Source organism: Opisthocomus hoazin, chromosome 1, assembly GCF_030867145.1.
Source record: "Opisthocomus hoazin isolate bOpiHoa1 chromosome 1, bOpiHoa1.hap1, whole genome shotgun sequence".
Taxonomy (NCBI): Eukaryota; Metazoa; Chordata; class Aves; order Opisthocomiformes; family Opisthocomidae; genus Opisthocomus; species Opisthocomus hoazin.
The window spans coordinates 100,607,915-100,896,272 of record NC_134414.1 but is presented as its reverse complement, the minus strand read 5'-3'; the positions used below and the strand labels follow the sequence as shown (position 1 = coordinate 100,896,272).

General features: G+C 41.7%; 4 protein-coding genes and 1 long non-coding RNA gene across 5 annotated transcripts; 3 read left to right on the top strand and 2 right to left on the bottom strand.

The window, feature by feature from the left end:
* Nucleotides 1–17,329: 17,329 nt before the first annotated feature.
* On the bottom strand, nt 17,330–35,855 carry DDX3X (DEAD-box helicase 3 X-linked). Its single transcript, XM_075430766.1, has 17 exons — nt 35,692–35,855; nt 33,136–33,193; nt 32,062–32,112; nt 26,727–26,850; nt 25,424–25,564; nt 25,241–25,340; nt 24,614–24,749; nt 24,110–24,195; nt 23,372–23,470; nt 23,136–23,296; nt 22,787–22,931; nt 22,531–22,675; nt 22,055–22,236; nt 21,845–21,962; nt 21,251–21,407; nt 20,196–20,323; nt 17,330–19,853 (listed from the first exon to the last, which is right to left on the bottom strand). Exons 1-17 carry the CDS (start codon nt 35,734–35,736, stop codon nt 19,771–19,773), a joined length of 1,959 nt encoding a protein of 652 aa, XP_075286881.1. The 5' UTR covers nt 35,737–35,855; the 3' UTR covers nt 17,330–19,770.
* A 29,023-nt stretch (nt 35,856–64,878) lies between these two features.
* RPL8 (ribosomal protein L8) lies at nt 64,879–69,287 on the top strand. Its single transcript, XM_075430756.1, has 6 exons — nt 64,879–64,959; nt 65,146–65,289; nt 66,798–66,939; nt 67,374–67,592; nt 68,688–68,803; nt 69,088–69,287. Exons 2-6 carry the CDS (start codon nt 65,152–65,154, stop codon nt 69,244–69,246), a joined length of 774 nt encoding a protein of 257 aa, XP_075286871.1. The 5' UTR covers nt 64,879–64,959; nt 65,146–65,151; the 3' UTR covers nt 69,247–69,287.
* Nucleotides 69,288–81,416: 12,129 nt separating this feature from the next.
* Nucleotides 81,417–187,727, bottom strand: USP9X (ubiquitin specific peptidase 9 X-linked). Its single transcript, XM_075430749.1, has 45 exons — nt 187,233–187,727; nt 160,191–160,444; nt 158,234–158,379; nt 157,880–157,959; nt 151,631–151,743; nt 150,638–150,856; nt 149,360–149,475; nt 148,849–149,100; nt 148,633–148,771; nt 146,895–147,047; nt 142,901–143,005; nt 141,197–141,403; nt 140,226–140,362; nt 134,906–135,039; nt 130,181–130,268; nt 128,243–128,585; nt 126,732–126,827; nt 125,036–125,247; nt 123,088–123,328; nt 122,732–122,881; nt 122,504–122,624; nt 121,898–122,028; nt 121,359–121,637; nt 119,039–119,164; nt 116,466–116,591; nt 113,074–113,240; nt 107,192–107,300; nt 106,459–106,605; nt 106,191–106,337; nt 105,160–105,382; nt 102,728–102,948; nt 102,179–102,369; nt 101,565–101,738; nt 99,238–99,379; nt 98,310–99,060; nt 97,673–97,796; nt 96,160–96,385; nt 94,989–95,118; nt 91,555–91,740; nt 89,626–89,846; nt 88,464–88,552; nt 85,824–85,980; nt 85,200–85,412; nt 84,642–84,737; nt 81,417–83,181 (listed from the first exon to the last, which is right to left on the bottom strand). The coding sequence occupies exons 2-45, from the start codon at nt 160,284–160,286 to the stop codon at nt 83,047–83,049; spliced, it is 7,659 nt and encodes a 2,552-aa protein (XP_075286864.1). The 5' UTR covers nt 160,287–160,444; nt 187,233–187,727; the 3' UTR covers nt 81,417–83,046.
* Nucleotides 187,728–226,707: 38,980 nt separating this feature from the next.
* On the top strand, nt 226,708–237,307 carry LOC142364119 (uncharacterized). The gene is made up of 3 exons (XR_012766192.1): nt 226,708–226,840; nt 234,514–234,607; nt 236,941–237,307. It is a non-coding gene; the product is annotated as an uncharacterized LOC142364119 (long non-coding RNA).
* An 11,711-nt stretch (nt 237,308–249,018) lies between these two features.
* On the top strand, nt 249,019–286,266 carry MED14 (mediator complex subunit 14). Its single transcript, XM_075430735.1, has 31 exons — nt 249,019–249,200; nt 251,087–251,113; nt 255,848–255,953; nt 256,611–256,784; nt 257,550–257,679; nt 259,341–259,469; nt 259,839–259,946; nt 260,805–260,937; nt 261,487–261,637; nt 264,152–264,263; nt 264,907–265,032; nt 265,908–265,986; nt 267,525–267,684; nt 268,083–268,277; nt 268,863–268,997; nt 269,434–269,510; nt 271,432–271,592; nt 271,872–272,018; nt 272,106–272,197; nt 273,351–273,503; nt 273,722–273,991; nt 275,306–275,461; nt 276,015–276,126; nt 276,765–276,896; nt 277,934–278,116; nt 278,801–279,036; nt 279,719–279,898; nt 280,098–280,205; nt 280,649–280,774; nt 281,389–281,578; nt 285,073–286,266. The coding sequence occupies exons 1-31, from the start codon at nt 249,019–249,021 to the stop codon at nt 285,144–285,146; spliced, it is 4,344 nt and encodes a 1,447-aa protein (XP_075286850.1). The 3' UTR covers nt 285,147–286,266.
* The last annotated feature ends 2,092 nt before the right edge of the window (nt 286,267–288,358 follow it).

Sequence of the window (288,358 nt, the reverse complement as noted above, 5' to 3'; positions counted from 1 at the left end):
TAGCAGAGCTTGAGGGAGGGAGGGGAACGGCCACCACGGTAGATAAGCACGCACTTACGCCTGCATACACGGCTTCCCACTCACTCTCTGCCTGTGATTTTACGGACTGCTGACACCTCCTCCGTGCCAGCTGTGGGCATCACCAAAAAAAAAGGCCCCCGTGGCCATGTTACGAGCAAACACCGCAAATCGCCCACACTGGGGCGTATTTCTGGATGGCAGAAGCACAGCACTTCTGCGCATGCAAAAGGCTTTGTTTCCTGCCAGCTGCAGAAGATCGCAGTACCTGAGGGAGCAGGGGCCCAGCAGCTCTTTCCGAGACATAAAATCGACAGTGACGGAGGAAACAGCTCCTCTGCAGCAGGGCGAATACGACGCTCTTGGATAGGATCGGCGCGGGGTCCCAAGCGTAGCAACTGGCAACGTGAAGAGCAAGCTGCAGCCTGCAGATCCCTCACCCCTTTCTAGGCTGCACCAAGGGATGCTGCGCAGGCTGCGCCAGGTTCGCGGGAGCCTGCAGCAGCGTGGGGGAAAAACCCTCTTTGCACTTGTCAGAAAAGCCGTGCTACAGCAGCTGCGCTCCAGCAACAAGTGTGTTGCAACAAGTTGTTTCAGCTATTGAGCCCGGTTTGAGTTATAACAGAGAGCCGGGAACATCTGCTCTGCGTGTGTGGTGGGAAACAGAAAATGAAATGAGGAGGTAAACACCATGTGTACGAGGTAGGGGGAGGGACACGCTGCAGAAGCGCATTGATCAAGCCGAACTGTGGGAAATGCGAAGGAGGGCTAGACGTTCAGCATTAAAAATAAATCACACCAGGGTTCTGCAAGACACCGCAGCCCTCAAAAAAAAAGAAGTCTTCTACCCAGAATCTCGCATTATAGTTATTGTTTCTCTTTGATTTAGGCAGCGCTTTTATGCTTCTCCTCTGCGACTCGCTGTGTTGTGCTGGGGAAACACATTTGGCACATGAAGGTGTGGGATGGGGAAGGGGCAGTGTGCCCGGCCGTGCAGAGCTGCTCCTCCCTTCACCCTGGTGCCTGGCAGCACGTCCAAGGCATCCAAAACACATCCTCTCCCTCCTTGGTGCTTGCTGAGCGTCGGCAGCAGCCACTCAGGCGCGCTGGGCGACAGCCTGTCCACGATCCCTCAGTCTCCTGCCACAGCAATGGGCTCACCCACGCAGCAGAAATGTTCACCTTTTACCCTTAAACAGGAGGAGGAAACTACGCTGCTCAGGGCTGCCACTGTGATTTTTAGTGATGCAATTTAAAAATTGCAAAACAAAGAGCAGATTGTGGAAGTGATGAATGAGAGCACCAAGCCAGGACACCCTCAGCCTTATTTTGGGCAGATGCTCAGTAGGTGCCTCTGACAGAGCATCCCATAGGGCCTGAGGGACTCTGAACAGTGCTACAAGTTGGCTGCGTGTTGGCCAAGGGTCTCCAGCCGAAGGGCTACGGCACCGGGCCTCGTCACAGGGTGCGGAAAAGAGGAGCACACGTAGGTCTTTCCCCACTTCAGGGGCAGTAGCATCCGCAGGGGAACAGGGTGGGCAGCCAGGGCAGTGACACGGTACAGCAAGGCTGGCTTGTGCCAGCAAAGCCCAGATCCAAACACACCTTGTCTGAGAGCATGCTCCCCCCCCACCTCCGCAGCTTTTGGGGCTGTGCCAGGCAGTTGCACCTGCATTTAGGTGGCTCTGTTCACACTTGAGAGACCTAAAAAGGATTAGGCATTAGCTGGGGGATGTCAGCAACACAGATGCTGAAATACGGTTGAAGCTCTGGGCCTGAATGTTTGGTCCACCAACAAAAAGAAGTGCTTTGGGAGTCTTGAGGTTTAGGCAGCAGCTGAGGGAGATCTAAACACTGTATTTTTTTAAGCACTGAACTTGCCTGCCTTTCCATAAAAGTCAGCCTGGGGGTGACCTGCCAGCCCAGTCCAAACACACCCCGCCGGGTGTCGCTGGGACATTGCTCACAGACCTTGCTCTCCTCCACCCCATCTCCACCACTCCCCTGGGAGCGTGCAGGGACAAACTGCGCACGCAGCTGTCATTGACACGAGTGGCATCACCCAGGGTTTATACAACCAGCAGCTTTTTCAGCGCTCGCCTGACAAATGGATCCGAACTCTCTGCTTTCCGCCGCATGGGGAGAGCCAAACCCGCAGCACGCTCTCCCCTAAAGAAGTGTCCTGCCAACAGGAGTGACGAGCTAGCATGGATCAAAAGGGGACTATCCCCCTCTCCTGTCGAAACCATGACACTGTGCAGCAAAATTAATAACGCCAGCAGGCTTCTGCCTGACAGACATGTACTGAAAGAGGAGACCGCGATTCGCAAGCACATCCAGGGGGGTGGCGGGGGGAAGCACTGCCTCCTGTTTCCGGGACTGCTTCTGCATTTTGCATTGAACGAATCTGTAGATAAAATGAAGGAGCAGGCTCAGGAGCAGAGACCAGATCCCAAGAAAATTCCCCTGTCCACCATGAAAGCCTTCGCAGGCGGCCCTTGCTGCTGCAACCCCTCTCGAGGACACTATGCCCCTGGCCCCATGCCCCAAACACTCACGCAGATAAAAAAAATCAAGGCTCAGAGACTCTGGGCACTAGTAGAGCAGGAGCTGCAAAGGTCATAGTTTTGCACTGTAATTAATTTGGGGTTTTTATTTAAATCTTTCACCTCTCCAGACACAGAGTAAGCCCACAGCAGAGACGGGGAGGGAACTACCTCTCCAGAAGGCCCCTTCGGCGTTATCAGACCCCTGCCCTGACTGCGCGGCAGCCTGCCTTCCCAAACATAACATGGGAAACGGCAAGATTAAGAGAAACCCAGATCAAAGGACTTAAGTGTCTGCTTTTGGACAAATCTGACGTAAGGCAAGAAAGCTTCACCAGGGCCTAGAAGAGCACTATCAAATGGAAAATTAACAGGTAATTCAACTCTAATGTGAGCTAATAATTTCTAGGGGAGGAATTAATTAAATGGGGGAACTGAATCACCAAGAATTTTCAGAGTGACCAGTTCTGATGGGATTCAGTTAATGAGCTGTCTGATAATCGTGTCAACTTCATTTTTTCTCCTCTGGACACAAGAGGAGAGACAGAGAGCAGGAGATTAGTGCAGTGCCTCCCCCTTGCAGGCTGCAGCCTGAGATGACCGCACCTCAATCAGCCTCAGCCTTTGTTCTTGACAAAACTCGGGCGAATGAAGAGCAAAAGCCAAAAGCAGACGGCTGGCAAAATGCAGTTGTTAAAAAAAAATGGTAAAGAAAATTAGTAGGTGAGGGAGAAGGAAGTTTCCTTTACAGAAACGGCTCGCAGGGCTGACGCACCCTCCAGCCTGAGCTCAGTGCCAAACCAGCAACACAGGGAACTAGAGCCAAAGTTCGGTGCCAGTGCCCTCCAGCTCTCCAGCAAAGGAGGGGGGGGGGGCGGGTTAGAAGGTGAGTGCGAGGCACTTGGAACAAGAAAAAACTCATTTTGCTTGGGATTTCTGTTACGTCCAAGCTGTTACTCGGTCCTGAGCAACGGATGGGAGGTTGAGGCTCTTCCACAGCCGTTAATAAAAGCCAATCCGCACGGTGCCACTGACAGGCTTCAGACTGGGGGTGCAGGCACGCAGCCCCACTGCTGCCTCGTTAGCCTGAGCAGTGTTTATGTCAGCATCACACTTTTACAACAGCTCCGTTTCAAGCTGCAGGAAGAGAAATGATCTCCAGCCTTGCAGAAATGCAGAGCCGCATGGGCAGACACCACCTGATCTCTCATAAAGCCTGCCAGCACAAAAATAACTTCTCAGAAACACTTGAACACGTCTGAACAAGCAGCGTGAGCCAATATGGGATCAGCACTTTGCAACACAGGGCTGCAGCATTTGCCATCCAGCCTTCAAAGCCCTAAATTCGGATTTGCTGGGATTTGCTGCGTCTTCAAACCAGTGCCCGAGCTCACCTCTTTCAGTTCTGCCATCACCTTACAGCATTATGTGCCAGATCCTCTAACAACCCTCCTGGATGGCAAAACAGAAGTGTTTACACTTCAGGGCAGCAACTGATTTGTAGCACCTATACTGGGTGAGGCTCTGCGAGTGAAATAACACGGTCAGGTCCGGGTGGAACTGAGGGGGGCAGTTACATTATCTAATTCATACACAGGCCGTGTTTTTCCACATGTGAACAGAAGCCGAAGGAGGCAAACTAAAAGCTTACGGCTCTCTCAAGAAACAGAATTCCCTGTTGCTCATTTGTAAAATGATTCTCCAAGCGTTAGGATTTTCCTTGATACTGCATGTACTTGCTGTGGTAACACAACCTGATAGCTCTGAGACATTTGGCAGTTTATGCCTGAACGACAATTATATTAAAAAAGCAAAACATGAAAGCTGTCAGTGTCTGTTAGTGAGTTCACATTACAGAACAAAATATTCCCTCCTGGAACATGCTGGATCTTATGCAGATTCAACTTTTCTGGGTGACGCAAATGCTGTAAAAACAATTCTGAGTCATAGAATAAAATCACATAATTCCCCAAAGCCAAATAAGGACAGAACTCAGCCCACACAGCTCTGACTTCCCTCTTTCTTGGTAGCAACAATTTGGTTTAGCTTCGCTGCTAAACAATAACCATTTGCCTTGCTCTCACTGCAAATCTTGCATTTCCTACCACTCAAGCCCATAGCCGGTGTAAATACTGATATTGTAAAATCAAAGTCCTGTCCCAGCACCTGCAAGGGCCAGCGTAAAGCCTGTTACACGCTCTCTTAGGACTTGGTTTGCTAAGTGGTATGAAGTCTTTACGGGGAACCCATAAGGCATTCTCCCAGGCTGTCTGTAGTTTAATTTTGATATACTTTTCACCTAGAGTTTGTTCACAGCCTATTAGACTCAGGCTTGGGTATTTTATGAATGTAACACAGCAGCGCGCAAAGAGCACTTGTTGCCTTAAGTCTTTAGAATGCTTTTTAATTTCATAACACAACGAAATTGTTTCACCACCAGATTTCCCATGCACTAAACTGGGCAAAGCCTTGTGCAAACAGTCTTACAGCATGTAAAGAAAGCCTTCAGACTTGATCTGTAGGTGGTGTAAATCATCATCATTCTACGGCTGCCATTTTGCACCAGCAACCGCTGAGCTTTCCACTTTGAAACCTTAAGGACGTTTATTAATGGAGTGGAGGAGTGGCAGAAGAGCTGTACAGCAGAAACAAAATGCGATGTATTTGCAGTGCATGTAAGCATATCGCTTTATTTGCCTTCAGCATCGCTGATTTTCCTTCTCCCTGGCTTGATGGCATCTATGCACGAGAGCTGAGTGACTGTGCTGGAAACACGAGTTGTGATGTTCGCATGGTAATGCACCATAAGCTTGATCTAACTGTTAGGCAAGTAAGAGCTATTTGTATCCTTAGTGGTTACTAACTAGTAACTAGGGGGCTGGGGTCCAGTTTGGAAGACGCAGTGACGTACCTCTGGCTTTACATTTTGCAGAGTAAAAGCCTCTTCAAGTGAGTGAGAAGGCAGCAGTGTGTTTGCATACTGTCGCTGCCTGATGATTGACATCTAGCATATACCAGTGCCCGATTAAGATAACGCACACCACATTCTCCTGGGTCGTGGAGCCATTAAGATAGTCAAGCAAAGACATATTCCAAGCGCAGGATTCATAAATCAGAAAGAACAAACTGTGCGGTGACCTACCAGAGCTTTAGCTCACTCCTCGGCTGCTTCAGCCTCAGCCCGCGAACGCGTGCTGGCACAGCTGCACCCCCGTGGCAGCCTTCTGTGTCGCTGTCCCTCCTCTCTTCCCCGCACTGAAGTGTCTTCCAAGTTACCACTAGTAACCAAATATATTTACTGAATATAACCGAGGTCTCCAAGAATAGAAGAGACTTCATGCACATTTGACATTTTTGTGTTTAAAAGTAACATTTATGTATTTGAGGCATGTTTTTCCACTGCCATTTTCTTATGCACAGTAAATTCAGTCTGCTTTTATGGCTGTATTTTCCTGCGAGGTCTACCAGATCTCTAACAGAGGCTGTATCGGCAGTGTGCCACTTGATGAGCAGCAAAAGAAGTGATTTATTCAACCCCTTTAAAACTCCTGTATCATCAAATCCAATGTAGCATAAAAGTTTCAGACTGTTGAGAAACAAATATGTCTCTATTACAGCTCCAAAACTCATCTTTTTGATTAAGGAAAAGTAATTTTATACCTCTGAGACCTCCCACGCTGTATTCTTAACAGAGGAAAGGCAGCAAATAGTCTATCTGACATGAATTCATTTGTGGAGGAAAAGAAACACTTCAGAGTTCCTTTGTATCATAGAATCCTAGAATAGTTTGGGTTGGAAGGGACCTTTAAAGGTCATCTAGTCCAACCCCCCTGCAATAAGCAAGGCCATCTACCACTGGATCAGGTTGCTCAGAGCCCCATCCAACCCAGCCTTGAATGTTTCCAGGGATGAGGCATCTACCACCTCTCTGGGCAACCTCACAAAAATTTCTTCCTTATATCCAGTCTCAGTCTACCCTCCCCGAGTTTAAAATCATTACCCCTTGTCCTATTGCAACAGGCCCTCCTAAAAAGTTTGTCCCCATCTTTCTTATAAGCCCCCTTCAGGTACTGGAAGGTCGCAATAAGGTCTTCCCAGAGCCTTCTCTTTTCCAGGCTCAACAGCCCCAACTCTCTCAGCCTTGCCTCACAGGAGAGGTGCTCCAGCCCTCTGATCATTTTTGTGGCCTCCTCTGGACATGCTCAAACAGGCCCATGTCTTTGATGTGCTGAGAGCTCCAGAGCTGGACACAGGACTCCAGGTGGGGTCTCACCAGAGTGGAGCAGAGGGGCAGAATCACCTCCCTCAACCTGCTGGCCACGCTGCTTTTGATGCAGCCCAGGGATACAGCTGGCCTTCTAGGCTGCAAGCATACACTGCTGGGTCATGTTGAGCTTCTCATCAACCAACAGCCCTGAGTCCTTCTCGGCAGGGCTGCTCTCAATCCCTGCATCCCCCAGCCTGTATTGATAGCTGAGGTTGCCCTGGCCCAGGTGCAGAACCTTGCACTTGGCCTTGTCAAACCTCATGGAATTCACACAGGCCCACCTCTCCAGCTTGCCCAGGTCCCTCTGGATGGCATCCTGTCCCTCAGGCATGTCAACTGTACCACTCAGCTTGGTGTCATCTGCAAACTTGCTGAGGCTGCACTCGATCCAAATACACTGACGAGATACGAATCTCCATATATGGAACTTTATAGATAGATAATGATGAAGATATTACATGGTACCGGTCCCAATATCAACCCCTGAGGGACACCACTCATCACTGGCGTCCACTTGAACATTGAGCTGTTGACCACTACCCTCTGACTGCAACCTTCCAACCAATTACTCATCCACCGAACAGTCCACTCATCAAATCCATATCTCTCCAATGTAGAGAGAAGGGTGTTTTGGGGGACCGTGTCAAAAGTCTTACAGAAGTCCAGATAGATGACATCTGCAGCTCTTCCCTTGTCCACTGATGTACTCACTCCATCATAGAAGGCCACTAGGTTGGTCAGGCAGGACTTGCCCTTGGTGAAGCCCAGCTGGCTGTCTCAAATCACCTCCCTGTCCTCCATGTGCCTTAGCATAACTTCTAGGAGGATCTGTTCCATGATCTTCCCAGGCGCAGGGGTGAGGCTGACAGGTCAGTAGTTCCCAGGGTCCTTCTTTCTACCCTGTTTAAAGTTGAGTGCAAAGTTTCCCTTTTTCCCTGTCACCAGGGACTTCACCTGACTGCCATGACTTTTCAAATATCGTGGAGAGTGGCTTGGCAACTACACTAGTCAATTCCCTCAGGACTCTGGGATGCATCTCTTCAGGTCCCATAGATTTATGTATGTTCAGGTTCCTCAGGTGGTCCCGAACCTGCTCTTCTTACAGTCAGAGGGACTTTGCTCCCCCAGTCCCTGCCTTGCGATCCATCCACTCGAGAGGTGTGGGAAAAGAGGTGGCCAGTGAGAACTGAGGCAAAAAAGTTGTTGAGTATCTCGGCCTTCTCCTCCTTCATTGTTACCAGACTTGCTCATCAGGGCGGGTACGCTTTATTTGACCTTCTTTTTCTGGAAGACATAGCTGTAAAAGCCCTTCTTATTATTCTTTGCACCCCCTGCCAAGTTCAGCTCCACTCACACCTTGGTCTTCCTGACCTTCCTGACCCCATCCCTACACAACCAGGCAGCATCCCTATACTGCATTTTCAACTTTCTTGTCCGATTTAATCCACTGATAAGCCTGGAAAACTCAATGCTTTCACGTGGGACTTACACGTCCACATGAAAGGATAAGTGAAAATTGCAGGTAAGCACCTCTGAAGAAGTGAATTCCACGTGACAAATGACACATGTAATTCTACATTACAGCACTGTCTACAGTAACCACCAAGAATCTTACACAAATTTCCTCCAAATACTGTTATTCATCTGTCTAACTTGTACGGTCATAAATGCACTATGATGGGGTTTGTTGTAAGTGCTGGCCTTTCTTTTCCATCAAAAGGAATGTCTTATATTGAGGTTCATACAAATGGGCTGCACGGCAAACTGATAACAAGCCTTTGCAGCCCAAATATTTGGCCTTTTACCTGTAAATAGACACCCTAATCAAATCTGAAGTTTATCGGCTAGGAAGGTCACTGGGGCACTCTGCTCCTATAAAGCTACACGTAGACATACCCTATTTTAGCCTTGCACACAGAAGACTGCAATGCAAACACCCACGCATTCCCAGCCTGCCAATGGATGTTATGACCTTTACTTTTTTGTCTTGCATCTCCCGCTTCTCTAACTCATGGCAAAAGCTGCACCTCCATCTCTCAGCTACGAAAGATGAGGGGTGATGTGTTCACCAACCAGCCAGGCTGGAGCTGTCAGAACTGATGCCAGCGCTGGCTGTGTCATTCTGCAGAGGGCACTTGTTACTCCTCCGGCCAGTCACCAGACCATGGTGTGCACAGTTTCACAGCTGTCATGCTGAATATTTTAAACAACTGGTTTTTTGCCAAGTCAGAACACATTCACCAACCGAGAGATCATCTCAGGACAAAGCCTGTCCAGGAAAAAGGCTGTTTCTATTTTGGCACTGCAGCTTGGAGCAAGAGGGTACAGACCCCAGGACTGTCACAGCTGGAGTCTGTTTATGGAAGAGGTTTAAACACAGATTTAGCTAACCTCTGGATTTCCTAAAGCAAAACATACAACACTGCTTGTTTATTCCCAACAGAAAGGAATTTCATCAGATGAGGTCTGTAATATCTGACTACAGTTTGCCAACCACACTCTCAAAGCCCACAGGTGACACTTTGGGGAGATCAGAGGAGAAGGAGACCTAAGAGACCGCTATGAAGCGTTAGCACCAATCTGTACGAATTATGGAGTAAACACTCCCTACTCTCATGAGTAATCCTACGTATTTGCACAGCAATTCAGAAAAGACGCTACTCCGCTAGATGCTATACAAACGTGGAACAGAAGGATACAGGACATCACAGATCTGTGTTCCCACACAGGTTTCCTGTTGTCCCACGAGTCCATTGCTAGAAGTGGCTGGCACACACACTGCCCACACCATGGCACCCTCTGCAGCGATGATCCCATTTGGGGAAAGGGAATAAATAACAGAAAGTAGACATATCCCACAACTGACAAGGTGGGGCTAGGTATAAAAAGATGGTTCAGAAAGAGTTCAGGCAGGAGTCTTGTGGTGTTAAAATCAAAGTACCTGGTACCAAGAAAAGTGAGAGATGATGAAACAGGAAGAACAAGTTTGGAGCTTGGGACTTGTGCAGTCCTCTGCCTTACACCCCTGTGTGCTCAGGGGCCTCAGATTTCCTCTGAACTTGCTTCAGTCCATCAAAACACACAGGAACACATGAGCAGCTGTAATACACACGACACACAATTACACACCAAAACTTGAGAGCTGGAAGAGTGAAAGGTTGTACTCAAACGCGCAGAATACTTGTCCAAGGCAAGTTATCACCAGTTAAAAAGGAAAGAAACCTACACTGTGTAAGTGTCCAGTTCCAAAACTAACAGCGTATGCACTCTCCCATCGTCAAGACCAAGCAGGCTCAGCCCCCCGAGCAGCGGGCTGAACACAAATACCCAAGGGCTGCCTGCAGCCTGGCCGCCGCGGGGGGATCTGCAGAGGAGCCTTCGTGTCCCAGGTGCTGCCCAAGGGACCGACTGCTCATGGGGACCAAGTGCATAAACGGGAGGCCAGGTAAATGCTCCCGAGCCTCCCGCACACATGCCCTGCTTTTAAAGGGAAGAAGGGCTACTCACAGCAAAGATCTTTCCTAGCAGGCCTGTTCATGCAAGTAAGTACCGGTCTGTATCTAGGACTGCTGCGTTGGATTGTGGGGCGGGGGTGTGGGGTGTTACAGCTCTTGAACAGCATCTTTGATAAAAACAGCACAGTCAGGAGATACTGAGCTCTCCGAGCTCAAAGAAGAGGCACTGAGCTAAATTAAAGACCAATGTTAGAACCTGAAGCATAAATTAATCTCACTATTGGGTACACTGGGTTAGAAATTTAATTAATTTCTCATCACCTGAAAGGGGCTTGAGCACTGTCTCTGGGATTTTTAGTGTTTCCCACTAAAGGACAGCAGTTTTACATTATTTAAGTCAGCTAGGATAAGCCTGGCTCCTCTCTAGCCTGGTTTACTGACACTTCACAATGCAAATGTGCATCCTGTACCAGTTTGGCCACAGAGACTGGAAGCAACATGGGATGGAAATGTTCTGACACTAATGTACTCTGCTCTTAATGGCTCTTGCAAATCAGCAGTCACCCCATTAAGCCTGACAGCCCTCTCCGCTGCACTGAAATCACTATTTCCTTACTCCCTATCTGCTTCTTTCTCCAGTTTGATCTGGAAAAACTTTTGACATTTTTCCTTACTGCCTGCTCCTTTATTAATGCTGTAATATTGCCCTACAGGCAAGCTGCCCAACATATTGAAATGTGCTCTGCAAAGTCACCGGTGACACAACGCACAAGAAGAACAGAAATCCAACCCATCAACACCTTCACTTCAGCTGCTGCTTTGCTTGCCCTCCCGTGCCCAGCACAATTCCAGGCCAGCTCTCCAAGTACCTCTCGGTGATCCCAGCTAAACAGCAACATGGTGGGAACCTTCCACTCGGAGAAAGGGAGAAGCACAAGCTGCCCCAAACTTATTTCTGAGGGCAGCACCAAAGGTTAAATCAAGCTGGGTGGGAGGCGTCACCCCACAGCCACAGGCCTTCCCTCGGCTCCCAGCGCAAAGGAACACAAATCTGACATTCAGGAGTGACAACAGGAATGAAGGGTAACACCAGCCACCCACAAGTTAAATAGCTAAATAACCCCTGTATTGGGAAGGAAGCAGAGACATTTCTGTAGCAAGAGGAGGATCAATTTGGTGATATATGAAGATCTTCAAAGGAAAAATGTGGTACGTAGCTTGTGAGCAGGGGGGACTCGAAAGCTCTGCATGGAATGCTCAGGAAAGGCTCAGATCCATCGCTTCAGTCTCACAGTATTTTTCTCACTTCGGCTCTTGCCAGCACGAACTAATCCAGGACATTTTCTCTACCCGCAAAGCTGACAGAGCACATCCTCCCGCCAGCCTGCGAGCGTCAGCAGCCAGCCTGCACCAGTGCCAACGTGCGCAGCTGCCATCCCTCCTGCCTCCCCCACAAGCCAGTGACTCCGCCATTCCCAGCCTCCCCACAGCCTCGCAGATCGGGATGCAGACTGTGATCTGTTACGCTCTTCCCACGTCTTTGAAGCAGGAAGATCCACAGCTTTGATCCTATTCTCGCTCTGCTATTGACGTCGGAGCAGAGGGCAAAGCCAACGCCACAGCTTCCTGCAGCAAGGCTGAGTTGCCCTGCTTTTCAGCCAGTAGAACACAGTTGCCCCCACTGGTGGCAGACCCACTAAAAGCTTCATTTACAGTAGCAAGTAAAATACTACTACTAACCACCCGCTGCCTTCAAGGCTTAAAAAAAGACCTGTTCTTCAACCAGGTCCCACGAAGCAGCAGAAAAAGGATCTGGTATTCATGCAATTCTGGGCAAGTCTTCATCTAACCTGCTCTTAAAGGCTTCCATTGCTGCCAGTTCCACCTCTGATCCAATGCCTTCAGCTGAAGAACTGAACCTGAGATAGGGGTGAACCCGTGGTGTCTACAGCCTGTCCATGAATTAAGATGATCAGATTTCTAAACCAAAGGTGTACCCTTAATAGTAGAAGAATTGGTTGAAGCAGTATGATGCTTGCCTTACATGGGAGTGAGATTTTGGTATTGGAACTAGAAAGCGTGAAGTAATTTGATCTCTAGTGCATCCTAGGGAGAGTCTCCACTGAGTTAGCAAAACCCCCAGGAAAGTGACTGGTGGTGTGGTAATCAGGTAGGCATTCTTCCAGCACACTCGCTCAAGCAGACATCAACACGGACCCAAAAGCGTCCTGATGCTTCCACCTTGTTAAGACATAAACAATCCTACAGCGTAGCCCATGGCAGAAAATTTAGCAGAGCGCTCTAGGGTTCAACTCTGTTTGCTAGTAGTTACGGGAGTGATGTCGCTACTAAAAGAGTAACAACTTCCAAGCCAAGTGCAATGGCTGCAGTCTGAGTGTTAGCTCCCACGCTAACAGAGTGGCTCACACTGCTCCCAGCTCCCCAGGGCATCATGAAAGGAAGCTGATGTTTGCACGACAAGAGCAACATGGGGTCACTCCTTAGAGGAGAGCTGGGCTTCTGGATTCTAACTCAGCCACTGGCCTCTTGCTTGACTGCTTTGTGCTTCAGTTTCCTGGCAAGGCTGACCTCCTTCTTAAAGCATGCTGAGACTTACTCACGAGAAGTACTGCAGAAGCACGAGTGGTTACAGTGGGCCTATCATTTTGGTTTAGCCACATAAAACAGGCAAGTACTTGAGTCTGTGGGAATTAATCTGTTTCGTCCGTAAGTGCATTGTGATTCGGCAGTGATCTAATTCAGACTCCTCAGCTGCTTAAGGAGGAGTCAGGAAAGGATGTATCCTTCTTTGGACCAGCTAAAACAGTTAAAAACTCAAGCAAGCTTTCAAGTACTTGATTCCATTATAGTATTAGACCCACACAACCTAAATAACATCATTAAGTACATACACAGTGTCTTCACCCAAGAGTCCCTAGCGTATATTCTCCATACGCAGATGAAGACAGAGCTGGAAAAGATCAATGATGAGATACTCTCTGCTTCCATAAGCTAGTCCTCAGCTTTCAAGTGTTTTTTTGCATTTCTTCAGAGAACACTTCCCATAACCCAAATCTAATCTCTGACTAAGCTCAGCACACAAGTGGTATTTAACAAATAGCTTTAATTACGGCTCCTGGTCCACTTAATTTCTGGCCGTTCCTTCTTTGTAAATAGCCCTAAGAGGCTGTTACCCTTGCTCCACAAGAAATGCTTTCAATCATATGAACCTCTGAGATCTCAGGCACCATGAGAAGCAATGTTTGTTTCGACTGCGAGAAGAAACAAGCATTTACAAAAAAAAAGAGATAGAAAACAAGTAAACAATGGAATTTGGATCAGGAAGAACCACAAAATTATTTTGATAAATGCTATCAGAGATCTCATTTACCTGTCTTGCTATAGTAAAATAATCAAGGAATACACTCAGGCTCTCACTGAGTAGTGATTTTTTTTAAGCTGAAGCTACCTGCAAGTAATTGTACCCCTCTATTCTGTTTCCTCTTTAAATTTATCACTACTACTTCTGTCCCACTGAGTCATCAGCTGAAGTAGATTAGATAAACTTCTTAGCCACTGAAAAAACTCTAGTACTCAAGTCCCTCCTTGAAGCAATACTGTTGCATTTTCTGCACTGAATAAATACGCAATACCAACAGATTTCTATCTATTTACTCCAGATTGTACTTCACCCTTCCCTGCAAAGCCTATAGTCCTAGCCCATCAGAGTATGCCCCTTGATGATAAACATTTCACCTGAGAAATTAACAGTTTTCATCATACCAAATGTGTAATCACACACAGTCACTGTACTGAAACCTGTACAAACCATTAATCAGATTCAGCACTGTGTGCCCTGTGTTCTGAACATACCGAACATCTATTTGAACAATGCAATTTCTTTAGCAGAAATATTTTCTGCTAACAAATCAGATGATATGCATGGTAAAACTCCCCTGAAGTAGCAGAACTAAGAGTGAACATATTCTTGATGAAATGCAAACAGTTTAGAGCAGGATCTCAATTGCTTACAAGAACTTTCCACAGAGATGCAGTGCCTGCAATGACTGTACAAGATGTACAAGACAATTTCCTTCCACCCTTACCCTAAACAGACAGCCAAGACTTAAAGAGATCCGTAGCAGTGACAGCCTCTCCAGACCTTCCCTAGATAATGCCAAGCAGAGGACCACATTACGGTAGCTGACTCAGTGAACACTGGCCCTACCACCACTTCACACTTTTCCTAGTCTTGGCTCTGGTCCAGGCCTGCTTTGTTAACCATCAGCAAGTCACTTCAGCTTGGTAAGCAGTAGTACCATGAATGGGGGGATAATTAAACAGATCAATTTCCAGGGACTACTTATGGGAGTGCTACCTATGAGCAATGCTATGTACAAGGCAGATGATTCAATGGAGCAACCAACCAGGAGGCTGGCAGACCCACAGATAGGATCTGTACAGGTATGTTTTCTGACACACAGTGTTAACCAAGTTAGTTTCATGCAATATTTTATGTCTTCTCTACAGCCTTGGCAATCATCTTCCCCTCAAAAATAACCCAATTATGACTGTCCTGTGAGGTTGGTTTGTGCGCTAGTACAACAGATCCAGCGAGGTTCACTAAAGTGGAAGAGTTCAGTTCAATGCAGGCTATAACAACTGCAGGTTATTTTCATGAACACATCAATCAATATGAGCAACAGTAAACACTGCACTTGATGAGGATTCACAAACTCAGGTGGCTACAGACACACAGTTTTAATGAGGTATACAGTGCAACTTTTGTTTGACTGCCATGGTGAAAGCTTTAGCAGCATCCTGCTTGCGCAAGTCATCTTTCCTGTACTCAACCATTGCCTAGATTTTATGCTTGCACCTAACAAAACAGCAACCAAATCCCTCTAGTAACCCCACTGCCCTAACCTTTACAAGAATCCACAACAGGACATTAATCTAAATCCCTCCCGCCCATTGTCACCATAGTCAAATGGATGTTGTTTCAAGACCACTGTTTATCTGCATGGGTCACAGTAATCTCACTGGAAGAAACAAGAGTAGGTTTTACTACAGCCTTTTTGCTATAACCTCTGCCATTACTGGTGTATGCAGCCATTCACTGCATAAGGACTCGCTTTACTGCGCATTTTCAAGGCCTGACACAAAGCAGCTTCACAGTCACAGACAAATCAGTCGTCACTTTCACCATTTAACCTCACAGCCCTTTACCTTATGATTTAGGATTAGTTTTCTCTACCCATTCCCAAGCCTATTCCCATATATCATGGAAAAAATTATGCTGCCCAGTATGCCAAGAACTACTGAATTACAAACTCCCACCTCTGTAGGAACACGCTCTGTGCTCCTCTTACCACGCAGTACATCGAGTGTCCTAGCACTTCTCATGCCTGCAATTATCCCAGTAGCCTAGTTTCAACCTCCTAACACCAGAGATGAATTGCTTCCTCCAGCCTCAAGGGAAGAGAATCTTCCTAAGCATTTGTGCCACACATTAGTACCACACTTCCTGCCTCACTTCTTACTCAGAGCTCCCCTTGCTTTACACTAACCATGCCACTGCCTCTACCATCACTGGTCCAGAGAGCGCTGCTCACAGGTCTGGCCTCGAGCTGCTTTGCTGTGCTCCTACCATTTCAGCTGCCTAATGACTTCTGCCATGCCTGCACTTCCTGCAGCAGCCTCTGCCAGGAACAAACCTCACGCTCAAGCACCAAGTGCAGACCTCTATACTCAAGGCTTGACTTCCAGATCCCACGGGCCACCTCCACAGTGCACAACACTTCACTCTCTCCTAACTGTGGTTCTGCATTTCTACAACCTCAGCTACATGATATACAGGGGGGGAAACTGCCAGGTTAGAGCTTTTAGATACTTAAGTGCATGCTGCACATCCAGGGACATAGCATGACAACACAGAACCCTGTATGATGAGGTTGATAATTAGTACAAGTCTAAAGCAGGTAAATTTAGTGTGGTCCACAGTCAGTGTGCTCAAAGCAGATACTCCAGCAAGCTATCCTGGTAAGCATTCCCATTTCGTCCTTTCCATGGTTCTTCAAAGCCCATACACATTATTGATTGGCAGTGTACCAAGTCAGGAAGACTCATTTTACAGATGTGCACTACATGGATCCAGGATTGCCATATCCACACCACACCTTTACTGTTCCTCAACCCACACCATGGGTCTGTACTGCACTTTCATGGATCAGAGTTCCCAGGCTTTACCTTCTCCCCTCTACCTTACCAGGAATTCACCAGTTTCTACGGTCATTTCAGCACACAACTATAAAACCAGGTTCTTTCTAAACTACATTGTTCTAAAGGAAACAAGGTTTTTGTCTAGCTTTAAAGACAGACTGGAAACATCTGAATCTATTCCTTCCACTGTTACCCCTGGACACTCCAGTACTTAACCTCACTCCAGCATCTCAGCTTTAGAAAACTAATCCAAGACTGGAGTGCATGTGCATCTGGTAACAGAAGGGGAGAGGTGGCACACTTTTTTGGAGGAGAGGGAAGACGGCATGTACTGCACTTTTCCCACAGAACTGCACATGCTTATTTTCAATGAGGCTGCCTAGCAACAATCAACAGGTAAGATGTCAAAATTAAAGCTGTCTGCTACAAGGCACCTTTACTAAGTTCAAAGGTACAGCTGCGAGACGAAGGCCTTAACATTACATGGCTAAGGAATCAAATCCTAGCTAAGTTTTAATTATGTTAACCACAAAACTTGGTACCCCCCCAAGGAAAAAAACACATCAAGAACCTTGTCTCCTCATCTGTCCCACATCTGCTTTGTTAGCCTCTCTAGAAAACTTTTGCAAGTATCCAGCATTGCAGACACAGGTTATTTTTAAGGTTGCTAAAGCTGTAACCCTAAGCCTGGCTGCCATTTCCAATTACACGGATGTGTACCACACTAGATTCACCTGCTTCCAGAGCTGCACATCAGTGAGATTACTGGGGCTACAGATCTTGTAAACCAGAAGAGTGACGCTTCACAAATGAGCAGACTGTGCAGTTCAACTTTTTTTATTTTAATAAAATCAAGAATATGCACAGCACATGCAGTGCTAGCATCTAAACTAATACAGTAAGCAATTCTAAACCTACAGTGACTTGAAGTTCAATTTTCACATTCAGCAAGTTTAAATCCATTCTTGCATATTGTTTTGAATCCTTGTTTCTGAACTGAAAATATTGCTGGCTGATAAAACTTGCTAAAATGCACAAGTCACTGATTATGCCAATACAACAAAGATAACCACATGTTTGAGGATTGCAATGTGCCAGACATTCACTGAAAAAAAAAACAAAACACACAACTAAACAAAACTCACGCAACAAACATCTGAGAATCTGGACACTTCACATCAGTGTTTAGAAGTGTTTCATTAATATCTTAAGACAAGTGTATCAAAACCTTGGCATGTTTAATTTTAAGTTGCCAATTTTTGTTTTACTATCAGAAAGTTATGGCTACACTGCCAATGCCGGGTCTGCTTAATTTGACTTAAGAGTTTAATATGACTTAAACATTAAAAGCTCACACTACCCCGAAATATATAATTTCACGCATACGGTGACATTCAACATTCAAGTGCCAGTGTTTTTGTACTGTCTTTTGGTCAAGTTTCTTTAAACTTTCAAAGAATCACTTTTAGGCTTACAAAAATAAATATTTGTCAAAAATGTTCAATAAATATTACACAAAACTAGCAGCAAAAAGTATCTAGAAATCTGTCGTGTGCAAATAGTTTTCTTCCCAGCTATCATTCCCATGGTCCCAAATAAGTTTTAGAATCTATTTCCTTCTCCTTAAACAAGCTGCGTTCAATCTCCAAGAGACAAAATAAGATTGGAAGTTAAGGACACGCACACAAGACATATATAAAATTCTCTGAATGTGCAATAAAAGAAGTATTTTGTAAAAAGTTATGGGCAAAATGTACAAGGGCCTAAACCTAGACTTGAAATAGCACCATAACAAATGACCTCAATACTGTCAAGTGCACCTACTTAATAAAAGTTTTAGAACAAGGCACAATACACTTGAAAAAATCTATTGCACTTTAGGAGATTTTTGCCATTTTCCTATGCCACTGTAGATTAGTTGTTAACTGCTCTGGCCACAAAGTTAGCACAGAAATTCCAAGTGGCAGAGGCATTTTTCTGGTGGACAATACTTATCTTTGGCCAGATTTAGCATAAACAGACTATAAATACAATGGAAACCTATGCAACTAAAACTGACTAAAACTGCACTTTAATAGCAGAATTGAAACCTTGTGCAGTTTATGTACATTTCCAACCTCTGTGATCTCAGGTTTGTTACTCTTCTGGAGCCATTTTACAAAGTCTACAGTAAGCCAGTTTAACATCTCCACGCAGCTTGAACAGAGTAATGTGAATCTGCATTAAAATAAAGCCTGCTGCATAATTCTTCCTGTTCATACCCTCTTGACCAAAAAACATCAACACTAGCATGCGTTATTAGACCAAAAATTCAGTCAGGCCCTTAAGGAGGACCAATCACTGCCATGGTCAGCCATTCTACCATTTCAATTTCATATGGCAGGCATTTTTAAAAAGTCTAAATAGATGAATTCTCCTAAAAACTATTTCAAGTTATCAGACCTTTAAACATTCCCTGTAATGTTCTGCCCACATTTGGCTAGCTCACATTAATGATCTGCCTAAATATTGAAAAAGGAATTGCTGTATTTACTTGCATTAACTTCAAAAACAGTGCTTTTAATGTATGCATGTATCCATACATCATCTCATCATGACTGGAATGGCTTATTAAAGGCTATCAGGTTCTAAGTACCTATCCAGGATAGAGTGAGCAAATCAGAACTTTAACTTAGTACAGTTTTGCCACATTAGAAACTAATTGCATTGATATGCTTCAAGATGTTTTATTTTTCAAATCTGCAAATACCAAAAGCCCTAATGCAGGCTACCGCATAAGTTTTTCTTTGTAATATTATGGATGAATCAGTGATTCCTGTTTAAGTTGTATCACACCTGTGTGCCAAGGTTTGATTTTAGCCCAAGTTCAGTAATTTTTATTTTGTCAAAACAATTGATATCTTGAGCATTACTGAGCCAACAGGACATCAAAATAAAAGTTGTCTAAAGTTAAAGGCACAGTACATTAACAAACAAATGATCCTCAGTCACAAAATTATAAATGCAGTTTCTGGGTGGGGATGGGTGGGAGGGGAGTTAATCCTGACTACAGCAATAGAGTCTTCAAAACCACCTTCAAGATAGGGTTACTTGTTCCTTTATTTCCATCTTGTGACCTTGAGCTCCCTTAAAAAAAATTTCAGTGGAGAATCACAGCTGGTAATGTACTGCGAGTTCTTGAAGCTACACAAGGTATAGTCTGGCTAAGTTACATGTGGTTTCCATATTAGCTTGTTTGGTAGGATATCTGCTGCAAGCAGATTCAGTTGCCCCACCAGTCAACCCCCTGGGAGTTATAGTTTCCTCCATATCCATCACTGTTGTAGAAGCCTCCATAACCACCACCTATGAAAGGCAAGAGAAAGTGATGCTTAATTAACCCGCTGAAGACTTGTGCCTTCACAACAAGAAAACAGTCCAGAGCAGACAAGATGTATACTGTCTACTAAAGGAAACCCACCCAAAAGTACTGTCAACATGAAACTAAAATGCTGGAAAGACAGGTAGCATCAAACCTGTCAGAGACAAGTAACTTGCACTAGCCTACATCCAAGAAGGATGCTGAGACTTTGCATAACAACCACCAGCTGATCTTGCATTTAAACATCACCTCCAGAAGTTTTACTACAGCAAGCATTTTAGATAGAGTTTTGTATTTGCCAGCACTACCTGTCCATTTTTTCTTACCTCCAAATCCTCTGCTGCCACTCCCACCACTGCGGCTGCTGGTTGATCGACTGCTACTAAAGCTACTGCTGCCAGAACCGCTACTTGTTCGATAGTCTCTGGCACCAAATCCTCCACTGAACCTACTGCTGTAGAAGGGAAGAAAACAACTTGTGTAAAGTAAGTAGTATTTTAAGCACTGCAGACATTGACATTCAAGTACTAAATTTCTTCAACTCTGGTTACCAACTACAGCCAGCCAACAACCAGTACAAATGTTGAGTTCAGCATGCTTTATAAGCATCGCAACATTATCCAAGAAAGGCATGCGAGATAGCAAAGGAGAATCTACTGTTCAAGCAGGGCCATGTTGAACTTGCCACGCTACACTAACAACTGCTTTCTCAGGTCCTGGCAAGATTGCAACCTCTGCTTCACAGAATTTCCAAAACTGTCTTCGTGTTAAAGTGATGCACTTATGATCACCTTCCATATTGTAGCAGAAGATAACCATTTTACAAGCATACTTGTAAAGGAAAAAAAAAACCACACTAGAATTCATGTGGTCATATGTTAAGAGCAACGGCTGTTCCTCCTCCCACTTCAAGCCATTAAACATAAGCTTTGTATTACCAGCTTATAAAGCATTTTAGGTTTCCACAGCAAGGCTATTTTACAAGTGGCCTCACCCCTGCAGTCTAACTCTCATACCTTTCCTGTTTTATGGCAGACATTTAAGAGAAGGTAACGCATGCCAAAATAGCTCCTTAAAGTACATCCAGCACATGCAAGTAAGCATTTTTAGTGTTGTGTGTTTTCAGAGTTCTACGGTCATTTTTACTAGTTGTCACTACCTCAGCCACATCTAGTTGTCTACTTAAGGAAAGTCTTATAAGTTAATTGTCTTATGGTACGATAGAACAAAACCAGACATCAAGCTGCCATCTTCTGATGCCCCTAACTCAAGTTTCTACTGCACTGGTTTATCTAACTGTATTTTTAGACTGAAAACAAGTCACAGAACTGCCTCTCGCAATGGATTAAAGTATACCTTTAGGCAAAGTTGTGACCATTACCTCTTAGATCGCCCACGGCTGCCACCTCCTTTGTGATGCTGTTCATAAGCCATGTTTTCCAGCCAAGATGGTACTTCTTGCTTAGCCTCAACAAGAAGATCAAGCAAGTCCTTGGTGATGTTTATGTTCCTCTCATTGAAGAATGAAGTGGCAAGACCTGAAGTAAACATTCAGTTTTAGCCACACACAAAGCAAATAACACTACAGCACTCAAACCCATTCCATACTCCACTTGCAGCTTTGACAAGTACAGTATCAGATTCCCTATAGTCAAGCTTAAGAACACTAAAATTACCTGAAGAGAAAGCCATTTAAGACCATTATTCCACCACAACTAGTCACAAAAACCATAGCTATTTACTGATGGACACAGAAGACACCAAGCTTATACATGGCATTAGAGCTTTTTAACAGCAACAAAAGTATTAGCTAAAGGAACTGGTTACTTTCCACACTGGCTAGACAGCAGTGACCAGCTTCTGGTCACAGGAGCCAGCACATAGGTGTATTAGTATTGACTAAGTAGCAAATTGCAACTAAGCCCATCAACTCAGGTATGAAGTGCTATCTATGAAAATTCTAAGTCATACTTACCAAGGTTCCCTACTCGGCCTGTACGACCAATACGGTGTACATACTCTTCAATGTCACTTGGCAAGTCAAAGTTTATGACATGCTTTACATTTGAGATATCCAGTCCTCTTGCTGCTACCTATTGGTTAAAGAATTAAAACGAATCTTAGTAAAATTCCACAGGCCAAGCAACATGCTCACTGGCTCAAACTTCACACAGATTTCACTTACTGCTGTGGCAACAAGAATAGGGCTCTTGCCCGAACGGAACTGGTGCAATGCTTCCTCTCTGTCTCTTTGAGAGCGATCTCCGTGTATGCTTGTACAGGCATATCCTTCATGGTACAAGAAGTCCTCAAGAGCATCTGCACCCTTTTTAGTTTCCACAAACACCAGAGTCAAGGAATCCTTGCCTAACAACAATTGAAGCATAAGTTAGAAGAAAAGTTGCACAGACAAATACTTGGCTCCACCACCTGGTAAAAGGGATTTTCAGTTCTCTGCTCTTGTTTGTTCTAAACTGAAGACACTGGAGACCTCCCTCCCCATTTTACATTACCAGAAAAGCTTACATGGACTTAAAATTGACATTTAGTCAGTGGAATACCTTCCCTGCATGTTAAGGAAATACCCTTTCATTCACTTACTCAATAGAAGTTTTTATAACTTGAGTCATTAGATTTGCCTCATCTGAAAGTGGTGTTTACCTGTGGCATTTAGCAGGTCAAGCAGAAATGATCGTTTGTCTAACTCTTCCACCCATACTACTTTCTGTGTGATGTTCTCAGATGTAGAACCTACTCTGCCAACAGCCAGAAAGATATATTCATCAAGGAAGTCACGAGCAAGCATCTAAAAAAGGGAAGAAAAAAAAAAAAATCACATTACCTTTTTTCTCCCCCCCCTTCTACAGATGCAGTTTGGCCTATGAACCGTTAAAATATTTGATCTTTCGTAAAGTACCTGGATTTCCTTGGGGAAAGTAGCACTGAACATCATGGTATGACGAACCCCCTTTGGTGGCATAGTATCTTGTTCAACAATTCGACGAATTTGAGGTTCGAATCCCATATCAAGCATTCTGTCAGCTTCATCAAGCACCAGGTACCTAAACAGTAATAGAGAAAGTTATTCTTCACAGCTTTATTTTAAGCTGTAACACAGCAGAGACACTGGACTACATACAAGCTCACAGCTAGATGTTTACAGTTTGAAAGCTAGACTTAAGTGTCATTAGCTCTAGATATCACTTTAAAAGCTACAGTTTCCAGTTGTCAAGTCATTAGCATATGGACAACACCACTTTACTTACTTGCAGAAATCCAATCCAATCTTTCCCCTCTCCATCATATCAACCAGTCGTCCTGGAGTTGCTACAAGCAAGTGACATCCACGTTCTAAGTCACGTATCTGCTGACCAATGTCTGCACCACCGTATACAACACAGGGACGAACTCTGGAACGGTATGCAAACTATAAAACAAAGTAAGTTAGCACCAAAAAAAACTACACCCAAGCTATGTTACAATGATGAACTCGTAGATATACCTTTCTGGCTTCTTCATAGATCTGCACAGCCAGTTCTCTAGTAGGAGCCAAGACAAGTGAGATCGGGTATTGCTTACGGCGCCCATACCTTCCATTCTCCTGAAGAAAAAAACAAACTTGGAATGAGTATCCTAAATGTGATGGGAATTAAAACAGCTACTATAGACAATCTTGAAGACAGATCACCAAGTCTGTCTTAACAACAAAGGAGAGGCATGGATGACAGCTAAGTTGTTTTAAGCACTGCATCTGAAGACTGCCCTACTCCAGTACCCAAGATTCTGCTGTTGGTTAACGTTAACAGCAACATAGCTGCACAAGTTTGGTCTCTACAACCTGCACTGACCCATAACTTAAGCAGTAGAGAGAAATAACAGCCATAAAACCAGTTATTTCCTATCCTTCAGTCACTACAAGAGACACGTGTGACCAAGTAGTTTTTCCTGCAGCAAGGGAAGCGTCTTTAAAGCTTATGCAACAACAAAAATACTCATAAACCATCTTCTCTCTAGACAGTTATGCATATCCACTCTTTCAGTGGGAAAAAGAGTTTCACAGCCTGTATTTTTCAAGGGAAATAGCTGAAGTCTTCTAGAAATTGAGAAACTTGCCTATCACACCCAAAATAATGATGACATGTAAGTGCAGATACTGTGGTTCTGCAGCAGACATGAACATACGGGGCAAAAAACCCACACTGGTCATAGCTTTTCCAGGACTGGGTATTTAAATACTCACCTTCATAGCTCTCAAGGCATCACCAGGGCCATCTGCATAGATCTGGCTCAATATTGGTAGAAGAAATGCAGCTGTCTTCCCAGACCCTATTAGGACACAATTCAGTGTTATTGTCAAAGCTACTATCAACTACAGCACTCATCCTGTATCACTAGCATATTTCCAGTAACATCTGCACTAGTATATGGATAAGACCTATGCCATTGGGAGTGCACTCCTTAGCCAGTGGAGGTTATCTACAAAAGACTTGCCACTTAGCACCCCTAAACCCTGAAGTGAATGCAATTCAAGCCATAAACATTTCCCAGGACAAACATAGTAAATCCAGTCAAGCCACAGCTAAAGCAGCTCAAAACTCTAAAGCTGACTTCCAACACTGCAGGTATTTCGGTATACTCAGAACTGAAAGCTGTACTACCTTATGGACCTCTTACCTTCAGCTTGATGAATACAAGACCCTACTTCTACTGATACAGACTAAGCAGCAAAGAGTTACTAACTTACCTGTCTGAGCACAGGCCATCAAGTCTCTCTTTTCTTTAATAATAGGTATTGCATGTTTCTGGACTGGAGTAGGACGGGTATAGCGCGTGAGCTCAATGTTTCCCATAATAATTTCTCCCATGTCAACATCGCTGAACTGTAAGATATTTAAAACGAGTAAGATGAGGATCCTTCCCTTCAGCCACCATGTAACACATCACTCAAATAAGTAATTTGTGAAGTAGCTGTTTCATCTCTTCCTACAGAACTTGCCTATTAAGTTTACAGATACTCAGGACCTAGTTACCAAGAGCCTGATATCTACTGAAGTCCAGTCACGTATGTGATTCTTAACTACACTAGCATACTACGCTTAGCACAACACCACCTATGCTTAAGCAGTTTATACAACAAACCAGCACGTCTACTTCTTTACATGTTTAAAGAACAGTCATAGTTGAAAGCAAGCTAGAAGTGTTAGCTGAACAAGCTTACACAACTTCTCCTGTATCTTACTTCATCATATGCAACCCTCCTCTGCAAAACAGCTTAGCTGGAGGAAGGCAAGACAGCGTTTCCTTTCCTCACTAAAGTTAAGACAGCATGACATCATTTCGCACACAAAATAGTCAGATTTTACAAACTTACACTTTCAATATGTGGAGGACAGTTACTGCCTGTTGCTTCAACAGGAATGTCATCGTATTTCTCAAAGTTAATGCCAGTATTGCTTCCTGAAAAGAGCTCTCTAAAAACAGAAGAGAAAGTATTTTACTTGCTGGACATACTGACTGACCCTGTGGTGTGCATTTACACAAGTCCGTTACTTACTGTTCCAGGCGTTCACTTGGGGGAAGAGGCTTTGACCAGTCATCTTCATCCGGTTTGTCACACCAGCGGCTATTCCCACCACGGTCAAATCGACCAAAGCCACTCCTATCATAGTCGCCACCTCTTCCACGCTCTTCATACCTAAATACAGCAAGAATATCAGGCCACCATTGCTGGGCAACAGGAATTTTTGACATGGAAAATCAAAGCTATCGTAATCTAGCAGTTTATGCTCTATGTATTATACATACAACTCTAGAACAATTCGAGCCGTCAGGTTATCTGTACTTGCTTCTTGACCTATGAACTGAAATGAGTTTAGTCCCAGCCATCAGACTAGATTATGTTATTCTGTGCCATTGACAAGAGTGTCATGAATTCACAGCTCCATTTAGTTTAACACATTGAACCTTCTTTCAAAATCTGCATTTTGTTAAGTGTGACAGAAGTAAAGAATCAGTCATCTGCTAGTAGAGCTGCAATTCAAGTTGCCCAGTCTTTGCTATTTTTTGCAGGGAGCCCTTCTTAAACCTCTTTGGACACACTGTTTGGTGTCCCCCCCCCGACCCCCCTTCTCTATGCCTCATTTTACATAGTTCTCCCACATACAAACCCTCAAGCACTGTAATTTGTTCCTTTATTCCCCCACCACACGAGCAAACTAAATACCTCAATTACATGTCACATCATTATTTTATAAAGAGGGAGCTCACCTGTATTACTGACTTGGAAAGAAGGTTAAAAAAGTCCTTACCTCAACTGTTTAGTTTTTGCTCTGGTAAATCATGTTTGAGAAAAGTCTGGACACAGGACTAGCGTCAGCTAAAGTTCACTCTCACCACACTTGTGCATACAACGCATGATGTGTGTAAGACTGATCAAGTAAGGTAGAGAACCTGCAAGAGTCTCACCCAGTTTTATTAACTACACTTGTTAAACAATGAAAAAAATTAAAAGTAATTCGTTTTGATGTATTTTATGTGCTCCCAACAGCTCCTCATGTTTTTTATGGAAGTAGCCACCCATCTAGCACTTTTGGTGAAACAGTTAAGGCAGCAAGTCATTGTAGCTGCAGTGAGTGGCTGGTGGTGGACTACAGGGCACATTTTTCAACACATGCAAGTTTCCCATCCTTGAACTCATGTAGCTTTAGAAGCAAGGTTCTCTCGCACTCTCCTCCCCTCCCAGGTTCCTCCTACCTTATTCTGTTGTTCACACCTAGAACTCTAACATCAAGATTACTGTTGCACTACTAGAACCAAGACAGACTTCAGAAGCACTGCCCAGACAAGTAAGTACTTGCCTTCCTCCTCTTGATCCATTTCCACGGTCAAAGAAGCTTGATTTTGCCCCACGGTCGGACCGTGCACCAAAGCTGCTGTAGGCATCCTTGTCTCTGCTAGAACTCCAGCCACCACTATCAAAACCTAGTAGAGAAACACGTTTCAGCCATACATTACGCAGTCTACTCTTTTACAAGAAAAAAAAAAATCTGTCCAGTATGTCTTCACTGGAAGTTCTACAGGATTGAAAGGCAGGCAGTTCTTCAAGAATGGAAAATATACAGGTATTAAGACCTAGTAAAAGAGGACTAAGCATTTCTCATTGCCTGTTAGAACTTGCTGAAACCCCTCCACTCATGTACAAGCATGTTATTTTTTTAAAAAAACACTGCACTTGCCTTAGTACTAATACTTAAGTTGCCTGCTCTGGAAAGCCAGGTATCAGAAGAAACATTAAGACACAAAGTCTTGCCAAGCCTAGATTATCTCTCCAAATTCAACACAAATCCTTGACAATGCACTTCATTTTTATAAGGTTAACAAGGCCTCTGGTGGAGATCAACAAATGGCATCAGCCTTTGCATTAAAAATCCACACAGAAATTAGAATGTTTTGTCATACTGCAAGTACACAGAGCAGTCTGATCTATACAGACTAGGATAAATTAACAACACCATGCAGAAAAAAAGGAATATGGAGGTCTTCACAATGCATTACCACACAGAACTGCTCCACAGCACCCACCTACAGTAGATGCCCACTTTGGTATGTTAAAGAAAAAGGACCAAAGTACATCAGCTTGCCAACACCATGAAATTAAAAGCCTCGTTTTTATTCAGCTGCCAGGGGTTGGGAGGTAGGCAGAAACATAGAGAATAAAACAGTGCTTTGGTACTAGACTAAGAACTTACAGATTCTGACTCAGAGTTCCAACCTTCAAAAGTTTGAAAACATAACCTAACCAGAATCTCAGCTATGGGATTCTGGCAGAAAATAAGCAAAATAATTAAACAGATAAACAACAACGTCACTCTTATTAGCAAGCATGCTTTTGCCTGCTCTACTACACAAAATCAGTCAAGACCTATGCACCAGACAATGAAAATAACCACAAAACAAAATTACTCCAAAGAAAGTGATTTATCTAAGCCCTATCTCTCTGAAAATGCTTTGATAAAACAATTTCCCTACCCTCTTAAGTGTTCTCTGGAGAGGGTCCTTCACTCCCCCCCACTTTTTCTAATGTAAGACATTCTACTCCCTATAATCCAGACACACGCTATTCACATAGGAACTTTAAAAAATAGTGTGGTAACTGTAACTCATTTGGCCTGGTTAGCTTCAGCAGACAGCAAAAATAATCCACGCATGAAGTTTATTAGCAGAGATCATCATGGAATGTTTCAACACCCATAAAGTGCTTTAAGAAGTAATTTTAGTCCTCAGGGATAAATGAACTCCACATGGAGAGACTGCTGACAGAAGATCAGGAATACCATAATCACTTCATTAATGCATGAGAAAGTTTTGTAGCTTATTTAGAAGGCATCTAAATCCAGATTTTAGTACAAGTAACTTTCAAACCACACTACAAATATTGGGGTATGTCACCCTGCCAAGAAATCTAATAGCAGTGGTACTCACAGAGCAATCTTCAGAATCACAGAACGGTAGGGGTTGGAAGGGACCTCTGGAGACCATCTAGTCCAACCCTCCTGCCAAAGCAGGTTCACCTAGAGCAGGCTGCACAGGACAACATCCAGGTGGGTTCTGACTATCTCCAGAGAAGGAGAATCCACAACCTCTCTGGGCAACCTATTCCAGGGCTCCATCACCCTCAGAGTGAAGAAGTTCTTCCTCGTGTTCAGCTGGAACTTCCTATGCTTCAGTTTGTGCCCGTTGCCCCTTGCCCTGTCGCTGAGCCCCACTGAAAAGACTCTGGCCCCATCATCTTGACACTCATCCTTAAGGACATTTTATAAGCATTTATAAGACCCCCTTCTCAGTCTTCTTTTCTTCAGGCTAAACAAGCCCAGCTCCCTCAGCCTTTCCTCACAGAAGAGACGCTCCAGCCCTCTGATCATCTTCACAGCCCTCTGCTGGACTCTCTCCAGTAGTTCCTCATCTTTCTTGACCTGGAGAGCCCAGAACTGGATGCAGCACTCCAGATGCAGCCTCACTGGGGCAGAGTACAGCAGGAGGAGAGCCTCCCTTGACTTGCTGGACACACTTCTCTTACTGCCAAGAATGCCAATGGTATCCTGGGGTGCACTGAGGGCACAACACTGGCTCATGTTTTAACTCTGCGTCCACCAGCAGCCCCAGGTCCCTCTCCACAGAGCTGCTTTCCAGCCATCAACCCCAAGCCTGTACTGGTGCATGGGGTTGTTCCTCCCCAGGTGCAGGACCCTACACCTGCCCTTGCTGAACTTTATCAGGCTCCTCTCCACTCAACTCTCCAGAAGAGTATTCAGGAAGATACAGCTGTAATTTCTCATAAGTGAAAAAACTGGGCTGACTTTGTACTACATTAAGGTCTTCTACCAATACTGAAGAGTTCTAGAAAGGAGTCAAAGTTCCATGCTCCAAATAGCACACAAAGTAAACTTACTCATCTAGCTCATTATTACACCAATTTCTGAAGCTAGTACCTTGCCCTGTTTTTCTTTAAGGTAGTGCATAAACTTCTAGACCAGGTCTTTTAACAAATACATATGTATGCACCCTACCTGACAATTAGAGCCAGTAATTCCACTTTCTTTGGTATTCCTAGTTTGATTTTACTTGTGGATTAGCATACAACAATAGAGGTCCACAGCATAAAAGTAAATTCTAACTAATGAGCTAGCAGAAGACATCATTGTGATTTAGAACACCACATGGCAAATAAAAATCAAAAGCAAATACAGTGACACAACCCATAAGAGACCACAGATTGACTTCTTTCAAGTGAAGAGAATGATCATGAGACCATGCAAGAATTACCAGGAAATTCCTTAAAACATCAACGGTTTGTTTTTGCATCTGTGGAGTTTTGGATTTTTTTTTTTTTTTTTAAGTAAAAACCTGTATAGATTCCATCCAGCACATATTTATCAAAGGGGTAAGTTTGGAGTTCAGTAAGTTAATGAACTTACAGAGCAATTTTGTAGTTCTTGCACCTATGAAGAGGGGTCAAGTTGTCAATGCTTCTCCTCAATTCGCATTTTATAATGCTCTAACATGAGTCATTGTCAGCTTACTTCAAAAGCTGCCATGTGCAGCAGCAATCATCAGTTTTATAAAGATAGGGAAAATAGTTACAATCATATAATCCTTCAGGTTGGAAAAGACCCTTGAGGTAAGTTGTAACATCTACTCCTTCATCTACTGTAAATCAGATTACACTTCAAATATCCAAAAGCAGCTTCCCAGGAAGTTTAACAAGAAAATGACATGACAACAAGCTTTAGTGTTATGAAGTCAACCTCATGGAATACAGACACTTTTTGCCATGCACCCCTGCATACTAAGCTTCATATACTGTAGCTTTACCAGGTGAAAAACAGAACTGCCATTATGTAACCTAAGGACGTATTTTTATGCATACTCCTATTTCCTGCAGTTCTGTACCATCTTGTTCCCACGTACAAAGCTAACAGATTAGTATTACAATAGGGACATATCTCCAACTGTATGGGAAGAGTAAGCTGAATAAAGCACTGTAGGTGTTTTAAACAGAAATATTCTACATTCCCTTATCGTGCTTCCCCTTGTCAATACCTACTGAAATCATGTAGATCAGAGCTCAGCTCTTCATGAACACAAAGAACAGCTACTTTTACAATATTAAGTTCAATGCCTTAAGCAATTTCTTACTCAGCCGCAAGTAAGCCCATTGTGCAATTTTAATACCTTTTTGCAAGGTGAAGAAAAGCCACACATGACCACATGTACATTGCAATGTTTGAACTCCGGTCTTGCACAGAAAAGATGACAGTCAACAGTCCTATACGTAACAGGTCATTTCCTGCTTTTGAGAAACCTGCACATTCCTCTCAGGGTTAGCTAGTTGATTTCTTGAAAGACTACTCACATTTGACATTAACATGACCAGAAACTTCACAAGCAGTCCCCTCTACTTTCCCCGAAACACTCAGCTCTTAAGAGGCTGTTCACCATTTGGTGCTTTAGGACTTGCTTCTTTTAGGTTTACAAAAAAAAAACCCACACCACACACACAAAAAAAACACTAGGTTGGGCACATGCAAAGAGGCAACACAGTAACAGACTGATCTGTTTCTTCAAATGACATAGAACTGGAGTGGAGCATTTTTCAGCTAGTCAAACTAAAAATTACATGGCTCCAGAAACACTATGTCAGCATATACTTCAATGTTCTCCTCTGACCCACTCCTAATGGAAGGAGTCCTCTTGCAGTATTGAAAAGAGTCTGTGAAAGTCCACTGCTTTAGACACAGATGAGACTGAAGTCTTCCTTAAGTTGTAGCATGGCAGAAAGTATTTTAGTTCCTCCATTCCAGTGTTTCAGGAGGTGTTACAGGAAATGTTTCTCTTCTATCTGCACAAGCCATTAGACATGATTCTAATACATGCTGCAGTATCTGCAATCTTTGTATCTTACAAATCAAGGTCATGATTATTTACTTCACTGAAGAACTCCACAAAATTTTTCTTCTTTATCATGTTTTGTTGAGAAAAATCAAGTGCAAGATATAAAGGCCGTTTGTTTCCCACCACAAATCCCTCTGTGTAAACATATGACCAACAGTGGTCATCTATTTTATGTTTCACAGACCAGCACCCCACATTTCCTTCTGCAAGTATTCTTGTGGACTTTCATAAAAACTACAAGAAGCTAAACAAGGATAACATCTGTTTTGTTTCTCATTCTCCCTAGTTAAGAGCAAGTTGTGCAAAACATCCATTTACAAAGTGAAACTGTGCTATCTGTTCCTATTAAAAACTGGTTACTACAAGTCCCACATCATAGTCACTAGCAGAAAAATGGTACTCCCAAAATCCATTAAAACTGATACTCAAGATTACAGAGCTTGTCAAGGTAAGATGGGAGACTTCATCTTGCTTCTGTGACAGTTAATTGCCTAATAAGATATAGAAGATATTCTGCCAGTCAGTTACTGAACTTGAGCTTAGAATATACGCTGGTGAAGGAACCAAGAATAGCACACTAAAAGCAGAAGATTAAGTTGCAGTGTTTTGCACAAAATAGCAAAGCAGTCTGTATAGCCACCTTTAACAGTACTGTCAAAGCCTGTAGCAGTCTGTTCCTAGAGCATCAGAAGTAGGTCAAGAACCAGTTACAAGTGTTGTCACTGTATTTCTGATACATACCCTGTTTTGAAGCTTCCCTGTTCCGCAAGTGAGGAGGAATGTATCGGCCTTCTACAGGACAAAAGAAAGGCAGCATTAACACCTTTTGAGATACTACCCTTTCCAACAACAGTTTTTTGTTAGCAGAAGGTTGTTTGCCTCACAAGCTTTAAGGCCTCTTACAGTGTTTTTAAACAAAGAGTCCTTTAACATAGCACTTTAACCTTCACTGTGTTGATCCACTGAGAAGAATATTAATTCTTGCATACTCATTTAGGTAGCTGCCTTTTTTTTAAAGCACAAATGTCTTGCTATTTCTTTGACCCAGTCCTACATGCCCTTCACGGATGTTACAGCATCTATGATGAAAGCCTATCTTCCTAGAACTCATTAAGGCTTAACCTGGTGCCAGATATTTGAGAAGCCTAAGATTTTCACTATGTCATTCAAGTACTGGCACTCACAGTATTATTGCTACCAGTATTTTTCCTTCCCCTGAAATTCAACCATCCCTATCAGTTCAGCTCAGATCAAACCAGAAGCCACACATAATTGTCTCTGAATAGCATTCTTCATTTACAATGCAGAAGCATCTGTCTGCTGAACAATATGAATCAGAATGTACCAGGCACAAGCTGAACGTGAATTCCTGGAAGATTCCCCTCTTCTTAACGTACCTAAGCCTTGCATGTCAGAGAATGCAATTTCAACTCCGTGAAATTAGGATTAGCACAGTTCTATTAAAACTTTCACGTTCAAACATCCCAACTCTAGCTAGATGTTTTGAGAAGAAGAATCATCACATTACTAGTACACTACTCAGCTGTTTCACTAGAGGCAACAGAAAATCTGGGACAAAACTGGAACACTAAATGTTCTCAAGTTACTTAAGTACTTAAGAAATTTACACGAGCTACCACTGTATAATTAAGCCTCCACTTAAAGTACACAGTCTTTTCAGAGCAGGCATAACTAACAACCTGCTCAGTTTACACATCAGCCTCTGTGCATTTTTGCGTCAGAAATTACTTTTCACAGCCACAAAATGCTTATTTCTAAAACTGTTTGTAAGCTTAAGAAGTTGCATGTACTTACTGCTTGAAGAGCTCCCTTCACTCTGAGAGTCCGAGGAATTCAAGTCTAGACCAGAAAACTAGAAGAAATGAAACAAGTATCAACATGTTATACCATGAATTTATGCTAAGTCCTTTTGCTTATCAACGGCAAGCAGCATTCCAAGAAGTTCTTACTGCAGAGAATTTTGTTTAGTGTTAATTACCTCTCCTATAAAGCAGGAGAACCAAAACCATAGTTATTACTCTCTCAGGGCTGTACTATCTCCAAGTGTCTTCACATTCACCAGTAAACATGCACCACACAGGCAGCAAAGGCCCAGAAGAGTATCTTATACCCACCAAAACAAATACCACAGACTTATGCTTCACAAATGACTGACACAGATGGTAATTTTTTTTATTTATTTTTTTTAGGTCTACAGAGACTACAGCCCAAACAATACCAATTCAGTTGGGCACTTCACTTGCAGAGACTCAGCTATTCCTTTACCCTGCACTAACACTACTGAGACATTACAGTCTTGATGTTTGAGGCAGCTACTGTTCACAAAACACTGAGTGACTTTATCCCACTGTTTCTTTGGCAAATACAATTTTTGGTTTGTTTTTCTAGAACCCATTTACAGCCCTTCAGTCTCCCAGTAAGGCCTACCAAGAGGTATTTCAATTCAGGCATTACTAGCACGTAACCCAAATTTTCTAGGTCAAACACAGTATGGACTCATTTCAGCAGAAGGTAGTGGGCAACTCAAAGTTCAAACACCAGTTTATTACAATTGTCTGTGTGGCAAGATTATAAATTTATGTGGAAATACAAGACATTTAAACACAGTTAAATTTTATGCAAGACCAATTGGACAAAAGTGCCTTCCAATACAACCTGAATCAATTCAAAGCAAAGATCCCATGGCACTGTCCACTTGGATGATCAGTTGTGCATGCCGCCATTTAGGACACTCAAGATTCTTGGAAAATCCCCCCATGGCAGGCCTCGTATCTTTCTCTTTAAAGCTGACACTTCAAACCTGATCTCTTTAGTTGATTCAAGCAAAAATACGAGGCTAAAGAGTTATTCTCATTTGAACGGTAAACAAAAACAAAGGCTCTCTACTAGGTAAAAGAGGCCCTCCAGAAGCAGCCAACAGAAGCGACACATAAGTGTTTTCTCGCATGGGACCCCCGCCGTCTCCACCCGCAGGTGCGACACTCGCCAAAACCCGATCCCGGAGATGGCGCAGCGACGAAGCCCGGCGCGGCCGCCATCTCAGTGCTGCGGCGCAGCCGGCACTGCGGGTCGGGATTTTCGGCGCAGCAGGGAGCAGCCGCAGCCGCCCAGCTAATCCGGCTGCCGGCCCCCGTCACGTGCTACACCGGGGGGGGGGGGGGGGGGGGGAAGGAGGAGAAGCTTGGGGGGGGGAGGGGGAAGGACCGGCTCCCTGACCTACTTCGCCCAAACCTCCGGAGCAGCGGCCGCCCGAAGCCTACCGGCCGCCGAAGGACAGCGCTGCCCGGCCACGCCAGCTGTCCGCCCCGGGTCTCCCACAACACAGGGGCCTCTTCCCGGCCTTCCCCCCCCCCCCCCCCCCACCTTCTCCAGGGATTAGATAACCATCTACCCCCTCCACAGTGGGCAGGGGCCTGCGCCGGGCTCCGCCCAGCAGAGGCGGGGGTGGAGAACGTAAGGAGCAGGAAAAGAAAAAAAAAAAAAAAAAAAGAAAAAAAACCAGGGGGGAGCAGACGGAACGGCACCGCCGCGGACCAGGAGCCACCCGGCCACACGCCGGCTGCGGCGCTCCTCGGCCAGGCCCAACTGCGTCATCGGGGCCCACCGGCCCCGGCGGGAAGAGAAGGAACGGCCGCTGCCGGGCTCTGCTGACGCAGCTCCGACAAAGGCCGCCGCCAGCGCCTCCTCCCCGGGGAAGGGGGCGCCAGCACAAAGCGCCGTCCTCCCCCGCCCCCCCCGCCTCAGGCACAATGGCCGCCATTTATCCTGCCTTTCTCCCTGCCCCCCCCTCCTCCTCCTCCTCCCCTCCCCCCCTCCCGCGCGGGGCCGCTTCCCGCCGCCGCCGCCAGGGGTCCCGGCAGCCAACGTTACCATCTCCGCTCACCGCCACACAAAAGCCGGGCCCGGAGCGTGGCGAGGAGGCCGCGGGGGCAGGCGCAGATCTCAGACTCGGCCGGCAGCGGCGGTCCCGTCCTTCCCGCTCCCCCCCAACCCCGCTCCCCGCCGCGGCGATGCGCGTCCCCGCGGGAGGGGAGCCGGCGCGGAGCCGCCGCGCAACGGAAACTGCGCAACAACCGACTACACCACAAACCGGCCGCGCTGGGGGCAGGGAAGAAGGGCTGGGTGGCTGGCGAAGAAAAAAGAAGGGGGAGGGAGGGGGGGGAAACACGACGCAACCGCTGTGGAACGAGGATCGAAGCAAGCGCCGCGCTCGGAATCTCGACCGTTCCTACCGGCCACCGCCGCCGCCCCTGGCACCCGGAGCCTCCTCCCCGCCCCGTCCGCCGCCGCACGCCGGTTAACGGAGCGGCCTGCCGCCCGCCCGCCCGCATTCCGGCGCCCGCCCCTCACCTGCTGGTCTAGACCGAGGGCATTTTCCACCGCCACATGACTCATAACGAGAGATCGTCTCGGGGTGTCCCGCTCCGCCTCGAGAAATTCAGATCCGCCGGGCTGGGAGCTCGCCGCCACTGGTCCGCCACGAACCCCTTTCCTGACTGAGCCCCCCCTCGCCTCGGCCCCGGCCTTTATATAGTCCCCGCCCCCCCGCGCCTGCCCGGCGGCGCGCGCTGACTTCAGCGCGCACGCGACCGCCCCTTCCCGGGAGCTCCCTTCCCCCCACCCCACCGACCAGCCCTATCGCGAGAGAAACCGACGGCGCTGCGCCGGCGGGGAACGGCTATCGCGAGACCTGCGCCGGCCTCCTCCGCCGCTCAGCCCTCGGCGAGGGGCGCTCCGGAGGTGTCGCGAGACTTGGGGCACCCGCCGGGTCTGCCGGGCGTTTGGCCGGCGGCGCCGCCGGGTTCCGCGCCCGGCGCTCCGCTGGGGGAGAGCGGCCGCCAGGTCTCGCGAGATCACGACCCCCCCCCCCCCCCCCTGCTGCCCGCCGCCTTCTCCTTTTGTTCGGTGCGCTCGCGAGAGCGCCCCGCCGGGCGCGCGGCTGAGATGTCTCTAGAAGGAGCCGGGCCCTAGGTCACGTGGGCGGCCCGGCCGGCGCCCGCCGCCATTTTGTGCGCTCCCCCTCCTCCCCCGCGCAGTGGCGTAGGTGCTAATGGCGGCGCAGCGGGCCCGCGGCGCGGGGCTCGGTGGCGGCGAGGGGAGGAAGAGGGCGCGAGTAGTGGCGCGCCGTGGGGCCTGCCCGCCTTGAGCGTCACCTGGGGCCGGAGCAGGGACCGTGGTGAGCAGGGGGGCTGCTTCACCCCCGACATGCACGCGGGTCCCTTTGCTGGGCAGGAGCTCGGACCCGTTCCCTGTGGAGGCCTCGCGGGGCCTCTGGCGTTAATCTCCACATGCTTCCCGAGAGGTTCCATCACCCTGCCCTGCTCCGGGCAGCCCCTTTTGTCACCAACACTGGGAGACGCTTTAACCCGCTCTGGGCCGTTGCAATTCGGCTGCCCAAAGCAGGGATGCAGGCACATCAACCTGCAGCTCTGGCCATGCCTACAGCGCGACAAAATGGTCTGCTGTGTCCCCTGTGCAGCGGCATGTCGCTGTAAGCCGCTCGCCCCAGCATGCTGGTGTTGGTCAACATTAGTTACGACAGACGTTAATCATCTTTTTTCCAAAACCACCTTTAGCCATCAAATCCATTGATCACCTCTATTTTCCCTGTAGTGACAGTTTCACCAAGTTACCACATTACATCCACAGAAAGCCCCAACTTGGACTCAGGAGGACTCATGTTTACCGTTGGCCTGTAAAATACCAGTCAAATAATAAGCGTTAAGCTACCTGTCACTTTTCAAAGAAGATAAACACACCCCCATACCCTTCCATCACATCACAGCCTGCTGACACAGAAAATACTAGAGCCATCACCTCGAATTTGGGTCAGTAAAAGTACTGACAAACATGCTTACAGGATCAGGATACCCTGAGGCTGTCAAGTCACAAGGAAAAGGACGTCAGGTTTGGTTGTCCTGAATCCACACATAGCAGCTATTCCTCCATTTCCCTCCTCCTTGGGCTCCTGCCTCTTTCAACAAGAGGAAGCCTAAGGAAAATCTGTACTCCAGAACAGTGGCTAGCTTCACTGAGGCATTTAAAAGCACAACAAAACTTTTCCATGGTACTTGCATATAAAAACACCTCTTTGCCTAGTTTTTCCTGAAAATAGTTCTTTTGCATGCTACCCTTTAAGTTGGGGCTGTAGAGCCAAAGTCCTTCCACTCCAGAAATTAAGCCCCTACAAGATTCAAACACCCACAAACAAATCCTCAGATGAGCAACCCATACTCCTTCTCACAGACAAACCAGCCAGGTCAGTACAGGATAGGGTCTATCCTCAAACAAAACATTTACCATCCTTCTGCTTTGGTCTTCCATAATGCTTCTTTAGCCAGCTACAGCTCTGGAGGTAAAGGTTTATACTTGTAGTTCTTCCCCAGGTGCACCTATTTGTGTCATTTAAATGCTTGCAGGTGTGTTCACCAAGACTGCCTGACAGTTAAAAGAAAAAAAAGGATTCTGTATTTTTTGAAAAAGCTGTTATTGGACTTAGGCCCAAATTTTATTTTTTTGAAAGCAAATTTCAAATAAATCTTTTAATTCCTTTTCTTCTTACAACTTTGTGGACAATTCTAAATTCTAAACAATTCTGCGGTGTTTACATCCCTACAATGTCTGCAATGCTTTTGTAAGCAAGAGCATTGTTTGATATAATTCACATGCACTAGAAAATAACATTAATTAATCCTTCTTCACTGTGCAGGTTTTAGAAGCAGCACAGTAAGTTAATTCCTGGCCCTGCAGTCAGGAAGGGAGGTGGGCCCACTCTCCTCCCTGACAGGTTGGTGAGAGGGGCCAGTGGGTGTCATACCGTGTGCCGCTGGCAGCGTGCTTCCACGCAGTCCGCCCGAGGCAGAGCAAATCACAAAGTTGTGAGTCTTCTGCTGCAGGCTGGCAAGTGCTCCCCTTGCCTAGGGAAGTCGGTTTTCCCTTTGTTATTAAGTTACTGTCTGCATTAGGCAGGACTATGTATTCTCAGTTTCACTTTTTATTCTCGTGCCACTGGCTCAGAGACAATTTGCTGGAGGAAGCTGAGCAGCTAATGGGTACTTGAGTCAAGCTTTAAGCTGACAGTGGAGTCCTCACAAATCCTGCTCACTGTCTGTTAAACCTGTTAAACTCAGTAAGTTTTTTGCTGATGGACTCAAACAAAACTGCTTAAAACCTGACACTGCTGGGTGCTTGGACACTCAGTTCTTAAATCCTAGCAAGATTCCCAAATTTGCTGTTTCTTCAACTGCAGAGCCTCATCTGGTAGGCGCTCTGAAAGTCGACGCTGTTAGCCTCAAAGTAGCTGGGGATGCAGCTTTCCCAGCATCGAGGAGATCGTTGCTGTGCATTAGGAAAGCAGTATCCCCAGTTGCCACCAAGCAGCGTGGGTTGTAAGGTCAGCACTGTTTATGAAGTTGTAGCTGCCTTTTCAAATATTTTTAACCAGAGCTGATAGACACTGGCCTTGTGTACATGAGTTTCCTTATCTGTTTTGAGACTAACAACAAGTCACATGGTACTAGACATCTTAACAAGCAGATTTCCCATCTTACAGAACTGTGGGCTTACTTCTAAGGGAAGGAGGTGTTTTACTAACAGTAAGGCAACTCAGAGTTAGGCCCTGAAATCCAGAGCGTGATAAAAAGTAAATTCTCGGCTTGCTGTACTGAAAACTTGTTTCTTGTTCTACAGAGCTAGCTGTGAGACTAAGACTACATACCAGATATTTATGAGTCTTTCATATTGCAAGCTGTCAGGACAATAAAAAGTATAAAATCAATGTTGTCCAGCCACAAATTAGCAAAGGGACTGAGAAACAGTCTTTAGTCAACGGTGTGCATCTCTCAGTAATATCAGAGATCTGTCTTTAACAGCGTAATTTTTAAATGCTGCATCTGATCAGTTCCCAGATTTATGGGGACATTTTTAGGCATCAAAAACCAGAGTCTTACTGGTGTGGAGGAATAACATGAAAAGAAGCAACCATTGATATACTGTTAGTGAAGCCTTCACTACCAAGTCTGCATTTCCCTACAGCACTGGCTACAAAACTCTTATGACCAATGGATAAGTTTTACAATAATGTATGTAAAAGCAGTTTAATTGGCAGAATAAAATGAAAAAGCATTTTTAAAGCTGGCATTCAAAATAAAACCAGGCCTGTTGCACTGGATGGCCTTCCCAGGTTCCTCACGTTTGGGAGGCTGTGGTTCTTCAGACGTTGCTCTCAGCAGCAGTGCTGGTATAGGCTGTGCCCAGCACTTGCCATTTGTTCCTGTCCTCAGGGTGTGCCCTTGGCTGTCCCAGTGTAGCTGTTAGTGATGCCAGTCCGTGCAGTGAATGAAGGAACTGATCTGAGTTTAAAATAACTTTGTCTGTTCGTAGGGGTAGGAAAAACACCTGACTAAATCAACTGTCTGCCCAGAGAAATGCCTGTGGGATATTGGTTCATAGTCAGTGAGTTTCTTCGATTTAGTGAATATTTCCCGCCATACATGCCCTAACTCGGTGTGCAGGGCAAAGCCGGTGCCCTTCAGCCAGGTATTTCTTTCACTGGCATTGCCAGCTTACGTAGTCCCTACCTCACTCTGCACCCCCAGCTCATTTCAGCCTGTCAAATAAACTGGTGGGGAGACGGCGTTATTTTTCACCCATGTCAGTCCTTTAGCCTGTTTGGGGTGGCTACACAAAGGCCTGTGCCAGTCCAGCAAGAGCGGGGTGGCTAGCCCCAGGCAGGCAAGGCAGGGGCCCGGAGCTGCAGCCGCCAGCGCTGCCGGTGAAGAAGCCTGTGCGGAGCCGCAGCCTGCTCCTCCGGGTAGGCAGGGGTAGCACAGGAGAGCCCAGGGTGCGCGCCCACATTTTCTCAGGGAAGGACTGCACTGGGGTGCTCATTACACAAACCACGGGGCTCGATGGGGACTCGCGGGAAAATCTGGGCAGAGTTTTCTGTTGTCCATAGAATAACATTAGGCATTTTAGCCAAAATGTGCACAGATTGTGTTCTGGTTTGGGTCCTTTTGTCTCTGTTTTGATACAAAACCTTACTCCAAGGAATAAAGGAAGTTGCTAATAATAAAAATATGATTATCAAGCTGTGCCTGGACAGTGTTTGACAGAATATTTACAACATTTTCCATTATGCTGCAACACTTCGTTCTATCATTGCGTGTGCTGAGTACACCTCTACCCTAAGTCCTAGAGAGGACATTATGCCTTTAACTTACATGAAGAATTAAAAGGCAATCTGATTAAGAGCTCCTCTGTTCTTTGGCTAGTGTACTGCCAGCCAAGCCCTGCCGGGTCCCCTTCCCTTGCCGCTCAGCCGCTCCCAGACTGGTAGAGGCTGATAGAATGTACGTAATTGATTGGGGAGGCCTTGATGAAGAGCAGATTCATGACGATTCTCTGAAAAGATGCCTGGAGCATGTTTGAAAACTTCAAAGACATTCACATCTTGCCCTGAAAAGCCACAAAAGACTGTTTACAGAAAGCAGAGACTTTACAGAAAGGAGAGACAGAATCAGAAAAGTTTTACAAGCTATGACTCTAGACTAGGGATACACAGAGAGGATTTGGCTGTTTCAAACATATGCTAGTCCTTATTTGAGGCAGCACTTAAGGCTCTTTTTCTTTTCTGTAATAGTTTAGTGACAAGATCAAGTAGTCACAGGCTTTTGTGGGTACTGAGGAAGTACAAGCATAGTTTGGTCCTTATTTCTTCTGCTACACTTGGATCAGACATGGGAAAGAATGAGTCCATGAATTCAACACAGATTTTTTCTTCCTCATCACACTGAACTCTTCCCCGGGGCGCTGCTCTGAGAATTGCACCTTGCAGCTTAGGCCAACGGGATACTTCTTGTGCTGGGGTCAGGGCCCAGGAGCCGGTGACCTGCATGTTGCCCAGGGCTGCCACTGAAATGGCAGAAGAGGGGAGCAAGAGTATGGGCAAAGGGATGGGAGACAAGACAAGAACTGTTTAGTTTTTAGTTCTCTTCGGTAGGTGAATAGTTCCTAATGGCTCTCCCTTCCTATGTTTCTCTTGCTTGGGTCTTGGAGTAAGTCCACTTTCGAGGCAAGAGTAAGCAGACTAGCAAAGATACACCCATGCTGCTTGCTGTGAGCCTACAATGTTACATGCCTGACCCAGGAAAGGACTGGCCTGGTATCTGAATGGGGCTGCCTCGCTTGCCTGGGTCCGGAGCGAGTGTAGTACTGCAGCAGGAGAGGCTTGCCTCACTTGCCCTTTCTCCTCCCCGAGTCCCCCGTGTGTGCTGCCGACAGACTGCTGCGGTCAGCGCCCTATGGTCTGAAGAAAGCTGTCCTCAGCCCAGCCTGGCAGGGATTGCTGCTACTAGCTGCTACCCAGAGAAGAGCCTGATAAAATGTCCAGCCCCTGACTCCCAGCCTCCGGCCCACGTCCCAGCTATATATCCCTGCTATGCCGGTGGGTCCCTCACTCTGCCATGCACCTCTCTTGGCTGTGGAGGATTTTCCCTGGCCTCATAAGGGATGGGGCAGATATGTCCTGGGGTTTGAAGGAAGGTCCTTGTGAGCGCTCTCTCCTCTTGTGTGAGCGCGTTTGACTCCTGCTGCCAGGTGTGAACACCTGGCAGGCTTTGACTTTGCCAGATGGTGGTTGTGCAACACGGTGTGGCTGCCAGGAGTATTTGGGTTAAGCAGCTGTGGCCTCAGCTATCTGAGGAATGTCCAGTGTTGCTAGTACTCCTTATTAAGTCAGCGAGAGATTTTGAAATATTAGATATTATTACTAAGAGGCAGCGCTAACTCAGTGCTCCAGCTTGTGCACTGTCAGAACCTTGTTGGGCTTTTCCCATGGCTCAGAGTTGTAGGGGATGGGAGAGTGGTTTTTGACTAAAATGGCAAGGGTTGTTGTCCTGAGTGGAAGAACGAACGGAAGGAACTTGGCAGTTCAAGGAACATTGAAAAGTTCTGAGTTGGGCTCTGTTTTTCATACTCCTAGATTCTTTGCTAGCTTGGATTTAAAAAACCTTAATCACTTTTATCTCTTGGCGTTCAGATCTCTCCATCCTCCCCACTGGACTCCAAATTACATTGCCTCCCTCTCTCACTCCCCAAGCTTATGCACTGTTGTATGTGCTCAAATGCTGCTTTCCATGTTCCAATTAGATTAAGGGCTTGCCTGCACAGGAAAGTTGCGCTACTATTAATTTGCAGTTTGCTTTAGAGAAATTATGTTAAACCTGGGCAAAAGGCCATGTGGATACCCTGGTATTCTTTTGCAGGAATACAAATGGCTTAGTTCAGGTTAGATCAGGTCAATTAGGAACAGGAAGAACTTGCAGAGCAATGCATTTTCCTACACCAGAACAAAGAGTGTCCAGAAGCTTCTTCTGCAGACTGTGTCCTCCAAATGGGAAGAAATGTTGGGAACATGGTCTTGACCTCAGCAGGAGCCACAATCTGCTGGACAGAGGTAACATACAGCTAGCCCCACCAAAGCACCAGCCTCTGCTGCCATTAACTTCTGGCTCGTGCTGTGAAGCAGGCTGCTTCACCTGCAGCAACAGCCTTTTTCCTACCCAAGGCAGCCTGGTCTGCAGCACTTACAGACGAGGACTAGGGACTTGCTGCCTCTGTGCAAGGTGTTGGCTGCTACTGCGTTCCTACAGGTATTAAAAATGTAGCCCTTTGCCAAAAAAAAATTATAAATGAGATCTTGCTCAATAGAAAAACTTGTGCATATCCATCTACTGCCCCTCTTTAAACACTGCATGAGTGCCTGGAGTTAGCTGTATTGGTTTACAAGCGGATTGCAATTTTATGAGTGTGTCTTTCTCTTGTAGGCAAGCTCAAAGTAACAGGAGGTGCAGACAAAAGAGGAAAGGCTTATAGCAGCAAAAAGAAATGAAAGAGGCACATCAGTAAATATTGGGTGCTGTACATTCTCATTGTGAACTGGTTTGAACTGGTAAGCTAGTAATTGCCTAAATCCAAATAGGCATCTAGTCAAGATGGCTCCTGTATTAAGCAGTATTAGTATTATACTTCGAATAAGGCACTAATGCTTTGGTTTTTGTAAACCTTTTCTCTTCCAATTACCGTTTCTAAATACCCAATGTAACTTTTATGTCACATTAGAGTCCTCTTTGAAAAACCTCTAGAGGGTTCCTGACCAAATACTAGGGTGATGACAGCTCAAAAATGCCCACGGGATTGTCAGGGCCCTGAAGGCACCACCAGCCCTGACTGCCCCCCATCAGCCCCCCCGGGGCTCCCCCCACCTGCCCACGGCCCAGGACTCTATGTCAGCCCCCTGGTGCTGTCAGTCCCGTGGGTCTCACCGAGCCAGGCCCAGCCACGGGCTCACAGCCTGGCCAGGCCTTGGCTGTCCCTGAGCTGGGGAGATGCCCGGGGCTGGGGCTGGGGCTGCCCAGGTGCCCTTGGCTACTCCTGGCTGGGGAATGGGACGGGCCCGGGCTGCCAGGCCCTGCCCTGGTGCCCCGGGGAGCCCCTGCAGTCCCGGCCCCCAGTGCCAAGGGAGCCGCTGCCCTTGCTGTGCCCTGCCAGGAGCTACAAGACCCCTGAATCATGAAGCCTGAAGCACAAATGAACCAAATCCAATCCTGGTCTTCAGGAGAAAGGGGGGAGAAGGCCCACCATTCTAGTACCCTTACTGTTGGGACAGGATGGAGGTACTGCCACTTCCAAAAAGATACACCAAGATATCCAAACCCTGTGCACGGTCACCAACCCAGTAATAACCCAGGAGACAAGAGGAGGACTCGATAGCTGGCATCCCTTGTTCCCTATGGCATCACAACAGATTTTGGACCCGTTATCTGGGCACACTCTTTGTGTTGCCTGGATTTTGGATGGACAGCTTGAACGTGCTGACCTGGTGCCTGGTGGCTGCGCTTGTGAGTGTGAGACTGTGAATGTGGCTGAGTGAAATCTGTTTTGTTTCAGTTTTTAATGTGAAGAGAACCACTTTCTCCTCCTTAAGGTCTGCCCTCCCTCTCCCACCCCCCCCCCACCCCCCCGGATGTTTTCAACATTGTTGATACAGTGTCGCAACAGTGTTTCCTACAGCGGAATGAGCAGTAGTAAATAGGAGCATCCAGATGTACAATCGTTCAGTCATATCTCTTGTGACGGCAGCAGAGCAAGAAACACAACAAAATTTATGACAGGAGAAAAGAGTCTTTTTTCTAGACGGGCTCTTGAAAGACCACCCTGTCCCTTTTGCTGGCTTTGGTCAGCAGTGCAGCTCACGCAGCTGGAGCTCTGGCCCACGCCCTTGTAAGAGGGTGAGCTCAGGCTTCAGTTTGCGCATTGCACCCTTACCACTTAACAAATCATAGAAGCTATGAAGGTAGATTTGAGACATCTAGTCCATCACACCGCCTTAAGACTACATGTATCTGTACACTCTGGATGGATGCTCACCGGACTGGATCTCCAGAACATCAAGCACATCCCCAAAGTGGAGGAGGATTCCTAACCCCAGTAGCAACTGGCCTCCCCTCAGAGGCAGGGCACCACGCTGCCATCATGTCACCACAGCCACTGCTCCTCAGCTGTGAGCCAGGAGCCCCTGCCACATGCTGAGCTTGAAAAGCTGCTTCGTGAGTCGAGTGCTCCCAGCTCCTTCCAGACGCCCACGGGCACGGTGGAGCTGTAACCCTCCTACCCCTTTCAGTGGCAGCCGGCCCGATGCCGGCAGGGAAGCAGGAACTGCTGCTGCCGTTCTGTGAGACAGCAGGTCCTGTTGACTTCCCCTTTGTCTAAAAGATGGCACAATGCTGCTCTTCAGCTCCTAGAAGTACCTGTGTGTTGCATGCCACCTCACTTTGGAGTAACTTAAGTTTCCTTGTACTCCAAGCTCATCGCTCTTTAGCCTATTCATAGTAAACAGGAAGAGTAGTTTATTTCCTTCCTCTTTGCAGTACTTTTTGTATATTTGTGTGCTGCTGTTTTGCCTCTCCTCAGACTTCTTGAGACTAAACTGTTTTTCCTTGTGCCTTACAGTTCATACCTTCTGAACTTCCAGTAGAGCAGCAGTTTGACATTTAAATGAATATAGAGTTTTTGAAATGATCTGGACTAACAGGCATAGAAACAGACACTTCACTCTTCACAGATTAGATACCACAGTGGTAGGTGTAGTGAGAACTCCATACCTAACTTGTGATCTGGAACATCTCTAAAGGCAAGAAGATAATGTAGTGATGAAACTTATATAAGTGGTTCAGATTTGCTCTTTAATCAATAGCCTCTAGGCTGTTTCTGCCTGCTAGGATTCATTTGTGGTAGTGTTTTTGTGATACAGACGTAACACTGCAATAGTAACGAACAGCGTTCACCAACCGATTTCAGCAGACAAATCACCAGCCTTGTGGAGGTGGAGCATTCAGGCAAGGTTCATGTAATCAGCTGTAGATGGCTCCATGGAAGGCCCTCCAGGCAACCTAGTCACCTCAGGCCCCTATGACAGCCACAGCGGAGAAAAAGACACTCTGAGGTCATGAATCATCTTGTCCTAAGGTAGATATTTAAAACAGATCAGATAAGACATGCCTTTAAAGTGCCTATGGGGCAACAGGCTCAGGTGTAGAGATAGACGCTGTAGACATCTAAGATTAGGGTGAGCTGAATCTCACCTGTGGCATTCATTAAACTGGTGATGTGCAGGTCAAAAGCCCCACTTCCCGTGGTGAATTTTGAGAGCACACCTTCTGCCTTTTGAATTTACAGCCACCTCAAACCAGCCAGATGTAATGGCTGCTGAGAGACATACGTATGAGAGTCTTCCACCACATGGCTGAATCTTCTTACTGATTTTCAAAATTTTAAAAAAAAAATCTTTTTTTTTTGTGTAGTATTTAACTAATCATTTTTCAGAACAGGAATAGTTGCTTTTTCACTTCTGCTCATGCCAGCATGTGGAGTTGGAAAAGCAAAAGCTTGGATTAGGAGGCACTGATGTTCATCATAGCTAAAATAATGATATTCGGCAGAGAGGAATTTTTAGGTTGGATTCATCTGATACAGATGAACTCTAAAGATTTATCTTGCAGAATATTTGGAAAATGCGTACTTCAGAACAATCTCTTTTACTACCATAGATTTTTCTCCCCTACCACCTCCTCCATTTTTATTCATTAGTTAATACTTTCTGATTAAGGAAAAAGGTTCTCTTGATACCATAGCACATCTCCTGACCCACTTCAGTGCAAATGCATACATAACCACTTGTTTGTTTGTACCTCTACAGGTGTCGGTGCTGTGCAGATATGGGCTGTGGTTAAAGTTTCATAATGGAAAATCTGACAGGCGGTTAACTAATCCATGAGTCATATTTCGTAATAGCCTAAAGGTCTCTGATGTTCGACCTTCATTTGATACCCTTGCCATCAGGGAGTTATACATAACCCATCTGAAGAACATTCTTTATATAGATGACTGTATGTTGCCCTTTTATACCTGCAAGAATGGGCATTGCACTTACTGAACTAGGGAAGTCTCCTGTTTCCCTGTCGACCTCTCTGTGAGTTTGTCTATCTGCAGGACTGCAGAGGTGCACCGCAGGTGACTCACCTGATGAAGGAGAACAGTGGCAATCTCTCTGATGAATTTCAGTCCTTGGCAGAGCCTAGCTGAGAGGTGAGGAGAGGGATGGGGAGCTGGCTTTGGACTCCATTCACCCTAGCCCTTCTGAAGGGATTTCTCATTGGTACAGCTCCAGTAATAACAGTAGCAGGGGAACTACCAGTACTGACAGAGCTCTGCTCATTTTACCTGTGCATCGCTCGCTTCTGTTTAAGGCAGGCCAGACAGATACACAGCGAGACACAAGACATCCTTTTGTCAGACCATCCCGAACAGGAATCCCACCGTTGCTTACACCCGCGGAGCTGAGCCAGCATTAGCAATGCCAAGGTGTTTATAGGAAGACTTCATTTGCAGAGGGCTCGTCTAGAGAATCTACCCCTTTATTTTCTAGCCAAAGGAGGAAAAAGCAACACATTGCTTATGACGGTTATTGTCGTCTTTAGGGACTTCTCAAGTCCTCCCTCAAAGGCAGCAGAGGATGTTGGCACTGCCGCTGTTTCCAGAGCTAAAATAAGGCAGACGTGTGACTGCAGCAACTGCGTGTGAAGTTTACCGACTATGACTCGTCATAATAAAGAAACCGAAACAAAATCCCAGTGTGTCATTAAAGTTAGAGTATGTTTTCCATACTAATTTCTTTTAGGTTTGATTTGGCTTCTTTTTTTATAGCTGTAGAATCGTAGAATGTCTCAGGGATATTCACTCTTTGCTATTGCAGGATAGAAAGTTCTTGTCTTCATGAATGGGCCCAGTATAAGACACAGCAGAAGGTTACATTATTTTTTGAAACACTGGCACAACAACTTTTACAGCAGTGCCAAATAATAGACAACAAAGAGAGCAGCTGAGAAGACAAATGGAAAGAAGAAAGCAGAGAAGAGTTGTATCCCAAGCTTTAACTTAGGCTGTCTTTTTAAGAAACTCTGGCATTTCCAAATAACTATTTTATGATTGTGTCGTAAGAGATCAGCAGACACCACAAGTGATGTATGTGTAGCATGGGAGTTGCCTGCTGTATATGGAAAACTGCCTAGCGAGGGTCTGGCATGGTAGGAGGGGGAACATGCCCAGCCTGACTGCAGGCACCACTGGGGAGGTTAGTCATCCTGCTGAGTCAACAGGAGACACAAGCACCTCCAGAGGGTGCTTCTGCCTACTTGTCGTCTAATGTTAGAGAGCTAAAGTTACGTGGTATGACCCTATAATGACAGGCTCATATGCCTGCTCATTCATGCAAGAAATTCATCTTAGGTTGATGATCTGGATTATCAGATCCAAACCTCCTCATCTGGAGTAAAGCTGGTGTTGGACTGGGCAGGGGCTTGCAGTGGCTGGTTTTTAGGGCTCCTTGTAGCCCTCCTCAAGCAAATGCAGAAGGCAAGAAAAGGCCAAACTAAGGTCCCAGCAGGATTCATGTTCATGCAAATCTAGCACCAGAAGCAGGGCAGCAGTGTTTGAATTCTCACAAGGAGGTTGCTAAGAAGGGGCTAGGAGAAGGGAAAGGATTACACATCAGATGTATCTGCCCCGCTGCCAGCAGTTCTACATCTTCACCCACCTCTGCCTTCCGCTCGCATAGGAATTGATTCTTGGGTGGTGTTTTAATGGTGTGAATTCCCACTTATCAGGACATGGCAATAGTTAATGCTCCTTATCTACACAGGTCTAGGTGTACAAGTTTCTGTCTAGTCGGTCACTTATCTCCAGGCATCTAGACTCTGTTCCAACAACAGGAAGAGTTAGGGTTTTTCCATGTTCACAGATAACTTTCCAACAAGTCATCACCAAAATCTGGATAAACACACAGTTATCCTTGTCACACTCCAGGCAAAATCATAATATAGCTAGAATCAGAAATATAGAGGGGTTTTTTTCTGATGTGGTACTAATGATATGACTAGTACTGAGATAAATCTGGCAGAAGCAGCTTAGTTTAAACTCTAGCAGCTTTAGCTTTAGAAGACTTTCTATCCTGTTCAACTGCTACCTTGTTCCACCATCTCAGGCCAAAGCCTCTTAGTGTCATCCTTACTAAAAGATTTCTGTTGCTGTCATTTGGGGTCCCTGTGAGAAGAAGGGGCCAGCCACACAAATCCCACTGGCAGGATAGGGCTGCTCAAACAAATGCAATATAATAGAATGCATTACAGACTTACACAACTCTTGCCTGATGACCTGAGGGACTCCTCTCCCGGTCTGGCCTGCAGTACCCACTGAAATCAGTGTAACTGTCATCTCCAGCATCCCATCCTGGCATTGGATCATGATATTCAAATGACACTTAAAACGTCTGTTGTAAAGTTCCAAGACAGGGGAACTGTATTGTATGACTGTTCCACAACATGCTGCACTCTTGCTTTGGCTGAATTTTTGTCTTTTTAAAAATACTTTTCCTTTTTAAAAATCATCTTAATGTCAGAAAAGAGTTTTCATTTTGTCCATCTTTCCTCTTGTTATTGCACTGTTGGCTGTAATTAAATGTTAAATTACAGGGACATCATTACCTGCCATTTTTCTCTCTTTTCCAAGCAATTCCTGGAACTGAAAATTAATAAAAGGAGATATACCTTTTCAGTTCTTTGTTTAGCTTCCCTGGCTTGTCTTCAGCTTTTGACAGTGCTTTCCAGGCTCTCCGTTTCACTGCTTCCTCTCTATTTTCTGGTCCCCTGAGCTTGTGTGGAGCCTTTGATGCTGCAACAGGGCAAGGTAAAGGCACGGAAAAAAAAGTAAAGTACTGTGACAAAAGGACAGGCATTGCCCCAGGGATTCATGTACTGAAACATCTTTAAAATTCTTCTGAAAAACTGACTAGTTGGGAGTTGGCAGTATGCTTTTAAGAACAGTTTATGTTAAGAAATCCTGGTTAGTCTTATGAGCAAGTTTTGGCTGAGCACAAATGCTAATGACTTTTTTGAAATGAAAAACACTTCTAAAGACAAAAATAGCTCGTACTGAAATCTCTCACAGTCATTATTTACAATTTCTGTGTGATTCCTTGTCCAGATTTATAATGGTTGCTTACCATGCCAGCAGACCTTATAACTTTGTGGATTTGTCTTTAATGCTGTAATTAAAACCAGGATGATTTTCATGGGCACAGAATAATTTGTAATTCTTGTGAGAGCTCTGTCTTTTAAGTGGCCTTACATAAGATACAATCTCCACTGACCTAAGCATGCAGGCACATTCTTCTATACTCACTGATGTTTTCGTCAAGGAATTGCATACCTTTTGGGTTATTTCAACCTGATATGTTTAGGTAAAAGTACAATTTTCCCAGCCTTTCTCAAGATTTTATAATGTGTTTAAGTTATCTTTAAGTAAAACACTCCTCGTCTTTCTTCTTCCAGTATGTCTCCAAATAGCTTGCCTCTTTAAGTCCTTCTGTAAGAGTTAATGACATGCCCTTTAACAGTCCTTTCGTAGTGTCTTTCCTCCAGCAAAACATTTTCCATTTTACTGTCCACCACTCATGACATAGGCTGAGGACACTGCAGTGACTCCTGAGCATTCCCAGAGCTGAGCAGTCTAAAGACTAAAACCTTCTTGTTCTTCTCAAATATGGGATCATTATGTAGTGTAACCCCCAAAACCTGGTCTTCTACTAGTTCACCGTATTTGTTGGAGAGGTGGATGTTTCTCACCATACAACAAAAAGACCAGACTGGCATCACTCACACGCTCAACAGGGCAGAAATGCACTATAGCTATAGTCAGTGAGGGGTAGTTACATGGGAATAGGTGGAGTTAGGTCCTCAAAAGTGAATTTCTTCTTATCAGAACACACAGCTATTTCTGAAGTCAGAAGTCTCATTAACATGATTCCTCTACGGACAACTTGTCCTTTTAACTTGTCCTTAAAGCTTTTCTTCTGGGAATATTTCATGTAAGGTGTTTTGAGTCTTGAACCTGCTTATGCCTGGTAGTATTAATAACCTGGGGCAGAGAATGTTTATATAGTGCTGGGCACCATGACAGCACTTAGTAAATAATGAAATAAATCACAGGCTTTGTTTCTGTTTAAATACAGTGTTTGCCCTCTGTGGATACAGATCTTCTGGATCCTGCTCAACAACCTCATTTGGGTGAAACTGGATATTGTGCCAATTTTATTCCAGCTCCTTTAACATATGGCACGAGTACAGACAATACACTGGCTAGCAAAGAACTCAGAATCCCTCATCTAAACCCTTAAGAAAAAGACAAAGTCCCTGGAACCCAGACTAAAATATCCACCAGGATTCTTAATTTTTATACAAATACATGCAAGAATTATTAGGGTTCAAATTCACTGCCCCATTCCAGAGTTCTAGACGTGCTCCGAAAATACCAGGGCTGGAAAGTTACTCTGGCTGCTACAGAGGGGATGCCCAAGCATGTGAGAGCCAACAGAGAATTAGCGATGTGAAGAAAACCCATGGTAGTGAACTGTTTGGAAGCACCGAGCAGAGAGAAGTTGGGAGGACAAGAGTTACTGCGCTCTGTGAACTTGGCCTCCCAGACCCGCATGCAGGTGCAGAAGCCAGGGGGACGTGTGCCGTAGGCAGGAGATGTGCATTTCCCTTCAGAACAGCACGAAAGCTTTTCAGGAATCCCAGCGCTTCAGATATGTCTCAGAGAAAACATACCACGGCTGACTGTGCCTAGCTCGAGTATGTTTTCAATAGAAACACTGAAAATCATTTCAAGATTGAGGCGTATACATGCTAAACTTTGAGTATAAGCTGAAGAACAAATAGAGCCATGCTAAACTGGTTTATAGTACAGCCTGAACAAGGTGCCACCTAATCCAAGTGATCCCATAGAAACCACCAGTATCTATGTGATCTCCTACCACCAAATCAGTCTTAAATTTGTAGATTATTATAATGACTAGGTTCTCAGTCTAATTTAATCTCTTTTCCATCAGAAACTGGCAAAGCTGAGAAATACTTAATAGCTAAATTCAGAGTACTTTATGTGTCTGTAACATTCATACTTTTCTATTTTGAACTTCAAACATAAATAAAGATACTCCCTACAAATGTGTAACCTCATCATGCATTTATTATGGAGTAATAATACTTATACTAATAAAAAAGTTTGCAACATTTGTCCATAACTTCATTACTGCAGAGTGAGCTGCACTGAGGAGCCTTGAGGTAGACCAGAAGACAGGAAAGGACAAAATCCAACTCCAACAACCAGCAAATGAGGAGTTAAGATATTACAAACTGCAGCCTCTGCAAAACCAGACTAAAATGCAGAGTTAAAAGCCTCTGCCAATTCTGGAACAGAAACTAAAGTCCGCTTCTACCACCGGGAAGCCATAGCAGCCAGGGGAAAATGGGAAGGGATCAAGAAATGGTGGGGTGATGGACAAAAGCTAAAAGACCATCAGGATGGAAGGTGAACATGCCATGTTAGGCTGCATGCCCTTTGAGTCTTGATGGTCCATCAAGGTGTTAGGTCCAGCAGAGGATATCTTGGTCAGAGGTACGCAGGAGGCTAAGCTAGACAATCTGGGTGGTTTAGGATGTGCAGTTGGAGTTTCAGCACTGTCTGCTGCCTGCTTTGTGACAGTAGTGGTAGCAGTATTGAATGGTAATGGGTGAGCGAGGAGCAGTGTGCTGGCAGCGCTGTGGTTGCAGTAGGAAGAGAGATAAACGTGTATCCTGCTAGTTCAAACATGCCCCGTGTCAGCAGCGAATTCTGCAGTTTGTATTAATAGGAGGAGAAACACAAGTGTGTCTGCTTGCCACGGGGGTGGCCAGCAGTCAGGCGGTCTAGGTGAATGGTGGCTGTGGGGGCACAGAAACGAGGAGCTGAAGGTACTGCCTGAAAAGAAATCTCTGTGGAAGAGAAAAAGGGAGATGCCATTCTGCATGTCTGGGCTAGTGTGAATTCATCAGGCTCCGTGTTTGAAAGGCAGCCAGGTACAGTGTACAAGTAAGTCCTGTTTGCTGTGCCTGACCTAAATCCAAGTGTTGCTTTGTCAGATTTTGTCCGACACGTGTTCTGTTTCCCTACTGTGTAGTAACCCTGCTGGAGGCTGGGTGTTAGCACTGGAAACCTGATGATTCAAACACAGAAGTATGAAGGCTGTATTGCGGCAACAGGGAGGAAGCGGGGACATGTAACCTTACCATGTGTTTTATTGTGGCCAGAGGTTTCAGTTCATGTCAAAAGAATTCTTATTTGGGAAGTTTCAAAGGATTAAACATACACCATCTTCACACGCTAGATTGCAGTGAGGCTTTGCAAGCAGCCCGCTTCTCTGCTAACAGTGCTTGTGGGGATACACAGTCTTGTCTGTTTATTTATTAAATAGTTGCTTTTCAGGATTGACGTCTATCAGAGCCCAGCCATGCACCTCCACTGCCTCCCACTCCTTGGCAGCGGTCCTCTCGGTGAGAGGGCACAGCCCGCCCAAGTCCTTGAGCTGCCTCTGGATCCTTCCTCATCCTCAGCCTCACTGGTTTTGGGGAACACAGGTGTGTCATACAAGGGGTCTTAGGGCGGTAAGACAAGCATCTGCTATTTGAGCCTCTGCCTTAAACTACTGCATTGCTGTGAATGAGTAAGTCTCCAGTAGCAAGGAGCTACTGGATAGGAAGATGGCCCGCTCTTCTGTGATACTCGCCTCTGACTGGGGCGTGAGCAAAGCCGCCCCGGCATGGCATCTGTGTGAACACTGAATCCCACTCACCCCTGCTGCTGATGACAAGGTTGAACAGAGCAAATGCACTCTATCACAGACGATGCCAGGGTCCTTTTCTCAGTAGAACAGCAGGTGAGCTTGGTGTTGAAGGCGGAGAGCGTGACGGTATCATCGGTGAGAGATGAGAAGACAACAGGCAGTTGAGATTGTTGCAGTGTAAGTCCCCTAGACCCCCAGTCCCTGGGATGTGAGACTCTTCCAGGCACTGAAGGCATTAAGTGTCAAAGATCCAGGTTTAAAGCCTAAACAAACAAACAATTAAATAAAAAATAAGCAGTAATGAAATGGAAAAGAAAATCCACTAGCCAAAAAAGGGTCACCAACAGGTAGCAGGGAAGGGAGGAAAACAGCTTCTGGTCTAATTAGGTGACAAATGCATAAATCTGCAAAGAAGCAGTGGTTTTGCTGCAGCAAGAAACTCCCATCTCAAGTCGAGTAGTGGAGGTGAACCGCAATGAGCTCCGCGCCCGTTCCCGCTCACGCTCGTCGCACCAAGCGTGGCACAACGTGTACACACAGTTAGCCACGCACACGCACCCGGAGTGCACCTGCCACCACAGTGCAATGGCTACAAATGTTGTTACTCAAAGGAGAAGAAGGAAAATGCGTAAAATTACCTTTTTGGAGGAAGGAGGAGGGGAGAAGGAGGAGGAGGTGGCTGTAACTTGACAACCCCAGCTCAAATGACGTATCAGCATTACTCTATTCCCTCACTTACTGCAGATTTCAAGACAGCACAACAGCTGTGAACTTTTAGACAACATAGAATAGTCCAAACCAAGAAGCAGTCTTCAGCTTTAACTAGGAGAGTGCTACTGTCCTGCTGTGGCATCACTGGGGCCCTGAGTGCACAAATAGCCCCCAGCGGCCCTGAGGAGCCCGACCTGGGACCCCCACCCTGGCACCCACTGGCCTGGAGCACCGTGCCTGGGTCTGCACTGTGGTGGTGACTGTGCTGCTGGCGCTGGGGCTATCGGGGCTCCCAGCTCGTCCCACTGCACGGAGCAGCTCCGCTCCTGCTGCTCCCTGACTTCTATCTACGCATAAAAGCAAAACCATCTTGAAAGCATAGGCTTTATTTATGAATGCTGTCATGCTTGCAAAGCAAAATTAAAATTAGTGCTATTGCAGGATGACAGATGTGGAATAATAAGCCAAACCCAAATCTCGAAAGAAGGAAAATATATGCCTACAGTACCTGAACCAAGATCTCAGTGTACAATGTTACAGGCAGAGAGGCTGTACAAAATCTTAAGATCTTTAACCACTTGTGTGTGTTCCTGTGGGGAGTGAAATGACAGATTACTTTTCCTGTGAAAGATTCATTAGTATTCTGTCATTGGCGAGTCAGTATTTCTAGCTTAGTGAGCTCAAGATGTATTGCGGTTTAGGCTTCAGAAGTTACCAACTGTGCTTAAAGAATTAAAAGAAAAAATATGGACTGCATTAGGAACTGTGGAGTGATTTTCCGAGATCTTTTATGAACGATTCTCCTCGCTTGCTGGTTAGCATTAAGCACCTATTAACTTCATTTCAGGAAGGTGGTGATTAAACCGGGTCAAATGGAAGTGATTAGGCTGGATTATGCCTGTCATGGAAAAATTCACTGGAAGATCTATGAGGGAGCAAATTGCCACACAGAGGGACCTGGGTGTCCTGGTGGACGACAGGTTAACCATGAGCCAGCAGTGTGCCCTGGCTGCCAAGAAAGCCAATGGGATCCTGGGGTGCATCAAGAAGAGTGTGGCCAGCAGGACAAGGGAGGTTCTCCTTCCCCTCTACACTGCCCTGGTGAGGCCTCATCTAGAGTACTGTGTCCAGTTCTGGGCTCCCCAGTTCAAGAAGGATGAAGAGCTACTGGAGAGAGTCCAGCAGAGGGCTACAAGGATGGTGAGGGGACTGGAGCATCTCCACTACGAGGAGAGGTTGAGGGAACTGGGCTTGTTCAGCTTGAAGAAGAGAAGGCTGCGAGGGGACCTTATAAATGCCTACAAATATCTGAAGGGTGGGTGTCAGGAGGATGGGGCCAAGCTCTTTTCAGTGGTGCCCAGTGACAGGACAAGGGGCAATGGGCACAAACTGAGGCACAGGAAGTTCCGTCTGAACATGAGGAGGAACTTCTTCCCTCTGAGGGTGATGGAGCACTGGAACAGGCTGCCCAGGGAGGTGGTGGAGTCTCCTTCTCTGGAGATATTCAAGACCCGCCTGGACAAGATCCTGTGCAGCCTACTGTAGGTGACCCTGCTTCGGCAGGGGGGTTGGACTAGATGACCCACAGAGGTCCCTTCCAACCCCTACTATTCTGTGATTCTGTGATCCCAGCAAGTTCTGCTGGAAGGTGTATGAATTTGGTTTTCTCCCTGCAGAAGATCTTTGGCCCACCCAGGATCCCTCTAGATGCCTCAGACTCGCTTTGAATTGAATTGTTTTCATCTTGGAAGTTCCTCAGGACTGGTAAGGAAAGCAGTTGCCTCAGCACCGCTCCCACTTGTGTGGCCCACTCCAGCTCTACCTTTGCTGGACTGTGGAAGTGTCCCTGAAGACACTGAAGTAAGCAACCTTTCCTTGGGGGTCTTTAACGAAAAAACTCTCCTTTCATTTCTGGAGCTACAAATTACTACGGAAATGTTCAGGTGGACAAGGAAGAATAATATCACGTTTGTTGGGAGGGCAAACTCTGGAAGGCCAACGAGAGGGCCCAAAATGGAGAAGACAAATCTCGTACTTGAGGCTGAGCTGAGAACTGGGAGGGCACAGGGTGCCATGGGTGCACACGAGCCCATCTGCAGCACCTGCAGTGCTCTGGACTTGCCCAGCCCAGAGAGCAACCACTCTCCCTCAGGCTGTGAGATGAGTCTGTGCGTAGCCCGTGTGGTGAGGCCACGTTCAGCAGCGTGACCCTCAAACTTGCTGTGTGCTAGCGACAGGCTCCTGAGAGCCCAGGTCAGGTGGAAGGCTCCGGAGCCCCAGATATTGTGCTTTAAATCAGCCCCATAAGAACATCTAAACCTACACAGGCAACCCATGCACGATTTGTGCGTTGGTCCTGAGCTCCGGAGCAGAGCTTGGAGTAGACACGTACCCTGGCAAACCTCTCTCAGAATAGCCCCACCGTAAGGCCACCCTGCACTGTGTGAACCTGCCACAGAGAAGCAAATATTTTGGGACTCTCACGATCCCTAAGAAATAAGTAGTATTTTATCGCAGGGACTGGTACACGGAGTTTCCTGCTGGCCAGCAGCCAAGGGGTTGCTTCCTCCTGGTGACATCCCTGAGTGCTCTCTGCACGCCTGGCTCCGCGACTCTATTTTACGGAGGTTTTCAGCAGACACCATGTCACGGACCCCTCTGTCACAACCCTTCGCCTCTCCTGCCGTCAGACAACTGCCCTGGGGAAATGGGGCTGAGACGCGCGTGTGTGTACCAGTGTGTGTATGTGTGTGTGCCTGTGCACACAGCTGTGTTTATTTTATGTTGCATATAGAAGAAAAGAGAGTTATTTATGTTCTAATCATGATGTGTTCCTCAAGGAAAATGTTTTCTGCTCTGAATTATTGTTCTCTTTAGGCCTGCCCTCAAGCATTGTACTTACATTTGGAGCCAGTCACATTTTTTCCATTTGGAAATGCAAATCTTCAATGTAATGGCACATTTAATGAAAAAACCCAACAGTTACTTGGAGGGAAGAGGAGTTTCGCTTCTCTGTTTTGCCATTTTATGTTTGTTTTCTTTCCTTTTACTCTTTCTCCTATTTTATCTCTGGAAAAGGAAGGAAAACCAGTATCTGGCGAAAAGGCAGGAGAAATATTTTTTTCTCATTTTTGGTTAGGAAATTGGAAAAGTTCAAAAGGTTTTACCCAGAAAAAGTCCACGTGAAAAGTGCCTGTCATTTTCTGATTAGCACTGTTGTCCTATTGATGAAAAGTATCCAGCCAGCAAACTGTGTAAATTAAAAATGCTTGTGTGCTATACGGAGCCAACATTTCTTGGTAACTACAAAAGAAATGCCACCTTTTTTCTTTTTTTAGCTTCATAGTGCTTTACAAAGCTTATGCAAGTGGCCTTAGAGCTTGGTTTTCTTTTTTGTCTCACGCATATCAAAAGAGAGAGGTTCTCCCCACCCTCAGACTTCTTTTGCTACAGGACTTCTCAGAGGACCAACGAAATCAAATTAGTTTTGTAGGTTGCACTTAGAAGATACAGAATGCAGGTCTTTAACAAATTGAGATTTTCTCCCATGTGTTTCTCAGGAGTTTTGATTCAAACAGTCTCAGAAGAGTTTTTACACAGTCTGAATAAAAATTCTTTTTAAATCCTTTTTTAAATCTTTCCCCCTTACTCCATTTTTAATTCCCCCCACTAGCTCAGGATTCCTTTCTGTTTTGAGGCATGAAATCCCTTTGGCTTTATTGCCTACATGGCAAAAAGAGCAAGAATAAAGGAAGAGGTTATGAAAAAAACATAAACAAGCCAAGAAAATAATGACATTTTCTTTAAAAAAAAAAAGCTCATCCATCATTATGCCATAAGAAAACAAAAAATGCCAAAACATTTTTTTTTTCCTCTCTTATGGGTCACATCTATCAAGCAAGAGAAAATCCTGTGCTATTGCATTTGGTTTCTAAGCTGGATGCACAAAATACCCTGGCTGTAGCCTCCAGGGATGCTGTCACCAAACAAATGCTGCCATTAAGGTGTTGGTAGGAGGTCCATTAGGAAAGGCAAAGAGAAAAACAATTTTTTGGGGGGATGGGTAGGAAAAGCAACTAATAATTAAATCTGGAAGTACAGCTGGGTGCTCTTAAATTAGAATTCTTTAGGAGGTCTCCCACACATCCCTGTAAGACTGCAAGTTTGATAGAAAGTTTTTTTGAGCTGTGCATTACTGCAGATATGCTTCACCTCCTCCAGCTTTTCTATCTGCTTCTTGCTAGCTTCTCTAAGGCTGTCAGCCTCTCTCGGTTAACTCCCCAGCGTCTCTCTGGGCAGCATCTCACTGCTCTTACGCCTCTCCTTCTAGTTCTTTTAGATCCTCAGTACAGTTTCAACCCCACATCTCAGCTGCTCAAGAGGAATGAAAACTAACTCAGTGGATTTCTCCCCTCTCTCATCAGCTGCCCCTATTATCTCATTCAGAAAAAAAAAAAAGATGATTCAGATGTATATCTAAAACAACACATTTTTTTCTTAGACATTTGCTTGCATCACTCTTCTCCGCAGGTAATTTTATTGTTGTTTTACAATGCAGGTAGAAGGTAACTTTCCCACGTACTGTGTTGCTTGACCCTGAATCTGGTGGGTTGTCAATTTTTCCCTGTTTGCATCTGAAAATAGTTTTTCAGAAAACACGGTCATACTCCAAGCTGAGAGGACTAGCACAGCATTTGAACAGTCCCTTGCAAGGACTAGTCCACAAAGGCTGTGTTCTGCAAAGTCATCTTAATGCACATGTAATGCCTGTATCTTAAGCACACGTAATTTACCCGCACGTAATCAACTGGATTACGTCACCAGATAGGTGGGCAGCTTTTCCAGGATCAGTGATTAGTTGAGCATATCGTTAAAGATAACGAAGGAAGAGAAGTAGTTCCTCTCTCACCTGACAACGCACAAAGCATATTTCTTGCAAAATGGGAGTCTCCAGAACACCTACAACATTTACTGTGCAGACTTTGAGGTTGCAGCACACAGGGAATTATTATTACCATCTTTAGTGGGAGGAAAAGAATAACCATCAGTTACTGTTCCCGTTAAGGCTAAAATTAATCTTGGGTTGAAACTAAAATAAAGCAGAACTCTTCTCATGCTCATTGTTCCGGAACAGGAAAGATCCTCAAAAATCAGGTGCTTTGGGCTAAAAGCCTCTAGAGGTCACCAGAACCTAATTAATAAGCGTTGCTAAACCCATCTGTGAAGTGTAAATTGCTTTGTTTTGATTGGGACTTTCCACCTCTGCAGCTCTGGGTCTCCCTTCTCGCAAGGAATCCGGACTGTCCTTAGACGGCGAATAACACAAAACGCTTGCACATCCACCCCCTCCTGGAGAGGCTTGGCTACACGGCAGTCAGCTCCCTTTCGGGTAAGAAAGCAGAGTCACCCAGTTGGCATCTCCTCCTCTTCGCGCAGTGCCATGCTGCCCTGCGTGCTTCTGCCAGGAAACCTGCCCTGGCACAGCTGGAGTCTCCTGTGCCCCATGGGCAATGCCTCTGCCCCACCTCTGCAAGCCCGGTGAACGCTGTGCGCATTACCAGCGTGAGAGGGACGCCGGCGCTTTCTCTCACGCTGATGCGTGAGAGCAGCCACTCAGAAGGGAGCACAGGCTGAGCGTGCAGAGTAGGTAACTGCCAAGGATTTTTCTACGTACATTTTCGCCTGGCGAATTATGATCTGCAGACACAGGAAACCCTGCACAGAGTAAGGTTTCCTTCCAGGTCACCCAGTGCTATATCTACGTGGAAGGTTTACAGAAGAGCTACAATTTAATTATGATTAAGTGGTTGTCGTGAGGCCAGAGACCTCATCTGCTTCATGCAGGAGCAGAAGGGAAAGCTCCAGTAATTTTCCTAAACCCTCCAGGGTTTAGGAATGAGACAGGCTGGGGAGGAGGGAGCTGAGTACAGCCGAGGGAGAATATTTATTTAAAGACAGCAAACAGAAGCTGGGCCTTTCAGAAGTTCCCCTGAGGAGAGCGAAGGTATTTATTTTGGGAGCAGTCACTGGAACAGAGGCCTGTGGCGTCTCAGCAGAGGGATATTTGTCTCCTCTGAAAAGCCAGCAGAGCTGAACACAGACGAGCGGCCCGTGACTCGCCAGGACGGTACGGGGGGGCAGCTGCGAGGGGATCGTCACAGAGGGCTCCTTTGCTTTCAGACACAGGATACTGCAGGCCCGGGACGTTCCCTCCGAGTCCAGGGAGTTTTTCTGGGTGCACAGCAGGAGCGGAGGCTTTGCCCCCTCCGCAGCCTGCAGGGTCACTCCTTCCCGTGGCCTTGTGCCCTGCTCTGGGGGCAGCAGCCCACAGTAATGGGATCGCCCGGGGTGTGTTTGCTGGGGATTAGCAGGTATGTTATTTTTGCAGACTGGAACTGTGACGCTGCAGCCTGGCTGGAGTCCACGTGTCGGTTCCTAATCCCATGCGAAGCCCCAGAGAGGTCAGCAAGACCATAAACGGAGGCGTGCGCCCACCTGAAGGAGCTCAGGATTATTTTCATCGCAGCACACCACTCCCCGAGAGGAAACCCTCAGAGGAGACTTATAGCCATACTTTATTTCCTTCCCTTTCAAAAGATGCACAGATAGAGTTAGGGGCTGCACTTCTCAGTTCCCTTCTCAAGGCGGGGTCCTAGAGAAGCTTTGCTGCTTCTTCCCCCTCTCCAAACAGCAATCTCATCAAAATCTCTCGGTAGCTGCCATCTGTCGCAAGAAGCACACCACCCCTTTTGCTATTTACAGCGCAATTAACCTTTAGCAAATTAGCCTGCGACTGTCATGAAGGGATTAATTCAGGCAACACACCTTTGGCTTGTTCCCACCGTGCATGTAGTGTGCTGTGTTTGCAGCAGCGTACCCACGACTCCACCAAAAACTTTCCAGAGTCACAGGGGTAGTTTTTATCCTTTATCCCAGCGGATTTTCTAGCCACGGGGAGATGTGCGAGGAAGGGCTCTGACAGACACAGTCCCGTGGAAGCAGCTGTGGTGAGGTACGACCTGGCCTTCCCCAGCAGTGTGGATCCTTCCCCCCGCTGAATGTTGCGGCGCTGGCAGCAGGGCTGTGGGGCCATGCCTCAGCCACCTCAGCTCGGTGTTGTCGTTCAAGCAGCCGAAGAAGGAAGTGGCTGCCAAAAACACGGGGCTGTGACGCGCAGCAGCTGCGGTTTGGAAAGACGGCCTGTTTTGCCCAGCACTGTCACGCTTCCACCCGGGTTTCTGTGCGCGTGTCTAGGAGGCACGACGCGCGCACGCCGAGGCCCAGGCTTCCCAAGAGCCCGAACCTCGGCCCTTGTGCAGCAGAGCTGATCCGTGCAGACGTGCAGGATGCACCGGCGTTATCTGGACATCTCTGTGCTTGCTGCCAGGCCTCGGAGAACCCTCAGGCAGGTGAGCCAGCTCCCCCAGCTCCGGCACAGCCTGAGTTCTGGTGGGAAAAGAGGCCTTGGCCAGGGAAATCCAGCACGCTGGCCCTGCCTCCGCTCCCCTTCCCACGCAGCCGTAACCCCTGGCAGAGAGGCAGGGCAGCCGGTAAAGGCAGTAACGTCTTAAGCCAGAGCAGCTGCAGTCGCCAGGGTTGGTCACCCGAAGGCCAAAATCTGGGGACTGGAAGCTGCACCAGAGAACAGCTGCTGCGCAGCGGGGCTGTCGGTAGGCACTGCCAGGCGATACCGACATTGGTGGGCAATGCTTTTGTCGTGCTGTCGGCAGCCCCGTGTCTCACGCTGCGTCCTCCAGCGTGGGCTTGTCCTGCCGCAGCTCTGCCACTGCCACCTCCTTCTTCAGCAGCGCAGTCCTCCGCGGGTGGGTTCGGGGGAGATGACGTCAGCCCAGGGAATGGGGGCTTGGCGACGAGGAGGGAAACGGCCTTGGTCCAAACCACGGCACCGCCTCCACCTCCTGAAAGTGTAACGGAACGGTGATCGCTGGTCGCGCCCAGCACTCCTATTTCTTCAGCACCGAGATTCAAAGGGCAAATCCCATAGCAACACTGTTCTGTCAAACCCTGGACAGTATTTTTTAATTGCAACCAGGTGTAAACTACGTCCTTACATTTCTTTGGATCCGTGAAATTTTGAAGGCACAGCTAAACAAAATATTTAACCGTATTGTGAGTTCAGTCTGTGGTTCTCTGGGTCAGGTAGTGCAATGCTGTTATTCCTTGATGATGAAAATGTTAAGCTAACACTGTCTCTTATAGCAGGAGACATCAGTTATAAAGTTACAGCACTATTGATGCAGTTCTGTCATCCATTTGCATGTCTTCTCTGATTCCCAAACTCCGTCAAGGCTAGAAAACTTAGGAGGCTTTCAGGGTTTTGCATCCATGTGCGTACCCTAAGGAAATCATGAGCACATACAGAGGTGAGACCTAGATGCATGCTATTCCCAGCCTCCTCCCGGTTTTCTCTGATGGAAAGACACTTTAAGAGCCAGCTTGGATGATACCGGCACTGCAACCCTGGGCACGCAGCTCTGATCCAGAGGTACGCAGAAACACAGCCTGAGGTGATACCAACAGGGAATAACCGTTCAGAATTACTGCGAGGAAAGGCTGAAACAGGTTCTGTTGCGATGGTGAACTCGGAACTCTTCACCCTGTTACGGCACGGACATTTCTAACAATATTCAGAACAGCCAAAGAGGTGGTAGGGAGGAGCAAGGGATTATTCCATTTTCAGCCTTACCCTCCGTGTTGCAGCAATACCTGAGCAGCGGGCAGCTGGCCAAGCCCCCAGTATAACTGAAAGTCTGCAGCTTCACAGATGGTGATGGCAGTATGCAAGACTGCACCGTGAATTAAATGATAATGAAATGAATACAAAGCGCAGTTGATACAGGATAACAAAATGAATGAGCGTGCTAAATCATGACACAACTACTTATCTTCTTATATAACTGATTACTAAGTCCTTACTAAGAACATGAAAGAGGAGTGACCAAAGTAATTTGCTGGTTATATGAGCATTATGTGGAAATTCAGATAGTTCCTTAAAGCTCTGATTCTTGTCAGATTTAGTAGCTCCTGCCCCCATAGCTGAAGTCAACTGGCACCACAAATGAAAGTCTCTAGGTAGTCACACTCTGTGTATCAACATAAAACAACGTAAGCGGCAGTTTGTCGTAGCACGTGGAGGTGTAACACATCACACAGGGCTCAGCCTGAGAAGCCGGCACACCGGCTGTTTGTTGGAGGGACAGTAACCTCCAGCCGATGGGCAGTGTGGACAACTGGCTGTGCTGATCTCTTCACCTGTGGTGGCTGTATCTGACAAGGATTGGGACATGTAGCCCTGCACACTAGGATTTTTTGCCTGTAACGAGGGGTGTGACTTCCATTCGCCCTGGGAAGACTGATGGGGGAAAGCTTATCTATCAAGAAACAGTGGATGCTCAGGTTCTAAGCACTGCATCCAGTTCTGGGCTCCCTAGTTCAAGAAAGATGAGGAGCTACTGGAGACAGTCCAGCAGAGGGCTGCAAAGATGATGAGGGGACTGGAGCATCTCTCCTATGAGGAGAGGCTGAGGGAGCTGGGCTTGTTTAGCCTGAAGAAGAGAAGGCTGAGAGGGGACCTTATAAACACTTAAAAATATCTCAAGGGTGGGTGTCAGGAGGATGGGGCCAGACTCTTTTCAGTGGTGTGCAGCGACAGGACAAGGGGCAATGGGCACAAACTGAAGCACAGGAAGTTCCGTCTGAACATGAGGAAGAACTTCTTCCCTCTGAGGGTGACGGAGCCCTGGAACAGGCTGCCCAGGGAGGTTGTGGAGTCTCCTTCTCTGGAGATATTCAAGACCCGCCTGGACAAGGTCCTGTGCAGCCTGCTGTAGGTGACCCTGCTTTGGGAGGGAGGTTGGACTAGCTGACCCACAGAGGTCCCTTCCAACCCCGACTATGCTGTGACTCTGTGATTCTCCTCAGTTCAAGGCAAGGGAAGCAATGGCATATATGGGCCTACACTGATGAACTCTTCCTAATTTCCAGCGAGTCAATCTGAAGTCCAGCAGACCATCCCTAGCGAACTAGGCCAGCGGCAGAGACCTCTCCGGGAAAAACAAGGGCTTCTGGCGCTGTGAACTCAGGGGACGTCTGAGGAAGTTGGGGCGCCTTCCGCTTCCCCTCCCGGGGCGCAGCGCAAGCTGATTAGGAGCACGGAGACGGCCGGCTCTGCTTTGCAGCAGCTCTCAGTTACGCCGTAATTAACATCGGTAAAAATCTGGCAAAAGGCAGCTTAAAGCAGCTGCGGGGTTTTTATCTTCAGTCACTTCCTACCCTGAAATCTGCAGCTGTTAAACAGCACAACACGTAAATATTACAAAAAAATAAATATATATATATGTATATACATAAAGCAAGGCAAGCGGCCTCTGGCTGCGGACAGCATCCTCGGCCCGGGTAATCAGGGCCGGTCCCGGCATGGCGGCTCTGGGCTGGGGGAGCTCGGTTGCTGAGGCGCGGCCTCCCCCCCCCCCGACGTAACCTGCGGCTGCCTGGCCGCAGCGCGGCGTGACGCCACGTCGGCGCGACAGCCGCCTGCCCTCCCCGTGCCGGAAGGGCCTTGGCGCCGCGGTGACGTCGGCGCTTCCTTCTTTCCCAGCCGGGCCGTAGCGGAGGTAGGATGGCGGCCGCCGCCGCGTCCCCCCCCCTCCCAATCCGCCTCCATCCGCCCCTGGCCCGCCGCCCCGGCTCCCCCCCCGCATGGGGGGGGGTCGGGTCGGGCGCTAACCTCCGCGGGGTGGGGGGAGGGGAGGTGCTGCCGCGTCTCGCGGCGGCGCTGACGGCCGCTGGCCTGCCCGCAGGGCGCCATGGGCCGCGTGATCCGGGGCCAGAGGAAAGGCGCGGGCTCCGTCTTCCGCGCCCACGTGAAGCATCGCAAGGGCCCGGCCAAGCTCCGCGCCGTCGACTTCGCCGAGCGCCACGGCTACATCAAGGGCATCGTCAAGGTAGAGCTGGGCCCGGCCCGGCGGGGCTCCGGGGGCCGCCCGCGTTCCGGCTCCCCGGGCCCTTAAAGTATATACTTATATAGATATACATAGATAGATGAGGCCTCATCTGGAGTACTGTGTCCAGTTCTGGGCTCCCTACTTCGAGAAAGATGAGGAGCTACTCGAGAGAGTCCAGCGGAGGGCTACGAGGATGGTGAGGGGACTGGAGCATCTCTTCTCTGAGGAGAGGCTGAGGGAGCTGGGCTTGTTCAGCCTGAAGAAGAGAAGGCTGAGAGGGGACCTTATCAATGCCTATAAATATCTTAAGTGTGGGTGTCAGAAGTACGGGGCCAGACTCTTTTCAGTAGTGCCCAGTGACAGGACAGGGGGCAACAGGCACAAACTGAAGCACAGGAAGTTCCGATGAGGAAGAACCTCTTCCCTCTGAGGGTGATGGAGCCCTGCAACAGGCTGCCCAGGGAGGTTGTGGAGTCTCCTTCTCTGGAGATATTCAAGACCCGCCTGGACAAGGTCCTGTGCAGCCTGCTGTAGGTGACCCTGCTTCGGCAGGAGGGTTGGACTAGATGACCCACAGAGGTCCCTTCCAACCCCGAACATTGTGTGACTCTGTATGTCGTCCAGGCGGCCACTTCACCCATGGGTTTTTTGGCCTTTTCTTGGCCGTTGGCAGCTCGGTGTGCTGTGGGCACCTCATTGCTGCTCCGGCCTCATCGTCCGCGGGGCATAGGGGGACTTTTCTTCACACTCACCATGATTAGATTTGATGATAAGGAGTAGGTAGGTTTGGTTTACGCTTACGTAACGCAGGGGGAGTTTTGGGGTTGAAAATGGCAGAAAGAGCCCAAATACCAGACACCAACAGCGCCTGAGCTTTCCTGGAAAGCAAGCGCGTCTCAGAGAGAGAGGGCTGGTTGCTGCACTGTAGCCTGAGTAGAGGGCCGTGTGCTGGGGTCTCAGTGCGCTTCAGGAACAGAACAGACATGGTTTCCCTGGAGGAAAAGAAACAGTAAGGCTGTGCCTCCTTGTTCAGGGGCCTTAATAACGTTGGTGTGCTCAGTCTCAGAAGGTCAGGAACACTTCAGAATCACAGAATGTTTGGGGTTGGAAGGATCGTCTGTGGGTCATCTAGTCCAGCCCCTGCTTGTGTCCAGCTTTGTCTCTGCCCAAAGGCGACTGGGCAACCAGTGGAAGTGAACTTCTTAGTGTGGAGAGATCTGGTGTCTGGCAAATGTAGGGAGTGGAACGGCGCAGATGCGATGAGCGTCAGGTGGCACACTTAACCAGGGCCACCACTTTGCAATGCAGATCGTCGAGGTTGCGTTCTTACAGGCGTGAATCTTCAGCTCATTCACATCAGGAGGAACGAAGCTTCCTCTGAGAGAGGGCGATCACAGTGAAGAGTTGTCCCAGTAGTGGTCACCTCCGGTTTTTCTAGTTCTTTGATTGCTGCAGCACCCATGGCAAACGCTGTATCCCGTTCTGAAGCGCGTCTCGCGTTCCCACAGGACATCATCCATGACCCCGGCCGAGGCGCTCCCCTGGCCAAGATCACCTTCCGTGACCCCTACCGGTTCAAGAAGAGGACGGAGCTGTTCATCGCCGCCGAGGGCATTCACACCGGTCAGTTTGTCTACTGCGGCAAGAAAGGTGAGTGAAGGCCGGAAGCACGGTGTGGCCTGGGCGGCTGCAGAAGGCCGAAGCAGGTGTCAGCAGAACAGGTGAAGCTCGGGAGGTTCAAGGGCAGCAGTGGGCTGTCACAGAGCAGTGGCTGCTGCTGCCCTCAGGCACCACCCATGTCTCCTTCTCGGGGGTGGCAGTCTCATCACGCAGCCTGTTCTGATTAACCGCCCTCACCGTGGTTCTTGTCAGGTGTTTGGGTTGTTCTGTCCAGAGTCCCGTTCTGCCTGCTTTTCTGTTACACCGAATGTGGAGCTTGTGTTTCGAGTCGGCGAGAAGGAAACCGCCCCGGCCTGTTGCGGCGGTGCCCTCCTGCGCGCAGAGGGCTGCCTGCGTTAAACTGAGTTGTGGTTCGGGTGCAGGAGCCGGAGTGAAGCTGTTGGTGCTCTGATTGCTCTTTGCAGCTCAGCTGAACATTGGCAATGTTCTGCCCGTTGGCACCATGCCGGAAGGCACCATCGTGTGCTGCCTCGAGGAGAAACCTGGTGACCGTGGGAAGCTGGCCCGTGCTTCTGGAAACTACGCCACCGTTATCTCTCACAACCCCGAGACAAAGAAAACCAGAGTGAAGCTGCCCTCCGGCTCCAAGAAAGTGATTTCCTCTGCAAACAGAGCTGTTGTGGGTAAGGAGTGATGGCTACAAACTGGCCTTGTCGCTGCGTTTATGCGCTGCTAAGGAAGCCACCAAACGGGGCCCAGTTCCCAGCACTGAAAGCAGCAACGCTTGCAGGCTGGGCCCTGGGTTACGCGCAGGTGCAGCCGCCGAACTCGTGTGTTGTGGCTGCGTTACTTTTGTTCATGGGAAGTTAAACCTGGAGATTATTTGACCTAGTGAGAGGACAGAAAAGTAGATGCTGGTTGTCCTCAAGCTGTGGTGGAACCGCTCGGCCTGTAAAAGCTGCAGTCCTCTGGGAAGAACTTCGGCAGAAACGGGTGTTGGTGGCTTCCCGCTTTCGATAGAGCGTGTAGGGGTGGTGCGGGAGGTGCTTGGCCGCTGGAGGTGTCGTCGGTTGGGCGGAGTATTCGGGAAGGTCTGACAACGAGTAAAAACACTGTTGTTGAGAAGGAGATGTCTCATCAGGTTTGTTACACGCTTGACTGACAGCTGTACTTCTTTTTTGACATCCCGGGCAAGTGGTAAAGGTGCAAGGAAAGAGAGAGAACTGTTGGACTTAAGAAGTTTTACTTGCCTGGATGAGACAGACCTTACCAAATGTCCCTGCATCCAAATAGAAGACATGAAAATTCATTATCTGTGGCCTGTTACCCTAACAAAATTGACTAAAGAAATAAACAACTAGCTATTGAATCTCAGAGGGCCCTGGAGTCCACTGAGCTCTCTCAATTCATACTTTCTTCAGCTGTAACAGTAACAAAACTTCTTCCCCCCCCCCCCCGAAATTCTAGCAATAAAACTGGTAATGCTTTAGAAAAAGTGCTCAGCTCAGTCCTCTATGTATGGATTGAAAGGCGGTAATTGAAGTCTCTGTCTCCTTGCAGGTCACTTCCTGCATAGCTGGTAGCTTGGGCTTGGTCTCACGGCCTGTGTTGGCTGGAAATACTGGTTTGAAGGGACAGTTAGGGTTGTTTGAGACTGGTGTTTGGGAGCTTATTCTTAGACTTGGGACGTTAGTAGGAATTCGTCGTGTTCTTAAACTGTTTCTTTCGCACTCCTGTCTGTTACATCTGCGTGTTGTCATTCCTGTAATTTTTTTCAGGGATTGTTGCTGGTGGAGGCCGCATTGACAAGCCCATCCTGAAGGCCGGCCGTGCCTACCACAAATACAAGGCGAAGAGAAACTGCTGGCCGCGTGTCCGTGGTGTGGCCATGAATGTGAGTCTGCTGGCAGTTAGGGCGTTCACTCGCCTCTTTCATGGGTTGGAAAGGATTTGTTTGATGTGGGGAGGAGCCTGGCGTGTATCCGGAAAACAAGCTTCACAGGCTCCCCTGCCATTGCACGTTTCAGTAGGGTAGTGAGCAGCACTTGATAGTCACTGCACGGTACGAAAAATGAGGCGGTTAAATTATTTGTTCCCTTAAATGAGTTTCTTGCTGTTAAACATCATTACTCATTTCTGTTGTTAATTATGTTGATGACCTGATTTCCTTTCCCACAGCCTGTAGAACATCCCTTTGGTGGTGGTAACCATCAGCACATCGGGAAGCCTTCGACCATCAGGAGAGACGCTCCGGCTGGGCGCAAAGTTGGTCTCATTGCTGCCCGTCGTACAGGCAGGCTGCGTGGAACAAAGACTGTGCAGGAAAAGGAGAACTAACGACCCAGGGTGGAGTCTACAGAATAAATTTTTAAAACACAGCTTGTGTGAAGTTGAAGTTGTCTGTTGCTAAAGTAGGGATAATGCTCAGCTTCAGCAGGGGAAGCTGTGGGGGGAGCTGAGGGGGGGTTTTCCCCCGCCTTCAAGAGCAGAAACTCTTCCAGCCTGCACTTCTGGTCTGTAATCTGGTACCGCAGGCTGCAGTAACCCTTGGTGTCGATGCTCTTGTGCCCGGGTGTGACGTTCACCCTGGCCTCTAGTTACGGGGTGGCTTAGGCCGGACGAGGCGTTACAGACTGATGACGTGATCCCTTGGTTACCTGGCTTAGCTTGGGAATCCAGCTGAAATGGTTAAAGGGCGCTAGGTTTTCTGAGTTCATAGACTTTAGCATAATGGTTTTCCATTTTTATCTGCTGTTTCTTTGGAGGAAAAGCTTGTGAGAGTTGTAGAACTCCTTACAGAGGAGGTGTTTCAGCTACTGTTAATGGCCAAGTTTGGGCCTCTGAACCATCGAGCTTCAGCCAAATCAAAGAACCTTCCCTCTGAGCCCACACTTGAAAGCTGGAGGTATGGCACAACCTCCCGCCTTTACTTGGAAAGGGCAGACAGCTTCAAAACTCCTTTGCAGGCCATTCCGCAGAGCAGGGCCCAGCCTTTCAGGATGGGATATTCCCAGGCACTGTAATAACATGGGTAATGGCACTAATGCTTCACCCTGGGAAGCTGGATTCTCCTAGGAACGGCTGTCCTGGGAAAAGCCAGCTTTTTGGAGGGGTGGGGGATGAGGCAAAAGTTGTGGGGCTTTACTGCAAAACAGCTTCATTCACAGCCTTCCTGACCTGGCCTTTAGACGAAAAAGCAAGTGTCAAAGGAGCTGGAGCTCGGCTGCTCTTCTGAGCACCCCCAAGGCGAGGACTCCCAGGCAGCGCCTCTGGCTGTGTAGGGCACCTCTGGGCTGGAGGCCGGGTCCATGCCCTGGGTTCCAGCACGCCCTTCCCCCAACCCTCCCTTTGCGAGGGGCACCGGGTCTGGGGGGCTCCCTGGTGTGTGCGCACCTCCTGCAGCCAAACGGACACCCGGGGCCAAGCATGCCCCCAGCATCGCCAGTCCGATGGTGTGACACCAGCCCGTGTCCCCGCTGCTGCAAGCCAGCAGCCAGGGGAAGGGGTCAGGTCCGGGCTCTTGCCGCCGGCTCGCTCGCGGGCTTCCTTTATCGGGTCGTTCAGTCTGTTCTGAGCAAATCCTGCACAGCTGGAAGCGCTGCCAGGATAGCGGCGCATCCCTGTGTGGGCCGGATGTTCCCAGACACAGTACAGCAGCGATCCTTTGGAAGACAGAACAGAATATATGGAATACGAAAACATGTGTGCTGCTCAGAGCAAAAGATCCTTTTCCCTTAAGGTGCGTGGTAGGTCACACGCAGCAGTCAAAGCTATGCCACTGATTCCAACACACCTGTGCCAGACCTCCATGTATGAGCATGAACTTAGACTGGTAGGAATCCAGCAGAACGCAAGGCAAGGATAAAGAAGTTGTTTTCTCTGTCCACCCACGAAAATAGTAACTATAGCTGGCCACGCACGTCCAGAGACATTAAAAACCCACACACCTTGAAGGAAGCGACAGAGCACATTTGGGAAAAACCTAAACAGCAATGTGACAAGCTTTGTTTCCCCCAATACCATCAAAGCTTGTGAAATCTTATTGTCTCATCTTTCTACCTTGAGGTCAGCAGCTCTTGCTTATGTGCCTGCATTCTCCTGACATGAATCTAAATTTAACACTCCTTCTCCCAAACAGTATCAGAAAAAACACCCCAAAACAAAGCAAACCAGTTACAAGTATTTAATGTTGGCAACAGCCAAGTTAAGAAAGATTTCACAATACTTCAAATACATCAGAAGTTTCCTCACGAGAGCCATTCTTCCAGGCCACTGGTGCAAAGAACTTCCAGAATAAATTGTGTGAGTCAAGGACTCACAGAAACCATGGTTTCCAACCACGCTGGGACTTGTTGACTCCACATATTTTCTAGGGAAGGGGGAGATTCTTGCTGACAGCACTTGCTGCCTTTGCTGCTGATCCCAGGCTGTGACAGGAGACTGCAGACTGCCAGGTGTTCCCAGCCAACAGCTGAAGTATCCGTGCGCTAAAACTGGAGTTACGGAATAATGGCAGAAATAAATACGTACCATACTGGTGAAGGCAGCTACAAGCACGTTTACTGCAAACACATGGAATGCAACGCTAAAAGCCACTTTAAATTCACACAGTAGTATGGGGATTTTGAAGATTTTGAGTCCATTCTCCAAACAGAGGAATGTTCGCTCTTGTTGCAAGTACCTATTATTAAAGTACAAAGTTTGCTACAAACTGGAGACTTACCTGCGATGTTTGCATCCTGCAGGCCTGAACGTGCACAACGCGCTCCAGCCGCTCCTTCGGAAGGGCTACCTGGAAGCGAAAGCCAGGGCTGGGAAAAATCCCAGCGTCTGTTCCAAACACGACCCCGTAACTGCTGAACGGGGAGGTCACGGCCCATCAACTGAGAGCGTCCATCTGTCCACACACGAAAGCTTTAAGTGCGTGAATAGGTGAGGATGTGGTCCCCGGGGCAACACACACTGCAGAGAGGTAGGACAGGATGACTTGGACAAACCGAACTAAAGGAGCAGAGGAAGCCAGAGGTGGAATTTTATGCAAGACGCTGCTTGGGAAAATTGCAGGGAGCCCCTGTGTGCATGCCTACACGCAGAGCAGAACTTGCGGTGGCAAGCATCGGGCTGCAGGAACCCCCCGCGCTGGTGGAACCACACCACGAGTACACCGAAGGTGGCACAAAGGCCACCAACCCTCACGGGAGCCCTCGGCCACGATGGCATTGAGCCGAGCCCCTCGGTGCGTGATGGAGAGGCCCAAAAGGAGCAGCAGCTTCTTGGGAAACAGGGGGTGCCTACAGCCGGGCTGCCAAACCATCTGACGGGACGAAATATAGAAGAGCAATGTCAGAACTCAATTCTTTCTAGAGAGGAAATAAGTCCACCAATATGTAACTTAAAGTAAAAAAAAGCAACAGTGATACTCGCAAGCGACCACAGCACAAGACAAGCATTCTCCAGGGGCAAAATACTCCCCCCAGCACTAGCAGCATGGGTGCTAAAAATTTATGAGAAGAAACGGGAGGGAAGAGGGAATTAAATAAAGCACATGACTGAAAAATCAGAGGCTCTAAAGAAACCAACCTAAAACGAAAAATGTCAATAAACTGAAATTTGTTTTCCAAACTGAAGGTCTAACTTAAGCTGTAGAACAGAGGGTGAACCACAGAATCACAGAATGTTTGGGGTTGGAAGGGACCTCTGTGGGTCATCTAGTCCAACCCCCCACCTCCAGAGGATTACGTGACAGGGGAAATTCAGAGAACCGACGACGTGACAAGGAAAGAATAAAAAAACCCCCAAACCCATAAAAGCATACTGCTGAGTTAATAACAAGCTTACTTCAGCCTGGGAGGGTCTGTGAAAGCGTTGAGTGGAAAATGGCAACGGGACTGACGTTCGTGTCAGTCGCTGGCGGCTGCGGGGGCCGGAAGGAGCCCCAGCCACCTGTGGCAGGCAGGAGGCTCAGCCGAGCAGGGTGGCAGCTCCTCCCGAGCCTACGCTGTGGAAATTGGAAGTTAAAGATGACAGGGGCACTGCAAAGCAGCAAGGCGTCTTCCTTTGCCACCCTGGCTGGCAAGAGCCCCGGTGTAGGCTTGCTGCTTTTAAGCAACAAAAACGTGGTGCAAACGCGGCTGTACCAAGTGGGACAGTATTCAGACAACTGATACATCGAGACCAGTTTGTCACCGGGATCTGGCATTTTTTCCCAGGACCAGCCACGGACCGTGGTTTTCACAGGTGAGGGATTTACCGTACAGCGAAGTGAACTGATTGGAATAGGCCCCCTTATTTCCCACCTTGGTTGGCGTTGCCTCCATCGTGCGGCACACCGATGTCTGCCGTGCTCCTGCATTTCACAGCTTGAGTACTGCTAAAGCCTAAAGTGCCAACAGGAGAAATCAAAGCCCAAGCATCCCCCTTCTGCCCCCTTCCCCTGCGTCTGCACGAGGCACCGGTTCCCCCCCCAGCAGCCACTGGGTCCCTCCACCCCCGGCTCTGACCCACTCCTTTCTGTTGAGAAGCTGCTGACCACAGCCAGCGGGAAAGAGAACGGCTAACCTGGTGGTTCTCAGCTCTCCGCTCTACTGAAGAAGTTTTCATACAAAACCACTTATGATGGTTTTGTAACCATCAGCAAAATAAATGCAAACCATGTTCAATGGAAAACACACGGCATCCTTGCACGGTCTTGTGCTTCTCCTACCCCCATAGCTCATGGTATGCTTTTATATTCACCCCCAGTAATCATATTTCATATGTATATCATATTCAGCAACCTCTTGCTCAATCCAGCCGTTCTTACCAGCGTCACACACTACACAGTTGGTTTGCTTACATAGATTATACCCAGGATACCTAGGCCACAGAGGAGTGTCTCAATTCCCAGCCCTAATGCTGCATGGAGGACATGAGCTACTACACATATAGTCAAAAAATACAGCCCTGCTTACTATTGAAATAATAATAAAAAAACTCCCATAAAGATTAGCATAACTACAAGGACATCAGAAATCTTGAAATGAAGCAAACTTTGTTTTAAAGAAAGATGCTAAGTGTTCATGCAGGAACTTCAGTGGTTATTTCCAGTATAAGGCTTTGTTTGATGGGAAAAAAGCCAGGGAAAAAGAAAAGAAAAAAACTATACATACCAGCGAAGCACTAAAGTCTTCCTTTAGAAAGGCTTCGAACTCCCACCTATCGAAAGACCAAACAGCATTTTCTTTACACTTTCTTAAGGGTGCACTTAAAAACACCAAGTGTTACCCAAGCATCGGCACGTATCACAGATCCTTTCATCGCAATACAACACCCTCCTGACCACCCGTGCCCCCTCCGCTCTGCGGCTCCCCGGACCCCTCGGCAGCCCCGCGGCTGTCGCACCGACGGCGCCCAGCTCTGCCTCGCACCGAGACGCGCCGGGCTGAAGCCAGGCTTCTCGCAGAGGTGCGGAAAGCTCGCCTCGCCTCGCCAGGGCTTTCACACCACCGTCTCCCGCTCCTGCCGGGACGCCCCCAAACTGCCCGCCTGCCCGCCATGGATCAGAACAGGGGTGCGTTTCTGGAGGGGAGGATCCGCTGCCCGCTGCGCAGCAGCACGGGGAGGGAGGAGACATGAGGGGAGATGCAAGGAAACCGTGCGGAGCGGAGAAAGGTCAGAGCACACCCATCCAGAGGGCTTTTGCAAAAAGAGGAGAGGGAAGCAAGCTTCAGACACAAAATTGTAACGCTGACCCTACAGGTGAAAGTTACCAGGTAAGTGAGCACCAAACCCAAGAGAAATGCTTTGGGCCGTATCTTCAGCTACTGCAAAAACCACAGGAGCCCAAATTCTAAAAGATTTCGGGGAGTCGAGTTGATCAGTAAATCATTGCCTATTTCACAGTCTCCACAGAAGTTCAATGAAAAATTGGCTTTTTTGTCCTGTGGCATTAACGAATTCTCAGAGAGAAATATGAGACCACATTCACAGGGGTCGCTCTACATTTGTGCTCTCTTGATCAAAAGCTTTCTTCTCCCAGTTTACAGCAACCCCCAACTGGTAATGATCTGCTGGGATACATCCAAAATTTATCTTGAATCCCTATTTTTGCTAACATGTTGATGTTCAGAGAATTCACACGCATGTCCACTCAGATGGCTTACAGCAACTGAGCAGAACTACAATAAACTCAGGTATTACCTGCTTCCATGGATGTCTTGTATAAATTGTTTTTTATTTAATGTTTGTACTACAAATACCCTGTCATTTGCCACTGTTTTGTATTTGCCTTTACATGTCTTCAATGCCAGTGCCAAGAGCAAACACAGCAAGGTTTGCATTGGCTCTCCATTACACCCACTCCAAACTGCTTTTAGGTGACGGCTCTTGCTGTGGCAGAGCCAAGCAGCCGGCCAGTCGGCACCTCGGGGAAACGCAGGGCTAACAGCAGCTGCCCAGCAGCCTGCACCCGCCCTTACCAACCAGGAGCGTGGCAGGACGCTTGTCCTTGGGACAACCCCTCGGTACGGAGGAGAGGCGTGTGTGGTGACAGAAGCCTTCAGCCCACCCTCGGGAGGCATGGGGATGGGGCAACCCCCAGGAACGTTCCCATGCGGCCAACTTCTCCAGCGACTACAGCACAACCGAGTTGGCCCTTACGTGCCGTAACAGATTCAAAGGCAACAGCGAACCTGGCTACTTTCCCGAGTTGAGGACACCCCAGCTTTATTTCCCTGTCTTCGTCACAGCGAGTCTCTTTCCATCAACAACTTTGTTACATCGTATTTTAATAAATTCAACACAAGAGTCCTCCACTAGCCCATTCTTCAGTTAAGTCCACATTTTATTTATGGTTTGCTGTCGGTACTTCAATCAGATTTATATATACATAATCTAAAACCTACATCAAAATCATGTTGACTGCTCTGAAGACCGAGAGAAATGACACGATTGAAGTTTCCTTCCACAGCTATATGGTAAGTCTACATTCCCACAGCAGTTTTTTGGTTCAGGTTGCAGAAGTGTTCAGAAAGCCAATGCCAGGTCTCTCTCGGGCTCGGAGCGGGAGGGTTACACAGTTCTCTTTCAGCATCCCAGTCTTAGCACGCAACCACGGCAGCAATCGGAAACAGTTCTTTCTAGACAAACGCCAGGGTTGATCTGCAGAATACCGGCTTTTCACATTCTCTCATCTCTTCCTTTCTAAGCCCTCGCCACACCAACACAGCTAGAAAGCGATACACCTCCCTGCGCTTGCATTAGTTGAACAATGTTAGTTAGCTGCGAAAGGATTTTATGCTACTTCACATGGGTAAGGAGGTAGCACGAGAGACTGAGCAGAAATGTTTGTGAGTCCACGCGGTGCCACCTGAAAAATGCCAGCTCCTCCATTTTGATGCAAAGACACCTACCTGCTCTTGCAGTCACGTTTCGGACGACTCCACGCACCCCCAGGGTGAGGCAGGGGCTGCCCTGTGCCTGCCCCGGCACCTCTGCACCCGTACTGGCCTCACCCAGCAGCAGCCGTCGCGCCGCTGAGGCCACTCGCTGGCGCACCGGCCTGCAGTGGCCCGGCAACGAATCTCAAGAGGTAGAAATTACTGACAGAACAAGCCTGCGAAGCCTCTCGCTCAGCCCACTCCCTGTCTCTGTTTGCTCAGAGGATTCAGCTGGATAGACACATCTTAAGAGGAAAAAACCAACAGAAAATGTTTGACATGTTACTTAACTTCTCGCTAGACATCAATTCTTTGGTGCTTGGGGAAGCCCGGGGTTCAGGCAAGTTCACACCGCTGGCAGCAGCCAAGCGTGAGCCCAGGCAAAGCACGCTCAGCATGTCCAGCTCCCAAGGGATTTCACACTGCGTGACCTCGCTCCCTTCAGTGATGTGTTTCCGTCTCTGCAATTTCACCTGTTCTTAATCACCCGGCAGGACAGGCAGATAGAATTTGTGAGCATCATTAAATCTTGAAGACCCAGTCCTGATGTTTCTAAGCTTCCGAATTTGCTTCCAGGAGACTGTTCTAAGCAGTCTCAAGCACCTACCAGGTATTTAAATACAATGAAGTATATCAAAAAGTGTCCAAGTTTTCAGTCAGCCTCCTCTCCAACGCAGACTCCAGCGAGACCTACCATTTTTATTCACCTGTAGAAACTAAGGGTTCAAGATAGAAAATGAAGCAAAAAAATCCCCATTAAGCTACAAAGACACTTGAATTCCAGTCTGCCAGTGGTACCATGAAGTTTTCGTATCCCACATAAATTCTGCGAAGAGATGACAAAGCCAGCCTGGTCACGGCTGTGGCTGCTGCTACTGCAGTGTGAAAGGCTCCGGTTCGGAGAGCCAGGCTGCCTGGCCAACTCGGCCCTTTCGCAGCAGCTAACAGCAAAACAACAGCCGTACATAGAAAAGGAAGTAAAAAACATCATGGCAAGTGAAGGGATTTGATTCCAAGAAAGCAGAAAAAAATTAAGTAGAAAATGATCCTGGCAACCCAGAGCGAGAAACTTTGCAAGACAGGATCATAAGAAATGGTGGACAGGGATTTAGTAGCAATGGACGAGAAGGGAGCAGCATTTCAATACATAAAGCTACAAAAAAAGGCCAGTACCTTTAAAAGCTGCATCCACTGAGGTATCGTTACAGAAAAGGAACGTAACTGCTCACTTCACGGCTCAGGTGAAACTACACTTGGAAAGCATTCACCCAGCCCTGGCCATTGTACGGAAACGGGAACAGCACATCACGACAATGAAAATGGAGATGCAGAACAGGGAACCGGCTTACGTGGGAAAAACAAACACAAGATTTTGCTCTGGTCAGGACTAAAGGGGACGTAACCACAAATGCATCAGAAAGCTGCAAACTGTGCAGCTGACACTGCTTGGGGCAATATAAACCAAGTTACTGCAACAGCAGTTGGAAATTAAGAACAAAAATTATCAGACATTTTAAATAGTATAGAGATGGAAAAGAAGGGAATGATCTTATTTTCCTGCACTGGATGTTTTGTTGTGGTTAGATTTTGGATGAATCATAGAACCTGTTTTCCTTTTTTCTGCTATTTTCATTATTCAAGGTTAGCCCACTGTTAAAAACCAGAAGACATTTGCACATTATTTTGACCTTTGAAGAATAACACTGTCATTTCAGAATTGTGCTGATGTAATTAAGGCTATATTAAATTCACCCAAGGAAACAGCCCATGGGTCCGTTATATTATCAAAAAGTGGCTTTAAGGAATTCTAATGCTAAAAATTAGAGTTGGGTATTTAAAATCTGATGAAAAGTTAGCCCTTTTTCAGGAGTGTTCTTCTCCTTCAGAAACTGGTTCTTCTGTGCTTGTTTTGATTCCATTGTCTGCAAGTAAGTGTAAATGAAGCAAGACAGACAGCTGTCTATTGTGTTACCCGCTGACTTATCTGTCTTGATCCCTGCAGCGCATCACCAACTTCCTTTCTTACGGTGCTGAAATCAACAGGACTCATACAAATGCCATTGAAACCCATGGATCCACCACAGCTGGCACTGGAAAATCAGATTACAGGATGAGGATTGCTGAACTGAAGTGCAAGACACTTCCGCAAACAGCCTACCGTCACAGACACTACAGGGGCAGGACTGAAGGCCTGCTCTTGTAAAAAAGGACAAAAGAATGGCTATTTGACATTTTAAAATAGTCTGTGGGAAATTTTTATACCTTAGAAATAAAAGGACGTTCACAGTATGAACTTTAAGAAGTTACATAGCGTAAAAAGTGACAGTGCTCAGACTGGGTTAAAGCCCCTCTAGTGCAGCAGAGCTGTCGTGCCTGTGACGGAGGGCAAGCCCCAGCCAGCACAGATGAACATGTTAACACGACAACCCCCAAAACCACGGAAGGAAGGTGTAACGAGCACCCTGGAGCGGTACAGAGCGCGTACCTAGGGCGCGTTGCTTGCGCTGCTGCTGCACAGCAACCTTTACTGCACTGGTGCAGACTGCTTCTAGCTGCAAGCCAGAAAGAAAACACACTGAGTTTAAAGAGCCGTTGCTGCCGTCTTCTACCTCCAGACGCCACTTGCAAGGGGAATAGAAATCACGCAGGAGGACGTAGCTGGGGTTCTTTCACCTTCCTTTCTGTTTATTGTAGTACCGCTGCGCAGCATGCAGTGTTTACGAGACGGCTCCTACCTCTCCCCCAGAAAGCCTCATCTTGCCCTAGACAGAAGGCAGGTTTAGAGTGTATTCCCAAGACCTCATGGCTGTGGGAAAAGCGGTACCATGAACATGATGGAGAGCACAGAAGGTAAGACGACAGGGAGCCAAGATTACTGTTGTCCTGATTATGCTGTGCTGGAGCAGGGCCACGAATGGGAAACTCCCACACCTGCCCTAAGAAACACTAGGTCAGCATCAGCATCTCACCCTCCCAAAAATTAAGGTGTGTGTCTTTCACCACAGGGGTGAAATTGCTTTCAAGGTGGATTTGCAAGTGTGGACTAGCAAGGTTTAACTAAGATACTTAAACACTTCATGAGCTATTCTGCAAAATTCCTAACATGCCACTTCTTCCTCTAATTTATCTTTAATTTTCATTCAAAGTTAAATTCATTACATTGCAATTCTCACTGCAATGCCTAGTAACTGAAACACATGCCAACAGAAACATCGAGCCACTTTGCCTTGGCATAGTTTATCACCCTATTCATTTCCGGCAAGACTCCGAGGTAGACAAAATTTATTGAAACTAAAAATGCAGTCGATTGCTACAGCAGCCAATTTTTGCCCATTTTAGCTGTGGCAGAATGGCTAATCTCGTTCTCTCCTGGAACTTAGGAAATATATAGAAAGTTTTGGAACCGCTTTTTCACGTACGTATGCCGAAACACACAAGCTAGGCACAGCAAAGTGGCTGCGAAGGCATAACAGCGATTACCGTAACACAATTTTCTCATGTCGTCTAAAGTAAAGTTTCACTCTGAAAAAAATATGCAATGTCATTGTGGAATTCCATTTCTTTCTGGCTCAAATTCAGCAAGATACACTAGATTTAAAATCAGAGAACTTAACTTTTCAGAGCTGGTAGTTAGCAAGGAAAATAATCTGAAAAATTACAAGTCAAGCAGAGTCCTTTTCTGCTTGTGCGTTGCCACAAAATCAGGTTCTGCACGGCAAATACGCTTTGACTGTATTATATACATAGGTGTCCAACTTCGTGACCGAAACTATAGCACATGTACTGACACACAAATAGAAACTGAATTCCTTTTATATATGGCTGTACTGTTTTTTTAACACTAACAGTAGCAAGTGTTAAAAGCTTATTTTAGTCACTAAACAACCACAGTCCAAATGTACAAGAGGGAGAAATTCTGCATGGTAAGGTTATGGATGTGCCCCCCTAGGTCAAACTACACATTCACCACCACAGAACATCACCTACGGATTTTCAGTTTCTATGTAGCTGCTGTTACATTGTCAGGAACATGAGTAATTGTTCTACTATTTACTGGCTCATTTTATGGAAGACCAGATATTCCCTAGTAACTGTTCTAAACACAAACCGGAACCAAAATCAGCGATGGGGGAATTAAATCTTTAGGCACTTTGAGGACTACCATTTTAAAGTGTGCCATCAACAATGAGGTACTGTGTATGGCCTGAAAATGACCACTGCCAAAATGCTGTGACAGTAACATGCATACGAAACTTTTTGCTTGTACAACATTTGTTAAGTACAATTCAAAATTGTTTTGCCCAGAGTGAAGAAAACATTGCACCTTTACTGTAGCTATCTGTTCCAAAGCAGCAGCTGCAACAAACAGCACAGGCTATCCTTCTTCAAAGTCACAAAGATGCACAGAAGTTTAAATTTGCCGCCTGAACAACAACCGCCACTGCAGCCGCTCCCCATCCAGGGACAGGGGTCGGTACGACTGAAAAGAGTCACAGCCTTAGAGTGTCACAGGTTTGACCTGTCTCTACAATCATTGCACTATTAAAAGCAAACATGTTTGGCAAGGCTGAACTAGCACATTATATTTTACCTATATAGTAAAAAATACGTAATAATCCCCTCTGAGATAGCTTGTTTAACAATTACTGGTCCAAATAAATATGAACTACTTCAACTCGAGTACTCAGGGTAGAACTTTTGAGTTAAACCTCCAACTGGCGTTCCCAAATGTAAATGGGAAAACTTCACCCAACTTTACTAGGTCCAGGTAAAATGGTGTTACTAAAAAACTATGAAAAAATCTGAATTAACTTGAGCACTAGGGAAAAAACGGAAGCATAGAAGTGATCATCGCTACACAGCATATTCAAAAATCTTCTATGTCTCTTCGTTGTTATAGTAAATGCATAAGAATGCACTTGCGACCGAATTTTCCTTTGTTCATTTCAAAACTACAGACCTTTAATTTGACAAGCAGCTTTGTTTCTATCAACTCATTTGTAAAAAACACCATCAAGCTTGTGCTCGTTAAATATATATATGTATATATAAAAACATACAAAAAGTACAAGATAAATCACATTAAGAAACTTTTACAGTGTAATTGTCCTGATTATTTTATTCTTAAGGGCCAATTTTTTTTGTGCACAGAATCTCAATGTGACTGTTGTTCCAGAATTCAGCATAGTGCCACTGCACAGAATTTACCTTTCTGTGCAGTCCATTTAAAAAAAACCCCAAAAAACAACACACACCACAGGACAAAACAGTCTTCTTAAATCAAATTCTATTTGTGAATTCAGCAAAATAATTTCTATAAAATAAAACAGCAAAATATTTAAATAGTATAGGGTGGGCTGTATCTGTTTTGCAGGGGTATTTGGTTTTTAGACAGGTTCCAAAAAAATTACACACATTCAAGTTACCAATTTTCATTTAAATACAGTATTTACTGATGCGTTTCTTGAAGTCTTTAAACAAATGTTTATTCTGGAATAGAGATACCTCAGAATTGAATTTGACTAACCAGTAGTTTCTTTTATCATTAAACCCTGCTTCTAATGTTAAGATTTCCTGTATAATGGATAAAGAGCTAAGACAATTCTTGCTTTCAAGTAGAACTGTGAACGAGCAGAAAACCAGCAAGTTAACTTGGTGCAGTGGCACTCACAAGTACTGTGTGATTTTGTTGACTTCCTCTTCACTGGGATGCAGTAGAAGGAAAGTGTTAGAAGTTTATCTAATAAGCTCTACCAAAGAAACAAAACAAGCACACCAAATACAGTCTATTATGCTCCAGGCATCCTGGCATAGCAAATTTTTGCATATTTGTTTTAAATCTTGTAAATTCCTATTACTGAAAACTAAGTGTTCTTTATCCCACCCAGAGACAGAACTGTCAAACATCAGATGTGAGGAACATATGTGAAACTGAAAACCACTTGTTTGTCACATTTTCCCTCCCTATTTTATAGTCTAGGTGTAAGAAGAAAAAGTTCTGAGCAATACAGTTGTCACACTGGGACAACTGCTGTCACGGTTTTTTCCCCCCTCATTGGCTACACTAACTTGGTGTGAAGCCATGCTAAATGTTACAGCATAACTATAGCTTCAAAGTGATTAACCTAATACCAGAATGAAAAAGGCAATGAAAAAAGATCTAGAAACAATGTTACATCACCAATTTTCCACATCAACCAAATAATTAAAAGGTTACCAGCCATTACGTTGCTCATAGTAAAATCGACTCCAGTGGCAAAGAATTAACATGAAACTATTTTTGTGGTTGACATGGATAGGCTTTTTCATAAAGGAGTTGATCCGACTGCCGTGAGGCAGGCAACACTGGTTGCAGAGCGCAGCAGATATATCAAGAAATTATTTTTTTGTTTTTGTAGATCTGTGAGTCTCATCAAGACGAAAAAAAAATGTTTCTTGCTCAAGAATTAACAGTCAAACATTAATATACTATATACACCTTTGCCATTTACACATTAGCATCAGGCCATTTATTACAAAACACTATACACTTTCCACTGCAGGCGGGTTATATATTGACAGCAATTTTCTGCAGATAAGACAGTGAATAGACTCTCCACTCCATGTTGATTAGGAATAGTTTTTCTAGTTTTAAATATTAGCCAGACACAGAGAAAGGTTGGACTGTAAGGCCTGGGTGCACAGTCTTGATGGAGCAAGTTAATTGATTATGTGCATTTCACTAATCTTTCGTCTGAGGCGGGGAAACTTCTTCACTGCCTTCGTAGTTTTCTTGTGCTCGTTGGCCAGTTCGCTGAGGGTTATTCATATGATGTGCTGCCGGGCCTGTATATGGCTGTCCATGCACGTGGTTATTCTGCAACAAAGCACAAATATTTTAAAGGGACATTAAACTTGTGGGCTGCCTCCCGAGTAGTTGACTTGCTTTTCCCTTTTACGTTCAGACCACAGACAGGTAACCTCAAGCAAACTGAACTTCTCATGGAGTAGTATCTATATGAACAGACATCACAGTTGCTTTATTCTTCTGAATCACATCTTTCACTTACCTTTTTCATTTACACAGAAGGTAAACAACAAACCTTCAACTTGTGAAGATAAGAGGATTAGCTGAAATTGCAATCTCGGCTTTTGAATAACAACACAGTTACATGCAAAGCAAAAGCAGCAAGAAAGAAACAAAAAGGAGACGAAAAGAGGCTACCTATGTGCTACGGACATTAAACTGTGCATGTATTTTATCAAAAGATTCAACCAGCTTGAATTTTTTTCCTATGACAACAGAAAAAGCACACCTGTATTTATGCAGCATACTTTGATTTTTAAGAGGGAAAACTTTAATGTTACAGAATTGAATGAAATCCAGACCAGTAGTTTTCTGCAGATGCTCTGCCCCAATTTAAAAAGTTATACGCATATCTGGCAAATGAAAACATCTTACTACTCTACTGTTTTGCAAGGTTTAACCAACTGTGGAGAAACTAGGAATATGAGGATTGTGTGTGTTAGTGAGAAATGCCATCTCTTGCAAGAAAGTGAACACATCACACGGGTAACGGTGAGGTTACGGTATGTGTCTGAATTCAGAGCCCAGAAAGGAGTGGGAAAATCTGCATCACTTACCAACTGCTCTGCTGAGAACATCAAGTAAGGAAAGCAAGATGGAGGGAAAATGGGTTTGGGCAGGAAAGGAAATTAAATTAGCAGATTTGGAATACAGGAAATGAATGGGAACAAAAAATGGGGGATCTACTAATTTAGTCAATTCATAAAAAAACCTGGTTATGATTTCTTTCAGACCTGGCTTTCCACTGAAACATATTAACGAAGCAGTCATTTAACATATAAACAAATTTAGATTTTATATGTACTTAGGATTTAGAGATCAGTGCTCAAAGCATAAGTTACACACAACAAAACCATCTGCATTTTTCTGAAAGCCTTCCAATTACCCAAACTGAAATTCAGGCCTTAAGGCTTGATTTTGTATTTAAAAACAAGAAAGCAACTCACAAAATACTACTGATGTCAACAAATATGACAGAATCAAATTCAGTATGTACTAGACTGATGATATCTGTCCCCCGGCTCTTTCTACAGATGATTAATGCCCTGATCTGATAACATTAAAATTCTCTACTGAAACTCTGATGGTAAAACTGGTCCTGGCAAAACCGAGGCTTCTCTTTATTCCTCCAAGTGTGATATTTGACAATAACATGCTTCTGGCTAAATGTCTACAATTTAAGTTACCATAAATGCTAAAAAAAAGCTAACCTGGAACTCTGAATAAATGGTTCAACTCTGAGCTTTTACCTGTTGATACTGGGAACCAGGTGAATGGGGATACAGTGGGGCATCTTCAGGTGGAGAAGACTCATGTTCGTCTGGGGCATCGGGATCATCTGGTTCCTGAAGTTTGAAGAAACATTTAATTTACTTAGATAAAATGTATTATGATTCTTATATCCAGAACCAATCCTACATGCAAGTGATAGTTTCAGGCATGCCTGGAGAAGAATTCCACCCCACCGCATCACCCATAGCTTGTATTGTACTACACAAATTCCTACTATCAACGTATTATTGGAAAAATAGACCCATTCATAATCTACTTTAAATGGTCGATTTAAATTCTATACTGCTAATTCTTTAAGTGACAGATGCCTACAGAAACAGTAATAGAAATGTAAAAATGCATAGGAGTATGTAACTGAAGCCAACAAAAATAGAAATCCGTATTTATAAAATACTTCTAAAAAGCGTTATCTCTATAATGTCCGGAGACTGTTGCTAAGGTTAATTATTTACAGAAGTATTTCACTCATTTTTTTAGATTTTTTTTTTTAACCAGAAGTCAAATTGATTCTTTACCTCCTCTGGGCAGAGTTCACAAGCTTTTGCAAGAGTCATTCTAGCACTGTGTGATCTCTCTAGGAAGTAGCCATTTGATGTTTCATTGCTTTGTATTGGTGGAGACCAATTATTATAGGTGTACTGGGGATTGCCAGTGTACGGTCTACGCTCAAGCTCATCTCCAAGCCATTCTACTGCCCAGGTCCATTTTCTCTTCAAATCTCCATTGCTCTGCAGACAGAAAAATAACCATTTGGAATTATTTTCTCTGTTCTTTAAAATCAAAATATTTTTCTCTTCCTATACCATCAGCTATCAAAGAACAGACCACCAACACATACGCTGCTGTTTAAAAGACTCCCTGGAATACCCCGTTTTTGCACAAAGACAACTTCAAATTTGAAATGAAGACTGTGGATTTGCAGCTGCATCCCAGAATCACGAGTGCAAGTTTAACCAAACTGCTCTCAATCCCATCTACTGACCTTCTGATATAGGAACATTCAAATGAGTTGTACTTGGAAGTCATCATTTCATCAAGGCGATGATAGCTCAGTAATGGTAGTTTCGATTTTTTTTTTTTTTTTTTGGTATATACAGAACTGGGAAAAAAGCAGCAAGAAGCAGAACGAAAAGTATCACCTGAAGGATCTGGTAGGCTACAGGACAGTTGCTGAAGAGAGCTACCATGCACTTTATACACTGGTAAGCTCTTTTCTGATAATGATTCTTAGAGCGCTGAATGGTGTCAAATAGTCCATCCCTGTCATCCGGGATTCCCTTCAGTGCATTGTGAATCCTACAAAAACAAACCACCAATCAAAAAACCTTCAAGTGTTAGAGTTTTAGTATTTGAATTAAGGCTTCACTTTCAATGTAATTATAAAAGGGACAGCTCGTATTCCGACTTCTGGTTTTAGCGAGAGTTTTTTTTTTAAAACAGAAAACTAACTTGACACAGCACATACATAACTTTTGATTTTACCAAGTTTGGTAATATTTAAACTCTCTGAATGAGATATACAAAACATGTAAGTATGATTAATTTGAATCACAGCAATCAACTTTAACTGGTTAATTTTTATTACTTATTATTAAAATCAACTGCATTTACAAAATAGACCTGTTAACCCAATAGGTTCTTACAGAATTGGAAAAGTTAAACCCTCAACAGAATGGTTACCTAGGTCACAGTTATGCTTCTCAAAGATACACTCCTAGATGCAGTTCCTCTGAAGAGGACTGAATGGTACATATTTGTGCATGGGGATAAGGGACTTGGGCATTCCCTGGAACTAAGCCCACTTTCTGTGCCTTCTGCTCTCAAACAAGGGTAGAGGAATTAAATGCCACCCTGAAACTGCAAGAACTCACAATTGACATACTTTTGGCTTTGAAAAAAAAGTTAGAGTAGGGCATGGAACCTACACTGATGCCTTGCAGAGCTACACTCACTGCAGGAAAAGCAACTGCCCTCTTCCTCATAGCACTGGCAACAGTCAGTGAATAGACTCCAGGCAGCTGACAACCTAGGCTCCATCTGCAAAGTGACCACAAGCTTTACTTAATGGTACTTCTAACACTATCATCTCAAACTTCTCAAATCAAGAGAAATTTATGAGAGCAGGTCTGGTGCCAAAGGACAGCAGCAGCCATCTCACAGGACAAGAACACAAGGAGCACCCAAGGATGCACACTATCTAAGATCAGATGACGCTTGTTTTCTACAAGTGAGAAGATATTACCATTTGCTATGGACAGTTACATTATTTGGGTTGTTTTTTTTTTTGAAAGAGAAGACAAAGATCATTAAACTCTATGATTATCACCGCAAAACCAAGAACAGGACAGAGATAACGCTACTGCCAAAAGCGGCAGCAAGAAATCAAGAGGATGACTGCAGCTGGCCGCTTACTACCTCTCTGCTGAAGCCTAACACAATTCCAATGGACTCCAATGGTCCAGAGACTGCAATCTTGAATACAAAGCGATGTACATCTCCAAGTACAGTGAAAACCATACCTCAACATTCAACCTCCTTCACAACCCATTATTTCAAACATAGCACTATCCCAAACAACCACTTCCATGATTTCTCACCTGTGTTTCCACCCTAAAATACATTATTTTACTTCACATCTACTAAAGTATGTCCATTCTCCAGTGTTCCGTGGACTTCAACAAATACTTCCATAAGATGTCTTTATCAGGAAATACAAACTGCGTTACATATGCATTACATGTGCATATACATGCAAAACTGAAAAGCCTACGTATAAAGGGTACTCTCATCCCTTACACAAACTGTAATTCCTATGAAGAAAATGGAAGAAATCCCTCCAACTCAGACTTCAGGTTTTCGAGTGCAGTAAGCCAGACCACAACGTTCTCTTAGAGCACCTTCTAAAGTCAGGCTAGGCAACTGACAAAATCCTACAAGCGCAGCCTACAGGTCATGTACTTCAGTTCATTTCAACACCCTTGCTGCACATGGCAAGTGTGCGCTTACTCAAAGTATTTTAAATGTCATATGAGACATAGTTGCAAATGATTTAGTAGATCTGATACTACCTATATTCACTTATTATGAAACAGTGACATTTTGAAATATTGACAGGTGGCATGTTGATGATATTTATTTTGTGTTCCTCATCTACTACTATTTCTATATAAAAATTCTGAAAAATTAACTATTCTCTAAAATAGTCAGTATTTGTAATAATTACATTTGTTAATCTCAACTTTCGAAAGCCTCAATCTGTAGACATACAAAAATTAGGTTTGAAACTGAATGAAAATTTAATATATTGAAGTTAAAATTCTCTTGAAATGTGATCACATAGAGAATATTTACATAAAAAAATGCACTTTTCTCCCAGGTTGACACTTTATGCATATCTTGGTATCACTACTATGACTGACATGCTTCTTAGCAAGACCAGGCTGTCACTGCACCCTCTTGAATGAGATGTTTCTAAGAATCAAAGCACCTCACAGTAAATACCAATGAGTTTAGCCTAAATGGTACATTCTCTTGTATGTGAAAAATCTTGGGTTTGTAAGACTAAGCAGCAAATTTCTCAGTAGTTCAGTAAGGTTAAGGTGAAAAATTGTTGTCAGATCTCAAAAATTGAGATTGAAGTGGAAAAAACCCACTTTATTCCTGTATTTTGATTTAATATATATTTAAAACAAACCTCTTGAAAGGATTTGCAACAGAACCACAACAAGCTGTATAAAACATAATAATCTTGAATTATAAAAAGACAGGCAAATACTAACCTGTGAGTCTGCCAAGAGTCCTCAATTAATAGGATTTGCAGAAGCAGATCCAAATAAGGTCGAAGCTCATACGTATATGAATATGCAACCTTAAAAAGTAAAAATGCAGAGAATATAGGAAGCATTCCTTGAAGCATACGGATTACATGGTGCAATATAAGAACACAACTCATTTTAAAATGAAGTTTACTTGTAATTTCAAGATACAATGCATACTTTTTTTAAAATGTTGATTGTATCAGTGTTTTTGGGGGGTTGTGGTTTTACTGGGTTTTTGTTTTGATTGTGGGTTTTTTTTTTTTTAATATAGTACGTTTTGTAAAAGACAACATGTTTCCTCAGGAATTTCTAACACAACTGATCTGAAGCCCCAAGCACAAGCTGTTGAAGAAGCTACCTTACAAAACACCTTTAGAAATGCAAAATTACAAAATGGTGTTTTTCACTAATAGTTCTACTTTTAGACAGTACATTCAAAGGTTATTTTCAAAGGTTGTCCTAAAATGTAAAATACACGGCTAGCAAAATGTCAACAAAGTGATTTTTAGTATGAGTCTTTCCAGTGCCAAACAAAAGGACACAGAAAAATGTGATGCTTACATGGAAAAAAAAAAGGGCAAATATAAAGAAGAGCTAACAGAAGTCAAAAATTTTATGTGGACTGCAAAAGTGTGACTAACATTACAGAGATTATAAAGCAAAAACAAGACAGTCCCAAAGATTCTTTCCCAAGTCTGAGGTCAAGTACGTTCTGCAGACTTGTAAAATAGAACCTTACTAACCTACTCAAAATAAATACAAAGGAGATCTTTGGAAACGATTCTAACTTTCCACGCAACGTAAGAAGCTCTTTTATGGATAACAACAGAAAAGCTTCAGAAAACGCTCCTGCATTCACCTCACTTACTTCCCATCCTTAACATAGTGTTCCTAACTCATAAAAGGTCGATTGCTGTCCTAAACTCATAAAAGGACTTCTCATAGTATTCCAACATGATGTATAGACCTAAAACTGTAAATACTGACAGAGGATGCCATCTTAAGGAAACTTTATTTCTCAAGCATCTGTTCAGTATTTAATACAACATTCCTATATATAAATACAGAATCTTGCATCATACACATTCTTACCCCCATCTTTCTTCTAGCTTTCTATTTTTACCTGCCAAAGAAGTTCACTGAGGACAGTGGAAGAGAACTGAGGATTCTCCCAACAGCAGAAACGAAGCAATTTGATGGTCTCCTCAGAGTTGCTGCAATCTTCAATAATTTTCTTCACATAACTAGTTCTCACAAACAAAATGTCTGCTACGTTCTGCTGAAGTGCCATGATAGGTTGAGACAAATTAGGATCACCGTAAGGGTTGGCAAGTGGGGGATTACCTAGAATAAGCAGTTATTACAGATTAAAATGTACTGAAGTACTTTCAATGGAGACACAACAAAATATAAATTGGTGTAACTCACCAAAAAACAACAGATGGAGAAGAAACCCAAACCCTCCCCAACAGCTGATCTTCTTTGAAAACTACTATGGCATGAAATAACTAAATTTTCTCATTGCGAAGCTTGACACTTGCTGCCTGAGCGAGCTACTTCTGCCTCTCAGATAAGACTATGCAGTGACAAAGCAGAACAGCTGGAGACGTATTCATAATGCAAGCAGAGAAATTACTGAGAGTTTCCTCAGTGAAATCCTCTTATCTCCTGAATTTATCTGCTTCATGGCTTGTGTAACACAGCCCAAATCTATCGTTATTTCAGGACACAACGTCTAACTGACTTCACTAGGCAATGGGAAAGGGTTCAGAGGAGTATTTATGTCAGAACAGTCCCGTCAATCTCTAGAATGCAGAGAGAAGTAATATACTCTCAAAAGAATAAAAATTAATGTATCTTATTTAGCAAGTTTATTTTTATTTAAGGAAAGACTGCTTATTTGCTCCTGATGTTTCTAAATGTGGCAGTGTTTTGAGTTATTGTTTGCAGATGCCCAGAAGTCCAAGGGAGAACTTTTCTAGCTTAATAAGCTGAAGCAAAAAATAACTTTACTCTGCAAACAGTAATCATAATTAGTAGTCAGAGTAATGTTGATACAAAGTCATTTTTTTACTACAATATTGTGAATTAGAGCGAATATACAATTATTTTTCATAGGTAGAGTATCTTTTCAGTATAAGCTTCAAATAACGCATTGGAAACAAAACCACATCAAAATTGCCAAATGGTTCTGAAGCTTATTATAGCACAGTAAAATTTTCAGTTCATTAATCTTACTATAGCACATTATAGCCTATTGACTTTATAGTCTGACACATCAAGCTGTAATGAGTTTGCCATTAAATAGCTTCTCTACAGATTCCTAATTAGGTTTTCTAAAATATGCTTGATAGAACGTGTACATATATAGGCTATAAAGTCCAAGTAGCCCAATATTCTGTCACCATTTCTCAAAAATAACTGCAGTCTATTCAACTACTGGAGATACTAATGATTTATACTGTGGTTGACCAATTTCTAGCTGAATCTTTACATTTCATTACTTAAAGTGCTGGCTTCTGTCTGTTGTCTTGACTGCGAACAAGCACCAAATAATTTTCAACAGCTATCCATAGTAATGTAAGATCTCCTTACTGATAAGCAGTATTTAGCTATTTCAGAGCCTGCTACAGTGTTTTTCCTGTACAGATTACTTCTGTGCTGGTAACATGAAAATAATGCATTATTTTATTGCCTAGTCCGAATCAACAGATCTTTATGCTACTCTTTATAAAAAGAGCTTAAACTATTCTGAAATCATTATTACTTTGTAATGTACAAACTACTACTTTACTACTCAGCTGTCTTCCTGTATCTGTAAGGAGTAAGCCAAGAAGCACAAAATATAGAACTGATTTGTGTCTTGTTGTTTTTAGTATAGCAAATCAGTTTTGCTTACAGCAAAGAGATTTCTGTCTTTAAACAAAAGGAGTTCCTAAACATAAAAGGCAAAATTTTCCCAGCTAATCCATTTTACACACAATAGTTAAATACGCACAAAAGACATTTACTGCTATATTCAACTACTCTCAGGAAAACTTAGCCATTATACCATTGATAGAAGACTGCATCCGGGATGACACATTGCAACAACGGATCAGTTGTGACACAACAGTGTATAGTTTCCCCAGTTCAGCATACTGGTATTTAATTGGAGGACCTGGACCTTCATCCAGAGCCACAAGCATGAAGGTTGCAGGAACATTTAGTTTCAGAAGTTGTGTCTTCTCTGCTACACCTTTACAGGGGAAAAAAAAAATACATCTTGTTTCTGGCACTGACAATACTAATTTCTTTTTTTTTAAAAAAGAATAACTACTGTTTACATGATTTGTAAACTTTACATTTGCTGGATTTTATTATAACCACCATTTACGCTGAGGAAAAAAAAAATCAAATCAGTAAAGATGCACAAGAAAAATATGTTCAGCTGAAAAAATCACACTGAAGGAGAGTTGTAAATGACTACAATTTCTTAAAAGTGTTCGTTAGCACTTAACTTAACTGGCATCTGTGTTAATACCAAAGCCTCAGAGAAGTCTTTTGGACAAAGAATTAATCTTTTTATTGTGAGGCCCATGATACGATCAACATCTCCCACTGTGTATTTTGTTATTTTTCCATCATGTCCTAAATACATCAATTACAAATTTAAGACATTTCCAACTGTGCTGTACTATGCAGAAAGTGTAAGTAAGAGTGAAAAAAACCCCAAAAAACCAAAATGAGAAACCTCCAAAACCAAACAAAAAATCCAAACATACAGGTAGTTTCACTGCAAGAATACCTTGCACATACTACACAAGTACTTACCAGTACATTCAGTATGTCCCTTCTGATCTTCCATTCTGTTTCTCAATTTGGTTAAAAGTCATGACTTTTCATACATGTCCAGTTTTTGCTTATTCTGAGATACAACTGGACCTTACCTACCAGCTTTCTGATAAGAAGGAATCCAGATAGCACCTTATTGGAGTTCTTTTACCGTATCTTTCTGATTATGTTAGATAGTTACATCCTTTGTAGAACTGATCTCTTGCTTGCTTTGATGTGAACAATGTATTCTTTGATTTTTCAAAATGTCAGACAAGTTAATCTTTTTCACAGAACTTGGGGTGCTGCAGGAACAATGTATTGTGGCTTTTGCTGACTGAACACTCTAAATCCATGCAGAAGCCTTCAGTTAACAATAGTAAGACAAGCACAACTGCTTAATATTTCCATGTTTATCTTTGCAGGGTAGATTATGATAATGGTCAGATCCACAAATAAAAATTAGTTATGCTTTACCATCTGGCTTTCAAGCACTTTCCTAGTCAGAGGCTTCAACTGCACTGAGCTGACTATGAAAGGCTAGCAAAGAAGAAAAGATAACTTATAGCAGAAGAACTGCATCTTCCATCTCTCTTCTCTGTAATGACATTAAGTCCACTCTGATGGAACCCTGCCTGACAGAGAACACTTTGGTAGACAAAGTATATGAAAGCAACATACATTATAGGTGAAATTACATTAACACAATTGCCTACATTAATTTTACAGATAGGAAATTAAATTCCTTTAAAACTGTCTACCCATGTGAAAGAGCTTCCAGAACTATGTGCGTATGTGTGTCAATTCTATATGGAAATACCAAAATAACTCCATTTGGACTGATTCACTTGCTTAACACTTTAGCCACAAAGTAATCTAGCAGAAACTCCCATTTATAACTTGCCTGCACGAGCTGATAATGAGCAGTGGCTGAGCTGCTCAGTATTATGGGCATTTCCAGATCCAAGCAACTGGATGTCCTAGCTTCATACTATTTTACATAAAAGGATGAAAACATCTTGTATTGGAGTAAGAGGGAGAGTGCAATAGAATACCACTATGGAGTAATATCCCACCTTGTTTAGAACTTGCCGTAGAGAAAGATGCTTTGTCACTTAGGCTCCATATGTGAAAGAGAAATGGGCCCCCAATAGCAGACCCAAATAACCGGGAAAAGTAAGAATGCAGAGCTCCGTGACAATTCACTAGGTATGAACTTGTGACTACCCTCATCAACCTGAGACTGCAAAAGCAATCTTTTATTAATTTGACTTGCATTTTATTACTCTTAATTGCTTTACCTCAGGGCACATACATAGAGCACCAATGGCTTAACCCACCTGAGAAAGAGTTTATTCAATCAATCATCACTTGCTTTTCAGAATGCTGGCAATGTTAAGAGAAAGCATGACTACAGCTGTTCATCTGAATGTGAATAGGACTGACCTCAGTTTCACTGCAAAAATGATTTTTCTTTGGAATAGTTACCTCAGATACTATTAGAATTACATTTATTCTATTCTTAGTATACAGGCTAGTGAATTTCTATGTAAAGAACCTACATAATCCAGAATTTAATACAAGTTTTTGCATACTTCTATACTTATATCTATTTTCATAATGCTGGATACTATTAAGTTCCTGAAGAACAATGGGTGATGCTGGAAGTGCCACAGCCAATATTTCATGTCCATCACCACAAAAGCGATAATCACCTCATCTGAGTTCTATTATAGCATGTGTATAATCGGTCTTAAGTGCAAATACAGGTAGTCCTACCAGGCTTGCACTCAAAGATGCTAAAATTAAATACTCATTGCGATCATATTCAATCTCTAATTTAATCTTTCATTAGAAAATTTAGGACTCCAGCCTTTATGAAAAGAATCACTGTTTCAAGTCTGGGAGAACTTTACTTCAGTTTTCCTATACTGCAAAAACATTGGCTTTTCATGCCTGTATCTTGGAGGAACTACAATATCTGACAAATTTATAGTGGAAATTCCTGATTCTTGCACTCTTTTACCTCATATGATGTCTATGGTGAAAGCATTCTGGCAATCAATGATGTTTAAGAACATATACAGGTTAAGCTATTTCCTCAGCCTCCCAAAGAGTCTTACAAGAGAAGACAGATACAGAATCAGTGTTTTGCATTCATAGCTGTGAACTTCAAAGGTGAACTAAATAAATTCATATTGAAAGGGCACAGTTGGAATACAGACAAAGCATGACCATCTGTATTGACATTTCCATAAAGGAGAATCATGCATCTCTCTGGTTTTTTTCACTTGTATCTTCCTCAACTTCTTCAGGCTCAAACCAGTTAACAGCCTCACATGCTTCTTGGGTCTCATGACCTCCCTTGCAAATGAGCCCTGGAACAAAGCATCATCTCTTCTGCCATTTTTTCACCCTCACACCCTCTCAGAAGGACACAGTCGTCTTGCTCCAAGCTACTCAGGTTAATTTTCCAAGAATGGCAGGGAGACTAAAGCCCCAAACCCCAAAACAGAGGAACACAGATGCTCTAGAGAGCATTTATATGACATTTAATGACAAATCTGCCCAAGGCTGAAAAAATGGACTCTCCTGCTGCTACCTGTGTAACTGGATCACTAATAAAAATCAGTTTATTAGTGTTATTAGTAAAAGCATGTGTAATTTGCTTACCTAGATTGGCATACATCACAAACAGATTGAAATACTGCTGCAAATGGCGCCCATGTTCAGATACCTCCCTTCTCAGAAGATTTAGTACTGCTCTCAGTAAGTGATCACTTAGACTTAAATTATCATAAGCCTATAAAAAAAAGGTTTAATATTAGTGATTGAACCTGCCAAATCCTTATTTAGTTCATACTTTCTACTATGGCAGAATAGAATTACTTAAAAGGTATGGGATTCATACAATCTCCAAAATACTAGCAGCTGGTTAGCCTTCTGTATCTTACACAGACAATACAGGGACTAAGCCTCCCATCACTAAATACCACTTAAGTCCAAGAAATCATGAAATTATAAAAGCTTTTAATTGAGCTTCTCCAATAGCAGTTAGGCTTAAATACTCATAAAAAGCACATGCAGTTCCACTGTAAACTTCATAGACTGACAGCCAAACCACATCTACAGGTGTATTTTGATACCTCATGGAACAAAACACTGCAAAAGCATTACGTAGCTTTAACTTCATACAAATTCTTTTACTGGATACAGTAGTGAAAACATTGGGAAGGTAAGTGGAACAATACAAATAAAAAGTGTCTTCAGGTAGACATTAAAACATGACACAGCAAAGGTTGATCTTTTAGATTTTAATACAGTCCAAACCAAAACATTGTTATGACAAGTTTGTCAGTTCTAGGTGTATAAAATCAGGCAATTCACTGTCTACTCCTATGCAAAGCTACAATATTTGACAATTTCATTGTTGCAGGAGAGTGGTGAAGAAAACTTAAGGAACTCCTGCACATTTTTGTGTTTTTTATTTGGTTTTGCTTGGGTTTTTTGGGGGTTCATTTTGTTTGTTTAATTCTAAATGAAAAACAAGGGTTCACTCCCCTACATGTTATTATAAGGCACTATATTATTCTGCAGATTTCACACTCGCAAAGTTCTCACCACTCAGTCTTCACAGAGATTTACAAATGAGGGGAACTGAACCCCTCTGACAGCAACTCTCACATACACTGGTTGAGTTACGTCATGTTATGTAGTGCAAAATGGATTGTATCGCTTTCCTGTCAACACTGATGCATCTACTCCAGAATTTACTTTACATTAAACACTTATAACAAAGAAATAAGCATAAGTTTCAGAAGTTTTTCATTAGAAAATTAAATACCTGACTGGAAGGTCCAGGAGAGGCAAAAGGTGAAGGACATGGTCCATCTTGCAATGAAAAATGTGCAATAAATACTATAAGTTTTGCAAATGCACCCCTCACTTCTGCACTAGGGCATTCCAAAAGATACTCAGAGAAGCGGTTTGAAACATTAAAAAGGACGTTGTGTGCAAACCAAAAGCGTACATTCTTGCTGTGACGAAGAAGGATGCATAATGCATCATACCTGAAATAGAAGATGACACAACTGAGAGATTATGACCAAATGTAGACATTCACGTATTTTGGCAGATTTATTCTTTTACATAATACATATATTAAAGGTGATCCCAAAACATTTTTGCTGACAAAATGCTTACAATCAAATAAACTGTAGTTTGTATAGTGACACTCTGTTACTAGCAATCACGAATTAAAGATACTTCAATCAAAAAACAAACATGTAACCGTAGCATTTTACTACTGTCACCCATAAGAACTAAGACAGGATTACATTCCCCAACTCCCGAACTACTACTCAAAGCAGGTCCTAAATTGGCAGCCATCGTTCCCTCTGTATTGGAAGTGAGGGAGAGGGTGAGCAGCGGACAAGATGAGGTGGATTTCATGAGCTGTGTATAAGACAGGTAACTAAGTATGTAACCTACCAGGAATTTATATTCTCATTTAGATATCTAAGAAGAAAACCCAGAAAAACCCCACCACACCACCAAACAAACCCAAAGAGTAAAATATCTGTTCCAGAGACCGTCTTGTGTGACTCTGTACTCTCTCCTGCAGCAATATTTGAACTCCCCTTAATCTCTTAAAATAATAGGAGTTAACTTAGCTGTTCTGAAAGTTGCTATTGGAGAAAAACTTGAGGTACGTATTTGCCATGTACAATACAACTACTTACCGGGAGCTGGTAAACTACTGATTTTCTCTCTAGTTCTACCAGTAGTAAACCACACTCCTCTCCCCAACACAGACTAGCCTAGCTTAAAGACTAAAATGCTGTGGTGCTATGAGTAAGATTATACTGTTTGTTATACTACAACTGTGAATTACAGGCCCCGTCGCAATGTATGTAAAGGACTCTACCAACAGAGTCTAAAAGATACAAGTTTCAGCAACAGAATACAAATATAAGCTGCAAAAATGGGTTGAAAAGAGCTTTGTTTAGAATGACTCCAACCATGAATAAATCATTCTTGAAATACTAGTTTTGCGCTAGCAATAGATTCTACTCCTTCATTCTTTGTAAAAGCCAGACAAAAGGTAGATTTAAGTTCTGTTTGAAAATGAATTTTGAAGCTGTTCAGCTGAGCAGCTTATTTTAAGGATCTGTTTCTTCTCAGCATTTTCTGTTCAAAATTTCCCTCTTTTTCACATGCACCTTGACCACATATTTGGGGGAGAGGGGAAAATGAGATAGACCACTAACATCTTTTATTGTCCTACATATATAACTCAGATATTTTAACAAACATTAAACTTCCAAAACTATAATTGTTGTTAAAAGACAAGATACCAATCACTAGCAGGGCCACGGACTATTTTCTTTGTATGAAATCCTGTGGTGAAGAGAAATCTAGCAGCAAGCTGAATACTAATCATAGTTATTTCTTCTGCTTCAGGCAACAGATGATCTTGTCCTAAAGAAAAATAAAAATGCTTACATGCAGACAAAATAAAGGCAATTTACTTTCGATAATTTAACTTGTTCCAGATTACTATTTTGTCTGATGCATTCCAATTTCATCAAGAAATTGGATCAAAATAGGCTCTAGCTTCTCTAATGTACCATTTCGAAATGTAAGCTTGAAGACAGGTACCTGGAGGCTAACATATGTCTGAAACGTAGTATCTCACCTTCAAGAACTGTCTTCATCAGAACAGCGCAGAACCTTAAGTATTTTAACATGACTTAGTACATAAGCTGAATAAGAGCTGACAGTTTATCAAAGTATTTTTTGCTAAATATTCAGGCATGTTATTACCGATGAATAACTCAACAACCAATACTTAACTGCAGAAGTCCAGAAAGACAAGAGTACTCAAAGTGGAATGGACAAAATTTTCACTGACTAGACAGAGACTCTTGATCAAAGAAATCAAAATTCTTCTTGCAAGAAATTAATCTGTAATTATTGAACTAACATACTAACCTGGAGGAGGATTTAAGTAGACACTATTACAAGTAAGCAACTTCTTTATAAACTGGAAATATTCTAGGCTGTACTGCATACGATTATGCATGAACTGCACATTCTGCTTCCGTACACTTCGTTCAATGGCTGATGGCATTTTAATCTGATGGGGTTTAGTGGTGATAGCGAGTTCTGAAATATATTTTATTAGTTCATTGTCTTTGTCTATTGTGTCCATACGTTCATAAAAAAGAATATACGCATTCCACCACCTCTTCTGGCGTCTGTAGGACATACGCTTCATCATGTGATCAAATACTTCTCCCATGTATTCTCCACCAAAACACTGATTTTTCATTTCTTCATCATCATCCATTTTACACTCTGTCACATCTCCATCATCAAATTTATACCACCTATTTTTCTCACCATCTCCACCATTCCTCTGGATAATGTAAGAGTAATAATGTCCACCACTGGCCTGGCCACTGTGTACAAGTACACCAACAAGTCTGTATTTTGTGCTCCCAGAGTGTTCATTTTCAGACTGTTCATTTTGTATTATCTGATTTTCAGGATTTACATCGTCTCCTTCCAATTTAGCTACACCTGCCACCGTGTAAGGCTCCATGTCCAGCTCTCGTGGAAATTCAAAATAATCATTGAACTTGATTGCACATTCCCTTTCCCAGTCATAATCAAAACGTTTCAACTGGATTGCAAGAACTGGAGGCAACTTCTTGATCAACAAGCGTTTCACTGTATCAACCTAAAGAAGGACATGAACAGTTATCAGCTCTTAAGTTTCCATTCATATACTCTTACCAACAACTGAGTTCAGTAATAAAAGGATAACTTTTTTCCCCCCAAACATGAACCAAGACTGAACTTAGTATGGCTATAACATCACAGTTGCATACAAATTTAATATATAAGGAATCATTACCTTTTTGTTGCATTTTTCACAATGATATGCATTTGCACCTTCCAATAAATCTCCTTTGACATACTGTTCCAAAGAATCAAGAAGGTTTTGGTGATTTCTTATATCTACATTCAGAGTTGTGAAGGATTCCTCGCATTCATACCTACAAATGAACAGACAGATGTAAGAGAAAGGTAGAAATGTGTTCAACTTTTATGTTTTATGGGTGCTACACAGCACCTTACTGCGTTAAGTTTTATTCGGCATTTGATGCCAACTTCTGGCTAAAGGAGTTAAGCACTAAAAAACCCCAAAACACTGAACTCTTTATTGTAGTCTTCCTATAGTTACATTACAGTATTTGCACATTGCACTTTTTGATCTGCACTAACTACAGTTGTTTTATGAAGATCACAGAAATGACTTGTATGTCTCATGTTCACTGAAAAGATCATGGAAGTTGAGTCTTTTAGCACATCTTGTTTTTAAAGCAGTTAAAGTAGCGTGACAGACTCTCAGCTAACTTAAGCTTGAAGAGAAGCACAGATAGCAAAGTAGAGCACTTCTTCCTTTGCTGACCTTTACTGTCAGTACTTACTGATAAACACAAATATTGTATCATCTCAAAAGGCAACAGTTCAAAAAAAACACCCCACCTTCTTATTTTTCTATCTGAAAAAACCTGAATAGCTGTCTTCATAAAAATCACTTTGCATATTTATGACTGGCTTCGGCTTACTGTGTTGTGCTACACCCTCCAAAGAAATTCCTACCAACGAACCAGCAATGCTTGAGAGACAAGCAGTTACAACATCTTGGAAACTTTTTTTTTTTTTTTTTTAAAGATAAAGAAGTGGCGAACAAATCTTAAAAGCTGCATCTATCCCAACTTAGCTCTGCAGGGCTTGTTTCTCTGATATGCAATCAAGCATACAATGTTTCTTATAACAGTGAATAGATCAGTATTTAGAAACACTTCAACCAAAGCAGTAATATTCATTCATCTATTAAATAACTTGCAAATTCAGAAAGGCTGTTAATCTGTCATACCCCAATCCAATAGTTTGGTTTATCATCAGTTTTCTCCTCTCCAAACTACAATCAGTGTAAAATTTTGATTTAGAAGTACAATTATGCGAATCCAGTACAGTTACAAAAAGACAGGTAACACTTCATGATAGTACATAACATCAGGAATGAATGGTAACTCACGTTGCTTCACATCTGTATCTTCCATTTAAATACCCATTGCATATAAAATAAAATCAGTGCTTTCATTTTATCTTGCAATATTTCAACTTACTTCTGGTCACACACTTTATACCATGAAACTTAAGATGTTCCATTTGTAAGTTCTTCTAATTCACATGAGCTCAACTGAAGTTGAAAGATTACCACAATAAAATCAGTTTGTATCAGTGTATTTTAATTGCTAACTGAGGATAACAGTAAACGGTCAACTTTCACAATAAAGAGAATTTGCAATGGGCATGTGCAGAGAGATCTACATAATTTAAGAATCACTCATGATCTGAAAGATGCCGTGAACAGTAAGAAGCCCAGCTGCTAGAGATACAAAATTTAACACAATAATAACTGTTGAAAAAGAACAAGTCCACCATTAGGCCATCTGAATCTTGCACGCAGTTCTCATCAATCACCTCAAAAGTGATACAGAAGAAAAAGTCTAGACAAGTACAACTGTATGATGCCTAGCTCTGTTCCTTCACTAAGCATTTGTCATTGATCACCATCATGAAATAGTGGGCTACAGACTTTCAGTTTGATTTGGTATGGGTGTTTTTTTACTTACCCTATGTTAAGCAGAATTTCAGCAGTCACACTTTAAGTTAACTAAAAATACAGCAGTAATCTTAACAATAAGACAAAACTTTCTACATAATTTTCCTTAATTACAGCATACACAGAGGTATGAATGGAGTTTTACTCATGGGAATTAAAGATTCATACTTGGGTCAGCTCTATCCACATGCAATGGAAGACTAAAGACAGCAACAGCTGTTGGCTATGTCTTAAAATTTTCTACACTGCATTTGGTCCCAAAGTTGTTTTTGTTTTTAACATGAAAAAGCTGTATCTTCTCCTCCCCTGATCAATACACAATGTTTCACATACAATCTGCTAAGTAGAAGCAGTAATAAAGATTTTAAGGCACTTGAAGACAAATTAATGTTAAGGCTGTAGAAAAAACAAGATAGCAAATTCTATTAGCTTTAAAAAAAACAACCCAACACCACACAAAAACCACACTCTTGACTCTAGTCACTTTTCTAAGGATACAAACACAGGCTGATTTTCTGTAAGATGGGAAAATCTTAAACACTTACCGATGCGGGCATCCTTGACAAATCTTCTGATCAGCAAAGGACCCTCCTAAAACTTTACTTAACATTGCTGGATGGCCCAAAGCTTTTAAAGCTTCATCTAAACTGTCCACCAAGGAATTAAAAAATTCTAAAGCATCATGTTGTTCACGTAGATTTACAGGTTCACCCCAAAGTCTGAAAACAAAAGCACATTCTTATCAAATATTTTATGTTTTGTTCTCCAACAAGTTATTTTCTAAAAAAATATTATTCAAGCTATTAATCCCTCCTCCTTACTGGGAAAAACTACTGGTTTGTGACATAGTATACCAACTGTTACTCTGTCCCTGACACTTACTTACTGGAAAGTAAAACAAAGTTTTTGTGTATAACTTCATACTTAATTCAAAGTCTCAACATCAAGGTCAAGAACTGATAGAATTCAAAATAACCATCTTGCTGTAAACTTTGGTTTATTAACAGACTTGTAAAGAATGGTGAAAAGGCAGGATAACAGACACAATGCTGCACAAGTTCTGTTAATTTACATTTAACATCATTTCTTCTACTACGATTAGTTTTGTTGCATTTCAGTGGTCCGGTGAACAGACATAAATACTAAATTTTCTATTTACCTAAATTGTTTCCAAAACCCTCTTGGTACATAGTACTGTAGCCTGGAAGCTGCTAAATGACCAAAAATCACTTGAAGATGCCTCAGAACTCCAATATTGTACTCTTTTCTATCTTCTGTTTTACTCAGTGCTGGTTTGTCTTCATACTGGTGTGGATAACCAAACACATCATCACGCGGGTCAACATTGCTCTGAAAAGCAAAAGAAAATTTGTGCAATTAACTTTGATATGTAGCTATTTCATAGCCAGCTGTATCCCTTGTGTTTCATATTCTCTTCTGACGACAGAAATAGTGTCTTTGTATGCATTAACGGAGTTCTGGTGGCAGAAGTGGTATAAAGTGCTTTCAAGTACAAATCCATGAGGGGGAAGTCTGCAAACCTGACTACTTGGATCTCTTGAACTGCGCCTCTGGCAGCGAGCCTATTCAAATAAGAAATATGCTATTGTCCCCACTGCTAGCAGTGGAAAGCAAAGTATTGGTATAACCTTTTCATAAAAAAGAACTCTATTTTAAAGATAAGTAAGTTCTCTGTAATTAAATTTACCTCATTGTCCTGCTTTTCATCCCCAGACATGTCATCATCTACATCACTGCCTGTGCCTTCAATTGCAAGAATCCCATTCCTGATGGCTGGAATCATGTACAGCTGCTGAATGACAGAATTCATGTAACAAGTGGCACCAGCATTTTTCAGTCCTACAAATCCCTTTGGCGGTCGAGGCCCAACAGGTGGTAGATACTCCCATTCTGTAAGCGCTTCACAAGCTACAAGAAAATAGCAGAATGTGATTGGGAAACTATTTTGTTATAAAAGAATTAGACCATCAATGCAGTACAAAGGGCAATTGCATAAAATGAGTATTAGTCTGTATCACATTGCAGTTTAATAAAACACGTTCCACCAGCAAACTTTTATTGCTAAAATTAACACAACTTCTATGAATGATAACTATCTGTAATCTCAACATTATACTATTTTCCTCTATTGCATAACTAAAAAGGTGGCCAGGCAAATATTCAGTCTATTTGTGTATCAAACAGAAGTCTTCCTTCAATACCAGCAAATTTGTTAGCTCAAGAATTCAGCTGAAAGAAACCAGAAAATATAACCAATTTATAAGCCTTTCACAAATTTATAATCCTTTTAAAATGACAACATTTCACTTATGCCTCATTTTTGCTTGCCAAGATAGGGAACAGTTTTATATAATGCTATGTACATGATTTGTGATAGATTTTTTTTCTCCTGAGTCTTCTCCCTCAGACCTCTCACATCTCTTCAGAGTACATTCAGGATCATAGGTTTCCTATGTTAACCTGTTGTTCTGTGCTTTGAACACAAAAAATTCTGATGTAAAAGAAAATAAGAGAGCATGCGTGTTTACAAGCAAGCTTTACTTAGTATATGAAACACACCACACCCACAGTTCATACGTGTGTTATCTTTTCTGTCTGACATGCCATGGAGATCTGGCATCCTAAGGTGCTTATGAAATATTTCAGTGGAAGGAAATGCCATAAAAATCCTTTGAACTGTGAGGTAATAAGAAATACACTACTTCCTAATAGAAAAGGGTGAAGAAAAAAGGGCGGGGGGAGCGAGGGGGAACCATGAAGCTGCCCTTTTCATTTGTTCATTTGAGATGGAACCAAACAGGAAGAGACTGAAAAACCTCAATTGCCTCACTGACACCACCAACTGGGCAAGTAGCACTGCCATTGTGAGACGTAGTGGACAATTCCCACTATGGGATACTATTTCTAGTTGCTTATAGTTTTGCTAAATTCTACAAGTCTTAACATTCAGTTAAATCACAGAATGGTTTGGGTTCAAGGGACCTTTAAAGAAGGTAGTCCAAACCCCTGTCATGGGCAGGGACACCTTCCACTAGACCAGGTTGCTCAAAGCCCCATCCAACCTGGCCTTGAACACTTCCAACAATGGGACATCTACCACCTCTCTGGGCAACCTGTTCCAGTGCCTCATCACCCTTATCGTAAAGAATTTCTTCCATATGTCCAGTCTAAATCTACGCTTTTTCATTTTAAAATCATTGCCCCTTGTCCTGTCACTACAGGCCCTGGTAAAAAGTCTCTCTCCATCTTTCTTATAAACCCCCTTGAAGTACTGAAAGGCTGCAGTAAAATCTCCCTGGAGACCTATTCTCCAGGCTGAACAGCACCAACTCTCTCAGTCTTTCTTCCCATACAAGCTTGGGTTTCCTTGGTTTGGGGTTTTTTCCTTCCTTGTTAATATTACAGCCAAAATGGTTTAGTTACCCCATTTAGGGCTGCAGAAAATACGCTCCTTTGTTTGCTTTTAAGAAAGTCTTACATGCTTTTATTGATAACAAAATCTGTGTTGTGTGATCCTTTTGCCATCCTTGTGACAATTAGCCCAAGTTTGACTAGTGCCTTCTGAAACACTAACATTTTAAAGTCTTTGTACATACTGCAATTCCTGTAATCTTTCTCCAGCGAGAAGAACAAAGTTCTTTAAGTGCAGAGCTGTGCGTGTGTGTGTGTGGATAACGATGACCAGTTAAGTAAGCAACAAAGAGACTAAAACTAAGCCAAAGACACCTGATGAGGTTCTGGGCTTGGTTAGGCAGAGCCTGAAATGATGAGACAAATGCAGAAGACAGACAGAATGAGATTCCTGGGAACTAGTAGGGACACAGGGGAGGAGCCAGAGATCAGGGTAGGAAGGGTCAGAAAGTGACTGGGGCTGGAACTTGGATGCAATCACGTAATGCAAGTCAGTACATTTACTGCATAAAAAAGAACAAAGAGAGGCTACACTGACAAACTTTTCTAGATTTTGACAGCCTCATTTTGCAACATCAAAACCAGCCACAAACAAACCACAAAGTAAAAAACTCAGCATCTAGTTCAGTTGACTATAAATATAAACAAAATCTATACATAATATGTACATTAATAAGTAGGGAATAGATAATTTAAAATGTTACATACTTGTGATTGCTGTACCTATGTAATACATTTCAGTCAAGGTGTCTACTATCTGTTTGAGATTTCGGACACATCCAACTGCTAGTGCAACTAGTAGCTCAAAGCCAGCATTAATAGTAGCTGGTGAACTACAGACTGGTATGGCCTGCTCAGCAGGCAATTCTCCATTTCTCATGTATTGTAGATAAACATTGGATGCTGGAAAGATGAAATCATCTATCAACTCCTGAAAAAAAAAAAAAAAGGAAAACAGATCACCAATTACCATAGAAATGCACACTATTTTATAACAGAATAAGAGTTATTACATAAACAAATGTTTGAGCACCATAGGAGTAGTTAAAAAAACCCCAGGAGCTAAAATTGAGACCAACATCCTGAGAAACTTTTAAATTTAGAACTGAATTAACTCTATTCTAAAGTAGTTCCCTGGGAACCCACTCCCACCGCAAGTTAAAAATAAATCTGTATTATTCTTGATTGGTAAAAATTTCCTTTTACCAAACCAGTATTACCTACAAAGCTATTTATCAATTAGCATTCAAAAAACCAGCATTGCTGCTGTACAGTATCAGAGGCACAAAGAAAACACGTCTGATTAAAGAGACGCTCAGATGTCACGCATTTGTTCAAACCTGCCATAAACATTAATAGCACTAATTAAGAATATGTGCAGAAAAGACAATACAGGGGTAATGAAAGAAAGCAGTCCTGTATGGGACTATCCTGTATCTAGCTCACTACCCTTGTGTGATGTTTGTCAAGGCTTGGAGTAACAGCTCATGAGGTTGCAACGACTCCATATGCAGTGGTTCTGAAGAATGAGAATGTTAAGCACCCTCATGAGGGAAATGTATAACTGTTTTAAAAAATTATTCGTAAAGGAAACATTAAACTCCAGTTAGAAGTCCTTGTCAAACAGCTAAATTGGGACCTTTTACGGTTACAGACCACAAGATGCAATGCTTCTTTTTACCTAGTTACAGTAAACAAAACCAAAACCCCCTTCCATAGATACAAAAACTTGAACTTACTTTAATGAGATTAGCACCTCCTTTTTCACAACCAATATGGTATTTCTTCTCAGGTGTCTGGAATGCTAACAGCTCTTTTGTTACTCCAAGGTGACCCTCCAAGATAGTTTCTTCAACACCTGTTTCCCCTGTTCTTTTTACTTCATCCTGCCATTTAAGAGAAAGTTAAGATACTCTAAATAATGTACATTTACCAAGCTTAAAACTGTACTTCACATCAAAGCGGTAAAAAGCTGATTATCAGAAATAAATTGATCCTAAAACTTACCCTAATCCTCTTAAGCCAGTCAATTTCATTATTGAGAAGAACTTCAGCATTGGGAACATTAATATTACTGTTGTAAGCATAGTTAAGAAGATGTCTTAAGAGAGTGAAGTAGTCTCCAGAATGCTTAGCTCGCTCTCTTGCAGTACTCTATGTAAACCAAAAACAAATTATATAGAATTCACACACACTCTATTTATACTGCAACAGTAACATTTTCCCTAAAACTAGCAGTAGATACCAAAGAGAAGTGTAAGGTAACTTTTAACCTTTTTTAAGAGTTTACAATTGTATTTAGCTGTTAATGAATGACTTCTGGACTATTTTAGTAGCAATTTCTATACCTGAATGTGAAACAAACAGTGAAGTGATCAAATGCTCAAGACAGCCATGAGCATACAGAACTGAGCAGTCCTTGCAGGCCCATTAAAAGCAGGCAGTAACTGCAGTATCTATCTGCTAATGATTTCTACTTGAAGGTTAGCTTTCACTGAAAATCAAATACATAAATTAAAGCTTACTGTTCGTGTTCTTATCAGAAAATGCAAAGATGTCCCTTTCCCCCCCTCATCTAACTCCAATGGAAATCAACCATGCTGCTTGCCTATAGGTCAAAAGGAATCTGTATTTTAGTGACTGTTGTTAATACCAATTTGCTTTTTCTTGCAGACATTTTGTCTTATTCCTTTTTACAGGAATTCACATTGTACTGAAGCCTTTACCTCTAAATACTTACCCCTAGAACAGTAAACAGCAGGGTAATGAAGAAAAGGAGAGGTCTCTGTCCCATGCAACACCTGGTAGCCATTAAAAAGAATTGCTCCTGTGCCATCTGACGAACAGTTCTGGAAATTATTTAATAGAAACATTAAATACAATTTCCCTATCCAAACAGGACATTAAAAAAACCCAAACAATTAAATTTGCACTTATCTGCTTAATGCCATTTTCTAAAACTGCACGTAAGGTAAGAAAAGAAATACTTTAATTATTCACTACCCATCATATTATTTCTCCTTGCAGTGAAATTTTATACACAAGAATTACTATTACAAAACCTGTTTCACCACTCAAATATTCAAAGGTAAAAGAAGAAGAAACTTATCAGCACCTAACCACTAAACCTTTGCAGCTGCCAGTAAATACTATGTAACACAACAATTTTCAACCCTTCATAAATTTTTCTGTTTTTTTCTAATCACCAGTTGTGTCTGAAAATAAAAATAAAACTACCCTAGTAAAACTGCTCTTACATACGACTACAGCAGTTTGCTGAGCATCTATGAAGTGATCAAACCTTATCATTAGTAAAGAATGAGTAAAAATGACCTCCTGAAAATTCAAGTGGCTAGAATTAAAGGAAATTTTCCATTTCAGAACTTCATCTAACCACCGGAATAAAGTGGGGGTGGATAAGCTTAAATTAAAAAGGCAAACCCTATTCTTTCAAGTTGTGAGATTAATTTTCTGAGCATTGTATCTTGTAAAAACTGTTAGACACAACTCTGCTTGGGTGGGGAGAGAACACAAATGAACACTGCGTTTTATGAAAGTATCTCAACATATAAGAAACTGAATTTTACAGTGTCTTTTTGGTGTGGCTGTCATTGTTTTCTGCCCATAAGATCACTGTGGAAAGCACATGAGAGAGTCGTACTTCCTTCTGAGTTCTTTCGTGTGCAGTTAACTGTGCTTCAAAGACACCCAAGAATGGCCACGAGGTCAAGAGCCAAGATGCACCTAGCTGAGCACTCAGTCTCTGGTACACAACTAGGAAAGTGCACAAGAAGAGGGAAGCACGCAGTGACACTTCGCTAGAATGTTCTCTCAGCTTCTAACTATTTGTGGTTCAGGAAGACTACCAAAAGCAGTATTTCATAGCCCTCATTGGACAAATTCATGAAAGAACCCCTCAAACTATTTCCAAACTGAAGGTTTACACTGCTTAAACACTATGCTCGAGAAGTTCTTGTACAAAGAAACACTGTTCTTTATTTATTCTCCCTTTGCTACTTCAGATTTTAAAGGTCTCTGTGGTATTCTCCTCCCACCATTTCTCTCTTCTCCAATACTAAGCGCCCCAAGCTATTCAGCTGGAAATCATTTCAGAGCTTTGATCTCCCATGTCACCCTTCTCTGATCTTCGCACGTTCTACTACTTTGCTTTGCGCTGCAGAAGACCATGGGGTGGAGGGTGTCTGTTTTGTTCTTCGTAATTTGTGACATTTTATGGGATCTGATTGCTGAGCTGATGTTTTCATACAACTTCTCAAAGAAATTTCTTTTAAGATGCAACCCTTCAACTGCTTGGGACACATCACATAGACCTTCCTCAGTTTCATGCACTTAAAGGCAGAACGAAACAGATAAAGGTGGAATTTTCCTGAAGTGAGAAACATGGCCAAGGAAACACACACTTTACACTGTTGCGTCTTTAAGGAGTACGCAGTATTTGAACACACATATTACGTTTTTGTGAGACTGTAACAACCCAAGAGCTCTTAAGGAACCATGGGAAGGATGCAGCCACCTAAACGCAGGCATCGAGTGCCATGTTAGACACTGTGACAACAGCACAAAGCTGGCAGATAGGGCAAAAGTTGCATGATAAACTAAAACTCACCCAGTGAAACAGCTGGAGGCCAAATGCCTCCATTCAGGCAGACAACCTGAATCTCACCCTACTGATAGCTCCAGGATACAGATACCTGTGTAGTTAAAAGTCAGCCACTTCAATGGGTGTAAGTGCCATTACTTTACACTTGTACTAAGAATTTTTATTTATGTGGGCCACATATGGGCCAAATACTTTGCAGCCACCAGTGGAACACTTCCGGGTTCCAGGATCATCTAGGACTAACTGTTCAGCTATCTACTGTTGACTAAGCCAGTCTTGTATTCAGGGGTCAGCACTAGAAAAATCAGTTACCTTGGAGAGTAAGAACTGGTCTAGTACTTAGCACTAAACATTTTGCATTCTGTTTCTCTATTTCTAGGTAGCACGGTTATGCTATGAGGAAACATCAGAAGTCCCTGCAATCTCAACCTCTGAAAGAAACAAACAAAACCCACCAATCCATCTGATCTTTTCCAGAAAGATCATATTTGTGAGATCTGAAGTTGATCATCTTCCTTGCCTTTGATGGTGCACCAAAAACATTTTCTCACATGCGTATTTTTGCTCACATTGTTCTCTGATTGAGGATAACAGATTAGAGAACAACAGTTGAAAATGGAAGGATATTCAGAATTCTGTCTGGTATTTGCTAGACTTTCTCTGCACTGCAAACACTAATTTGTTTTCACATTAATTCAGAAATGGATTTTTTTGTTAAACTTAGTTCACCTCAATGTCTTCATTTTCAAAGTGGTCCCCATTTCCACTCCAGTTTATGCTATTCAAACCATCCATAATAACAAAGAGTTGCATTCTAAGTGAGATTATCATATATATCAGAAGTTTTACAAGCATGTAAGCGAAAGGAGCTCAATGGTTAGCTTCTTGTACTGACAGTATGAACCATTTTTCCATACAATAAATTCAGCTTATTTCACATTCTGGTGGAGAAAGAAATCAGAGATAAGGAGCTAAGCAGCAGTCCACTTGGACAAGCCCTTAAAAATTTATCCCCTCTGACACACACACCCCCCAAAAAAAAAAAAAAAAAAAAAAAATCAACCCCATCCATTAATGGCACTCTTATTCTTAAAGAGCAAAAAGCTAACATACTTCGGGAATTAAGCCACTACTGTTCAGACTTGGGCTGAAATGCCAGCAAAACATGTGGAAAAAGAAGCCCCAGCCTGGGGACACATCTTGTTTCTTCCAATATTTTAGAAAGAAAAGTACAACAGTCAACTATTCACTAGGCATAACAATACGAAATAGTTGGGATTTAAATTCAGTCAACAATGCTCAAATCAGCAAGAAGTGTAACCATCGGAAGAGACTGGCAAAACCATGACCAATACTCCCATCTGTAAACCAAGACTGTCAAGTTTTCCTAAAAAGACATTCCACCTCCACCACAAACTGTTAGATAGTACCTGCACAATGAAATTCAGAGACTTACAGATTTAGAATTTCCCAGTTTGAACGAACAGTTCACTTCCTTAGGGAAATATGACCAGAACAGAAAAACCCTCACAAAAAGCATCTGCAGTTTTCTAGGACTGAAAGCGTGCTAAGTAGCCATTTTGGTGTGGGTTTGTTATTGGCACTATTCTGTTTGTAAAAACAGAATATTGCTATCTTGCTAGTAACTATTTTAAAGTTTTACATAATGCTCTAAATGTAAAACAAAGCAGACTAATTTTTGTAATCAATGAAGTATAATCATTCTATGTTTTCTGTTTGGTTTTTCTTTTTTTGAAGTAAACATTAACGCAGTTATTCTGCAAGTTCTTGCAGCAAAAAAGGCATTATGGGCACAGTATGCTTACAGTGGGAAGGATCACAAAATAGATTCATAGTAACAAAAGAATAACCCAGAATTTTCTTCCTTCAGTTACTCTTGATGACAAAATTCTGGCTTATTAACCCAAGCTGGTGAAAGCGACAGCAAATATGAAACTTTTAACCCTGACACCTGATAAATGGTGGCAGATATAAAACCAAAAGAATAGAGATATCTAGCTGTGACAACAGCTTTCCAGCACATGTAAAGCGACAAGAATCTCAGTTTGTGATATTCAAAGCTTAAAGAAAGGTCTGAAGACCACTTCGTGAGAGACATGTCACACAAGAAACAGCCCCCAGAAGTTTTGATGTTGTAAAACTTCCAATAAATAAGCAAGTAGATCACATAGATTTGGCCACTATATTAATTATCTTGAAGTTCTCCAAAGTTATTATTTGTGCAAACATACTTATTTACAAGCTAAACCTGAGAACTGCTCACTAAACTTAATATGCAAAGGAATACTTCTATATGCAAAGTGTTGATACCAAACACTAACTGAAATACAAACAAATGCTGGTGAACTCTTGAGAAATGTCACTTAAATTCCAAACACAATGCCAGACAGTCAGATAACGACAATGAAATTTATCATAAAGATTATCACCCATTGCTTACAGTTGTACAATTAAGATCATGTAAAAAAGCCACAAATCTGACAAATCTTTGAATCACATCAAAAATCAAAGGATGGAGCAGCACTGACACTTGTCCATGCTATTCAGCTGTACTGGTACTCCAAATCTGACAAATGGCCAACACACACTTAAGAGTCAAAACAGTAACTTGATGGCAATTGTTGATGGTTTTAAAAATAAAATTTAGTGATTTCTTACTCATCAGACTTGAAAGTTACCCAAAATAGTGAAAGACAGCTTGTTTCATTTAATGTGTAAAATTGCAACATGCATTTGTCAGCATGTTTTGTTAAACTTATCAAACTTTGGTGGTAATAACAAGCCTCAGTGAAGCTGAAAATTCACCATCCTGTATCAAAGGCTGCGAATTTATAAAGCTTGTGGGACTCTGATATTAACACTCCACAGTTTCACCAATGTGTGCAAGTAGTTCATTGTAAAGAGATACTCTGATGATATTATTGATCCTTTTGTTGTGGTGAATATTCCTGAAAATAAGACTGTGTCATCTAGAAAAGTAAAAAAATGAAAACATGGTGCTGACCCTAGTCATCTGAGAGTGCCACAATCTGACTCCATTTCAAATGTACTGAAAGGCTTAAACAACTTCACTAACTTCTGATCTCTGCAATTTCTCAAAGAAAAGTTAAAATATTCATGGAACAACAGTGGAGATACCTTATAAAACTAGAACTGAATCTTTGATAACAGTGCAAAGCACTGGTAACTTTCAGTGTAATAACACCACACAAAAACTTTCCACCTGTATGGCATCTTAAAATATGCACCCCAATATTTTACATCATAATTTCAGATGGGCTAAATGTCACAAGACACGGATCATACAGTGCTGTATTGTGCAGATGCTGTCTAAGAACTGTAGGAATAGCTTGGAGATAACAAGAGATCCCCAAACTCTACAGCAGGACTGCAGCACAATGGAACCTCATCGCTCTTGGCAGCTCCTGTTGGTGTTCCTTGTCCACCTGTCAATCCCCCAATGGTGCTAAGGGTTCCACCAAGACGCTGCTACTGCACCAGGTGACAGCTCCAGTGCAACAGCTCTATGTAAAGCACGTTGAGGCACATGAGAAGTCACAAGTGTACCACTCCAGTGCAGGAAAACCAGAGGATTAAATCTTACCTTCCCCCTCTCCTCAAACTGCTTGCACTGCATCTTGTTTTTACTTATCAGGAAAAGTATAAGAAAGTTCTATATCTGTCACCTCTACAGTCTTAATTTATTCTACATAAGCTGTTCTAAGGCCATCAGTAGCACACGATCAGGCATGTATCTGGCTTGACAATATCCTCCTTATGGGTACAAAGAAGACAGCACTCATATAGCTACCACTTTAAGATAGGTATCCAAATTACAGATTTGTATTGCTAAACAATAAATTAAGACAACTGCAGAAAAATCACTTAAATAAGAAGTCACTGCTCTGCATTTAGGCTTCATAATTATTTTGAATTGTAAGACAATACATGTGCTTAAAAAAAACACCATCAAAACTTACTTGCTGTGACAGTGCAATAGCAAATCAATGATAAACGTCTGCCATGCTTTTTCTTTACTGAGTGCATCCAGTGCCGTTGGAATCAAAGCAAAACACAGGGTCATCACCTCCAATGCTTCACAGCAAACCTGTTCATCTTCCATGTCTGGTTCATTTCCTGCATTTGTCTGTGAAAATAAACAAGAGAGCACAAAGTGGGCATAGAAAAAAATCCCGAGAAACCAAACTGGCTCCAAGGCATACACACCAAATACAAACACAAACCACATATTTGTGTTCTAAGTGATTATCAGTGCCAAGTATTTTCTGCACTCTACTCAAATGTGATTCAAAGCACTGTGCGGGATGACCTGAACTTCCAGTACTGTGCTTCTCAAAGGAGGATTCCAAGCATGAACTTAAGGAGTCAGAAGTTAAACACAAAGCTTGAAGGCAAAAGTTACATCAGTTAGTACTGTTGGGGGTTTTTTGTTAGTGTGTATTTGGGTTTTGTTTGGTTTTTTTTTTAAATTTTTAAATAGGATGTTTTTCTTTACTACTTGGAACCTGGAGTTCAAACCTTTGGAAACAGTTACTATTTAAACAGAGAAAGGCTATAGTGCTGTATAATTCATCAAGCAGTCCAGTTTTACAAAGCTTTGATACTCACAACTTATTTGACCAAAAGCTTCTTAATACTGTGAGAATTTATTCAGCACTTCACTATTTTTCAGAAACATGAAAAAGCTGAACCAAATTTCAAACATAATTGCTGTTGTGACTTTTGAAATATGAAAGGATAGTATTTCTAATTGCTACATAGGTTACTCTTTCAATTAAGCACTCAAATCAAGTCGGTTGATTTTGTTGCCTTTTTTCCAAAATAAACACTTTTGAGAACAAAAAGCAATCCCTCTCCTCCATCTAAGCCAAAATTAATTAGCTTGAAGTTCTGAAGGAACTGAATGTGAGCAGGTTTCAATCATAATCAGTAATCATGGCTGCAGGCTAGCAACATTCACCAGAGGTATAGAATAAGTATTTGTTTTATATATGGAAAGGTATCAAGATTAAGTAGGCAGAAAGAAGGGATTATTAAAAGGCAGAAGAGATAACTAACTGTAAACATCATCAGCAGAGGACAAAATATGTTTCAGTCTGGCAACAGACACTATTTTGACTTTGCACAGCAGCTAAAAATCAGAGACAGTCACTACCACTGCAGCGGGAGGATGTGGTAATTCTGACACATCAAGATACGAAAGTAAAAGCAGAACGCTTTCAACAAGTTCAGGACTGCACTTGCTCTGCACTGACATCCTCTTTAGAAAAGAAAGTTATTTCTGCATGGTTGCAGGGACCTAGCAGAAAGGCAAAGTGCATTTTACACTCAATGAAGTACTTCCCTATACTCAGGCACCAAGAGCTGACGGGTCTGGCACAAGCAGCATCCTTGCAGCATTTTGGGTGGTGCATTTTGCAGCCTTCTCGGAGCTGGTAATGAAATGGCGGTTTGACACCACGGAAAGTTGTGCACAATATTCTTCAACCACTGAGAGGGTTCCCACGCCAGAATTTTTTGAGGCAGGAGGCAGACAACACTCCATAAAAGTTATGCCCTCACAATAATTTATGTTGAATTTAAAGTTTAATTGAATTCACCAGTTAAGTTCAGAAGCTTCTTAAAGTGCTCATAACATTCTTTCAGAAGTCATACTTCATACTCTGAAGTGTCTCTTAAAAAGACATTTACCACAGTTGCCTTCGATTTTTTCAGGAATCCTGGCATGTCATTGCTGATTCCACAAAAATCAGTCTGCTTTTGTTGTTTAACTAACATTAAATTATAAATCTCTACCCCACAGACTTAGCAAAATGCTCCTGTGACCTATGAGTCAAAAAGTCTAAGGTTTAGTGGTCCACTGAGAAAACTGAATGCATTTTTCTCAAAAGACTTTTTCCTGAGTGTCAGTGTTTGTCAGTCACCAGTATGTTCCATCTTTATAAATTATCATAGGAGTTACTCCCCCTCACCTGTAACCAAACACAATTCTTAAGAATGTGTCTCTTCTTGCATCACATTTCTCTACTTCTGCAATACTTTCCTCTCTTTTAATGTTTTTTTTTAACAGTGTACTTCATTCCCCCCTTCTTATTACTTCTGAAATTTCTTCCTCTTTTTAGTTTCCAATTTTTCCCTTCAATCTTTATTTTCCTTTTGCCTAGCATAAACCAAATGCACTTGCCATTTGCAATACATGCCCATAAGTGTCAGTAAAAATGAAATAAAATTTAAAACAAACACACAAAAAAGCTACTGAAGGATGAGTGAAAATGCACAGCTTAAAGTTCACCTAGTATTAAAACTTCAGTTGTTTGGAAGTATTTTTACAGAACTTAGCTGTACCATTTCCACACAGAAAAATGCCAGAAAACATTTCGGTGTATCTTCCTTCAGGTGTGTTTTATCTAGTGCACTGCTGCTCTTAGAACATCTAATGTATATATAGAAGAGCACATCTTTATGTGCCTGGACTGTCATGCTAACTAAACCATGTTTTATATGCAAGTTTATCACTTAAAAACGCCCACCCAAAACAACAAAAAACCCCACCTTACTTCACGAAGCACAACAGCTACTACACCAAGAATAAAACCTCCCTATGTATTCCTTTCCCTTTTACTCTGAGGCTAGTACTGATGAGTACTAAACTTGATTTTATAAGATGAATGAGAGAAGATGTTTAGAGAACCATTAGAGAACAAAAAAAATTTGTTTTTTAAATCACTGCCAAAATACAGATTACTATTTCCTATAACTGTGAGCAACACTGGTTAAACACAAGGTGTGTGACAACATACTAATATACAACTCCCAACTCCAAACTATTTGTGTAAACCATATGTGAAATAATGAAGATAATATCTACATAATACAAGGAAAAAAGTCATACAGGATTAGCAATTATCTCATTTTAGCAGTGCTTCAGTGCTAATTTCAAATCAATTAGCTCTTGTTTCTCATTCTGGACTGCACATATGCTTTAAATCAACTTCTGCAGAACATATCTTTTAAGTTTGAAGACTAGAAAAACTACCATTGCAAGAAATGCTTATTTCTTACTTAGATACAGAATCTAACTGGACTGAAAACATGTTACAGCAGCTTACAGAACTGGAGCATTTTTGAACTGACACCAGATCCAAGTTACAATTAAATAGCTACTAAGAAAAGGAATTTGGAATAGAAAATTAGACTGTGGTATGGCAACTTTTACTAGACTCTGAAACACATCATCACCAAGCTACCTGCCTAAAAGGTCGCCACACTCTAAGCCTGACCTGGTTGACACTGTCCCTTTTATAAATAAAGCAACAGTTACACAAAAAAGAAGTTGCTTTGGAGTTCTTACCTTTTCATAGATTTTACTAATTTCCTCATTTGAGCTGAAAACCAGCTGAACTGACCCACAACCTGATGCCCAAACGATTTTTTGTACCGCCCTAATAACACAGATATCAGGGATGTATTTTGAAGCCTGGAAAAAATAAAATAAACCAAAGCAACATTAAATGCAGTTGTACATAACATTACAATTGAATCTAAATTATCACAAATGTATTTTATACAATGTAAATTTTAAAATTTTAGATTTTAATGATTTTTTCCTTAAATAGAAAAAAAGATGATGCATCTTGAAAAGTGTATGTACTTCATTATGTAATATTTCATTTTTTACTAGAAAGTAGCATGTATGTTAGCTATATCACAGAATCTTGAATCGTAATGCTACAAGTACCACAAATTACATTGATAAATAATCAGCAACTCTGCTTCTGAGTAAGATTTAGCAGAAACTACCAACTTCAACGCTAAAAACATTCTTGATTTGGGGAAAAAACCCAACAAACCACCAAGCACGCATCTGGAAGGTAGCTAGCCTCTTCAGTAATGTAATGAGTTGAGGTTATTTCAGAGTTTGTCCCATCCATGATATTTGTTGTGCTAGCTGAGAGCTGGCGAGACAAACTAATGCTTATTAAGTACGTGATAAATATAGAAAAGGATTGTTCTATATTCAAGTTATACAGGGTTTAAAATTAGTAAGAACACAGATCAAGTATCTTACAAATGCAGAATCACTCTTCAGTATTTTGGGCATGGTCTGAGTTAACGTCCAATAGTTTCTACTGATATACATATATTACAAAACATACTACAACTGCCATTATTTATACTTTGCATCAGATTCCAAAAAAACCCTGAACCTACCTGGAGTCTATATTCAAAGTAGAACTGTCCAGAAAACAGGCAATCTTTAAAAGCAGACGGTAGACAGTTCTCAAAAATTTCAAATTTAATTTTTCTTATGCTCAGACTTAATAAAAAAAGGAGACTAACAAGCTTAACTAATAAGCTAGCTGCATCAGGAAACCTGAACAATGTACATTCTTGCTACTGATATGGACATTAACAGTAGTTACATGAAAAATAATAGGTATTTCACTTCTGTCACAAGCAAATCAACCTTACAGTAACTGTATCACAAGAAAAACTTGTCACATAGAAGAACAACATTTTTAAAAAATCTCATTATACTATCAAAATCTTGAAGTATTAAAATTTTATAAAAAGGTGAAAGATTTCTTTCCATATTGTAGTCTTCTGTCTGGCCTACAAAACCACATCAGATTTTTTTTTTTTTTTAACTGTGAGGCCAGTTAAAATAGTCTTTCACCATCAAAACATTAAAAGAAAAAAAAAATCTTTCAAAGGTAAACTACAATAAATACAAAATTTAGATGTAGAGCAGTTTTCATAATTTCAAAAAATTATAGACTATACTTTAACAGCAATACTGTTAAAGAAATTCAGATTTTGTTTGCTTTGATGTGCCTGGTGAAAGAAAAATTATTTGTATATTTGTTAGAAGCCCTTCAAAAAGGGCAAAGGCACAATTAAAAGCCTTTCTTCATACTCCACCTCAAAAGACATATCTCCTATGGAAGGAATTTAATTAAATCAGAGTTCATCTGGCTGATTTCAGACATAAAATCCACTATGGATGCAATACCACCACTAACGGAAGGCATTGTTCAGCCTAGCAGTCTAGTATGTTGTGCTTTCTTTCAACACTGCTCTTTGTTCACAAGGAATAGTGTACTTTGCAACACTAAGATGATAATACAAGACTACTTCTGTTTAGGTATCTAAGACATGTTTTGGAGACAGCTTTGCAGAGATTCTATATAGTACAGAAAAAACCATATCCACTTCTTCCACACTGGAAACTGAGGGATCCTGATTCACCATGGAAGATGAAGTTCAAGTAGTTTCAATTTAGCTTCTGCTGAATTCAGCAGAATTCACTAATGTATTCACTAACATGACTCATAATTCCAAATCCAAATGGGGTTTGGTCATACCATACAGTACCATACGGACAAGACTGTTCTATTTGCAAAGCACATTGTTTAACCCTCCAGAGCACCACCATCCAATTTTTCACTTGTATCATTAACACATTTTCAATATACAAAGACACACTGGCAACGATTTGAGACTTTTCTCTTTCAGCGTTCAAAAATCACGCTCACATAAAAGACCAAAAAAAAAGAAGGATGTATCTCAAAAATGTTTTCAAAATACCCATTAACTTCTTTAAATCTATTACATCACATTTCTAAAGTTCTGATCTAAGTGTAACAATATTCACAATCCACTGAAGAGCTTGTACAGAACCTGCTTATTACACTTAGGCCTCTTTATGCTGTTAAGATACTGAATTTCATCACTGCTTATGGAAACAATTCATTAAATGCTTTTAATTAGTTAACCGCTTATGAACCATATGAACATTACCTAAAATGTTTCATGATACTTTAGAAGGAAAATCTGTATTACAAAGCAGTAAATTTAAGGATTAAAAAAAAACCCCAAAAAACTACACAAAGAAAAAGGCGATACAGAAAGGAATTCACTAACCTCATCAGATATTTGCTGTGCAAGACGTATTGCTACATTTCTTAGCATGCATTCTGAAGTTGGATTAGGAATGTTTTGTAGGGCATTTTGTAGCACCACTGCCTGGTCATGTGTAGCCTGGTTTATCTGGAAGAAAGTATTTCTTATTTTTACATGACAAAAAGAAAGCAAGAAGATATGAAAATCCAAAGTTGCTTGGAAAGGCTTGTTAGAAGTAGGTAAGATCTTGGAAGGAAAACTACTTACAGAAACTGCAAACACCAAGAAAAATAAGCCCCTCATTTTCAAATAGATACCATCACATCTGAAGACACTGTATGCTACAGTCTATGATCACAGAGTACAAGCAGTTATGAGGAGAGGCACTTGCTCAAAACTACTTGTGCTTGGGGGTTTGTTTATTGATCAGATTATTTCAAGTTAACAGAATGTTCAGAATTACAATGCCTCCTCCCCTTTCTGTTCATGTAGGAAAAAAACTGTCTGCTAAAACAATGGGTCTCCCTCTGGATTAGCGAACAGTGTCCAGACAGAACACGGGTACAGAGTTCGTGATAGTTAAGAACATTTTAAAAATTTGAGTTAGAGCACTATTGAAGAATTCTGTTCCTGAATTATCCCTCCTGTTCCTTATGATACTTTCACAACAGGAACAGCAGCAAGACAAGTTTTTATCTTTTCTGTATTGGTTTAAGCACAGAGTTCCTTCTCCTTGGGCTGAGAGAGCTCCACAGTTTTGACAGTTGAAATCTGAAATGGTTGTTTCCTTCTCACAGACAAACTTGCTTGAAAAGACTCTGTGCTGTGGTTAGAAGTTAAAGCTTCTTGTACAAAAGAGTTTCTTCATTTTCTAGTACCATTTCATCTAAAAAAACCCGTCTCAAATGCGGCACAAAAGACACTGCAAAGTTGGTCTGTAACACCTAGCACTGGTCATATTCCTTCGCTTTGTCAGCTTCAGTTAAGACTCTTGATTCGGGGAGCAGAATTACAGAACTCCCACTGAAAATCGCAACAGAGCTTACACAGTCAATCAACTATCAGAAACAGGCTGTAAGAGGATCAAACACAATATATATGGGGGTATATCAGGATCTATGTACCAGAATACTGTGTTTAACAACATTATTGATTCAACTTTCTAAGAAATCAAGGAAGAAGGAAAAAAAAAAACAGAAAACTTTAAAAGGTCCTAGTGACAGCAGCAGACTGGTAACTGGAAGACTGCAGACACATAATCTTTGTTACCTCACTCTCTTCAGTACTGATGGAAAGCCAAGACAAAGTTATGCTACGCTACTTATGCTTTAGATATGATAGATGTAAGGTATTCACAAATCCCACTTCCATCTCAAGGTGTAAGCTTACTGGTGCTGCAGCAATAAAAAGTATCAAGACCTAAGTCCTCCAGACAGGATGACGGTGACAGCAAGAATAATTAAAAATAGAAAAATAGCTGGAATACCTGGAAGCAAATGTCCAAGAAGGACAGCAGCAAATTTTAATTTTCGGGCTCTATGCTATATGCCTACTGTAAGAGGGCAGAAATGAAATCTTGATTCACAACATACTTGTCCAAATGTAGAAAAACTAACCAGCCATATTAAACATGCACAAAATCTGCTGCTTTAGATATGCGAGATCACAGTTCAGAACATCTGTGTTACACTTTCCCTTTCCAACTCAGAGAAATCTTAGGGTAGGACACCTTTCAACTATTAACAATTAACTTTGCAACGTGCCTGGTTGTTCTCTGCAACCATTTTCTACAAGCAATGGACAGAATTAGGAATCTAGCAAGCCAAGGACTTATTATTGTGTAGAAAGGTCTGGTGTGACTCAACATCAGTTTTGTTGTTTTACGCTCTAATCGTAAGTAGGAGATACAAGAAATTCAGAGGCACATCCTTCAAAAGGCTCAACAGCTCAAAAGAATCAGAATTCGCATTTATGGAACAGGTATACTTGAAAATGGAAAGTTACCTGTACCGACAATCACGCAAACCATTGAAAATCATATATAGAGCAGGTGTATCTCACACCTAACTTCTCCACGGTCAGAAAGAAACAGGATTTGTTTAGTACGTAGATCTTGTTTTTAGAATCATCAGACAACATTATCTGAAAGTACCGTGAGTTCTTCACATACAACTCACTCAAAGAGACTGTCAGTGGAGAGCAGACAGATGTTCATAGAATCATAGGTTGGAAAAGACCTCCAAGATCAAGTCCGACTGTCACCCCAACACCATGCATGTTGCTGCAGACAATATAAAAACCAGAGTACATTGCTATTCGCATCAAGGAAGATTTATATTACCGGTGAAATTGTACTTGTGCCTTCCACAACTGGCTGACAAGCTTCTGCCACGGCTCGAACATGGCCATATCCAATAGCTGTTAGCAATAATTTGGCTATTTTTAGAGCATTAAGGTAGGCACCCCTTCGAGTTTCCATATCTGCATTGGGCAGGAAGTTATTTCTAGTCAGCATGCTCAATACAAGAGGCAAACCACCGCTTTTTAAGAAGTTGTATTGGAAGTCACTGGCATCTTCTCCCAGAGGTGCACTGGCAGGCATTAACAAGGCATAAACTACCTGTAGAATAAAATACAGGGTTAACCAACAGAAATGTACTAGTCTGAATATAGACGATTGAACATGAGACTGTGTTGGAATACTACTTAAGCAACGCTTTGACAGCATTGGCCATACACCAGTTTATTCCAGTAAATCGTTAAGTATTTTCAATTGTTAATTTCAAACCACAATTTGATCTTAGGCTTTGACAATGTTACAGGAAGGACTGCCCAAGAGACAGCTGAAGACATTTAAAGAATAGGGAAAGCATCACAAACCTCCGTTAGATACAGCACTTGTGAGGCAGAAGGACCAAAGAATAGAGAATCAAGGGATGGACTAAGGCTGCTTTCCCCAAGCTTTGCATGATCTAAACAAATAGCTCTTAGTTTCTCAACCGTAGTGTTATCTGCAATGAAAACACAACTTATAAACATTTTATAACACAACCACTCCAGAACAATCCTGTAGTACTTACAATCATAAATCAGTTTTAAGTGTATCAGAAAAGTTGCAAAAAAAGGTAACTGACAGACAAGAGCAGACTACAAAATGTTCTGCAATGATTATTTCTGCCAGTACAAAAGTCATCCTAGTAAACTAGTGCTACAAACCCACATCAAAATAGAACACTTCTCCCCATTTTTGCTGCACTGTGGCACTGAACCCCAGTACCAACTGCACACTATGCAACTTTATATGACAGACAAGAAGTAAGTAATTGGAAAGTACATACAATCCTAATGAGGATAACAGTCATGAATTACAGTATCAATAAATTACCAGAAAGTGGAAAATACTCCCCTGCCTTCATTTTTATGTAACAGGTGAGAAATTATTATACAGAATATTACAAGATAAAACGGGATAAAATTAAGTTTTACCTGGTGGCATAAGCTTCATAAGAACACGTGCTCCATCTCTAAGAGGTGGCATATTTAGGCTACTGCCTAAGTCTGCAACTTGCCAAAGAAAAGAGATGTATCGAGGATGCAGTGACATGATCTTGAAATAAGTAAATAAAAAAAGCCATAAAAATCATTAGTTAAAAACAAAGTATAGGCAAAAAATGGTTTCAAACTGTTTACTTCAGAATCTAAGTATATGCTTACCACTCCAGGCAAACAGCTTTCAACTTCTGGATTTGGACCATCGCTGTAGTGATTGCCATGGTTGCCCGGAGAACCAGTTGAAGAGTCAGAAGAACTATCTGGACTTGAGGGCATATTAGAATTTATCTGTGTAAGCTTAGCCGTAATTAGCTGAAAAACACAATCATAGTTTTAATACTACACAAAAATAAAGATTCTTTACTAAATAAGCATCTCATACAATGTTAATGGCATAACACGAGAAGGAATGGAACTATTTCACAACAGTAAGTGATCCCATACATGGTATTTTTCAAGCGTTTACAAAAGGGAAGCAACCTCTGAATTGGCATAAATAATCAACCTGCAACACTTACCGTTTTATCTTTGAGATTCAACTGCCCAATTAATTTTCTGTCATCTGCAGGGTCTACCAGCTCACCACCAATGAACAGTTCTACTTTTGTGTGCGCACTATTGGCTTTAATACGATTGAGAATACAACGCCGTACTTGGCCAATTGTGTCGTTTGTATGAGACCAAATATCCAGATCTTCCACCTGTCGGCCTTGGTTTGGAAAACGAACTACCAGTGTGATATGTTTACCACGGAAAGCTCTGAAAATAGACAAACCAGGTAAAGTTATTTTTGCCCCCATGAAACAAATTATTTTTCCTGCTGTTGCAGATATTTCAACATCATATCTCCACATATGATGATATATTCCAGCACGAGATTCTTTTGTGAAAGCCCCAGCAATTATGCAAACATAACATATGCAGAAACTTTCAAGAAGCCACACTCCATACAAGTGCATTATCATATTGTCAACTTTACAGTCAGGTTAGGAACACTGACAGAATTTTAAGCAGTCTCTTATGAAGTTTTAGACCTTTTCTTTTGCCTGTAATTTCCTGGTCAAATTGTGCAAATAAAGCTCAATCAGACTGGCAACTATGTTTTGCTCATTTAGCAGACCAACTCAGTTTTAAATATACCAAGATCAGAAAAAAACATCAGGTCACCAAGTCTTAATGTCTTCTGTCAAAAGCTGTTAGAAGTTATATATTAGAATTTTAATTTTGAAAATCAAAATGCTTTTAAAAAATTCAAAGAGGTCAAAAAAACAAGAAACACTTTCACACTAGCACTGATCACACTTTGTACAATGCAGGGAACTCATTAGGAAAGATGTGCCCAGTAAGGCCAACAAACTAATCCCATACATCAAAAGAAGGTAAAAATTCCTCATAAAAGCTCCTTGCTAACAAGACCTGTAAAAAAGTTAGTCTTATCAAATAAACAGCCCATATAAAAAAAGATACACCTGCAATCAACAAGATACATAGACTCATCAACCAATATATACAACAAAGTACTGTAGGAGCACTGAAAATCACTGACACATCACGAAGAAATAGCAAACCCTTCAATTTTCTTGACAAAAAGGGCATTTAAAATAAGGGGACAACAAACCCCCACCATGTCTAAAAATGTTAGCTGCATCATAAATTCACAGCAATCTCAGTGTATTCCTTATGTATTTTTGAGACTTTCTTCCCACAGGCAGCAGCTACTAACACTGGAACATTTAAATAGTTTTCTGTTCTGCTTTCCTCTTTCAGGAAAGAAAGTATTATGGTTTTAAAAAATATCTACACAACATTGGATTTAACCACTTGTTTCCTTTTCCTTTGTACCAAAGACAGAGTTAAAGCAGGACTTAAGTGAAGTTTGTACTCAAGGGCAAGTATAAGAAGAGTGAAGGTATACGAAAAATACACAGTATTCAGAGTGCTACTTCTCTTCTTCCCCTTTTTACGAGGAACTTACACAGGATATTTCACTTACAGATAATCCCAAATTTAAGCTTGCAATGTAAGAATAGCATCTCTGTAAAAAACTCTGGGAGATGAAGCTATACATTAACAACACATTTTTTGTACGGCAGGACTAGGAAAAACAAAGAAGGTTTTCCCATGCTAACTTAAAGAATGGTATTGCTTTTGAATAATTATCTGAAAAAAAGAAATACATCCAAAAAAATCTAGCCACGATGTACATTGTGCTAATTATAGAACAAAACACCAGAAACAAGCTTATTCTCAGGTCTGCTGTCCCTTTCGTATATGCCTGTATTTGCCTGATCTTTCAATTTTTTATTTTTTTTTTTACTACAGATCAAGGTTCAGATGTATTAGCAGAGAAAATGCAATTTTGAAACTCTATACTTTCCCTGACTAGAAATCAGTTAGAATGTAAAAACCACAACAATATTTTAGTTAACAGAAATCAAAATCACAACAGTGCATTTTCACACATACCTTGACATAGGTAGAATAGTTCTCTCTTCATGGTAATCGCTGTCACATTCATTTATGTACTCTCTTAAAACAGTCAACACTCTCACCATTCGTATCGCTTCTTGTCTTGCACAATTGATACTGTCTTTATCTCCATCCAACACACATAATGTATCATAGGAGGCTTTTAGACGATCAAAACAGGACTGAATGAAGTCTTCATGAATCACCACCTAATTACATTAAAAAATGTGTGCAATTAAAACCCATTTTTTCAGCAGGATAACCCAATGGTTGAAGTAAAAAAAAAAAGCGTGCCCTTGAAAAATCTTGCACGTCATCAGTAACTGTAACTGTACAGTGCAAACTGAACTAGAAAAGGTGAAAGTCTGCACACAACACTAAACTGGACTTTCGCTTATTCATTTCCTCAGACTACGTTAAAGATCTCTAGCTGACAATCTAGTACAAGTCAACTTATTTTACATTGAGAGTGAACACAAAACATTTACAGGCCACCAGAACAACAACCCTCTCCCCACAAGCACATCACCCAGTTCCAGATACACTCTCTTCCTGCATAAATTCAGAAATGGATTTTGAGCTAGATTCAGTATAGCAGCAGTTGCAGCAATCTCTTCCTTCTGCCTGATATCTAACATCTCCTTGCTCCTGACCTAGACTGACATATAACCTATAGCATCACTGTAAAAAGTCTGCAGCGTCTCCAGGTAGTGTTCTGCAACAGACACATTAACAGTCATAGCATGGCAGTAAACCACAGTCCAGTAGCCACTGTTCTTAGCAGTAGCTCAGGAGCAGAGGAGTTACCAGCACACTGAAACAAAATACTTCCATGCATGTTAAGAAACCCAACACTTCCCGGAAGTGTCAGATCTAACCATGTGCAGACAGACAGATCTACGCATGCTTTGTAAGCCCAGACCTATAGCTAGACAGAAGCACACAGCTCATCTGCCACTACGCTCAGATATATTTTGAATGGCTGTAACTGCACCACTGAAAGGGGCTGTGCTGTATCTAGCAGACTGGCAGCTCTGAAGACTATAAAAGTGTTTTTTAGAACAACTATGAAAATTGGAGTTTTAAGAAATACAACTGGCAAGCTACCAACTGGAGATTGTCTGGAGGACAGTATCCTCCCCCAAACATGTGAAATCCCAACAGTTCACTTCCTCCGACCTTTCGGAAACTCATTATCTCTTCTCTCTGTCCACGGAAACACAGCTCCCAGCAAATATTAACGTAGGGAGAAAATATCTGATTTGCTAGAGCTCAGCCTGACTGTTATATGGAAACTCTGTGACCCTTTGTAAGGGACATAACATAAAAGATTAGATTAGCTTGTGACAACTACTCAATAGAGCCATCCAGTGAACATACTACTACAAGCAAGTTCCACAACTGGAAGTTCAACAAAAGGCTTACCTAAGTATATATGAAATGAACTGTTTTCTGAGTAGAAAGTGCAGATACAACAAATCAATTTAATATAAAATATGTACCAGAGCTCAGTCTGTAAATATCAGAAAACAACTCTTAATTCTGCATCTGACCAGAACCTGATTGCTGGACTCAGGAGTATACTCTCCAGAACATGAAAACTATTCTCTCTTTTCAAAGCTTTCAAGTACAAAAATATCACCAAATTGAATTTTATCACTGTTTTCTTGTTGTTTTTTTTTTTTTTTTTTACCTGATTAACTTGTAACCTTGGGCCAAGATTAGTATAGATCTCTTTAAGAAGATCTATTGCTCTGTTTGCGATGTCGTCATTTCCCTGAATCACAACCTAGCATAATTGAAGAAAAAAAAGTATTAGAACATCTTAGAACTTTCTGGTATGAAATTTAAAAACAAAACGACTGTATAAGTATCTTGACAAAATAGTATGTCTAAATCTTCTATGAGGTGAACATGACTAAAATGCTCAGTTACAAAATACAATCAATACAACTTACACTAGATTTTAAAAGTCAAAAATAAGAATTAACTAGTTTCAAGGAGTTCAAAGTTACCAAAAAAAAGCCAATGCTTTCTAAACAGAATAAAAGTAGTGTTTATATATTCATCTTCACATCACATCTCAATTTTCACTAGTTTCAGAGAATACAACTATTTTTCTCAGATGCTTGAACAATCTACATCACCTAAGATTTAAAAACAGAACTTTAAAGTATTTAAATAGCTGCGAGTGGGTGGAAGGGGGACAGGCAAATGAGTTCTGTTTCTAACCTCATAACCTGTATTTTAATTACTACCCACCAGGTCTGAAAGCAGCACTTACAGACAACCCCTGCAGGATACTGAGCTGAAGCTTCATGAGTTCTGTCATGCTGCCAAATGGCAGGGCAGATCCAAGTAAGTCGATTCCCACAACTAAAACATGCCAGGATTATGCAGGTACTTTGTACACAAACATTGTATGAAACCTTATTTGTATAAAAATTGTGATCTACTTTGGTTTTAACGATTATCACCATGATTAAAATACCCAATTCTTCAACAAGCCACAACCAAAATTACTGAAGACTGCTGCTTTATATATGGCATGTTTTACAAAATACAGCCACAATAACCACGCCACAGTGTGCTACTGTGAGTTCTAATGCAGCTCTTGAAAACTAGAAGTACTTTGAAAAAAACAGGTACCAAATTAGATACTAATGTTTTTCACCAACAGATTTGGCAAGCTTCAGAAAGCTACCATCTTTCTATTGAAAAGCTATAACCATGTTTAAGCAACAGGCTGTGCAGATAAGAGAAAGAATCAGGCCAGGGACCACTTGATCTTATCTAAAAATGACTCCAGTTTACCATACTAGAATGAATGACATGAACTAGCTTCTGAAGTTTAGAAAACAAAAGTTTAGTTCTAATGTGCATATGAAAGAGAGAGAAACCTACAGATAATTCACCTGGAATGATCCTTTCTTCAATGGTACATGCAAATTTTTAATCTCATGTACATACACAAACATACTTCATGTTTCAAATATCTTTCCATTAAACATCAGTCTGCAAAGTTATCAACTTGTGTACTTGCTGGGAAGACAGTGAAGTCAATATCCACGCATTTAGTTTGAAAAAAATAGCTTTTCGTAATTTCTTTCTGTAACTAGTAAGTTACACATTCCTAAAACTATAAAAAGAGATTGAGAAAGACTTAGTAGCTGACCTTTCAGATGTTTCCTCCAATTAACTTACCCTCCAAAGGTAGTCTAATCCTATTAATTCCAGATCATCCATCATATAGGCTCGTCTCTTTGCTACTAGCTTTCCCTCTCGACAGTTCACAGCTTTGAAGAAACGTTCAAAACATTTCATTCCATTTTCTGTTAATAGGGAAGGATCCAGCTGAAGCACATTATTTTCAAAGAAGTCCTTATTAATGTCAGGGTCTAAGTCTGGTTCATCCCCCATTAGTTTGGAATACCATTTAAAACAGGCTTCGCGATCACAAAGATAAACCGCATTTTCAGCTAAACACTTCCATATTTGCTTCGCCTGAGGGGCACAGAGCCACAGCTGACCATCCTTCAACAAAAATCTTGAGCAAAACAAAGAGACAATTAACAACACTGTCTAACAGACATCTATAGTAACAATTCAGTAAAAAGTACAGGCAAAAAGGTGAATACATATATTATACATGTATATATTGTAAGAAAGACCCTGAAAACTTTATTTACATAATCAGTCTGCTCATAATTAGCTTCATGATTTCTTAGTAAGTCTGAATGGATCAAGACCTTATAGTCCAAACAAAAAAGGAATAAAATTCAGCAAAACATGTTTTACTCTAAAACACCAAACAACGTTTACGTGTCATATACAAACAAATCCACATCTCCTAATGTTAGTTTAAAAGTCAGGTCCCAACACAGGAGATTAAATTACTTCTGCAATCATTCACTGTGTTTTAGCACTCCTTTCAGCAAAATTGCAAAATAAGGTATCAATTCTACAGAACAGAGCCAGCAGCAGAAGTCAATGAAGCAGAAATTTTTCATTTAAGTAAGTTTTTCATTTGTGTTAAATATTATTAAAGAACTATTAAGAACTTAAATTCTGAGAGTTCACATCAAAAATGTTTCAGGAAGAACAAACGATAATCAAAGTTCTTCAGAATTAATTTTCTGATTCAAAAAACCTTTTCTTTGCAAAAGAAATCAGGGACTGAGTTATGGCACTGCTGTTCAGAAATTGCTACCTACACATTCTACATTTGACAGCCATGGGACTTCATTGATTCCTTTACAACTAGTGAACTTAAAGAAAGCTACAATTTTTAACATGCGGGAGTGATAAATTAAGTCTGCTATCCATATGCTATTGTATAATTTCATTAAACAGTTGTTTAACACTTCAGTTTAAATTCCAAAGATTCTTGGTAAAATTTTAAGAAGAAAAAAACAACCTCAGAAAACAAGTAGAAAGTACTTCAGAACTTGACAGTTTCACAGTCCATGTATTTTTACTTGTCTAAAAAAGGTTAAAACCAAGTAAGAAAAAGCCAAGAGAGACAGAGCATAGAAAGCATCAACATGCTGCAGCTCTGTGATGGGCAGAGATCCTTTATTTTCTTGCTTGACTCAAACAGCAGCAGGTCAAAAGTCATCCAAGTAATTTTTTTATTTCAACCTCTTTCTAAGGCTCAGTTGCTGACAACCTAACATCAGTGTCTAACACAAGTATACATCAGTTTATAATCACAGATTTAACTCTGGTGTGGTACAACAAATGACACAAAGGTGTATCCCTACACAGAATATTTTAAATTCTCAGCTAAGTTACCCCAACAGGTATGTAACTATCCACACACACATGGTATTCAAGTCAGTAGGGTTCTGCAAGCAGACAGAAAAAGCCCACACAAATCTTAGTGCAGAATCAGAGCTCTGGACTGCAAAGTTCCTAATAGACTTTATTTGAATATTCCAATACTAGTATAGAAGCCCTCTGGGAAAAAAACCACCACCAAAACAAAAACATTTGGTGTATTTTTGCATTTGAGTTTTGAAAGAAGTCAATACAGTAACTTAAAACTAGATAAGAGAAAGAGATAACCAAGGGTTTTTTTTTTCTTTAAAGTACTGAAAGTATTCTTATAGGAGTTGAACAAATGATCAAGTTAAAACTAACCGTAAGAAGTTAAGTCGCTCCTGTACTTCCTGCACATGACTATATCTGCTTCCTGGTCTTACAGTTTGAGGATCATATTCACCATGCTCTGGAAATATAAAAAGCTTTCTTAAGACAATACATTCAGAAAAGACATAATGACTCTAAAAGGACGTGTTTGAAGACTTGTTAGTCTGAACATAATTAAAACCACCCAAAGAGCAACAAATTTTTAGTACAATGTATGAAAATAATTGTCATCAGCCTGCTACCAGTTAATATTTCATCCTAAATTAAAAAGGGTAGAGGCAAAGATTACTGAGGTCTGTAACTAAATCAACAAATACTTATGTGGATACATGTGCTCATCATTCAGTATTACGGAAGAATTAAGAACTGGCATTCTACTTATTCAAACCAATTTTTCCTTATTTCATGTAGTCAGTTTGAAGTCAGAAGTCAGTCAAAATAAAAGTATACCAAGCATGTAATTCATATTATCCAGTCCTTTTTTTGTGAGGATGCTTTAGTATTGTTACAGAGCATCTTTTCCACAATTTCAGTTTTCAATTTTTAGGGTTTTTCCCCTCCACAGGAAATCACAACTCCAGTTCTTTAACACCTTTCTAAGTAGCTACGTACATGACATAACTTACAGGAGGAATGCATATGACAACTTTATCACTGCAACTTTCCAAGTACAAAAAACAAATTCCTGTAATACTAAGAAGCCTGAAGCAGAAGAAGTGGAGTTAATTTGAAAGTAAGGCGAGAAGTCAAACTTTTATCTGCATTTTATCAAATCTCAGCATAATATTTTGTTTAACAAATAGTTGTTTGCTTCGTTGGAACTTGGTTTTGGTGTTTTGTTTTGTTTAAAATAAAGAGATACAATCTAGATCTCTACTTGCACTACCTTGATCTGTACTAGTAATATTTCATTATGACACATGTTCATTATGACAGCTCCATTATAAAATAGCTAATGCTATAATTCTTATTTGCAAAGGTATACAGACTGCATTTAACCAAGATGACCCAGCTGTGGGAGACTGCATCACGACAACATCCAGACTCAAGGTAAAATTTATCTTCAGAACTGAAAATCAGTATCTCCTATTATATCAAGTCTAACAGATGAAGCACATCATCAGTGTTTCAAAATTAGGAGAAAAATAACTGTCATAGATACTGCTCTCTATATACAAGTGCAAAAGCTACATTAACTTAAAAATTAAATAAAACGGAATACAGAAGACTAGTAGTTAACTGATGTCTACAAAACTGGAAGCACGTTCACCAGAAATCCTTCAAAAATTAAAATTATAATCCTAATGAAGTAAGCATAAATGGGCAATTATCAAAAGAAGACATGTGAAAAAATTCTGAAGAAATAATATAAAAGTAGCAGAACAAAAATTGCTTACGTATTAATAGTAGAAAACCTGAAAAATATACTGTGGGTCTAGCAGAAGAAACAATTACAGTAAACAAGCATATTTCAGAGAAAATTAAAACTAAATACTTCAAGCATTGGGCATTTTGGGTGGTTTAGTGTTTGATTTTGTTTTGCTGGGGGGGATGTGTTGTGGTTCGTTTGTTTTAACTATGAGGACCTTCTGGGTTGCTGCCTTTTTTTTTTTCCTGAAGAGAGACTAATTCCCAGACACAAGTGTCAATAGTGGCAATGATAGAAGAATTCAAGTATGAAAGGCCAGTCAGTTGCCCAAAGGCAACATGTACGTACTTAAGAATTCTGAAAAAATCTGAACTACAAAAAATTTCAGTCTCCCTAAATATTCTCCATCTCAGCTTCTTTCTACATTTGCCCAATGTTTTCTACACTATGCATCCCACAGCAAGTCTAAGTGTGAAAATGAACAGAGAAATTATAGATCAAAAAATAACTGGTTGAAAATTTAAGTATAATTAGTGATAAACATACACAGAAGATCATATGGCGCAGTTCTTACAAATAATTACATTTCATTAACACTTTGGATTTTTTTATTACTTCAGAAAAACAGAAGATAAAGAAGAAGTGGCTAGCAATCTTTTCAAATTTTCAAAAGGTCTTCTATGAATAGGCAAAAAGATGAAACTGTGACCTCCTCCTTCAGGACTACACAGTGCAATAGCAGTTATCTCACGGAGGATTTGCAGAGCTGGAGGAAAGGGTGAGTTCAGTAGAAAGTCACAGATCATGGAAAAAATTCTTAAACACAGATTAGGCTTTTCTTTAACCTTAAAAAGGCAATCATATAAAAGGGAGTATGACAGAAAAGAATATGCATTAGTGAATAACAGCACAACACAACTATAGAAGTCTTCAAGGAAGATAAAAATACGGCAAATTCAAAATGAATACAAAAATATAATCACAAATTACATAGTAATTGTGGCATTAAACTGCGAAAAAATCTGTAGGCAATTGGATTCTATTTTTTCCTATGACACTTGTTTGACCTCTGCCATCTGGATGTTTTCCTTGAATTTTTCTCCCTCTGTCTTATTCACCTTCTCCAGCTCAGCTTAATTCTACAGCTGTCCATTTTTTTCTGTCCTCACATTCATACTCTTTCTTCTTTCATTTATTCCCTTCCCTGCCCCATCTCTTCTCCTCTCCTCCAGGAAGGCATGGAACGCAAACTTCACAGTGCTCTCTATGTTCTGCTCTAATCAGTATATAAAACTGATAAGAACTTAAAAAGAAGTTGATATAAAACTTTAAGAGAAGTTGCACAGGAACTGTGTATTACAGTCTTAGTACAGCATCTGGAACATTAGGAGGTTATTTTCTAGCAACCCATATTCGTGTAATAAAGCATCTAATGAAAAAAATCCACACTACTGTTAATTTGTTTTTGTACTCTGATGTAAACAGTAGAAGTTCTGCAGCAGCTTTATCTCAAGAAAGCACAATTTAATTGCTTTGTAATTAGACTCAATTTAAACTCTTTGCTTACAAGTTACACTTGTAACTCCTGTCCTGCTGAAGATATTTACATTACTGCTTTACTGAGTCATTACAGTTGGGGAGGGGCAGGGCAATGGGATGTATTGTTTGGCACAAGAAATGAATCATGCAAGACAACAGCTGAATTTTTCTGCCAAAGTCATCAACAATTTGACAGGTAAACAATATTGTCAAAAACAACCTTTGGCTTCAGAGTTTAAAAGTAATTGAAATTAACAAATAATAGTTCATACATTAATAGTATCTGTAGGCTATTTTCGAACAAAACCAACGTTGCATTAGATTATACCTGCTGACTGTATTTCCTTCATAACCCTGAGGCCAAACTCCAAATTTCATAGCTGGCCAAACTCCGAAAGAATCATAGAATCATAGATTCTAAGCTATCCATACAGCTAAGATGTGAAGTCTGTTACAAATGAAATTGCATTTTTACATCACTTTAGCAAAGTTAAAGAGCACTCCAACAGCTTACAGATATTACATGAAATAATACTTGTTCTATCTCACTTTATCAGAGAAAGACCAAGCCTAAGACAGCATGGCTTGAGAACAGAACAAAGCATTTAGTATTATTTTAACATTAATTAGTGCAATGCTATCATTAATTAAGGAACTTCAATTAGAATAAACCCCCTCATGTATTCCTATATAGACAACTATAGCTGCAGTATGCAGATTTAGCTTAAATGTCACTCTCTTTGACCTATACCTGGCTGAAACTATCATCTTCATATAGCACCTCTATTCAAACAAGTCTTCAATTATGTATTTTGGATATCTTCTATCAAGTACTCCAAAATTAAAGGTGTCTAGGCAACTTACCTAAGCACTGGAAGACACAAACACGTTTCACAATGTGCAAATATCCTGTCCTCTCTGAACTATCTACACTGAATTCATACATAACATACTGTGTCATTTTTGACATGTAACTGAAAGGCTGCTAGGATGTTCTGATGACAGGGCAGAATGGTCCCTAGTTCCAGTCAGTAAAGTATATGGGCAGCGGGGGGGTGGGGGGCACAAATCATCTCCTCTCACTTCTGTTGGCTTAATTCAACACAAAGTACTGTGGTCCAGTGTAACAGGGAGTTCCCTGGCCCATCAATCTCCTTCACTTCCCTACTTCTACCTCAGTAGACAGAAAGCTAGTCCAGAATGCAAGTGTAAACTCATCAGTGAAGGGTCTAGTCTGAAATACACAAATACTAACATGATGTGCTGCCAAAGTGTTGCAGGTAACAAATGCAGCCATAAAGCAACTAAACAGAAATGGAGTTGCACAGTAAAAAACAAAACAAAACAAAAAAACATTTTCTCTGTGATCTGAAGTCCTTCTCCCTGACAAATTCCAAACACTGGCTTCAAAAAGAGGTGATTAACAAACTTCTCAAAGGAGCCTACAAAAATTCAAAACTAGAAGTGGTGCAAAATCCAAGATTATTATTAGGACTTTCCACAAAAATAACCACCCTAGCCTAAGTAGGACAAAATGTTGTTTATCAATCCACAAATAAACAAAAGCTGCCATTTCCCCATATTCTGCTATAAAACACACCACATCTTCAATCACAAAACAAAAAGTTTACTTTTTAAGCTTTTCTTGCCCAACCAGACACAACAAAGGCTATCAACCCCACAGATGCTCAAAAACTAAACAAATAAACTTCATAGTTATTTCATTATGACAATTTGCTTTTAACTCCATTTTCAACTGCAGTTTTCATACACTCTATTTATGAGGCAATTTTTACTTTAAAACTTACCTTTAGCATACTGCCTCATGCTTTCCATATATGCAGAGAGATTTTCTGCAACCAATGTAACTAGGGCATGATTGTGCTGAAGTTGATTGATTAAGTCATGTCGGTAAAACACATGGGGACTTCGCTGAGTTTGACTGAAATTAAAATACAATTGTTATAAGAAAAACGCAGAAGTCTTGCGCCTAACAGTTCAGAAATCCATTTAAGAAACTCCTCTTTGACCCAAGTTCCAAATTTTCCTAAAAGAACTCTAATAGAAATCGTATTAAGTCTCTGATAAGATTTTTATTTTTTCTTCTCACACATCAACAGTTCTTGCCAGTTATAAAAAGCAGTTAATTAATGAGTATTATACAGTTACAGTACGTACGAAAAATATCAAAGCCATCTGAGCAGCTCAGTGTGCTTCAGGGAGAGTATCTGCAGCAAGACAGGAATAGAAATACTTACCCACAAACTGCATAGTAAAGATAGAGACCCTCAACTGTAGTATAACTATAATAAGCGTAATCACAGTTTCTTCCACATCCATCTGACATTCTTTTCTAAATTTAACATTAAACCACTAGGTAAAAATAGGTCAATTTTCAAAATGAAAGCTCACAGTCTTAAAACTATAGTGAAAGAACACTTGCCAATAATCATGCAAATTCTTTCATTACTTCTAAAAAACTGCATAACTCTGCAGTGTTTGTTTTTTCTAACAGTATGTCTGAAAAAATGTTGGTGCAAACATAAAGAAGCATAGTTATGCAGAGCATATAGTCTTAAGAAAACCAGAAAAGTCTAAGAACTGAAATACCCCAAATAATCAGACGATAATTTAAGTCTATTCTCAAGACCTGATCAAAAATGCCACTCTGAAATAATACTAGGCATATTTAGACTACAAAAGTAAAACTGCAAGAGAAAATACAGAGCTTGGATCCAAAACCCACATGCCGTGAACACTATCACATTCTAGAACTTGTGGACTAATCACCTCTGCAGAGTAGTCTCAAAATGCCTCAACTTATGTTGATCAGAGTATAAACAATGCAAACTCGTGCTGCTCTTCCATGGTAAAGAGAGAAAAAAAAAGAAAGGGGGATGGGAGGTGGGTGGGGAGAGGAAAAGAAAGACAAAGAGAGGCATTCCTCATTGTATTGCCACTCAGCTGATCCCATAGCCTGCCCTGAAGAAATACAAATGTGATTTCAGAACTGTTCCCCTTTCCTTCAACACTCATGAAAGTACACACCAGAATTAGCTGAATGGATTACAGGTAGAAACTCTCATCCTTCCTAGGAAACAGAGTCACCATACTAGATGGCCTACAGCAGTATCACCACACCTTTTGAGAACAGTAGGGAAGGCAAGAAATCCCAGCTCCAGCATCAGCTGATAACAATCTTGCAGCTGATAACCACATTTCACTGTACATGTAACAACAACAGATAAAATGATTCTCTGGGTCAATGATCACTGTCATTCTGAGTTTAAAAGAAGCCATCAACATCCTTCCAATAATTTTGTTATTGGCAAGCCACAAAATTTGGCCAGCCACAAAATTTGGCCTGCTAAGCACAGAGGTCTTCAGAAGATTAGATTTCATAATATGCAGAGATTTCCAAAACTGCTTGAAAGAGGCACTGAAAACACAAATTGAGTTCATAAAAAAAGACCCAGACATTTGTCAGAGAAAACAAACGGGATGGAAGCATGAAGGAAGAACACATACAGGACTTCATATACCTGGAAAGAACGTCCTCTGTTTTCACCTTGAGAAACTTTCCAACTACACTCCATTCCATCTGTGCCACCCCTCCTTGCTCAGCGTAAACCAGCAGCAAAAACCGCAAAAGACTGGATGTCTCTATTTTAATGGCTACCTGAGATCTTACCTCTAGACAGATGCATTTACAAAGGGTAACAGTGAATAAGAACATTAACTATTCAGGAAATATCTACGATGAAACAACTAAAGGAACAAGCTGAAGCAAGACAGGGTATTTTGCTGAATCAAGCTATTGGCATGTGCATTTATATACTCATAATATTGTGCATTTGTACCAATCTTACACAGTATCACAAAAGGAAAGTGTTATCAGCAGAAGACAAAATAAATCTTCTGCGCTAGACATTTTTTACTTTTCTTCTTTCTCAACCACATGCACAAACAGTAGATTTGAACACATGGATGCGTGCAGAATAGCAATTACTTCTAAACGTTAAATAATTGTAAGAATTAGAGCTGTGAGTTGTTACACAGTATTTGCGAGCAACATGTAAGATGTTATTTTGAGTATCTGCCAGGATGGAGTCAAAGACAAGACAATTGCCTTTAGGCACAGAAAAAAGCTGATCTGAGAAATATTTCTAGCACGCTTTCCGCAATTAAAGCAAGCTCCACATGCAACTATAGAATTATTCCTTAAGCATCTGAGGTTAAGCCAAATGATGATATTGTCATTGGGACATATTCCTTTAGCAATAACTTCAATTTTTCATGCTCCTCTTAACAGCAAACCTCATCTTTTCATTGTGTTTCTACTAAATGGGTATCAAAAGCCAATGTATAGGCAGAAAAATTAGCATATTGAAATGGGTGTCAAAGTACTTTGGAAATACTAAAAATGACATTTAATAGTTAGAATGCATGCTAATTTGCTAGAAAAATACTGACAAAGTGACAAAGGCATAATTCCAAACAATTTAAATGGATTTTGGAAAAAAATATTTATCTGCACATATAACTTGCCCAACGTAATACTGCACATGTAACTCAGCTTTGGAAGTTCAGAGTTCTTCTACTAGATGAACAAATGCTATGTACCATTAAAAGCAGACATTAAAGGCCCAAATAGCAGTGACCAGACCCAGCAAATTCTACCATTTAGGCTAAAAAGTGACTCGAAGCTAGCATCATTGTTGCCTTAAAGCACTAACAAAACCCCTAAACTCTTACAGAAGGTCCTCTCAATGTTCAGTTAATTCTTCTGGGCAAGTAATTCAGGAGACCAATCTTACACTGTCTGAGTAGATACAGGTCAAACTTAAGTGCTTGAAACTGGTCTAGAAGAGGCTCTACCTCCATCAACAACACAGCGGAAGATAAGATGATTAATTATCTGTATGCTAAAGGTATGTTGAGTAATAAAGTTGACTATTCCTTAATAAGTATCCTTGCACCCATAAGAATCCTTGCACCTAAATAAGAATTATTTTCTTATGCTGCTGCAATTCTGGTTAAGCTTAACTTCCCGAAACATGTAGCAGTTCTTTGTGGTCAGGGAATTAAATTTTGCAAAAGCATCTGTATAACCAACTCATCATGTTGCTCAACTGCATGAATAACTAGCAACAATTAAATCCTCCTCCTCAAAAGAATCTCTGTAGTGCCAATGGCATAAGATAATTCGTACTTATTTTTGCCAAGAATCTGCAGCCTTAGTTGTTCTGGGCCAAACTTTTAATTGCCAATGCCAATCAATGGAACCACCCTAAAAGAGTAGTACATAGATTATGGGATTAATGTTGTACGCAGAAAGCTCTGTGAAATGTTTTTAAAGGCAGTTGACGCAAACATTTGTTTTGATCTATTTTCGATCCAAATTCTAGAAGGATGCTAGACATTGAAGTTTTAAGTCAGATAAAGTAAGCTGACAGGAACAGGTATTAGATGCATGCATTGCAGTTTCCAAACTGTATCAATGTTAAGAGTTATTAGAAAACCCAGAGGAATGACAAATCACTGATTACTTCAAAATAGCTTCACTCACTAGGTTTCCCAGTCACCTGGACAGTAAATACTACCTGACTAAAAAAACTCTCTCAACAGTATCTTGCTACCAAAGGCTTCTCCACAGCAACAGGTCTTCATAAGTCCCTTGATTAAAACCTTTAATTCAAAGTTTCCTTTCCTGCCATATGTGTTTTCAAATTTTGCATAAAAATGAAGTATTGTCACATACTGCAATGCAGACTTCCCTGAAATCTGAGGACTGGAAGAGATGGTCTGACAAAAAAACAAGCACCATCTAACTGTACATATACAATACAGTGAACCTAAGTTTCCAGAATCAGAAGTTAGGTTCCTCTCAAGATTAATTCAGAGCAGCAACCTAATCAGTGCCTTCAATCAGCTCTGCTTCAATAATGACTTAAGGAAAAGCCTCTTTGTTAAGGCATTGTGCTAAAAAGCACCCAAACAAGTACCACAAACAGTCAGATTTGTCCAGACCTTGTAGCATGTATATGGATAAGGACTCCAAGACAGAGAAAACAGATTTATCTGCTCACAAGCAAGTAACTTCGTAACCTTGTTGGAAAAAACTCAAGTCATTAATGTGAAACTGTAAAGGATTAAAATGTCATGAAAACTGAGAAAGATGTTGTAAACTAAATGACTAAAGAAACTTCCAAAAGCCAGGAATGAAGTATTATCACAGCTCCTTAAAACAGTATCAGTGAGAAGACCACATTTTGTAAACTGAGAGCTTGTTTTCTCCAAATTTCCCTGCCTTGATCCTTCTTCTAAGCAGACTGTAATAGCAACATTGATGTGAATAGTTTACCTGCTTACAAGAATTAAAACAAAGCAATTATGCAACACTGATAAGCAAGCAACATTCTTCTGGAGTTTGTAAAAATTCTGATAACGGATACAAAAAAATGTTAGGGGTACAGGATCTCAGATATTTCTGTAGTGAGAATATATTTAAAATAATGAAAATAAGCACACATATTTTAACAAGTCCAAGCAGACAATGGCTCTTCTTTCTTCTAGAAACAAAAAAACTGACACCCCCTCCCCCCCCCCCAATAAAACAAACCCAACACATTTCTAATCCCTTCCATTCAGGAGACAGAATCAGTATTTTTCCCAGACAAAAAGTAGTCACCTTTGATTTGAAGTAAATAAACTGCATGACCTGTATAAAGTTATTGTCAAAGAATAGGGATGGGTGTGTATGTTTGCATGTGTGTATGTGTATGCATACATACATACATGCACATAAAATATATTTATACTTCATAAGCTAACTCCATTGTTAGGCAGGGAAGTCCATAGATAACAGAAAAATAAACCCAGATTTTCCACAAATCAGATTACTAGTCTCAAAATTAATAAAACCATGTTTAAGGACACAGTTAATGCTCTCTTACTGAATCTAGGTGTCTGAATTATTAGAGGATATTTGCACACATTAAAACAAACTCAAGAACATCTTCAAACACCTAAGCTTTCCCTGCCTTTTGTAAAAAAAATTTTAAAATTGCCTCATTCCAACCCATTCAACTTTTAACAGACAAGATTTTATTTGCATTCCATTCTTACCTCAAATTTTGTGGTGCTTCACCAAACAAACTGCAAATTTCTCTGATTTGTTTCAGTGCAGGAATGACCCATTTGTCATTTGTGCGAAGCTCTTCTATAAAACGATCTATCCACTGGATCTTTTGTGTATCTCGATCCTTAAAGAATAAGGGTTTATAATAAAAACCAAGTATATTGCAGAAACTATCATAATTCCCCTACTTTATGTTTCCAAAATAGAACAGAACATACAAAGCCACACAAATACCAGACCAACTGAGTTATGAAGCATACAAGTGCAACAAAAGCATCTAGGCAGCATTACCAGTTGGCAGAAGCCATCAGTGTGTTACAAACTCTCTGCCTTCAAGCACTCAAGCATTCAGTACATATTTAAGAAAACCTGCAGCTAGATGTGATCATCAGTATTTAAATAATTTGCTCTTTCCCTTCTTTCATTTATTTCTACTCACTGATACTCAGAGTAAACTGCTCTAAAATACCAAGAAACAATGAAAACCTGTTTCTTAACAACTACGAGACAAAACCTGCCTGTGGCTGTCAAGACAGATAATGGATTGATTTTTAACCACAGTGAATTATTATTCTGGCGGATTTCCACAGAAGTTTGGGTGGGGAAGGAGAACAAATTAGAATAGTTGAGTTCGGAAAAATACAAAGACAGGCAGGGGGCTGCTTTTCCTTTCTCTATATATATTTTGGTAGGGTTATTTTCCAATTCCTCCAATGCAGTCATCACAGTATATCACCAATTGCAAAAAGATAGGCAAACTCATGTATTTTACTCTCTCCAATTAACGCATGCAGTGGGTTATTTAAACTATACCCCATAACATTTTAAAAAGGTAGAGTAATACAATCTGTGATAAGGAACACTTCTGTTAAATTACCAAATTCCTTGAATTTTTCATGGGGGATGGAAGGAAACTGTCAGTAACCTATTTCACAATAGAACATACCAGATTACTGACCTGTGAACAGCTGTAATCTAAGATTTTAATATGGGCACTAAGAGCCTGGTCCATGATATCAACTGGCACATCATCACTATGAGCTAAATTCCACAAAAGGTTCAGCACTTTGTGTGCCATCACACCATCCTTGTCATCCTCTGCAAGACGACGAATTAACTCAAGTAGTTTCTCACGCTGTTTCTTGCTTGCATTTGTCCAACTTGCCTAAGAAAAGATTTTGCTATGAAAACCAGTCTTTTTTTTTTAAATTCCACACATAACCTGCACCGTTAAGAAATGATGCAATAAAGTGATGCAACTATATATATATACTTTCACATTGATTTCTTTCACTAAAAATAAAAAGCACATTAGATCAGTACATAAGCCAGACACAATTGAATAGCTCTGCTAGTGTTTACAACTAAAGTGTATTCAACTTGTGACTTAAAAAAAAAAAGTATCTTTCTTTAAATATCACAGATGTGCTTGTAAAAATCAACATTACCATTGACAAGTTCACCAACAGTCAAAACAGAGTGGACTAAGCTGTTTCTTGCAAATGCTTTCTCAAACCTCCTGTGCTTATACTTAAAACACTTCTAATCAGTACACGAGTAAAACTTTAGTATCACTGGTGCCTCTGAATCTGATTCAAACAAATGTCCTCTTAATTAAGTTAACCTTTTTCTGAGTAAGTTTCCAGTATAACATTACTTCATATCCATCTCTCAAAGTCAGACACAACTTGTGACAGTTTACACACAGAATTCCTGAGCATTTAGTTCAGTATCTAGATTACAGAACACTAGATTCATATCTACCGAACCAGGAGACCTTCATTAATTAAAGTACAAATTGCATGTAAGCCAAAATGTGACTATAACGCATTTACAACAGAAAACTGAGTCTACAAAGCTGGCCTGCGTTCTCTAGTACAGCAGTTCACCTCCTAGAAGTGAAACAGGAAGACAACCTGGATAGGCATCACTACTGGGACCTCCAAATGTTAATGTCAGCATACATAAAAAGCCAGTGAATAACATAAACTTTCAGAAACAAGTTGTTTTGTGATGTCAATCAAATCATTTATATGTTTATAAACATTCAACATCGTCTTCCTGAGACCGTTTCATTTTATATCTATGTTAACCAGAGAAAAAATTATTACATGATAAAGAGGGGGTTGGGGGAGTGGGGAACGGAAGTCCTTGATCTCCTCTACTTAAAGATCAAAAGCAGCAATGCATGGTAAACTTGATGACATCTACTTTAATGCTAGAAGAGCGTTATTTACTAAATCACCAACACTTATTAATTTGGAACAAATGCAAAAAGCTATTTAAGATATATAACTTACTTTATTTGAAAAGTTCAATATTCCTAGGATTGCTAAATGTCACTTTAATACTACAGGCCTCAACAGATATGCCTTATCCAAATGCATTAAAACCACGAAACAAAACTGTCAATGAAACTAGCATAGCAAGTCTTTGCTTTAGACAGGAAGTAAATTCAACAAATCTCACAATGAATGCTCATTAAATAATAGCACATCCCGCTGTTGGACTTTTTTAGACTAAAAGACTATTTAGAAGTCTTTTAACACAAGGAAACTGCCTGTATGTAAAGTAAGTGGAAAGTAAATGTTGAAAGGGTCACAAATCTGTATCCAACTTCATAACCCATTTCCTGAATACAGTCAAAACATGCAACAGTTACCTTAAAACAATCAAACAGGTGATCAAGCTGTTCAGGAGAGAAATCCCAAGCTAATTTTGCAAGGAGATCATGTACATTTTTGACAATGGCTTCATGTTTTCCTGCCTGTCAAGACGACAAAAAGAATCCACCAACATTAGTAGTAATTCGTATTAAGTCAAGCAGCAAGACATCCTACATGATTTTTACTAGAAGACTCTTTGAGGTGGCCAGCAACAAAAGCTGATGCCGTGGGAGCAGTGTGGCAAACTGAATACTTACTTCTTCACTGGGAAGTCACAATATTTAGATTTCCCTTGTATGTGTAAGTATGTAAGTCTGCTCTGGGTGTGCACACAAGTATTTATTTAGACTATAAATACTGCAGTGTCACAATTTTTTTTAACAAAACCATGGTAGGACAGTACACAAGAAAGTCTAAAAGGGTATATTAACTTAGAAATCAGTATTTCAATTTAATGTAGTCTGTTTTGGTGTGGTTGATTTTTTTGTTTTGTGATTTTTTTTTTATTTTTTTTTTTTTTAAAGAAAGGACTCAAAATCCACTTCCTCAATGAATTTCATTGAGGTGTTTTAAGCTGTAAAACAGCTTTTAGTATTTCCACATACTCTCTGCGGTTGAAGTACTTCCTTTGCGCTGGTGGATTCACAGACACCTAAAACTTTCCATTACAAACAACTTGCTGGCAAGACAACATATGAAGGTCTAGCAGCTTGCAAACTTCTGAAGTCTAACAATCAAATAACTAACGGCAAGATGTTGAGTTATATATGAGACACTGTTTTAAATGAGTTTGGTGTATATCACAATTCTGACATTTAAGGAGGAAGACAGTAAGGAAAAAACATCTAGGTCAGTTTAAACTCTAGGAGAGAACAAAATTTCCTTCCTACATGCCCAGGCTGGAAAATGCATCCTGTACTTTAACTCTGCACTCAAAACCAACAATTTTGGACTATGCGAATCAATAGCTGATTTACTGTGGAAAAATTTCCTGTAAGTGTAGAATAAAAAACGCAAAATGAATACCTAGAAAACGAACTCTGATGTAATTAATCTTGTACAGTATTAAAAATGCATGCATGAGCAGTTTTGAAATTCATTCCCTTCTAAAAGCTTGCATCAGTAGCTCACTTCAAAACAAAAGAGAGACTAATAGCTTTGTTACATGCTGTGCCATAAATTCTTTACAGCGTGCCATAAATTCTGTTTTTTAAAAAAGTGAATTGAAGTAGTAACATTCATTTTCATGTTATGGGTCAGATTTTCAGAGAGGGAATTACTAAACCACTTCTTCCACTTTATGTTGCAAAACATTGTACAATTATTTTCTCTGACCAGACCATTTCCTGGATAGAAAGAAAAACTGAGAGCATATAGGGCAGACAGAGCATCTACAATAGAACAAATAAAAGAAGTACGCAAAGCTGCCAGGGGCGCAGGGCAAGAAGACCAAGGATAAGGCATATAACAATCTTGTCTTCGGATGTTTTCAACAGACATGGGGAAGCCCTTAAGAACAGCAAAGGCTGGGGAAGCAGTACAAGACAGTAGGAGAGGGTAAGGAACCTGATGTGCAAACTGTCAAGCTTGCTGTGCTGAAACAAGGAAGCGCATGTCAAGTTCTAGTTAAATGCTCTAGAATGTAAGTAATAATACTCCAATACTAATCTCTGCAATTTTGTTCCTTGCCCAGATGGATCTTTCCCTGCAATTCAACAGGCTGCATCTTAATGCTTGCCTTTAGAGACTTGCAACTTTTATTCCTTGAATCAAATATACTCCTATTTTGCGAGCACTCACTTTGTAAGACATGAAAACACTTCAATAAAACTTATAACTTACGTTGCCTTCTAAAGGCAAAAGCAGCATGACTTTATTACTTTTCATAAACTACTTATTTTTATTCTAGCTGTATATTGAGACTATCAGGGCACTTCTATACCATCAACTGTAAATTTTTGCCTGCTCACCCTCTAAACCCAGGAAGCAATATAACAGCTCTAGCCTGAAAGCAAAACCATACCATTGCTGCACAGAGCCAGAGCTAAAATAGCCTGCCTGTTATATAAAGCTAGCCAGTAAATCAACGCCTCGCTACTGAATTTCATGCTCCAGCTGCTCTTAGAAGCAGTCTTTTAATAAGAACTTCCAAAAACTACTAAACACAGGGAGTAATAAAGTTGGTAAAAAAAAAAAAAATCATTCTGCATTAGCAGATTTGGTATTCTGACCTATTAGTCTATTTTAATTCCATGGCCAAAACCACAGTAAAACCATCTACCTGAATAATATCGAATTCAACTTTCACACACACAAAAAAATATGCGCAAACCTGCAGCAAGTGCACTGTGGCAACTACCTAATTGAAGGTCAGGTATCTGAGAGCATGGGAGATTTATTCCCAAATTTTTTTTTTAAGTGTTCAGGTGGACTAGTCCTATCTTTTAAGGGTGGCACCACTTGTTCACACTTTTCTAGAAGAGTAAAAAGTCTGTCTTAAACTAGCTTATCCAGCAGGCACTACGAATAATAGAATTGCTTGGAAGATTTGTTTTCCAAATTTCAGTTTGTTTGTTTGGGTTTTTTTCTCTTATAAAAGGTGAGGCTCAAATATAGTCTACTACCAAGCCTACCAACTGCAAACTTATCTCTCAAAGTCTTTTTTTCCCCTAGACTGCTTACAAGGACAGTCTGGAAAGGTCTACAGACCACAAGCTGAAAACTAACAATATGATACAGACCTTAATTCAGCAATCTGTATATTACTCTGTTTCATGACATAACTTTCTAAACAGGAGTTAGGGATGAGAAAATAACAACTTTCTTGAGTTTCAGCCTGTGCAGTTACTATCACGCTGGAATTGAAGTCTAGAGATTATGAAGCTAGTTGAAAGACCAGAGATCAAGACAACCCTCCACTACATTACCTGTAGTCCCAAGTGTTTTAAATGTAACCTGAAAATAGCATGCCTGAAAATAGGGACACCTGGATAAGTCCACTTAAACCAAACTGTTACTGTTTCAGAAGAGTGTGAACAGATGTACACTAGCAATACACTACTACTTAACGCCTGTATTAGCCCTTGTGGTGTAATTACAGCTGGCAACTAAGCACCATACAACTGCTCCCTCAGTCTCCACCCCACAGTGGGATGGGGAGAGAATCAGAAGGGTAAAAGTGAGAAAACTCGCAGGTTGAGATAGAGTTTAACAGGTACATCTTTTGCTTTACCTACACAGACCTATGTAAGCTACTATGATGAAATGTAACTCTATCCCTGTCAAAACCAGTACAGTCCTCTATCTTGGAAACAGGATTTAGCCTTCCCACACTTGAAAGACTGGCCTAAGGGCTTACTTGTACAATTAAGTTAGAGTTTCACTACCTGTTACTTGTGAACAAGGATATATGTATTCATGCTTGCTTCGATCCTAAAATGACCTTTTCTGTCTACTCAATAATTAATAACGATTTTGTCTCCTCAGCTGCCCATTATGTGTGCTAAACTCATGCAGCCCACAGCTAAGGAAGCTCAGCTTCAACAATCATTTAAATAAACAAGCCAGTATTGCAAAATTTTTAATTTTTCAAAAAGAATCATTGCAACACAAAGGAAACAGTTTGTGTTAAACAACTTCTAGAACAGTCATTATTATAACACTTATTAATAGCACTCTGCCCAGGAAAAATTTATACAGCTGTGGTGAACTCGGAGACTAGCAATGCAAGTTCTTAATGCATTTTAAAAAATTAATCCTTGCACCATGTTCTGAACTGTTCCTTTAGATCTCACATGCATGCGTAGTTGACCCCTTCCACTGAAGACATATGAGAAGGCAATTTTGAGACCCGGGACCCCAAAAAAGAATACCATTTGATTTCAAATTTTTCTTTAGTTTTGCCTAACACCAAACAAAAGAAGCATTCAATACACACCATACAACAAGATCCCTTTGGTACAGTAGCAGACAAGCAGCTGAATTCTTTACCTGTGCAGCCCAAATGTTGTCAAGATCCTGCAAAGTGAGGGCTTTCTCTTTGATGACAAAACGGAGAATTTTCTCTAACTTCTCTACATATTGAGGTTGATGAAGACTATCTCTTAACACAATTGATAAAATATTATTCTGCTGGATCCATTCCTGAATATAAAAAAGAAAGTAGTGCCATCTCAAACTACTGAAGTGCTGTCACTGATATTTAAACTAAAAAGAACAATTTCAACCTGTTACAGATCAATGAATTTATACACAATATTCTCATTGGGAGAAGTGAGAAAGATGCAGCACAAGAGGAAGGTATTTATCTCTAACTTTGATTTCCTCTTAATAAACCAGTATGCTAGTCACCGTGATATCTTACAGGGAAACACTTTTCAGGCATATTAAAATCATTAACTCAAAGCATAAAAATGTTCAAACAAATTCAAAGATGAAAAGTCAGTGGGGAAAAACAGTTAACTCCTCTATTCAAGGCACAAAATTTTTCTCTCCCAATTCACAATCCTTCAATATCAACACCAAATTGTATAAGACACTTCTAGCTTTACTGGTATGCCTTTAGCATAGCAAGGGCATAAGCAAGGACTGAAATATAAACAGGTTAGATTATTTAAGTACTCCCACTTACAGGGTTTTTTGAAGTGCTCCTAACTGAATTAGAGGCAAATATTCAAGCCACATTTAAGTGGATGCAATTTTTTCACTGGTGTCATTGGCACAGTCAGATTAGTGTCATGTATTTTTTGTTCTAACTGAAGCAAAGCAGCATGTGCTTTGAGCACTCAGAATGAAAACAAACGTACATAGCATCTTACCCTCCACTGTCCTTCACGACACTAGCTTAAATACTGTAAGCCTGTAGTCAAATACTTAAACCTAGAATTTTTCACTTAGAAACAGAGGCCTTGTCCAAGACGCCAAACTATACAGAGAATGTAAAAAAGAGACCTATTTCATCCTATTGCTTTAAAAAGTCAAACTGCAGACATTCTTTTTTGTCAGCAGTCCTTTTGTAGATTACAAACCTCACAACAGTTAGCCAGTCAAAAAGATAGGGCAGAACTGTGCAAAAATTACTTAACACAATTAAATTTCACAAACACGAAAAATGTCCTTACTTCAACTTTATACATGTTCATTTTAACAGTTCCCTAAATACTCACTCAAGCATGAAACCGTATTCAAAGTATGTAAATATTAAATATAATATAAATATGGTATCTAGAACTTTCTGTACCAAAGAATCCAGCTTCTGAAATGTGAAAAGCAAAGTAGTCACTTAGAACTCTCATGATAAAAAATTACTTCAAGCACAAAAACCAGACTACATTCTTATTTAAACGAACATTCGGTGTTCATTCATTCATATAATGCTGCTAAAGTTCCGTAAGAATCACACCATTTTTATTTAGGTTTGTTAGTCTGTTTGTTTTTTTAAACACTAGATAAAAACCATACTATTCAAAGATCACTTTTTCAAGCATGTTTTTAGCAGCACTGAAAATCATTCAGTGAAACCAAACAAATACAGCATTTGAAACAAATACAGCATTTTTTCGCAGAAAGGCTACTATTAAAATGATTTATCACCATGATGTGATACCTACGGTTTGTAACACTAGACACGAAAATTAGCAGTGTGTGCAGGATCCATAATCTACAGCTACTTCTACAATTAAATAAGGAGAAAGAAATGAATTTCAATGAATTTCAGCGAAGAACTTACTGCCATTCTTTCAGCTGTAAGCCATTCTTCCTCTTCAGGATTACCATGCCGATGCGTATAATATGACACACTGGATATTACTTTGTTAACTTCGTTTAGTGCATTCATTTTACCATTGAAAGAAGAAATTTGTAACAACCTGTAAGAGAAATTAAATGTAAGAAGTGTGGAAAAAAATGTCAGCAGTAGGATATCATATTAGGAGTAACATCTTACCTAAGTATCATTTTTAACCTAAATATTTCTAAGTTTTTTACAGTTTCTTCTTGTCCTGGAACTCTTGAAGCTAAGTTCTTTAGAGATTTGATTATCATGGACAGAGCATCATTTTTGGCTTCATTCTTTGCTTCTTTTTTCAGTTCATCATCTGTTAAATTTTCTAAAAACTGCGGAACCATTTCTATAATTGGAAGGAAGTATTTCTTCACTGTATGTAATGTTAGAAATTCGTAGCATTGTCCAAATGGCCTAAAAAGAAAGAAAAAAAGGGATCACAGTGTCATAACTGGTAGCTGTGTAATATTAAGATATTAATGAGCAATTCATTCAAGAAATTCAAGTCTATTTACAAGCACATGAAATACTAAAGGTAAAAACAACTAGTTAAGAGAAGGAGCAAGGGGAAATGCTTCAAGAAAAGACTATGCTTTGCACTAACATATATTTTATACTCAGTCTGTTTTTTCCAAATACGTAAATTATTATTCTAAAAAAAAAAACAACTTACTTTATGAGAGCTGCAATTATCTGAACATTCAATGCTGATCCACTCATGAAGCGGTCATGCAAGATCTGAAATCCATTTAATGTGCCAAACTTGTTGATAAGATCTACTAGCCAACCCTGCAATAAAATAAACAGTTATTTTCTGACATTTACAAATTACCACCTAGAAATACTTTCAAGTACCTGTTAGTAACAAAACTTGCTTAAAAAAGTCCTTACAAAACAAACCATTAGAAGGTAATAGAATTGACAGTGAACTTGCCTATACAGTTTCAATATCTTGTTTTAAGGAAATGCTTAGAAATAGGCAACAAGACATCTCCCGTTATCATGTCAAAGAACAGATGCTGTTAATTAATTACTCCAAGAAATTTATCAAATATATAGGAATAAGAAAGACACATTCAGTTTTGGCTGCTAAGTTACTACTGAAAACATGATGATTCTGGTATTTTTTTCTGGTCCTGGATGTGATAATGGTGCATATAAAAGCATCAAGAACGCAAAATAACATTCTTCTAAACACAGTCAGCAATGCAAGGAAGTCCAACGACATCGAGTTCTTTATCTTTAGTTCTTACATATCAATAGTTAGCATTAGCTAGCAGATCTACTAAAAAGAAAAAAAAAGGAAGAAAGCAACAAAAATATAATTCAGTTAGCTCCTGAAGTTGTACGAATGCCATTCGGAGCACAATTCTGTAAAATTCAGACCCAAGAACCAGAACATATTACTAACCTGCACTGCCAGTTCAAAAAACAAACCCAAAACCTCCCACCAAACCAAACCAAACCAAAAAAAAAACCACCCCCCACTGACACTAGCATCCTACGTCTAATTAAAAACATTTCTTCCATCATTATGAACTCTAAGAAAAGGGAGAGAAAATTCCTACTTTATCACATAATCTCCTCCTCAAAATATGTCACCTACAAAATCATGCTGAAAGAGGAGGTAAATCCATTAACTGGCAAATACAAGCAAGCCAATTAACACAGTAAGAATGGCATTCCAATCAAGTTGCGCCAGCTTACCACAGAAACACAGGACACAGTTTGACTGTGGACCAAAGACTGAAAGAGTTAGAAGTGGAAATGTACATTAAATCATGACTGATTAAGAGTCAAAAGCAGCAGAACATCTTAGTGATACAGAGAATGAAGGCCTGGGGGGTGCTGAGGGTGTGTGTTCCACCCTAAAAACACTTCCCTATGGCTACTGTGTAATTAGGCAACACTGCATAAAATTAAAAATACAGATCTGAAAACACTCTCACACCTTTGGTGATCGTGGGTCAGGAGGACGGGCATAAAGTTCATCTTCAGCGAGCTGGACTCCTGCAGGAACTGTTTCTGAGGGACGAGTACCATTGTACAGATGGAATTTGCAGTGAGGATTTAAGGCCATGGCAAGAAGTTCAAGAAGGGGAAACCAATCTTGGGACAGCTTGGCCACACAGAGTTCTACTAGTCGATGAGTGTTGTTAATAATACATCTCTATTAAGAACACAAACAACAACCAAGAATGTGGCAGGTGACAGTATAATGAATATGAACCATAAACTCTGAACCATTTGTATTTAGCATGCAGAATTGTGTAAGAGTTTTACAACGTATTTTAATTGGTACTTCCTCCAATAAAGGCTTTAAACAAACTTTCAACTATCTGTTTGCAGCTAAAAATTAAATTTAGGAAAAAACACAAGTATTTTTGGCTGAAACATTCATGAATCACCACTGAACTATTAACTTTTCCTTCCTTCACCCATTTCTCTCACAGATTTTAACTTGCTCGTGAAGATCTTTACAGTTTCTCATTTGGCATGTGACTAGCTGTCCAACATGTAGTTTTTATATTCAAGTAGCTGCTGCAAATTTTCAGAAGTTAGCAGGATGCTAAAAGCTTTTAGTACAAAAGCAAGTTTTCATGTCCTAGTATGCACATAAAAATAAGCAGGCCTCTAGACATCTGGCCAAAGACAGTCTGCCTAACAAGAGCTGCACTACTGAACACAGAAACTTCTGTTCCTCCCCACATCATCTCTCATGTTTTATTTCCTGTCAAAACCACCACAGGCAGTAAGATGAAACTGCTAGAAGGATGACTTCCCTCCCACCCCCCAAAGCCATGTATACAAAAGTTCTCCCAGTTCTCTGTTGAGATGAGTTTCAAAAATTAGATTCAACCTCTGCAGTCTCCTCATAGTCATAAAGGCAGTCTCCTTCCTCATTTAAATTACTATTCTTTCCAGAAACACAACTTAAACTCACATGAATCTCAAACTTCCAGCCGCTCACTGCCTCATCTGTAAGGATTTTTGTGAAAGATATTGTTAACCCATCTCGAAAAAATCGCTGGCATGCTTCACTTTTGACATCAAGGCCTATTTTAAAACAGAAAACAAAAAAACAAACTGTTACATATGCACCTTCATTAGTTGTTACATGAACTTTTAAATATTGAAAGCCGTGATGTGGACTTCAAAGGTTTGGCGTTTTAAATTTCAGAATTATTTTAAAAAGAGAAATCTTGGATGAAGACAAACTTATGTAAGCACGAATGGACAAAAACCTGACGGATTAATGTTCTAGTAAAGCCACCTCAAAAAATGCACTCCTTTAGATAATTTTTAAATAATTTAAAAAACGTGATAGGGTGGGGTTTTTTCACGCTTGTAACCCTCAAAGATATAGTAGCGAAAATAACAGTAAGTACAATCTTTCTCTTCTATTCTTCTGGTGTACATGCATTTACATTCTCTCTTAGTTGCTACCAGTAAAACTCAGTGAGTGGAGAAAGGGTGAGACCTGTTCAGCTTCCCAGACACAATTTATCCACAAAAATAAACGTGAATCCTTCTGTCTCTCACGCTTACTTGAAGTACGTTTCTTGTAATTCTGCTGACAGGACCCAACACACCCAGACCCCAACACTGCCGTAAACCTTTGTAGCCACCATATAATGAGTTTAAAACTTAATAACAGTGCTCCATACTTTTCACTATTTCAAAAATCTGGAGTTATTCATAAGCCAGTATTTCAAAAAAATCTGTATCTCCCCTTCAAAATTCCATTAAAAAAAATCTAAATAGGGCTAAAAGTCAACAGAAAAGTATACTGAACATGTATCAGTACACACTGGAAATAGTGAAAGCCACTGGGTACTTTATAAAAATAAAATTGTAACCTGCCTGCAGTTTCTTTGCAGAACAAGTTTAATTTTCAATCAGGGAATCTTAGCATGCAACAAGCCTACAGTGTCCAGATTCACAAAAATTACTGCAACCACCACCATAACCACCTCCTCTGCAACCTTCTTAATGAGGTATCCTGACAGTAACTTCCACTGGTTTGGGAAGGACTGATTTAGGATATCAAAGTTCCTCATAGTCACAAACAACTGTACAACAGAGGTTCCTTTCAAAATGGGCCACAGAACATCTGCCCTGCTTGTTAGTACACACCACAAAAGCTTTCCAAACTATTGCAACAGGTCTTGCTAGCCTACTCTTACGGTGGGTGCAGCTCTCAAGCAACTAAAGTAAAGCAGGAATCTTTGGAGAGCCCCTGCCACTTGCTTGAAAACTACTTCAGTGTTCCCTCTTCTTGTCACTACCAGAGATACATGATATACACTACGTGGACAAGTATAAAAACCTCCACATTATCTTCCTATGTAGCTTGCAGTCTGGATAGCTGACATCCCTACACTACATAGTAAGTGCTAAGGGCAGTAACAAAGGCCATAAGCCACAGCAATGACCACACGACAAAAGAAGTCAAGTGAGGCAGACACTGTCTAAAACTTAAGCATTTGCAGTAAACAAAGGACTTTTTTAAACTAACTCCACAAGGAGTTAAAGATGACAGCTTCAACCTATACAAAACAGAGGACAGGAAAGATATCCAATGTGGTCAGCTTGACCTAGGGGAAATGTTCCTTTCTGAACCCAAATATAGCAGTGAATTCCTGAATACATATTTAAATCAGGCACTCAAGTGTTTTTAATGTCCCTTAGAGTACCAGTATACTGCACTGAAATATCTCTCAAACTTTCATGTACTTCTTGGACCATCTCGTCCCAAAATTGTTGGCCAGCTTCAGTCAGGAAGACATCTCAAAACAAGTTTAGGAATACCAAAACAGAGCATGTTTCAAAACACATTGTCCTTTCTGTACTTCACTGAACTTGGAAGGAGAGGGACGACGCAGAACCTTACAAGATACTTCTATGACTCCTCGATATACAATCACCTTCTACCTTCTCCCACAACACTGCATACTGCTGAAACAACAGATGACACTTATGGCAGGAACCAAGGCTAGGTGTCTACAAGGACCAGAGCATCATCAAAGGCAGGGTACAGCAGTCCTAGAAGACAGCAGGTTGGGTGGAGAAGCAAGAGTAATCCAAAGACAGCGAGAAGAGAAACCGCAATTATACTAGACATCTGGCATCTACTGCTCAAATCAGATTCAGCAGCACTAACCCTAAGGTAAGACTGCAAGCAGACATTTTTCCCCGTTACCCAAATTCTGAGGGCAGAGAATGATAAGGAAGAACACAAGAGACAAGTAAGTGCATGCAGCCCTGAGCTAGGTAGAGAAAAGCTGGAGAAATTCATTATGCAGTGAGAAAGAAGCGAATATGAAAGGAAAAGGTGATGTGCAACATACACTATACCGGAGCTGCAATCAGGGGATTGGAGGAAGAACAGAGGGCCATTTGATTTCTGCACCTGCGCTTAAAGGCAGTCTATTTGCCAGATAAACCACGCAGAGTGTTATTAACCCTGCCACAAGAGCAGAAACACTCTGGGTCCACAAAACCTGTCAGTTCAGATGCAAATATATAAGAACAAACTCTGATGTATCCGAGGGGTATTCAACAGTATAGGGTTGGAACACCAAGGCCCCTAGCAGAATCACGCAGCGACTCTTCTCCAGGACTTTGGATTATACAACTTTATAGCGGCAACCCCAGAGCTGAGCTGGCTCTGCACACCCATGTGGTGCTGTGCCAGTGAAGTTCCCCCCAGACCTGGAGCCTCAGGAAGCACAGGACACAGAAACCTTTCTGAAAGGGCTGGCAAGGGTTGGCTCAGACACTGCAGAACTGACGGTGACCTGGAGCTCACAAGTTCTGGGGAAACCCACACTTGTCCACAGGCACAAGAGCTACACGTGGTACTCACAGATTCTGGCAGACTTTCAATAACTCTTAATCATGAAGGGTGTGAGAGTCCTTCTAAACCAAGACACTGCACTGACACTGCTGTAGTTCATTTCACTCAATTGTTTCCAGCCCAAATACCTATCTAATAAACTTTGGAACACAAGGACACAAATCTGCCGTCCTTGCTTTAGACAGATGGCAAAAAATAACCATTTCAAGAAAATGCAGAAGATACAGCTTCAGTAAGGAACTCAAGAGTGGTCTCACAGAAATGTAGATGGATCATCCAGAGAGAGATGATCTTTAGAGGATGCTGGAAAACAAACTCCCATTATTGGGTTGCCTAGGTTTTGGATGCACATGTGCACACGTAAACTTTTTTGAGGCTCTAGGGCCTGCCTCTCTTTCCCACTCTGCAAGCTTCTGTAATTTATCAAAAACAAAGATTTGGGATCAAGCTTGAAGGTTTAAGTTGTGCAGTGAAATCTCATTTCAGTTTAAATAAACTATAAATTGTAAAAGTTGCCTTGCATCTTGCTTGTGTGCATCACATTGGAATGTTTTGGCAGCATGTTAAAAATTGAATGTAAACACTAGGAGCACTAAAATCCACAATAAAGGAGGAGCAGTGCAGAGTTGTTGAGGGGATTTTGAAGGAAAGAATGGAGAATATTCTTGCCTATCAAAAAACAAAACCCTAAAGCAAACCTTTTTTTTTTTTCTTTGAAATTTACAGCATCCCATTCACTATGACATTTATTTCTGGAGCAAATCTCATTATTCAAAACACTTCGTAAATATTCCAGAATTATTGTGAAGATAAACTTCAGTCTTGCTATTAAATTCTATTTTTAAAATAGGTTTTCTTCTATTAGCAAGTAACTCCAGACTATCATCTGACAGCCTCATGGCTTGCCTAATGAAGAGTAATACACTGATGCCTACACATAAAGAGATAATCTTCCACAAACAAATGCATCTGCCAGGAATAATGCAAGTCACAGTCTAGACAGGATTCATACTGCTCTGTCCAATTTGCTACTTGCACTTGAAGATGGTAATGATGACATTTAATTCTTACAAGTACTTTCAATTCAGTTCAGTTCAGTCCCGTGCAATTTCAGTTCCTGAAAGATTTAAAGAGGATGCAAACATCACTCTTATTTTATAGACAGGGTCACAAAGACAGCAGTTACCCCAGAGTCACTCCAGTATGCCAATGCCATTGGCCACTGGCAATGTCAGGAATAAAAGCTACTTAAGAACCCCAACCACTAGAAAATGGTGCTTGATAAAAAATTTAGCGGGCTCTTCTTAGGTTTTGTTGCTTCACAATCTAAATGACTTTCAGACCGCAATATAAAATTTATCTAAATCAACAGCTTGTTATTTTTCTATTTCTCCTCTCAGTTCTTCCCTTTTGAAACAGAACTCCTCAGATTAAGAAAAATGCCCGTAGACAGGTAACAAAGTGTCCAATTTTAGATCTCACTGAGATAATGGCACACATTTTCAATCCATTAAGAAATGTACACAACAGAATGCTTTATATTACTTCTCCATGTATACACAACTCTGAAACAGTGTTTGCCAAGTTTTGAGCTACGAGAATAGCGTCAGTTACACCAAGTTAGCACCCTATCGTATTCCTTGAGTACTGAAAGTTATTTTAAAAAGAACCCTCTTAACCATCATATAACTTCAAGCAGCCTGGAAAAAAAAAATCTGGGATGTAACTGTAAAGTTAACACAGTTAAGCAACTACTTCTAACAGCTTTCCTTGTTTTCTCGTTAGCCAATAATCCTTGTGTACATACACGCGCAGCAATTCATCTAGAGAGCAAGAGGAAGAATAATTAAATAGCAACACAGAAGCCCTTTTCAGAATTGGACATCAACAACTTCACAAAAAAATCAAAGTGCATAAAGTATATCAATAGATTTCCACTGTTCTTCACAACTTGAAGAAGAAAAAGAGATGATGTTGTTTGGGAACTTTCAACTAAGTCTTGACACTTTGGAGAAGTACGCTGATGTCAGGAGTAGCCAAAAATCTCATTCTGCTCTTATTACTTCATTGCATTGATGGTTTTTTGGTTCTGTCTTTTGTTGTGTTTTTGTGGGTTTTTTTAAAGATGACTTAACAGCTGGCAGTATATACATCTCCTCTCTCACAAATCACAAGCAGAGAATTTCTTTTTACTGCACTGTTCCAACAGCCCAGACACATAGAGGGCTCCACTTTCTTTCCATGAGCTGGCATTTCTTTTGCTCCTGAACAGATGCGATCACCTGAAAATTCTACACTCACCTTAGGATTCCTGCCAGACCTAGCTACATGCAACAAAGCTAATTCCAAGCAGAACTACGGCTGATAAATCGGTGTTGGCAACAACATGTCATTATCCTATTCTGGATCACAAGGGTGCACACTAACTTTTCTTTCTCCAGAGAGTACTTCAGAAAGACTTACAGAAAAGAATCAAGCTAACCCACAATCAGTTTTTTATTCTTAAAACTGCCTAAAAATAACCTTTATTAACATGGAAATGAAATCGTCCTGGTCCAGCTATGCAAAAGTAAGGAACAGGCACTTTGTATGTCACTGTACTTAAAACACAATGAACTGGTAAGTGTAGAAATGCTAAGAAAATATTTTGGTCAAGACTTCTGATATTACCCAAATACTGGGGCAACAAATACTGACTGGAATAGCAGACCAAAGCAACTTTTCAGGAGAACAGAACTTTCCAGAACACACAACGAACTTGTCAATCTGACTAGTGCAATTTAGCAAACACATACACAATCCTGATACGGAATCCTCCTACTTCCAAGCAAGTCAGACACAGTAAGCAATATGGCAGAATTACTAGTCTAAGTCATGCTGTTCAAAATTCTAAGTTTTGTCTAATATTCTCAAAAGTACATGTGTGCCAAATTTGAACAATAATTTATGGCAAGACATTTGGAAAGCTACATTAGTAACTTATTTTTTAAAAAATAGAATTCTTTGAGTTTAAATATATCTTATAAAGACCAAACCCACTAGGTCTGATATCAGAGTGAATACAGGAAACTGGTAGGACAGGAATGACAAGATTTTTATTGCTGTGAAATTATTCAACTTCCCTACTCATGCTAAGGCACTTAATTTCTAACTACATTGATGGCTTTCTAAAATTTGTGATCTATGAAGGTTCTGCATACCACTGACACAATCTTTGGGAACAGGGTTGTAACAGAAATAATAAGAATTTTTACACCTCCAGCAGGGATTCAAAAGAACAGGAAAAGACTTTACACACTGGCCCAATAATCATTAACTGTCTTTTCAGCTTACCTTTTTTACTTAGGTCAATAGCAGCTTCTAAAAGAACTTCTAATTCCCCTTTCGGCAATACAGGAACAACCCATCGAGGCCTATATTCAAAGACAGTATTTCAGTTGTGCTTCTTAAAAATCAAGAATTCTTGCCCCTTTGTAATGTTTTTAATACAGTTTAAAGGCCCTGATGAGCACTCCATTTAAAAAAATACCAACAACCCTCTGATTTGAGCCTCTTTCTCTTTACAGTGCTAACCCAATTAAAAAAAAGTATTTCAAGAAATCCAGTGAAACAAAGATGCAAGAATCCTGATTCTACTATCAAGATATTTGCATCAATAACCTCCACCCAATCAAAGTGTGAAAATACCTGTTGATCATGTCATCCAACTTTGCCAGGTCTGTGTGTGGAAATGCAGGCTCCTCATCTTCAAGCTGAGGTGGAGCATCTCCTTGGCCCTGCTCATCAGGCGGGGTAGCTGGGGAGTTCTCATTGGAAGAATCAGGTGAAGAAGTCTAAAATTGGTATGGAAAATACTTTAAATACTGCCTGCACATGCGTGCCACCTATTTTGGTATTTTTTCTTCACATTGTGTTTCAAAGAATCACTTCAAGTAAGTACCTGTCATCATAAAATACAATAAAATCATTTGATTTCAGATTTATAACAAAAAAAAAGGAGCATAAAATGTGCTATCTGCTTTCTATCTCAACAGCTTAAAAATTAAGCTACTTTCCCAGTGAAGAAAGTGGGTTTTTTTGTAATGGACTTCTACAACAGACCACCTATCTAGAAGGTGAAAATAAAGACTATATGGATGCTACAGTTTTCACTAATCTTCTGCAGAAAAGATGACTATTTCAGGTAGAAAGCCAAACTTCAGTAACAGCACAGAAGAAAATGATCATGAAAAAAATTTTCTCAAAAAGTTTGCTAAAATTGTGTAACACACAAGTACAGCTGGCTACTAATCAACCTCCAAGAACACGATTAGTTAAGCCCATTTTGATGCGCCACGCAAAATACAATGCATTTTGTAGATGCACGCTTATTCATATATAGAAATAGTATGAAGTGACAGTAATAAAGATTCAAATCAGAACAGCAATATTTAGCAGGACAATGGAGGACCAAAACCTCAAGAGCATTTTTCACATGCTGTAACATGCGTGGCTGGCATGGAGTTAATTTTTCTTCACAGCACCCTGTATAGTGCTGGGTTTTGGATTTGTGACCAAAACAGTATTGATAACACACCAGTGTTTTGTCTGTTGCTGAATAGCGCTTGCACAGATTCAAGGCCTTGTGTTGCTAACTTCGCCCCCCAGCAGTAAGTAGGCTGGGCAAGAGGCTGGGAGAAGACACAGCCAGGACAGCTGAGCTGACCAAATTGATACTCCATACCATACAGTGTCACGCTCAGCAATAAAACAGGGGGGTTGCAAGTTCCAGCATAGCTGTTGCCTGGGGACTAGCTGGGCTTCCATCAGCTGGTGATGAGTGACTGCATTTGCACCACTTTCCTTTCGATTCTGTCCCCCTTCCCGCTGACGCAGTGCGAGTGAGCGATGGGTGGAGGCTTACCTGGTAGCCAGGGTCAGCCCACCACCTATGTTCCAAAGAACAATTCATTCTCAGGAAGTAACAACCATTAAACTTTATGGTATTAAACAAACATCATCTTCATACTGAATTAAACGACAAAGTGTGGCTTCTCTTTTAAATGGGTTTCGCTGCACTGTTTAAAAGCATCTTTTCTGGTATTTTTTCGCCAACAAAAAAGAATCATCACTTTATGCTGTAGTATCTGAAAGCTTTTACTTGCCTTTTGAAAGCAGGATAACCTGTTCAACGGAAACGTGCTAAGTTGTTCAGGAAGTCTAGTACAATGAACCAAGACCCAGGTGAAGCTGGTCTTAAAGAGTTGTTTTATCCAAGAAGTGCTTTTGCAGAACTGAGCATAAACTGAACTCACAGAAAGTAATTTTACCAATCTATGTCAGGTAAGTCTATAATACAGTTCTGAAAGAGCTTCTGATATTACGTCAAGTAGGCTTCTTATCCAAATGCATATGCTTGAAAAAACTACGCCACTGCCTGAAAAGGGAGCATCTTTTGCAATGCAGTGCTCCCTAACTGTATCTACTTTGCCAACAGGACTGCCTTCATCCCCCAAAATGTTTTTGTACTTCCAGACACACACACACAAAAATATCTAACTTAACTAGACATCTTCAGGAATATACAAACTCAAATAATTCATTAACACTATTTCTAAAGAACTAACCCCTTTATTTTTAGACAACTTGGTTGTTAATATCATACCTGATTCTGCTGGAGGGGAGGCTGGGACTGTCCATCAGGAGCCTGGCCCTGGCTATCATTCCCTCCTACCGGAGAGCCACGAGTCGTGGCTGTCATACTCGACACAGGGCAGATCTTTGCAATTTTGTCTGCTTATGTAGTTGTTGTGAGAGAAGAAATTATAGTCCACTTAGTAAAGGTGAAGTACCAGCATATGCTTGCCTTAAAAAGCTCCAATTCAAGAACACGCCATCTTGCAGAGACCATTGCATAACCTGAAAAAAAAAAAAAAAGACAATATGCTACAATATGCTATATTGACACATGCATATGAAAGTAATCCGTATCTGGAAAAGAACGCTACAAAAACAAATACAATGCTATAAAGAATCATTTATTTTAGACTTAGTATTTCTTTTTATTGAATAGAACCGACATCAGAAGGTAACTTATAAAATATTTAACACTATTTTGATGTTGTAAGTAAAAATTACACTGATAATTTAACACTATACCACTGAGAAAAACTCACACACATCCAAAATGTAGCTGTTTACCCTGACTCTATTGTGCTTGAATTGCGACAGTAGATTTTCAACTTCAATTCAACGTGCTGATAGAGGCCTATGTAAAAATGTCCTGGTTAAGAGCATGAACAGCCAAATTTGTGATCTTTTCCAATACTCTTCTCCTGACACTGTCTAACTGCATATGTCTGACAGGGAATTACAGATTGCTTCTACCTGAGCTAAGACTAACAGAGACCCTGCAGCCAAACTTCTATTAGCATATCAGTATTTACCCAGAGCATCTGACCTGTATTCCCTTCTTCCAGCACATGCCTATGAAAGCCTGGGTCCACCCGCCCTTCAGGCACACTACAAAGCCCATCACATCCCCACCAAGTATTTTAGTGGACTATATAAAGAAAATTCTGACATCAGATTTGTTGATCTTGTAATCATGATACAACAACACTTCAATAATCACTACGTATTTCAACTTCATTGTGTTAAATACAGAAATAAAAAGTTGCATTAAAATATAATAGCAAATCTACTTTTTACCATAGGGCACTGTATAACCACGGAAGATGAAATGTAATTTTCCAGTGCAACTCAGAATTCTAAGCATCACATTAACAAACAACAGAACTCAGAAGGATCAAAAGTCAAGCAGGGTGGCAGAAAGAAAGATTCATATGGCAGTGCTAAGTTCCCGATTCAATCAGTAAACACTTCAAGTTAACAAGAGTGAAAATTCTGCTGTAACACTATGCATATTTGTGTTTTATTATGTCTCATATCAATATTCAATGCTGTTATCTTTCTCCAAGACACTTTACAATCCTTTCTTAAACTGTGCAAATTCACAAGCCATTACATTTACAATAAAAATATTGACTGAATACGCTATACCTCCCAGCCTAGTCTCCAATATTAACAGCACCAATAAATTTAGATATCTCTAATATTGTCACTGCAATAATGTTCACTTTTGAACAAAACTGCTGTCTTTGAATACAGTACATTGTAACCCGTCCTGACCTTTCAGAATTCATATTCATAGGACTTATTAAGCCTGCTAAGTGCAGAACAAAGACATTACCAACTCTAATTTTCTTTAGGAAGAAATGGATTTCTTAAATGCAATTTTTAAAATAAACTTATTTTAACTGGTGCTCTTTTTTAAATGCCATCCTGAGTATGTAATTGTTTTCTATTAATGTTTAGAAAGATCACTAGGTAGAAAGAATTAGCAAGACTAAGTTTCCTGCCATACATACACACACACGCATACATATACATACACATACACTGCAGTCTACTGCAGTTGAATGCAGTCATTTCCCCTGCACCACCTGATGGAGGTTTCTAGTACTTGCATAAATCAATGAAATCAAACTTCTGCCAATGTATATTGTACTTTTTAACAGTCCTAAGCCAACCATCACCACAATAAACTTTCCTTAATCACCACCATTCTTCCTTAACATGTCTGGTTCACAACATGGCCACACAAAAACATGTGCTGGCGCAAGCAGTGAGGTAGCAAAGAAGCAGGAGAAAGTTGAAACAGCTCCTTTCAGCAGCAATCCTGGTCTAGGTTGGCTTAAACCACAGAAGGAAGTGACTACTGGCAGCTATGGTTCCACAGTAGCTTACATCAAGTGCAAGCTGCTTCAGTCTCATCTCTTTCTTACTCTAATGCTTTTGGCTGAACTACCATTAAATGAGCCAGTTCAGAGAACTAAAAGGAAACAACAACAACAAAACTGCAAACGTACAAAGACTGTTATTATTTTTCAGTTTCTTTGATCACCTGAACTGAGGTACTGCAAGGCCAGAGATTACTCATCCTCATGCCAGCCAGGGAGCCAGGACAGAAGTGCAGCTCTCCTGTTAGACTGACTTACACTAGTGTGGATTTACCCTCAGATTTTGCCTGTGTGCTTAGTTGAAGGGTCTGGGCAACGTATTCTTGTAAATTCCTTTCTGCTTAAGGTGAGTGACATAATTTAACTAGGAGATACAAAAAAACTACTACTGAAATAATCACCCTATTCAAAATCTTTAAATTCAGAGTAAAACAAAATCTGTGTAACAAAAATATACAGAATTTCTTAGACACTAGTAAATACAGAACATTTACATAAAGGACTAACAAATCTTTTTCTTCCTCTTACTTAATGACTGTTTGCTTAAGATTATAATCATGATACTATGTATATTATTTAAATTACATTCCCAGAAAAGTGTGTTTCAGGGCCTCCAGAGAAGTTTACTTGCCTTGGTCATGTGCATAGGACAAGGCCAACTTCTCAAGTGAGTTCATCACTTCTCCCCTCCCATTGATGTGATGACCTCAGAGATACGAAAGTAACTTCAAGTCATGCTGCAGCTAACCAAAAACACTCCATCTCCCATAAATGGTCCGATTGCTTCTTGTAGTTTCTGCATATTCTAAATTGCAAGGATGTCCTTGTTTAGGTATTTTCCTGCTAATTAGAGTATACAACTTTTTTTTGTAAGCACTGATGCAGCGACATCTTAGTTTTGAGTATACAGACAGGCCAACAGAAACAATTCAAACTATCCATATACAGCTGAATTCTAATGGAGATTTTATACTAATTGTTACATAGGTTTCATTTCTACTGTATTTGATTTTGGATTCAACACGCTAAGCCATGTTAAGAAAGATTATCACCTTTATCCACAGCTTTGAATAGATGTTTTGATACAGTGTCTAAATGGAGACAGATGCTTATTAAATGACAAACTAACTACTCTATTGTTAATCAAGCGATATATGAGGCTATGCAGACTTAGTCAAATGAATCCCACTGACATTTGCTTTTGATTGCAAACTGAGCAAATTATGATTGGTCATGCTTTTGCCATCTCCTTATGTTACCCTGATCCACCACTAAACTCTAAGTGAAAGTCAGCTTTTGCTTCTCCTGACTCCTTGTAATTTTAGTAACACCAGGAAAAGACAACTATAGTTCTTCTGACTCTGCATGCTCCTTATTCAGAAGGTAGCACCCACTGCAAGCAGCATTCCAAGCGAGCACCCACAGGCTGGGCAGAGGACACCAGACATGACACTGCCCTCCAGGAGGGACCTCTGCTTCCAGGCTGAAGCACTCAGTACAGCCACGCATTTGAGCCTCGCCTCAGCCTCCACAGCTAGCAAAATGGCGCCTGTGTGGCAGGATGTCATAGTTTAACCCGACAGCCAAGCACGGGACAGCCGTTCGTTCACCCTTCCCCTTCCTCCGGAGCAGGACAGGGAGGAGAAATGGACAAAAGGGGAAACTCGAGGGTTGAGATAAACAACAAAAAAACACCAAACTGGGAGGTGTGGTAGATACACCAGAAGGCTGTGCTGCCATTCAGCGTGACCTGGATAGGCTGGAAAGCTGGGCAGAGAGGAACCTGATGAGGTTCAACAAGGGCAAGTGCAGGGTCCTGCACCTGGGGAGGAACAACCTCATGCATCAGTACAGGCTTGGGGTGGACCTGCTGGAGAGCAGCTCTGCGGAGAGGGACCTGGGTGTCCTGGTGGACGACAGGTTAACCATGAGCCAGCAGTGTGCCCTGGCTGCCAAGTAAGCCAATGGGATCCTGGGGTGCATCAAGAAGAGTGTGGCCAGCAGGACGAGGGAAGTTCTCCTTCCCCTCTACACTGCCCTGGTGAGGCCTCATCTGGAGTACTCTGTCCAGTTCTGGGCTCCCCAGTTCAAGAAAGACGAAGAGCTACTGGAGAGAGTCCAGCGCAGGGCTACGAGGATGGTGAGGGGACTGGAGCATCTCCCCTACGAGGAGAGGTTGAGGGAACTGGGCTTGTTCAGCCTGAAGAAGAGAAGGCTGCGAGGGGACCTTATAAATGCCTACAAATATCTCAAGGGTGGGTGTCAGGAGGATGGGGCCAAGCTCTTTTCAGTGGTGCCCAGTGACAGGACAAGGGGCAATGGGCACAAACTGAGGCACAGGAAGTTCCGTCTGAACATGAGGAAGAACTTCTTCCCTCTGAGGGTGACGGAGCACTGGAACAGGCTGCCCAGGGAGGTGGTGGAGTCTCCTTCTCTGGAGATATTCAAGACCCGCCTGGACAAGGTCCTGTGCAGCCTGCTGTAGGTGACCCTGCTTCGGCAGGGGGGTTGGACTAGATGACCCACAGAGGTCCCTTCCAACCCCTACTATTCTGTGATTCTGTGATTCTGTAAAGACATTTTAATATGACAGCAAAGTAAACACTCATAATGATACTAATAACGATAATAATAAATATGCTAAACAAACTATATACAATTTTTCTCACCACCTGAGGACTGATCCGCAGTCAGTCCCCAAGCAGTGATCGCAGAACCCTGCAATCCTGAATTTCCCCAAAAAAAGTATGAACTCCCAGACAAGAGAGGATTCACGCTCATGGAAACTAGAAGCACAGAGATGCCTCCTGCCCTTCAGCCAGCCTCCATTCTTAAACTGAGCATGACATCTATGGTATGGAACATTTCCACTGGCCAGCTTGGGCTGGCTGCCTGGCTTTGTTCCCTCCCAGCTCCTGCACACCTGCTCCTCAGCTGAATATGGGAGACTGGAAAAAGTCCTTGATTTCATAGTATCAACAGAAAACATCAGTGTTATGAACATTCTTCTGGTACCAAACCCAAAACACAGCAGCTACTTATAGGAAAATTAACTCTATCCCAGCCGAAACCAGGACACCGAATAGATAAATTTTTGTTTGGGAAAGAAATCAAGCACCTTTTCAAAAGCCAGGAAAAAAACATCAGACAGGTTGCTGGGTTAAGTGCTAGATAAGAAGCAAATATGTACATATTACTCTGTTACAGGTAACATGTAACGCCAAATACAAAGGATGGCATTTTAGCATATAACGATCAAGGAACATACATAATTATCTAATACAGTTGACTTCTAGAACAGTTTTAATCTGAGTTTCTCAAAGTAATCTCCTCAAAAGTAACTGAAATATCCCAATACATACAGCCTGTCACCTAAATTAGCTACTTACAATATAGATTCAGCAAAAAAGCAAATGCAAGGTGACAGATGACAGCAGCAGACCTCAAAATACAAATTATTTATGTGCATTACCCAAGCCCTATCTAGGGTCTATCTATTTTTCCTTTAAGTTTTCCAGTTATATAAAAGTGAGAATATATGCCACAAAATCTACTTTGCAGTGTGGTAACAATGTATGCTAGGATACTAACCTACTCAACATGTAACAACAGAGCTTTCTAAAAATCATACAACTATGCTATGAAAAAATAAAATTATTTTTCCTCCAGCATTATTTGTAGAATGACGTTCCTATCTTAACAGGATCTCACGGAAGATAGGCTTTTTCATTCTAAGTGCTGTACTGCAAAAAAGCATAACTGCAGCGATATGAATTTTAGGTTGAAAGGTAACACAGATTTGTTTCATACAGGATTCTGGGAACTACCTTCTTAAAATCCTATTAAATACTAACTCATCACAAGGGTTATGACGTGATTCTAGTCTAAAAATTCTAGACACAGGAATCTAACCCTCTACCCTATTCCTTTATTTCAATCAAAACGCCTTCTCATCTAGAAACACCTCCCCCAAAACTGTAACACTGACCTAATTCAGTAGTTACAATCTATACACACCCCCACACATTTATCATTTTCTTTCTTCCCTGTTCCTTATGTCTTTCAGGAAGGAGGAAATTTTTTATAGAATCAGAATAGAAAACTGGTGGTCCCAGTGATTTGCTCATTAACACTGCCATGCACTAAAATTGAAATGTATTCAATGATTAATGAAAAACTTGTCATTAAGCTACTATTCAGTAGAGAAAGAAGTGTCTACCTTTCAAAGTTTAAGAAATATCTGATAAGCATCAGAGAAACGGTTATTTCAAATAGTTTATATTACAAAGCCAATTAATTTAGATTCCTCCTCCTAGTAAAATTGAGTGTGTATGGGATTTAGTCAACTGCATCAGGCTCCAACACATTATTTCAAAGCAATAAATTTCTCAACACATTATTTCAAAGCAATAAATTTCTAAGTGACACAGTAAAAGACAAATTCTGAGTAATTACAGTTGTTATGAACTAAAACTATTGTCATTGAAAACCAGGTTACTGTTTAGTCAAGTAACTCAAGTAATTGCATCATGTAATGTCAAGTAACACTTTTTGTTGATCTTTCCACATCATACACCTGAAATTAAGACACTTGGCAGCGTAAGTTTCTGGAACATTGGTAATATCCATGCAAACACAAATTCAATTTGCCCTCAATATGATACGACAAAAAGTGGGATGTCCTTAACCATACTTCAGTTTGTCAGGGTTTGTTTTTGTTGTTTGTTTTTTGTTTTGGGTTTTTTTGTTTGTTTTATTTTAAACTTCAAAGCTTAAGTTGAGCCTAAGCGTAGCTAACCCACATCTACTTCATGGTATACGACTTCACTTCGTGCAAGACGCTCCTACACCTACCATCGACATGAATTAAAGCAAGCAGTAAAAACACAGAAAGAGAACTTCTGAAAGCAAGCATCACTACTTATTGTCAGGTCAAAGCCAAGGCAGAGGGACCATAACTTTCAACCCCATAAATATGCTCTCGAAAGAGTTATCTAAATGCATTCAGATCTTCAAGTACCAGCTAAACACCATTCTATGCTGAAGAGACTGCAGAGGAATGCTGCAAAATATGCTAGTTTTAAGCAATGATGTTTCCTCCTCCTTGAGCAACAAGTATTATCTGTATTAGAGACTTACAGGTATGACAGCCTGATCCTACTATCTTCTGACAATATTTTCAAGCACTGGGGAACTTAAGCAGAGATCTGGTTGAAAATTTAAAATTCTGAGGACACTCAAAGATCAAAGCCTCAAGGTGAATGAGATTCGGGGAAAAAAGTTCAACAACCTCAAAGAAATTAAAATGCCATATTTACACACTGTGTTAAGAGAACTAAAATACTCGTGTATGTGGCATAATTCAAGAACAGGGATAGAGAATTCAGTATTTCTCCCATCACAATTAGAAAAAAAACCACAAACTAACAAACCCCAAGCCAAACAACTAGACATAGAAGGCTTAATGATACAAAGAGCAATTACTTTGTTTTTAATACAGCTCTCTTCCGAAATAATCCACGTGATGTTGCTGTCTTTCGAAAAAAAATATTTCCAAACAGAAAATTGGACAATGGTACTGGTCTCTCATGTAACCAGACTTGAGACATAATGATGAAGAGCAGAATCCAACTATGTTTAACTGTTTCAGGTATAACAGGTAGCCTAGGCTTACAGTGCTGAGATTCCCTTTTCATACGACTAGAAGTAAAGTCTCTGCTCAGGCTTCTCTGGCTAAAACTGAACCCCTTCCATCAAAAGTTTTTCAGTCTTGATATGAAATTCTGTTGAAATGCCAAGCTCGGAGCCCAATAAATTCTAATGAAAGCAAACTGTATTCAACCTAAGGCTTAGAACCCAGTATTTGGCCCAGCACGTCAAGGCAAAACTGACATATTCAAAACATATTAACTTCTTGTTTTCACATGGATTAACTTACCAAAAGACTTCGGGTAAACCAAGCAAATCCTTTACATCACTCAAAGGACTGTCTTGCTTCGAGGCAATAATCAATGAAGGTCAGGCCCTGAAAGGGGACTGAACAGCAGCAACAACTGTCTTTCTCTAAAAGACATTCATTTGCCAATAATTCTTGGGGCATTTAATGGTTAGATAGCGTACCACTGGTTACTTAAGGTACATGATGCTTTTTCCCAGATAATGTAACAAGAGGTCAGGTCTTCAGACCATACACTTAGTTCTGGCTACTAAACAGAAAAGTCAATTGCAGTTCGTGTTCTGAAGGAGAAGTGTTTTGCTCACTTGACAGCAAATAGAGAAGAATGTCAAAGACAGAGCACCAAGAAAGCAAGCAGTCAACGCCTTACATACAACACCAGAAAATTTTAAGACAATTAACCGTGTTCCATTCCATGAGCTGTGGCTTTGCTGCCATGCCGTTCTGTAGGCACATGCTTCAGGCCGCTGCTGTGGACAGAGCGCTGAGCAAGACTGGGCCCTTTCAGTAGGAGTTACACTGGTTCAGCGGGTATGAAACTGTATCCTCAATGATATTCGGTGTATCTTACTGACAGATGGAGGGACACAAAATTTACAGGCCCTGCAATGCTATTATTTAAATTCTTGTTTTAAGCATTTCCAAATGATTAAAGAACTACCTTCATGGTAGTGGTAAGTAGCTAGATAATGCGGGTTTTTATGCTGAGAGACAAGAATTTTGGTCATGACAGTAAAACAAACCAGACTTCCCAAGAACAGAATGAAGTCAAGCGAATAAAAAAAAGCACCAGTAAATGCATGTACTATAGCCTAAGAAAAGCAGGCTTAGTAACTCACTTCCATCTGGAAAATGCTAGTATCTATTTTAAAAATTGCTTAAATGTTTTGAACTATGACTTTCACTTACTGTGCAGCCCTTTTCTTGAATTCACAATGAACATGCAAAGAAGTGGACAAGACTTCCTTTCACCTTGTATTAACAGAATGAGCTACAACAGGAAACAACCTCAAAACTAAAATTTACAAAGAAAAAAAAACAGATATAAGAATTTTAGTATGTACATTTGTTTCAGACAGTCAGATTCAACCTCATGCTGCTAAGCAACACAATGTTGTACTTTTTTTCCAATTATGTTACAGTTTGTTTATGCAGGAGGTTGCCCTTCTGCAACCCAAAAAATGTGTTCTTGGCAATACAGCCAATTAGTATTAAGGTGATATTACAGGTCCAGCTGAGTCCTTTACAGGCAGCAGTAGAACACTATCAGCAAGGACAAATCATGGTTTAATGTTCACAGTAGAATAATGTTCTAGAGCAAAAGGAATACACACATTTGCAGTTGATATTCTATCATCTAAGGAGTAATTATTATTATATCACATCTATTTACCACTGCTTCAAGAAAACAGCACGTCTACAGTTTGCACCAAAGACTGATTAAATGCTCTTGGTTCCCTATTTCTGATTACTAAATCTGTAGTTTGGTCATGGCCGTATTAAATAATTCAAGCTGTTCGTTCAGTTCTACAATGCACATAGTAGTTACACCTCTCCAAGCTATGCAGCAAAATTCATTGTCCAGAACACTTTAAGAACCCTGTTTGTTCCTTAAAGCACTTAATCCAAATGCTAATAATTGCAAGATGTTATGCTACTAGAATTTTCAAAAAAGACTTAATCTTACTTCACTTTAAAAAGGAATAATTAACTTTTACTCTTACTTCATATTCAACTTGACTTCTCTGCCTTTTTGCTACAAAGAGCATTATTATTGGATGCTCAAAAGTCAATGGGAAAAATCGAAATACATTCTCAGCAGCAAAAAATATAGGCTTAATTTCACTTAAGTAATGAAAGCTTTTCTCAGCAAGACATGAATTTTTACCGCAAAGTGCTAGCAAATAGAGGAAATATTAAAATTTCTGAGCATTCATGTACCAACGGCTTTCTACTAGCCACTGAAGCACACTATAAAAAGGGGTATGAAAATCTCTGGGAATATACCGAATGGGACGTATTGCAAACTGAAAGAGACAACAGATCAGACATATAAGTTTACACGGTAGTACTCATTTCCATGTTTTTTCTGCACAAGGATGCGCACAATACAACCTACAATTCTTGCCAATTAATATTCTTCATATGAACAGACAGAGATAAACAGTATTTCTGTACTGGCATTGAAAGTTTTCTTCTTCATTAGTTACAACAATATCTAGCAGTGGTTCAGAAAACAACCGGACAGTGAAAGCAACAGGTTCAGCTTTCTAGTGGAATGAGTCTTTAAAGCTGTTTCAGGAGAACATACAGGTTTGTATCTTAACGCAGGTACAAAACAACACTTCATTTTTCTTGCACTTAAAATAAAATTCAGTTTTGGATAAACTTATTGCATACACTAACAAAACAGAATTGATTTATCCCAAAGTATTTTTTTTCCTTCATGCAGTTAATTTAATACATTGTTTCCAAATTTATTCTAATTGATTAACCTTGTTTTTTAGCCAAGATATGTGGACTAGGAAATACGTATGATTATCACTCACAATTAATAGATTTTAAACATCCCAGCAACCACCATATAAACCATTAAACAAATCTTACACATCTCATATTCCTGCTCTGAATCTAAACATGAAAGATGCAATGTCAGGACAAAAAAAAATAAACCAGTTTCCAAAATTCATAATGTAATATACTACAACAGCTTACACTAAATATTTTAAAAATAGAAAACTCAGGTAAGCTGCACTCAAGAGTTTTACGACTTGATCAAGAATCCAGAGAAATCTACAGACTTAACTTCTACTAGATCTTGAAAAACAGGATATAGTCCAAAATAGCACTGAAAGGAAGGAGGGCAGGAGTATGGGGAATAGAGACAAATCAAACTACCATCTCTGGACATAAATGGAACTTCCTGCAGTGTAATATGTAAGATCAATTTGATACTTTTCTTTATTATAAACCTGAAAGATGTTAGAAACTATGTGAAATTCTGTACTGCATTTTTACATGTTCATCTGATTAAATTTATAGTAAACAAAATGTTTTTTAGAAAATTATCTCCACTGATCAAAACCAGAACTATTAACACAATTTTAACAACAAGAAAATTCCTAGCCAAATCCTCTGCATATCAATTCTCAATCCAATACCACTTGATATTACCAAGAACATAGACAAAACTATAAAATTACACATAAATTTTGCACATGGCACACAAACTAATGGGGTGATAAACAATGGGAAGATGTCACAGAGTAATCCAGATCATCTGATAAGGGTGGCACAATAAAATGTGCACTAACATAGCCAAGTGTCAGATCATTCACCTTGAGAAAAAAAGACATACTGAAAACTTCACATATATTGGTAAACATGACTAGAAGCACAATTATTCTAGAAAAGCAACTGCACGTGAACACCACAATTGCATGTTTGTAGCAACAATAAATTGCAGGACTGTTGTCTTTCCAACAGAAGCATAGAGTTTTGGTCGCAGAACTGATAAGAAGCTTCTCAATAACAGCCTTTCACATCTAGGAAAAAAGTAAGTAGTAACAAAAGACACCCTCTACACCAGTTAGCTGCCCCAGCAAGACAAGAGTGCAACATGCTGAATCAAGTATCTGAACCCTTTACAAGACTGGCCACAGGACAGAACACCAGGGACCATCCACTTCCAGGGCAGCCTAGTTGTTCCGGGGTTTCCAACTGCTATTTACCTTATTCCCTTGCACTGACTAAGGATGTCCTTCTAAGACTGCTATTTCTACTCTCTTCAACTTTTGGGCCTATCAACAGAGGAAAACAACTGAGAAGCCAGCAGTCAACTACTATATGAACTGTATTTGTAAGTGACATTTTATTTTCAAAAAAACAGTAATTGCCAATCAAGCACACTAAAAAAAAAAAAAAAAAAAAGTCATAAAAAGCAGTGAGGGCCTGCTTTTCCTTACAACTTTTGAGAAGAGGTACACAATTTTCTACCAGGACATAGTATTTCCTTTTCAGTTCTAAAGCCTGAGGTTATAAATAGAGCAACTTTTTATTTCATGCTAAGAGCTTTGAAGCTGTGGACTTCAAGAACAGAACCAATACATCTAAAATGTATGTTTTGCAAATCTTTGGCTAGTCATGCAACAAAACGCTTCGCTGTTTGAAACAGCACACAGAGCTAAGAAGGTCAGCTGACACCACTACCAACTATATATAGCTACACTTTCAATTAAAAATAATTTCCATACACATAAACCATCTTTAAACATAACTTTTAAAGTGTAAATGATAAAAGAGTACTACAGTCAGTAACACTATACTCCATACCAAGCAAGAAGGGAGCATGCTGAGTGCGCTCCCAGAACACCAGGTAACAAGGAACTACTATTTCCATCCATCACAATTCTCCCACTGAAAGTGGTTAGGAATTGTATCTTCCAACATATGAGGAACTAAGTACCAGGACTTTGTTATGGTTTTGTCTTGGAAATTAAAGCAGACAGCAGATCTAATATACAGACAAAATACAGAACTAAATGGGGAGGAAGGTCTAGGTTCAATAGGTTTGAAAAAAAAACAGTAATAGTAGGGTGTAAAAAAAATTACTACCAGCTATGCACAGGAAAGAATACCAGTAAGTCTTCAGCATTAAAAACAAAGCCAAAAAAGCACTTCAGCAAAAGGCTCTTAAAAGGAGTTCAATCATGCCAGAGAAAGAACAATAAACATCATTTTTAGCAGAATCTAGTTTTCTTGAAAGCAAGAACTGAGCAAGACAGTCAATTCATACAATCCAAGAAGTATACTAACTTCTACAAAGTAATGGTAAAACAAACAAATCAAATCTGGTTTTGTTAACATGCAACCTTTTGCACAACTCCAGCAAGGCAAGGAAACAGTCTATTACATTTATGGTTTTGTGTTGAGCAGTACCCATTTTTAAACTAAAACAAGGCCATAAATTTTGCTTGTAAAAAGCTTCCAGTCTCACTTTTGTTTCATCTTTGTGAGACAAATGTCATCAATGCCACACTTTGCAGTAGCTTAAGCCTAGCCTACTTGATTTTGTTTGGTTGGACATTTAATTTCATTTATCATTTCACAGCAAAGGTTTTGTGGGGTTTTTTTCCATTTGTTCAGTTATGCCATAAGAAGTCTTCAATATTCGCATTCAGATTGACAAAAATAAACAAGTATTGATGCATCTAGACAGATTTTTTTTCTTCAAACTGCAAACTCCAATTTCTTAACCACTTCAGAAGCACCTTCAAGTCCATCTTTCGGAATGGATATTCCTTTCTTGTTTCATGATCAAATCCTTGGACTTCCAACTTCATAAAAGCTTTGGGTTTTGTATCCAATATTGTGAGGGTAGCAGTGAAACCACTGATAGGTACCCAGAACTTTAGTTCTGCAACTTATGCAGGAAGTTTTAATTGTTATTTTACGTTGCATTAGATTCTGTAATTTCTCTCTAAATCAGGTCCTTAGGTTAACTAGAGAAGAACATGAGTTTTGTGAATTCAAAAAATCGTCCACAAAACATCTCACTTCTTTTTGGTAGTTGCGCTCAAACCGTTAATAATTGTTAAGAACCTTTATCCTCTAGCTCCGCTGAGCTTTGAAACTTCCTTAGAAGTTGTGTTGTTCTTTTGCTGCAAAGCTCACAATCTCAGATTTTTTTTAGCACAATTTTGTAGGCAGGATTGATGAAGCTAAAACTATGAAGTATCCACTGTCTCCTCCTCCAATAAATAGAATACTTTAAAATAGAATTATTTTTCAGCTGGAAGGGACCTGCAATGACCATCTAGTCCAATGGCCTAAAGGATAACAGGTAACATTAACAGCAGACAAAAATCTAAAAACTTCATGAAAAAAGTTAAAATCAAAACACTCCCTTTGATCTGCTACACTAGAGCAATTTAATACTACTCACAACTTCAATTTTTCCTGGGGAACAGGGTGAAAAAGGATCCAACACTTCATCATTCCATCCTTGGAAGATCCCCCCAGAACCATATAAGTGTCCAAATCATCATTTCTCATGTTTAGTGGCATCCCTAGCTTTGGTTTGCCCTCAAGATACATAAATACATTGTGGCTTCTGTAATTTTTTTTGAGGTTCATACATTCTACCAGGCCACTGGTAGGTGCTGAATGACTTCTGCTACCTTCATTCTTTCTCTAGTATTTGAAGGGAAGCATAATGGCATCTTCCAGGTTCATTCCACTTGTAGCTTTAAAACATGAAATTATTTATAGTATACTGCACTTAGCGCTTCGCAAAACTCAGCAACTATAAATATTTGAAATGTTGTCTAAAGCCATTCAGCCAATGAATTATGGATATTACTACAATGTTATTTCTACATTTTACTTGCACACTCTTCTCTGTGAAATCACGCTTATACACAGCACCTGACGTATCACTGTAGCATGCAGTACCCAATGCCACTACCACAAATGTACTATAAAGCTTCTGTTAGAAAAATGAAATTTAAAGTTAGCTTGCAAAAATCAGGATAGCCCCTTCTGACTCCCTTCATGTTTTGTACAGATAATTTCAGGGCTTCTCTAAACTATGTTAATGTTACACTAAAGAAAAATACTATTTAATTAGCTAATTAAATAATAACAATTATTATTACTAGTCTATACTCCTAATATCCTGTGACATTATCAACACATTACAGAATTTTTCCCTCAAAGTATAGAATTAACACGACTTGTTGCTGGGTTAACTGCAAATAATTAAAGCATTGTACAGCATCTAAACCAGACATTAGGTTGGAAGCATTTTACATTCTTGACTGATGAGAAAATTAACTTTGTGAAATACCTCAATATTTCAAAATGCTGTAAATTCAAATAATCTGAGTTGGGGCTGTTCAGCCTGGAGAAGAAAAGGCTCCGGGGTGACCTTAGAGCAGCCTTCCAGTACCTGAAGGGGGCCTACAGGAAGGATGCAGAGGGACTTTTCACAAGGGTGTGTAGTGATAGGACAAGGGGGAACGGCTCTAAACTAAAAGAGGGCAGATTTAGATTAGATATTAGGAAGAAATTCTTCACCATGAGGGTGGTGAAACACTGGAACAGGTTGCCCGGAGAAGCTGTGGCTGCACCCTCCATGGCAGTGTTCAAGCCCAGGCTGGATGGAGCTCTGAGCAACCTGGTCTAGTGGAAGATGTCCCTGCTCATGGCAGGTGGACTGGAACTAGATGATCTTTAAGGTCCCTTCCAACCCTTACCATTCTATGATTCTAAGTATTCCCATTACTGTAGTAGCTTTAATTTCACTTCTGTTTTCAAAACTCTGCTTTTCATGTAATGTTCAATCAGAAAGCACAAACTAAGCACAGGAAGTCAAACACTACCATCATCATCAACAAGCGTAATTGTCTCAAAATACCAAAGAAAGTGGTATCAGCATTAAAATTTATGTGTCAATAAGCTTCTTCATAACTGCTCAACAAACTTAGCCAAACTTCCAACTCGTTTTCAATGTACCAACTGCCTAACTCAGCCTGGAGACTTTTATACAGTTCCATGCCAGCTACCCTGCAAGCAAACATTTTGCCATTTCCTGCTGCCTTACAACCATTTCAGTCAGAAGATATTTGCTCTGAAAAGTCAAGCTTGCACAAGGTCACTAGAGGTGTTATAAGTGGACAGTTAATTTTTTTAAGACTGTCTGCCTTAAACATGCTCCATTTCAACTAAACTCATACAAGCCAGCTGCCTAAGCAGGCTGAACGCTCAAGAAGTCACTGAAAATTATCTGTCTGTTCCAGAGTACTTGTATAACAACTCTCCTTAAAAATCCTGGCCTTTCTACAGGGAAATGAGAAGTGACAAGAACAGCAGTTTTGTCTTCTGACTTTATGCTCCTTCTGCCAACACAACGAAAGCTGTAGTTTGATATAAATGCAAAAGGGTAAATAGAAGAGTTGGATAGAAGCAAGTAAGGAAGCAAATAGAAAATATATTAAGAACAAAGCAGGGCTGAAAACAGGAAAACTATTTCCACTATACCCACTCCCCTACAGAACCAAAAGTGACTCCACTGTCCCAGAAACTTAATATTCCTGTATCTATAAAGCCTATCAAAAAGTATGTCTTAACCTTCTTTATTGAGACATACAGGAGATAATGATCAAGTACTACCACATCCTAAGGACTGAGGATGGGTTTAAAAACTGTTGCAGCTCTGTCTCAAAAGTCATTAAAAAAACCCAACCCATCACACAAAAAAAACACTCCAAAACACACATTACTACCAATGTCCCTGCACTGAAAACAATTAATGGCTAAATCCCATAAACCTCCTCACTAAAAAGCACCTCCGTTCGGTACACAAAATAGACTATAAAGATACCAATTTTCAGCTGAACCCACCAACGTGTCAAACAAGACAAAAGGAATGTCATAACTGTTCTCTTTAGGGACGATGCTTAAACTAGCACAAAAGTGACAGCAACAGAACTCTCATAAGGTAGTTTTGCTACCACAGTGGGTATGGGTATGTGGATCTTTTCCACTTTTCCACTGTTGAAATCTCAGTGAGAAACAGTAATCTTATTCCCCAGCAAGAGTACTATATCCCGACAAATTTTAGAACGGAAGTTTCATTGTATTTCTGCATGTGGACAAGCCTTTGCTGAACATACAGCTTCACAGTCTGTCTGAAACCAGGTAAGTCTCCACTGCCACAAGCAGTGAAGAAGGGAGATCTTGCCCGCTTTTATCCTAACCACCTTCTCACCACTAGTACTAGCCCTTGCATCACCACATAATCAGCCAGATCAAGAAGACAGTGTGGCTGAGAGGTAACTAGGGGAAAGGAATGAAAATCATTTTAGTTCTCAGCTGCATCACATGCCTTATGAACACTAACAATGGCACAAGAAACAGGAAGAATACATAACCATGGGTAGAACCAACTCTTCCAGCATCAGCGCAAATCTATCATGAAATACACCCTTGAAAGAGGAGGGAAAAGGAAGGAAAAAGAATATAGGTAATTACAGTTAGCACGTATTTAGCTACGATAGCAACCAAGGTTCACATATATTAGAACAGAGATGAGTCTTGACACCACAGAAGTGTCATAAAGACCAACATTTTTCTCAAGCATAATGGATATCACAGGAAAATGTAAACAGAGAAAGCTGTTTAGTATATGATAAATGCCCGGAATGTCAGTTCATGAACAGCACAAGTTCAGTCATGAAAGAAATATTCAGTAGCCAGAGCAAATAAGGCTAAGTGCAAGAAGTCTAACAAGGCGAAAGCAAAAAACTGTCTTTGGCCTGGAAATTATGGTAAAGCCAGTGGAATACTTAACAGATCACAGTGAGTTAGGAAAATTAATTTAGCAGTAACACTTTGAATAATCTGACCACAAATACACAAATCAGTGACAAAGATACAGTAGGTAATGCAGATGATGGAAAACACAGAAGCTGGCAAAAATTTTCTGTAAACAAGACTGCACAATTCAAACATTATCTTGAAATTCAGCTCAAAAAAGAAACTGGAATTAGAGATGACAGAATATGCGTAACCGAGTACTGAGAGCAAGGGAGCACAACAGCAACTTAAGCCAACGTAAGCTGTGTCTATAACACTTGAACATCTAACCAAAATTCGTTGAAAAGCTATGACAGTAAGTACTTCTCACGTTCACAGCCTCTGTGCCTCAATTCTTCACCAGTAAAACAAAAGACTACACAAGCCTTTTAATTTACAGTGATGTGAAATAATACATTAATGTTTGGGAAATATACTGGCTGAGAGCAAAAAGCACCTATCAAGTTTACTAACAGAGTAATAATTCTACTCAGTATGGGATTTAGACTGATGTAATACATGCATTTATAGAATGAATTCCAAAGATAAAATACTGAATAACAATACAAACCATCTTCTAGACTGAGTCAAGGATCCAACGGGAGAAAGAGTTCATAATTAAGTGGGGAAAAAAACCCCATTGGTTTAATGACAAGTTTCATTATCATATTTGCCCATTTTCCACTTTTCTGTTAACTTACAGGAACCTCCTTAAACTACCCATGGCTCAAGTGAAAATATCCCCCTTAAATGTTAAAATGTTTAAATAGATGATGACTTGTGTGCTTTTTCCAAGGCTCTTCGTATCATTTGTTTTTCACCACACACAATTTTTAAGTAACTTCCCTGATGTTCATCTGGTAATTCAACTGAAAAATTAATAATGGAAGCATTTGAAAAATCCATTCTGAGATAGTACAAACCCCACGTCCTGATGAAATAATATGTCCTGTCAACCTCATATTAACAAAATCAGCAAAGCAAAGAAAAAAACCCAACTGGTAATATGCACCCTGTGACAAGCTGTTGTCTGTAAAGAAGACCCTTTCTTCCCAGCAAGAAAGTCTTCAAAGTATACACCTAACCTCACCAACTTTGGTGAAGCAAAACTTTAGTCACTCAGAAGCATTAGCTACCCAGAAGTACAAGAGAGGGGAAAAAAAAAGAACATACAAAGGAAGCTATCCACTAAAACAGTTGGGCATTCTGAATTCATAGATAACATTTTCAGGAAAAAATGGCACCAGAAAACACAGAATTAATTAAACAGAAGACATTCAGGAAGGAAAAGAAAAAAGGTTAATGCACAGACACTAGTTTTATCAGATCAAAAAAATCTCACCGCAGTGTCTCTTTAAAGCAAACCAGACCAAGCAGGCAAGTAGGAGCAAAATACAAAAATTTAAAGAAAAGACCCCTTAATTTCTTATTAAAAGAAGCATCTTAAAAATCATGAGCAAGTATCTTAAAACTAACATTTCCAGAGCTTGTGCAAGAAGCAAAGTTTTTCATACCTACTGTACCAGTCTACAGAAACGTACCCCAAAAATAATGTCTTCATAATTCCTATAGATGGAAAAATCATTGCAGCTGAACTCTTCAAGTGTCAACACAGTTGTTAAGGCTCTTCCCCCCTCCTCATTTCTGGTACCAAAGTTCTGAGAAAAGAACTTCAATTTGTCAAATACACTAGAGAAGCTAATTACGTTAAAGCGATATGGAATAAAGAATTCTAGTGGAGAACTGTCATTTAGAAGTTAAACAACATACAATGATAAACTCACATTTAAAGCAAAACTTTGCTTAATCAAAAGTAAAACTAAAGCATTAGTCTTCATTGTAAGTGTGAACTACTAAGATTTATTGTATTTTCAGACCCATGAAGAACCACAGTGTCTCATTTGCACTGAAAACCCCTCAAACTGTGTTTTAGGTGTAGTATAGTGTAAGCCCATACTTAAAAGCATGAAGCAGCTCTCATGAGAGATTTTGATTCTCTGCTCTCAACTAGTAGTTCCTTGCTGCTCATCTAGATAATGTACACAACTTCTACATCATCTCAATCCTCCTGTGTGATACTCACACCTAAGTGAATAGAAAGCACATCAAGGAACAGCAGATCAAGTATCGAGTACAATTTCAATTCTAGAAAAAGATAATCTTCTGAAGCACCAACTGAAGATCAATCAACACAGTGCATCTGAATCTCCAAATCAAACCGTTAGTTTAGTTTTGCTGTTGGTATCATGTTGGTCCCTCACTATCTTCATCCAGCTGCCTCTAGGCACCATATCCAGAGTTGCTACCAGCTCTAAGTATTCACTCCATTATCAGGAAAGTGATACGAAGAAAACGGAAAATTCATGACAGAATGCATTACCAAACCCCGCTTCACCTGGACAAAAATCTTAGGATGGTGCAGGTAAGTGAAAAACTTCAGTCATACACCTGCTAACCAGAGGCTGATACTGATCCCATGGGGTTTTCTTCTATGGCTGAAGACACATTAGCTTACAGCAAGGTTTCACTACCACTATGCTAGCCTTGCCGCACGTATTACCACTGATGAAAATGAAGCTTTTCACCTCAATTCAAAGCCCTTAATTTTATGAAAAAATGCCCTGATTTCCCAATCCTAAAACACAGAAGGAAAGGGAAAGAAATTAATGGCTTCTCAAATGCCATAAGGGGAAATCATGTTTCAAGCTACATCTTCACTAGACATGTTACAAACTCTCAACCACAGCCATCTGGCTAAACTGCTATGACAGTAAGAACAGTAAGAATTTTCAGTTGATCTGGAGATTATCTTCCTGTCTAATTACCAGAACTATCACAAAGAAACTCCAACACAGCAAGAGAGCTATAAAGCACTCAAGAAATCTGACATTACTACCTCACCTAGGGAAAAAAGTCAGTACATCATCTTGAAACAAAAAAAAAGTCCCTTTGCTTGTTTGTGTGTATACACACACACAATTATATGCAGTCAGGAAAAGCACCTGGGATTTTAAGGTCCCACTGTGATTAATAAAGCGCTGTCTGAAAGACAGGTCAAGGCATATGGAGGGCTGTGCAAAACTGGAGCCTGAAACTGTAGAACAAATCACTGGAGTTTTCACCTTCAAACTCCAGAGAATTTATGCCACGGTTTGGGAAGAAAAAAAAAAAAGAAAAGAAAGAAATCCTCACAGCTAAAGGATTCGGGAAAATGCATTAAAAGGAAACGTCAGAAATCACCAAACAATTAACATTTTATTTCTAATTTAGAAATATAGAAAGTCCAATATAGAATATAGTTTAAACTATAGTTTAAGCTTTTAGTTTATCAAAATTTTGGTCTTTCACCAACCTATTAATCTAAAAACTAAGCTAAGCAGATCCCTCTTTCTTATTTAACTTTCAAATCCATGGACTTGTTCTGTTGCAACTTACTCAAAAACACATTGAAGTACTTCACTGCTAAGACAGCAGAAAAATTAAACACCAAAAGATGCAAGGCTCATTTACTGAGACATCAATATATTTTGGCAACCATCTTCATTCTCATCTTATATTAGAAAAGTAAGAGACTTTTCTTCCCCTCACTGTCAGTTTTCATTTCTGCACAAGAAAACTGAAGTTCCACCCACAGCCACTACAGGCCGGTCACCACTATCCCACACCACAGTGGACACTCCCCTCCAACCAAAAACGCCTGGCTGGTAACAGAGGGGTCTTACGTGGCACACTTCTTCACTGTTTTTTCTCTACTGAACACATTTCTAAACAATCTCCGTTTTCTTCTTTCACCATTTCAGAGCTTTATAGCTAAGACCACCCCAACACAAAACAACACCTCTTCCCACACCTAGTCCCACTGAAGCTAGAGAAAAAGGTTGAGGCAATTAAGTGACTTGAGGATTGAAGCCTGTGGAATTTATAATTTACATTTTTGTGTCACTCCATGTTGCCATTCATCTGTTACAAAAAAAGCATTACTTGTCTTAAACAAAGGTTCTTCGAGGGACAATTTTCTATTACTTGAGTTTTGGATATTTTATGTGAAAGCTTAATGAAAAGTTTGCGCTGAAATTCCCTCCATGTACTTTTCATTATTCTGAAGCACTCATTTGAACAACACTTCTGCTAAAAAAAAAAAATACTCGGGAAGTCTTTTACTGTTTCCATCAGAGAGGAGAAGGACATGAACAAACAAACATTAAGGAGTCACATGTTTGTCTTGCCTTGAACGTATTCTTGAATCTCAACTTCAAAAAAATATTTGGGAAAAAGGTTTCTTCTGTGTGATTTCTCCATGCACAGATCTTTAAGGAATGATGCAATGTGGAATTCCCCTCTTATGACTGAATTCATGGCTAAACACGACCAAACAGTATGATTTGCTAAGACATCCATGCAAAGATCTGTATGCAAGAAAATCAGATTTTTCTGTTGAGAGTTACATGTGCAAGGAAACCTAAATCACAAAACCGGGTTACATACTGTTTTTGGAAGCAGATCAAGGATGTGACAAATAGAAATTTCCTCCGATAACATTTCTGATAGCTATCCATTACTTCTAAAGCAGTCTCCATTTTAATTTCACGAATAAAGTTGAAAACACTAGCATTCAAAATATAACTAGATTTCAAAATCTACATCCCATGGATCTCTTTTGGAGATGTACTAACACAAGAAGTTAACCAAAAGCAAGTAATCATTCTCATAGTTAATACTAACTATTCCTTTAAGAAAACCATACATCAGTACCATTTCCCTTAGAAAGCAAACCTGTGAACATAAATGTATCCAAATGGTTTTCATTCCCAGCATTTTAATTTTTATTTGAGAACACATCAAAAGCTGATAACTAAAAACCTTTGATACCAAGCAGACTGAATTAATCTCTCAAATAAGTGACTAATGACTTCTTGTAAAATGAAGCAAATATCAGAAAATTCACAACAGAAAATGCAAATGGAACTAGCTGTCCTGTCTAGCTCCCTTAAGAGAAAAAAAAGCAAAAAGATTTTACACTAAGTCACAACCGGCTACTTTAAGACCTTATTTACTTTCCTCCTCTCCTCTACTTCAGGGAAAGTTATTAACAGCTCTGCTGTAACCTTACCAACACTCAGTATTTAAAATTATTTTACCAAACCAGACCTACTGAAAGTGCTCAAAGCACCAGTGGGCTCAAGTGGTCACCATCATGTTTCAGAAACGCAGCAGTTGACGTTTTGAGGGTGCAAAGTCATGACAGAAAGGCTTTCTGTCACTGTCTATCTATTCAAGACTCTAAACAAGAAGACCCAAGTCAAAACATGGCTCTGTCATGAAGTGCAGAGGGAACCTCTGTTAACTGTATTCTCAAGTCATGCTACAGCCTCAAGCGTAACAGAGACAGCCAACACCACATAACTGTTTTAAAAAGGTATCTCAACTCATCACAAAACTTAATTCACTGTAACAGTGTGAGAACTTTAAGATGTTCCTACATTAGTAAGAGAACAAAAACTAGATTTAACATACGAAAAATGTCACTGTATTTTTCTAACACATGAATCCAAAGTAGTGCAAAATTCGCAGGTAGAAAAATTCAAGTCTCACTGCATGCAAGCATATGCTTATGAAAGCCCTTCTTTCCACCCCTTGCCTTTGCTATGTAAAGACTGTTTCTTTTAACTACCATTCTGCAATATGAAGGTTTACCAAACTGTTCTTCCGAAACTGCTTGGCAAGACAGGTAGGCAACTGACATTCGTCACTACCAGACAATGCAGAATAAGAACCTCTTAAGAAAAATGGAATAAAATAAAGATTGTGGTGAATGTTCCACACTGACGGTAAAGGGTAGGTATAGCAGTATAGCTTATTTTTTGATTCTTTTTTTCATTAGGTTTGTGCCAGGGAGACAGTACGCATAACAAAGCTTAGTTTTGTTAAAAAAAAAATTTTAAAAAATTGTGTATTTATATACCACAAACATTGTGTATGATATTAGACAAGTCTACAGCAACAGCACACAGTATTGCTAGCTTTGCAAAAGGCAAGGTACTACAACAAAAGATGGACATCATCAAGCTGTGTTCCCGAAACATACCCTTAAGTACAGCTTTAAATTTTGAACTCTGATTTTAAACAAGGGTGATACGGATAATGAAACTGGATGCAGCTACACACGAGTTTCAAGAGGAGATACATCCATGTTATAAGAAAAACTTAAGATACTTCAACAAGAGAAACCATAACCACGTGTTCAGATTAATACCAATGCTAACATCCAGGAAACAATTTTCTAAAGGACACAAAGGCCTTTACATGTACAGCTTTTCAAGTAAACAGAAAACCCAGCAAAGTTTCTCACATCTTCAGACAACCACTTCACACTGCTCTCTGCAAGTGCTGGATAAACAAGACTACAGGTTCAACTAAACAATGTTTGTGATTACAAAAAAAAGAATGAAAGTGTAAGAGTTTTGGCAGTTTTTTTAGTAATAGTCTTTTTTTAGTAATAGTTTTGGGTTTTTTGTGGATTTTGGCTTGTTCTTAACAAAATAAGTAAATCACGCTTTAAGTGAAAAACAGTAAGGGACACCTTTGATTCCTTTACTTCACAAACAAGGCTATCCTGCTTACGATGTTTTCAAAACATACCTACAGTTTTTATATCTCTTAGGATATATAAAACAACATTCCTAAAAAAAAAAATTAATATAAATATATACGTATACTCAGAGTACCACCTAACACAGAAGTGCCTGCCATTCAAATACCTGAAATAAGTTCTGAACTTATTTCTAAACTGGAGCAGGAAGGACAGAAACGTTTCCCATTGAACTTCACATATTTTCAATACACATCTGACAGAACCATAACTTTAAACTCATTTAAAAGTAATTTCTTCAAACTAATAAATAACTAAACCCCTATCCATTTTTACCCAAAGCTGTATTCATATTGTAAAGCCCAAAACTAATTTCAATTTTAAATGTAAGATGTCTTAGAACAAAAGTATTACAGGTACCTCTACTTTCTTCAAAGCCTAATTAATTTTGCTAAATAGACACTAATCCACTTTTTTTGTTTATCCTGAGTCTCGCTTGTAAGAATTCCAGAATATGAACAAAATGCATAAAACTAAAGTGTGCATTTAGAACAGAGAGTAGTTGCACTGGTCTGAGTACAAATGCACCATAATGTGGGAAATAAAATGTTTATGTAAGGGTGACAGCGTTCCACAGATACAGAAACAGTAAACAGTTTTGCTATCACTATCCTTATTGATTACCACCTCCAGATGTAGCCTTCCTGTCAATTCAATGGGCAGAAGTATCACCACAAGGGCAAATTCTGCAAGACGCAGAGCAGCAGCCAAGAAAGACTACGACAGAGGCTACCCAAAAGAAATACCGTTAAGAAAACATACACAAAAGCAAAGTACAAAAGATACTGGAAAGAGAAGAAAAAGTTACTATGATACAATCTTACATTTATTTTTAGCTAGATACCTCCCCACACCCCCCTCAAAATCCCATACTGATACTTGAGTTTCTTCCGCTAAGGCTTTATGATTATGTTTTTCATTCAAAGCTATCATTAAGCATCACCGTTGTCCAAGGTATTGCAATAGAATAATCAATACATGTATTTTATATGCTTCCCCCAAATTCTTGATATTAGCTACTGTACTTTGCTGGTTCAAAGAATAAACACTACTTCAACTCAAAAAAGCCTTGCTTAAAAACAAAACAAAAACAAAACACCAAGCAAACAAACAAACAAAAACCCTCAACACCTTCACAGACAACTTAGGTTTTGCTGAAATAAACATGTTACTTGATCAGGCACATTAATGTGGGCAGTTCTGTCAATTTCTCAAAGTAAAACCTTAAAATATCAATAATAAAGTCAGCTGCCTACAGATTTCAGTCATCTCTAAATCTTTCTTGCTAGAGACACCATTGCAATTCCATAATCAATAAAGGTCAATCCTCCAAACACCCATCAATAGTCCCTTCCTGAACAGAACAATTTCAATATCCATTTGTCAGGTGTTTGAGCAGCCTGCTGAAAAACACAGGTTACCTAGTCCATCTGTCATAACAAGTGTTGCCACTAGTATACTTAACACTGCATAATAATATCTAAATTCCACAACTTTTTAAAAATACAAGCCGTGGTTCTGCAACTAGGTCAGCAAAAGCAGGCCTTGTGCTAACTCTGAGCCTGTGACTCCAGAAGGCGTTTGGGCTGCTACAAACGTCCAGTGACATGAACACGACTGCAGAACTCTGAATATAAATCAAGTTGTACAGACAACATGAAGACAGCTCAGACAGACACAGTATGTCTAGTGAGCCTGGGAGTACTTTGAACATTTAATTAGAACAATTCTTTTCTGAATTTTTTTTTTTTTTTTCCTGTAGGGTGGTGTGTTGTGTCTTCTTGTACATCTGCAAAATACTTAACTGGACTTCTGAGGGAGCAACCTGAAAATGAAACACGGCATCTTAAAAACCACCTCAACATTTTTGGATGCTTCTGTCAGAACAAAATCACTTACAAACAGAGTAAGTAATTTTCAAAGGCTATTCTCTCTGTACACAAATAATGCCACACAAAGTGGGACAACACACATTAATAGAGCAGTCACCAACACACACACAACACACACACAAAACAACCCAACAACCAACCTAACTGGTGAAACCCTCTGTTTTCTTGAGGACAGTACTCGCGGCCCAACTGCACGCAACTACCCCTGCCGCACACCCTGGACAAGGGGAGAGGGTTATACTGCCTACAATAAATCGCAGCAGACAAGCCCCGCGACGTAACTTCGAAGAGCAGCAGCCGGGTCAACCAGAGGAAGAAGACGCGAAAAGCCACAAAGGCTTTTTGTGCATGGAGACAGGGCCGCTGGAAGCCGAGACTACAGAGGAGTGGCCTGCGCGCTGATCATGTTTACAGCGGGCGTGAAGGAGCTGGTGCTGGCAGTTTTCATTGAGGCCGTAGGAGAAGCGCCTCGGCAGGGCCTTCTTTCCAGGCGTCGCCCGGGCCTACGCGGCTCCAATCACTCCACCTCAGTAATGGCGTTCGGTGCGAAGGGAAGCGAGAACCAGGGGAGGCGAGGCTGGGTGCAGAGCTGCGGGGAGCCACCGGGCCTTTCTCGCCCGGCGGCGCCGGTGGGGAGCGGCGGCAAGGGCGGCCCGGCGGAGCCCCCCGAGGGGCGCGGAGCGCTTCCCACCCCCCGGCAGCCGGGGAGACGATGAGGAGCCGTCAGCCATTTTCCCTTGCCCTCCAAAACAACCAGCGACGCAGGGCCACAGGCCGGGGGCTGCGAGGGAGGCGCTGCCGCCACCCGCCGCTTGTTATCCCCACCCGCCCAGCGCCGCCGCTCCCCGCCCCGCGGGGCCCGGCTCGCCCCCTCCTCCCCGCGGCACCGCACCCCGACCCGGGGAGCCCCATCCCCGGTGAGCGCCCGCTCCCTCACGGCGGCGGCAGCACAACCGGCGGCCCTCCCCCACGCGCAGCCGCTTCGCTTCGCCGCGTCCCGGCCTCGGCCTCCAGCCGCGGCCCCGCCCGGGCACGGCGCTCCGCCACTCACCCCCGCACGGCTTCCCCTTGTCCCGCGGCTGCCGCTGCGACGGCCCGGTGCCCTCCCGGGTGCTGCCGAAGGAGCGCGGCCGGGGGCTGCCTCATCCCAGGCAGCCGGCAGGGCAGAGTCTCATGCCAGGCCCCGCGATCCCGGGCGTGCGGCCGGCTGGCTGAGGGGGCGGCTCCGCTTCCCCGATTCCCCCCCTCCGGGCGGGCGCCGTTGTACCGCGACGGGAAGAAGGAAGGCGAAGCTGCCGCCGCTGCCCGCGCTCCGGATCCTGGCCCTGACCGCTCCGCTCTCTCCGGCGCCGGCGGCACCGCCGGGGCGTTTTTCCTGCGTCACCAGATCCTGCCCGGCGGCCCTGGGCTTCGGCTCCGGCTGGGGCTTGGCCGGGGCCTGCGCGCTCCGCTCCGCCCCGTCCGGGGACCGGGCGCACGCGGGGGAGGGGGGCGCACACGCACCCCGCGCCTCTCGCCGGGGCCCGGGGCTCGGCTTGGGGGGGGCGGGGGGCAGGCAGCGGGCAGGAAGGTGGCAGCGGAGGGGCCGGCCCGGGCGGCGGGAGCGCTCTGCGCTGACGGCTCCGTGCGCGCTGGAGGGGGAGGGGAGGGCGGGGGAGGGGGGAGGGAGCGAGGCGAGACGCGGCGGCGCACCTCCGTCTGGCGGGGCCCTGGGCAAGATGGCGGCCCCAGCGCAGCCTTCCGCGCCGCACGCAGGGCCCGGCCTAGCGCGGCGGCGGCTCTGCCACCCGAACGGCGTGACGCGCTCCCCGTCCCCCCGGACTGTCGCCCTCCCCCCTCCTCCGTGTGTGCGACCAGGGAGCGCGCGCAAGGAAGGCGGGAGGGGGAGAGGGGAAGGAAGAACACGACGGCGGCGCGCGCGCGCGGCCGCTTCACGCCGGTTGGGCTCGAGCGGGTTCCATTGTGACCCGCCGGGCGAACCGCGCGGAGGGCCCGGATAATGACGTCAGCGCGGCCGCTGCCTTCTGGGCCCGGCCCTCCCCCTCCGCCGCTGCCGCGCTGGGCCCCGCCGGGGCGGGGGCGGCAGCGGGGCTCGTTGCGCCGGCGCCTCCCTTCGGGCCCGGCGCTGGCGGCCTTGGAGCGGCGGCGGGCGGTGCTGCTCCGCCCTCGGGGCGCCGTGCGGAGGGGGGGGGGGGAGGAGGGCAGAGCCGCGGTGTCGGCCCGCGGTGGTGGTTGCGGCGTGGCCGCTCGCCGCCCGCGGCCGGGAACACGCCGGGGGAGGGGCGAGGATGTCCGGCGGGGGGGCGGCGGCGGGTTTCGCACCGGTCGGCTCGGCTGCGGCCGCGCCTTGCCTGGGGCAGCGAGCCCCTCCGGGCCTGGGGCCCGCCGTCTGACGGCGGCCTGCGGGCAGGGGTGACTTCGTTCCTGGGCGAGACGCTGGCTCCGCCGGAGCAGGGGCCTGGTTAGGGGACACCGGCACTGGAGAAAGCCAAGCAGATCTTTTGTTGCTCTTGTTTCTTCCTCTGACACGTGTGCAGTCGCGTACATGACCGTTTTAGAGCGCAAAGTCGGTAGACCCCTGGTCTGTGCAGGATGCTTTTATGTAGCAACCAGGAAGACTTTAAACCTGGGTTTAAAACCTGGAAAAAAGGGGAAAGTATGCCTGGTGGAAGGACAGACGTTTGGTGGACGTGAGGAACTTGGTCTCAGAGAGTACCAGAAGTCAGGCTTAATGTTTTGTTTCGTTGGTCTGTATTCCAAGGTCAAAGTCTCATTTTAACAACATCATTCAGGAATTTCAGAGCAGGAAGTGAGAAGTACGGTATCCAGCTGAAATCACAGGAGGAATTTGGGTCGCATGGGTTGGAATTTGCTCAAGAGGCTGGGGCTGACAGCCTCAGCTCTTGTGCAAAATGTTTGTCTTTTGGACTGCACGGTGACAAAGACTGGAATACCTTCCGGTTGCTCGTTGCAGGAGCTGTAGGTGGGTGTTTTCTGTAAAAAGCTAGCGCTCAAAAGCAAGTGGTGATACCTACTGTTATTTCCTCTTTTTACAAAGTTAGAGCTAGTCCTTTTTTTGCTAATTGCTAGGTTGTATTGTTTGGGAAGGAAATCTGAAGTACGTTTCTGCATTAACTGCTCAGTAAACAAAACAAAGGATGCAGCTGCTTCATTACTGTACAAATGCAACAGCTTGATTACTGAAATAATAGTTTTACGTGCATTTTCTTCACCGACAATAAAAACAAGCCATAACCATGGTGAAAATCTGTGTAAGGCTATTCGTGTTTGGGTTAGAAATAAGTGTAATCATGGAAAGAACAGCACTTTTATCTCCGTGATTTTCATGTCTGAGCATGTTCCTGTGGCCTCCTTTCTCCTTTCTTCGTCCCCTAGCAATTATGTTGGGCTTTCCCTCCTATTTCCAGTTTACTCATTTTGTTCTCCTGGGAAAGCGTTTAAAATTACTGCACCTATAATGCATTTAACTTTCCTTGCCTGCTGCAGTATTCTCCCTCTTTACTGTTTATGAGTGAGGCACAACAGCACCTCAAACAACTGCATATTTTTTTGACACTAAATATCCTTAAGACGAGACTGCTGTGTTTATTGATGGTCATTTCTTTTTATTGTTAAGTAGACCCCTGTTTTAATGACAGGCTGAATATTGTGTTCCTTCTCACTATAGCTTTTTTGGCAGAGCCAAACAGTGACACATCAGTGGATTTTTATAATGTGGGCAATTGTCCACCAAGAAATGAACTGTCAGTTCACATAAAAGTCAACAAAAAAAAAGGATACAAACAATACCTGTAGAAACAATACTGGTACAACTTCTAGCAAGTATTCTCTCTTGTGAAGAAGGGTTCCTTCAGCCAAGGGAAAGAGTAGAAGCTCTGATTAATTTAATTGAAACCTTAGGTTTGGAACAAACTAAGAACCGATTCCGCTTCAGCTTTCCAGGACCTTTGGTGGTATTTTTCTGATTTTAGACTGTACTTTTTGTACAGTTTGAAGAAGCGTAATGAGATATAAAAGGAATTTTGCACTTGTATTGGGGGGTAAAAAAGTACATGACTTCATGTTTATTCTCTTACTTTTGTACTTGACCTCTTTACTGTTTTAAAAGTATATTCTGAAGTGCTTTGACAGACCAGCAGTTGCTTGTAGCCATGCTAATCAAAGGTCACGATAGGCTGAAGTAGACAGCTATTTATGGCACCAAATAAAAGAAGATACTGGGATAGCAATGGCACTTTGTGGTTACTGAACAAGCAGACTGAACACCAGACTTGTGACTGGTGAATTCTTGTTCTCCCAAACAAAAATCCAGAGTTCTCTGCAGGCATTGCCCTGGCTCATCTTGTATGATGCTGCTTCGCCTTTGGAAAAGATTGACGCTTCCTCCCCCACCCCGATACTGCAAGTAAGTGTTATTGGTTTATCTTTGTGCAGCAACTATGGAAACAAATGGCTATGAGTGTGATAAATTGCTGATTAAAGAGTATCCATGGTATGAAGACAGAGGTCAATATGTTGCCTGAAATCACAAAGAACTCCCAAAACACACAAAGTATGTTTAGAGAGGAGATGTTGTTTTATTCTGCGCAAGGTGTGCGGTGGATGATTTCCATAAACCAAGCACACCCCTGGGATGCTTTACCAGACATGTATACACAGAAGTTACAAAGCCCCACTTAACTAACACGATTAGTCCACCTATCTAATACATATTCATTGTGCTGAGCAGACACAGTGATCTATGCCTGCACAGGGGTCTCAGAGGGTCTCTGGTGGTCGTTTGGGGAAGAATACCCCTACTCATTTTGTCCTTTTGTGGTTATGCAGCATCTGAGGACACCAGTGTGCTTGTTTCTCTTGCCAACTCCTTGTTTCACAGTCTCACAGTGGATGCATGTCCTTGGTTGAGCAAGTCTGTAACTGTGAGATGCTTCTTATCTGGAACACTGTCTGCTGTTCAAATGCTGTTTCATGAGTTAGTAACTATCCTTAAATTATAACTTTATTCTTAACCATTAGTTCACCTTATTAAAGTGCATCTAAATGGGCGTCACCGAGGTAACAAGTAGGTACTCACAAAACTCACTAATTGTTCTAAAGTGAATGTCCACCCAGAGAACAATGACAGAGTAATTTATTCCTCAGCAGTCATTCTGGTTAATTCCCCTCCGTACTCAACCCTTGGTATGATTAGAAATGCTTTTGCAACATTTTTAATTCAGTGCAAAAATGTGGGGAATGGAAGCGTTTTCCTGCAGGCCTCCCAGCTCACGCACTGCAGCCAGCCTATCAAACAGAAAGTGAAACCAGTTGCAAACTAGGTGGTTATGTTGTTCACTGACTAACCTGAAAGAAATGAAAAATGAAACAATCTGTTGAGGGAATGATTCAGAATTTACAAAATCTCTATGCTAATAGAGGCATTTATCCCGAGTTCTTAAACTCTGATTGGCGCCACGCAGCTCCATGGACAAAAATGAAACTTAAAACGTCGCTGATGCAGAGTAACGCTATGGAGTTTTGCAACTGGGTAGCATAAAAGAGCAATAAGAGATGAGAGGGAGCAGAATTTTATCACAGACCCATGAAAGATCATTTTTTTCCTTCTGGTTCAGCCCCTTAGGCACTGCATTGCATAGTACCTACCAACTCTCAGAAAAAATGAGCAGCGTAGCAGATAAGGAAAGTTTCTATTAAAAAGAAAATAGAACACTGCTTGAAAAATCAAACAAGCTACTGCCTGGACATTAAGGTTTGTTGTAAGGGATCACATCAAGGATCAATCTTGCAACATTTTCAGTATTTTTGGGCCCAATCCAGTAAATCACTTAAGCACAAGTAAGGCTCTTGGTTTATGTAATTTTCGTTGACTTATTTGAGCCTGCGTGTAAGTGCCAGTAAGGAAAAGAGTATTTTGCACTCGCCGGAGTCTTTGGTTTATGCAGTATATATTTTGGATTGTATTTTGGCAATAATGATGTGCGGGTATATGTCATTTTGTATAACATCGAATCATAGGATGTCATTCCTTTCAGAAAAGAACTGCTTTTCACAATTGTCGTTTCTAATGTAAAGCACAATTATATTGTAGTGGTCACAGAACATTACATAGATGATGAAATTATGTTTTCATCCTGCGAATAATAAGTCCCAAACACAACACACGAGTGGTGGACAGTGTCTGATACCTTCACACTCGTGCCTGATGCAGGTGGTGGTGTGTCCCATTGGTTGGGTAAGGCATGACGAGAATCGAAGACGATTCCAGAGATGTGCAGAGATGTTCCCCACGGGAAGGGGGTTTCATCGTGGTACCCCAGGGGCCAGCTTTTGCCTGGGGGCTGAGATCATCAAGGGTCCCCATGGGAGGGCAGCAGGGCAGGGCCTGGCAGCCCGGGCCTGTCCCACTGCCCCAGTCCGGAGCAGCGGGGGGCACCGGGGCAGCCCCAGCCCTGGGCATTGGGCACCTCCCTGCTTGGCCGGGCTGAAATGGGGTCCTGGGCAGGGGCGTTGGGGAGGCCCCAGGGGAGGCTTCTGAGGGGCCCTGTTAGTGCCCTCAGGGCACTGACATGTCTATATTTTCTAGCCGACATGGCAGGTGATTAGCGTATCTGATGGGAAAAGGCCAAGCAGCTCAGTGAGAACTTTGCCCTCTGCATCCCTTAAATTGACAAGCAAAATCTGACAGAGTTATTCCAATAACCAATAATTAAGATGGGTTTGAAGTTTTTAGCATATAGTTACTATATCTAAACACTATATATTTAGGCGTTTCTGTAGGGGACAAAGCCAGAATCCAAATGCAGTAAATTTAAAAATGTGGGTATTGTGTATGTATTCCAAAACTCAGATGTAATCTCTACCTTCCGTACTGTCCTGAGTTTAATAAATTCAGGGGGGGAGGGGATCACCCCAAGGTGTCAGACAGTACTTACTGTAAATGTAAATTAACATTCGAAATTAGGAAAAAAAATTCCCATAGAAGTAATGTATCAAGAAGTTGCAAAAAATGTTCTGGAGTGGTGCTATATCTCTTTTCTGTTACAAATAAAGGTCGAGTATGGACATTTCATTTTAGTTTCTCCTGAGACAGCTGCTTTAATTACCATTCCTCACATCAATATAAGACTTCTCTTCATAGTCGTAACTTTCCAATTTTCCATTTTTTATTTCTTGGTTGTATGAGATATTAGTGATGTTAGAGTGAGCATAATGTCAGTCTTGAAAAACTCATAGAAGCAGTTAAACCCAATTTATGCTTCATACTTGTAGGTACTTGCATGCTTAGGTAGAAATCACAGAAATCTGATAAGAAAAAGATTTTGTAGAGACCTGTGGTCTCTTACACTGAAGAAAGAACGGTATCTGATTAGGAACAATTCTTACGATAAGAAAAATATGGTGTGGCATTTTCCTATGCCTCATTAAGTTGTTCAAATAAGGGTTAAATGAACAGCATAAACGGAAATTCTCTATATGTCTGTCAAATAGTTAGAAGATATTGCAGAAATTGGTTGTGAAAACATCTATTTACAAGGCCCCAAAGTGCATCTTGTCTGTCTTTTGGAGAGGGAGCAGTTCAGAATCGTTCAGTTTTCCTGTCTAGTTGGTTCCTAGCCGAACTGTCCTTGGATAAACCATGTGGTGTCCATGTGAAAAGCATCCATCTCATAGGATTTGGACAGAGTTCAACAAATTGATTTGACAACCATGTGGTCCTCTTCATCCACATGAACCTTGAAGAAGTCTGACTTCCTTCCAGCCTTAGGAATAGAGTGAGGGAAGAAGGGAACTGTTCTTAAAACTTGTCAGTGTTATTCCTAAGTGTGCTAGAAGAGAACATTATCAAAAAACTGCGATAAATTCTGTAGATTCATTAACTACTGCCATTTTTTCAGTTTTTCTGAATGTGTCTCTGCACACAGAGTGTTTGTCATTGCACAAATGTAAACTTGAAGCAGATAGTTGTTCACAAAATTATATCCATTGCATATTATGTGATGGTCATTTTCACTTATGTAGAGTTTCTGAACACAAGAGTTGCTATGTACGCAGGAGAACTAAAGACGCTTGCTTTCCTACGGCTGAGCATCTTGTTCCCTTCAAACCCTGATCTCCCTCCAACCCTGAGTTACATCCCTCACATGCTAAAGTGCCTGGTTTATGTTAAATATGCTGGACTGGTCAGGAGCTTAATTAGCTAATAGCAAGCAAGAGGTATAATAACTGAATTGTACTTGCCTTTCCAACAGTGGGCATTTCTTTGGCATTTCTTCCTCCCTTGGTAACAGCCTTCCTAAAATTTGTAGGAATTAATGTCTCTTTGGAAGCCCTTATCCCTCGTTCAAAGTTTATTGAAATTGGCTGAAAGGCTCAGAGGGAACTGATAGGCAGAGGGACAGCTAGACAACGGGATCATGTGAAAACAGTGTCATTAAGAAACATGAAAAGTTTCAAAACAGGGTAATCTGATAGGAGAAAGGTTATTACTGCAATTTTGGAAAGGAAAACAAAAAGAGGGAGGTGTGGTCAGAGAGAAAGAAACAATAGAAAAAGATTATTTAAAAGTAAACCACAAAATTTGAAACCAACATGCTAATATGATTTGAACTAAAGTGCAGATCAATTTCAGATCTCATATCAATAGTTTTATCCGAGCTTTATAAAATAGTTTGTCAGAAAGGCTTAAATCTAAAAATATATACAGGAAGGAAGTTTGTTATTTTGTAAAGCCAGTTTTGTTTTTCTTTCTTGGGAGTGAAGATTTTGTTTTTTTCAGTCTAAAGAGGGATTTAACAGTGCAGTATGCAGAGCAGTAGGATTTTGGAACCTTTGGTTACATGTTTGTCACTCCACTCTTTTCTGTTTTTCACATAAGTTTTTCTTGGCTATCTATATTTTATTGCCAGTTACCTGCAAAAATAATACCCATTGTCAAAAACTTCTCTAAAAAATCAGTATTTCTTCTTTTCGTGAAACAGTCTAGTAAGCAAATGTCAGTTTACATTGCTGATTTGTAAAGACTGAATTTTGATAACTGCCATTATATTGCTGTTCCATTATCTCCCTGTGACAGGTCACTTCAGAACATAATGCAGATTAACTTTACGCCTTGTTGTATTTTATGTAGCCCTATGCCCTTTCTGAGAGATTACACATATTAAAAATATGTTTGATAAGTATGAAGTAACTCATACTAGGACTTTTGTAGTAGTAGTGTTGTTTTAGCTGGGAGGTTGGTATTAATAAAGTTTGAGCAATAGCATAGTCTTTGTAGCCAAAGTGGTAGAAGAAAATAAGCAAGCCAGAACTTGTAAGGAGAGGTAATATCTTTCATTAGATCTGAAAACAGGCTTGTATGCATCAAAGGTTGTCTGTTTTTACTAGACTTATCAGTTGGTCTATTGAAACAATAGATGTGTAGATCCTTTATCATCCAGAGGCAATCTGCTTTTTCTCAGCACACTAATTCTTTTCCATTTTTTTTTCTTCCCGCCATTATTTTGGGAAGGTAATATAATTCAGGATCTAAATATATGGAAATAACATCAAAGGACAAAAGCTAAAGTTTATGCTGTAAACCAATGTTTATTTCTGTGTTCTGCCTTTTTTGAATATCAAGCAAAACACACCTTAAAAGTCCAGTTGACTTGTCATTACTTCTGTCTTTTGCACTGTTCTTAGTTACAAATTGAGACCAAACGGACAAATCTGGTACCAACAAGATACTTTTCTTTTTGACATCTTAACTACTAGAATTATGTAGTTCTTCTGCTTTTAAACTTATTGCCGGTTATTTCCTAGGTTAAAAGGAGAGTCACATTTCAGATCATAATGTCTCTTTAATGGTTTGCCTTTCCTTGTGTTTGTACTTTTACATGCACGTGTAGTAATACATGTTTAGGCAACTTCTATATTTTTAAATCTTTAACAGAAAATCTTAAAATCTTTAACAGAAAATACAAAACAAACCAAAAATGAACAAAATAATTTATTTTAACTTCCCAGAGACAAAGTAGTTACTCCTTTATTTTCTGAAATGGCAGAAAAAAATCTTAAATCATCCATGTATTTTGCTGGGTTTTTTTTCTTTGCATAAGATTTTTATTAGATGAACCAAAATGCCAGCAGTTCTTAAGGATTTTAATTTGTGACTATGCATCATTACAAAAGACTAATTGCTTACTCTTCTCAGGTGGAGAGTCCAACTGAAGTCCATGGATTAATGCCATTAGTATTATTCATTTCACTGAGCAATAGTAGACTTTGAAGTTTTCCTTGAACCTTAATTTGAGGAATGTTACAAGTATCAAAAACATATGGTTGAAAGACTGTGGGAGATTCCAGTTTAGCGCAGATCTAGCCCCTACCTAGTGGGCTAAATCCATCATAAGTCTGTATTTCAAAGGAGAACGAGGCTCCTAACACATTAAATGATAGTTGTTTCATCTGGGTACATCTCACTGGGTTGTAACCACCTACAAATGAGGCACCTTGTCGGACGTGGCTGCCTGGCACCCCTGGGCAGGCCACGGGTAACGGGGAAAGGCAGGCATTCCCTGAGCACCACTCGCCCCACGCCACTGTTGCCCTCCAGAGCTGCTTTCCTTTCTCCCATAGCTGCGGAGAAAGTGTGAATGGCTCAGTAATTTTCAGCCTGCCAGCATTAGGTGATGCGAAATTTGGGTTCTCAACAAGAGTGGGGTCTGCCCAGCAGCAACTTTTGCATCTGTAAGCAAGCTGAGCAAGGAGCCCACTAAGAACCAAGCGCTTGTGGTCAGGGCCGGGAGGAACCCTGCAACTCATGTTTCCCTTAGTCAGCACTCAGACTGCAAGTGGATTACAAGCTGCCCAGGCCAGAAGAAGAGAAATGTGCTGCCCAGAGCATCTGAAGTGTTCAGAGAGCAGATATAATGAGTAATTCATGTAGTGGGGTTGATGGCAACCACTTATCTGTTTTACCAGACATAGATGAGGTGCCACAGCAGCTAGTGGGAAAGAAAGATAGGGTGAGAAAAGAGATGTGATAAAGGGAGTCTGAGCAGAAACAATTATTTCCAGAGAAAGGTTTCTTTAACTTATCCTAAACAATGGGATACACTGTCCAAATATTACCTACATAGTACTTGAGAACACTCATTCTAATAGCAAACAGCTGTTTGATTCATCTGTGTTTATGCCCTTTGCTTAGTGGTCATGCACATTTGTATGATTTGAGTTTTGGTCAGTTGTTCGGGAAGTGGCTGATCTTCCAAGTGAGTATCTGTCGTGCGCATGAAGATGCTCACTGTTTGACCTCAGTCAAGCATTATTCCGTGTTTCCCTCCTTGAAAGGCTTCGTTTATTGCATCAGGGAATAGAAGTTACAAGATGGGCATTGTTTCAGGTGTACATTGAAAATTTGGGGTCCAAATTGTTCTTGGGAGCCACACATAAATTTATTCTTTGAAGCACGGTTTTAAAACCGTAAACTGGACTCGGGGAATGTGGGGTTCATCATGCTGCACACATTTTTCAGATGTAGCACCTTGGAGTTGCCTTAAGGGTGCTGAATTTAGATGTTGATGGTGCTTGCAAGAGCCGATATATGACAGACTGGCTCAGTGTCATATATGTGAAGAATTCATCAAGTTTATACTTGATTTTTAAAAATTTCTACATGTGGCTGATACTTTTTTGTTCACTTACTTTTAATGGTGAGCAAAGGTAATCCCTGAAAGCCAGGTAGATGCCCTCAATGGCAAAATTTAGTATCAAGTATTTTAAGTCATATTAGTAGTTACTATCTGGGATAAGTACTTGATTAATTCAAAACCATCTGGAAAAGAGTTTTCTCAAACTCTCTTCCTTAATTTTCTGGAAGGAATATTTTTTTCTAACTCTATGATCTCCTAGTTAAAGACGAAAAAGATAGCTCAGAAACTGAGGATTACTTTTGTAATAATATTGAATTTAGCTTGGAGCACATTTACAGACTTCAGATTGTCTTCATACAGAGAAACAGCAACAAAAGCAAGGAAACAACAGGAAATGCGTTGTTGCCTTTCTCATCTTTCTTTCCTGTGTTCACAAAAAACCATCTAAATTTCTGATTGATAATGTTCCCTCTTACATTGCCTGGATACAAAAAATACAAAGGAAGAATAAGTTGCTTATTTTCAATGAATGCTGCTTGGATTTTCTCATCCCACGTTCCAATTTGGTACAGCAGAACACAACATGCTGAATTTTGAACATGCTAGAAAGCTCTGTTATTCTGGCTAAATCCCTTATTCCTTTATCTCATTAAAGCAAAATACAAGCTAAAAGTTTTATCTCATATAAAAGCTTAAGCTTAATAAATATTACAAGTACTAATCCAACTGTTTCCCACGTAGCTGTAGTACACCAACACATTTTGCTCTCTTCTGGCACATATCTCTTAAGGAAGTTTCTCCCACTAAAACCTACTGTAGAGTAAAGGGGCAAAAAATTACTTACATTGAGTGCATTACTTAGCTTCTGTGAACGTAAAATTTTAAAATCAACTGTCTTGTAAACGAGGAAAGAAAGAGTATTATTCCTGCCTAAGTAAGCACTATACATTCACTTAGGAAACTACTGCATGTTAGCATGGAAATATTATTTAAAACAAATACAAAACAAAAGTGTATCATCAGCCTTGCAGCTAGTCACAAAGCACTTACTGCTTGATCAGCTCACTGAAGATGTAGAAAATTTCGAAGGCAGTAAGCAAATTCTCCTCCCAGATTCTCACCGCACTAATTAGCCTGACTTGCTATTCCTTCCATGTATACAGAGAACTTTCTTTGATTTCACAGATATCCCTAGCACTGCAAGATGAAATAATCTATAAATTCTGTTATTTTGTACAGTAAAAATGGGTCATATATTTCACATAGACAAATAATAGTTAAAATATCTATCCCATGGTCATCAAAATATGAGCTGTCAATTTTATTAGAAGTATTAAATAAGTGTATAATGCAATTGTACGACTACACAGCTGTTCAAATAGCTGTAAATGTGAAAAGAAAATACACAGCCTTAAGTCCCTCCATCATACATGTGTGCGTAGTGTATTGTTAAATGTTTACATAGTGTGCATGCTTAATTATAAACAAGTAATTATAAAGTATAGTGTGGCTTTTCTAGCACCTTAATAATGCATAGATGTATTGATTATGGAGTATCAGATAAAGATGACAGAGTATTTTGCTGCGGCTATGAGGCTTGTAGGAAGAGGAAATATTTGTTTAACATGCCAACTGTCATAGCTGAAGAATTCAAACAAGCTTTCAGACATACGAAGCCATTTTTCAGGACTGAAACAAAAGCAACAGATTTCAAAGATCTGGGGTTGGACTGAATGATCTTTAAAGGTTCCTTCCAACCCACATCATGATTCTATGAATCTATGAGTCTCTAAGATAAATATAAATTGAGAATGATTGCTCAGGATTTAGCTGGTTATATCATAGCAATTAGACCATAGCTTAAAACTGAAGGTGACTGGTACCAGTGAAGTATGGGGCATACTGCAAGAGAGAGGAAAATGCATAAGAGATGGAGAAATTGCAGGCTTGCTACCTCCTGGGGAAAAAAGAGACACCCATACTTTATCACCTGTAGAACATGGAGAGGTTAATAGTGGAGAAGACAGTTTATAAAATGTCAGAAATAAATGTATCTCTGTTAAGTTTCTGTCTCCTGGGATTGTGCAGAGTTATAAATGAGCCCCTAGTTCCCAGGCTTATCTTCAGAAGGTTTCTCCTGAGGGTCAGGACTGAAGGATTAGGATGAAATGGCCCTTTTGCAAGAACATTCACTCACTGGCAAGTAGGTGTTTCTTCCTCTGTGGGTATTCTGTGTAAATTGTTCCCGGGGCAGAATAGTTGGTTAGTTTCCTTTGCTTGATATCATGCACTGGATGAATTATATTACATTCCTGGACACTCAGGGATAAGATCCAGGATTATTCTGCTGTAAATAGTATTTTCTCTTCAGTGGTGACGGGTGAGAGTTGCTGAGTTTTACATTGTTTGATTAGGTGCAGTCTGGGTGTGATTGGTATACTTTAGACCTCAAGGAGTTTGCTTCTGATCACATGCTTGGTGAGACTGGAGAATGGTTTGAAGATTAGGATGGACAGCTCGGTCCATCTTTCCAAGTAAAATCTTCTCCTGTACAGGATGTAAGGACTTAATGATTTTCTGCATAGATTACAAGGTGGAATGGTATGCGACAATCGGAAGTGCATCGCCAAAGGGAACTCTCCACATAGTGCTTGAGTGTCTCTTCAAAATAATGCTTATTACTTTAAAGAGCTATTTCTGCATAAAGATGAAAGAAAAACAAAGGGTTTGCTTAAAAAAACTAAATTCCACCAGCTGCACTGCTGCTGTATTTTTGCCAGTGATAAAACACAGTGATGATAAACAGTATCTAACATGAAAAAAGTGCACATTTCTAATGAGAAATGAGATAATGCAGGGAATTCAAGCAGTGCCAACAAGGAAGCTTCTGAGAAACACCCCTAGGGAAACACAGGGTGTTCCTCTGTGAAGGTGACACGGCCAACAGCCCAGATAAAAGTGCTTCTACATGGATGCATGCAGCATGGAAAATGAACAGGAACAGCTGGAAGCTACCGTGCTGCTAGAAAGCTACGATCTGATTGCCCTTACTGAAACTTCATGGGATGAATCCCATGACTGGAGCACAGCTATCGATGGCTACAGACTGTTTAGAAGGGACAGGTGGGGAAAGAGGGGTGCAAGCGTTGCTCTCTACACCAAGAAATCAATACAGTGTGAAGAGCTGTCCCTGAAGAATGGCCACAAGCAGGTCGAAAGCCTATGGGTAAGAATCAGAGACAGAGGCAACAAAGGGAACCTGGTCGTGGGTGTCTACTACAGGCCACCTGATCAAGGACAGCCTACTGATGAAGCCTTCTTCCTCGAGCTCCAGGAGACTTCACACTCACAGTCTCTCATCTTCAACCACCCCAACATCTGTTGGAAAAGTAGCATGGCGAGCAGTAGGCAATCCAGGAGATTCCTCGAATGCATTGAGGATAACTTTTTAAGCCAGGAAATTGACACCCCAACCCGAGGAGATGCAGTACTGGACCTGATGCCCACCAATGCAAGTGAGCTCATCGGTGACATCAAGACTGGAGGCAGCCTGGGCTGCAGTGATCATGCATTGGTGGAGTTCACAGTCCTGAGGGATGTGGGAAAGGCAAGGAGTAGAGTCAGGACACTAAAATTTAGGAAAGCCAACTTCCAGCTCTTCAAGAAGTTAGTCAGTAGGACCCCCTGGGAAATGGTCCTCAGAGACAGGGGGGAAGAGCTGGCAGATCTTTAAGGAGACTTTCCATAGAGCGCAGGAGCTCTCAGTCCTCAGGTGTAAGAATTCAGGCAAGGAAGGGAGGAGACTGGCATGGCTGAGCTGAGAGTTGGTGGTCAAACTAACGGGCAAGAGAGAACTGCACAGGCAGTGGAAGCAGGGACAGGTATCTTGGGAAGAGTATAGGGATGCTGCCTGGTTCTGTAGGGATGAGGTCAGCAGGGCCAAGATGCAACTGGAGCTGAACTTGGCAACAGATGCTAAGAACAGCAAGACAGGATTCCACAGGTATGTCAGCCAGAAAAGGAAGGTTAAAGGAATCATACCCCTGCCGATGAGCAAGAATGGCAGCCTTGTGTCAACAGGTGGGGAGAAGGCTGAGGTACTCCACAACTTTTTTGCCTCAGTCTTGACTGGCAACCCCTCTCCTCGCCCCTCCTGAGTTGATGTACTGCAAGATGGGGACCAGAGGGGCAAAGTCCTTCCCACTGTAAGGGAAGACCAGGTTCGTGACCAGCTGAGGAACCTAAACATAGGTAAGTCTATGTGACCTGACGACTTGCATCCCAGAGTCCTGAGGGATTTAGCTGATGTCATTGCCAAGCCACTCTCCATGATATTTGACAGGTCGTGGCAGTCAGGCGAAGTCCCTGGTGACTGGAAGAAGGGAAGCATTGTGTCCATTTTTAAAAACGGTAGGAAGGAGGACCCTAGGAACTACCGACCTGTCAGCCTCACCTCTGCGCCTGGGAAGATCATGGAGTAAATCCTCCTAGAAGCTATGCTAAGGCACATGGAGGACAGGGAGGTGATTCGAGATAGTCATCCTGGCTTCACCAAGGGCAAGTCTTGCCTGACCGATCTAGTGGCTTTCTATGATGGTGTGACTGGATCAGTGGACAAGGGAAGAGCTATGGATGTGATCTGTCTGGACTTCTGTAAAGCCTTCGACACAGTCTCTCACAACACCCTTCTCTCTAAATTGGAGAGCTACGGTTTTGATGGGTGGACTGTTCAGTGGATGAGGAATTGGTTGGAAGTTCACAGCCAGAGGGTGATGGTCAATGGCTCGATGTCCAAATGGACACCGGTGACAAGTGGTGTCCCTCAGGGGTCCGTACTGGGACCAGTGCTGTTTAACATTTTCCTCAATGACATAGACAGTGAGATCGAGTGCAGCGTCAGCAAGTTTGCAGACGACACCAAGATGAGAGGTGCAGTTGACACACCAGAAGGATGGGATGCCATCCAGAGGGACCTGGACAAGCTCAAGAAATGGGCCTGCGTGAACCTCATGAGGTTCAACAAGGCCAAGTGCAGGGTCCTGCAGCTGGGTCAGGGAAACCCCTGCTGTCAATACAGGCTGGGGGATGAGGGGATTGAGAGCAGCCCTGCCGAGAAGGACTTGAGGGTACTGGTGGATGAAAAGCTGGACATGAGCCACCAATGTGTGCTTGCAGCCCAGAAGGCCAACCGTATCCTGGGCTGCATCAAGAGAAGCATGACCAGCAGGTCGAGGGAGGTGATTCTGCCCCCCTACTCCACTCTGGTGAGACCCCACCTGGAGTCCTGCATCCAGCTCTGGAGCCCCCAGCACAAGAAGGACATGGAGCTGTTGGAGCGGGTCCAGAGGAGGGCCACAAAGAAGATCCGAGGACTGGAGCACCTCTTCTATGAGGAAAGGCTGAGAGAGTTGGGGCTGTTCAGCCTGGAGAAGAGAAGGCTGTGGGGAGACCTTAGAGCAGCCTTCCAGTATGTGAAGGGGGCCTATAGGAAAGGTGGGGAAAATATTTTCAGCAGGGCTTGTTGCGACAGGACAAGGAGTAATGGCTTTCAACTAAGGGAGGGTAGATTTAGACTAGATATAAGGAAGAAATTTTTTACCATGAGGGTGGTGAAACACTGGAATGCGTTTCCCAGAGACGTAGTGGAGGCCCCATCCCTCGAAACATTCAAGGCCAGGTTGGACGGGGCTCTGAGCAACCCGGTCTGGTTGAAAATGTCCCTTCTCACTGCAGGGGAGTTGTACTAGATGAACTCTAAAGGTCCTTTCCAACCCAAAGTATTCTATGATTCTACGATTCTAAAAGGTTATAATAAATGACAAATGCAAAGGGTAAATATTGCTAATGCAACCAACAAGAAGGTTTATTTTTTTATCCTGGAGAATTCACTCCAAAACTGTAAAAAGGAAATGCATCAGATTTTGCCTTTTTATTAATGAAAGCATTAATGTGATTATCTTGCAGAGGACAAAATTACCTAACTTAAAATATAAAAGCTCAAAATGTAGGATATTAGGAAGGAACTGAGTAACAAGCAAGCAAACAAAAAAGAAGTAATTTGTTCTAAAATCTTGACTCTCACAACACAGGAAAAGCTAAAAGAAAGAAAAGCAGGACTTACTAAGATTTTGATTAAGGTGTTGTTTTGTGAGATGGGGCACTTCAAGACAGTTGGAGGGTCTTGTATATTTTGTTGTTTCAGACATCAGGGTGACACAGTTAATCTCCACCATTTTTGGCTTAATCTTACTTGACTTTTCTAAGGAACTCAGATATGTGCAGTTGCTCTGTTAGTCCCCGGCTCCCTCAGACGTGTTTGAAACCACCTGCCCAAATTGGTCAGGAAGATATCGTGTTTCTGCAGGTATCATGAATGATTGGGTAGAAGAGAGCAACCAGCTCAGCATCCTGGTGGGAGAGAGGAGCAGATTGTCACACCTGTCCCAGATGATGGCTGGTCATGGCTTGCACCCAGGCCCACTGTAAGTCTTCTCTGCTCAGCCAGCAGCCAAGGAGGGTGACAGTTTTTTGGCGTGAAGCAATGGGATGTCAGTGGCGGGGAGAGCTCAGCGTGTGATGGTGAGGACCATGAGCCTCACCTGGGCTTGTGTTACCCCGTCACACAGATCTCTCGGTGCTCCTGGGCTCTGCTACCCCAACTGCCCCTTGCAGCACATGTCTTAGTCCTCTCTGAAGCTCTCTGTCTGGGGTGTACCAACTTGCTTCTTCCAAGACAAAAACTCTGCGGGGCTCAGGGGTGGCTTGTTTCAGGAGCAGGTCATTACTGGCGGTAGGAGTGAGACCCTACCAGGCTGAGCCCCTGCAGTCCCACGTAACCCACCAGCTGTATCCAAGCAGGCCTTACCAAGGGTGCAGAGCATATACTTTTGGTGTAATTTTACAAAAGCATTGCTCTGTGTGTTCACGGCAACCCTCTTATTATCTGAGGAGGTGGCCGTGCTGGAGAGGGCTGTCCCTAAGGGCAGGCACGTGGCACCACCAGGCCAGCTGCCCAGCAGGCAGTCCCTAGGGGGTCCCTTTCAGAGAGGACGTGTAGACCAGAGGACTACCTGCCTGAGGTTATCTCGGTGAGAGAGAGGATCTAAAGATAAAGGATGCAAACCCACAGGAAATCACATGGCATTAATTCACCTGGTTATTGTACAAATTGCACACTAAAACATGAAGACAACAGCTCATTGCTTCTGCGTGCTGGGGTAGGACTAGCAATCTCTACTTATCCTCATTTGAAAGTGGAGGTACATCAGATAAATCTAAGAAGTTGTCTTAACAGATGGGATTTGGCTTGGAAAGGGAATTTGTATTATGTTACAAAAATATAAACATCTTTAATATTTTATGCCATGTTAGGAGTGCCTTCCAGCTTAAACAATAATTTAAATGGTCCTCCACAAATGTGAAACAAACATAATAAAAATCAAAATCAAACACTAATTAAAATAAGAAAAATCATGTGCTGGATTCATTATTTGCTTCTAGGATGGCTGCAAGTTGTGTATACATCTGCTGCATACATGTTGTATACATGCAGCTATGTATGTAACTTAAAGGCCAGTTTGAAATGTAACATTGCAAAAAGCAGCAAAATAAAGAAAAATATTAGAAAATAAAAGGCTCACTTCTTTCTTGTGTGTTGACAAAGAGGCTACCTTGTCAAGAGCATTGACTAAGACTTAAAAAATGAAGTTTCTGACAGTCTAACTGCTGAGATCATTCACTCCCCAAAGCCTGTGGGAAGATTATTCAGCCATGAGCAGACTGTGTCACTGGAACAGTCATATTTCTGTATCTTATCTGTGAGGAGCCAGCTCAACTAATGAGCTTTTGCAGAAACTGGAATGTGGTATGGAGATGCCAGAGTGACTCTTGGGTCTGCAACAGTACTGGCACTGGGTTTTCCTGTCCATGGTGTCTCTCAGGCCAAGGTTGTCCTAGATAATGGAGAGCTGATGGCATAAGGAATATATCATGTGAATAACGCTGGTGATATTTCTCCTCTTTTTCATAGAACCTAAAGAACATATTACTGGATGACAAGTGGTGAATGATTCCTAAACTGTTGTTAATCTAATGTCATTTAAAGGAATGATAAAAATAGTGTGATGCTTTTGCTTTGTTGGCACTCATTTATAGTAGTAAACTTTGTCCAATGCACTTAAATTAGGGTGGACAATTTCAGGGGTGCACTTCTTACATCCCAATTCTTAGAATTGACGTCTTTTAAAATAAAATATTAAGATGCTGTGATTATATAGCTATGTCTTATTTAGTAGTTCTACTGAATCATTGCAGTAAGTATTGATTTAGGCGACTAAGTCTCCTGAGATAAAACTAGGCACTGAGAAAACACTCTGGCTAAAGAAACAAAATCAGATATATTTAAAAGAGAAATCTAAATGTTAAATAGTGCTTGTATTAAGGATTTAGAATGGTTATTTTGTGCTACTTTACTGTTTTTTTATTCTAAGGGGAGGCTGGATGTTTTGGAAATCTTTGTAGGAAGCTTAGCACTGCAGCGATGACTGAGGTAAGTTACTGGCTCTTCAGGAGTTCTTTTCAACTCCTCTGAGCTGTCATGGCCTGCAGGTGTAACTTCTCCTTGGGTATAATCTTGTGGATGAAGGTTTTGGTTCTGCCCATCACATTTACCAGCCAATGTCCAGAATACACCTGAGAACACCCTCTATGCAAAAATGGGAAAAGATTGTTATAAATTTAGTTTTAGAGGAATTACTTTTCATTCACTGATACATAAAATAAGTGAATATTTTAAATTTTCTTAGGTGAGCAGTTAAGCATGTTATTTGGCTTTGTTGAATTTTTCTCTCTTACGAGCAATATACATATGATTTTTTTTCTTTTGAAAAACGTCTCTTCTTCAAGAAGAACGGTCCTTAGCATATGTTAGAAGTGGGGCAGCAAGTTAGGATAAGAAACAACAATTCTCAGTTTCTGTGTGTAGTGAAATAACTCCTAACAAATGTCTTTGCTTTTAGCCTACTTTTGTCCACTTACAAAGAACTTCACTTGTCAAGAATTCTAGGTACCTACTCTTCAAGTGGAAAGAATAGCTGGCCTCCAGTCTCCCACAGGGAGAGCTGAGAATTAAAAAGATCTTTTAGAGAGCCTAAGAATGGCTTTAGCTCCTTCAGCAGCTGAATGAGGATTTATGATAAAAGTGTGAACGCACGTGCTACAGCTCTCAGTGAAAACCTGTCATGATACCACAGTATTTGCAATCTGAAAATCAGCTTTTCCAGGCAGCCTCCCGCACTTTACAAGTGCTTTTGATGTACAAATAATTTCTGGCATAGGTCTTTATAATTCCTGACAAATATTTTAAAATTATAATCTCCCGGTATGAATGAGAATTAAATGTGTGTGCTGGGAGCTTTCTTTTCAGTACACAGCATACAGCAGTATGGGCAGAGGCTGTCTCAAATGAGCTACAAAATTGTTAGCAATGAACATTACATGCCGTAGGCAGGTTTGCACCTGGCTGCCTTGACTCTGTCAGCTCCCTTGTGTGCTCGGGTACTGTTGGAGATGGGGACCTTTATAAATACACACAACAACAACTACTGCCAGTGCCAAATTCCTCAGCATGAGCAGTAACACCCTCTGAGCTTCTTTATTGTCCAGAAGAAATAATCACTACATGGGAGACATCGGTTTGTACTGCTAAGGAAGTTTCAGCTGCTGGATGTAAATACAAGTCATAGAGCTGTAAATCAAAGTTTCCTACCCAGAGTGCTGTGAAGGCCGGTACCCCAACACCACTCATCCTTCCAAGGAGATCTCATCGCCCAATTTTTCCTGCATGGCCTTCCCCTCCTCCATCTCTGTTGGCCTCCTTTTGCACTTGCCCTTTTCTTCTCTGACTTTCAATGACACAATTACATCTCCTGTGCCATTCATCAGAACTTTATCTCTCTTTCTCCCCCCTGCCCCATCCTTTGCACCCTTCTGCCTCCACTACGTATGGTTCACTGTGGGGATCCCTTTTCTCTCTTTGGTTTCCCTTTCTTTGCTCCAGCTGCCCTGGACCTTTAGTTTCTCATGTCCTCCTGGCCCCTCTGGCAGAGGGAGGGACTTTGCTGAAAAGGTCTGCCCATTTCAAAGGACAAGGGATAATAGCTGTTCTGATTCCTGCCTTATAGCATGTTTTAAGAATGCTACATTCTTAGGACTGAGGCGTTTACCACATACATATTGTATATAGTCAGGAGTACGTCTAATCCTATTACATGCTCATACCTTGTCTTCTGTCCTGACAGTTTGAACTGGGCAAAATTTGCATTTATCCACAGTGCATCATCCCATATGTCCTCTGCCTGGTGTAGCTGCAGTCTCTCCCTGGACATGTGTATACACAGCTAGAAGTTGTGGGAGCGGAACCCAGTTTCCTGCTGTCCACCCCAGGGAGAAGAGAGGCAAAGCCATGGCCAGTGCGCCTGCACAGAGGATGCAGTGATTTCCCAGCCTCACGCCATTCCACTCCTCTCCAGAGACTCTCCAACCATCTCTATGTTTACTTCTTCCTTCCCTGTGGCATCTTCTTAGAGTCTCTGTTCCTCTTTTGCATGCCAGGGAGCATATCATCTGCAGCCATCTCATTTGCTCTTCTGTTCCACTGAGTGTGCCTCAGCCCCTGCACAGCGCTTGTCTGGCCGAGGCAATGCAAGACGGTGCATTCATTGCTTCCCCTCGTTCACGCTGTCCTTAACAACTACAACAAAAAAATCCTTTCCATCCCAGCCTTGTTCTTCCATGCAGTCTTCAGTTTATTTTAGCAGGCCTGTGTTTGTTGTCTGTGAGAAGAGACTGTGCAAAAACTGTAGGTGTAAATTTAGTAAAAAGACTTCTGTAAACATTACTGTGCTCGGCACCATGATTTTTTTTAAATGTAAAGTTGGCCGTCCATATCACAAGTTTTGGGTGGTACCTAGCAGGGCTTTAATTTTAAGGTTAGGTTCCTAGGTCCTTTTCCAGGTGAGACAGTAAAAACAAATACCCATAAAAAATCTGAAAGGAAAAGAGGAGTAATCTCTGACTGGTGTGCAGTCCCACTGTCATACTCAAACAGTATTTTTCAAAGCCAGATGAAAGCATGAAAAATTCATGAGGGGAAGGGTCAGTCAGTTACAGGGGAAAAAAACCACAAGGTTTGTGCTACTGGCTACCTTCATGGACTGGCTGACATTCCTGCTGCATGACGAATGTGCGAGCATCATCTTCCCAAGCTGGGAGGAGAAACAGCAAGAATGTGGGAGAAATGATGTTAAGCCAAGAGTATGATGGAGGGACTTTGGAAATAAACCGCTCCCTTTACAGAAGGATCTGAGCTACTGATAGATATCCATAAGTGAAGTGGTGGTGATGGAATCAAAGATACCACACTGGGTGGGAAATATGTCAGGCGTGCTGAGAGGAGGCAGGACACGGGATGCAGGCTCCATAGAAAAACTTGTGTGAGTAAGGCATTGCTTGTCTATCAAGGCTTATATGACCTTTTACAATCCTTCAACATAGACATTGCTGAATTCTCATTGATCAAGTCTCCAAACTCTTGTTTTTGTCCTCTTTCTGTCTTTCCTGGGCTGTCCGTGATGCTTCGGTGTTAGGGAAGGAAAGCAGCCCAGTTTATGGCTTCCACATTGCCGTATTGCTGCTCAACATGTTTAATCTGCTACCAGTGCTGACAGTTAGTCCTATCAATAGCCAGGGTGCCAGAAATGGCACGATAATTGTGAACAACTGTGATGGTGTGGCAAAACATGGGGTTCCTGGAGTCTTTCTTCTGTGCACTCTTGAGAATCTCTGCATGGTCTCCTGACCAGCTACCTGCATCTACTTGACAGAGCACAGGTGAGTTGTGGAGAACAGTCACCAGGCTTAAAGACCACATGTGGTAAAATGAAGTATCCCAGCTCCCAAGAAGTAGAGGCTAAGGAGGTGTGTACAGCAAACAGCAAACAGTTGTGCTGAAGAAGGGTCAGCTGCATTTGAGTCTGTTCCACTTCCACAGTATTTAATGGATAAGTGGGAAGGCAGGTTAAAATGGATATGCAGTCATTAAAGCAAGGCTTACAAGTTCAGCTTGTGTTCATCTTTAAACAAGGGAGGGCAGCAGCTTTTTTTATAGCTGAGGTCAACTGTCTCACACATCTCTGTCTCGCCCCTCCTCCCACTCCTGCATCCCGAGAAAGACATGGCTGTGCACATCTGGAGGAAGCTGGCAAAGGAGAGCGGTTGATCCCAAGGCCTTCTAGATCTCTTATTGCCAAGCCCTCAAGAATCTGCCTTGACAGTCCCTCCTGAGTAGCCTTTCTCCAAGATGTCACTGGAAAGCTCTAGTTATGGATGGCAAACAGCTATGGACATGCATGCGGGCACACCCGGTAATGTCTACGCTGCAAGCTGAGCTAAAGGATCCTTCAGGTTGCAAATTCCGATGCTGAAGGGTCTGGAAATGTCAGAATTATGGTTGCCCTCGGCAATGCAAGCCTGGAAGAGTATCAATTTTGTGTATGTCCTCCTCAAGAGGCTCAGTTATTTGTGGCAGGTCCAGTGTGTGATGTTCCTTGTGGCTCTGAATGAGTCCATCGTGAATGTGATCAAAGACTTACAAGTCTATCAAGTCTGCGAATGGGCTTTCTTACAGAAAGAAGAAAATATTTTTCTTAAGTCCATAGGTGCTGGTTCCTGATTATCTTTAGGCATGCTTAAGCAACATGAATTTAAAGTGTTTTGAAACAGCAGAGCTGTTTGTGGGTATTTTGTTTGGTTTTGCTGGGGTTGGTTTTGCCTTGAAAATGAACTTCTACTTTTAATCTGATGTAAAAACTGGAAAATGTTTACCCAAGTCATAGACAACTGAAAATTAAGTCATAATGGACAATTTTAGGCAATTGTAATATAGATGTTTATACTACTTGGCATATATCTACAAATATATTTATTTACATTGTAAGCTAAATGAATCAAAGTGCCTACTGGAAAAAAGCTTGTGAACATGCAAGTAGCCCATGAGATCTGCAGCAGTCTAGACCAGTAGAACAACAGAAGTTTTTCTTAAACTTATTGGCAATTGACCCTGAAATAAGAAGCTACAATCAATAGACTTTAACAGTTTACACACCACGACAGAAAAATAAACAAAGCTTTGCATGGCTGTGTGCTCAATTTCCTTGTTTACCGCAAGGCTATATCTTGAACAGTCACATTTCAGCTCTATTTTTAGGCAACATTTATGGAGAGGAACTGTGATACCCAGAGATCCTATGAGCTGTGCGTTTCCCAGGGAGACCTCAGGGAGCAACTGATGTCTTGTTTGCTCTTCCAAAGAGGGCAGCTCCGAGCCTCCTGTTTCCTGCCACGTCCTTCTGAGAAAGGCGGAGGAGGAGGAGGACGTTTCTTCCTCCCACTCCATGGGACGTGGCAGGGGCATCCTTGCAGGTGAGCAGGGCTACCAGCACCGACTCCATGCCACACAACCCTACAAAGAAGCCGCTGAGAGCTGCTGGATGAAGCAGAAATTGCGTTTTGCAAAATAAGCCCAAAGTTTAATCATTCTAGTGTACATAAGAAGGAAATGAAACTTCTCTCTAGAAGAGTGATGTATTTGCTCATTGTCTGAGGAACTAAATATTGTGAAAAGGAAAATGGGGTCTATAAAGCGTTGTAGCAGTTTGTTGTGTTGCTCAGAGGGTAAACTTGCCTTTTACTAACTATGGACGTAGTGATAGAAACATCCCTTGGTGCAAGACTTGAAACCAAATTTAAAATGAAAGAGTTGATGTGATTATACCGTAAAATTCAGTCATACTGAAAACGAAAGCAAAACCCATGAAGGATTCAGATGAATCTTTCAAGTGATATTAACCTCATGAAAAATCCACTTTGCTGTCATCTGCAAGCGTTTCACAAGCTGGAGGATTTAGTGCTGAGGAAGCACACAGTTTATTTAAACTTCCCCTCCAGCAGCTGTCGATGGGTTTGAAACTTCCCCGCGTCCCCTTAGGGGCTCCCGGCTGAGGGTGATGATTTTGGTTCAGCACCTTAGGGGATGTGCACTCTCACCGCCCTGTTAAGAGAGGTAATCTGACTGCCAGGACTTTTATATGGCATAGCTAACACAAATAAATCAATTTAACAAACCCTGCTTCTCCCTTTTCCCCTAAATGTGTTCAGGGATGCCTGTGGCAGCACTTACAGAGGTCAGGCCGAGCAGCTGGTGCCATCGTAATTCCCTGTTTTCAGTCACACTTGACAAAACTGCGGTTTTCTCTCCTCTTGGAAAGACAGATGTCTGATCTCTGCTCCAATTTACTAAGTAAATAAAACATCGGATGATGTCCCTTTGGACATTTAGGAGTGTAAAAAGTGGCACAGTGGGTTCATTTGAGTTGCTCTAGGCTGAGGGAAATCACTCCCATGGCACCCATCTCTGTGCTGCCTAAAGGCAGCCGAAAGGCCCCTCTCTGAAGGCGACACATCTCCTACCATCTATGTTTGGACAGATGACTCCCATTCTTCAGCTTTTATTCCATTTGCCCCTTCAAAGATAGACAGAAGATATTATTATTAATATTATATTATTGATGTTGTTGTTATTTCACATACTATGCATCATACATTATAATATATAAAACATTGTATACTATTGTGATTATTTTACGATTTTAATATATTAAATATAATATGTACTAATAGTATATAATAATATCAATCTAATTATAATATATAATTGAGTATCACTACTATTAATATCTGAAAATGGAATTGGAATCATTTTTAGTATGCTCATGAGCAGAGAACCCATGTTTCAATGCTGAGTCCTTCTAATGAGGACAAATTGCATTTAGATATGTTCATAGATGCTTCAGCTTGGCCAAGGCTATTTTTTCAGTTTTCTGTTTGAAATAGTAACACATTTCTCTTTGCACTTCTTACCTGTATGCTGAGTAAATGTAATACAGATGTCCATGAAATCTCAGGGATTACATAGCAGTCAAAATTCAGTGACTACAGAGTTCCATTGCATTTGTTAAATTCTTTTTGCATTGTGGTTAATCATTTAATGTGAGTTCTTGGTCATCCTGAAATCATTGACAGCTTTTTAGTGGCTTCAGTGGGGCTAGGACATCTGTGCAGATACATCCCAGATAGCTGAAGCAAAACACACCATTGTGAAATAAAACAATTACTTTCCTACTAGAAAAATTATATCAACTACAATGAAACTGAGTATGCTGTATGTAGAGATAATTTCTGAAAAAATATGGTCAGCTCCTAGCTATGTTTATACCTATGTGGTTATAATAACATCTTATACCTGGAAGAGGGTCACAGCCGCAGTTTCCCTTTCTTGGTGGTGGTGTAGTTCAAAAGCTCTTTTTTTTTTTTACCTGACAAGCCAAAGGCATATACATTCTAATCTTGTCCAAAAAGAAGATTGTACCAATTTATCTCAATCTTTTCTAAATTGAAGCAGTTTAAATTGATACGTGTATGTGTGTGTGTGTGTGTGTGTGTGTGTGTGTGCAGCTAATGGTGTTCATCTACACTTCTCTATCAATTAATCTCTCTGGCAGTTGCAGCACATCCTGCCTACCAACCAGTCCTTTTGTGGGCCTGGGAGAAGTTCAAAGACTTTAACTAGAAAAGGACTGGGCTGCAAGCAAAACAAAGCAGAACTGAAACTAAAGTCCCAAAGTGTTTTGCTTATTGCTGAGACCTCCTACCTCCTCTGCAGTACGATGTCTCGCTGTGCACCAAATTGGGAGGCTTGCCAACACAGACTGCTTGAAGCCTGTTTGATAGACCACATTGTCTACATTACACTGCCCTTCCTAGAGCTGCAGGGCAGAAATAATTAACATTTAACAAACTAGCAACAATTTGTCTCTATAGGACTCGAGCTTAATAAAACTACCTTTAAACTTCTGCTGACAGTCACTCTCACCTTTCGCCTTAGGATTCAACTTGCCCAACATTTAAGCAGACAGATGCTGGCACTCCCATCACACTAAGTGGTTCTGCTCACCCCCGGCATCTTGTCCTTGTCCCCGGACTCCCTGTTTCTTCATGCTATAGTAAATATTTGTGCAGTTGCTCAAGGAACTGATATAGCTGGGGGGAAAAAAAAAAAAAGAAAAAAGGTTGCTTTCAACTGTGTCAGTGTCCTGATGGTATTTTGCCATGTGGATACAGAACCAATTTAGTTGGCAGAGGGGAGGAGGTAGCATGGCTGAGTATGATGGTTGGAGGCAAGGAGAGAGCAGGACGACATCTTTCAGGGGCTGTGCTGATTTGGAGTGTTTGTCAAACAGTACACCGTTCAGTTCAACCTTTTATTTCGTGTGACACCTCCTCCTAAGGAATTCTTCACAATCACTGATATTTGTCATATTGACTAAGTACATCTGGTATCATCTCACCCTGACAGCTGAGCATGGCTGGGTGGCTGACTCTCGCTGCCTGGGATGCTGTGTCGGAGTCCTGGCCACTGGGGTTCAACCCACAGTTAGCATCAAATATTCAGCAATAACAAATGGGCAGAAAGACTTTGCTGTGGCCTATCTGAAAGACAGGAGAGAACCAAAAGCTTACTTGTGCTTACATGTTCCTGTAATTAAACCACTAGAACACTGAAGTCTTCATCCAATTGAAAGTTCTTTGATTACAGTGTTTAAAAATGTGCCTTCATTGTGAAATCAGTAGGTCCACTTAATTTGTAATTATAAACATTAATAAGTGGCACAGGAAAACCAGGGCAGCCTGGAGGATTTGGGGACAGTAACTGCTCCTGAGAAGGATATGGATGTGTTGCTCAGGAGTGGAGTTGATCAGAAGCTGCTACCAGGCAACTTGGGACCCTGGGATGAGGGGCAAGATCTACGTCATCTCATCTCCTTCCAGAGGGAGAAGAGACTTGCGAGGGCCTCGCCACCACTGACTGCACTGAGCACAGACAGAGCAGCCCCACGGGAAGCACAGCGCAGCCACATGCGCTTTTCCTCAGGGCTGCCAGAGAACAAAGTGCTGGCAAATGACTTCCATGGCAAATTTGTTTAAAAGTCTTTCAGACTGGCTTTATCACATGCATAGATACAAGAGGAACTGGGCCATCTCATTTAACAAAAAAAGGCCCCAGCCCCTGGCTTTGTGTTGGTGCTCTTTGGATCGGGGCAGAGAAGTCGTGATGGACATGAAAATGACAGTGACAACAGAAGCCTCTCTGACCCAGCACGGTCTTTGTTCCCCTACCTGCCTTTTTGTTGAAGCCTTATTTGAGGTCCCTGGGATAGGACTTAGGCTCAACTCAACTAAGTTCTGGCTCTTGCATGCAGTTTTCTCACCAGCTACTTTGCTGGACCGTTATTGGATCCAGATACCAAAGTAACAGGACAGGAAAAGGGACCACAGACTGGTGACCATTCAAATCACACAAAGTAATCAAAGTAGTCTCCTTTTATAATGCAAAGAATGCCAAAGTGGTGATTAGTTGTAAATTAGTATTAAGAGCACTCAGAAAACCACAACCCCTTCTGGTAGAAGAAAAGTCTGATGATCACTGCTGTTTCACGGCTCACCTGCTAGCTCTATTAAATTGCCATTTTGAAGGCAAGTGGAATTTGAGGTGATGGCCTAGGCAGGGTTTGTAGGCATCCATCTGCCGCCAGTGCAAGGTCTGAAGTAGAAAAGGCAGCAGATGAGTGTGTAATAGCCTCGAGGTTTTGAACTCTGCCTGTTATTTCTGTCTCAGAGAAGAAGGCTTCCCATCCTCAGTGGAAGAATCACAGAATCACAGAATGGTAGGGGTTGGAAGGGACCTCTGTGGGTCATCTAGTCCAACCCCCCTGCTGAAGCAGGGTCGCCTACAGCAGGCTGCACAGGACCTTGTCCAGGCAGGTCTTGAATATCTCCAGAGAAGGAGACTCCACAACCTCTCTGGGCAGCCTGTTCCAGGGCTCCGTCACTCTCAGAGGGAAGAAGTTCTTCCTCATGGTCAGACGGAACTTCCTGTGCTTCAGTTTGTGCCCATTGCCCCTTGTCCTGTCGCTGGGCACTACTGAAAAGAGTTTGGCCCCATCTTCCTGACACCCACCCTTGAGATATTTATAAGCATATATTAGGTCCCCTCGCAGCCTTCTCTTCTTCAGGCTGAACAAGCCCAGCTCCCTCAGCCTCTCCTCACAGGAGAGATGCTCTAATCACCTCACCATCCTTCGTAGCCCTCCGCTGGACACTCTCCAGTAGCTCCTCATCTTTCTTGATGTGGGGAGCCCAGAACTGGACACAGTACTCCAGATGGGGCCTCACTAGGACAGAGTAGAGGGGAAGGAGAACCTCCCTCGACCTGCTGGCCACACTCCTCCTAATGCATCCCAGGATCCCATTAGCTTTCTTGGCAGCCAGGGCACACTGCTGGCTCATGGTCAATCTGTCGTCCACCAGGACACCCAAGTCGCTCTCCACAGAGCTGCTCTCCAGCAGGTCCGCCCCAAGCCTGTACCGATGCATGGGGTTGTTCCTCCCCAGGTGCAAGACCCTGCACTTGCCCTTGTTGAACCTCATCAGGTTCCTCTCTGCCCAACTTTCCAGCCTGTCCAGGTCACGCTGAATGGCAGCACAGCCTTCTGGTGTATCCACCACACCTCCCAGTTTGGTGTCATCAGCAAACTTGCTGAGGGTACATTCTAACTCTTCGTCCAGGTCATTGATGAAGAAGTTAAACAAGACTGGGCCCAGTACTGACCCCTGGAACATCCAGCACATTAAAGGGCAGCACTGGCCTCCTTCGGAGGAAATACTCTCATGTCTTAGGAGGCTGGGAAGCAGAAGTTCAAGGTAAGTGATAAAGTTACTGTAGTGGAACATGTTACTTCCCATCACCTGAGCCAAAGTAACTTGTTCTGAGCACGCTTCAACTGGGAGGTATTGCACCTAGATAGAAAACTTCTCCCTGGAGAGGGTCCCAGCCCCTTCCCTTGCTTCTGGCCTCATCTGTGCCTTCCTGCCCTCCCCACCGGTGCTCCCTTGACTCTGATGTGAGCCAGACCAGGGAGCCAAAATGGCAGAAAGAAATCCCTTCTGCCGAAGGGCGAGTTTTGGAGGAGGCCCTGTGTCAGCAAGTAGGAGGAGGAGAAGGAGAAGGAGGAAAGCTGGGAACTGGAGCGGGGCACAGCAGAGGGGGAGCGGGACTGCCTTTGCGACTGCACCGAGTCATCAGACAGGCTTTGCTGTAATGTCAAACCACACCTTGAGTTACACCATGCCACCGTTGGGTCTGGCTGTGTGAGCATGTGGGATCGGTTACGAGCAGCTACCCGACGGGCGGTAACATGGCCATCTGCCATTGCTCCGTTTTATTGTCATGCTGTAAATACAACTGCCTTCTCACTCAAGGCTAGCGTTACCTGCAGCTGTAAAGGAAGTGTTCCCACCACGGGCCGACTGCCATCAGCTGCAGGGGTAGACCTGAAGAGCTCAGATATCTGTGTGCAGGCCAGCCTGCAGCTGGCTTCCTGTCAAATGCATAGTTAGGGATTCTAAATGAGATATAAAGCACACGCTAATCGTGTGTGCTTGTGCAGCGGTGTTACAGAGGAGTCTGAGGTAGAAGAACATTTCAGGACAAGATTGGTCTCTTCTAACGTTAGACCTCTACAGTGCAGACAGCTACACTGAGGTAGCTGGCAACGGTCCCTCTGGAGTCAACTAGAGAAAAGCAAGCCCTTTTAGGGTGCCATTAATCCCATCCTGGTGTAGATGCACACGTTTAATGGTGATAAATACTTCTCTGAAATTTTAAAGGGGCGAAATTCTCCATAGGCAACTATTTTTAAATGAGAAAGTCATGCCCTATGAGGGCCTGTTTCTTTCCAGCTGATACTGCAGAAAGCCTTTGGTGGCTTGCTGGAGCGCACACTTGGCCAGAGAAATCCCACCATTTCTCTCCCAGGACCTGAAGGATGAGGAAATCTGAGCAACATATTTCTCCATGTTTGCAGAATCACAAACACATCCTCATCACAAAGCAATAACTGAAAATTGCATCAGACTTGGAGGGAAAGGTAGTGATGACAGAAGGAACTGCATTCCATTCTCTGAAGGACAAAGAACAAAAAGCTTTTGAAAGAAGAAAATTGCCACAAATTCAGCTTTGTTCTGGACTGATGCAGATATTTCTATGCAGTGTGATGCTAACCACACAGCTGCTTCTTTACAGCTCAGCCTTGACACCTGTAATGAAGTTTGTTTTGGTTTGTTTTGCCATTAGCGTCTCAAGAAGTAATTTTTATTTAGAAAAGCATTATTTGGCTCCATTTAAAGCCAAAGGTAGATGCTACTTGATTTTTATCTGGAACAGGAATCTTCATTTAGGGCTGTGTAAACCCTCAAGGTGGTAATTAATTGTTCAGAAATAGCACTGTACTGTTCAGTGTGGAAGCCCAGGCCTCTGTTACAGTGTTTTGCTGGCTATAAGAAGCTGCCAACACACCTGTGTCTCCTGGGGGTAGAAAGAGGCCAAGCATTCCTTGCTGCCAGAAGAAACCCCTGGTGCAGACACAGTTGCACTGGCAGCACAGCCCTTCCATTGACAGCACTCATGTCCTCCAAGTGGTGGTGGTTCTGCTACAGCAGCAAGAAGCAAAGGTTTGTCGAATTAGCGGTATCCGCACCCGGCAGGTTTTGTCAATAGAGTGCACAGGTTGGACTTTTGTACCAGAAGTGGTACCTATTGTGCTTGACCGTAATGTCTGTTCCTTTTATTTCTTTCAGCAACGGTTTTGACTGCTGATTTCAACTCACTCATTCTGAAGCTGTTGGTGATCCCAGAATCACAGAATCACAGAATGGTAGGGGTTGGAAGGGACCTCTGTGGGTCATCTAGTCCAACCCTCCTGCCGAAGCAGTCACCTACAGTAGGCTGCACAGGACCTTGTCCAGGCAAGGACATGATGGGCTACTTAGCATATTAATGGCAATAAACACTCTTCAGAGAGTTTTTTAAACAGTCACATATCATCACAGATTGCTAAACTTCCTTTGCATTATTTTCTTCAATAGTACGCTGTATATTCAAATTCCATTTATTCTTAGTATGTCTGAGATGCTTATGTAAGCATAAAATATATGCTTAAGAACAAGATCTTCTCTCTCCTTAAATTTGGGCTTCATCTGCCATTTAGTTTAAATGAGGGGGCACAACTGGCCATGGCATAATTATATTTATCTGCTTTTATTAAAAAACCATGCAGTCCTGTAACATTTTAGAAAGGAGGTAGACATACACTCTGACAGCTTCTTTCTCTGTGAGAAGAGTGTTTATCCCCTTGCCTCTACTTCTGCTTGGGACGAGAAAACATGCAAAACAGTGCTGTTATTTAAGCCAGGCTGCTAATATTTGATCCTCCAAGGGTTAAATAGCGTCATTGCACAGTTTCACTTCCTCTCTGTCAGAGACAGAACTACACTGTGTGAAATAATCTGTTTATATTCCTTTCCTATTCCAGACAGACTTACACAGCACATTAATATGACTACTGCGTCAAACGCTCTTGCATTCCTTTAGCACAGAGCAACTGAAAATTAATTTTTTGAGAGGGTTTGGGTTTTTTTTGACCTCTTCCGTAACTGGAAGTGATCCTCAGAAAATTTTGCATGAGATAAGGAATTGGCCTGGATATAAGTCTTTACCCTGTAGAAGAATTTTGAAGTGTTTGGAGTGATAAACTGTGTCTCCAGAGACCAGTAATCCAGCAGATTTCTATGATTCTGTCTGTGGCAGATGTGATAGATGCATAAGTTCAGGTATGCATTTCAGGTGAGTGAATTTAGAAAACTATTAAACAATCACTTTGGAGAATGTAAAGGAGAATGCTGGATCATAAATAAATGACTGCTAGAAGATGAGCTCATTGACAGCTCTCAGCAGCAGCGTGTGTGACTATGCTATAGACTGGTCTGAAGCACCTGAATGGGGATGGGGAGGGACAAGAGGGGAGATTGGGGGTGTAAAGGGCTAATCCCTTTAATCACAAGATGCTCAGTGTTCATACTCAGGCTATACTCTCTACTTGGTTGTGCACGAAATAGTGACAAGATTGGTGACACACTAGAAGAACTTATTTGAAGTTACTCTAAGGAATGGAAGCAGGACAGAAGCGCCAGGGGAAAAATATGCTAATGAAAAAGAGATGCTGGGGAAAAGTTAGCGGAAAGAAGAATTTCTCCTACTAGACTAACCTTCCTCTGCTCCGTTGTCTTCTTTGGGCAGCCTAGTCTTGCTCGAGGGACAGCTGTACAAGCTGTAATTTGACACAGGTCCTTTGCCTGACCCTTCTGTATTCCCTGCTACCTTATATCCTCTAGCTGAAATAAGCAGGAAACGCCTGCAGGGATATATGTGTATTTAAACAGTGCAGACGACAATCCTGTGGAGAGAATGGCCTTGCTTCTTGACTCCATCACTATGCTTCTCTGCCACGGTAGGCCATTTCCATTTGCCATTTCAATGCTGCTCCTCTCCCACAGCATGAATCCTCTTCCCTCTGCCTGCCTTGAAGGGAAGTTGGGCACCTCCCTAGCTCAGGATCACGGGGTTGCCACCCAGGTTTTTCCAGCAGCGATTTAAAAGGAAGGTGGGCAATTCATTGTGTGGCAGGACTGGAAGAGGCTTTTCAGCTAGAACAGAGGCATTGAAGTGATCATTTCTTGCAGTGGAGAAGAACGTTCCTAATTTCAAGGAAACTGTTGGTAGTTTTTGTGGGTTGTTGGCCAGGGATTTATTATGCATGTGTATTCAAATAAGGCCATGATATTTGCTTAGCAGCAGGAGAGCATTATTGTGTGACAATGCTCTCTTGCGTCCATTCCCCAGGATCTGGCCAAAGCAACCTTTCCATGTACTGTATGAAAAAAAGTGCCCTGAGCTAACTTCTTGTAAAGATGGCAACTCAAAGCTTTCTTCCGTAGTTTCCTCTAATGCTGTCACTTATCTTCATACTCATTTTCTTAACAAATTGTGCTACAGTCTGCCTTCCATGTGCATGATCTCAGCCTCTGAGCAGTGCAGAGTTTACATCTGGGTAGGAATGGAGACACCATCATGTGGCATTACCTTGGTTCCTCCACCCCAGGAACATGCCTCCAATTCAGGCCGTGCTCAGTGGGCACAGAACTAGTGAAGGAAGGACAAGTTTGCTTAATGCTGAATGGGGAGTAAATAATAAAGTCCATACCACATGATGATGCAATGGATGAGAGAAACCCTGACAGTTTATACCCTGCAGAGGAAAAAACGGAGACATGAAAGACTTGTGATTGACGCTTAGTATTTGAAAGATACAAACAAATCCTAGTTAAGTCTCTCTGCTAGGTGAATCACTGCCACCAGTATTAAAATGTCAAAAGATACTAATGTTCAAAATGATTGCTGAGATGGCAGTTCTTTTCTAAATCCCTGTTTTCAGTTGCTCCATATCTTATCTTTGGAAATGAAATTTCTCCATTAGCCTTGACTTGGAAATGAAAAATTGGGGACTTCTGAAACACAATATTAAACAATGCTGCCCAGCATAGAATAGACTCTGTTGTTCTTCTGAAAAATGTGTCACTGCCTGACATTTTCCAGCAAAGCTGCTGGCTTTATAATTTTCAGTCTTATGATTATGGCAGGTTAGGGAAAAATGTGAAAGGAGAAATACTACATAGATATCAGGCCTTAGGAAAAAATGCTCTGTATTTGGCAAAAGTTAAATTTCTTTTTTCATATTCAGAATAAAAAAAGAATTACTGGTGACACAGATACTCAAACAGAATTTTGAAACCATTCTTTCAGTTACAAATAATTATCTGATTATATTAAAAGGGTTATTTGGAAGCATGGCACAGCTCCCGTGTAGGCATGACAATACAAGATAGATATTCTGAGTGAGCAGTGCTCAGGTGTGCCTACTGCAAAGCCCAAAGCCCAAAGCCCACCCATGTCTGTGCTGGGTTTGTAGCGCGAGAGCTGGGGGGAAGGCAAATCCTCAGGGGTCGCAGAGACAGGACCGCAGCTTCAGCAGAACTACTTACAGGCCTTGTGGTCGTGATCGGGGCTTTAGAGAGTGTGCTCACTGTGGCCTGGATAAAATTTTTAAAAATAAGGATTTTAAAGCTCTGTGAACGTTTGGATGGCGGAGAGGAAGCGCTCTGTTTTCGTGCCTCTGCAGTGGGAATGGCTGCTCGTGAATGACGACTCTATCGACTGACATTTTTGCCTGGAAACATAGGTATAGACCAGTAGCTGAACTGTTACCAACAGAAAAGCAGAACTTTTGTAACAGAGCAGCTATCCCGCTTTTGGAACAGGGGTTTTCTCTCCGGGACCCGCAGACTTGCTGAGCCCTGTAAGGCGAGGGTGAGCAATCGATCCCTGCTCTGCTGAACCTGATTAAAATTTTTTCAGTTAACAGCTCGATAGTAATGGGGAACCTGTGGGAGACTGTAAAGGCTGACAGCCGTCTGCTTTTTTAAAGTCTTTAGGAATCACTGCTCTCACCGCAGAGATGCGTCTTTTAATTCTGTTTTAAATGAATCCCTTTTATAAATACTTAAGGAGACACCGCTAGGCAGCCGACCAGTTCTCCACCTAGGCAGTAACCTTTTGCTGGCACAGATTAATTTCATTTCAGCAAAGTACTTAAGTAAATGCTTAACCTTAACCACCTGAGCTGTCCCACTGGAGCCACGGAGATGACTCATGAACTGAAGTTCGGCCCCTGTTTGCTTGTCTTGCTGACTGTGGGCTTCTGCAGCATCCACTGCCAGATGTTTGGGAGAGGAAATGAAAGAAACTCTGTAGTGGACAGTTAAGGGAATAATTTACTAACAGAGGAAACTTTGTATTGCTTCCAAATATCTGAAATGTGATCTAACATGACTGTAGATACTTTGGTAGTCCAGACGTAGGTTTAAACCATTTTTAGTCCAACTCAGGTCTTGATCTTTTATGTTTACTCCTCCTGGTTTCTTCTTTAATGCTCCAGACTGTGGGCTTTATCAGCTTTGGGGTTTTGTCTGAATTTTTGTGTGCATTAATATTCTTCACACACGTACCATTAAATACAAAATTGCTGGGTAAGAATGTATAATAGAAGAAAGAAAAATGCTGTGCTCAGTGGATGTAACCCTGCATTGTAGAAAGGCCAGAGTAAAAGATGGTGGGGTTTCCAGTATACCCCTGCTTTTTCTATCCATACACTGGTTTTCTTCTGTTTTTTCCCTTCCAACGTACTAATATTTCATTTGGATTGTCTTCCGATAGCTCCTTAAGGGGACACAGCACAATCTCTGCACAAATAGCAAAGTGTTGGGATAGTGTTAACAGGAGACTTCAGCTTGAAAATCTCACAACAATTTTCTATGCCATAAGCAGCACCCATTACAATAAGGTCTTTCATTCAGATTATACAACCCCACACAATGCCCCACACTGGTCAGCTAACACAGCCAGAGCCCAGTTTTACAAGCAACCCTTCCCACGAACCAACACACAGGGGGATACCTCCGATGTATTCTCTATAGGATGAACGAGACCATTGTCATTTGCTAGGACCTTGTGCATTTTGTGGAAGTGCTGTTTGTTTGTCTAGCTCTGGGTTACGTGGAGTTTTAGAGAAAAGCATTGCAGACTTGTGGCAGGCTGACACAATTTCAGAGAGAGCAAGTGAAAGATTTATTAGGGGAATGTCTTTCTTGAGCACAGCTTTCTCTGAGGGCTGACACTTCATTCCTTCCTGGTGCCACCTCCAAGAGCTTTAATTCCCCAAGTGATGGCAACAGAATAAAACTTGCCATCTCCTGTCTTCACCACCAGTGTGTACTTAGCCCAGTGCCTCCTGAAGTCACCCTGGACCGTTCATACATGGGTAACCATCTCAGATCTTGGCTGAGTTAGTTCCACTGGGCCATAGCTGCTGTTCCATTTGCTGGTAATTTCCGCAGAGAGGTCAAGTACTGCCTGGGTCTAACGCATACTTTAAAAGCAGGTTGCTCCAGCACAGGCCTGAGACAGGCTAGAAGGGGACTGCGTAGGAAGCCTTGTCTTGCTAATGCATGCCTGGGGGGATTTTCTGCAGCGGAATGGAGACCTGCAAGACAGGCTTTCTGCGAGGACCAGCTTCATTTTGAAAAGCACTGGAGAAATAGAATGGCAAGAGACCACACTCAAAATATAACCGACTGCTTTAAATTCCTTCTGTATGAGTTCTGCCTTTCCTTAGCTTCTGTGGGAACTCTGCCAGGAGTTGCCCTTGCGCTACGGTTTCTCCCTTTATATTAGTGTTCAGCAAAGCCTGATCTCCACGTTAACTCAGAAGATGGCATGGCAGTGATTTCTAGTCTGAAACAGCAAACAATGTTATTGTGAATATGTACCTTACTCTTGACCTTCATTTCATCCGATATGATAGCTACCTTTAGTTATGTCATATCCTATATGGCAGACCTCTCTTCCTTGCTAACACTGGAAGGGAAACAAAGGCTTGTTGTTTCTCTGAAGTACTAGCGTTACTCTCAGTTTCCATCCAGAAAAGCCCTTCCCACCATTTATTCTGTCCAGAGAAAGATCATACATAGCAGTGGATGAAACACTGACTGATATTTTAGAAAGTTCTTCCACCACTGTTGGAGCAGAGGAGCCAGGAAGGGAATAAATATCTACAGTTCTTCAGGCCAAGTACATAGTCCTAATTGCCCAGAAAGTCCTTAGGGCGTATATTTTTTTGTTACTCAGCTTGCAGTCTACTTACATACCTATATAATATGCACAGCCACCGTCAGTGTTGCTCCACACAGAGTCTAGAATCTAATTCAGAACAAAAATGAAATACTCAGCTGGGCAAGGGCATTCAAAAATTGCTGTTTTTCTCTGATGGAGAAGGAGGGTTTCTGCAGGAGGTAGTTCCTCTCTTTCATGGCTTTTGAGCAGGGTTTGAGCAAGGAGCCATCCCTCTGGGGAATTCTCACCTCACTCTGGGCAGCTGCCATCAGGGCCAGCAGCTCTCGCACAACGGCTTCTCGGTCTGGGCAAACAGAGTGGCCGCTGTTGGTATCGAGCTGCCGGTCTGCATGGAGCTTTGCAACCTGGGCTCATGTTCCTAGGCAGGTGGGTCAGTAGCACTAAGAACTTTGTAAGAAAATAGACATAAGCTCATCAATATACACTAATATAAAATTGATTTGGGGCACATGACCTTTCTAAATGTATTAGCTTGCATTGGGGCTGCCTTAGCTTCTAGTCTACCGAAATGCTGCATAACGTTGCTGTTGCTTGTACTGGATTGGCAACCCTCACCCTACCACGAATGAGGAAGTAGGAAAGGGAAAGGACACAAAATCCCCTTGGCTCCTTGTGCTAAGAGCGGCTGTAGTCCCACTCCTGGTACTCAGGACTGGGTCTGTGGGTCTTCTCTGACAGGGCTCCTGTTGGGTTCGTTGTGTATTGCGGCAGGAGACATCTTACTCTCACCTGTCTCACTGCTTGGCAAGAAATGAGAAGGCCTTCGTACAGAAAAGCTGCAGCTTTCTAAATACTGTTACAGCTCCTATTCCGGATTGCTTCCTAAGCCTTGCTGGGGCACGGGGCCAGGGCAGTGCTGCCCCTGTACCAGGTCCTGACGCCAGCTGGGTCCTTGGCACCGAGGGCTTAAAGCACCTCCTCAGCCTTGGGAGGTCCTGCGCCAGGGGAGTAGGTGGTATAATTTCAGAGAAACCTCTCCTTTAGCTCAACTCAGCTGATGAGAAAAAATGCCTTTGCCCCTCCAGGGAGTTTAACTAACATTTGCCTGCTGTGGTTCGACTGACAAACCAAAATGTTGCAAGTGGCCCCTCACCTGTAAGGAGGGCTGGAGGAGTGATGCACGGAGTTTGGGCTGCAGTCAGCCCCTTCAGTCCTGCCCAGTGAGCATGGTATGTGGTTTTTAAAAAGCAAAAGGTGATTCTGAATTTGGATGGCAAATACTCAACTTGATGGTCAGCTTAACCAGAATAGCTTCCCAACTCCAGGTTCTTTGCTGTAGGCATTGTATATATGACTGTGCTGTCTTTTCAGGGTCACTCTGTTGTAGTTTTTTTTTAAAATATTACTGTGTACATTTATGGGTGAACTGTTTCATATATATTTCTGAGAAAAAAAGTTGTTTCTATAAATGCATGGATGCATATAACAAATTTAACTGGTACATTAAAAATAGCAACATTAAAAGAGCTCTTATCCAAGCAAAGAAACTACACTACAAAATGGCTTTATTGAAAAAGTGTCGTGCAATGCTCATTTCATTCTTGTAAACAATGCATCTTTTTAAATGCGGACTGCAAAAATTACACACAATACTTTGGTTCAAGAATCTGCTGGCTGATTTTCTGAATCACTGTTTTTAATATAGGGACTGTGGGCGTCTAAAAAGGGTTCTATATATAATCCTGAAGACCCACCTCATTCAGTTGCTGCAACTTTACCAGTTTCTCCTGATTCATTTTTTTTTGAATGCTTGAGCATTTTAAGAGTACAGACTGAGCAAAAATGCTGTATACATTATAGTTTGCAGCTCTGTGACTTCCCAAGAGGTTATTATATCTCAAGCAGTGAGAAACAGCTCTCACCGAGCAAGAAATTATTCCATTGTGCAGTATTATTCAAGCAATTAGAAATCATACTGTGTACAAAATACCAGATCTCTAGGTAGCAATTTCTGGTGTTGTATCATGCCTACTTAAGTGTGTAGCTACAGCAAAAGAAGTACTATGTTAACAATACATCCATTTTTAAATCAACAGACTAACAGATTCAGAAGAACAACAATATACTGTCATTGCAGTGGACCTTTCCATTGGATTTAGACATCTCAATTCCCCATCCCAGATTGCCCTGGATTCTTCATTTCCCCGGCATTCATCAACTCTGCATCTGCTCAAGGAGACTGAGGTATATTTCTTTGAAACCCATCACTTTTATAGCATGTGGAAGAAGCCCACGGGAAGCAAGAGGTAACATGCATTTTCCTTCCACAGCACTTCTCACTCTAACTGCTTCAAAATGTCCAAAACCTGGTCTTGCGTTTTTCTTAGCTAGTACAACAGACTGCCATAAAACTAAGCAGAGCATTTCTAAATATTTCCTTCTGAAGACCTATAGTCAGCCTTTTTTAGAAAATTAGGTTGTATCAGCATATTAACTTGAAGCATCATGTTAAACTCAGCTTTGCAAATTATATAGACAGGGGTTAAAAGGGCCAAAGATTAACAATTTCCCAACTCTTAGGGTGGATCTCATCTACAGGCAGAAGCAGAAACAGACTAATTTCTTTTTAAAGTCGGTTAGGATACTTGTATTGGTATCGGCTTCATTCTGTAAGCTCCCAGGTACTTTAGAGTGATAGTAATGAAAAAAATTCACACAACATGCTGGTGAGGTATGGAGGTATAAAAGCATGATTAATACCTATCTAAAATTCACACGGTCAGTGCCAGATGTGACCACAGAAAGAAGAGTTCCCATCTTGAATTATTCTGGGATGGGGCTGCTCAGCTAGAAAATGTTTTCTCTGAAGAAGCGGGAGAACCATGGTGTGTGCTTCTCCAGAGTTTGAAAACCACACTCAGCTGTGTAGGGTGGGCACATCCATGCTCTAAACCATTTTAAGGCCCAGAGAGCAGTATGGTGTTACATCAGTGTTTCCTCATAGTATAGGAGTGAGGACAGGACTCTTGTATTCACCCCTTTGTAACTGCTCAATAAATCTGGCAGATAGCCCACCACCGAAGTCTGAGGTCAGCACCTCCTGCCCCATCACTGCCGTGTCCCGCATCCCTGGGGAGGCAGGAGACACACTGTGAGTTAAGTCTTGATGATCCTTCTCCACAGCTATGCCCTTGAAATATCTCTGAGGGACTTCTTGCCATACACTGAGACCGCCAGGCACACTCGAGGGGCTCAGAAGCTCCTGTGGCAGGTGGATGGCTGCAGGACTGGAGGATCCAGTGCGGAAGGCCGCAGACCAGGGGACACAGGACAAGTCTGGCCCAGGAACCCCAAGGTTTTGGGAATCAGTGCAAGTCACGCTCTTGACACTGGGCCTCCTCGCTATAAAAGCATCCATAAAAGCCCCAGGGTTGAGGGGGAGGAAAGAGTGAGTGTGAGAGAGACAGGAAAGCACAAACAATTCTGTGTGTAATGTCTACATTTCATAAGGCTTTCTGTTACCATGGCAATGAGCATGGTATAAATACCTAGACAGATCTCCCTTGTGGTAGTGCATTCTGCTGCTCCTATGCTGCAGGGCCAGTCTGTGTGCAGACATTTTGATGGGCTTCTTCAAACCCTCTCTGGTAAAACTGTCAATGATTTAGTTCAATCTCAAACCAACAGGACAGCAGGGAAAAGTGCTCTTTCCACTTCATTCACCACAACTTACTTTCTGGCCCTTCCAGATAAGCAAATGAATTTTTTAACATAAAGATGGAGGATTACATCCTTATTAATTTGTATTCAGGCTAAATAATCAATAGGAAGAGCTACATTCTGGTTGCTTCAGTTATATCTGAAGTCAGACTCAGCACAAACATTCCCAATAACAACTTAGTGCAATCAAAACTGCTAATGCTGTTGAATTCTGGGTTGTAAAGGAGTTTTAACAGATCCAGGTTCGGCAGTCACAGAGAAGCACAGCCTTAAGCTAAGTACAATAATTTAAAAAAAAAAGTGCCTGTGTTTCATAACACTGAAACCCTTCAATTGATTTTTCCATGATGTGTGCAGTCTTGTATGAGATGCAGACAGAAATAGGTGGATTTTTGTTTCAAATATCAAGCGTGATCCTATGTATGGAATCTAAACACCTTATTTTAAAAGGCTCACTCCCTCCTTATTCATTTGGCAGGTATGGTAATGGCAGTGACCAGATTTGCCAGGACATCTCTTTTCCACTCACCCCCTGCTTTGTGAGTGTAAAACTGAAAAGAGGAAAATGAAACAACAGAAAGATATATACGTTCCCTTATATTACATCTGTTCAGGAAGACAGACAGCTTCAGATGGGGGAAAAGCGTGTCTTCATTTTGAAATAAGGTTTGCTGTTACACTGAGGTAGCTAATTCAAACTCAAATCCAAGCTAGGACAAGAGAGTTGATATTTTCCACATAAATTAGCTGGGTAAGTTACGTACAGGAATCCCACATAGGTTAACCCAACCTGTTATGTGGAAAACACAATAAAAATGTCAAGCTGCCTGATGTTATCTTATGATAGTTAACAGAAGATCAAGACAAAATGAGAATGAGAGAAATGTGCCTTGAAATAAATCCATACTAGGATGAATTTCTCCCTGTACTCTTCCAGTCCCTGGTAACAAGCATGTAATATGGAAACAGATGGGGCTGGGAGCAGGAGGAGAGTCATGGAAAAGCCAGGCAATGGGATGAAAGAAGGCTCTCTGGTACCAACACCATGTCACTTCTGACAAGTTGAAGTTTTCCAGAAGAGCACTTATTCTCCCTTTCACTTCTGAATGATACAGGGAAGAGGTCAGTACAGCCCAAATGTGAGGGAGAAGCAAAAAACGAAAAATGCCCCTCTTAGCCTAATTGGGACGAGTTTGCAGCTGATATCATGAAGAGTAATATTTTATTAATTCCAATTCCTTGGCTCTCTCAAAATGAGTCTGAACTTCTTCCTCCAGCAAGAATGTTGTTTCCTCACTCTTCATTTCTAAGGCAAACAATTAAAAGAAACAAGGCAGAGCAAGAGAGAGAACCAAACATGTCTGGAAGAGGAAAATCTGTGTCGGCAGTGAAGGAGAGCTAGTCAAGATGTATGTTTATCACACTAAGCGTATTTGAGGCACAGTTCTAATAGACACAGTTCTCATGTAGTCGCATGCTAAAACTGAATGACAGTTTGTACAACTCTTCATAATAAACAACGTCCTGATCCTGCAGTACTTTTAAATTGAAAACTCATCCAAGAACTGAGAGACTGAATTGACCTTTCCTTGGACATGGGTGAGGTGATTCAGACAGTGACTGGCGGGGGAAGGGGACATTGCATGAGTCACTTCTGTTTGTTATATGACAAGCACCTTCTCCTAATTGGTTGCTTAACCAACTTTCATTTTCATCTGCCGCTCTTTGACCACAATAGAGCATGTAATCCACAGTATGTGGCTTATACTTGCTGCTTAATGGTGAAATAGATTATGGAGGCTATTCAGTGGAGTCATACAACTTGAAAATGAAACATAAAATACTTGCTTGTGCTGACAAAACACTTCTCAGCCATTGGCTTGATTCTGATCTGAGACCTATCATCTCAACTCAAGCCAATGGAGATGGAAAAATGCACGAAAAAATGGTTTCCTGATCACCTGGTTCTTTCAGGCATTAACCACTTCTATTAATGAATATTCCACTGAGTTAGACCTATAGTCTATCTAGCCCAGCACCCCCTTCTCCAAGAACGGCCAAACCTGGATGCCTAGAAAAATTTAGAAATAGATGGCAAGCATATTCCCAACATTTCCCTGTCTCTAGCAGTCTATAGCTCAAGGATTTGGCTGTTCTTGTATTCCTGGGACAGATTTCCCATACCATGTGGATATTCTTTTCACAGGGACAAGTATCTGCCTGCAAACTACAAGGGCTGCAATTGCTCATTGCTTTTGCCCTGTACGCACTTCCACATGCACTCCTGAAGACCAGACACAGCTTTTGCCAAAGACGGTGAATGCTGCTCTGTAACTCTGCATGTTCAAGGAGCACTCCTAAGAGACTTACCTTATGCGTGGACTTTCCCTAGCCATTCCTCTAACGAAGGCAGAGAAAGGGCTCTCCCTAAGAGCTGAGACTGCTGCTTTCGTGAATGAAGTGCGTACATATATACGTACTGATAATGGCTCCATCATCCCAGCTGATGCCCATTAAATTTGGGCATAGTCCACCAGAATGAAAGAAAGTTTGTTTGCAAATTGCTATATGCTAACCAGAGACATGGGGAAAAAAAAATTTTTAAAAAATCTAAAAACCATACTACACTTAGGCAAGTGTTACAATTTAAAATGTGTACATTTGGTGAATGATAAATAAAAAATACTAGGAATGAGTTGAAGGGGTTTTTTTTAATATTTCCCTTCCACGTGAGCAGAACCTTAATTGTGCCCTTGATGTGCCAGTATCAGTTACACACTGAGAACGTTTCTCAAGAAGCATTTTTTAAGTCAGAACACATACAGCAAGGTGAACATGCTGTTGAGGTAGGAACACTGTCACTTCCCTAGGAGTGATGGTGTCACTGCTGTCTACCAGTGACACACTCTGTAAAAAGATGCATTCTCCCAGAAAGCCTTCCCAGTAGCTTTGGGAAGCTGCAGGCAGGATTTCCTCTGATGTCACATAGTCTGATGTGCCAATATCAAGGGCATAAAAACCAGGATGTCCCAGATATGGTCCTGCTTTAGCTTGGAAGCTGGACAAAGTTCTTTCTCAATCTTTTGCATATCTATCAGAAAGAGAACATGGAGCTTGGAGTGTGTTGGAGACGGTTTTATAAACAGCAAGTAGGGGAAAGAAATGCAAGTCTTTCCTTTTCTCCATTCGATTTCAGGACTGTGCATGAGTTGGGCATGCTTCGCCACAGTCTTTACAGTGAGTAAAGGCATTTTTTCCACTGCTGTTATCACCAAGAGGTGATATTGACGTGACTGCTCTGCATTCAGCTGGCACCTTTGACAGTCTTGCCTGCACTCTGTCCACCAGCACTTGGAAGTGGCCTGTAACCTCAGATTAAAGGGGTGACTCTGCAGCGCCTGTGCACGCTGCTGCCCGGCAGCTCCATTGCGTCAAGGTTGTGGTAGCCGGCGAGAGTACTCCTACACGTAGATAAGCACATTCAGAATAACAGTTTGTGATGACTTGGGGAAAAGCCAGGACAGCCAGCAGAGAATCTGCAGCAAACTGGGGCTGTACCTGCGGGGACTAGTAAGGGAAACATTTTGCCTAATGTCAGAGGAGAATTTAAAATGGACAGAGAAAAGGAAGGATATATTTTTTGCAAGATACTAAAACCTTACGAAAAAAAAAATCCTTCTGCAAAAGGACCCATAAAAATATACTCCATAATCCATGTAAATTTGGTACGGTTCTCTCCTTACTGTGCTGTTACATCCCTTGATACTAACTATAAAGGCAGCAGTGTATGTGCACGCATATGGATGAGTGTGACAGCACTTTGGAGGATGAGAATGGACATTCTTTCTTTCTGACTGTCTTTTAATGAACAAAAAATGAAAATTCAAGGCCTTGCTATGTGATGCTGGTCTCCACATTTGGCATCTGGGATTGATTCTGCAGGCCTGCCTCGTGTGGACCCCCTCCCCATCTCTGCTGGAGCTGCAGGCACAGGAGTGCAGCATCCAGCCTCAGGTGCTGCTGTGTTCCTGCTTCCTGGGGATGTCACCTGGTGATAGCCAGGAGGGAAAACGAAACGAAAATCCAACCGGGCAGCTCAGGAATTGGCTTACAGAGTTAAAATTCGGAGTAGAATGCAGCAATACATGACTACCAAACTATTGCGTTCTCTAAATATTTAAGCAGATAATGCAAATAATTGCAGCTAAACCCAATCCTTTCTGAGAAAAGAATACGGAACGACAGGACAGGATGCTGTTTGGCTTATGTTAGGCATATTAAATGCATCTTAGCCAGTGTTGATAAGTCTGTCAATCCACAAGAGGGAAAAAAATGCCTTAAAGGAAACAGGCGTAGCAGGAAGAAGAAAATCTGTATTCAGGATGGTGCTCTGGGTACCGGATTGCAACACTGGTGGGGAGAGTGGAGGTGAAAGAGAGAAGCAATGCTATTCCATATTGCTGTCCTGATTATCAGGTAAGGTGGCTGGGGCAGTGTGAATTATTTAACTTCAAATAGGTGTGTAAATAACATGTTATCTCTGATCCTTTTAAGTTTTTTTAATAGTATTTTTTTTAGATTCAATAATTGAGAAACATACAAGGAAGCTCACAATTATATACCTGGAAAAGAGTGCAGAGCAGCTGCCTCTGTTGTTTCTCCTGGATGCTGTGTTCAACACAGAGACACGAAGTTAGTCCTTACCCAAAGGAGCACAGAGCTCTGACAGGGTGGTGATCTAAGTCCACTTTCTTAGCTGAACAAGGAGCATTTTTAAAAGCGTTCAAGTGCAGCTCTGGTTGAGAAGTCGTATATCTGAGTTAGCTCCACATGGTGCCAGACTTAATAACCCCTGCTGAGAGGCAGTGCCACATTTACATGACTGTACAGGCTTCTGGACTGGAGCTGGATAGCAAGCCTTATTTTTAGAGTTACTAAGCGCCATACAACAATAAATATTTAGACATCTACACATACAAGTGCACACTTGATAGATTTATAAAAGTGCTTACATCGATAGGCACCTACTCTTAAATCAATATGAACCTTAAGTAATGAAATCCTTCTAGAAATCCCACTAAGCATGGTGTTTGGTCTCCCCTCTAAATATTCTGTGAGATCTGCCCCACTGTCAGTGAGGCCTTAAGCACTTGTATGGCCCAGTTATCTCTGAAAATGGGATGCAGGGTTCCGTGCCATGTAGATACTTTTATTATTTCTATTGTTTTCAGACACCTGAAGAAGCAATCAAATCGAAGATAACATGCACAATCTCTAACAGGGCAGCTTTTTCACTGCTGCCCGTATCAGCCTATGGCCAAGGCTCACTTCCTCTTCCATTGCTTCAAGACTTTATGCCGTGAGGATGAACAAAAGATGTCTAAAGCAAGGAAAGATACAGAAAGGTGGCGGCACTTCCAGGGCAGCAAGGACCACAGCTCCTGTGTCAGTACCAGCCACGGCCCACAGTCACAGGCTCAAAACCACTTGGCAGGGTAGTGCTGTGCAGCCCCTTCTGTCACCCTGGCACAAAGCAAGCCCATGTGGTATGTAAGTCACGTTGAGCAATCAGGTCCTACAGAAAGCAGTATTTTCTGCAGGAGTGGAGGGTGATGTCCTTTGACTTGGCAGTGACATTCACAAGTCATTCTGGAGGCTACCGGATTCATGTTTATGAAGTTTCTGGTGCAACTGCCAGATTTTCCTTTTCATTCTCTCCTTCTTCTTCTTGCATTAACTTAGGTAACCTTGGGCTTACACACACATCTGCAACAGACTCTAGACTCAGTCTCTGGACTGGCTGTCAATAACAGTCAGCTGACGACCCGGCCTACTTTATATGTTAACAGCATCTTGCAGCTGAATAAAGGGTTGATTAAGAGCAATCACTGTAGAGCGATCTGTAGAGACTGTTCTACCTGTGACTGATAGGCAGACCATGTCCCTTTCTTACCGTCTGAGGGATTTGCACTTGACCAGAGTTATAAGTGTATTTATGATTTCCAGGCTTTATTATTGTAATTCCCTATTCCTGCATATACAATTGCCAAGTTTAAAGTGAAAATCAATTCAGAATATCACTTGTTCTCAAAGGCACAGCCTGCAACCACAATGCCTCATCCTTTACATCCTATTCTCTCCTTGCTGCTACCCTGAATACTGCAAAAAAAATTGAAAAATTTTATTTTCCTTTCCAGTGCTCTCCAGGGGAGTGGATAATCTACCTAAGGACTGGCTGCACAGTATGTCATTTGGATCTGCCACAACAGTTCCAGTGGACAACTGTAAAGAGTAAGTTTGTGTCAGGGCAACAACTAGCTACACTTGTTTTGCAGGAAAATTCAAGACACTTTCTTTAGCTCTAGCCCTATTATTCACCATTCATTAGGGATACCTAGACTCCTACGCAGAGTACTACAGAGCCACATACTTAGAAAAGGCGAGAGGAAATTTTATGCATACAAAACACACAGATATGGACACACATCTCCAAGCATTCTTTAAAAAGCTGCTCCACCTACCAGATCTGATAATCCAATCTTCTACTCCAGAAAGATCACACAAAGATTTGGACGACTTCAGAAAAAAAAGGGAGGACTGCTGCAGTGTCAGGATTACTAAGTTCTTACTGCAAATGCCACTGATAATTAAACCACTTGTTTTTTTTCTGTATTTATCCATTTAATAACGCAAATGTCTTTCTGCAGCCAGCTGAATTCCAGCTGTATATACCCCATCCTGAAGGGCAAAGCTGTCAGCATGCATGGCTCTACAACACAGCGCAATGGGCACATTTCATCTCTGGGGCAAGATGTGGCAGATCTCAAGGGAGCATCGCATCCCTTCTGCACTGCGGAGTTCTCCTCACGCTCTTGTGCAGAAAATGTCCCAGGGTTGGGTGGCGTGGCAAGGGGCCGGTGGCTCAGCTATTTGACTAACATAATGGCTAGTGTCTCCCATGGAGAAGAGGTTGTATCAGGAGGATACAACCAATATCAACTCTGAAATTATACTTCTAGCCTTGCTCTTGCAAGAGAGAAGTTTGTCCTGCGTTGCACTATCTGAAAGCCAGCAACTCGGTTGCATAGGCCCCTGAGGGTCCATTGATTATTTTAAAAGGCTCCATGAAAGGTAATTATGAAAAGATTCATTACAAGGGAGAAATCCTTAGGGATCTGCAAACTGAAAAAAGAAAGGCTGAAAATCACAGGTTTAGGCTGCTGCCCTCTTCTTCCTTCCTTGAAGCCTCTACTGGCAAGGTATAGAAACGCTTTCAATTATCTCCAAAAATGACAGAAGATGAAGGCACTTGGCACCTTGCGCAATCAGGTACTTAATGACCTTACCCTCCCTGGGGCTCTGCCGCTGACAGCAAATGAACTGATAGCTCCTGCTGCTCCCACCAGCCTGGTTCTCCGTGTCATCCACCTACACACACTCACACATTCATTCCCTCCATCATAATTTATTCATTCAATTTATTTATTTATGTAGGTCATTTTCAGTAGTAGTTTTACAAATAACGGTGGAAGTGAAAAGAGCAAGAGAGACACAAAGTTAGGAAGAGAGCTGGTGGCCTGCAGGGAATTGCTGAAAGCAAGATGTACGCTGGAGGATCACCCCTGATTTTCTCCTCAGGCAGAGCCTGAGAAAATTCCAAGTGACATCAGCTTCACCCACCTTTGCTCAACACTGACTTCACACAGCCAGTTTGCCTGGTGCTCATGCTCTGCTCACTGGACTTACATGGTCTTTATGATTGTACCTGAGGCCTTTTAGAGCTCTCAGAAGGCTGCTTCTGCATTTAAACACCATTATTTTGGTTCTCCCAGCATTTAGGCATTTAGTCATTAACTGTGTTTTAAAGCTTTAATCCACAGGGGTCTTTGCAGTAAAGAACAGGTATATTTACATTGCCTAACCTATGTGTGTAAATTAGATTACTTGCCTTTACTTCCTTTCTAACCACCCTCTAAAGAAACTTCTTTTTCTACACTGACTCCATTGGAACTCTCAGGAAATTACCTCCCTAAATATGTGATCAGACAAGGTCAGATTAGCTCATCTTAAGGCTTTCTGTCGTTGAAAGAAGCAGTCTTGTTCCTTCACCTGGCGTGCTTTTTCCTGTCTTTTTCCTCTTCCTTCCCCTAATTCCACCTCTATGTTGCCCACCCATGCTTCCTTACAGCACCTTCAACTCTCACCTGACCCCTCATTGAGCTGATTCAGCTCACTGAACTGGCAGAAGATAAATCCAGAGAAGTAAAAAAGGGACAGTTTTCTGATGGGTTAATGAGCTGGATCAGCTCAGTGAATATGAAAGTCAGCCCAAGGGTGAGTCAGGATCACGTAGGAGGAAGTGTGACGAGCAAGGAGGATTGACCCTTTTCACAGCAGAAAGTTATCAAAAGAGCTCAGTTTTTCTCTACTAATGGTATCTCTAGTTGAAAGTATAATATAGATGCCTGGAAATAGAGAGAATTTATCCTCGCTGTTCTAACTATGCAGTAATGAATTTATATTTCATTTTCTTTCGCTTCTATGCTCAGCTGGCATGTTCTACCACAATTCATGGTATGAGTGTTATAGAGACCCCCTTCAAACACAGCTTCCTATACCTCTAGGAAAATCTGTCTCTCGGGATGTTGCAGCAAATACGTGAAACACTGGAAACCATGAAGTATCAGCTATGAGCTGCCCTGTTATGGAGTCTAGTGGAGAAGCACGTAAGTGGAGCTAAAAGAAACACAGTTGTCAGACTGTGAAAGTGATTCCTCTCTGAAACGAAACCTTGGCTGCTCCATCTTTTGATATCACCAGACCAAGACTGGACACTTTCTTCAAGACACACTATATCAAAGACAAAGTATACTTCATTCAACAGGTTATGCTCAGTAACAGGGTTAGTTCAGTGAAACTGAAGGGTCTGTGATATACAGGAGGCCAAAGGAGATAATCTTGTACTCTGTAAATCTGTAAAGTACAGACTACACAAAGGAAAAAAAGATACTGAAGCAAGATTTTTTGGGTAATGAGCACAACTAATTCCCATTGTTCTTCCAAAACAAAGAGGTCTTCTCCCTATGCCCTTCATGTTGGATTAGTAGTTTGTCCCTACTGATACCACCATCCTCCCTTACCTAACAGGAGGGGAGCTGCCTTTCTTTTGATCTATGCACACAAACACGGAACCAGCAATTACAGAAATTGCAGGTCCTCTCTCCGTTTAGAAGAGTAATTTTTGAATGTGTATGTGGCATCTCAGTATTCTCCTAGCAATGTACTGGAAATGCTTTTATCATTTCTGCTTCTCCCATGACAGTAAGAAATCCTGTGCTCTGCCCCAGCCCTTCATGCTCAGGCTGTGGCAGAAGCACACATGGAGTGCATGCTCCAAAGGGTGGAAGATTACATACTAAGTGGAGACCTTTGAGTCCCTCAAAATTTAATCTCTATTCTGATTACAAAATTTGAGGAAGATACTTTATTTCAGCTAGGCTCTCAGCCTCCCTTCACGGGTTAAGCAGAAATACATTAATTTCCTATCTTCACTATAACTTCTTACATTCAGAATACATGCGGAAAAATATAGTCTGAACCACAGATGTGAAGGCAGTAGGTGCCTGCCCTAGCAATAGGTTCGATAAAAAGCACCTTTTTGTAAGACTCCTTAAACCAGAGTCCTCCAGTGGCCTAATCAGTATCCTAGTTAGCTCTCATTCCCATCAGTCATGACAAGTTATGGATCACATTTCTCCTGCCTCGGTTTAAAAGCAGTCTGCCTTCCTCTGCCTTCTTACAGTTTCTTAATTTCTCCAACTTTCTCCCTTTTATCTATGACTAATCTATTTTTTTTTTCTGAGTCAAAATTTGTCACAAGTTTCTACCCATGGTCCAGGGCTACTGTAAATAGTGAGTCAGGCTCGTAGTAAGTTGGTTTCCTGTTGCAGCATCACACATGTTAAGGCAAACCACATTTGTTCAGAGATGGACCCATTTTAAGAACAGTTATTTGTGGGTTGCAGAAGTTTATCAGTCATTGAGAGAAAGGGCTCAGATGACTCCTTAAAAAATGAGGAGAGTAGGGAAGGCCTCCTGACACACTGAGACTCTGGACTCAGATGGGAGAAAGACCATTTGCAGGTTGCTTTCCTTAGGGGAGTTAATCACTTCAAGATAGTTTGAGAGTTTTGAGTTTGAAAATGAAATGGTGTTCTGAAAGGAAGTTCTAAACAGACTATCGAATGAAACTGTTTGGGCTAGAAGACGGGCTTTCCTACTTTTGTGGAGGGGGGATGACAGCGCCCCATCTTCAGTGCTCTTTGCTACTTCTGCACTTTTTGAATATTGTGATTTAAGACTCTTATCACAGCAGAGAATAATGGCCCCAGTCAGGTTCACCGCTCCCTGCTGCTATGTACTGTGCACACAGACGCACACCTCCACCACCTGTATCTGTGCATGTGCGCAGGAGCAGTACTCACATCAGCTCCTTCGAGCATCAAGATTAGATGCAGTTCAGAGCATATGAAGAGTCAAAGTTCTCCCATACTCAGCAGCCATGTAAAATATTTACAATTGATCAACACTTGCAACGTCATTCACCTTTTCCAAGAGATGGGTATACAATTATCAGCACAGTGAAGTCCTAGGAACAACTTCCTCATGCAATATAATATTACAAACAAAGCAGTGATATAATACAAACATAAGCTGTGAATCTCTTTAACAGACAAACTCATGGGTAAAATGAAGAGAGAGCTCCGGATGAGGGCTCAGATTCAGCACTTTCCAGGGAAGGTTTCATTGTTTTCTTGTCACATTTTAGACTAATAAATACCTCTTATGCATAGAGATTTGTTGCTTTTTTTCTGACTGGATGAATGGCAATTAAGCTAGAACTTCTCTGCATAGAGAAATGGGTCTGACCAGCTATCCTGCAGCAGTTATTCTGCACTAGAGGACCATGTGGTCTCTTTTCTTTCACCTTCTAGCAACAGATTAAGCTAAACTGTGAAAGGACACTCGTCGTAGGGAATGAAAGGATCTGTGCAGGGAAAGGTGCAGAATAATCATGTTTTAACTACATATGTTCACTGATTTCCCAGCAGCTTTCCCATGTACACAAACCCACTCCTAGAAATGTTAATTTTCTTCTTATCTACATTCCAGCAAGCTGAAGGAAGAGGAATTGGTTTTGGTTTGCATTCCTTGTTTTCCTCCAGAAAATGTTCAGTCGGGCATTACTGTCCCTTGCTCTAAATTCTTACCTTTTGCTATACTTGTATTTTAAGTACTGTACCACTGACTAGTGCTCTACAAGACAGTAAAGAAAGAGAGGGTTTTGTGTATGTCTCTGTAAGTAAGCACATTATACATTTAGGAAAAAAAATCATCAAAAAGACCTGCATAAGTTTCTCTCTGCTCCAGAGCAGCCTTGACACAAACTACCTGATAAATCCAGTTTGTATGCTTGTGCAGAGAACAGGTTTCCAAAGGCCTGTTCCAGAGAGCCTTGATTAGATAATACGTAACAGAGAGCAACCGTGGTTTAGAGGAGTTCTTATTTTCATTTGCAGCTCATTAGAGGCAGCCCAAAGCTAACTTCAGCCTCCTGGCTGGGAGATACTGGACCAAGATAAAACCAGGCGCAGACAAAATAGGACTGTTGACTCTTGATAACAGCCGTACCCTGAGTTCCCACGTGATCAAAAAAATAATAAGCCACTGAAGGAAAAGGCGCTGTCTTCAAAAGCCTCAAACCCCATCCATTCAAATGGCTGCAATCCGGTGCTTGCAGGGATACTTGCACTGCAAAACTGGTCAAGGGAGGTAGCCCTCTGGCAAAGAGCCCTCGATCCATGAAGGTGACTTTACCCTCCCACGGGTTCATATTGCAAGAGGTTCAACTAGACCAAACTCCCATTCCATTGCGGAGGATCAGACCGGGGAAAGCGGCAAAGGCAGACCTTTACCAGTTCCACCGAGGCTGCGACAAAGGGCACTCTTTAGCCAGATTAAGAAGGCCACAGTAGGGGGAGCAGAAGGAAGAGTGAGCATGTTTAACTAACTGCATTTCTAAATTAATTTAGTTAAATCAGTGTAACTTTTGTGTGTGAGCAAGGCTTATTGTCAGAAAGCTAATTCTAAATTACAACAAGAAATAGAGCAGTGTCATCCATTTCAAGGAAGATATGGGCTGAAAGTACTGCTGAATTGCATGACAGCTTCTAAAAATACCAGAAAGCAAGGATTAAGTACAAGTGAGTTAATAAGGTGTTCTACTGCATTCTGAAGGCTGCTTAAAATTAGCTGTGAATGTGCTTTTGCTTGTCCTAAATACACTGCGGAAAGACACCAGGGGTTTTTTGCATCTCTCTCAGCCTTTCTTTGAGCTGTCACACTCTGAAAAGTCTGGCTCTGTAGGCACTAGAGGGAGAGAGATAGCTTTGCTGTTGCTCTTCTTTCCAATCATGCTCTCAAGCCTGAGGGAACCAATTTTAATAAGTGACGTATAGAGGTGAAGCTCAGTCATTTCCCCATATGATTTATTCAGTGTGTGCTACGGCGCCATTGTACATTGCCGTACTTTCTGTTGAAAAGGCATTTTCACAAGAAGTGCCCATTTCCAGCATCAGATCATTTGCTAAAACAAACAAACAAACAGTAGACAGAAGGGGCTACAGCTTTCCCAGCTGAACCTCAACTTAAAATGAAACATTGCTAGCATTTACTGAGATTCTGCTGTGTCTTCTGAACTCTACAGCTGTGCAGAGGTAACAATTTTTAGCATTTTGCAGACTTGCACAGCACTGTAACAAGCCACAGGCTGTCAATTCCCTTTGCAATCAATGGGGCTGGGAACCCTCTTCTTCTAAGCTAAAATGCAAGCTGCACGAAGTGTGGGCTATATGTGGATCTCAGGATGCAGTCTGTGCCCCACAAAAATCTCTGAACAACAGCTAGGCCAGGTGCTGCCTGACCCCACACAAAGCGCTGCACATCCCTCTGGCACAACAGGCTGTATTTAGGTAGGTATGAGGAGTTAGTGCTTCCAGGAGACCTAGGATTTCTGCACAGAGGTGATTCCACCCTCAACCTACATTGTCTGATCTTCCAAAACTGGCACTGGCGGGAACTGCTGCCTGCATGCATGCCCCTATGGCATCTGAGAGCAATCTGTTCCTCTTGGCCATAAGCAAAATATGCTATAATCCACCAGGTATTCCTGCATTGCTACATGTAACATTCTGCCTTTTCACTGAACTTTTCTTTCTATTTTAATGGACAGTAAGTAGGTGCTGGAGTTCACTAAGTCAACCAAGTTTGCAGTCACACAGCTAAACATGTAATCAGCTCTTCAGTCCCCGGAGACAAACCTGTTCTGGCATCCCCTTTTGTCAAAGCTGACATCTTGGAGCTTTGTGACATAAGCAGAATTCCGGTAAGTTTCTCCTAACTGCTACAAAAAGTGCTGGCTTATCCTTTATGAAAAGAAAAAAAAAAATAAAAATCCTGTTTTAGAAGCTGTGCAAGAAGGAAACTTCTTGGATAGCACCTTAGCCCAGAAACTTCCTTCCCATCCAAAGTCTGGCTGGAGAACGGCAGCTCAGGCATAATTCTGTGTGTCCTTACTTCTGAGAGTGAGGGTCAGCATTTAAACATTATCTGACCACAGCTGCAGATCTACAAAGCATTTGCAATTAAGCATGTTCTGGAACCCACCCTTGTCTTTAGAAGAGTCTGAGAGTTTGCACGGTCTGAATGTATTAGCCAGCAGCAGTTAAATACAATCCAGCTGTCTACTTCTAAGTTTAGGACAGAATACTTCACAGCTGCAGTCCTTCTCCCACTGGGTATGACTAATCAGATCTACTTCCCTGATAGTCTCTTCTTCTCTTTAGGTGTTTGTACAGATAAATCCTTTTGGCCACAGCTACTTTCATGTTGAAATAAGTGCTCACTTTGTATTTTTCCTGCATACGTGTATTTTTTCAAATTCTGTCTGTAACAGTCAGGGAGTCTTAGACAGGGAGAAATCACAGGTTATGGATAATATTGTCAAGTTGTTCAAGTCAATGACTGAACAGTGCAATTCATCACTTCACCACCATGCGCTAGATCAGGGGTTCTTTCTCCTTTGTTAGCTTTTCAAAGATGTGGGGTCCAGAAAGGATGTTACTGTTTTGCTCCTATTTCAGAATTACTTGTGAACAAAGCATTTTTTACCCACAGAAAAAATGCAGCTTGTATGGTTGAAATAGTAAATTGAGCTGTAATTAACTTAATTACAATAATAATGAAAATACGCTCTTGAGGATAACAAGGCCTTTAGCTAGCTTTAGTTCCAGTCTGACAGAGACAAGCCAATTTAAAATTTACAGTGGACATAAACATTGTTAGTAAAGAAGTCCCCAAAGATGCTCAGACCAATACGGCTATGTTCAGCATTTGAAAAATAATCCATGCGGCATTATTGTAAGAAGGGAGACTTTTGTAAATTCAAATAAAATCAAAGATTCCATTTTATGACCTGGAGAATGTTTCTTTTCTTAAGTCATTCACAACGTATAATTAGAGCTGTAGTGTACTTTATTTACTACACGCTGCACAAGAGATTCTCTGTCTCACAGTGGCACGCTGTCTCACAAACCATGAGTGACTGACAGACAACTCTCAATCTGTTACTATATGTTTTCTACCATTTCAAAACATAGTTGCCAAACTTAATCCTATGAACAAAGTAGATCAAAAAAGAGAAATCACTTATAATTTTAAAACTTACAGGTTTTTTTGAATTGGTTGTCTCTGTGTCCCTTGTAATAAACAGGAAAAAAGCAGAGCTTTTGTGCAGTAAGCAGCTATGAACGCCCTTCCTCTAACACAGACACACATACACTTTTCCAAAGAATGCTTTACTGTAGGTACACTAGCCCTGTACAATTCACAAACCAGCAATTTGTGTCTTAAAGTACTGAATTGTCAACAAATAATGTAATCACTAATAAAGATATATGCCATAAAATCATTTGCAATTAAAAGGTCATTGATATTTTTCAATTAAACTTTTATCATAACATCATAGAAAACGTCTTACATTCATGCAAGTGCTACAATGGAAAAGTCTAAATATTTTTTGGCTGTCGGTATGTGTTTGATGTATAGTGATGCATGGTATCTCATTAGAATTGAAATACATAACTTTTATTGAATACAAGGTTGCAGCTTTGTAAGTTTACAATATGCAGCACTGCAATCATTGATATTATATGTGGGAACTCTCCCACATCATATCTGATTCTCCAATGTCTGCTGAAAAGGATGAAAGATATCAAATTCTTATTACTCATAATTTATATAGGCATTTGGATATAACATTGCTAAATGTCACAATACTTTATAAATCAAGTGATTAATGAGACATCTTTGCACTATATTTGTGTGCTATTATTTTTTATTATTAAAAGAACGCTTAAATGTCAAGTCCAGGAGGTGCCTGTGTGATTAAACAGTTCTCTGATAAAAAAAAGACTGACAGAGAAATGGAACGACCAAGATCTAAAACACACAAACACACGATAGCTAGGAGGCTGTCTCGTAGGGTGCGATATGGTCTGCCTCCCTCCCACTGAACATTTGTCCCACGGCTCCAAAGAACAGTAAATGTTTAACTTCTCTGGAAATAGAAGCTCATCTGCTGTCCTTCCCATTAGCTCTAGCTCCACAGCTAAATATCAACAGGTTTTGACTGACCAAAAAACCCCTATCTGAAGTTAGGCTTCTAGGCTCCCCATTACAGTAATAAAGAGGAGCCAACTTAAAATATTTGGCTGCATGCTCGGATAAATATTCACGTACAGAAGGGTGCAATCACTACTGTAGCTTTTTCACAAGTGGGGAAGCTGAGGCATGGAGAAGAAACGGCTTGCCTGGAGTCACAAAGTATATTAATAACAATGTTGGAACGAGAAGCTGATGTTCTGATTCCTCAGCACCGTCTGCACTGCAAAGATTTGGCAGTACTGCGGGGCTGGGAATGCCCACATCTTTCTTGAGCCCAATCCTCCTTTAAGCCTGACTAAGCTGTGCGTTACACCAGCAGTACAGTCCTAACATAGCAGACTACCATGCTGCTCGTGTAACCTGACAGACCTCTATCATGCAGCGGACAGCATGATGTGTGTAGCAGGAGCTGGCCAGGCGATGTCTGGAGATAGGCTGCAATGCCGGGCACCTCCGGCGAGTGCATCGCCCCACTTGCCCAGCGTGCCTCCCAGATCCTCCTGCCAGGCTCTTCCCCAGTTCCCCTGCGGCTCTCAGACCCTGCCCATGCTCCATGACAAGATGAGCCAGGTAGAGCCGGTCACCAAGCTAAATACACGGGCCAGCTATGCCCGCACATCAGGTCACTCCGCTGGACAGGGGGCCCAGTGCCACACTCCACGTGTGTGTGAAGTATCGCCTGTCTGCAAGACAGCCTGGGGTGAGAGCCAGCTGCGTGCAGGAGACTTCCCAGGCCCGTTCTCTTCCCATTACTGCTAGAAAATTTGTCATTGGCTTTAAACAGCAGAAGATTGAAACCTGCTGAATGAAGAGGATGAACACAAATGAAAATACAGCACAAGTCTGTATTTAAGTAGCCTGAAAAACCCATATGAACACAGCCATCCTTCTCTGCTCCACAGATGGGCACAAATGGCCTACCTCTTAGCAAAGAGCCAGCAGGAGAGCACAACAGCAATCTCAAGATCGTTAAAATGTCACTGCCTTTACAAAATGCTCAACAGCAGATTCAGAAGTTTTGATAAAATATCATAATCCCTGTAACTAGGCAGTACAGAAACAGATCAACTATAGTTGATCACCTATAAACAGAAAAATAAACCACACCTATCAAATAAAATCAGATTATATTTTATACTGAATTATCTTCTTACTCTTGCAAACTGCAAAATTCTGTAACTCAAAATGAATCTCCCAGGGCATATAACTTAGTGACACACACTGCTGTAGGAAAGAATATAATTTGGGTTAAGTTTCACCATTATTCATTGTTTCTGCTTGACTATTCTCCTGAAATGCACCATTGCATTGTACCTGGAGTCTGTTCTGTTATTTGGAGAACTGCATCTAGACAATGCTATTATTAAGACATTTAGTTATCTGTGTGCAACAAACTTGCCTATATAGCGACTGCAGGGCTGACCTGCAGTCCACAATGGCAGTCCACCATCAGATATACCATTTTTCATCCATGCACTTAAATGTTAAGAAATTGAGGATCTATGAACTTGCAGGAACCAACAGCCCCAATCAGAACTGAAGCTTCATCGTCCTTTTTTATAGCTTGAAAAATCCAACTTTGTTCATCACCCTTAGGGAGAATGGTACCTCATACAGGGGTTACCTATAGTCTGCCTAACAATTCATCAGGTCCATCTGAAAGCACCGTCCAGGGAGCCCTCTCTGCCCCAGCAGTCCTGTTATTTCCAGCAATCCTATTACCCTAGCTTTCTCCCTCCTTTAGTTTTGCCTTTGCCACCCCAATATACATCTGAAACCTACTTCCAATTCCTGCAAGCTGGGGTTTTGAATTTAGACACAACGCTCATCCTTCTTAGAAGCACTTCTATCAAAGAGTGGCAGCACTGCCAACCTCAGAAAGGCAACAAGAAGGAACAAATGCATATATTTCTTTTTACATTAGTATTATGTAGGAACAAACGCATATATTTCTTTTCACATGAGTATTATGTAGGCCACTCACCTGATTTTGAACTCCTAATACTCATTTCCAGCTTATTGTTAAAACAACTAATCTTGTCAAGCTTCCCAGCAGCATGATGGTTGTGTGTGCACAGCGTAAGCTTTGACTTCTGAAATCTCTTTGCGGCTGCTCCTCTTTCCTTTGAAAACAGCATCAAGAGCCTCTTTCCCATGCAGCCACGTGAGAGGAGAGCTCAGCACGATCCCTGCCGCAGCTCTGATGAACGTCTCCTCTCCAAGAGAAGAGAAAGGCAGCCAGGCTGAGGACATCCCCGCTCCCCAGCCAAGGCTGAAAAACCCACCAAGACCAGAGCTTCTCCAAACAAGAGCAGCTCTAACAGGGAAGTCAAATTACATCACAACAATTTCCCACTTGCCTTTTCATCAACAAAGTCTGAGCCTGTGCCACTGAAATCAACAGGATTTTTATTATGGACTAAACTGGAAGAGAAGAGATGGGAAGAAGGGGAAAGAACAATAAAAAAAGCCTGTATTTCTAAGTTAGAGTTCTCATAGGTAGCCTAATTGCGCTCCATTTAAGTCGGTATTTTCTTCAACAGTGCAACTAGTTAGCCATTAAACAGGTACACTGCATTTATTCATGCACGTATAGGGAAAAAAGTGATTTTCATATATTTGGAAAAACCCATCTTTGCAATGGGGAGGCAGGAACTTACAATACACTAAGCAAATAACTTGTTTGTATCACAATATGATCCAGATAGGCAGCATTTGTCAGTCCGTCCTTTAAAGATTGATTTTTTTAAACAGAAAGTAGGGGTTTTTTTCACCTGTATTGAAAAAAAAACCTTCATTAACCTAAAAAAAAAAAAAAAAAGCAACACTTAGGCCTAAACACATTTCAGTGATTTTAGGAGTAAAAAAATTCCCAGCCAACCACGAGCACCCACCCACCTCTCTAAGGTTCATCTCTGCGGCGGGAGCAGCCGAGAAAACTGCGGGCCACCACGTCTCATGGCTGCACCAATCCAGCCCCTTCCCACCCGGAGCAGTGAGGCACAGTGCTCCGCTCCCGGTGGTGCCTATCCCCTCCTTAGAGCCAAGGCATCAGCCGGCAGCCTGCACAGCAACGTGGGAGCTGTGCCAGCATGGAGTTATCATCCATCATGCTCATTTTATGCCCCATGGAGGTTATGGCAGAGCTCGCCTGCCAGCGAAGTGGCTCCTTGTCAGGTGGCAACCGGCTCGTAACCTGGAGCAGGAAACATGCTCCCCCGTAGGAATATTACTGACTATTCTCATCGCTGGCATATATGCCTTCTTTTTTTCCTTTAGTATTATTAAACTGTTGATTACAACCTTCTCCAGTTGAAAAATGTTGCCTTTTATTGTTTACTTTCCCCTTGGAAAGAGATGAGTGGTTTTTAAAAGTCTACATTTGTAAATGCAAAAAAGCAGGGCCTTTTCTTCTTTTTATTAAACTTCAGGAAGTTTGTGTATTAATTGTCTACGATGTGCCTATTTTGGGGATTTCTTTGTAATCATAAGGCAAGCATTTATGATTTAACTCTTGAGTGAATCATGATACAACTGAAACGAGGTTGTAGTGAGGCAGGTGTTGGTCTTTTCTCCCAAGTAACTAGCAATAGGATGAGAGGAAATGACCTCAAGTTGCGTCAGGGGAGGTTTAGATTGGATATCAGGAAAAATTTCTTTACTGAAAGAGTGGTCAGGCATTGGAACAGGCTGCCCAGGGCAGTAGTGGAGTCACCATCCCTGGAGGTGTTAAAAAAGATGTGTAGATGCAGCACTTCAGGACATGGTTTAGTAGGCACGGTGGTGATGGGTTGACTTGATGATCTTAGAGGTCCTCTCCAACCTTAATGGTTCTATGATTCTATGAAAATATTTAAGATTTATACCATTCCTTCCCCTACACAGTCCACTTCGGTAACCAGTCCGCACAAAGTCCACCTTCAGTTGCTTACAGACCTTCCCTCTTCCTTCAGAAGCATCAGTTCGTCTGGAAGACAGAAATACGCGCAAGTTCCTGTGGTTCTGTGTTTATCACCAGATCCCACCGACCACCCCGCTGCTCCTTGCTCCTTTACCGAGCTCTAACCGCGGCCCTGAAGGAGGACGCACAGCCAGACACCTCTGGTCTCGGCCTCCCAGCATCGCCTGGCACCCCTCACCAACGCCTCGCGTTTCCCGGGTCGTCAGGAGGGGACCAGCCCGCCCAGCGCCTAACACCGGCCGCCGTTTCCTTGACAGCCTGAAGAACCGCCTCAACGGCTCCTCGAGGCGCCGAGGCTGGAACCCGGCTCTCCCTCACCCACGCGGGCAGGGACAATGGCAGAGCCGCCACCCCCCCCACCCCGCTTATCTTGTGCAGATGCCTCCACCACACGGCTCCAGCCCTTTTCCCCACCGCTCGCTCCCGGCCGCGCCACCCCCGCCGGGCTCGGCCCCTCCGGCCTCCTCCCGCTGCAGGACGGGCGCAGAGCCGCGCTCCGGGAGCGCCACGCCGGTTCAGCGCCCCTCCCGCCCGCCCGGCCCCGTGCGCTGGCCCTCCCTCAGGCGGCGACGCCCCGCCCCGACGGCTCCGCGGCCGGCGCGCGCGCCCCCCCCCACGCCGCCGCCGCCGCCGCCGCCGCCGCCGCCGCCTGCCGGCCCCGCCCGCCCCAGCGCCACCCCAGCCCTCCCCCGCCCCGAGTTAGGCTTTCCCGGAAAGGTTCTCTTTCCGGTCCGCCACAGCTGTTCGCTTCCGGTTCCGTGCCCCCAACATGGCGGCGGCCCCTGCGCCAAGCGGGCTTTGAGCGCTGCGGAGCCCCCTCGGTGCCGCCGCCCGTCCCCGTCTGCGCCCTCCACGCGGGGTGCAGTCGGGCCGGGTGCCGGTGCCGCCGGGAGCGCCGGCCGCCCCGGGCTGCCGAGCGGTTCCTGCCCGGGGTTGAGGCGCTGTTGCCGCCGCCGCCATGGCGCCGGTGCAGCTGGAGAGCAACCAGCTGGTGCCGGCCGGCGGGGGCCCCGCGTCAGCCCCGGCCCCGCCGGCCCCCGGGGCCGTGACAGCCGCCGCCAGCCCCGGCTACCGGCTCAGCACCCTCATCGACTTCCTCCTGCACCGGACCTACGCCGAGCTCACTGTGCTGGCCGACCTGTGAGTGCTCCGCGCCCCCCCCCGGCCCGCTCCCGCTCCCCGCCCCTGCCTGCCCGGCTGCCGGGGCCGCGGTGCCGCCTCCCGGCGTCCTGGGAGGATGAGGAGGCCCCGACGGGGGTCCGTCCCGGACCCCGGCCGGGGCTGGGGAGGGGAGAGGTGTTTGCTCCTTCCCCTTCTCCCACCCCGGGGTCCCGGTTTGTCCCTGCGTTGGGCTGTGTTCGCGGGCCTGGTGAAAGCTGCGGGGTGATCTGTCGTAAGGAGAGAAAATGGTTGTGAGGAGCGCAGAGCAGCTGAACGCAGGCTGGCTGGTCAAAAGCTTAACTTCACCCCATAGTTACTGTCAAAAAACCCAGCTGTAGTGTTTGTATTGATACCAAAATACACAAAACTGAAACGTGTGAAACATATTTTCAGATGCTGCAACTCTTTGAGTTACTTGTGTACTTTTTCGAATACAGTCTTGATTATTCTGGGGAAATAAAGAAGTTATTTACACTTGTATTATGATCTGCAATGCTGATGATGTTGTGTTTTGAAGTGGCAAAACACAGAAATGCTTTTCGGCCAAGAAAAACTTTCCTGAAAGCACCTGCATTCTGAATAAACCCATTTCCCTTTTACGTTGTTTAACCTTAGAGGTTCTTGTGGGGAACCTGTATGTTTTAAGGAACGACATACGGAACAAATAGAAAAAAATAGGTATAATTCTTGTAAAATACCATATCTGGTAAGTATGCAAACAGAGTTTTGCTTGACTTGGGGTTAGAAGTGTTCGAACTCTGGAAAGGATGAGGAGTTTCAGAATTTTAGTTTGCTTTGGAAGAACTTGCAAAATATCAGTCTTTCCTCTATGCTTATGGTATGTTTAGACAGTAATTGATACTGTATGCGCTCTTGTAGGAGCATGTGCCTGTGATGTCGTTTATGCTTATTTTAAGGTGTAGAACAGGTCCTTTTGACTTAAGTACATAATTAAGGTACAAAATAAAATGGGTGGAGTGAACAACATATGGGAAATGCTTTGGGCAGTTTGGTTCACCAAGTAGTTTATAAGCTGTGCGATGTCCCCTCCAAAAGTAGAGTGAGCTAGATTTTTACACTGTATTTCCCCATAGAGTATGGATTTGGCTAGTAGAAAGCCCAGCTGGAAAGCGTTCTCCACCTTCCCTCCAACAAAACAATTTCTTACTTTCTTAACCAGCTCCAGCTTAGTCCTAGCATATAAAAATAACTTATTAAATGAGATGCCCATCACACTTGTAGAACACTACAGAAATACAGTTCTCTCTCTGCAGTAGTATCTGTTACACAGGTCGTTGATAAAGTTTTGGAGTTTGGCATTTCTCCACTTTTAGATGGATTGCAAGGGGAAGACAAACTCATTTCAGGCAAGTCAGGAAACAGCCAATTTTAAGACCTGCTGCAGATGTTGTAGAATTGCTGCTATGAATTAATTAACTCTAGTTGTGGATGCTTGGGGAGAGTCATCAATTAGTACTACTGCCTGTGCTTTCTATGTGGCTCACTAGGTTAGCAGAAATATTGGGATTTCATCACCATTTATCATGTTTTTAAAATAATTTGACCAGTTCCAGCTTGCCTGGTACAGAGTAGTGGCAGGTGGGCTGTGGTGCTATTATATATATACCTGGTTTTATTCCCCCCCTTAACGAGGTTGCTCGCTAGAGCTGTCAAGCTACTTCTTTTATCAAACATGTAATTTCATTGTATGTGCGAAACATTTACAATGGTAGAAATTTGAAATGCTCTTTATAGTTCTATAGAAGTTCTTCTTGTGCTTAGTTGAAGGTTACTAACAAAATTTCTAGCAGTCTGAAATGTAATAGAACAATATATAATACACATTTCTTTTTTTTTTAATATAGGTTACCAAGAAAGACTGATATGGAAAGGTGAGTTACAATAAGAAAATCTGTAATGCATGTTATAATATAGAACTTTGCTTAGGATGTTAAGATTAGTATAGAACTGTTTAAACATTTTTTTCTCCTAATTTTATGCAGTGAAATAAGCCGTGTCTGTCTTGCTGTCGCTACACAGTTTCAAGTTTTTTCTTAGCATCAAAGGCAACGTTAGTTTTTGTTGGATTCTGGATTTGTTGTTGTTTGGGCTTTTTTTGTTGCTGTTGCACTGTTCAGTAATGTAGTGTAGCTGTTATAGTAGGTGAACTCTGTTAAGGGCGTTTTTCTCTTCATGAATCTTGAAGCAATGAAGTGACAGTGAAGTTGATGTGAAAGGGAGTTGGAGAACCTAAGTAGATTCTAGTTAGTGTGATAAAGAAACTTTGTTTAGAAGAAGCAGTTCAATAATGACAACAAGGTAAAAACCTCTTTTCTCCTTTTTTCCATGTTGCCTAATCTTTCTTATCATGAATACTGTTTTCTGCCACTGTTCTGTGTGTTTTTGAAGTGTGGAGATTATTAGACAACAAATATAAGAGACCAGAACACGCCTTCACCCACCCACCCCCAAGATGAAAGAACATGATTTACTTGTTTGTTTCTTCAAATAAATTGTATGGAAATTGTCAGAAAATTGTTTCCTTTATTTGTGTCAACATGCTAATTGACCTAGTTTTCTTTGAAGACATGTAGCAGCTATCATATTCCTAAGAATGTTAATAAGTAATTCTGTGTACCAGGATGATCATTAATTCAGTTATCTCAGATCTTCCAAAATTCCAATAACGTGTTGTGGAATTCATCCCCTATTGCTTGTGCATAGTATTTTATGAAGAGAAACATTCTGGGGTTTGGGTGGGGTTTTCTTTGTGGGTTTTTTTTTTTTTAAATTATCACTCTATTTGCTGAGGAAATTACATTCATCTTAGGTCCAGAGCTCCCTCATACTGTTGGAGGGACTTCTCCCATCAAGATGTTTGGCATTTCTTGGTAGAGCTGTAATCTGCTTTGTGGGGCACACAGGTCTGGGGCAACAACTGAAGTCCTAAAGGATTACAGATAAAAGAAAATAAGACGGCCTTCAATGATTACAAAGAATGTCCTGCAATTGAAATTATCTTGGACTTAAATGTTCACATCCTTGTAAGGTTTGAGTTACAATTCTTCTTGGTGAAGTGGCTTTCCAGCTCTTGGAGGAAATCTGTAAGGAATATAGTTTAATTATGCAGATTATTCTGTTTTTTCTAATTTTGAGAGCTGTAATGGCAACAGCGGTTGGGCTTCAAGCTCTGTTTCTTGAGGCTGGGTGCTGATATGGAATACGTACTTTGCTGAAGATGTGATGGTATCATCCTCTAATAAAGTTCACATAAAATACAAGTTCATTACTACAGTGCCTAGCTAAAAGATGTCATGATAAGAAAAACTGATAGGAATTTGTGTCTTGTAGTATAATAAGGCTTTTCTTTGAAAAGGCTAATTTATTAGTTATCAGTGATAAGAATAGATAACTTTTGCAACAAGAAAGAAGTGGCTGGGTTAAAAAACGTAGTACTGTGGTGTAAAACTTAATAGTGCTGCGTTCTGGGGCAGATCCAGGGGCTTGCGTTCTGATAACGGAGACCTTTTGTTGCTCAATATGCTTTATCTTTTCCTTTTTATCCTCCAATAAAGGAAAAATTTTACCTAAATACAGTAATGGCTGTATAAGATTTAACTGGAATTTTGATTATAATGACTTTTCAAGGCCCTGTCTTCTGTTGTGGGGAAATTGGAGGTAAAACCTTACATCTGCATTCCTGAATGAACAGTTCCTGCTGAGAAGTATTTCAAAGAGAATTATTGTTAAAATACTTCCAAGAACTACGTAAGCGTACTGTTTTCCTAAAACCAAGGAGTTTTATACTGGTTTTGCAGTAGTTAGTGAACAAGACTGTTACTTCTCAAACTTCCAGCAAACACTCTATCATCTACAGAAGATTTAAAAAAAAGCATTCAGAACTGTTGTAAAAACATGTTATTCCTGACCTCGACAAGAGTGCAATTGCACACCTATTTTTTGTGAAGTGTTGACTTCCATTCTTTTCTAAAGACAAAATGACTGTTATTTCATTCCTTTCATAGACACAGGTAATAATTTTGGTTGGAATAGTACTTTGGAGATACCTATTCCAACCCTCTGCTTGAAGTAAAAGACAGTTTCAAAGTTGGTTCAGGTTGCTCAGGGTCGTATCCAGTTGAGTTCTAAATATCTTCAAGGCTGGAAATCCTGCAGTCTTTCTGGGCAACCTGCTTCAGTCCCTGACCTCCTCACTGTGTGCTTCATTGTTTTCCTGATGTCTACTTATTTTTTCACTGGTTCACTGTATGTCAGTTGTCCCTCAGCCTTTTGCACTTTTGAGAAGAGTCTGGTTCTGTCTTCTCGATAACACCTCTTTAGATATTTGAAGATGGTGGTAGGATCTCATTGTAGCCTTCTCTTCTTAAGCAGAAGCAAGCACAGCTTCCTCAGCCCCCTCCTTGTATGTGACGTGTTCCAGCCCCTAAACCGCTTCTGTATGGAAGTATCTTTCTTGGACATAGTGCTTCAGATGTAGCCTCACAAATGCTGGCTCAAGGTGAATAATCACTTTCCTTGACCTGGGCTGCAGTGGTGCTAGTACAGCCTGTCATTGTTGCAAGGGCACATTGCTGATGCCTGTTCACCTGTCCACCAGGACCCCCAGGTCCACTTCTGCAGAGCTGGTGCCCAGCTGCTGCATAGCACCCAGCCCGTGCTGTTACAGGAGATTGATTGGTTCCGGATGCAGGACTTTGCAAGAGGTTTTGATGAACTTCATGAGGTTCCTGTCAACCAGTTCCTCCTGCCAGTGAAGGTCCCTCTGTTTGCTCCCACCAGTTTGGCATCACCTGCAGACTTCCAAAGAGTGCATTCCTTCATGTCATGCAGGTTGGGTTCTTAGTAGAGAAGTAGATGGGTGTGAATTCCGTTGTCATTCAGGGATGATGGTGGTGGTTCTGGAAGCAACATTCTGTCAAGTAGAAGTAACCAGTCTTGTGTACTTCGTACACGTAGTATTAATGGAAGAGTTGCTGGAATACTGTGTTGTAGTTTTATAAATAATTTTCATTATTAAATTACTGTGCTTTTTTCTTTTTTGTTTTTTGATGGGGTGGGATTGTCTACCTTTGATTTCCAGTCACCGAACATCAGTTCAAATTTTTCTTGCTATTGTGCTGGTTTCACCACAGAAGTTTAATTGACACAACTGCTAGAATTTTACAACTTCTGTATGGAGCTTGTCTGAGAGATTACTGGCTTGCTAAAGTCTCACTGTAGACATCTTTCAAATCCCATGAAGTTTTTCTGACTCTTTCAAAATTCTCAACAACTTATTTTCATAGTGTGGTTACTATTAGAGCTTGTCCACCATGTGAAATCTTAGTATCAGGCTGAATGCCATGCTAAAACATATGCTCTAGAACACAGAGAAGTCATTGGCTTAATGCCCAAGTTCGTGGATGAGGTTTGTAGGATGCAGTGCAAGAAACTGAACCAGATGGTATTAGTTGTGCTTCTGGCCTAAACGTTCATCTGCTACAAGCGGATTATGCTTTATGTTCTGCAAAAAAGAGTTAACCTCATTACACCAACACTTTCGGCAAAAACAGGCTCTATTTGTATTATGAGTATGTGTTTTACAGATTAGGATCAGAATGAGGTGCGATTTCTCTTTGGTACAGGCTGGTATCTGTTGTACTGATTGATGTTCTTTTTGTCCAAATGCTTTGTTACTTGAGAAAACGGTATCAGGAAAACATCTTGGATTTGGTATGGTGCAATCAGTGAACTGAATGTGTGGAAAGGGAGGAAAACATCTGTAAACGGTAGATGAAACAATATTTCAGAGCATATGGTATTACAGATCTACGTTGTAGGTTGCCGTGTCTTGTCTCGTGCATCTACGATGTAGATCACTAATGAAGGGGGAAAATCAGGGTTTCTTTTTTGTGATAAATAACTCTTAAGACATGCAGACGTACACTGCCTCATATTGACTATCTCATATGAAGCACAGTGGGGGGAATGTTGACTGTCGGTAGTTTCTCCTTATCCCAATTTCTTTGCAAGGCAAGAATGGAGAGGAAAGTGAAAGGGTGGGGGCTTTTTGTGGTCTTCCTCACCACCACACCATTTTCTGGCAAAGTGGTAGCATCATGTAACATGGTATAAAGATGTATTAAAATTACTAGAGTGATATTTTGTTTAGTATCTGATTAATTTATTTTTTTGAGTGAAAGTCAGTGTAATGTTACTGCCAGGTCCTGTAACCCTTAGGTATGTTATCTTGTCTTCTTTAAATTTAATCATAAACCCAGGGAGAATCCTGTAAAAGGTATAAAAATAATTCAATTGAATTCACTATGGAATTGTTTCTCTTAAAATCAATGATCAGTTCATGTAAGTATGCTTTTTTGTTTCCCCAGATGGTGTTGGTTGGTTGGAATCCATGTATGTTGTTAGCATTTAGGTATTCAGAACAGTGAGCTTCCTCCCTCTGCGCATGCCCCCCCCATCTTCTAATCAAAGAAGCCGTATATTAGTGATGCCTCCATTAACGCAATTAGAAGCTATCATTACAGCTTTTTTTGTTAGCACAGAGTTAACTTGCAGCTTTATTATATATCTGAGCGCTGGCTTAATGTACATTTGTTTTTTTCCAGAAAAATAGAAATAGTGCAGTTTGCAAGTCGCACTCGTCAACTGTTTGTTCGTTTGTTAGCCTTAGTCAAATGGGCTAATAATGCTGGAAAAGTGGAAAAATGTGCGGTAAGTTAGCAACAGAGTTTGATATGAAATAATCTCGTAAGTGATGTGGGATTTTGGTACACCCTAACTTCTTACTATAAAAGTTTAAAAAAACCCAAATGCATATTAAATTATAACCAATTTCTTCCTATTTAGAAATTGTATAAGCTTGTCTCTTAACAGTTCATGTTCCTAAAAACTCATCAATGGCAAAAAATGAAAGGCTTGTCTGCATGTAGTTTCAAGAGTGCTTTGGGGGTAGATGATAGGGCAGGGAAGATGATGATCTTGGTGTGTTAGTTCTTATTGTCACTTTCATCCTGCTCTTGGTTAAATAAGAAGAAAGTCCAAAATGTTGCAAAAAACAAGCCCGGAGTGATTCCAAACAAGTATGATTGCATTCCAATAGCAATCATCAGATAAAGAGCTGTAAGGCTTTACAGATTCTCTACAGTGTCAGAAATGGAGTGCAGATTTAAAGTGTCCTTGCATATGAATGTAAGAAATGGCCAGAATATTCATTATTTCTTTGTTTTGTAGAGGTGGTTACTTGAATTGGAAGTGACAGATAAAATCATCTCAGTCACATGCGCTAGATGAACTGAATATCTAAAGGGGCATGGATTTGTGTGTTTTCTGGACACATACCTTCCCCCCCTCCCCCCTTGTCCTCTACAGATGATATCAAGTTTTTTAGATCAACAAGCCATTCTGTTTGTGGACACCGCTGATCGTCTGGCATCGCTAGCTAGAGATGCTTTGGTTCATGCTCGCCTACCTAGTTTTGCTATCCCGTATGCTATTGATGTTCTGACAACTGGATCATACCCACGTCTGCCTACCTGCATTAGGGTAAATAATGCTAGCATATGTCTGGGGTGGAGGAAAAACTCACCTGTACAGTATCAAATGCATGTTAATGAAACTAATTGTCTGTGTACAAATGAAACTGTAGTTCAATACAGGCCTAGTGCCAAGTCTCTGGTGGCAGTTTCTCATGCATAGCATTTCAGATTTCAACAAGTTACGCTTTCCCAGTAAAACATTCTCTCCATTTAAACTATTTCTGCTCTAGGATGAGTATAGTAGCAACTCTTCTTTCTTAGTCCTTCAAGTATTTGGACATGCTAAGCCACCATCCTAGAAAAATGAAGTGTGAAAAGGAGATACTGACATCTGTTGTTAAAGGTTTTGCCTGTATTTGGAAACGTACTGAAATACTTAACAGCTCTGTAGTGCTGCTGCCTTTTCTTGCTGTGAAAATGCAGAATAACAGGATTTTATGAAGTAAGATAAAGAGTAGTACCTGTGACTTAGATCTCTAGCTACAGATAAGGATTGGCTTTCAAATCTAAGTATCTAAAACCAGTTTAGCCTGATGTAAGGCCCTGAATTTGTTTAATGGATCAAAGCTGAGCAATTTTCTTCAGTGGTCAGTCTCAGGTAAAATGTAATCAACTAGAAAGCAAATCTGAATGTAACACGTAAAACTGCTTGTGTGTAATAGCGTGTGGTATTTATGTTTTCAGACTTCTAGTCTGGTTAGTTTTCACCATTTCTACTGTCAATATTGTACATGTTTGAGATATATAGACTTTTTTGTGTTTATTTTAACAGGATAAAATAATCCCTCCTGACCCGATAACAAAGAGTGAGAAGCAAACCACACTTCATCAGCTAAACCAGATTCTTCGACATCGACTAGTGACTACAGATCTCCCTCCACAGCTGGCAAATCTTACAGTTGGTAAGAACTGGAATTACTTTTTGAAGAATGTTATTGCAGACTGATTTAAAATTGTTGCTTTAGTGCTAAAGCAAAGCTAAAAGATAGCTTAAATGAGACCATTATGCATGCTTCATTTATTAAGACTGGGTCCCTGTCTCTGTATGACATCAAAATATGTTTTTCTGCTTTTGAAAAATGAGGGCGCTGATAATATTGCTGAAATGTTACTTACTTTGAAGATGAAATCCTGTGCAGGTAATGGCAAAAGATTGTACACGTCTTGCTCTTACAGCAAATGTATTATAAAAGAGTCTTGGGCCTAACAATAGAACTGCTTTATCTTAATTTTAAAATGCAATTTAATTAAACTGTTAGGTCTTTCTGTAGAAACTCTTTGAACTTCAGCTTAAATAAGTGACTCAAATGTTGCTTTTTTAATCTGTTTTGATGTGGACCTTCATGCATAGAATTTGTTCAAATTTATGCGTGCCTCTTGTCTCTTAATCTGTTTTCAGATCTCTGTTTTCATTTAGCCCAAATAGTGGTAGACATTAAGATGACCTTTTTTTATGGGAAGAATGGCTATAAACTGGACTATGTTATTGCAGAATCACAGAGAATAGGGCTGGAGTGGACCTAGTCCGTGCTTTTAACTAAGACATGGTTAACCATGTGTAAAACAGACCTAGATCGAGCAAGTTTCTGAAAAATCACTTGCAATATCAGTATTAGAGCTGTTTTTGTCTAACGGAAGTGTGAATGGATGTATGTCTGAACTCTTCAGATTTTTCAGTTAACTAAACATTGCAATGACTTTTAGTTTCCGATTTGGATTTGGTCTGTTTTAAGAGCATGTCTGGGATGCTTTTGAAAATGAAACTTCGTGAGTTAAAATGGTTAAAATTTCTGTAGCAGTATTTCTATATGTTTATAATTGTAAAGGTATATGGCATATTTTGTTAAGTGGTTGAGAAGAAAGTTGACCTGCAGGTTATAGTAAGGACTGGGACTAAACTGTGTGCTCTGCCACTCATTCTCTTTATGCTCTCTTGCTTGCATAGTTTTGACAGTCTTGCTTCCCAGTTCTTGAAACTGATAGCAGTGCTCACAAAGGTGTGAAAATATATATGTCAATTAGATAAATAGTGTACATAATCTTTACTTGTATGCATATATATAAATTATGTAAAAGATTATCTTCCTCACATGAAATGGAGTTATAATATTTTAGTATTAAATGAATGGTTTGCAGTGAGATGTGTTTCCAGGGCTTGATTTCAGCTCGGCCTGAGATCATGTTCTGAACCTCTTTTGAATATTGCTTAATATATTAATTGTTGATATAGCAAAGAATTGGAAAAATTAAGCCAGATATTTTGTTTGTGTGACTTGTCAGGCTGATAGCTCAGTGTTACTCTGTATTACAGTAGCACAAGTGTTAACAGGTTATTGTAGCTAAAGTACTGCTGTTCAGGACTTGGTATGTCTGTCCATGCTGCTTATTGACACTGGTTCTGTTGAAGAAGCGACTGTGAAGTCTTCAGAGTTGCATAGAAACGTATGCAACAGAGCAGAAACCATAGGGAAGTAATCCACTGTGAGTGCCAGGAGCTATCACACTGTTATTTTGAGGCATCTTAGGAGACCGAGTGAAATAAAACACTTTTTTTCTTCCTTAGCCAATGGCCGTGTGAAGTTCCGAGTTGAGGGTGAGTTTGAGGCCACCTTGACAGTGATGGGTGATGATCCTGACATCCCCTGGCGCCTTCTTAAACTGGAAATTTTGGTTGAAGACAAGGAAACTGGTGGTAAACAAAAAAAAAAAATCAAACCTTTACACTTTCTTTTTAACATGATATGCATCTCTGATGCTGTGTAAGTCTTGTTTATACTGGGTCTTTTGCATATCACAGTTTAAGATAGTGAAGCTGTATATACTTGTCCTGGTTTCACCTTGCTTTGTTTTTAATACCTTAATAATAGTAGACTGTGACAGTGTAGTAGACTGAAATTCCCAGAGTAAACCAAGGATTTTGTTATTTTGTTAGAAATTCTGGTATGGAAATTGCTCAGTACAGTTGTATGTTTGGGTTTTTTTTTAATTTATTAATTTATTAAATTCTTTTAAATACCTAGTTTCCTGATGTCTAATGTGAATTATTTTTAATTCCTGAAAGATGGTCGAGCCTTGGTTCACAGCATGCAGATCAACTTCATCCATCAGTTGGTCCAGTCACGGCTGTTTGCTGATGAAAAGCCACTTCAGGACATGTACAGCTGTCTGCGTATCCTTCTGAAAGTTGCTTCTGAATAAGCTGTTTAATGTAGCCTTGCTCTTCCTAGTAGCTGGAGGTCAAGAAAGATGGATTGCCTGTTAAGCTAGAGGGAAATGTGTGGATGTGGAGTAAAAATGATGGCCTTGGAAGCAGTTATTCTCAGGTGCCAGCATGTAAAATTTGATTTGCTTAATCATCAAAGGTAAAGGTGAGGTACTCAAAGACAGCAGGTTGTGTAGTAAGTCAGTACAGCAGCCGCTGGCTGCATGTGCTAATTTCAGAGATAGAATACAGTGCTGACTTGGAAGGTATGGGAGCTGATAGTTCTTGCTACCAAGAACTGCAGTAACGTGCTGATGGTGTGTTGACTGTATTGCACCTGTGAATAACAAAATGAGATACAGCATGTGCAGGAAATTGTGCAGTGATTTTTCTACATGCAAGGGGCAAGTTGTTTGACGATGTGAAACTGTTTTCAGTGAAACAGTTTCTGCAGAAACAAACAGAATCATGTTATATTAGGGTGACCATGGGAGATAGAGTTAGTGGTAAGTATAGGGTAAATTGAATTTAGTTGTTAATAATCTTCTTTTCCTTCAAAGATGATTGGAGTTAAAAATCTATAAATCAAAGCTATTGTGACACTCTTGTCTAACACCCTGCCCTAGATAAGAGTTTAAAAAAAAGCGAAAAAATCTTTGAGAAATATTTGATGCTATTTACGTGTCTTTATCACTGGATTAGTACATTAGTGTGTTTTCAGACAGCATCTTGTCTGACTTCTGTGAGAGATGGATTTATGTAGTGTACAGAAACGGATTTATGTAGTGTACAGACTTTTTGTATTTTCTTAACTCAGTTCATTAGACTCCTTCTGCTTAGCACTTCAGTTGGAAGTCTTGCATTCACAAACACTAATGCTGATTCGAGAGCGCTGGGGTGACCTTGTGCAAGTGGAGCGATATCATGCAGGGAAATGTCTCTCACTTTCGGTTTGGAAGTAAGTTAATTTTAAAAGGGCTGTTAACAAACAATAAATGAAATAATAGGACGGTTTTAATTTACTAAGCTTGAGCCAGAATTTTCAAGTTGTACTTTCTTTTTGATGTGAGATTCCAAAATTTTTGTGAGATTCCAAAATTTTTGTAATTAAGTACCTAAATATGTTGCTTGACTTGCAAATGTACAGGAGAACAATGGATACAGTTATAAATCAGCTCATGTTTATGCAGATATCTAAATAAGTTAATTAGTTCTTTGTCAGTCTTTTACTATATTTGTTGCTTGACTTGCACTAGACAAAATTTGAGAAAGCAATCCAAATGCCTTTCTGGTTGTGTTGAAGTTGCAGCCATCTAAAACTTCTGTATGTAATTATAGTTTACCAACAGTTCTGCATTAAAATGTAAACTGAAACAAATGCTTTTTTCAGTTCAGCTGGCATAATCTTATTTTTTTAACCAGAACTCTCAGAATCAAGGATTAGCTACCGAAAAGCATATTTTCTGCTATTCCAGTTACATGGTTTAAATATTCTCTTTATTTTAAGTCAACAGGTGCTTGGCAGGAAAACAGGGACTGCCTCTGTTCATAAGGTCACTATTAAGATTGATGAGACTGACGTCTCAAAACCATTACAAATATCTCATGAGCCTCCACTGCCAGCCTGTGATTCCAAATTGATGGAAAGAGCCATGAAGGTAAACCTTTGCTTTGCAGTACGCATCTAGTTTTATAAATCAAAAACTTAAAAATGCTTTTTGTTTCCCTTAGATTCTGTTAAAAGAATTGTTTCTGAGATTTCTAGTCAGCAGTTACTCTAGGTTGTGTTGTGTTTATTTTGGGACCTAAAATTGTTACAAGTTATTGGCCTTGGCTTCATCTTTGAAATTATACCTACTTCATAGTGCATTATATACCACTTATGAGACAGAATGCTGAAGCTGAGGGGAAACAGCAAAGTTTCAGTTATGGTTAGTGTTTGGCTTGAAATGCTTGAGAGAGCCATTTCTTCCCTTTCTTGTCTTTGAGATGCTCTGTAACCTTCCTCTGAAAATCAGCTTCCCAAATGTCGCTGGAGTTGGCTACCCAGCAGTGCTGTTCACTTTAGAAAATCTTACATTATGATTTGGAAATCTGGTGAAAAAAAGCTAATGTGGTTTGCTTGTTGCAAGCGTTGGGTGAAGCTTGGTTTTACATTATCACTAACCAGATTACGTCATGTGGCCTACTTGAATGTGCCTTTGTCTTGTTCAGATTCCTGTATGTTAAAGGTGGGATTGTTGAAATGATCCAAAATGAGTAACTGCAGCCAATTTCCTACTTGGATAATGCTTCACTGGTCAATTCTAGATCGTGGTTAATGATATTTAGGAGAAACTGCGTTCTAGGTTTTATAGTAAGTCTTCTGTAAGTTCCTCAGCAAGTCTGGCTGTGATATATCAGGATGTTTGTTTGTCGTTATTTCTTAGTGCTTGGGGTTTTTTAAGAGAGTTAATAAGCTGGAGTGAATGGTGTAGTTTGCAGACTTTCAGTACAGTTTTTCCACAGTGAAGAACTCACCAGCTCAGATGCAGAATCTGTCTTACAGAACTTTCTGCTGATGGTAGCCTTCACCCACTGTACATTGCATTTGAGCGTCTTGGCTCATATATTGTTTACCAAGTCTGACGTACAAGTCTCTATATGGTGAATGTCAAGAACTTCATACTAGGCTGCAGAGGAATGTCAGAAACTTGGTGGAGCATAGCGGCCTTCTGTTCTAGAGTAGAAATTCTGCTGTTAGTATAGTAAATATGTACGAAGTTTACTCAGTTAATAGCCTAAATTAGCATATTTAGGCTACTAACTATACAGTTGGCTTAGTGAAGATGCGGTATTTATGCCTAAATGCAGGAAAATGTGCTTTATCTAGAACCATCTGCTGAAGTTCCACTGGAGCCAACGCAATCTAAGCTCACTGAATCAAGTCTACAGACAGTAGATTAAGATACGAGGCCACTGTAAATTAGAGATTTATCAAAGTTAGCGCTGAATCCCTTTATAACTACTTTCTCTGAGCTTAAAGAATTTATCAGCTATGGTATATACACTACTATTCTAGTGTTTGAATAATGATCTCGGCTGTAGTGACGTAGATAACACTGTCTTTCTGTTTACGATACTATATAAAACAGTAGCACAAACATGTTTGTCTAAGCAGGTTATACATTAACCTACTGAAAACTGAATGTAGCTATAGAACCTGTAACCACTTGTTTGTAAGGAAGATTTAACTCGTATCAGCTGCTGAGTTGAAGTGTTCTTGTGTATGGATAAACATTTAATTTTTAAGGCCTTGTCTTGGAAAGCTAATCTTTAGGGGAAGGTTGTTCTGGTATATATGAAGGCACGTGCTGAAATTCTGTATAATTCTCTTCTGGCATAAACCTCTTCTGCATTTATTTCTTCTGCCAGAACAAAATTTGAGTTGAAACAGTTTTCAAACCAATGTGAGGTTAACTAGGAAAAGGTTTTGCAGTAATCTGTAGCTTTGCTTATGTGAAATATGTAAATAGTATGACTGTAAAGTGAATGGAATGCTTTAATTTAGGTTGCACGAGTAAGCTACAATGAATATAAGTGGTGGCATAAGCTTTAGCACTGGCAGTGCAACAGCCTCTAGATACTCCTGGGTTCAACAGGGTTGCTCATATTCGGTGTCTGCCACTGCATCTTCACTGCGTTGTTACCCTATTAGCAGGACTAAAACTAATGTGTTGTATTTCATGCTACAGCTATGTATGTGTTTCTGTAGAAGCAACCGTATTCTGAGTGTTCTATGGGGATTTGTGGGGGTTTTTTTGTCCTTAGCTTAAGCTAGTTATAAATGGATGCGTGCTAAGCTGGAAAATACTCCAGCCTTGATCCAGAACAAGGAGGTCTGGACAGGGAGTGGTAACAGCATAGTTTGTGAAACTTCTTTTCTTCTACATTTTGTTTTAGTCCTCTCTCAAACACCCTCACATTGCCTGCTGCACAGGCAGAATCTTATGTTAGTTTGTTGTATTTTATAGTGATCCAAATACTCCAGTTAATAGTTCATTTGGTTCACCACAGCTCTAAGCAACTTCTTTCTGCAGTGATTGTTCTGTAAGTGGCTTTGTTCCAGTGTGCTAATCCATGAAGTCTACACATTAAGTTTGAACTCACTCAAGTACACTCCTTTTTTACAGATTGACCACCTATCAATAGAAAAACTCCTAATAGACAGTGTCCATGCAAGATCTCATCAAAAACTCCAGGAGCTGAAAGCCATTCTTAAGAGCTACAATGTTAATGACAATTGTATGTGTTTTCTACTGAAGTTTGTTTCAAGTTAATTTCCGTTTGTGCCTAGGAATGGTTTCCTTTTTTCTTGGTGTTTCTTGTTTTCTGTAATTTAAATAAAAAATAAGAAAAAATAAAGGGAGATGTGTTCAGAATTAACAAGACTTAGCTTAAATTATTCTACATTGATGATTGTAAAATACTCATACCTCTAAATGCAGTATAATGGATGAAGCTGGTAGAGCGTTATAGTCTAGGCTGAAGGGTTATAAGTTGTCCACTGTAAAACTTGTACATCTTCAGAATGGAAAGCAAATCCTTCACTGTCTTGAGCTAGCTTTGGATGAGACTTTGCTTAAATTGTTGTTGAAACTATTGGGATGTAAACTGAGCTTATAATAGTGAAGCAGTGAGTTAAAGCATATTTGAGGATTAATAATCTCTTTCAAATTTGATCTGTCTTTTCTTGTTTGTTTGCTAAGAGCACTGTTTTCACAGAGAAATTCTTCTATTCAGTTCCCTCTTTATGTTAAGAGTGTAATAATGTGCAAGTGAAGATTGCTTCTATAAAAACGTAGAGGTTTTGTGACTATAATGGGCTGAGTTTTAGTATGATGAGCTTGAATTTTGTGTCAAATTATTAACATCAGTTTCTGTTCAGCATTCATTGAGACGGCTCTTCCAACTCTTGTAATTCCGATTTTGGAACCATGTGGTCGATCAGAGTGCCTGCATGTGTTTGTTGATCTCCACTCGGGAATGTTTCAGCTGATGCTGTATGGTGTTGGTAAGTAGGTACACAACCAGGCTGTATTTAATACCTTGCAAGAATCCTTCATTATGAGTTCATTTTGTGTGAACAGTTCTGTCAGATCTGTGAAGTTCTGCAAGTAAATAAGGGTAATGCAAATGAACACGGCACTTGGGTCATCATGTAGGTATTTGAGTTTTAGGAAGGGAAAAGTGGATCTTTGTGCTTAAGAGTCACAGTTCAGTTAGGTATATTTCAAGAGAACAGCAGACTAAATGTTGTTACACATCAGTGCGTATTCTTTATGACTCATTATTCCTGGGTTGTGCTGTTAATGGATGTGGTCATTTCATATGGACCTGATTGAGAATTGTATTATGTGACCTTATACATCTTGAGTTGCTGTTCAAGTCTTTGCTTCAGGTTTCAGATTACTTAAGAAGGAAAGTGAGTTCTTTTAGTTGATTTGCCTAATAGCATACTGCTGTGGTGTTGCAAGCATTATGGATCGTTTGTTGTGTATCTTAATGTCTCCCTTCACAATGAGCCACCTGGAGAAGACAAGGGGTAACAATTACAAGTTGCACCAGGAGAGATTTTGTCTCAGTATCAGAAAGACATTTTTTACAATGAAAACAATCAGTCAGTGCAACAACCCCCCCAGGGATGTGGTGGAGTCCACATCACTGGAGATTTTCAAGATGCAATTGGATAGGATGTTAGATAATCTCATCTAGCTCCCTTTCCCATGAAAGGCTGGATCAGATGAGCTTTCGAAGTCCCTTCCAACCTGGATTGTTCTATGATTAATTAATTGTTTGTTAAATTAGGTGAGACACTTTCATTAAAAGGTCAAAATTTTGTTTGAAGAGCAGATATTAAGACCATTCCCTCATCTAATGTTCTTGCAGATCAACTGACGCTCGATGATGTAGAGAAGTCTGTTAATGATGATATGAAGCGTATCATTCCTTGGCTCCAGCAGCTCAAGTAAGTGACTCGAATGATTCACTTAGTTTGTATAGGATGAATCACCATATTTGTATTTTGGATGATCACACTTGTGTGGCTTTGTGTTTTACCACGGTAGGGGATATACTTTCTTGCTGTTCTAAGCAAGCTGGAGTATTTGCTGTCTTCTCTAAATGGGTGGAGGAAATTCTGCTTTTGCTTGGGGTTGATTCCATCGTCCTCCTTTAGTCTGTCCACTTACGTGTAGCCTCGTGCATTGCTATGTACACACTCTGCGTGACGTCTTTTCACTTTAAGTTGGTAGCAGACCACTTGCTTCCCGAGGATCTCATCTTGTGTGCCTGTTCATCCTTTATTCCACTGTGTTTCTACAGCTGAACTCAGTTTGTTTCTCTTCTCACAATACAAAGGAAAAACCAGAAAGTGGCCTAGGATGATTTTAATAATATCTGTTTATATTCTAACACTTCAGCCCTTGCTGGTTTACACCTTTAATCTTCCTTCCATAAAGCCCTAAGATTTAAGCACAAGGTACATTTGGCGTCCATAAGAGATTGTAGAAAACAATACAAATACAGTTTGGATCTGCATGAAAACGAAGTTCCACCTGCTCTGTCGTTCTGGAAATTCCCAGTACTCTGAGCTAATTGCAGGCTGAAACCTCTATTTGAGGAGTTTTGCTTCTAAAAGAAGCATGATGACGCACGAAGCACTGGCACCCCGGAGAAACTAATCAACCTCCCTTTGTTATAAATAATGTAGTCGAGGTAATTGCTTGGGTAGTGCTGCAGTTTTTGAGGAAGCTAGGCAGTCCCACGAAATGCCTTTTAGGACAGCTATATCTAACATGTGTCTACAAGAATAAACGTGATGTGTCGTGATGGAGAGATGCTGAGCACCTACACTTTCCGTTGCTGTTTTCAGTAGAAGTTTGACTGAAAAATCAACCCACGCATTTCTGAGCCCCATTCAAGCCTAGCTTGGCTTTCTGGCCTTGCCACTATAGCCAGAATCCATTTGAGTAGGACAAAGTTTAATTCCAAAGTTCGGAATAAATTTGATGTCCTACATGTGGTGAATAAGTTTGTTTATAACATAATCCAGAGTGATGTTCAACTTTGATAACTTTTTTTACTGTACTGCCTACCAGCATATGGGAGCACAGATTTTCTTTTCTATACCAAAAAATAATTGAACATTCCAAATTGTAAAATAACTGTAATTTGCATGGTTTTTAATTTGTTCCTTCTTTTTTATATTGTATTTTTATGTAGTGTATAAAAAATTACGTATGTGTTCCATCAGAGAATAATTTCAGGGCTTTTCTTCTTAAATTAACAGCTGTCTGTTACTCAAGATGAAGACAGCATGTGAAGATAGTAGTACAAAATTATAAACTCATGCAATTTTCTGTGTGGTTTTCTATATATAACTTGTGCAGCAATGATAGATGTCTTAGAATGACTGACTTAATTTGACACTAATGCTCTAAAGAGTAGTATACTAGAATAATGTAAAACAGTCTCAAGGTACTAATACCTTTATTTCAATGCAAGGTTCTGGCTGGGACAACAGCGTTGCAAACAGTCTATAAAACATCTGCCTACAGTGAGCAGTGAAACTCTTCAACTAGCTAATTACGCTAGCCATCCAGTGGGAAACCTTTCCAAACACAAACTGTTTATCAAACTCACTCGCCTTCCACAGTACTACATTGTAAGTAACTGAAAAATGCTTCTATCTTTTGCTCCCAGTCATGGATATACCAGAGAGTTTTTCTGCTGTACTGCTAACTCTAATATTAGGAACCAAGTGGTTGATGCAATCCTCGACTCTCCACTCTTCCTGCTTTCTCTAATTCAGTGGGTTTGTTAAGCAGCCAGGCTTATAGAGAGGAGGAGACATAAAGGTTAATTACTCAGCAACCTTCCCGTTCTGTTTATGCTTCCTGAAAGTTTAGTCTTCCTTCTCTTCTTGGATCCCTTTCCTAGCCACAGTGTTAATTATCTTGAATTAGACTAATGCCTTTTCTTTGAGGGGGAGAGGGTAGGAACTGGTGTAGACATATTCTTAGCTTGAGGGTCTTCTCACTTTGTTGTTTTGTTTAAATACAGGTTGTAGAGATGTATGATGTTCCTGGCAACCCCACAGAACTAGAGTACAAGTACCATTTTCTCTCTGTGAGCTATGCTGAAGGAGATGACAGCCCTGCTACTGCACTTTTACTACAGCAGTTCAAACCAAACATTGAAGAGTTGGTACTAGACACAAAAAGTGCGAAACAAATGAAAAGTGGTGTCAAGCGCAAGGTACATGCTTCAAAAGCCATCGCACTGGTTATAGAGTGTGAAAGCGAAACACACGTTCTGAGCATCAATTCCAGCTTGAGTAGTGTTGTTTCAAACATTTGTGTGGCTGATATCTTACTTGCATTGCGGCTTGGTTCTCTGGACTGCTTCCCTAGGGAGATGCAAGGGAACTATTTTGCAACAGTTGTCTTTTAATTCATGCCAGGCCTTCTCAGTTGTTCCAAAGAGCCAAAGCAGAGCACTGTGCTGAGGTAGCTGGAGTACGCAGAGCACTGGTATCTGCGTGATATGCTTTGTGCCATGTAGATGTAGTCTTTGAAAGACTTGCAGGGGCTGATAAGAGTTACGTCTTGGGGTCAGGCTGACATGGCTTAGTGATGTGTAAATACTGTTTCAAGGAAGGAAGTGATTATAAAATTACTTTAACTGAATTGCTTCAGTTCTGAGGTGGACCAGATCTTTTCAGGAGTTTTGTGCTCAGGGCATGATGCTTTTAAAACTTGGATGAATGAGATTATTCTCTGACATATTTTCAAAGTGTTTACTCCAAATGTGCAAGTACATTTGTCTTTATTTTAATTCTAGTTGTCTGGTGATCCATATTCCATAGAACCCAAGAAACCAAAACGGTCTGGAGAAATGTGTGCCTTCAATAAAGTGCTAGCTCATATTGTAGCCATGTGTGATACAAATATGCCATTTATAGGGCTTCGTATGGAGGTATGTATTAAAAAATGTTTTGTTTCCTTCCTCCCCTCTACTACTCCTGATTCTCTTGTCTAGATGCAACTATTTGGCAAACTCGTGGTCAGGTGTTTGTTTTGGTGTTCTCCCACCAGCTGAGCTTGGGTGACTGATGTTCTACACAGGGTTGTTCTAGTGTTGTTAGAGCTGGTTCTCTACTACTAAGAACTACTAAGCTGAAAGCTTGAAAAGTTGAGGGAAAAGGGAAAATGAGAGGATGAAAGACACACTTGTGGGAGGGCATGGGAGACAACTTTATACTGGATTTGCACAGACTGTTTTTTGGCTTTCCAGTGCTTGAGGATGTGAAGCATCTGTCACCCTTAGGGAGGAAAAAAAAAATCCTTGAAAAAGTTACAGTTATTTTGCTTGACTTTTTACTTGGGATAACATTTTTCTTGTTCATTCCTAGTTATCTAATATGGATGTTCCTCACCAAGGAGTACAAGTAGAAGGAGATGGCTTCAGCCATGCAATACGTTTATTAAAGTAAGAGGATTTGCTCCTGTGTTTCATTTTATTACTGTACATATGCTTGAGAGGAAAAAAGGATTGTTTGGAGAGTAACACTAAAACTATTGGGGTGGGGGAGAGTTTTGGGTTTGGGTTTTTTTGTGTTTGGTGTTATTTTTTGTTTGTTTGTTTTTTTATTATTATTGTGTGTCTTGCACTCTCATGTGAAGCAGTGCTGGAGAAAGAGAAAAATAACAGCAGACACAGAGATAACTATAATTTGTTTCCTTAGATAGCCTAAACTGGGGAGCTCTGAAAGCAGTCTGACAGTCCTCAATCCTAAAATCCAGGCAGTGCTAAGGAAGATGCGGTGATGATTCATGAACATGTAATTGCAATTTCAGATCAGATCAGAGGCCTACATACTCCATGTGTTATCTGACAATTACCAGTATATAATACTGCAGAGGAAAATGCAAGGCAGTTGCATGGTAGAAAACTTGTAGAGGGAACATTTGGGAATTGTACAGTAATTTAAGAGTGGAAGAGACCTGTGGATGTTGTCTGGTCCAATGTTCTGCTCCAAACAGGGCTGGTCAGCTGCATTTTCCAGTCTCCGAGGGTTTTTGTGCCTTCTCTGAGCACAGTGATCTCAAATGCTGAGTAGAGGGGAGGAGTCACTTGATTGCCTGGTTAACACAGCTCAGGATGCAGCTGTCTGTCATTGCTGCAAGGGCACCCGCTGACTCCTGTTCAGTCTGTCTCCCAGGCCCCTGAGTTCTTTTTCTGCAGAGCTGCTACCCAGCCAGTCAGTCCCCACTCTGTGCCGTTGCTTGAGGTGGTTTAGGCCCAAGCACAGGACTTTTTGGTGAACTTAGTGAGGTTCCTTGTTAACTCGTTCCTCCAGCCATCCAGAGGAGGTCTCTCTGAATGGCAGCCCTGTCTTCCAGCATGTTAAGTGCTCCCTTCAGTTTGGCGTCATCTGCAAACTTGCTATTCCTTTGCATCAGGTAGGTTATTGAAACTGCTAAATAGTATTGGTCTCTGTTAACCCTGAGGAGTGCCAGCTGCAACCAGACACTAATTGGACCTGCAACTGTTGACCACAGCGATTTCTACCTGGCAGTCAAGCCAGTTTTTCACACTTCTTGGAGCCTACTTCAAGCCTCACCTGTTAAACTTTGGATTGTGTTACAAAGTAAAACAGATATATCAGTTTAAAACAGAAAACCTAACCCCCAAAGACACCTTCTAGAGTAAAACCTTCTTAACTCCTTTTATGCTCCAGAAATACATAGTGATACAAAAGCGTCAGTCTCTAAATGCATCAGGCCTTACTTTTTTAATTTTGCATATGAGCAGAGAAGTACTGAGAACCTGTGAGCATGAAATTCCTGAATAGACTCTCAATAAATTTGAAGAAGAGTTTGGCATGTTTTTACTTAAGCTTGATTTAGTCTGCCCTCTGAGCTCAATTCTCACATTGGAATATGAATAAATTTGTGGGTACTAAGATAACTGCCAGGTTGTTCATTGCATTTGGAGTGAGCTTGTTCTAGAAGGCAAACTGATTCATGAATTCAGGATGCCACAGAACTTACTTATTTTCATGGTTTTAATTTGTTTCTCTGTATAAAAGTTTTATATTGATGTGCTCTTACTTCACCATGAGATCGGGGCAATTCAACAGATCCCTTAACAGTCTGTAATATGCTGGTGTTGAATCCATATAAATGGTCTTAACTCAGAGTGCTTTTGTAACACGCTTATTACAGTCCTTGAAGAGGAACAGGGTATCTCGCTGTGCAGTCCACCTGTCTTTGCTGTTGATTTGTTCATTCTTTCGTGTCCAGATTTGGAGACCTTCAGGAAGTGTTAGAAGGTTGCCTTTTTAGTTTTGGAACTGTGTTGTGTATAATTGAGTGTGTTTGTTTTGGTGGTTTTTTATCATGAATAGGATTCCTCCCTGTAAAGGTGTAAATGAGGAAACGCAGAAGGCTCTGGACCGATCTCTTCTTGATTGCACTTTCCGATTACAAGGTAGAAACAATCGCACGTGGGTGGCTGAGCTGGTTTTTGCAAACTGCCCCCTTAATAGCACTTCATCCAGGGAGCAAGGTAAGTTTTATTTAGAAAGACTGGTACATTTTGTTTCTTTGTGGTTTACGTTGTCTGTTCCAGTGGTTCTTAATGTTCTGTTGTTACTGGACAGCTGTCCACTCTTAACATTTCTAAGAAACCACAGTGTATCTGAATCAAAATTTTGACTGCTGGGTCGGTGCGCTTTTATTATTTAAATACATTTCCTGGTCACTTGCTACAGTTCACTCGTAGTTTGTAAACCACAGTTTAGAAACCACTAGTTTAATCAGTATTTACCATCTCCTAACGCTGCAGGACCAACCCGTCATGTTTACTTGACGTATGAAAACCAGTTATCTGAACCAGTTGGAGGTCGCAAAGTTGTTGAGATGTTCCTTAATGACTGGAACAGTATCGCGCGGCTGTATGAATGTGTCCTGGAGTTTGCACGATCCTTACCAGGTACAGAAATCACCTCCTTTTCGTTAAAATGGTGTGTTTACAGATTACTGTGGTTTTCTCACTCTCTTTTCCCTCCTCTCTTCAAAGACATACCCAACCACTTAAACATTTTTTCAGAAGTTCGTATCTACAATTACCGAAAACTTATCCTTTGTTATGGAAGTACCAAGGGGAGCTCAGTAAGTAACTCCTAACTGCATTTTAAATGTGTGTCTGAAAACAGAATGGGTAGGCTCAGAGTTCTCAGAATTGTGCTACAAAATATTTTCTGGTATTACATTGTTGTGGAATTCCTAATGATGAATGTAGAAAAGACAGAAATTGAGGGTGCCAGATTGCTAGGTTACTAGATGTTCAGAATTTCTGAGAATTTGTGTAAGATGCTTTAGATTGTGGGAAGTACAGTTGCGTGCTTCTTATTGCTGAAAGCTAGTGTGGCACCCTTTTTGTGGCAAACTTACGGTGGGTGTTACTTTTCCAAGTGTACTGATCACTGCTGTAGTGGGATATATGTAAGCTCAGTGCCTAATTCTGCCTTAGAAGAAAGGACTCTAACGAAGTGTTTAATGTAGTACAGTGCTTTCAAATGAGGTGGTCCTTACCTATTTTGTAGCAGTACTGTTCCCTTATTCAGAACTGTAGCTTATTCTGTGGTATTTGAATTTATAGCATATTAATTGCTTTGATAACTGAATACTTGTTCACACTCTTGCCTTAAATGCAAGGTAGATGAGGAAGTAAGTGCACACTTATTGCAGACAAAGAATATATTTTTGTGTGCAACTGATGCAAAGTGGCCGATGCACTAGAAATTTGCTTCCTGGATGGTTTTTGTATTCATGTTCTAAGCTGAATTTTAAGAGTGTTTCTATGTGCATTTTATTGGGACAGTGAATAAGTAGCAAGAGTAGCAGTGTGGATTTTGCATGTCACTTCCTTACATACTGGCATGTCCAGTTCTTGTTTTTGTGTGATATGACTGAGAAAACCAGTCCACCTCCAGAAACTCATTAATCGGTTCTCTGCAGCATGAATCTCTCAAGTTTAATTCTCTCTATCTCACCTTTGGCAGAAAAGGCTTTTTTTCATTTTGATTGACTTGCTAAAATAATTCCATAGTTCTGTGGTTGCCAACAATCCAGCTAGCCAAATGGATGTTAAAGCTAACAGCACTTCCCACCCACCCCCCATCAAATTTGAGGGAGGTGAGTTAGGAATCTGTTGAGGTTTGATACAAAATGGGGAAAAAAATTAAAGCAGACCAAGTTTCTTGTTATAACCTCTTAGATGTTCTAGTTTTCCAAGAACCATTTTATGTTCTTGACATTGCAGATCAGCATTCAGTGGAACTCCATACTCCAGAAGTTCCACATTTCACTGGGAACTGTTGGCCCAAATTCAGGTTGCAGTAACTGTCACAACACAATTCTGCACCAGCTCCAGGAGATGTTTAATAAAACACCAAATGTAGTACAGTTGTTACAGGTAACGTTTTAAAAAACTTCTCTCGAGAAAAGTGCAAGATAATTAAGAGCTGAATTCTGATTAAACTGTTCTCTGCAAAATTGTGTGTTATGATTGTTGATGGATCTCACTGGCAGAAGGTGGCTTGGGGAGGATTGTATCCCCGCTATGTCCTGTTTTCCCTGACCTTTACTTGAAGGCGTAAGCTACCTGATCTCTCAATATCTGTTCTCTCTCAGGTTTTGTTTGACACTCAGGCTCCGTTAAATGCCATCAACAAACTTCCGACTGTGCCCATGCTGGGTCTGACTCAACGCACCAACACTGCCTATCAGTGTTTCTCAATTCTGCCACAGTCACCCACGCATATCAGGTTGGCTTTTAGGAATATGTACTGCATCGACATCTACTGCCGGAGTCGTGGTGTTGTAGCGATACGTGATGGGGCATACAGTCTCTTTGACAACAGCAAAATAGTTGAAGGTTTTTACCCTGCGCCTGGATTAAAGGTGACTGTTTCTGTGTTTTCTGGCATGTTGTAAATAAATGAGTTTCTAACTTGACCTATGGATCCGGTGTGAAGAGCTTTGTGAAGCTTTTTTTGTGAGGAGCTGCAGTCCTTCCAAAAGTCTGAGCACAGAAGGAATTTTCTGATTTATCAGTAGATTTGTTAATTAGTTTGAATGAAAATATTTCCTTTAAGAAAACTAGTATCAAGCGTCAGGGTCTTTTTTCTTGTCTACGTAATAAGATAACATAGAGGCTACTTTGGGCATCCTTTTGTTAAAACTTGCTGAAGCTTTGTCACTAGGCTAGACATTTTCTCCAGGATTAACAACAACTGCTCCTCACAAACTATGTTGTGTGGCAGGACAGCACTCATACATTGCGGATGAGGAAATGCTCAATGTCAGATAATTCTAGACAGAACCATCTCTTTTAAAATAGTTTCCATCAGTGTGTGGCAGGAGCCTGTGGCTTTGCTTCTGAATGCAGTGCTGGTTCACTCTTCTTGAAAAATGAAGCTGTGCACGCTGGTAGAATACCTTAGCTGAGGGCAGGTTGTACCAGTTCTAGTTATACTGAAATATTGGGAAGTGGCACTACTTTGAAACAGAATAGTTTGCTAATTTTTTCTTCTGACAGTTGCAACTGAATACTGATACTCTGGTACTGCATTTAGCTGATCCAGAACATCTACCTCTTTCACAGATTCCAAGTGGAAGGCTAATGGGGAAGAGGAAGGGGATTGTAGATATCAGTGGAAAGTATAAGAGAATGAAATTGGGAAGGTAGAGGAGGAAGTAATTCCAGAGGGTTGGCAGATTCCTGTGGGTACAAGAGAATGATTATGGAGGAGGGGACCTGGGCATTCTTACCCAAACAGGGCAGTTGTAGATGTGATACAACAGCCCAGTAGGTTCTGGATACTGATGAGTTGTTCTGGAGCAGCTGTTTCCAGGTGTAGGCTTTTCCTTATTTTTAAGGAAAAAAGAAAAATGTTGTTATTTCAATTAACTAGAGATATTTCATGTTAATGAGCAAGGTTGCTTGTTTGGTGGCAATACAAGACTACTTATTTAAAAGAAAAAGGGAGTTAAGCTTAAATGTCCCCTGGGAAGCTCTGTTTATGAATTGATGTATTTTGCAGACTATTCATACTGTATGTAATGAATACCCACTAGTAGTTAATTCTAGAGACCTGCCTGTTTCTTACACAGTGTAGCTGATAAAGATAGTATTATAAGCTCAGCAAATACTGTGCTCATTTATGTAATAAAATTTAAATCGGGAAACTGCTGACCAAACCCTTTTTTCCACAGACATTCCTGAACATGTTTGTTGACAGCAATCAGGATGCACGAAGGCGATCTGTAAATGAAGACGATAACCCACCTTCTCCTATTGGAGGAGACATGATGGATTCTTTGATATCACAGCTTCAACCCCAGCAGCCACCACAGCAGCCACAACAACAGGTACCCTCCAGGCAAAATAAGAAATGTTATTGTCTTCCACAACTGTAGGTTAACTTAAGTTCTAAAAGGATTAGCAGTAAGAAATGGAAAGGGAAACTATAAAACTGCTCCTCTGTGGAATTCCCCTTGGGGCAAAATGTATTAATTTATTTTGCCATTTGTCATTCCAGTGTAAACAGCCCATAGCATATGAACTGCAGCTTTGGAAGGTCACATGAGACTTGCTGCCTTAGCAGTGAAGGAGTGAGGGAGGGAAAACAACTGTTTAAGATAAAAGATGGGAGGGGAAGTCAGGAGGCTTTGATGTTATAGGGTGGTAGATAAAAAGCAATGAGGTGCAGAGGTATTATGTCTTGAGGAAAAACTTCAAAAAGTCCCTTGAAAAAAAAAACAGTGAGCACTGATGAAGGGGATACAAAGAATCACGTTGATGGACCTACCAGATTTCATAGGTGGGGACCAAACTCTCATTAGTATTCTCCTGCACATACTTAACTTTAGTTTTAGTACAAAGTGATCAAAGATTTTCCTTGTCCTGTGTTGACAATTTCAGCCATTTGCAAAACAGGCAGGAGCATCAGGAGCATATCCTCTTACTTCACCACCCACCTCCTATCACAACACAGTGACGCCGTCTCCGTCTATGATGCACACGCAGTCACCAGGTAAGATGGCTGAGAGTTTGTGTGCTGATCCTGTACTGGAAATAAACACGCAGCTCGCTCTGTGTGTGCATGCTTTTTCTATTATTTGAGGTGTGCTTAGTGCCAAGTTAGCCAAGGGAATGCACCTTATATTGTGGAAAAATAGCAAAGCACAGTTCTGCCATGTGTGTTTTGGAAAGTACATTTTGAAGCTAAAAAAACATTCAGTAAAACTGTCATCTTTAGCTATGTAATATTTGGGACCATTTCATTCTTACAACTTACAACTGGCTCAGCTCAAAACCTGTTAAATTTGAATACCTGCTTTTCAGAAAAGCTTTTCATCACCAAAGCTCTGCTTTCTGCTCCCAGCTGTTATAGTGCAACAGCTGAAAATATTTAGATTTGGGGAAGGGCCAGGTAGGGCGGAAATGCCGTTCTTCAAGCCAAATATCTTGGAAAGTTTCCTTTGTGTGGTGAATCAATCTGGAAAATAGAATGCTCACGTACAAAATACAGCCTTTGACTGCAAAAACAAATTCTCATGGATCTTGTTTGCTGTCTCCCTGAAAAGGAGACAGCTGTAGCAGTTGACAGAAAAAAATTATAACAGAAAAATGGGAAACGTGTATGTTGAGTGATGTGATGTCTTTGATTAGGGAATTTGCATGCTGCAAGCTCACCTAGCGGGGCTTTAAGAGCACCATCACCAGCATCCTTTGGTCCAACTCCTTCACCTTCCTCTCTTGGAATCACAATGGGACAAACAGCTAACTTTGCCAGCCCACATGGTGAGTTCTTTACTGGCAGGTGTGTATATGGTGACAGGGAGAGCACATTTGCTTCTTGAAATTAAGTCTTCCAGAGCAGACTTAAGCCAAGTAGCTGTTTTCGTACATGTGGTGTAACCTTTAACAGTATTCAAAAGTAGCTGCATGGCACGTTGAAGTGTTCCTAACGTTTTAAAAATTGACTGTCAGTCACTCTTTCCTGCTTACTAATGTGGGGAAATTCCGTGTGGTCTTGTAGCAGAACAATGGCTGCAGCTTTTAATGAGCGTTGTCTCTTGTTAGATTAGTTAATGTATTTTCACTGCTTAAGTCTCGTGCAAAAATAACTGGAACAGGTTAGAAATTTGAATACTTGCAATTTGAAAACACTGTCAGAGTCTTGCTGGTTTGAATTCCATATATGTGAGCAATGTGCCTTTTGGTTGTTTCCTTTATTAAGTTTTTTTGCAAAGCTACCAAAACAATTGTTTGTTGTAATCACAGAGCATTAGAAACCATTCCATAGATCACAATAAATGAACAGTTCAGACTATAATTTTAGCACACCAGTTTAACTGTCAAGATGAACAAAGTGAGATAGATATAAACCAGACTGTTTAAGAGGCTTGTTCTGATCAGTTTTTGTAGCGGAGTACAAAACCAAAGATACTTTTGCAGAGGTAACTGCAAGATACTGAATAGAGGAGGAACAGTCCAGCTGAGGCTTTCATTTGCAAAGGAGCGGTAGAAGTCTGAAGTCTATAGGCAAGAGCTGCCTGTAGACCGGGTTACATGCTGAACATGCCGATTTGCCTTAACGTTAGATTTGATTTTACTTTTTAAAAAATACAACTAGAAAACCCTTGAATCTGTATCTTGATTTCTTTTTTTTTTTTTTCCCCCCTCCACTCATTATGTTTTTTATATGGTTGTAAAGTGTAGTCTCAAAGCTTGCAGACACTTTCATGCTTTACACATTTTGGTAAGCCTATTTTAGATTTCTAGATTAGAAAACCTTGTACTTTTAAAAAGTAATAACAGTCTTGTAACATCTATAGGTACCATAGACCCAAGCTCACCATACACAATGATGTCACCCAGTCAGCGTGCAGGGAACTGGCCAGGATCTCCCCAGGTCTCTGGTCCATCACCAGCAGCACGGATGCCTGGAATGTCACCAGCCAACCCTTCCCTTCATTCTCCTGTCCCAGATGCCTCTCATTCCCCACGAGCTGGAACAAGTAGGCTTCTTTATCAGTGTTATGACTTTGAAACACTCATGTTTAATGTTTCTAGTTCTGTTCTTTTTGGTAGTTTTGTGTGTCAATGTAACAGTCCTTACTGCCCTGGTGCAGTAAGATATCTAAGGAAACGAAGCCTTTATTCTGTTCTGCTTCAGATCTTCTATAACAAGTTGGAAAATGAGTTAAATCATACAGCATAAACTTCAACAGGATTGATACCTCTTGTTGCACTCTAGAAATTAGTCTTAAACTATCAAGCTCCGTGACTGAGAGAAAATTCTTTGGAATGAAAGCAAGGATAGGCTTATTTGGCTACCCAAATACTAACTTTTCGCATCATAGGGTTGTAATGCTGCTCTTGCACGACTGATGTAGCCATCTTTACATCTCATTGAGTTTGTCGTACAAACCTGCTGTCTGCTGGCATGCTACAGAAAGAGGAAAGGGAGTAGGATTTTAATGTTGCCGAGAATCTTTGCATGGGTGGAGGGTCAAAACTCTATTTCTTTGACTTTGTCTGTCTGTTGCCTATCAGTAGGCAGCCAAGTTCTTAAATAAGAATGACTAAGCTTTGGCCCAGAGAGCTCATTGCTTGCGTAGTGACAACAAATAAAGTGAACGCAGATCTTACATTTCAGCTTAAATACTTCCTTACTGCAAGTACTTCTTCCGTATCAATAGGTTCCCAAGCAATGCCGACCAGCATGCCTCCACCTCGTAAACTACCTCAGCGCTCTTGGGCTGCATCCATACCTACAATCCTCACCCACAGTGCCTTGAATATTCTGCTGTTGCCCTCTCCTACCCCTGGGCTTGTGCCGGGACTAGCTGGCAGCTATCTTTGCTCCCCTCTTGAGCGGTTTCTTGGATCAGTTATTATGAGGAGGCATCTTCAGAGGATCATACAACAGGAAACGGTATGGTTTAGGTTGGTTTAATATTGACCTGCAAGTATGACTTCGCAACTGCTCTTTTTCATGCTTCTGTACTCCATGTCTTTCAAATCAGGCACAAACTGAAATGCTTTGGGTATAATAACTATTTGCTGTTGGTCTTGTGCTATACTTCTGAATCTAGCCATCTAAAGAGTTAAAATTTAGAAAAAGCATTTAGTTCCACTTTTCCACACAAATTAGGAGTGGAAAGCCTGTTTGGTCAGATGAAATTTGATAACTGGTGTGATAACAAGACTATGACCAGATTTTCAGATGCCATGGCTTCTGTGAGTTTAGCATGTCCATTGGGAGTTAGCTAGAACAGCCACAGGGCTACTATGGATGCCACTACTTAGCGAGAGTGCCCAAGAAGTTAGCTACTAGTTGACAATAACAAAACTACTCAGTCATGAATGTTGCTTTACGGTTTGACACAGACAGTGTGCACCTCTTCACTTCTCTGGCATTGATTCAGTGACAGAGAACGAAGCCAAATCTTGCATAAGCTTCATTCTCAAGGCATTCTTACCTGTATACAAATATCACATGTTTCTTTCTGGAAAGAGGGCAGATTGATCGCTACAGTCTTGGGAGTGAATGTGTGTGTGCGTGTTCATGCTATTTAATGAATGACTGATGGAATGTGCTACTTCTTTTTATGCAGCTACAGTTAATAAACTCCAATGAACCAGGTGTAATTATGTTTAAGACGGAGGCACTGAAGTGCAGGGTTGCTCTCAATCCCAAAACCAACCAGACCTTGCAATTGAAAGTAACACCTGAAAATACAGGACAGTGGAAATCGGAGGAGTTACAAGTTTTGGAGAAGTTTTTTGAAACGAGGGTATGTACTTAAATCATTAATGTTTAAATTTTTGTGCATTGCTTTTAATCTCTGGTGGTGTTTTGAGTGGTACTGCTGACTTTCATTGGCCTATGTAAGGGCTGCAAAATATAAAATTAACAGCTGTGCATGCTGGTTATCATATTAAATGATACAGCTATTATCTAAATAGGCAGTACTAAATAGTGTCTTTCTTTAGGTTGCAGGACCACCTTTTAAAGCGAACACCCTAATAGCCTTCACAAAATTACTAGGGGCTCCAACGCATATCCTCAGGGACTGCGTACACATCATGAAACTTGAGCTGGTAAGTTAACCGTCTGTTCAGTTCACCCAACTTTGGTTATTACGCTCAAAAAAAAAAAAAGTACTGTACCTTTATCTATAAACACATAAATTAGTCTAGATTTATATATATGTTATTTAGCATTAATAAAGAAGTTGTCATTTTACTACTAGCTCTCCTGGAAACTCCCCAAATTTCTCCTTTAAACTGATGATTTTGAGAAACTGCAGGCATGTTACTGCTCGATAGGCACATGCATAGGCTGGGTGGAATCTTTCTGGTTGTATTCTTGTTTGCCCTGTGCTCAGTTCTTTCAGAGTTATTCTGACTTACACTAAACCTGGCAACATCTGCAAGTTTAGCTAGAGAGGCATATGCTACTTTCTGATGTTTCCCTAGTTCCTGTGTATGTCACTGACGTGAGACCTTTGCTGTTCTTTCTGTGTGCTGCTCTTTCTACGCAGTTCCCTGATCAGGCAAGTCAGCTGAAATGGAATGTGCAGTTTTGTTTAACAATTCCTCCCAGTGCACCACCAATTGCGCCTCCAGGAACACCTGCTGTTGTGCTGAAATCCAAAATGTTGTTTTTTGTAAGTAGAACTATCTGTTTTAAAATTCTGTGGGCTGCGTGTCTTTGAAAGCATCACGGGTTGGTAGCAAAACATAAGCATGCTGTATCTGACAACTGTTATAGCTAAAAATGTTCTGCCGTTTGGAAGCCTAGATTTGCGTGCATCTCTTTCGTAATGAGTTCCGTTAGTATTCCTTTCTTCTTCCTGCGAAAGCACAGCAACTCTCCATGTTTTATGTTCTTGGAGAGATGGTGACAATGTATAAAGCTCAGTTCCCTCTGGGCTCCAGGTATCTTTGCTCAAATTCTGGGTGTTTTACTCTTCTTTGAGGCACTAACCACCTAGATTAAGTGATATACACGTTAGTGGTGCTGGGAGAGGACAGCAGGAATGAGAAGTTTGGAACAGATCTGTATTAGTGTTGTCTCTGAGGCAATGCTGGTTGTAGGGTGATTTTGAGAAAAAAGTAGTCTACATCTGATTGATAACTTCCCTGTTACAGAATTGGTATCTGAAAACCGAAGGGGTGGAAGTGCATGCTGTCTGTAGGCCTAGGGTGTTTAACTGTATCGGAAGTTGCGCTGAAGTACATGGTCATTCAGTTTAATGCACTTTTTTTTTTTTCCCCGCAGCTCCAGCTAACACAGAAAACAACAGTCCCACAGGAAGCTGTTAGTATTATTGTCCCAATTATTTATGATATGGCTTCGGGTACAACGCAACAGGCTGACATTCCCAGGCAGCAGAACTCTTCTGTTGCTGCTCCAATGATGGTTAGCAATATTCTAAAGAGGTTTGCTGAACTGAATTCACCACGACCAGGTACTGTACATGTCCAGTAGATATATTCTCTTCACCCAGACATCTGTGACAAATCTCCAGTGTAAAACTAAACCTCTCTTAAGTCTGAATTCTTCTTGGTTTCTATCATTCTTCTTTAGTGATTACAAACTCCCGATGTGACAGGCAATACATAACTTAATAGCAAGTACTGGCAACACAGCAGAAGGTTACACTGGTGATTCAGGCTGGATTTTGCTGTTCTGCCCAAGTGATAGCATGCACCTTTTGTTGGCCCAACTCTTGCTGCACAGTAGGAGTCGTACTTTTTAACAAACGGGCCCAGAATGAGTCACGAGAAATATGCTATGGTCAAGTGTCAGTTTTCATGTTTAATTATGAAGTTATTGAGCTTAACAGTAGAATATAAAGGGATGTTAAAATAGTTATCAGAACTTGTCCACGTGCTGTGAATGGTTAAAAAGTAATTGGAGTGATTGTATACTCCTTTGTTGGTGTGTACACTAACAGAGGCGCGTACAGTTCTGTCCAGCAAGCGTGCTGTGAAGTGTTCGAGCTAAATAGGTTGATCTCAATGTTCATTGGCCCATAGGTAGTGCAATGTGAGCAACATTGTGCTTTGCTTTCCCTCTTGTCATGCTTTTAGTTTTTGGGTTTTTTCTAATATCTGAAACATTGAACAACAGTAGCAGGTTCTTTGGGCAGCATGTTGTCTGTAAGCAGTGGTTTGAGGTCCTAATGCACAGATGGCTCATAAGAACAGTTATTTTCAGTTCTGCTGTAGTTACACACTGAAGAACAAAGCCTTTTTCCAGTAACTCAGTGAATAGATTTAAGCTGTGAATTAAGAGGTTGAATTCTGTTCTGTATAATTATTCATCTCGTCGTTATGCGGTAATTTTAACTATGCTTGATGGTTTATTTCGGTTGCTAGAACATGAGCAATGTTTATCTTAAATTGCTGTGGATATGCATACATTTCTGAAAATTGTGATGAGATTAAAATTGACATGCATTTTCTGTTTAACATAGTAAGAGTGTAGGTAAATAGGAGAGAGGACAGCCTTGAGGGCCTGTGGGGTTACCTGTAAGAGTTCTGTATGTAGTACAAAACTGTTGTTTGTATAGCACTTTCATTTCAAGATATGTTAACTAAACTTCAGGTGTTTCTTTTGGAAGGTGCTTCCCCACTGAGTTCCCCTAGTGTGGGGATCGGTAGATACTTGTTTTTTGTTTGTTATTGCACAAAGTTGTGTTTTAAGGTTAAACCCTCCACAAAATACCGCAGCATAGGGACTAATTGTCAAAGCTGTTTTTGGGTATCCCAGGTGAGGTGTCTTCTGATGATCATTAGATAGATCGGGATAGACAATTCTTGTTTGTCACACAGGTTTTGAAGAAGTTTGGGAATGTGGTACAGGGAGCAGAGTGTAGACAGGGAAAAAAAAATGCGTATGAAAAGAGCTTGTGGCCTCAAGCAGGACCTTATCCAGGCAAAGAAGAATGTAGCTAGCTAAATAGGGGACATTTCTAGTAGTCTTTCCTCTGAATTCTAAAAGAAAGAATGAGTCTGTATGGATTTATTTATTTATTTATTTCAACCACCACCCAGCAGCCAGGAGCTTCCCTGAGGACACTTGGAATGCAATTTCCTGTGTTCTTACTGTCAAAAGTTACATTATTATATATGATAAAAGAGAACAAGGTACCTTTTTTTCTTTGCCATTGTGAAAGATGATAGGAGAGCCAACAGATTAGATCGTTGGGAGACTTCTTTTACAGCAGCAGTGCACGGGAGATCCCAGATGCGTATCCTTTCTCTTCTGATGCTATTGTGCTGTACCCAGGATTTTCCTACCTGTGTTAGCTCTTTTGCTGCACTAACTGCAATTTGCTTGGTTAAGTGAATTTCTCACTGTTTCAGTCAGAAAGGACTAGGGCTTCCCATCATGCACGTATGATATTACTGGCACTTTCATTGTAACCCATAATCAGTGTTGCCTCGTTTTGGCTGTATCTTTTTTACCTTTCTCTCTTTGTGAGAAAGAATTTTGTACTCGGCTTAATTTTCCTCTTAATAAAATGGTAGTGCCTGAAAAGTAAGTTCTTTTGGAAGAGTTTTCTTTCCAGATCTGTGGGCAAACATATTCTGCTGTGTTCAACAGTAAAATGTTGACTCATTGTGAGTGCGCTGTCTTTCTGAGATCACTTTACCTAATGCCTCCGTGGGGAAGAAAGTTGCTTTTGGGAAATAATTACATGAACTGAGATGGAATCAATGCCCTGGAATAATTGGGTTAAACCTGAGGTGTAAGTCTACAAACCCGCATTATGTAGTGGACATTAATTTGGTAAGGAAATGAAAGTCACTGCAGAGGCTGGAGGTGACCCTTAGAGAGGAGCTCAAGGGAGTCACGTGAGATTTCTTAAAGCATGTCACGACAGCATTTTTCAGTGTCTGATTTTCAGTGATGCTATGGATGGCATTTAGCCCAGATTTGTAGCTTTGATATGATAACTTGTCCAAAACAATCTTGGGAATCCCTAGTTTGGCAGTTAGGATTAATGCATCCCAGCCAGCTTTGCTCTTATCTCTTTGCTCGCGCCGTTGCTCCTTCAGCAACAAAATTTGATGTCTGCTAATTGTTGTTTCTTAAAATACACAGGAAAAATTCAGCCCACAGTGACCGGGTTAGGATAGTGGCTGTTAATTGTATTCTCTTACCAGGAAACAGGAGATGAAAGTCACAGCTGCCTAATGCTTCACCTTGTGTTATTCTAATTAAACCCTTTTGATTCTATCGGTTTTAACTTTTTTAAGCTATTTTAGAATGTTGTGTGTGCTTTTGTCAAAACATGCTGGTATTCGAAAGTCGAGACAGCTGTGGCTGATTTTTCCTCTCTGTGTTAGATCTCAGCCGTTTGAAACAAAAGTCCATTTGCTCCGTATTTTGTTTTGCAGTTCAGATGTCAAGAGTAGAGCCAGCGCAATTTGTCTGAAAGAAACAGATTTCTGGCTTTTGCCTGGTCTTGGAATTAGAAACGCTTCCAAAACTCGGCTTAGGACAGAAAACATTTTCCATCTGTTTCAGACTTGAGTCTTTCGAAACATTTAGTTTCGACTCTTAGAGAAACAGAGCTTGGGAAAGGTGTTTTATCTTTGTAAAACGTAGTGCTTTGTATGAGGAAGATACAGAAAAATTCGGATGCGGTGCCGCGTCTGATAAATTCTGGTATAGGCTTGATCTGACACTCGACAGCTCCTAAAAGCTCCGAGCTTCTTGCCGTTTCATGGCCGACAAGAGCCGGGGCAGCCGGAGCCGCTGCCGCTCAAACCACGCCAAATCCCGACATCCTCGGCGGCGGCTGGGGTTTGCGCGTCGACGCCGGGCCGCGTGCGGCAGCGGGCGGGGCGTCGCGGCGGGCGTCGCGCGGCCTCTCTCTGTGTGTCTGTGTGTCTGTGTGTGTATGGCGTGCGGGGCGCGGTGCTAACCTGTCTCTTTTCCCTGTTCCAGGTGAATGCACAATATTTGCGGCCGTTCGTGATTTGATGGTTAATCTTGCGCTGCCCCCTGGTGGGCGTCCCTAGACACTTTTAAAAGAAGGCTGAAAGTGAGCCAAAACAGCAAAAAAAAAAAAGGCAAAAAACACACAAAAAAAACCCAAAACAAAAAAACCCAAACAAAACAAAAAAAAACCAAACCCCAATAAAGCCTTCGGTTAAAAGAGGACATTTTAACTTTACCTTTTTTTTTTTTTTTTTTTAAGAGCTGTCTATAATAAACTGGCAAACTTTCAGGGATGCACTTTCATCAGACGAGTATCACCGCGACTTTTTGTATAGTTGCCGTTGTATAGTGTGTTTTAATGGGGGAGACACTTCAGACTAGGTGATAGATTGAAGTATCAGCTTGCTGGTAATAGATTTAATATTCTGTTTTATACTATAAAGATTATGAATATGCCAAACTTGTTTGTTTTTCCGTTTTTCTTATGTTTCGGTGTAATAGTCTTTTTTTAAGGCAGGTCTGTCATTTTTGAATACTGTAAAACTGTGACAAACTTTATATTGAAGCTGTATTTTAATATGACTGCTTTGAATCCTTAAACAATTTATTTGGGCTTGTTGTAAACATGTCCCCAAAAAGCAATATTTAATAAACTGGATTAAAAAAAAAAAAAAATCTTTCAACTGCATGTTGTATAATCTTAAACTTTATTCCTCTCCACTGTAGCCACTGGCCAGATCTCTCGTGTTCACATTTACTCAGTTATCTCTGTATGTGATCTTGTTTCCACACGTGCGCGCGCACGCACACACACACACACACACATATGCTGCTAGCTTAAAAACAAAGCAAAACAAAACCATACCTATTTATTCTGTGGGTTTGATTTGTTCCAAGTCACTGGAAAACTGAGTTGTTCATTTTCGTGATTGGTTAAATAACCAGCAATTACTTAAAGCAATGCCTAAGTTCTTACAGTCATAAGGAATTACATCTGTCAAAAAGCAAAGGTTAGTGGAAGAAAGCACCTTTTTTCCTCTGTCCTGGAGTTTGTGGTTGGACACGCCTCTCTAATAATGGACTCTTGTTTGTCTTACTGTAGAGACAGGGAAGGTAGAAGCTTGAACTGTAGACGGTGAAATTGAAGAGGCTGATCCAAAAAAGAACGAACCTCACATTTAACATTTTGAATTGGATGTATGTAGATAACTTTGTCAGTGATGACTGAAGGCTCTTTTAATTGAATAAAAGTTCCATTCTTAGGAATTACTGTCACTTAACCGTTTGTCCTCATGGATCAGGATTCTCAATTTTTCATTGAGTTCAAGTTGGTTTCCTGACTTCCTGCAAGAGCAGCTTTCTGCTGTGCAGAGCTCTGTCAGCTCCCTGCTCAGCTGAAGGATGTTTTAAACCAAAATTAAAAATCTTTTGGTGGCTGTGTTCCAGCCTGCCTTGCTGGCTTTAAGGCTGCCCACTGCCCCTGCGGCTGTCGCAACGCTTCTTTGCCTATGAATGAATGAGTCTCTGTCAAAGCTCTTGCCATTAGAAATAATCTTTTGGTTGGTGTCCACTTAAGATTTCAGTGTCGAACTTGTGTTTTTCGATATCGGTACTGTATCAGTATGTCTCTGACCTGTCTGTATCTATCAGCTGGCTGTGCTCCTGAAACACAGAACGTGTCCACTGGAATGAAAACCCTGTCAGTCTTTCAGTGTTGCTGCTGCTTCTGCTCAGTTGGAAAGATTTTGTATTTCTATGTTTTCACAACTAAACTGATGTTTTAAAAGGGAGAGGTGATAGAAGTGTGTCTGAAGAAGACTGGCTGTTGTGCTGGCTGCTAGTCTGGATTCAAGCTCTGAGCCTTGCCGTGCTTAAAAGCAGCTTTCTGATGCGCAGAGAAGTACCTGCTGTTCTGGGTGCTGAGGGGCAGGGGAGAGTGCTGGTGGGCAAAGTTCTCCCCACCTCCTGAGCTTCGGTGCTTGGAAGTAAAAGCGGGGGGAGGTGTCCCCAGAGGGCAGAGAAAACAATGCATGTGAACTAGTGACAGATGGTTATGAACTGACGTTCCCTGTCTGAGATTATGGGAGGACTGAATTTTATATTATACACACCACTCCTCTTAACATACACATTTTAAGCCTTTCTCCTAAATAATTAAATTGTTAAGGAAAACACTGCTACTGAAAGGAGGCATTTCCCACTAACCAGTGACATTTGTTCCTTTCAAAGAAGTGACTGCGTGTATTTACAAGTGCGGTGTTAAGTTTTTTTTTCATGTGTTCAGTCTCCTGCTCTGGTAGCCAGGTGTTAGATCCACCTGCTGCATTGGGACTAGTGGTAGATTTTCATCGCTACAGGAGATTTGGTTGCCCATTTATTTCACTAGAGGTTCCACAGTGACTGCACATCCTGCAGTACCTGAAGATTGTTTCTGATGAACCCGCCTGTGGGACAAGAGTGAGAGAAACTGAATTATACAGAGAAAAACAGCAGCTCTGAACTGATCCACAGATCTGGCATAGCAACGTTAGCCAGTGTCAAAGGGGAACACAGTGTTTGAACTATCCAAAAAGCCATCCCAGATGTTAGCAACAGACTTTGTGGCTTTTTGGATAACACATATTGATCACTTTGAAGGTTTTCTTCATATGGAAAAGAGGGGAGAGAGGTTTTTTTTGGACCCCTGCAAACATTCAGACAAGGAGCTGAATCAAGGCAAGGTTTGGTTTTTTGTTTTTTTTTTTTTTCTCCCTTGAAGCTAAGTTTAAATTACTTGCTGTCCTTACACATTTGAGTGTCCTGCAGGTTGCCCTTGAGACTGCGGATGTTTTAGCTGACTTTACAGAGACTGCAGGAAACAAGTTCTGATAATAAGTAGCCGAGACAAAACAAAGCTCCATAAAACTAGAAGCTGGTGTTCTTTCAAGAGCTGTAGTTTGTCTCCAAGCTGGTGCTCAGTTTCATGTGTTAGTTACTCTAGTTAGCAGACATCTGAAAGCAAAATCTCGTGTATGAAAAATAGCAGATAGACTACTAGGAGAATATTTGGGTCATTTTAAACAGATTTATGATTAAACTGTCAAAAGATGTCGCTTCAGAAGTTGTGCTATGCTGGTTGTTTTAGCTCAAGTGGTTGTAGTTGTTCCCCTAGCCCAGAGGATTTCAAATGTTTTTAAGGTAAGAATGTGTTTCAGTAAATTAACATGTAATTGAAATGTATTAACCGTACATAGCATCTAGACTGCAGTTACAAATCTGTGACTGCAGTGGAGCCCTGTAATGGCAGTATCAT

Coding starts and splice junctions, on each gene's coding strand:
- DDX3X (XM_075430766.1), bottom strand. CDS start 35,736: ATGAGTCATGTGGCGGTGGAAAATGCCCTCGGTCTAGACCAGCAG. Junction 23,471..24,109: donor ATGCCTTGAGAGCTATGAAG/GTGAGTATTTAA, acceptor TTTTTTCTTCAG/GAGAATGGAAGGTATGGGCG. Junction 23,297..23,371: donor TCTATGAAGAAGCCAGAAAG/GTATATCTACGA, acceptor TTTGTTTTATAG/TTTGCATACCGTTCCAGAGT.
- MED14 (XM_075430735.1), top strand. CDS start 249,019: ATGGCGCCGGTGCAGCTGGAGAGCAACCAGCTGGTGCCGGCCGGCGGG. Junction 249,201..251,086: donor CTCACTGTGCTGGCCGACCT/GTGAGTGCTCCG, acceptor TTTTTAATATAG/GTTACCAAGAAAGACTGATA. Junction 259,947..260,804: donor GGACATGTACAGCTGTCTGC/GTATCCTTCTGA, acceptor TCAGTTCATTAG/ACTCCTTCTGCTTAGCACTT.
- RPL8 (XM_075430756.1), top strand. CDS start 65,152: ATGGGCCGCGTGATCCGGGGCCAGAGGAAAGGCGCGGGCTCCGTCTTC. Junction 65,290..66,797: donor ACATCAAGGGCATCGTCAAG/GTAGAGCTGGGC, acceptor GCGTTCCCACAG/GACATCATCCATGACCCCGG. Junction 66,940..67,373: donor TGTCTACTGCGGCAAGAAAG/GTGAGTGAAGGC, acceptor TGCTCTTTGCAG/CTCAGCTGAACATTGGCAAT.
- USP9X (XM_075430749.1), bottom strand. CDS start 160,286: ATGACAGCCACGACTCGTGGCTCTCCGGTAGGAGGGAATGATAGCCAG. Junction 150,857..151,630: donor GCTGGAAGTTTGAGATTCAT/GTGAGTTTAAGT, acceptor TGTTCTTAATAG/AGATGTATTATTAACAACAC. Junction 148,772..148,848: donor AGGTTAAAAATGATACTTAG/GTAAGATGTTAC, acceptor TTTCTCTTACAG/GTTGTTACAAATTTCTTCTT.